Source organism: Macaca mulatta, chromosome 15 (assembly GCF_049350105.2).
Source record: "Macaca mulatta isolate MMU2019108-1 chromosome 15, T2T-MMU8v2.0, whole genome shotgun sequence".
NCBI classification, from domain to species: Eukaryota; Metazoa; Chordata; class Mammalia; order Primates; family Cercopithecidae; genus Macaca; species Macaca mulatta.
In genome coordinates this window covers 119,642,421-119,930,778 of record NC_133420.1, presented here as the reverse complement: position 1 = coordinate 119,930,778, position 288,358 = coordinate 119,642,421, and the positions used below count along the sequence as shown (strand labels likewise).

The 288,358-nt window shown below is 43.0% G+C and overlaps 4 protein-coding genes and 2 pseudogenes across 6 annotated transcripts; 2 read left to right on the top strand and 4 right to left on the bottom strand.

Annotated features, from left to right (window-relative positions):
* Positions 1 to 76,932: 76,932 nt before the first annotated feature.
* Positions 76,933 to 250,747, top strand: SHC3 (SHC adaptor protein 3). Of its 2 annotated transcripts, XM_077964975.1 has the most exons (13): positions 76,933 to 78,087; positions 144,201 to 144,271; positions 147,691 to 147,771; positions 178,966 to 179,029; positions 181,628 to 181,747; positions 185,620 to 185,673; positions 190,243 to 190,294; positions 202,685 to 202,811; positions 208,958 to 209,108; positions 210,132 to 210,231; positions 213,670 to 213,828; positions 217,541 to 217,836; positions 242,961 to 250,747. In XM_077964975.1, the coding sequence occupies exons 1-13, from the start codon at positions 77,614 to 77,616 to the stop codon at positions 243,087 to 243,089; spliced, it is 1,878 nt and encodes a 625-aa protein (XP_077821101.1). In that variant the 5' UTR covers positions 76,933 to 77,613; the 3' UTR covers positions 243,090 to 250,747.
* Positions 125,904 to 137,941, bottom strand: LOC144334881 (serine/threonine-protein phosphatase 4 regulatory subunit 2 pseudogene; annotated as a pseudogene). Its single transcript, XR_013405134.1, has 2 exons — positions 137,880 to 137,941; positions 125,904 to 126,925 (listed from the first exon to the last, which is right to left on the bottom strand). The product of XR_013405134.1 is annotated as a serine/threonine-protein phosphatase 4 regulatory subunit 2 pseudogene (transcript).
* LOC144334750 (uncharacterized) lies at positions 248,274 to 249,003 on the bottom strand. Its single transcript, XM_077966329.1, is given in 1 exon segment — positions 248,274 to 249,003. A coding segment is annotated over 1 exon segment (660 nt). The 3' UTR covers positions 248,274 to 248,343.
* Positions 250,748 to 251,512: 765 nt separating the features above from the next.
* On the bottom strand, positions 251,513 to 257,423 carry S1PR3 (sphingosine-1-phosphate receptor 3). The gene is made up of 3 exons (XM_028835320.2): positions 256,948 to 257,423; positions 256,192 to 256,279; positions 251,513 to 255,450 (listed from the first exon to the last, which is right to left on the bottom strand). Exon 3 carries the CDS (start codon positions 255,301 to 255,303, stop codon positions 254,167 to 254,169), a length of 1,137 nt encoding a protein of 378 aa, XP_028691153.1. The 5' UTR covers positions 255,304 to 255,450; positions 256,192 to 256,279; positions 256,948 to 257,423; the 3' UTR covers positions 251,513 to 254,166.
* Positions 257,424 to 262,930: 5,507 nt separating this feature from the next.
* Positions 262,931 to 265,575, bottom strand: LOC144334751 (uncharacterized). Its single transcript, XM_077966330.1, has 3 exons — positions 265,284 to 265,575; positions 264,915 to 265,149; positions 262,931 to 264,823 (listed from the first exon to the last, which is right to left on the bottom strand). The coding sequence occupies exons 1-3, from the start codon at positions 265,421 to 265,423 to the stop codon at positions 264,623 to 264,625; spliced, it is 576 nt and encodes a 191-aa protein (XP_077822456.1). The 5' UTR covers positions 265,424 to 265,575; the 3' UTR covers positions 262,931 to 264,622.
* Positions 265,576 to 285,577: 20,002 nt separating this feature from the next.
* LOC100427172 (PEST proteolytic signal-containing nuclear protein pseudogene) lies at positions 285,578 to 286,027 on the top strand (annotated as a pseudogene).
* The last annotated feature ends 2,331 nt before the right edge of the window (positions 286,028 to 288,358 follow it).

The following is a 288,358-nucleotide window of genomic DNA, read 5'->3' as shown; positions in this document are numbered from 1 at the left end:
CACCACACTCACACACACCACACTCACCACATAAACCACACTCACACACACCACACTCACACACGGCACGCTCACCACATACACCACACACAGCACACATTCACACCACACACACATGCCACACTCACACATGCCATACTCAGCACATACACACACAACACACACCACACTCACACACACCACATACACGGCACGCTCACCACATACACACACCACACACAGCACACACAGCACACACACGTGCCACACTCACGACATACACCACACACACCACACACAGCACACACACACGCCACACTCACCACATACACCACACACAGCACACACAGCACACACACCACACACACATGCCACACTCACCACACACACACACCACACAGCACACACACACACCACACTCACACATGCCACGCTCACCACATACACACACTCACAGATGCCACACTCACCACATACACACACCACACACATGCCATACTCACCGCATATACACACCACACACACCACACTCACGCCACACTCACGCCATGCTCACCACATACACACCACACACAGCACACACACCACACTCACACATACCACGTTCACCACATACACACACCACACACCACACACACACACGCCACACTCACCACATGCTCACACACCACACACAGCACACACACACACCACAAATACACCACGCATATCATACATTCACACACACCACATAAATACACAGTACACACATCTTATGCACTGCACGTACCACACATATCACACACACCACACATATACACTCACACTCACATACACCACACACCACACATGCCACACTCACCACATACATCATGTACACCACACACACCTTATATGCACACCACACACACACCACACATACCACACACACTCATACACAACACATAAACAAAAAGCACACATGCCACACACGCTACATTCACACATGCCACGCACCACACACACCACATAAATACACGTACCACACTGACACACAGTACACACACCACTCAGGAACACCACACACCACATAAACACAGCACACACTACACACACACCACATACACTTATACCACACACCACATACACTTATACCACATACACTTATACATAAACACACATACACACCACACTCGCAGAATACACCACACACTCACAATCACACATACCACATAAACACACCACACACTCACGCACACTGCACTTACACATGCCACACACACCATACACACTAATACCACACCACACATCATATAAACACACACATCATATAAACACACACTCACATACACACCACACACTCACACATACCATACACACACCACAGAAACAAATACACCACACACTCATAAACACACTCTGCACCACACGCACCACTCACACATGCCACATACACTCACACATTTACACACACCACACACACATACTGTACACACACACACCACACACACAAATACACCCCACACTACACACACCCCTCACAGATACCACGCACTCACACTCACATAAGACCACACAACCGACATAAACACATACATTCTGTCACAGACACACACACACCCCCCGCACTGCAATGGGGTAAGCACATCTAAGCCTAAGATGCAGCAATTTGAGAGGTGCCAGGTGGAAAAGGGAGTAGGAGATGGATGGAGAGGTCTGAAGGGGGCAGCGACATGAAACTGGAGACACTCCTTGCACACACTGATGCTAATTACATTCCATAGACTGAGTGAGGAGTGCAATCAACTCAACTCGCTCTACTAGAGGCTCAAAGCATGCATTTTATAAAGGTATGCTAGCCACTGTTGGGGGCAGTTCATCAGTTACAAAAATACCTGTTTGGTTTTCTTGAGAAATACTGCTTCTGATATTTTTATTGCCTTTGTGTTTTGCAGAAGGCTTGGCTTTGGCCAAAGAACCTGGAATTAATTCCTCCACTCTGTGTTATGGCAAAACATGTGTTACCATGGTTTCTTAAAACAAAATTTCAATTAGCAGATGGAGCTACTGAGAGGAAAGTCTTATTGGGGTAGAAATTTGGAGCAGAAGTAAGGCAAAAATAAACACATTTCAAAGCCCTACCATTTAGAATGATAATGAATTATTGCCAACAGTGTGGTGGTGTGTCAATTATTGTCTTAAACATTCTTAATTGATACATATCTCACAAAAATTAGTAAATTCAGCACCAAAGTTTAGTTTACAATATGCTTTATTTTAGTCTATAATATTTTTAAACTTGGAGAATGTTGAATAGAGGTAGATGAAATACAGGAACTTATTTAGAATTCACTGTGGATGATCAAAGACTATTGAAACATGTTGAAATGTTGAAATGAATCAACAGAAATGTTCTAAAGCATTACCAGAATTTAAATTATGCTATCTTTGTAGAGTATTTTAAACATTGGAAAATTACAAGGTGAAACTTAAAGTCAGTGGTTTGTTATTACTAACAATTTGTTCTCCCCAGGGTAATATAATATTAGATGAGCACATGGCCGTTTAGAATAAAGACTGCATTTCCCAGCTTCCCTTGCAGCTACACATGTTTGTGTGACTCACATCACAAAGGGCTTCAGAATATTTCAACTTCTTGGAGCTGTCCTCAAGATCCAGCAACCTTCACCCTTTGCTGTCTTCTTCATTCATTGCTTCCTCTTGCTTTCCAGCATGTGGTGCTGCTAAAACCTCTAGGCTTGATTTATGTGTGAGAGAAATTAACTTCCATCTATAGGAAGTAGAAACTATCTGGAGTTTGCTTGTCACTTGCAGAAGAGCCTAATTTTAAGTGTTGCAAATTCTTCCATGAATTCAATAGGTTTGAGACTTTAAAGGAGAAGCTGGTGTACTTGACAAGTTCTCCTGGAAGAAGACATTGAATATCATGGTTTATAGGGAAACTCAGATACCTGGTTAGCACATGCTCTGTTCACCCACTGTTTCCTGGTACCCACTAGGAATAGGCGGGTATGTGACTGTGGACATGAGTCAAAGACTTGTGTAAGTAGAAACTAGCTCGTATTTCAGGCAGTTATGTTTGGGCTCGGGAGTGGTGAACAAGATGAATCTATATCATATAGATCCATTTGTAAAAGGGATCTCCTGCTTTCGATGGAGTCTGTTGACGCCACCTTATTCTGTTACTCAGCAGACCCTTGGTTTTGCTGCAATGCTGCTGCCAGGCTTCAGGCATCCTGAATCACATGTGCCACCCTCCTCCCTGATTGCTCATCTCCAGTGCTCTCTAGCTGATAAGGATGTGGCCATTTATCTAGTGTGGCAAGCCAGACATCCAGGCGTCACCCTTGACCCTGGCTCGATCACAAGTTCTCCCCATTTCATATCATGACTCCCCCAGACCTACCCTCTTCTCTCCATTTCCAGGTTTTAGCTGGGGTCCAAGGCATCAAGCACCGCTGGTCTAGGCACTTGCCTCCTGCCAGGCTTCTCATACCCTCTCTCATCCATATCTGATCTATCTCCACAGAGTACACAGTGACCACATCACTCCTTGTTCAAAAAAGCCAGGGGCTTCCACTTACGATCAAGGTCCAGATCCTTCAGTGTGCAAGAGGGCTTTTCATGGCTTGTCCTGCTGGCCTCTCTGGAACCTCCAGGCTCTAATCTCCCTTCCTCTCTGCTGTTCAGCCACACTGGTCTTTTTCAGTTCTCCCTATTCCCCAGGTCCCTCCTGCCACAGGACCTTAGCACATGCCATTCCCACTTTTGGGAACCCTCCTACCTTCACAGCTTTCAGGTCTCAACTCCCACATCACTTCCTCAGGGAGTCTTCCCTATCCCTCCAAATGGGTGCACACATTTTCAGTGAGGAATTGGTTAGTCTCTTCTCATTTATTCCTGGTTCCTAGCTCTGAGCCAAGCACTTAATTCATGCTCATTAAGATGTTGGAGACATGTGGAATAACATCAATTATTAAAATCATCTTTGGCCCCTTCATGTTTGCAGTTTCAGGAATCTAGAGAAATGATGTGGCTTAACTATGCAATAGCAGGCTTTAGTGGTACCAAGTTGTTACATTTTGTGGAAATACAATTTGGTTATCCAATTGCCATGTATCTATGGGTATATCTATATTCCTGTAATGCAGATTTCCATTTTATATCAGAATGCTACTGCACATAAATATTGAGGAGAATCATTGGAAATGTGAATTATTATTGAATGCAACTTTAAAAATATTTCCCCCAACCCCCATTTTGGCAGCACAGAGGTCTCTATAATTACTACATTCAGTGGTGCTGTTGAAAACACAACATATTTGCTGGTCTAGCAAAGGACAGCACCCACTGGACCAACCGCTTCTGAAGACCAGGGCTCTGCTTCCCTTCTTTGATTTCTACCAACCGCTTCTGAAGACCAGGGCTCTGCTTCCCTTCTTTGATTTCTAGTGTTAGCATGGGGCTGGCCACACATTCGATAGGTAACAGAGATTTCTTACTCAATGGAATAATTGAAAGAATTAAGCTGTAAGTTCAGTCAATCAATCTACCTATTCTATCTATCTACTATCTATCTATCTATCTATCTATCTATCTATCTATCTATCTCTCTCTCTCTCTCTCTCTATAATCTATCTATATCTGTCTATTACCTATATCATCTATCATCTCTATCAATCATCTCCATCATCTATCCATCTTCTATCTTCTGTCTCTCTCTCTCTCTCTATCTATCTATCTATCTATCTATCTATCTATCTATCTATCTATCTATCATCATCTTCAGAATAGATCCCAAAGCGATAGTCTAGCAGAACTAAAGAGAAGATTCCTCATACCTCCTCTTCAACTGCATTCTTTTCCTGGCTCCACCTCCCTTTCGGGCCACCACCCCTCTTCATATCGCTTCTTCATTTTATACTATATAGCAAGTGTCCTTGTAAGCATGGTCTCTGTGTTCTGTCTGCCCACCCTGCCGTGGCCCCAGTGCAATCTGCCACAGCTGCCCTTGTCTAGGTCACCAAGGATTGCACACTTCTCCCAATCCAAGGATCCGTTCCCCTTCCTGGTCTAACCCAGCCCCATCTGGCAGAGCTGTGTATGCTCGCCTTCCCATTTTCCTCCTTGCTTTGGCTGACTCCTTCTCCTTTCCCCAAGCCCCAGATGTTGGATTACTCTCGAAAATCAGGATTTGGGGTTTGTTTTCTATCTACACTCATGCCTAAGTCTATGGATTTAGATACCACAGAAATGCTGACCATTCCCAAATTTACATGCTGAGACTTTACTACCTCCTTCCACTCTAGGTTCCTATACCCACATGTGGTAGGTAAGCAACCCAGACAGTCTTCACAAGCTGACCCTCTTGTGCCACCAGCGCCCCCAGCAGCCCCGAGTCTCCCCAGGCCACTTCATTTGCCTTCGCTCTTGTCAGCATTCTCCCGCCTTCTAACAGCATTGATTACGTGGGTCTGTTTTTAAATTTTGTACAGTAGAATCATGAAGTATGTACTGTTTTGTGTGTGCCTTTCAAGGGTCTCACGTTGTTAGCTTCAATTAGATGTCCACTGGACTTCAGCAGAGTAAACAGCTGTCCCGGCTTTCCTGGGATTGAGGGTTACCTGGGACATGGACCTTCAGTTTTAAAACTGGATCAGTCCTGGGCAAATGAGATCAATTGCTCATCGAAGGCTTGAGCCAGTTGACCATGTGCTCAAGTGTGAAGGAAAGAAATGCCATTCGAATCACAGATGAAATGTTGGAAGTATACTGTGAGCATATGTGTCTACACTCGTTCTATAGTCAGTCTCAGCTCTTTGAGAATGTGTAGTTGTAGATTGTATTGGCTTTGTATAGATGTCATCATTCTGGGAAAGAATGATGTATAAAATAATGAGGGCATCTACTCAGAGGCCAGGGCCTGACTGGGAGACCTGCTCCCAGGCTGGTCCCTGAACTTGGTCTGTGCTGTGGAGGCTTTCTACCTACACAGTCAGAGAGCCACGGAGCCCTGGCTGCCCCACCTGCTGTCCCCCACCCCCTCCCTCCAGAAGTATCAGGGTATTTCATAAAGGGATTTAAGTCGAAACACTTCCCCTTGCCTGAGACATTTTCTATTCTGGGAAAAAAGATATCTGCTGATGAAATGCACTGTGGGATTCAGACTTTTCTTTAGGAACATACTGTATTGTTTTGCAGACACCTGTCTTATTCTGAAAACAGGAAGAAAATGTAGAATAGGTCTTATCTAGGAGAAGAATAAGGAATGTAATTCAGTGGCGTCAGTGCTGCAAAGCAGGTTCCAAATGAAGAAAATTTAAAACAACATTTAAGAGAGAGGTAACTAGTTGCAGGAAGTGAAAATTAAAGCAAGATTTTTTCCTAATGAAGTCTGTCAGAACTAGATGTTTTTTGATGTTTTTGTTGCTGCATCACAAGGAAGTGATTTGATGTATTTTAAACTACATCCTGAGAGTGTGTGGGGTGTGTTAGAATACAGACATTGTGAAATGCATGGAAATTTTGGGAGAGATACACGAGGGTGCAGGTAACTTTGAGAGTGAACCTAGTCCTCCCTCAGAGGCGTGAAGCCTCTGGATTGGAAGAGTTAAGCTGTGAACCCAGGAGGAAACATTGATTTACAAAATGGGCCACAATTTGAAATTGCAGTGGGGGTTGGGGCCCCTGTTGGAGAGCAAAGATGTGCAGGCAGGCTGCTTCCCTTCAGGTCCAGTGGACCAACTCTCCCAGGCAGCCCAGGAGAGGCCAGGCCAGTTCCGCAGGAGGGAGGCCAGTGAAGTGTCCCATTTACTTAGCACCAGAAAAGTCAGGACATTAAAACTGGGTAAAGGAAATGTCCTTTTCCTGGACTATTTCACCTGGTGAAAAAAACTCTCCTTGACCAAATGCTAGTCAGGCTCCTCTCCTCTGAGCCTTCTTCCCAACTAGTTCTCAATGTTTAGACTCCTATTCTTCTTTGCTGCACTCAGTACTAGCAATAATCCTGTCAAGTGGGTTTACCCAGAACCCCTCACCTTCAATACCTAATCATTCTACATATCCAACTGGTTTCCTCGTCCTTCACCAGCCCCCAGGGCATGTGTGGTCACACCAGCCTGTCTTCAGCAAGAATTCTGTTAGGTCACTTTAGCCAGATTCCCCCATCACCCCTGATGTTCCCTCTTAGTCATTTTCCATCCACTGACCCCCATCCTGCTTCTTGGCTATAAACTCCCATTCTTCCTTGTTGTATTTGGAGTTATAATTCGGAGCCCAATTTCTCTCTCCACTTGCAAAACCCCACTGTGGTGGTCCCTATACCTGCCATGATCGTTCCCTCTGAATAAAGTCTGCTTTCCCATGCTTTAACGAGCGTCATGAATCACTTTTTTCTTTACCCTGGCTACATGTTTAGATGGATCCTGCACCTGGATGCCTTCTCATGAATCTGGGCATGTCTAGCTTCTGGGGGCAGGGAAGCAAAGCTGCCCTGAAGCAGCTCTGAGCTCCTCTGCAAGGCCACTGGCCATGCTCACACTTGTTCCAGTTCACTTGCTGGCTGGGACGGGATGGGCCCTTTCTCTTTTTTAAGTCTTGTTTTTAATGTAAACCTGTGCTTACATTATGAAATGGTTTCTTCAGCTACTATGTGGTAACATAGCCTGGTAAATTATGTAGATTTATGAATATGTGTGTGTTACTAAAGATTAGCAGTGAGCCCAAACAGGATGAAATAATGGAAGTGGAAGTCTCTGATGTTAAAACCTCCAGCCTGCTTGTTAAGACTTTGGAAATTGCTTCCTTCTGATAGAGCATTACTTATTTTATGGGTTTTTTAAATTTTATTTTATGGAGTCTCGCTCCGCCAGGCTGGAGTGCAGTGGCAAAATCTTGACTCACTGCAACCTCCACCTCCCAGATTCAAACAGTTCTGCCTCAGCCTCCCAAGTAGCTGGGATTAGCGGCATGTGCCACCATGCCCAGCTGATTTTTTGTATTTAGTGGAGATGGAGTTTCACCTGTTGGCTAGGCTGGTCTCGAACTCCTGACCTCAGGTGATCCACCCACCTTGGCCTCCCAAAGGTCTGGGATTACATTTGTGAGCTACTGTGTCTACCCATGTGGTGTTTCAGTGACAATATTTTCTGTTCCTTTAAGTGGGGAGAACAGTAAGACTGTGGGTCAATGGAGATAATTTTAGTGTTTAATTTTTTACAGTTTGGTACATTTGTTTTAATTGCTTAGAAAGTTTACTGACTGGATGAAATATGAGGAAAATAAAAGCAAGTTTGTCAGGGTGGATCAATGTTTTTCCCAGCTTCCTCTTTAGACATTCTTTGTCTTGCCTCTTAAGAGAGTGGAGAAGGGGCCTGATCAGTGGAGGGCTCTGAATGCCTTCTGGGGAATTTGGACTTTGTCTGATGTCCTTTCATGTGCCATTGTGTGTGTTTAATTTTCTAGTCCTGCTTTACATGAATTATGTTTACAACTTAATGAGATCTATTTTTAGTGACTACATCAGAACTTTTATAGCCAATGGTATTGACTTTCAAAGTGAAATTGCCTTTGTAGAATTATAATGAGAGAAATCTAACATGACTGACTCCATCTTGCTTCTAACCTCACAGGCTAAACTATTTTATTTTATTTTTTTTCATATTTTAGCACAGAGGCCAAGATAACCACGAGAGGAATTTAGTTTATAGTTCAACTTAGAGGCTAGGGAAACTGACCTGCCTCCTTGTCAGGAGGTTGAAGTCATTCATAAGAGGAGGCTAGAATTATGGAAGGGCCTGAACTTTGCTAAAGAATAGGCAGGATGGAACAATGACCTGCCATTACTGAGCTTGTTTTCCTGTAAGTTGCTGACTGCCCTGGAGTCATGTAACTGGGGGTTGCAAGATTCATAACTTCCCCAACTACTCCTATAGATAACATAACTATAGTGAAACCTAAAGAGCTGGTCTTTGAGACATTTTTTCAGATTTAGCATCTCAGTAAACGAGAGACACCACCTGGTCTTGAGAACCTCCGTTTCCCCTGGATGACTCAGCTTCAGGAAGACAGCTTTAGAGGCTCCTGTGATTTCATCCCCAGCCAATTCATTGTTCCAGTGCCCCAGCCCCCTGCTCGCCAAAGTACCCTTAAGAGATCCCAGCCTCTGAGTCCTCAAGGAGACGAGTTTGAGAAATTTCTCCCTGTTCTCGCTTAGCTGGCCCTGTGATTGTTAAATTCTTTCTTTGCTGCAACATCTACTGTTCTCATTGTGGGTTTTTTTGTTGTTGTTGTTGTTCATTTATTTCAGGGAATCAGGCAACAAGAACTCGTTGGGCTGTGACAAAAGTAGGCATTAGGGAAACTACTTTTTATTTTAATAATTTTTATGATTTACCAAAGCATATTTAGAACCGGCTAATTTGTTTTTTCTATTCTTCCCTGTCCCCTCCCTTCCTTTCTCACTTATTGAACATCTAGATGGTATAAAATGGATGTGATATAAAATGTATAAAAAGAATGTGGTTAGTTTTAGGTGTTGCCTTGACTAGGCCATGGTACCCAGATAGGTGGTCAAACACAAGTCTAGAAGTCACTGTGCAGGTTTTTTTTTTAGCTGGATTAACATTTAAATCAGCAGGCTTTGTATAAAGCACATGGCTCTCCATAATGTGGGCAGGCCTCACCTAATCAGTTGAAGGACTTAAGAGAACAAGACCAGCCTCCCCTGAGAAGGAGGAATTCTGCCTCCAGACTGGCTTCCTACTTAAGCGGCAGCACAACACTTCACTAGGTCTCCAGCCTCCTGGCCCATCATGCAGATTTTGGACCTCACATTATAGGTTCACAATTGTGAGAGCCAATTCTATAAAATAAATCTTCTCTCTCTCTCTCTCTCTCTCTACACATACACAGACACACACACACACACATATACCCTATTGGATCTGTTTCTCTGGATAATGCTAATATAATAAATGAATTCAAGTCCATTAAGAAGCATTTGTTGACAACCTACCTTTTGATGGGAATGATCCTGACCTCTGTGCCCGTGCATGCAACCAGGGAGCAGACCGTCACAGACCAGTGTGATGGGGCACAACGTAGATATGTGTGCGGAGTGTTAGGGGAGACCGTGGCTAGAAGTGACAATGTTGGCTTGGTGCTAGGATAAGGCTTTTTAGCAAAGGCATGATTAGGGCTGGGTATTGAGTTGACTGATGCTCATGTCCTGTAAGAACACCAGTCATGGCCCACACCTGGAGGGACAAAGTGAATGAGGACTGAGGGGGCTCCAGGGGATTAAGGAGTGATTCTTGTCAGCACACAGAGCTTGGTACACACATGGAGAGTCAGTTGGATTGCTGCCTTTGGAATCAACCAAGCCATAAATCCTGACCTTCATGTGACTGACCGATGGCTTTTGCAAACGAATTTTCTCTAACTGTATAAATCCAGAGTATCAGGCAGTAGGCAGAGTTCCTGGGAGGTGCAGAGGACCATGACTTGCTGCCACAACCAGGAATAGTGCAGCCAGAGAAATCACTCAGCAACATCATGGGCCCTGCACTGGAGGCCACAGTCACAGGGAGCAGACCCTCAACTCGTTCCCAGTCTTAGTTTCCTGGACTTGCCAGCCTCACTTGTCTTCTTGTAAGCGTTCCATGCTCTGTACAGGGAAGGCATGACACAGGTGTGGGAAGGCTGCTGGGGGAGCCTGTCTACAGCAGGAGCCATGACCAGCTGCTCAGAGTAAGCCCAGGCCACAGCCCTGCTCCTCTGCTCCTCTCATCTTTTTTTTTTTTTTTTTTTTTTTTTTGAGATGGGGTCTCACTCTGTCGCCAGGCTGGAGTGCAGTGGTGAGATCTCGGCTCATTGCACCCTTCACCTCCCGGTTTCAAGCAATTCTCCTGCCTCAGTCTCCTGAGTAGCTGGCACTACAGGTGTGCACCACCATGCCCAGCTAATTTTTGTATTTTTAGTAGGGATGGGGTTTCACCATGTTGGCCAGGATGGTCTCGATCTCGACCTTGTGGTCCACCCTACTCGGCCTCCTGAAGTGCTGGGCTTACAGGCATGAGCCACCGTGCCTGGCCTCCTCTCATCTTTTAATTTCTGTATTCAGTACATGTCCTGTGAATGCCTGCTTAGCACAAGTCTTGGTCAAAGGAAGTTTTCTTTGGAAAAATAAGTACCTTAAGTTACCCTTAGAAATAGGTTAGAAATGGTGCCACATTGTGCATCCGCAGTATTCTCTAGCCCAGCGATCCCTGCAGGCTGTTTCAAGGAAACCTTCTACAGCAAGTGGAGGGGAGACTCTCATTAGAGATGAGACTTCCTGCCAAATACAGCCAAAATACATGCTATTGAGGCACGGAACACTTTTGTTCCTAATTCTAAGCTATTTTCTTTATCTCCTTTGATTATAAGTTCTCATTTTCTTTACAACAAAAAAATTTAATACTATAGAATTCTAGTGATTTAGTTATCACTGGAGAATTATTTCTATGAGTGTGTGTGATTTCACCTGTTTTTATGTCTAGATGGTTTAGGATTTACTTATTCTGTGAAAAATCCCTTGTCACTGTGGTGCTCTCAGGTCAAAATATAGTTTTGATGTTACAAATTTTGCAACCTCATTGCAACAAATTTTGCAACCTCATTTGCAACCTCAGTGGTGGATGTCTGCCCGTGGATTTCCCTTCTTGAAATAGGTTCCCAAGGCATTCCAGGTAATATAGGTTAGGGTGGTCAATCACACTGTCCCACCTTCCCCATGCCAAGGATGACCTGTGGCCTCAGTTGGCCATGCCCAGCTCTTTTCAGGGATTGGTGTGGTTATTGGTGGAGGGAGGATTTTGCTCTTCTCTTTGGATGTTGTATGTGGTAAACAATATGAGCCTGGAGTTGCCCCTGGCAATCTTTGCCCTCAAGTGGAAAGAGCTGGCCTGAGGTGAACATGACAGAGAGGAGAGCAGCCCCCAAACCTGGAGGGGACAGATCTCGATGACATTCTCGATGACAGATCTCAATGAATTCCCAGGGCCAGCCACACCTGAACCCAGACTCATGCCTCTAAACCAATGAATTACTTCCAGTTTTTCTTTGCTTAAGCTAGTTTTAAAAAATTATTAAAGTTAAAAAAATTTTAAATTGTGGTAAAATACACACAACATAAAATTTAGCATCTTAACCATTTTTAAGTGTATAATTCAGTGGCATTAAGGACATTCGTATTGTTGTGCAGCTAACACCACTATCCGTCCCCAGAACTCTTTTCATCTTGCAAAGCCAAAACTCTGTTCCCATTAAGCAGCACATCCCCATTCCTCCTCCTGCAGCCTCTGGCAATCACCATTCTACTTTCCATCTCTATGAATGTGACTACTCTAGATACATTTCATATGAGTGAAACCACACAGTATTTGTTTTTTTTGTGATTGACTTATTGCACTTAGTATAATGTTGTCAGGATTCACCCCTGTTGTAGCATGTGACAGAATTTCCTTCCTTTGAAAGGCTGAATAATATTTCATGGTATGAATGTGGCACATTTTGTTTATCCATTCACCTGTCAATGGATAAGGGTGACTTCCACCTTTTGGCTATTGTGAACAATGCTGCTATGAACATGGGTGTATTATTATTAAACTTAAAAGAGATCATTGCAGATTTGTTACAGTGGGTAGATGAAGTCAGACATGAGCAGGGCAGGAGAGGGCCCCATCACCCAGGAAGGTCAGACGACCATCAGGTGATGGTCAGGTTGTTGTTAACTGTTTCTCTAAAATAAGAATTGGTCTAATTGGTCACAGCCGGTGCCAGGGAAAGGCAGTCTCCTAGAAGACAAAAAAACACCTAAAGTTGGTGATCAGCAGCTCCCTGATAAGATCTCAGGAGTTGAGTGAGTGGCCTCTAGCATGCGCAATAATAAGCAAAATTGTGGAGTTTAACTGGTGTATGACCTTCTTCTAGGAACACTTAACTGATAAGGGAAGAACGCTTCAAGTGAGCATGTGTACAACTTCAGCAAACACACTGCGCATGCAGCCCCTCCCAGTGCTGGCAGGTCACTGCACATGTGGACAGCTCACCCCACGGGAAGAATTAGGGGAGAGGTAATGCAACCCTGGAAGCATGCCAACATCTAAGACCCAAGTCAAAGGTCAAACCATACCCTTGAATCTCTCAAATTGCCCTCTTGGCCCTCTTCCAAGTATACTTTACTTTCAATCCTGCTCCAGTAAACATTCACTCCTCCTCTAAAACTTGCCTCAGTCTCTCACCCTGCCTTATGTACCTTCGTCAAATTCTTTCTTCTAAGGAGGCAAGAATTGAGGTTGCTGCAGACCCATACGTGCCGCTGCTAACATACTTTGGTGCTGTGTGACTTAGATATGTTCCCTGGTGCTAACAGATTCACATTGTAAACAAAAATAAAATCCTAAGCTCCTCAACCAACCAAACAGACATTTTCTGGGCAAGGGAAACCTGAAAAACTAAATTTAAGGCCATGATGGGAAGGGAGAGATTAGACACCCTCATTATACCCCCTCACTGTTGGAGCCTAGGCACAATTGACCAGCATTAACATTAAAATAGAGACCGTAAGACTGACAAAACAGACTCTTTGGCAATAAGATACCAAATTCCAACCGGACTCTGGTACAGCCTCACATACAGATTATGGTCCCTAAAGGAAATTAAAGTATTTCACCCCAAAATATATTTCTTTGACATATTTTGAAATGGTCCAGCAAAGCTGTCTGTTGTGGGGAAATTTGCCTCTGTAGAGAATTTCCTTTCCTTTCTAGGTATTTCCTAGATCTAGGAGAGTTTTAACTAAGAATCTGACACCTTTTCAGGTCTGAAAGGAGACATTTACCATGTACTCTTTCTGAAGCTTGCCACTTAGAGGCTTCATCTATATAAGAGCTTCATCTACATCTCAGCTTCCACAATGCTTCTCCTCTTAACTTCAAGCATTTCTTTATCCTGACTTTAACTCTTTAAGCAAAGTTTAACTTTTCAACCATTTGCTAATCAGAAAACCTTTGAATCCACCTATGACCTGGACCCTCCTCTCTGAAATGATCAGGTGATCAGGCAGGCAGATCACCTGAGCTCAGGAGTTCGAGACCAGGCTGGCCAACATGGCGACACCCCGTCTCTACTAAAAATATAAAATTAGCCAGGCATGGTGGTGCATGCCTGTAGTCCCAGCTACTCAGGAGGTTGAGGCAGGAGAATCCCCTGAACTCGGGAGGAGGAGGTTGCAGTGAGCCGAGATGACGCCATTGCACTCCAGCCTGGGTGAGAAGAGCAAAATTCCATCTCAAAAAACAAAAACAAAAACAAACAACAACGACAACAAAAACAACAAAAAACTCAAGCTATACCTGACCATCTCTGGTGCACTTTCTCAGGACCCCTTGAGGCTCTTCCCCAGACCATGACCATTCATAAAGCCTCTGAATAAACCCCTTTAAGTATTTTACAGAGTGTGGCTTTTTTTTTGTCAACAACATACAGTTGTAAGAAATAATATAGAGAGATCCTGTGCACTTTTTACCCGATTTTTCCCAGTGGTAACATCTTGACAAAACTGTAGTACAATATCTCAGCTAGGGAAACTAATAAAAAAAAATAGAGAAGATCACCAAAATTAAGTTTTTTTTTTTAACAAAAGTAACAATGAAGGAAAATGTTGACACTGATACAATCCACTTCTTTTATTCAGATTTCTTCTGTTTTATTTTGCGTGTACTTGTTTGTGTATGTGTGTGTGTGTGTAGTTCTGTTACCAGAAGGAGGTCCTGATCCAGACCCCAAAAGAGGGTTCTTGAATCTCACAAGAATTCAGGGCAAGTCTGTAAAGTGACAGCAAGTTTATTAAAAAAGGAAAGGAATAAAAGAATGGCTACTCCATAGGCAGAGCAGCCCCGTGGGCTGCTGGTTGCCCATTTTTATGGTATATATCTTGATTATATGCTAAATAAGGGGTGGAGTTTTCATGCCTCCCCTTTTTAGTCCATAGGGAATAACTTTCTGATGTTGCCATGGCATTCGTAAACTGTTGTGGTGTGGATGGGAGTGTAGCAATGAGGATGACTAGAGGTCACTGTCATTGCCATCTTGCCTTTGGTGGGTTTTAGCCGGCTTCTTGACTACAACCTGTTATCAGCAGTTTTTATGACCTGTATCTTGTGCTGACCTCCTATCTCACCTTATGACTAAGAACGTCTTAACTTCCTGGGAATGCAGCCCAGCAGGTCTCAGCCTCATTTTCCCCAGTTCCTATTCAAGATGGAGTTGCTCTGGTTTAAATGCCTCTGACGGTTTTATGCAATTTTATCACATATGTAGGTCTGTGTATCCACCACCATCGTCGAGATATGGAATAGTCCATCCCTACAAGCACCCTGTGTTCTCCTGTCATGCTCACCTCTCCCTGCCTCCCTCCACCTTCCATAGTGCCTGGCAACCACTAATCTGGTTTCTATAATTTTGTCATTTGGGGAATATTATTAAATGGAATCATACAGTAGGTAATCTTTTGGGATTGGCTTTTTAATTTAGCATAATCTCTGGAGATTCATCCAAGTTGTTGCTTGTGTCAGTCATTCATTTAAAAAAATTACTGAGTAGTACTTTGCACTATTCCACACATACCGCAGTTTATTCACTCATTGAAGGACACTTGGGCTGTTTCCAGATTTCAGCTATTACTAATAAGGCTGCTATAAATATTCGTGTGTAGGTGTTGTGTGAATGTAAGTTTTTATTTCTCTGGGATAAATACCCAAGATTACAAATTGTGGGTCATATGGTATTTTGCACGTTTGGTTATATAAGAAACTGCCAAACTGTTTTCAGGGTGACTGTACCATTCCATATTCCCAGCAATGTAGGAGTGACTCAGTTTCTCTGTATCATCCCCAGCATTTGGTGGTGTCACTAATTTTTATTCGGATAGATGTATATGTAGTGATATCCCATTGTGAGTTTAATTTGCATTTCCCTAATGACTAATGGCATTAGACTTATTTTCATGTGCTTATTTGCCATCTGTATGGCCTCTTTGGTGAAATATCTGTTTACGTTTTTTACCCATTTTCTAACTGACTTAATTGTCAAGTTTTGCAAGTTCTTTGTTTATTCAGAATACCAGTCTTTGGTTAAATACATGGTTTGCAAATATTTTCTCCTGGTCTCTAGCTCATTTTTTTCCCTCTTAAAATTTATTTCTGAGGTTTAAGTTTCTCTGGTGACTTTTTTTTTCTCCCTCAATTTTTCCAAATTATTTTCTCTACTTCTAGCCTCTCTCTGGTTGTTTCTTCCTGTTAAGGTTGGTGGAAGGATAACAGGAATGGGAGAAAGAGGAATACAATAGAGGGGGAAACTGAAATAGTAGATTTGAAAATTAAGATGAAGAATTAAAATTTCTATCCCTGGAAGGAACCTCAGGGAACTGGTGACAGTTGGTGCCACTTGGGAGAGAGGCTGGTAAGTGGGGCATACTTTTCATGATTGAATCTTCGATTCCTCATGATGTGTTACTTACTTGTAAACATCTCTATGTCTCTTCTCTGTCTGTCTTAGCAAAAGCAGAATATAACTTCCAAACAAATACAGAAGAAAAATAATAAGAAGAAAGGATTACCAATTTAACCAAAAGTAAACAAAAAACTAAATCAGATGAAATAAATAACCAAATATATCTGCAATCACAAGGAATGAAAATGGATTAAATACATCCAATAAAAGAAATGTCATTTGAAATAAGAAAAAACAATTACGTTCTATGGTTTATGAGAGAGACACCTAAAACATAATAAGCAAGATATGTTCACAGGGATGTGATGGACATCTTTTTCTGATAGTAACCAAAAGAAAAATGGTAGAGTAATACAAAATTTCGATAACGTAGACTCTGTCATTACTTGATGATAAAAGAATAATTTACCAGGACGAGACACCAATCTTGAAACTATATGACCTAATAACCCATCTTCAGGGTCTATAAAGCCCAAATATACAAAGACAGTGGCAGATTTTAACATCTCTTTCAGATTAATCAGACAGATATTTAGTAAAGATATAAAATATTTGAAGGGCAAAATTAAAAGCTGTAACTAAATCACGTTCTTAGAATCTTGTGCCATACAAATAATTGCTAATATTTGTTGAAGGTTTACCATGTGCTAGGCAACATTCTAGGTTCTTTACATGACCAGCTCATGCTAAATCAGACATAATGAGGAAACTGAGGCAGAGATAAGTTGAATAATTAACCCAGGATCACTCAGCTAGTAAGTACAGAGCTGGAATCCCTACTCATCTGATTCCGGAACCCAAACTCTGGAATTAGAGAAATTAGATATTAATGAATCAGCCATTCAGCTTAAGAAGGTAGACAAAGAGAATACAGTAGACCCAAAATAGTAGAAATAAAGAGGTAATAAATGTGAAAATGTAAATTAAGGAAATGGAAAACTAATTTAAAAAATAGAGAAGATCAACAAAATTAAGTTATTTTTGAACAGAAGTAATAATAAAGAAAAATACTTGAGTAACCAAATCAGGATACAAAAAACAGAGGGCTTTTAGACAATGTCAGTAAAGAGAAGGGGGCATAATTATTAATATAATACAGACAAAAAAGAGTAAGAGACTCTAAGGATTAGCTTTGTGCCAATGAATTTAAAAACTTAGATGAAACTGGCAATGATCAAATAACCAAAACTAACACAAGAAGAAAGAAAAAACTTTAATGGTCCTGTAATGGGTTAAGAAATTGAGTTTGTGGTGAAAGGTCTATCCATAACTTTCACCCTTCACCTTTTTCCCAGGGTCAGCTAATTTATTAGTGTGCTTTGTCAACATCAAGGAACATACAATCCCTGTTTTATAACAGTTCTGGAGAATGCAAAATGAACTATGGTTCCCTAAACCACAGGATTGGTATATAATATTTTTCTTAAAAAGATATAAAAAGCATAATTGACATACAACAAATTGCACATGTCTAAAGTGTAGAATCTGATTAATTTTGACATACGAATATGCCCAGGAAACCACTATTATGATTAATATAATTAACACATCCATCATTTTCCCTTCATAGTCTCCCTCCTGCCGTTCCCCACCTCCCCCATCCCTAGGCAACCACTTATCTGTTTTCTGTCACTGCTTATGAGTTTGCATTTTCTAGAGTTTTATGTAAAGGAAACTCCCTTTTTGTCAAGCATCTTTCATGTCATCTGATTACTTTGAGATTTATTGATATTGTTATGTGTATTAATATTTCACACCTTTTCATTGTTGAGCAGTATTACATGGCTATGCCATGATTTATCAATTCACCTGTTGGGTTAGTTCCAGGTTTTGGCTATTCCATATAAAACTGCTATGAACATTCATGTAGAAGTCTTAGTATATTTCTCTTGTGTAAATACTCTTCATTTCTCTTGTATAAATAGGAGTAAAATTGCTGGGTCATATGGTATATGTGTGTTTAACTTTTAAATAAAAATGCCTCACTGCTTTTTTTAAAAGCGGTTGTACCATTTTACATCCCCACCAGCAGTGTATGAGAACTCCAGTTTCTCTGCATCCTCCTCATCAATTGGTATGGTTATCTTTTTAAATTGTCAATATTCTAATAGGTATATAGTGGTATCTCATTGTAGTTTTAATTTGCATTTCCCTAGTGATTAATACTGTTGAACTTCTTACGTGTTCATTTGCCATTTTTATATTTTCTTTGGGTGAAATATATTCTAATATTTTGTTCATTTTTTATTGAGATGTTTGTTTCTTACCTGCAAAATCATGATCAAAAGAAAATGATTATCATTTTATACCACTAAGTTTTGGGGTATTTTTTGATGCAGTGATAATAACCAGAACAGCTTGTCAGGTTAAAGGGTGCAAGAGACTACTCTACGATTGGCAAGAGTGCAGGAACCTGGAGTGCCTGACCACTGGGAGGACGATGGGCCCTCCCCTGGTGAGTCTGTGAGGGGACCACCAAAAACCAGGGACAGAGCAAGAGCAGTCTGGGAGACAGGATGTGTTGCCCACATTCAGGCAGTTGCAGTAGGAGGGATCTCTCAGGGCCACCACCTAACTGCTTTGAAAGGGTTTGTTTTAGGTTGGGCTGCTATAACAAAGTGCCATAGTCTGGGTGACTTAAACAATATAAATTTATTTCTCATATTTCTGCAGACTGGAATTCCTCAATCGGGTGCCAGCATTTTTGGGTGGTGGGGAGGGCTCTCTTCTGAGTTGCAGACTGCCACCTTCTCCTTGTGTCCTCACGTGACAGAGCTCAGAGTGGAGAGGCAAGCTGTCTCATGACTCCTGTAAGTGTACTGATCCCATTCATGAGGGCTCCACCCTTATGAGCTCATCTAATCCTAAATACCTCTCAAAGACCCCCACCTCCTAATACCATCACACTGCGGGGTAGGGCTTCAACATAGGATTTTGGTGGGGATGCAGACATTCAGTTCCTTACAGTGCTTCTGAGAGGAAGAGTTGGCATTTGATGGCAGCCAGTCCCAGAAAGGACTTAGTTGTTTTGCAGTAGTTTCTGTCAGGTAAAGACTGTTACCCCATCACCTTTCTCTGGCTGAGCTCAGATAAGTCAGAAAGACCAGCTGGCCAGTGGGGGTGACAGTGACAAGCAAGAAGGAGGAAGCTTGACAGCAGGTTCCTCCTGCAGCTCTGCTCAGGGAGAGAAAACAGGGCTACCCAAATGAGACTGTACTGATCGCTTAAAATGACTGTAAGGTTTTTTTTTTTTTTTTTTTAACTTGGGAGTGGTCTGCAAGTTTGGGGGCCTGCCCAAGCAGAGGCAGTGCTGATGAACAGCCTCTGCTGAGTAAATTTTTAAAGAGAGAAGGGGAAAGCAAAAACAAAGATGTGTTTTTGTTACATTGCACCAGTTGAGCTTGTTGGGTGTGTTTTATAAACATGCACAACACATGCCTTTTTAAAAGGTCTCTAATATCCAACATGCAAAGGAATATTGAAAAGCATTTACTATCTATTTAGGGATGGATAAGTAATGCACAGCAGTCAGCGACTGGTTGAAAATAAGTTTTCCTCTGGCATTTCTCTATTATTGCTGTTTATATGCAGGGTGTTTTTATTTTCATATGATACTGCACACCTGTAGGAGCCAATGCTGGTTGTCTTTTCTCATTATACTGAGGCAGGGAGATGGAGAGTCGGGATATAAGTGTGTCACTAAAGGGAGCCTGGAAAGGATGTCCTCAGGGAGGGAACAAGCACTGATTGCAGGAGTCTTTGGAGGAAGTGGGAGGGAAGGCAGGGAGAATGAGCCATCCAGATAGGCTCCTGGGAAAATGGTGTCTTCCCCGGGGGTCTGGACCCCACACGCTGCACTCAGGGGAAAGCCTGGATCCAAGGTGGCAAAGCTTAGCCGTGGGGTGGTTAGTCTAGGTGAGGGAGGGCAGTTCCAAACGCCCAGAGGAAGGAGCGGGATCCAGTACTGGTAAGTGGAGCAAGTCAGTGCACCCGAAGCTAAGCTTTCATACCGCATTGCACAGACTTCACTTCATGTTTCCAAAGACCATTCCTTTTGAAAAAGCCAAATACTGTCTTGAGAGAATGAAGGTGAAAAAGGCAGAGACAAACAATGGTGGGGACCAGAAATCAAGGAAAAATCCAGAAGGGGAAAAAATGTTAGTGATGTCGATCCCATCCTCCTCTCTCTGGCAACCACTTCCTACCTTTGGAATTTTGGGAACTGCAAGGGGAAAAACGCTTTTTTTTCTCAGCATCCATCCACTTAATTTTGTACTGCGTTGCTATTTCCTCCAGCGTTGAATGTTTATATATCAAGTATTCAGGTGTTTAAAATTAATAGAGTTTATGGTACCAGAGATTCTTATGACAACACTGGAATGTTTCAAATAACATCGCTGATAAATGTGCTTGCAAAACTCATGTTTCTGGGGAAGAAAAAGTCTGATGGAGGAGTCTGCATTTTCATTCTCTTGCCTTGTGGGAAATCCAGAGGGAGGACACTAAGTACGATGATAAAGACCTGAGATCAATTCTCCCACGCTTCACCTGGTGCCAACCTCCTTCCTTCATAGTCACTCTCCACTGAAAATTGTGCTTTACTAAGTGAAGGGTGGGATGTTGTTATTTAGGTGCTATGCCATCTCAGAAATACCTCGTTAGGCGATTTTGTTGTGGTAACGTCATAGAATGTGCTTACACAAACCTAGATGGTCTAGCCTACTACACACCTAGGGTATATGCTTTGCTCCTAAGCTACAAACCTGTGCAGCATGTGATTATATTGAACACTGTAGGCAATTGGAACACAATGCTAAGTACTTGGGTATCTAAACACAGAAAAGGTATAGTAAAGATGTGGTATTATAACCTTATGGGGCCATAGTCATCTATGCAGTCCATTATTAACCAAGATGTACTTTGCAGTGCATGACTGTATTGTAATTTGGGGGAATTTTATTTTGTATTTGCAGTTCCTGTAACACAACATTTGAATAAATGAACCAACTATATCAGAGCTGTTAAAAAGGGGCATGAAGTAGAAGCAGTGTAGAATATCGAGTCATTTTTTCCCAGCAGAAACACTGAACAATGGAAGCCCACTGACAACTTCAGAAGTAGATTCACTCCCCAGCACCGCCTGTCTTCTTCCCTTTTCATCTTTAAAAAAGGAAAAGGCAGATTTGGATTCATGCCTTGGGAAGCCCTTGCTTGAGCTCTTTATTGCCGAATGGTCCTTGCTAGATGATCTTTCTCTCTTTCTCTCTTGGGAGAGGAGGTAATGAGATGACAGGACGGATTTCGCTGTGTCACGGTTCTATGTTGTGTCAATAACATCTACTTTCCCCGGTGGGAAAGATGAGGTTAGCTCTCAGTACCTTTGGTTAGAGTATTTCCGATTTCAGGGGTTTCTGTAGCCAGCGCTGTGGTTTTGGGCGGAAGGAAGCGCACGCCTTTTGGGTTCGGTGAGGTCTCTCGGTGCGGCCCCGTGTGCCCTGGGCGTCCGCCGGCGACTGCAGCACCCACGTGCGCCCAGCCTCCGCCGCTGCCTCCTCAGCCCGCAGGGTTTACCCTTGGGGAGAATTTGACAGAAATAGTCACGACTCGCAGATTAACCCTTTGCAGATCGGGCTCCGTTTCCAAAACCACCCAAGTCAAACCGCTCCTGGAGTGCAGGGTGAGGGTCTAAGTGGCACACGTTCGCCATTAAAATGACAAAGACCCAGGGCCGAATCGGAGTCGCTTATGAATCCGATGAGCTTCTCGGCGAAATTAAAATGGATTAAATCCTCTTACTAATGAGAACTTAGAAACGATAATGCTGAAACAATTCGTAGCCTGCTTTGCGCGTTGACATGAGCAGTGACATTTCAGGAGATAATGGTGCAGCAATGGGCGGGGTGGGGGAGAAGCAGGGGGAGCAGTCAGATTTTCCCAGCGAAATATGTCCTTAATTGGCTGCCATGGGTGGTGTGTATTAGCAACCACTAGAAAAAGCAGCACAGACTTAGAAATTGGCTTCCTTTTTTATTGTTGCCTTCTACCAAAATATAATTAGTACACTATAACCAATGTACATTTATACATAAAGTATATTGCTGCTATATGCAGGACTAAACAGTTCAAATTTCCTGCAAGTAATTTAACTATTTTGCATTCTCAAGTTTCTTTTTTAAAAATGAGGTTAGTGAAACCATATTCAACAATCATTTAAAAACAGACATGTTTTGTAAATGTATTTTAAAATGTATGTGTAATATCACAGTGTTCACATATAGTGCCACAAATGGCTTTTTGAATTATTTATAATTTCAAAAGACATTTTCATTTTAATCCTGAGGTTAGTTTGTTCATTAAGAAAAAGCAAGTGATATATTAAAATAAGTATAGTTTAACAGAAGGAAATGAAAGATGGTTAAATAAAAATAAGTATAGTTTACATAAAATTTAACCTGTGTAAGTAGACTATATGAAATCACATGATTTCCCTTGTCTGATCCCTCAATCCATGTTTAAGATCAATCCCTATTGAACGGAAATTTGTGTTCTTTCCTCTTTTTATGACTTTTTATTTTGCCCACTCACAACATGAGAGGACTTAAAATTTTTTCATATTGAAAAAAATGTTCAAATATGATAATAGGTCATTTTCTAAAGTGTGGATAAAAATATTTTTACTATATTTAAGAATATTATGAAAAACATTTTAGTTTTTTAAAATTTAATGCCAAAGTCTAAAACTCTCTCCAAATTAGCTATTTAGACATGGGAAAGAAGACACAGCAGAGATGTTTGAGGTGAGAATTGAAGGATGAATAACTTTTCAGAGTGGAGTGGGCAGGAGATAGAGAAGCCAGCCTGTGTGCAAGAGCAGAAAAGAAGGACATAAAGTCTGAATCTGGTACAGCAAAGGAGCCAGGGGCATCAGACTTAGGTTTCAGAGTGAATCCCGTTTAACTAGCAGGTGACCTTGGTAGGTAGCATAGACTCGCTAAGCCTTAATTACCTCACACTAAAATGCAGAAAACAAAAGTAACTGTCCCACAGGACTGTTGTGAGGACTACATGAGCATAATTACCTGAGACTCATCCAAGGTGCTGCTTGGCTCAGTAGCTCATTGCTTTTGATTGCTGAGTTACTACTCAGCATGGAGGTATCACAGTACCACACACTGAAAGACGCTTCGGTAGTTTCCCCTTTTTGGTTATTCCAAATGAAGCTGCTGCTGTGAACATTTGTGTACACGTTTCTGCATGGAAATACGTTTTCTTTCCTCTGGGGTAAATGCCCAAGAGTGCAGCTGCAGGGTTGCATTGTAAGTGCATTTTTAGTTTTCAAAGGAAAGGCCAGACTACTTTCCAGAATGGTTGTACCGTGTTATATACCCACCAGCAACATATGAATGATCCAGTTTCTCAGAATCTTCAGTAACATTTGGTATTATCACTATATTTTATTTTAGCCATTATAATAGGAATGTAGTGATAGTTCTTTATGGTTTTAGTTACATTTTCCTAATAACTAATAAAGTTGAACATCTTTCCATGTGCTTGTCACTTGTATATTCTTTCCAACAACATGTGTCTTTATATCTTTTGTCCATGTTCTAACTGATTGCTCACACTTTTTAACGTCATGTTTTAAGAGTCCTTTATATATTCTTGAGATGAATCCTCTGTCAGATATGAGACTTGCAAATATTTCCCCAATTGTAACTTGTCTTTTCACCTTGTTAACAGCGCCTTTTGCAGAGAAACATTTTTCATTTTGAAAGGGTTCAATTTTTTAAAATCAATTTTTCCATTCATGCATTGTGCTTTTCAAATCTAAGTACTCTTTGCCTAGTTCTAGTCCCAGATTTTCTCCTCTTTTTTTCTGAAGTTTTATAATTTTACACTTTAAGTTAATGATCCAATATTAGTTAATTTTTAAAAATAAGGTATGAGTTTTATCTGTATTCCTCTCCCAACTCCTTGGATGTTCAATTACTCCAGTACAATTTGTTGAAGAGACTGTTCCTCCACCATTGAATTTCTTTGGCTTCTTTGTACAGACCTAGTTTGGAATTCTCTGTTCTATTTCATTCATCTATGTGTCTATCCCTCTATTAGTACCACACTGTCTTGTAGCTATAGAGTAATCCTGAACATCAGGAAGGGTGATTCTTGCCTCCCTATTCTTTTTTTTCAGAATTGTTTCTGCAATTCTAGCATCTTTCCCTTTCCACAGAAATTTTAGAATAGGATTATATATATATACCTTACTGATAAGAATTGTGTTAAGTCTATAGATCAATTTAGGAAGAACTGAGTCTCTCCAAATATATATATGTGAGATGGAGTTTTGCTCTTGTTGCCCAGGATGGAGTGCAATGGCGCGATCTTGGCTCACTGCAACCTCCGCCTCCTGGGTTCAAGTGAGTCTCCTACCTCAGCCTCCCAAGTAGCTGGGATTACAGGCATGCACCACCATGCCTGGCTAATTTTGTATTTTAAGTAGAGACAGGGTTTCACTATGTTGGTCAGGCTGGTCTCAAACTCCTGACCTCAGATGATCCACCCACCTTGGCCTCCCAAAGTGCTGGGATTACAGGCATGAGCCACTGTGCCCAGCTCCAAATACTTAGATCTTCTTTTATTTCTTTCATAAGGATTTAAACAAATTTTTTAAATCATAAATCTATGATAAAAATGCAGGTGACTTTTGTGTGTTATACATAGGTCTTATATCCTGTGATCTTAATGATTTATTAAAGAAGGTTTTTTGCAAATTCCTTGGGATTTTCTAGGTAGACAATTATGTCATTTGAAAGTAGGAACCATTTTTTTTTCCTTTTCAATCTGATTGCCTTTTATTTCTTTTTCTTGCCTTATTGCAATGCCTAGAACTTCCAGTGCTCTGTTGAATAAGAGTGGTGAGGGTAAATATCCTTGTCTTATTACTGACCTCAGTCTTTCACTGTTAAGTGTGATATTGGTTGTAGATGTCTTTTATTGGTGCTCTTTATGAGGTTGAGAAAGTTTTATTTTATTTATATTTTATTTCTCATGAGCTGAGAGTTTTTAATTATGAATGAATGTTGGAATTTCTCAAATATTTTAATTGCATTCATTGATATAATCATGTCAATGATGTGTAGCCTGTTAATATGGTAGATTACATTGGTTTTCATTGGTAGATTTCATTGATATTAAACCAGACTTTTTATACATTGTTGGATCCAATTTGGGTTGGATCCCAAACAAGGGATTTCAATTCATGAAATATTAAGGAGATATGTGAGACATACCGGTCTTAGTTTTCTTTTTCTATGCTGTTTTTGTCTGGGTTTGGCTAAAACCCAGTATTACTCTAATGGTTAATACTGGCCTCATAAAATGAGTTGAGAACTATAACTTCCTCTTCTATTTTCTGGAAGAGAGTGTGTAGAATTGGCATTAATTCTTTAAATGTTGGTAAATTACTCCAGTAAAAACATCTGACTTTGAGATTTCTTCTGGCGGAGCTCTTAAATTACAGATTCAAATTCTAGTAGCTATAGGACTACTTAGGTAATATATATCATCTTGACTGGGTTTTAGTTTTTTCGTGGTTTTTGAGGAATTGGTACATTTCTTCTAAATTGTTGGCTATATGAATGTAAAGTTGTTCACAGTAATATTCCCTTATTTTTCTTTTAATGGCTGTAAGATCTGTTGTGATATCCTCCATTTCGTTTCTGATATTTTAGTGATTTATATCTTCTCTTTTTTACCTTTGTCATTTGCTAGAGGTGTATCAATTTGATTGATTGTTTTCAAAGAACCAGCTACTTGTTTTATTGATTTCCTCGATTGTTTTCCTGTTTTTGATTTCATTGATTTTTGTCTCTTCACTTTATTATTTTCTCCCTTCTGCTTTCCTTGGATTTGTTTTGCTCTTCTTTTTCTAGTTCCTTGAGGTAGGAACATAGATATTTGATTTGAGACCTTTCTTATTTTCTAATAAAACTATTTAGTAGTATAAATTTAACTCTTGACACTATGTTTATTTGCATCCCACAGATCTTGGTAGGTTGTATTTTCTTTTTCATTTGATTTCGTGTTTTAATATTTCCTTTGAGGCTTCTCCCTTTGACCCATGGATTTGACCCAAACATTTAGGACTGCTGTGTTTTTTTGCTGGATGGATCATTTCATTATCATGCAAGGTTCCTCTTGATCCACAGTAAGTTTCCTTGCTTTGAAGCCTACTCTATCTGATTTTGATATAGCCACTCTTATTTCGAATGTTTGCAGGATATGTTTCTTTCTAGCCTGTGTTATTTATTTGAAGTGAGTTTCTTGTAGATAGCATATAGTTATAGTGTTTTTTAATCCACTTTGCTCATCTCTGTATTTTCTTTTTTTGTTGTTTTTGTTTGTTTGTTTGTTTGTTTTGAGATGGAGTTTCACTCTTGTCATCCAGGCTGGAGTGCAATGGCACAATCTTGGCTCACTGCAACCTCTGCCTCCTGGGTTCAAGTGAGTCTCCTGCCTCAGCATCCCAAGTAGCTGGGATTATAAGCATGAGCCACTGCACCTGGCTAATTTTGTATTTTTAGTAGAGACAGGGTTTCACCATGTTGGTCAGGCTGTTCTCAAACTCCTGACCTCAGGTGATCTGCCCTCCTTGACCTCCCAAAGTGCTGGCATTGCAGGCGTGAGCCATTGCGCCCAGCCCATCTCTGTGTTTTCACGGGTGGATTTAGATAATTTATGTTTGAAGTTATTATTGATAGCCTCAAGTATACTATTTTAATATTTGCTTTCTGTTTATTCTTTCTGGTTCTCATTCCTCTGTTTCTTTCCCTCTTTCTTTTATTCCTTTCTGTGGATTACTTGAACTTTTAGTTTCATATTTATTTATTTAAACTAGTATTTTAGTATATTGCTTAGTACATTACTTGATGATTGAGGTAGGTATCACAATATACGTATGTAACTTATTACAGTCTACCGTTACTGACATTTTACTAACTCAACTGAAGTGAAGAAAAAATAATTCCGTTGAGATCCCTTTATTCTCCGCAATTTCTAAGTATACTTGTCTTAAATATTTCCTCAACATACATTGAGCACCGCATCAGATGTGTTATAAGTTTTGCTTCAGTCACAAAATATAGTTATGGAAATTCATGAGGTAAGGATAGGCTATCATGTTTACCTCTAATTTGAGCCATTCTGTTGCTCTTTTTTTTCATTTCTAAGAGCCCAGCCCACTTCTGTTGTCATTTTCTTTCTGTTTGGAGAGCTTTCTTACTTATTTTTAAAGGGTAAGTCCTCTAACAACAAATTATCTTAGTTTTCTTTCTTTCACCTGAGAATGTCTTTATATTCCCTTCATTCCCAAAGGATGGTCTTTACCAGATATTGAATTCACAATTAATGATTCTTTTCTTTCAAAACTTGAAAAATGTTTACTTCCTCTGGCCTCCATGGTGTACTATGAGACATCTTCTGTCATTTTAACTGGTGTCTTTCTACAGATAATATGTCATTTCTGTCTGGTTATTTTTGAAGTTTTTTTTTTTGTCTGTTCATCGGAAGTTTAATTATAATGTGTTTGTGTGGATTTCTTTGAGTTTATCAAATTTAGATTTTGCTGAACTTCATAGGTATATGGCTTTTGCCAAATTTAGGAAGTTGTCAGGCATTATTTATTTTAATACTTTTTGAGCTTTACACTCTTTTCCTCTCCTTCTAGAACTCCAATAATATGAAGATTAGATTTTTGTTGTTGTTGTTGCTTCACAGATCTCCAAGACTCTGTTTATTGTTATTTTTTAAGTGTATTTTATCTCTGTGGTCCTGGCTAAGCAAATTCTATTGATGGATCCTTACGTTCATTGATTGTGTCCTGTCATCTCCACTCTACTACTGAGTCAATCAGTGTGTTATTTAAAAATTTCAATTACTACATTTTTTAGTTGTATAATTTTCATTTGATTCTTTTTATAACTTCTAATTCTTTGCTGAGATTTTCTGTTTTTTAACACTTGCTTTGAGATCGTTTGTAATTGTTATTCCTGAGTCTTGGTAGGATGAATACTTTTCAATCGCATTGGGGCATTTGATTTATTATGTTAGGGGAATCTGTATTTATTATTTTTATAGATTTAGGGGTGTAAGTGCAGTTGTGTTACATGAATATATTGCATCTGGATTTTAATATTCCCATCACCCGAAGAGTGTGCATTGTACTGAATAGGTAGTATTTCATCTGCTAGGAGACTGTTGATCCTATTTAAGCCCTCTATTTTGGCAGGCAGTTATCCTGTTTAAGTTTTTAATATACCGTATACTTTTTTAAATGTCATATTTAAGTTTAGCGTGTAGGTTCTAGTCTACTTTCATGGGCTGTGGTTCCAATGGCAGGTGGTTTTTCAGAGCTCTTGCAATGTTATTCTGATCTGCTTTATATTTTGGTGCTGCCAGAGCTCCTACATGATCCTGCTGTTGTCACTTGCAGGAAAAGAAGGCTCTTCCATGGGCTGCCTGGTGTTGCTGACCACTTTTGAGGCCACTTTCTAGGATAAGGAGCAGGCTTTGCTTGGCTTGGATTTTCTTGCCTGGCTGGAGGGTCGAGAGATGCCGGTCTCCACTGTTGCAGGCCCTGCAGGTAGACTGTTCCAACTGCCTGTGCTCTGGTTGTGGAATTGTTTTTGGGTTGCCTGCTGGGGCTCTGAAGCTGCCGCTGGGTGGTTGGGAGGTGGCTATCTTTCTTGTTGGCTTTATTTTGTGTTTGTTTTATTTCCTTTTCTGTGCTTTTCTTTTTACCTGTACCTGTTGCTTCCAGGTTGTAGATTTTTTCAAGGCCTATTCTGAGATATATGAGAGTTAAAAAGAAAACCCAGGGAACTTACCTCATTGTCATTCCTCAAGTCCTGAAGTCCATAGTCAGTTGCTTTCTTTATTCCTGCTTTCAAATTCCCTTTATCATTATCTGCTAAGTTATTTCCAGGGTTTTTAATTGTATTTATAGGGGAGGAGCAGGGACAACTGAGTCTACAAGATCTTCTTCTGGAGCCAGAGGTCTGCAACTGACATTTTTAAAACCTAGATTATTAATTTTGATAATTTGCATCCAATTGAGCTGAAGGTTTTTTCCAAGCAAAAAGATGATTGCAAAATAGTCGATTTCTCTGAATGGTTTCTAGGGCTTACTTCTAGGCTCAAGGCAGGCCAGAGGTCCAGGTAGGTGAGATGCCCAGAGCCGCCGGGAAATTCCTCCGGGTGGGATGCGTGACCTGGTTCTGGAGCTCCACTGTTTCCTGACACTCGATGAAAAGCAGTAGAAAGGCTCTTTCTCCTTTCAAAAAAAAAGAGGCAGTGGTGCATACATACATGTTCCTCACTTGTAGGTATTTTATTTTTGAACTTTCTCCTCTATTATTAGCAGTTTTTGATTTTTGTGACAACAGCCTACATACTGAGAGGTCAAATTTCAGTAACTTTCATTAGTTAGAAAGGTGGGGAACAAAACTAATTGAACTTGTCCCCTGAGAGAAGTTCTGGGCCAGTTTAAACCAGGCAGTATAAATCAGAAGGAGGTTCACTGCATGGATGGAGGGAAAGAGAGCTCCTAAGTTAACAAGAAAGGGTCACTGGCAGACTTAGAAAAAGACTAGTCGGTTGGCAGGCTTTAGAGAGAAGCAGAGGGAAGCGGCAGGAGATGCCCGGTAGGAGGAAGAAGGGTCACATTTTTGTGACCACAGAAGTGGTGAGAGGGAGTCTAGGGCTGGATGCAGCAAATGCTTGCTAGGTTTCCTGGGCAACAGGCCCCTCCCTTCTGGCAGTCTATTAGGCTCTGAAAGGCTACCGGCAGATAAATCTACATGGAGATAGAAGAGCATGCCTGGATGAGCCGGCTCCTCAGAGAAGACCCTGGGAGGCAGCATTTCCGAAAGGTGCCCATGCAGGAGGACTTGGGGAGACAGAGAACAGGGAGGCTGGGGGCCCACTGGGCCCTGCATGGCTGCGGCAGCTCCTTTGGCTTGGGTGCATGGATGTACACGCAGACTGGGAATTTGTGAAGCCACTTTGCCTGGCTTAGCAGGGCTGAGAACTGAAAACCACCCTGCAAGGCGGAGACTGCCATCCTCATTTGCTAAAGAAGAGTCAGCCAAGGCAGGATGCCTGCACGTGGCTGCCCAGCCAGCCAACAGCGGCCGGACAAGGCATCTTCTGGAACTTGTGGGGCTGCCCTCCTCTGGAAAATGATGACCCAGGAGGAGAAACAGAGAAAGAGAAAAATCAGAGCCTAACTACCGAGCACTTTTGCATTCCACTCGGTAGGGGTGGCCCTGAATCCTTCATTCTGAGCGTTTCCTTTCCTGTTGCAGAGAAATCCAGCCTGGGCAGTTGAGGGATGTCTCAGATTGCATGGATTAAAAGCAAGAGAGGAGACCAGGGTTGCAGGAGGCAGGCGTCCAGGAGGGATTCCTCCAAGGGGAGGTTAGAAACATCACTGCATAACAATGTCTGTGTATAAATTATAAAGTACTGTGATGTCAGAGAACATGGAAAGTTCCCTGGATGCTGGTACAGAAGATGGTTGGTTCTTTAACGTATTTGAGAGAGATTCACACCCTCAAAGGTAAATACAAAAGTAGAACCCAGTATTTGTGTCTGATACCTTTTCTCCCATTATGTGACCTTTGGGGGTAAATAAATCACATGTGTCCATTTCCTCTGTGGAAAATGGGGCAAATTAATGGTGAATTCATAGCAGTAAGGTCCCCAGAACCAGTCAAAAATGCCATATGTCCAGTCAGTGTGAGAATGTGGACTCTACTCACCAAGGAGGCTGTCGTGGAGAGGCCCAGAAGAGCAAAATGGCCCAGAGTCATGTGGTTTTTTGAAGAGTGGGGAGAGTCCCTCTTTGGCATTCTGGAATAGTCCTGCTCAAATCATGTGGTTTATGTGGCACTGGCCCAGCCCTGGACAAGCAGATGTGTGTCCTTTGGGCACAGTGATGGGCTCAAGGTCTGGCCTGTCACTCACATCAGACAAATCATTTTTCCTGGGAGTTTAGCTCAGAAAATTCCTCCCTCTTTCTGGATGGTGATGACTGAAAGAATCCCATGCATCAGGAGCCAAAGGGGCATCTTGCTTCCACATGGAGAGAGAGGACCTACCTAAGAATGAGGTCAAGGAAGGCCAGCAGGGAGGAAGAGACAGAAAAGAGAGAAAGAGAAGTGCTGACATCACTTGAACACCTGGATCCTGCTATGCCTGATGCTAGATACACCCTCTTTGGGTTTCCCAGCCACACAAGCCAACACATTTCCCTTTTTAAAAAAGCTTATTTGAATTGGGTATCTGTCACTTGTAAATGAATGAGTCCCCATGAATACTGTTAGTGTAAAATATAACTGTTGTGCCAGAGTGGTCTGGAATTCTCAGCTGGGTTGCCCCTAAATGGATTCCGTTGTTAGACTAAACACACGAACCTTTCATGAAGGCCTCATAATATTCTTAATAGCTGCTCAGTTGGCTAACTAGAGTCAAAATGGCTCTGATCATCAGCTAGCAGCAAGAGGGCCACTGCCTTAAACCTAAATGGTGAGGTGCAGTGCACTGAATTGTGTCCCCCAAAATTCATATATTGATGCCCTCTCCTCCAATGTGATGGTATTTGGAGGTGGGGCCTTTAGAAGGTAACTAGATTTAGATGAAGTCTAAGGGTAGAACTTCCATGATGGGATGAGTGTCCTTATAAGAATAGACAAAAGAGCTTTCTCAGGTCTCTCCCTTCCCTACATCAAGAAGGTGGCTGTCTGTAAGCCAGGAAAAGAGCCCTCACCAGAACCTGACTATGCTGGCACCCTGATCTTGGACTTCCAGCCTCCAGAATGGTGAGAAATAAATGCCCCACAGTCTATGGTGTTTTGTTATAGCAGCCTGAGAAGACTAAGACAAGGGACTTAGATAAGTCCCAGGAGTGGGAATTCAACTCTTAATGTGCTAAATCTTTTCCTTGGGAAGTGTAGCCCCACACTTCAGAGGGGAGGCTTCCTTCAGATGGAATATGACTTTAGTGCAGTGGTGTGAGCCATTCCTTGTTAAGCATCATCTACTGACCATTCCCTTCCCCTGTCTTCCTTGTGTTTTTCTTCCTGAAGACAGAGGGAGGAGGAAGCAGGAGATAGCACCATCAAGAGGCACTGGGAACATTGTGGAGGGAGGGAAGGAAGGAGGGAAAGAATTGAACTAGTGGAGAATAGCCTGTGACTTCTATCAAATTATGAGGCCCATAGGCCATCATTAGAGATGAGAACCTCTGCCTTCCTATGCTGGAGGAGCTCACCCAAACTTCCTGTGTCCACAGTATGCATTTGGGCTGTGAAGTGCACTGGGAACAATCCATGTTCAGGGCTGACTTGGGGATCTCTCATGTTCTCCATGGAGACGTCCCTCCCCAGAGATACAGAATCACTGTCTACCCTGTTTGCTCGGGCTACAGAAGAGACCAACAACTTTTTTTTTTTTCCCATAAAAAGGCAGATGGTAATATTTCAGTCTTAGCAGGCCATACAGTCCTGTCATAACCACTCAGCGCTGCTGCTGCGGTGTGGACAGTATGCAGACAGAATGTGAACACATAGGTGAGGCTCTGTGCCCAGCTGCCTTTATTCCTTAGTTTGATTTTCTTATAATTTTCATGTGTCATTAAATGGTATCCTTTTGACATTTTTCTTAACCATTTAAAAAGGTGGGAACCATTGTGTCACGGCCAAATTCATGACACTTTTGAGACTTTCTTCTCTCAGTTTTGGTCATTTCCTCCAAGTTGCTTCTTCCTGTTGGTCTCCTGATCTTTCTTTATGAAGAGACTTGCCCCAGATGCACATGGTTGCTGCTCACTTTGGGGGAAAGGGCATTGCAGAGGTGGTTGGGAGCTCTGGGGTTTGTTCTGGGCATGTCACTTGCATATTCTGCCACGTGGGGATTTAGGGGGCCTTCACAGGGGACTCCCCAAGGTCAGAACTCTTTAGTTTCCTCTTGGGTTGAACAGAGCTCACACAAGGTTAGTTTTCTGTCAGAGGTTCCCAGCCTGGTTGCCAGTTTCTGGGAGCAAAGTGGAAGAAGAAAGCTGGCAAGTTCCCCACAGTTAGGATGCAAGCATTCCTTAGACCCCCGTTTTCCGTAAGACTTCCCCCACTCTCAACCATAGCTGGCACATGCCAGCCCAGAAGCCTCCAGAGAGCCACCCTTCAGTCTTGCGCTGGGTTGGGGAGGAGGACAGCTAGGATCTAGTGGGTCCTGGCCTGCCAAGCCATCTTCCTCTTCAGGCCACCTGTTCCCCTGCTTGCAGAGGTCTCTGGGGCCTCCAGTTTCTGAGCCTGTTAGGTGCTCCATAGTGAAACTCAGGCTGCTGCTCAGCTCTGCACAGCCAACTTAGAATCCAGTTCTCCTGGGCCTGCAAAACCAGATGCTTGACAACACCCCCAGTTTTGTCACTGTTGTCTCTCTCCCGTTCTCTTTTATCTTGTAGATTTGTGCCTTAAAAAAAAATCTATTTATAATTGCTTTAGCATAGTCTTGAGAGGGGATGGAATTAAAGGAATGTGTTTAATCTGCCATCTTTCCCTCAAAATTCCAGTGAGTTTTACTGAAATATTCCATGTGCAAAATGTTTATAATTAACATATAACTATAAAGTAATGAGACTGAGATAGCTTATGAAGTTTATGTTTTTACTTTATAAGGATATATGACTTAAAAAGATTTTGTGAGTCTACCTATTGTGTGATAGGGTCAATTTACTGTATATTTCCTCATCTTCATCACGAGCACTCACCATCTGAGGCAGCATTGTACAGCCAGTGTGCTGAATTTTGCAGACTCCCTTGTGCTGGAGGTGGCTCCATGGCAGTGTTGGCTCTTGAGACATAAATCTGCTGTGGGTTTCTGGGAAAATTTGGCTAGCCTTTCTTCCTTGTTGCTTCCTTCTCCTTTCTGAGTGGAATGTAGAAGTGATGGCTGGAGCTGCAGCAGCCGTCTTTAACCCTTGACTTCAGAAAAAGGCCAAGATAATACATACTCTTCTGCTTCTTGACCTACTGATTTAATGCTAGGACTGTGTGGCTCCTGATAGCTTTTCGCATAAAGAAAAAATAACTCCTAATTAGTTTAAGCCTGGGTTTTACTAGGTTTTCTCTTACAGCTCCAAATGCATTCCTCAGTAATATTTTTGGTGAACACAAGACAATATGGAAAGAGCCTGACTGGACTCTAGTTGCCTGCTGGCTGCTGCTATTGTCTGTTCTCCTGAAGTCAGCTGCTCTCTAGTACCTAGCATCAAGTAAAGAACCTAAAATGATGCTCTATGGCTTTCAGAGTCTTCAGTAGCCTAGAGAAACCATAAAGGACAGTGTTTTCCCTGAGGAAAAAAGAGTGTGGTGATGAAAATCTGCAGCGCTCCTGCATGATAATAATGATGATAATAATGATAATGCATGATGATAATGTCTGGCAGTGGCCCGACAGGGACAGGTGAACTGTATTTCTGAAGCTGATGCAACTGGCTGTGACATGGTACTCCAGTGAGTGGGAAAGACAGCACCTACAAGAGGACCTTTCTGTTCTGCAAGTTACAACTTCACTCTCCTGAAAGGGCAGTGATCTTACACTGGAAACAAGTCACTACAAAGGCACATCTTCACTTTCATTTTAGGATAAAGGAGAAATGACACCAAAATAAAGCTAATGTATGCAGCTTAAAGACAAGGGAAACTCTAAATTGTATCTTGGATGCCATTCATATTTACAACAATTCCCATATCATCTACTGTACACATCAGAAGGATTAATTATGATGATGGCTGGAGGAAATCATTCATCACAATAACATTTAATCACACTTTGTAATTTTTGTTTATTAAGGCAAGGGAGTTTGAAACACATTTAAGAAAGCTTTTCATGAGAAAGAATTGTAAAAAGTTTTATAGTTTTATTGCATGGCTCTGCAAATGATTGAGTAAGGCATCCAGATGATCCCTGTATTCCTTTGCTGGGGCCGCCATGACAAAGCACCACAGACATTTATTTTCTGGGCTGGAAGTCCCAGATCAGAGTGTCAGCAGGGATGGTCTGTCCTGGAGGCCTCGCTCCCTGGCTTGTAGATAGCATCTTCTCTTGTGTCCTTACATGGTTGCCCCTCTGTGGGTGTCTGTGTCCTCATCTCCTCTTCTTTATGAGGACAGGGGTCATACCGGATCATCACCCATCCTAATGGCCTCATTTTACCTGAATCACCTCTTTAAAGGCTCTGACTCCAAATGCAGCCACATTCTGAGGTATTGGGGTTGATGCTGATGTGGGGTGGGGTGTGTGTGTGTTTGCATATTGTGTGCAGGTGTGTCCTGCGTGTGTGTGTAGTGTGTGGTGTGTGTCTGTGGTATGTATTTTGTGAGTGTGGTGTGTAGAGTCTGCATGCGTGTGTGTATTTGTGTGTCTGTGTGACATGGAGTCATGCACACGGCCTGAAGACATCATCCCTGGACACAGGAGGCGGACATGGTCCTGGGCCATCTCTCTTTAGGGAAGGAAGGGCACACTGACTGAACATGGAGAAGTTGGATAAGAGTGGATGAGTTTCTCACCTTGGGTTGTGTGATGTGCATTGCGGTAGTATTGTGCCTCTTCAGAATGAGTCAGCCCTCAAGAGCCAATCTTCATATTTTGGAGTGGAGTTATAAGAAGGGTGGTCGCCTGGGTGGGGTGTCTCCTGGAGTCACTGACTCAGTGCATCAGAGCCAGCAAGTTCACCTCTTGGTGTCCCCTCACCTGTCCCTCATCAGGAAGTTTCCGTGGCCTCTCCATAAGCCACCAGATGGGGTGATGACTGCCTTTGGGTTTGTGAGAATGCTGTGGGGCAGGTGTGTGAAGAACTTGGCAGCCCACCTGCCACATGGTCTGTGCTTGGCAAGTGCCTGCTGATTTGAGTTTTTGTTTTCCAGGCTTGGGGATGTAGAAACAGGGAGGGCCATGGAGGGGCAGGTCCTAAGACCCATTCACAGTCCCCCATCACCAGCCTTCATTCCCCATCAAGACAGGCCAGCTTTAAACCTGTTTTTTGTGAAGCTTGGTCCCTCTGGCTTTTCATTGCTTTTTCTGCAGGGAAAATTCACTGGTTGCTTTTCAACCGTCCTCATCAAGGTTCACACACAGCAGCTGCTGGGGCCAAGCGCAGCACTTCCTCCAGGTTTTCAGAAGCTGACCTGACCAGGCACACGGGCCAGGGCCAGATGTTCAGCCAACTTAGGCCTCACAGGGGCTTGTCAGTGTGACAGGTTTCCCACAGTCATGAACTGAAACTGTTTCTCTTTTGCAAATGAAGAGAGGGCCAGCGAATTAAAAGGGAAACACTTGGGCAATTCATTTTCACTTTTTTCCGCATTCATTTTGTAGATATTTGTATATCACATTGAATCTGAACGTTGAGATATAGTTCCTGAGTGAAACTGAAGGTCGACTGCACAGGAATAGCCTGGACTTAGCCAAGAGGGAAGGTCGGGACTGATAATAGAACTGTCAACTCTATAAGACACATATTCATTCATCAGCATGGAAACCAGAAGAGCTTCAGGGAACATAGGTTCTTTGGAATGGGGAATTTCAGGTGCACTGTGATGGCTGGTCACCCTGAGGCAAATGCCCTGACCATTAGCTTTCTTCTCCACACCTTCCCCTGTCGGGGTGAGTGTTGAGAGTGCGGGAATGGGTCCAAGGCAGCCGGGAAGGAGGTGGGGCAGAACAAACTCCCCAGGAGCGGGCATTCATTCCAGGCTGGATGAAACTCCATGCTTACACTGGCCTGAGAGTTCCTGGGTGGCTAGGCTTGCCCTGGCCAGTTGTGGCTGCCTCTCCTGGTGCTTCAGCAGCCTGGCTTCTCGATTTCACCAATTTCACCAGGTGACCCCAGAACAGGCCCCCTGGTGGGGATCTGCTGAGGCATTGAGACTTGCATGTGGCTAGTACTTCCCTTTTGTCACCACGCATGTAACTGGAGGGTTGGAGATTTGGTATCAGCATGGCTCTTCCAAAGCAGTGGGTGCCCAAAGCAGCTGGGAAGGCCTGTCTCCTGATGCAGTACGTTTTCCCAGTTTGCCCTGGGTGAGTCCCGCATAAGGTTTTCAGGGGTTTTCTGATCAAAGACAACCACTTTAGTACTATCAGGAAGGTCCTCTTTCATTATACAGAGTCAGGAGCTAAAGAAAACGCAATCAGGAAATGAGCCACTTTAAGGAATTATCCTTTACAATAATAAAACTTGTCCCCAACAAATAACACGGTCCATGAAAGTTGACTGGGTGGAAGATTCTGGATTCCAATCAGGATTTCTGATGAAATGTTACACAATCTGTTTGCCGGAATACGATTTCAGAGACATTGAAAGGGAGACTTCAAAAATATTTTGATTTGCTTCATTTGGGGCTTTCTAAACATTTACTGTTTAATATCTTTCAGATTAATGATTCAAATGCTATTTATTTCTGACAACTTATGTTTGGTTTATACTTGCCATTTATAAACATTCAACAAAAGCAGTCTCGTGTGGTATTTTAGTAGTGTTTGTAATTGCTATTGTTGTTTTTCTTATGATTCTAGCGTCTAAGTCACAGGACGATGGTGAATACGTTCTAAAAGGAAGGTCAGTGTAATCGAAACAGCATGAAAGCTCAGAGGATTACCTAGGAAGTGGCTGTCGTTCTCCTTCTGACAGGGACAACCTCTAACAGTTTCTGGTGAATTCATTGTGAGTAGATGAAAGAAAATGGCACTAAATTAAATCTAAATATTCCAGCCAGCCTGGCCTCTCGGGCTAACACCATCTCTGTGCTGCAGATAACATGCTGATGTACTTACGGGGTCCCCCCCTTAGCAACAGAGTTGCCATGGAAACCGATTGTGACTCGCTGAGAGGAAGCAGGCATAAGGAGACAGGAGGAGTTTGCAGGAATTTCTCATTGAAATAATTACAGTAGTTCTCAGTGTGTTTAAGAAATGAATGCAGCATGTTTTTTTAAAACAATTTTTTTCAAAGCCTGCTTGTGACATTCTTGTATCCAAAGAGTTTTGCTCAAATGCTTACTATTTTAAATCTAAATCATAATGTATTTATTGAAAAGCACGATTGAGAAACAATTGGAGGGCAATTATTTTTTCTAGAATACGGAGAGAAATATGTGTTTTAAATGTTTACCTAGATATGAAAATCTCGTGGAAGGGGCTGGCTGTGTTTGTGCACAACAGGAAGGAGGTGTGTGGTGCAGTTTGTTTTGTTTTTTGTTTTTGTTTGTTTGTTTGAGATGGAGTCTTGCCCTGTTGCCCAGGCTGGAATGCAATGGCGCGATCTTGGCTCACTGCAACCCCTGCCTCCTGGGTTCAAGTGATTTACTGCCTCAGCCTCCTGAGTAGCTGGGATTACAGGCATGCAGCACCTTGCCCGGCCAAGTTTTATATTTTTAGTAGAGAAGGGGTTTTGCCATGTTGGCCAGGCTGGTCTGGAACTCCTGACCTCAGGTGATCCGCCCACCTCGGCCTCCCAAAGTTCTGGGATTACAGGCATGAGCCACCACGCACAGCAGGTGCCATTTTTATAACAGGTTTGTCAAAGAGCTAACTGGATTTTGTGTTCATTGAGCTACTATGCACCATTTGCACTTTTGCTTAAATACCATTTATAATGAGTGATCACTTTTTGCGGTTGATTCCATTTATCCCAGCATAGGCGGATCATGTCAATGCTGGAACTAGGGTTAACCTTCAAAATGTCTGATCTTTTAGGAAATTTTACGGTTGCTATGAGATATTTTGTTTATATTTAGAAAGCAGGTGCTTGTCTGAATCAGATCTACAAGAATAATAAAATGGCACTAAGGGAATTGTTCCTAATTCTTTGCAGTGAGAACTCAATTTTTACCTTAAAAAGTAGCCTTTTATGCTGGGCGCAGTGGCTCACGCCTGTAATCCCAGCGCTTTGGGAGGCCGAGGTGGGTGGGTCATGAGGTTAAGAGATCAAGACCACCCTGACCAACATGATGAAACCCTGTCTCTACTAAAAATACAAAAATTAGCTAGGTGTCGTTGCACATACCTGTAGTCTCAGCTTCTCAGGAGGCTGAGGCAGGAGAATCACTTGAACCCAGGAGGTGGAGGTTGCAGTGAGCTGAGATTGCGCCACTGCACTCCAACCTGGTGACAGAGCGAGACTTCGTCCCCCCCGCCCCCCAAAAAAGTAGCCTTTCATTCTGGTAGAATAATGTAGAAAAATGTAGGTTTCTCCCTGGTAGAATTTTTAGCATTTATATAAAAGCATAAAGGCAAATATGAGGATTGCCCAGAAGTCTCACCTCTGAGGGATCACCACCATGAAGGTCTTAGCATTTTTCCTTCAGTCTCTATTTTAGGCATTTGCATTGCTCTTCATTTGAATAATTGTGGTCATATCAGCATTTAGGAGACATATATTTAACATGCAAAGTAAAAAATGATAAGTACTTCAGCCAAGAAGAAAAATCAAAGCACAAACGATGCAACAAATTTGACTTTTATAAAGAGAGGTTAGTTTTTTAACTCAAGAAGATGGCATTCTATGACATTAAATAAAAATTATGGGAGACCATTGTTTTGGACTGAGCTCCTGCACAGGGCCCCAACAGATCAGACCAGATCAGAATGAAGTCACCCAGGCTAGGTGGCTTGTAATCAAACTGAACTTTAAAATAGGCCAATCTTCCCCCAGACAGGAGATTCATAGTGACCTATCAGAAGGGACCCAGTTTATCTGAGTAGGCAAGATAAGGAAGTCACCTCTGTTTTAACCCTATAAGAAACCCATCTGAGTGCCTTTCTCAATCTTTAGGTGGGTTGCTGCCTGATGCATGAGTTGATAATAAATGCCAGTTAGATTTTTTAATTTGTTGAAATTTTGGGGGTTCCTTGCAGAAATTGATTACAGTGTTTACTATAGAAATACTATTTTAAAATGTATGTTATGTGTGATGTTAACTTCTTCAGGTGATTTTCCAGCAACTCAACCCCTGGCACAGTAGTTTACAGTGGCTAGCTCAGCTCAGATTTGCTGGCACAGGTTTCCCAGAAATAAAGCCCATTTTCTTTTCTTTTCTCTTCTCTTCTTTTTCTTGTCTTTTATCTTCTCATTTCTTTCCTTTCTTTTCTTTCTCCTTCCTTCCTCCCTTCCTCCCTCCCTCCTTCCCTCCTTCTCTCTCTTTTTTCTTCTTTCTTTCTTTCTTTCTTTCTTTTTCTTTCTTTCTTTCTTTTCTTTCTTCCTCTCTTTCCTTCCTTCCTTCCTTTTCTCCTCTCCCTTCCCTTACCTTCTTTTTTCTCTTTCCTTTCCTTTTTTTCCTTCCCTTCCCTTCCTTTCTTCTCTTTCTTGTCTTTCTCTCTTTATTTCTTTTAGCAGGGTCATAGTCTGTCACCCAAGCTGAAGTGCAATGGTGCAATTATGGCTCACTGCAGCCCCAACCTCCCACGCTCAAGTGATACTCCCACCTCAGCCTCCTGAGTGATTGGGACTGCAGGTGCGCACCACAATGCTTGCCTAATTTGTGTATTTTTTTTGGTAGAGATCGGGTTTTGCCATGTTGTCCAGGCTGGTCTCAAACTCCTGAGCTCAAGCAAGCCTCCCACCTCATCCTCCCAAAGTGCTGGGATTACAGGTGTGAGCCACTGCCCCTAGCCACCCAGAAACATTTCTATTTTCATTTCTTGAGTCATAGTTTTCATCTATTTTGATGTAAAAAGTCCAGATTTTTAAACACAAGGTAAAGACAGTAGATCCAATACCATTATACCAGTTAGATTAAGACCTTACAGTAGCCCCCACTTTATCTGCGGGAGATATGTTCCAAGAACCCCAGTGGATGCCTGACACGTGGATAGTACCAAGCCCTATATAGACACTATGCTTTTCCTATACATATACCTATGACAAAGTTTAATTTATAAATGAGGCACAGTAAGAGATTGACAACAACTATTAATAAAATAGAACAATTATAACAATATATTGTAATAAAAGTATGTGAATGGTCTCTCTTTTTCTCTCTCTTAAAATACCTTATTGTACCATACTGAGGATACATGAAACCTCAGAAAGCAAAACCACGAATAAGGGGACACTACTGGAATGAGGAAAGCATCTAACCATGCACTTCGCCGATGTAATCACACTGTTTATACTTAGTGCAGAATATACAATTGAGTCTAAATCCTCTACCATTTAGGGATCCTGAGTGTGGTGGTTTTAGTTCACTGTGTTAACCACAGCAGCATTTTAGCTAAGAGGTGCTGTGTCCACCTGCCCCTGGAGCTTCTGTGGCCTCTGCCATCAGAGTATGATACCTTGGTCTAGAAACCAAAGACCAGCTGGAGTCAAGACTTGAAAATCAAGGAATGGTAGAATTCTAACTAAATCTAGTTAACTAAGGGCTTAGTTCCTTTCTCTGCAAAGAGACTTTAGAAGCTGATTGTGTTACTGTGGACATCTTAGAGAGTCCCTTGACCATCACTACATACTGCAAAGAAAGTGCTTGAGACACTTTATTCTTTTTTCATGTTTACCTGCAGCAGGATAAGGGAAGATTTTTAAAAACTGTTTTTGTATTGTGATGAAATATACACAACATAACACTTGGCATTTTAGTTGTTTTTAAGTGTATAATTAGTGGCATTAAGTACATTCACAATGTTGTGTACCCATCATCACTGTCCATTTCTGGAACTTTTTCAACGTCCCCAGTGGAATCTCCATTCCCATGAAACACTAACTCCCCACCCAGCCACCATTCTACTTTCTGTCTCTATGAACTTGACTACTCTTGGTACCTCATATAAGTGGAATCACACAGTATTTGTCCTGTGTCTGGCTTATTTCACTCAGCATAATGTTCTCAAGTTTCATCCATGTCGTATTGTGGATCAGAACTTCCTTTTCAAGGCTGAGTAATTTTCCATCACATGTATGTCCATATTTTTTTTCTCCACTCATTTGTTAATGGACATTTAGGTTGCTTCCACACTATGTCCATTGTGAATAACAGTGCTGCTATAAACATGTGTCTACAAATACCTCTTTGAAACCCTGCTGTTAATTCTTTTGGGTAGATACCCAGGAGTGGAATTGTGAGTGGTGTGGTAACTCTGTTTTAACTTTTTGAGGTACCATAACAATGTTTACCAGAGCAGCTGCATGATTTTACATTTCCACCAGAAGTGCGTGAGGGTCCAATTTTCCCCCTACCTTTTTGATAGTAGCCATCCTAATGGGTACGAAGCAGGGGAGGAAATATTTGTAGGAGAAGGTGGTAGGAGTTGGGGCAGAGACCCAATGGCCAATGTGGCTTTGCCCACAGGACCAGCTCTCCCTCATTCTTGAACAGATGAAGGACACTGTCTGTCCTCCAACCCCTGACATGGCCATGGGGATAGCCTGGCGCCCCTTCTCATGGAGAGCCTCCCCTTCATGTTTTCACTTATCTTTTTGAGCCAGGGAAGATCACAGTAGGAAATCACAGTTTTATGTCTGGGTTAATTGAGTCTATACTATGAATGAAAAGTAAGTGCTTGTATAGAAAAGTGTAACTTTTGGGAAAAGAAAATGAAAAGCAAACTCAAGTGGGGTGCTGCTCTGCTGTGGATGTGAATGGAGATTTGAATGGCCATAGCCCCTACTATTCACCACTGCTGCCATCTGTCCACACTACCCTTGAATAAAGAGACACAAGACTTAGCAAACTAAACTCAGTGCTGACTCAACTCCTTGAAGTCTTTTCCCAGGCCCTTGGTCAGTTGAGGGCCAACATTTGATTTCTAATTTGGTAAACATCTAAAGGAAATTACCCCTCTGGAGTGTTTTCATGACGCTATTTGTTGAGTTCACATGCCACGCCACCCAAGGGGAATTGTCCTGAAAACTCCTCGGAGGAAGGTGTTACAATCCCGCTTCCTTTCCTCCAGAACCTCCTGGGTTGTAAAACCCTGTTTTGTTTCAGAAATCACAATCACTTGTGGGGAATGGCTGCTGTTTACGCAGTACCATGTGCAGTTAATGCTGGTTAGACTGAGAGGAAAAAGCCCTTGTTGGAAGTGCTTTCATGGTGTCAGCAGAAATTTTGTCTTGTACCGTTTTAAAAGGCTGGAAGAAACAGAAGCTTCACGAATTTTACTAGGGCTAAGTGGGTCGGCTCATCTTCCTGCTTCACCAGGTGGAATGCTGCAGGTTCAGGGATCAGGGACCCCCTTTCCTTTTTGTTACAGAACTCTGAAGTGGTGCTTAACATTTCTTTAGACACCATCTTGTTTGGACAACTGCGGCCTGGCCTGTCTTCTGCATCCCTGTCTTCCACTCTCAGGGAAGCTCAAGCCCTACTCTTGAGCTTCTCTCCCTACTGGGCTCTTCTTCTGCATCCTTCCTCTTGGTACACAGAACATCTGCTCACTCACACTCCGAACCGGTCCCTTTCTCCATCCTGACCACTGAATCCAGGCCTATCACCTGGCTGCCCCTCCATGCCTCAATCCAGTCTTGACCCAGCACTCAGAGGGGCACTCTGGAATGCAAATGACAACATGGCAGAGCTGGGCTTTGTAATCTTCCATTGTCTCCACTATCAGTGCCCCTGCCTGGGAAGTCTCGCTGGCCTTCTTGCCTCTTGGTCACCTGCACACTCACTCCCCACCAGATCCAGCAGAGGGTCCATCTCTCCTGCTCCCAGCAGCTGCTGGGAACACCTTTCCCTCGACCTGAGGGACTCGCTGGCAGTTAGAAAGGCAAGTCATTGGAAAGGCCCCCGGGCTTGGCTGGTAAAACCTGAGTCTGGAACCTTGCCTGCTATTCTCCAAAACCACTCCTCACTCTCACACTCTTCCTCAGCATTCCTACCACAGTGGTGGAATTACATGCTGATGTAAAAAATTTTTACTTCCTCCATTCTGTTAATCTAAATGTTGCATGCTAAATATATTCTTTTATACCTTGCATTTTTGGGGGGAATTACTTTGTATTTTTGTCTGCATTTAATTTTCAAATGTTTGATTGTACTTTTAATTTTGTGATAATTGTGGATTTGCATACAGTTGTGAGAAATAATACTGAGAGATTCCATGTACCTTTACCCAATTTCCTCAATGGCCACATCCTGCAAAACTGTAATAAAGTATCACAGCCAGAATGTTGATACTGATCTCTCATGTTGCCTTTTTTTTTAATACGGGGTCTAGCTTTGTAGCTCAGGCTGGAGCACAGTGGTGCGATCTCTGCTCACCGTCAGCTCCGCCTCCCAGGTTCCCGCCATTCTCCTGCCTCAGCCTCCCGAGTAGCTGGGACTACAGGTGCCCGCCACCACATCTGGCTAATTTTTAATATTTTTAGTAGAGACAGGGTTTCACCTGTGTTAGCCAGGACATGTTGCCTTTTTATACCACGCCTAATTCCTTCCACTCTTGTCCTCTCTTTAACCCTGGGGCAAGCACTAATCTGCTCTCTATTTCTATGATTTTGTCATTTCGAGAGTGTTACATGATGAAAACATACAGTATGTAATGTTCTGAGATTGGCTTTTTTTACGTAGTATAATGATCCAGAGATTCCATCCAGGTTGTTGCGTATACAACAGTTTATTTTTATTGTTGAGTCCTATTCCATAATATGGACATACCAAATTTGTTTAACCATTCACCTGATGAAGGACACCTGGGTTGTTTCCAATTTTTGGCTATTACAAACAGAGCTGTTATAAACATTGGTGCATAGGTTTTGTGTGCACATAAGTTTTCATTTCTCTGGGATAAATGCCCGGGAATGCAATTGCTGGGTCATGTGGTAGTTACATATTTTGTATTTTAGGAAACTGCCAAGCTGTTTTCTAGAGTGGCTGTACATTTTACATGCTCACCAGCAATGTCTGAGTGATCTAATTTCTCATTGTGGTTTTAATTTGCATTTTCTAATGTCTAAGAATGCTGAATATTTTCTATGTGCTCATTTGCTATCTGTGTGTCTCCTTAGTGGAATGTGTGCTTATGTCTTTGGCCCATGTTCTAATTGGATTGTTGCGATTTTGCTGTTGAGTTTTGTGAGACCTTTCTATATTCGAGCTACTAGTCCTTTGTTGGATATGTCGTTTGCAAATTTGCCTGTTCATCCCTTATTTTCCTAAATGTCTCCTCATTTTAATGTAAATTCTATGAGATTCTAGGGAATTTCATGAGATAGACCCACGTCACCTTAGTTACTACAATGTCTCAGTCACCAGAGACATGCCGATTAAATGGAGAGTAAGGAGTAAATGTAAAAATGGTGGAATGCCTTTAATGAATTTTATTTACTTTAAATTATTGTACACATGGTTTTTTTGTTTTGTTTTGTTTTGAGATGGGGTCTTGCTCTGTCACCAGGCTGGAGTTCAATGGTGCAATCTTTATAGGTGTGAGCCACTGTGCCCAGCCATACACATAGTTTTAAAAATGTTTTTATTGCTTTGTTTCTGATTGCAAATAATACATATCAGTTATAGAAATGTGGAATGTGAGCATAAGAAGAAGAAATGATTACTTGTGACACTGTCATCAGAGGTAACTATGTTTGTATACATATACTAATGTACAATACATACACATATTTGGATCTATCCATATGTATACAAACATTATATAAACAGATAGTTGGGTCTGGCATTTGATTTTATCCCTGTTAGTCTTTTGTGGATTCTGACAGATGCTACAAGACTTCTAGGTCAGAGACAAGCAGCCTGACCATCAGCATGTTTGTGTCAGTTCCTCTTGCTCCCAGATTCCTTGGGGCTGACACAGTGCACCCACACAGCACTTGCATAGGCAGTGAGTTGCACACAGGAGAAGAATGCAAGCTTGGGCGAATCTGTTGTTTTTATAGCAAGCAGTAAGCAAGCCTGCTCCTTGTTCCAGAGGGAAACATGATCTCATCCTTCAGTGCAGCTTGCTGCAAACACAACCTTGAGAAGTGGTCTTGGCAAAGAGTAGTTAGGGCCTCCCTTCCTTCCTTCCTTCCTTTCTTTCTTTCTTTCTTTCTTTCTTTCTTTCTTTCTTTCTTTCTTTCTTTCTTTCTTTCTTTCTTTCTTTCTTTCTTTCTCTTTCTTTCTTTCTTTCTTTCTTTCTTTCTTTCTTTCTTTCTTTCTTTCTTTCTTTCTTTCTTTCTTTCTCTTTCTTTCTTTCTTTCTTTCTTTCTTTCTTTCTTTCTTTCTTTCTTTCTTTCTTTCTTTCTTTCTTTTTTTTTTTTTCTTGAAATGGAGTCTAGCTCTTTTGCCCAGGCTAGAGTGCAGTGGCGTGATCTCAGCTCACTGCAACCTCTGCCTCCCGGGTTCAAGCAATTCTCCTGCCTCAGCCTCCCGAGCAGCTGAGATTACAGGCACCCACCACCACACCCAGCTAATTTTTGTATTTTTTAGTAGAGACGGGGTTTCACCATGTTGGCCAGGCTGGTCTCAAACTCCTGACCTCAGGTGATCCACCTGCCTCAGCCTCCCAAAGTGCTGGGATTACAGGTGTGAACCACCCTCCCCAGCCTGGGGCCTCTCATTCTTGTCATACCCGGTAAGATACGTAGAAGCACGAGAGATGCATAGAGGACTGTCTCTCTCAACAAATATGTGTCGTATAAGGAGCATAGTTCATAATGTTTTGTAACAAGATAGTTTTCCATGTAGCAAAAATATGTTAACATTTTGTATAAAATGCATATAACTGTAATATACATTACATATACATGTCTATGTATATATCACTTTAAATATTTGAGATCGGAGTACTTCATATTTTCTTTTTTTCTTTCTTTTTTTTTTTGAGACAGAGTCTCGCTTTGTCGCCCAGGCTGGAGTGCAGTGGCGTGATCTCAGCTCACTGCAAGCTCTGCCTCCCGGGTTCATGCCATTCTCCTGCCTCAGCCTCCCATGTAGCTGGGACTACAGGTGCCCGCCACCACACCCAGCTAATTTTTGTATTTTAGTAGAGACAGGGTTTCACTGTGTTAGTGAGGATGGTCTCGATCTCTTGACCTCGTGATCTACCCGCCTCGGCCTCCCAAAGTGCTGGGATTATAGGCATGAGCCACCACGCCCGGCCGAGTACTTGATGTTTTCTGATGTGCCTGTTTATTTAACAAAATATATTAAAATAATGCATAATTTTTAAAGATTGCATAATAATATTGCACATGAGTATGCTGTAGTTTATTTAAATCAATTTCTATTGTATGTTTAAATTGACAATAAAATTTTTATAGAAAATTTTCTTGATCATAACATGATTTTAGAATAGGAACTAGCTGGGAAGATCTACCTTACTTTGGGGTTGTTAATGAGACAGGATGGGTTGGAGGTTAAGAGCATTGGGTCTGGAGTTGAAGATACATACATTGGAATCTGGCCACTATTTACAGCTGTGTGGCCTTAGCTATGGTTTTAACCTCTTCTGAGTCTATTTCCTCATCTGTAAAATGGGAATAACAATTCCTATAGATCTGCTGTGAGGCTTAAAAGAGATCATCTTTGTAAATTCTTACCTCAGCTTCTGTGCTATGGACTGAATGTTTGTGTCCTCCTAAATTCATCTGTTGAAATCCTAATCACAATGTGATGGTGTTAGTAGGCAGGGCACTTGGGAGGTGATAGGTCATGGGGGCAGAGCTTCATGAGGGGATGAGGACCCTCGTAGGCTAAAGAAACCAGAGGGCTTTCCTTCAACCATGTGAGGACACAGTGAAGAGGCACCATCTGTGAACAAAGAAGAGAGCCCTCTCCAGTCACGGACTCTCTCAGAACCTTGATGTTGTACTTCCAGCCTTCAGAACTGTGAGGAAGAGCGGTCTGTTGTGTATAAGCCCCCCAGTCTGTGGTATTTTGGTATATCAGTCTGAATGGACTGAGACGATCTGACATTTAATAATACATATTTGCATAGTTGAGAGGAATCAAGCTTCTCGAATAGAGCAAACAGCTATGGACTCTGCTTGCCTCAAACAGAAGCTGTTGTTGATTAGACCCATTCATTCTTGCTTTTGCTAAACTGCATTTTCAAGAAGTTGGGAAACATTGCAGATGCATCATCTACTTGAGAGTAGAAAAGATTTTGAACTAGGAAAAGGTGCAAAACCTGCCAAGTGAGAGTCACCGTAATGTGGTGTATTAGTCCATTCTCACACTGCTATAAAGAACTGCCCAAGACTGGGTAATTTCTAAAGAAAAGAAGTTTAATTGGTTCACAGTTCTGCATGGCTGGGGAGGCCTCAGGAAACTTACAATTATGGCTGAAGGGGAAGCAGGCACATCTTACATGGCAGCAGGTGAGAGAGTGTGTGAAGGAAGTGAAGGGGAGAGAGTCCCTTATGAAACCATCAGATCTCATGAGAACTCACTGACTGTCCTGAGAACAGTGTAGGGGAAATCAGCCCTATAATCCAATCACCTTCCACCAAGTCCCTCCCTCAATACCTGGGAATTACAATTCGATATGAGATTTGGGTGGGGACACAAACCCAAACCATATCATGTGGTCCTCCCTAGTACTCAGCAAGACTGGGAGACAGGTGACTGAGGAGAGCCTTCTGTAGCTCAAAGTCTTCATCAGTAGTGATCATTTCAGCCCAGTGCTCAGGAGAAATTCAGGGAACTGTTGAAGCCAATGAAGACCAAGAGCTAAAAGTGCTACTGTGGAAACCTCTGTCCCAAGGGTTGGAGGCTATGGGGATTTGCACAGCAACACTGTGACAGAGAAGAGAGGATATGAGGGAGCAGCTGCCAACGTTTACAAAGATTGCCATGGATAGGGTCATCTGCTCAACACATTCTCTAGGTAGACAGCACATCTGTTTTTGAAAGTGAAATGGTAGTCCTTGTTTCAGAAAAGAGAACAAGAGTTTAGCATTTTTGAGGGATCACCCACTTTGGTGGAAGTCATCTGATATGAGTGAATTTGGACCTGTGAATAATGGAGGTAAGCCCATTCCAGAGCAAGGCATGGGGTGATCATGTGGAGATGACAGTGGATTCCACTTCACAGGGTGGACCCAGGCTTGCCTCCACTGCCCTGGCCTTTGCCACCTGGATGCCAGGGACCTTCCAGATAGCTCACGGCGATTCCTAGCAGGCACTCAGTTCACATTTGCCAAAAACCCAGCAAATGGAAGGAGTGTTTCAGCCTTTCCTGCACTTTGAAAATATCACTGTCCCTAACTCTGGCATTATTTTTGAAGAAAAAGAAAGAACTTTGCAATCCTCCATTTAAATTTAAAACTAGGGGTATAAACATCAAAAAAGAAAAAAAAGAAAGGTCAGTATGAACCTCTTGGTTTCCTGGAGGCACAGGAAAGCAGGAAGATTCTCATATATTGTGTAGATAAGGGTATGAGGATTAAAAATGCAGTTATTGTCAATTGCTTCGTAATTTACAAAGCACTGTCATACTCACTGTCCTCATTTAGAAAAACAAAATGGCTGTGTGGAATGGAATTGTGATTCTCATTGTGTAAACAGAGAAAAATGAAGTTTAGGAAGGTGATAAAACTGGGGCAAGCCCACCTGAGTAGTGGCAGATGGCCAGTGGGTGCTGGTAAATGCTTAATAACCACTTTACTGGAAAGCAAACCAACCAACCATGATCAGCAGTATTTGCTGATTTCTGTGGTATAAATGCCCTACTGTGGCCAATTTCAAACCACTGATGATTCAACATGAGGCTCACGCAATCAGTGAAAATTTAACAATTGGCTCTAATGAGATGATACAGGCTGGCTACCTCGTGCCACTGCTTGGCAAAGAACTTGAGTTTGTGCATGTCTCTCTTTGTCCCAAAAGCTTCCGGTGACACCTCACTGCTGGGGAAAGTTAGTAATAATTTGCATCCAGAGGAAAGAATGAGGAAGTGCTTAAAATTGATAGGAAATTTTGCATGACATATAGTATTGCATGAACCAGTATTTGAGAGCACCTTTGCAAAAATTATGACAGTGAGAGAAACCTGACATAGCTGACTCCATCTTGCTTCTAACCTCACAAGCTGTCTTTGCTCATTCCTGGGTGTAGGCCAAGCTAACTGTAGGAGGAGTTTAGTTTATAGTTTAATGTTAAAACAAAGATGATAACAGTCCCATCCCAAAACTAACCCCTTCCATGCTCAAGGACTGAAACAGCCTTTGTAAAACTAATACATTGGCCACAAGGTTAGAATTGTGGTTCAGGAGTCATGTAGCTAGAGGTCACAAGATGCGTAACCTCCCCAATTGCTCCTATAGATAACATCATTATGGTCAAACCTAAGACTGGTGTTTGAGGTACTTTTCAGACCTTGCATTTTGATGGGCCAGCTGGGGCCACCTGAACAGGTAATCCTTACTCAGGAACTGACCCAACTAGTCCTGTGACCCCCACCCGGGAATTGACTCAGTACAAGATGACAGCTTGAACCCCCTGTGATTTAATCCCCAACCCAACCAATCAGCACTCCCCATTCCCCAGCCCCCTACCTGCCAAACTACCCTTGAAAATCCCTAGCCTCTGAATTCTTGGGGAGGTGGATTTGAGAATTATCTCTGGTCCTCCTTGCTTGGCTGGCCCTACAATTATTAAACTCTCTTTCCTATAACACCTGCTGTTCTCAGTGCATTGGTTTTTAAGGGTGGTGGGCAAGCAGAACCCATCAGGCTGTAACATCTTTCCTGAGCCTTTGGATGTGGAATACTTTCTACTTGCATTCTAAGCCTGAGCATGAGCATCTGTTCATTTACGTGAATTGTGTTGTTCCTCCCTTTAGTGTGATGATAACACAGTTGTCGTATCTACTGGTTTTGTGGTAGACCTTGGTTTTTTTCAGCCCAGCTATATTTCTTACATTTCTGCAAGCCCCCCACAGTCTTCACAGGTGAGAGGGGATTGGCTGGACCTCTTGTGAGGCTCCTGTGGCAGGTTTTCTGTGTGTGTTGAGCTGCTGTCCATTGTGTTTGGGTTTATGGAAGGCATGGGAGCATGTTGCTAAGGAGACAGCCTTTCAGGGAGGGACCCAGTGGGAGTCATTCTGCAGAGTGTCATGGCTGGGGAGGGCTGCACATCCTGCAAACGCAGGGTCTCTGCTGCCCGATGATGCAGCAGGAGGTATTGCCAGCACAAGTGGCAAGTGGCCCACCACTGTGATTGTGGTGACCCTGCTGCATGAACGAGATGAGGCTACACCAGATACTGTACCAGGGAAGTCTCCCATCCTCACTGTGGGAACATCAGTGTGCCATCTTCTCAGGGCTTTGACCCTTAGAAACATATTTTGTAATTTTAAAGTCATCTCAATCCCACCTGTGCCCTTTAAGGAAGAAGATAGAAGTAGTTAATTACTAACATCGACATTTGCAGTTAACCTGGATGCAGAGTTTGGCTTCCTGATTATAGGCTACACATCAGCATGCAATTCTGTTGGAAAAATAGTTTTTTTGGGCTTTCTGGTAAAATAGACTCACCCCAGAGTTAGAGTATTGTGGAAACATGGTAGTTATATTAGTTAGGGTTTTTTGGAGACACAGAACCAATAGGATATGTGTGTGTGTGTGTGTGTGTGTGTGTGTGTGTGTGTGTGTGCGTGTTCTGTCTGGCTGAACTCTTGATGGAGGCACCCCAAAAACAGTGGCAAAGGAGTTCCCATAAGCGACTGCCCCATACTGTCCTGAGATGGGACTGATTACGGTTTCTAAGAAACAAACACTAAATGCCAGGGTGATAAATCCAAAGCATGAATTGGGGGAACTTACATACAAAGTGCTTCCAGGATCCTCACGATGTACAGCAAGAAAAGAGATGTTCTACCTAGGTATGTATACAATGAGGGAATTGGGTTAAGAAGTTTACATGAGCGTTTAAGGAATCTGACTCAGGGTAGGGGGTTCATTTTTACATGTTTAGCAACATGTTTGATCTTTTCATGTTTTGGGCACAACCTTAACAACTTTTGCAGTGCTTGGGAACATTCCAGGTGTCTGCAAGAGTTCGAGCCTGTAAGAGAAAATATGCAGCTGGCTGGGTCACAGCCTGTATTTCTCAGTCAGCACAAGGAGAGGAAGTAGGGGAAAACTGAGAGGCCCTGCAGTATGTGAGGGAATTTATTACAGGAAGTGGCTGATGATTATGAAGGATGAGAAGTCCCATGACACGCCATCAGCAAGCTGGAGGCCCAGGAAAGCCTTTGGTATAATTTGGGTCTGAGGCTGAGGCTCATGGTGGTGTGGAGCTCCAAAGTCTGAGGGCAGAAGAAGATGAATGTCCCAGCTGCTCCAGGAGAGAGAAAGAATTCACTCTTCTTCCATCTTTTTCTTCTATTCAGGCCCTCAAGTGATTCGAGGGTGCCCAGGCTGGTACGGGTAGATCTCCTTTACTCAGTCTACCAAGTCAAATGCTAACCTCTTCCCAAAAACACCTTCCCAGGCATATATACCTGGAAATAATTTTCTTAATTAGCTCAAAGGCACCTTTTCTGTTTGCTTACATTGGTATCACCGTGGCAAATTTTGGTAGGGGATGAGCATAACTGCCCCTAATGAAGTATGACTGTCTGTTAGAACATGATAGACCTTGGAGAGTGGACTCTCAGTCTCCTCTCCCCAGCCTGGACTGGACTTGAACCAGGGGCTGCTACACACCCAGATGATTCCTTTAGATCCCAAGTTGCGATTCACGTTTCCCTCCCCGTTTTAAATTGATGATTGATAATACCCCCATTTGCTGAACAAGCTCTGTTAAGAGTGTGCAAAATAATACTGTTCTACACAGGTAAAGAGTACACATGCCACTTTCATGCTCACTTCATTGGTATTTTTGGATCTTATTCGGGACTTGAAAAAATCCTCAGAACTTTTTTCATTTTTCCATTTTAGTGTGAGAATGAGGCATCAGAATTGGGTAGAGAGACTGAATGGAAGTCTTCAACTCTGATTAAGTTAGTAGTATAACCCCAAATAGATTCACTTTTTTTAAGGGAATTGTTAAATTTTTATTCTCTTATACATATTTATCTTTAAAATAAAAATTGTGTGTATCTAAGGTGTCCAACGTGATGGCTTGATATACCTAAACAATGTAAAACAATTACTATAGTCAAGCTAATTAACATATCCAGCACCTCACATAGTTACCTTTGTTTTTTTGTATGATTAGAACACTTATTACCTCTCTTAGCAAATTTCAAATGCATGGTACATTATTATTACAGTCACCATGCTGTACTTTAGGTCTCTAGACTATTCATCCTACATAACTGCAACTTTGTACTCTTTGATGTTTCTCCTGCCCTGCCCACTTGCCCCTGGTAACCCCATTCCACTTGGATTTTTTTTTTTGTCTTTTTAAATTATGAAAGTAATACAATATACAATGTAGAAATGATGGACTTGGGTTACACTTTGCTGGCTGACTCTATTGTCTTTTCTCACTCTGCTAACATCCTTGTTCTGCACTAGCCTCACACATCAATGAGATGGCCTCTCTCTCCCCACAACTGGAAGATTCAGGGCAATTCTGATGGCGGCCGTATATAAATGAGAAAATAGAATGAGAGAAAGTCACAAGAAGCACTGTGAAAGCAATTAACTGAAGCCCTCAGGAATGGGCTTAGTCCCCTTATTATAGAGATCCCAGTGAGCTCCCTCACCCCTTCCTCCATGTGAGGATACAGTGAGAAGGCGCCACCTACGAATGAGGAAGAGAGCCCTCCCCCATCACTGAATCTGCCAGTGCCTTGAATCTTGGACTTTCAGCCTCCAGAACTGTGAGAAATAAATTTCTGTTGTTTATAAGCCACCCAGTTTATGGTATTTTGCTATAGTAGCTGGACTAAGACACCCTCTCTTCTGCCTCCCCAGACCCCCAAATTCTAAGACGCCCCAAACTGGCCCGCCAACTCCTATCTCTTGGGCAGCATAGTTACTCTGTTTGTGCTTGTCATCTCTTAATTCTTACCATTTATTACGTTGTGCTAAGCTGGCTGTATACATGGACTTCTTTCTTAGATTGAAGGGAAGCGTATTAGTTCTCATACTGCTGATAAAGACATATCCAAGACTGGGCAATTTACAAGAGAGAGGTTTAATGGACTTACATTTCCAAATGGCTGGGGAGGCCTCACAATCATGGCAGAAGGTGAAAGGCACGTCTCACATGGCAGCAGACAAGAGAAGAGAGCTTCTGTAGGGAAACTCCCCTTTTCAAAACAGCCATCAGATTTCGTGAGACTTACTATCATGAGAACAGCATGGGAAAACCTGCCCCCATGATTCAATTACCTCCCACCGAGTCCCTCCCACAACACATAGGAATTCAAGAGGAGATTTGAGTGGGAACACAGCCAAACCTTATCAGAAAGATGCCTGCTTTCATTATTACTGTCATTGATTAGCATACTGCAAGGCACGTGATAGAAGCACTAGGAAGCTTTGTTATAGGAATAAAGTTTTAAACAAAGTCTGTTGTGTCACAGGGTATAAAATGTACAACTTGGTGCTTTTCCTTCCTTTAAGCAAGCCAAATATCAGGATGGGATAATGCTGTAGCCTAGTCCTCTTTAGGCAAATTTAATGTATGAAATTAGCACTAAAAATGCTTTTCAAAAAGAATCTCATGTTACAACTATGATTTCTTAAAAATGAAGGGTGTTCTGATGGAGAAATCTGGTGGGCATATCTTCCACCAAAAGCTTAAATTTAACCAATACTGGATCAAACGAACATGATGAGATGCTCGAAGGATGACATGGCACCCTTGTTATTGGGAAATGCACACGGAGAGAGTTGGGGGTAAAGTGCCATGATGTTTGCAGTGTGCTTTCAAAGGGTTAAAAATGTGCTCAAATAGGAAGAGAGCAAGCGAATATTGCAGAATGTAAACAATTGTGAATCATGTGAAGGACACATTCGTCTTTGATCTACTCTTCCAACCCTTCTCTAGGTTTGAAAATTTTCAGAATGGAAACTTGGGGTTGGAGTGGGTGGATGGAGTAAGCTGCAGGGAGACTGAGGCCTCTGATGGAGTGGGATACCCAGGAAGCTCTAACTTGGATAATGTATCATGACAAGGTGTCTGGCCTTTGGTCTGCAGACTAGGCGTTTCATGTGGTGATGACACCCAAGCTCTTCTGTCCATCCAGTCACCGTCTCTCATCATGGGAGATGGCAGGGGACAGACATTTCCAAGGGGGTCATTCTGCTTCCAGTCTCACCTGTCCAGTCTGTTCTCCATCCTGCTTTCCAATGCTATAAACCTAGTCCTGTGACCTGATGGTTTATCATACTTCTAGAGGTTCCCCTAAACCAAAGAGTTAGTGCAGACCCTTAGTTCAGCCTGAGGGACTCTCTAGCCTTCTCCCTGACTCTCTTCCAGCAGGCAGAGATCCCTATGACTCAGACTCAACATCTGGCTTACAGGCTTGGTTAGCCTCCGTTCTGGTGACCTTCCTGTCACATCACCTTGAGGCCTCTTCTGGGTCTGACCTTGTCCCAACCAGCACAGTTGTGTCCCCTCCTCCATTCCCTGTGTTACCTGTGCTCTGTGAAGCTCTAATGCAGATGCCCACTCTCTGCAGTGCCCTCACCATGCCTTACCAATCTCCCCATGTATACCCAGGCTCTCTGTGTGAAGGCAGGCTATGTGGTTCCCCATACATAGTGCGGTGCCCAGTGGGGACTGAAGGGAAGACACCTGTAGGTCAGAATCCTGACTAGGTAATTTACTGAGAACTACAACATGCAGTGCAGGGTTCTACCAGTGCAGAGTTCCCCAGGCCAGCACATCCTCCTCCTACAGGAAACAACACAGTGACACTTGGGTTACTTCTACTTGGGGCTACTGTGTTACTTGAAGGCACTTGGGTTACTTCCACTTTGGATGACTGAATAATGCTGCTATGAACATGGGTGTACAAATATCTTTTCAAGTCCCTGCTTTCAGTTCCTTTGGGTATAATACCAGTGAGTGGAATCCCTAGGTCATATGGTGATTCTATGTTTAAATTTTGGAGGAACTGCTGTGTTTTTCATAGTGGCTGTGTCATTTTAAATTCCCAACAACAAAGATTCCAGTTTCTCTATATCCTTGCCAACAATTATCTTCTGAGTTTTTTTTTTAAATAGTAGCTATCCTAATGAGTGTGAGGTGGTATTTCATTGTGATTTTGATTTGTATTTCCCTAATGATTAGTGATGTTCAGCACGTTTTCATGTGGTTATTGGACATTTGTATATCTTTGGAGAAATGTCTTTAAAATTCCTTTCACCATTTTAAAATCAGGTTACTTTTTTGTTGTTGTTCTTGAGCCATATCATTTTATAGAAAAAGAAAAATAATCTAGATATTAATCCCTTATCAGGTATATCATTTGCAAGTATTTTCTCCCATTCTATGGGTTGCCCTTTTACTATGTTGATAGTGTCCTTTGAAGCACGTATGTTTCTAATTTAGACGCAGCCCAATTTAGCTATTTTTTCTTTCATCGACTGTACTTGTGGTGTCATATCCAGGAAATCATTGCCAAATCCAATATCCTGAAGTTTTTCCTCTGTTTTTCTTTCCTAAAAGTGTAATAGTTTGAGGTCTCATATTTAGGTCTTTGATCCATTTTGAGTTAATTTTTGTATATGGTGTAAAGTAAGGGTTCACCTTTATTCTTTTGCATGCAAATATCCAGTTTTCCCAGCACCATTTGCTGAAATGACTGTCTTTTCATCAATGAATGGTTTTGGCACCCTTGTCAAAAATCATTTGACCATATATGCATGAGTATATTTTTGAGTTTTCTATTCTGTTTCATTGGTCTGTATGTCTGTCTTTATACCAGTACCACACTGTTTTGATTACTGTAGCTTTGTAATATTTTTGAAATAAGAAAGTGTGATATTTCTTTTTTTTTTTAATTAAATTTTTTTTTATTTCAGTAGCTTTAGGGGTACAAGTGGTTTTCGGTCACATAGATAAATTGCATAGTGATGAAGTCTGGGCTTTTAGTGTTCCCATTACCCAAATAGTGTGCACTGTACCCAATAGGTGATTCTGTATTCCTTTCCAACCTCTCTCCCTCCCCCATTCTGAGTTTCTAATGTCTGTTATACCATTCTGTATGCCTTTGGGTACCCATGGCTTAGCTGTCACTCGTAAGTGGCAACATGAGGTATTTGGTTTTCCATTCCTGAGTTACTTCACTTAGGATAATGACTTCCAGTTCATTCCAAGTTGCTGCAAAGACATTATTTCATTCTTTTTTAATGGCTAGGTAGTATTTCATGATACATATATACATGCATATATATATAATCACATTTTCTTTATCCATTCATCTGTTGATGGGCACTTAGGTTCATTCCATATCTTTGCAATTGTGAATTGTGCTGCAATAAACATGAGTACAGGTATCTTTTAAAATATAATATTCTTTTTCAAGAATGCTTTGGCTATCAGATCTCTTGATATTCTGTATGAGTTTTAGGATGGACTTTTCTATTTCTGCAAGAAAAACAAAACAAAAGCACCATTGAGAGTCTGATGAGATTGCATTAAATCCGCAGATTACTTTGGGCATATTGACATCTTAACAATATTAAGGCTTCCAATCCATGAACATAGATGTCTTTTCATTTATTTGTGTCCTCTTTATTTTAGTAACACCTTGTAGTTTTTAGTGTACAAATCTATCACTTCTTTGGTTAAATTTACTCCTATTTTATTATTTTTGATGCTTTTATAAATGAAATTGTTTTCTTAATTTCGTTTTTGGATTGTCCATTTCTAGTGCTCTGAAATGCCACTGACTTTTGGATGTTAACTTTGTATCCTGCACTTTTCTGAATTTGATTATTAGTTCTAATGTGTGTGTGTGTGTGTGTGTGTGTATGTAATCCTTAAGATTTTCTACATATAAGATCCCATCATCTGCAAACAGAGATAATTGTACTACTTCCTTCCCTATGTTTATAAAAGCCTTTTATTTCTTTTTCTTGACTAATCTCTCTGGCTAGAACTTCTAGTACTATATTGAATAGAAGTGGTGAAAGCTGGCATCCTTGCCTTGTTTCTGATCTTAGAAGAAAATCTAAGATTTTCTTTTTTTAATCATTGAATATAATGCTAGGCATGGGCTCCTCATATATGGAATTTATTATGTTGAGATTGTTTTATTCTACTTCTAGTTTGTTGAGTTTTTTTAATCATAAAAAGGTGTTAAATTTTTTTGAATGCTTTCTATGCATCAAATCAGATGACCATGTTGGGCTTTTTTCCTTTCATTTTGTTTGTGTGTGTATTATATTGATTGCTCTTCATATGTTGAACCATTTCTTGCATTCTAGGAGTTCATCTCACTTGGTGATGGTGTATCATCCTTTAATGTGCTGTTGATTTCTCTGTGCTAGTATTTTGTTGAGGATTTTTTCATCAATATTTCTCAGATATATTTAACTGTAGTATCTTTTTCTGATTAGTATCTTTGACTTTGGTGTCAAGATGATATGGTTTGGATCTGTGTCCCCACCCAAATCTCATGTTGAACTGTAATCCCCAATGTTGGAAGCGGGGCCTGATGGGAGGTGATTGGATCATGGGGTCAGTTTCTCATGGTTTAACACCATCTGCCTTGGTGGTGTTGTGGTGAGAGTGAGTCATCATGAGATCTGGTTGTTGAAAAGTGTGTTACACCTTCTCCACTCTCTCTTCCTCCTGCTCTGGCCATGTAAGATGTGCCTACTTCCCCTTCTGCCAAAATTGCAAGTTTTCTGAGGCTTCTCTGAGCAGATGCCTGCTTCATGCTTCCTGTACGGCCTGCAGAACCATGAGTCAATTAAGCCTCTTTTCTTTGTAAATTACCCAGTTTCAGGTATTTGTTTAGAGCAATGTAAGAACAGACTAACACACAGAGCAATGATGCGTCATAGAAGAGTGTAGAAGTATTCTTCCTCTTCGAATTTTTGAAAGAGTTTTAGAAGAACAGGTGTTAATTCTGTTTTAGATGTGTGGTAGAATTCTTGGTAAAGCCATTTGACCCTGGGCTTTTCTTCACTGGGATGCTTTTGATTATTGATTCAATCTGATAACTAGTTATAAGTTTGTTCAGATTGTCTATTTCTTTATGATTCAGTATAAGTAGATAGTATGTTTCTAGGAATTTATCAATTTCATCTAGGCTTTCTAATTTGTTGATCTATAATTGTGTAACAATTATTTATAATCCTTTTAGTGTCTGTAAAATTGATTGTAATCTCTTTTAGTTTTGATTTTAGTTATTTTAGTCTTCTCTCTTTTTTAATCTTAGTCAGTGTAGCTAAAAGTTTGTCTGTTTTGTTGATTGTTTTGAAGAACCAACTCTTGATTTTGCTCTTTTTTCTCTATGGTTTTTCTGGTCTCTATTTTGTTTAATCTCTGCTCTAGTCTTTTTTGTTTTCTTTCTTGTGTTAGACTGGGGCTTAATTATTTTTCTTTTTTTAGTTCCTTAAGGTAGAAAGTTAGACTGTTGATTTGTAATTTGTTTTTTTATTTTAAAAGAAACAGTGATAAGTTTTAAAATTTTCTTTTTAATTGACACATAACAGTTGTACATATTTATGAGGTACAGTGTGATGTTTTGATACATATATACATTGTGTAAAAATCAAATCTGAGTATTTAGCATATCTATCACCTCTTACATTTATTATTTCTTTGAGGTGAGAACATTCAAAATCCCTTCTTGTAGCTATTTTGAAGTATACAATGCAATATTGTTAACCGTAGTCACCCTACTGTGCAATAAAACACCAGAACGTTTTCCTCCTATCAAACCAAAAGACAGTACCCCTTGGCCAGTCTCATCTTATCTCCCTCTACCCCTCCCAACTTCTGATAACCACCATTCTACTCTCTACTTCTATGAGATCAGCTTCTTTAGATTCCACGTATGAGTGAGATCATGTGCTATTTATGTCTCTGAGCCTGCTTATTAAACTTAATATGATGTCTTCCAGGTTCATCCACATTGCTACAAATGACAGGATTTTATTTCTTTTATGGATGAGTAGTATTCCATTGTGCATATGTACCAAATTTTATTTATCCATTCATTTGTTGATGAACACAAACTGATTCCATATCTCAGTTATTGTGAATAATGCTACAATAAACATAGGAGTACAGATATCTCTTTGACATACTGATTTCATTTACTTTGGATATATACTCAGTAGTTGGATTGCTGATTCACACATAGTTCTATTTTTAATTTTTTTGAGGAGCGTCCCTACTGCTTTCCATAATGGCTGTACTAATTTACATTTCCACTAACAGTATATAAGAATTTTCCTTTCTTCATATCCATGCCAGCATTTGTTATTTTTTGTCTTTTTGATAATTGCTATTCTAATTGGAGTGAGGCGATATCTCATTGTAATATTCATTTGCATTTCTCTGATGATTCATGGTGTTGAGCATTTTTTCATATATCTGTTGGTTATTTGTATATCTTCTTTTGAAAAAATGTCTACTTAGGTTTTGCTATGCTTAGGATGTTTGGCCCCCTGAAACCTCATGTTGAAATCTGATCTTTGGTCAGGCATGAGGGCTCACACCTTTAATCCCAGCGCTGTGGGAGGCCAAAGAAAGAGGTAGGTGTTCAGGACCAGCCTGGGAAACATAGAAAGACTCTCTGTCTATAAACTATAAAAAAAAAATTAAAGCAAGCAATTTCATCCTCAATATTAGAGGTAGGGCCTAATGAAAGGTGTTGAATGGCTCATGAATGGCTTGGTGCCATCCTTGAGGTAATGAGTGAGTTCTTGATATATTAGTTCCCATGAGAGCTGGTTGTTAAAAAGAACTCAGCACCTCCTTTCTCTCTCTTTTACTTTTTCTCTTGCCATGTGATCTCTGCATATGCCAGCTCCCCTTTGCCTTTGGCCTTAAGTGGAAGCAGCTTGAGGCCCTCATCAGAAACAGATGTTGTAGTCACACTTCTTATACAGCCTGCGGAACTGTGAGCCAAATAAATCTCTTTTCTTTATAGATTACCCAGGCTCAGGTATTCCTTTAGAGTAACACAAACAGAGTAAGAAAGATCTTTTACCAATTTTTAAATTGGATTATTATTATTATTTTGCTGTTGAGTTGTTCAAGTTCCTTATATGTTCTGGATATTAACCACATGTCAGATGCAGAGTTTGTAAATATTTTCTCCCATTTTATAGATTGTCTTTTTATTCTATGGATTGTTTCCTTTGCTGTGCAGAATATTTTTCGTTAAATGTAATCTCATTTGTCTATTTTTTGCTTTTATTGCTTGTGCTTTTCAAGTTTTTGAAAAAAACTCTTGCCCAGACTAATCTTATTAAGCATTTTCCCTATGTTTTCTTCTAGTATTTTTATTGTTTCAGGTCTAACATTTAAGTCTTTAATTCATGTTTAGTTGATTTTTGTATATGGGGAGAGATAGAGGTATACCTTTATTCTTCTGCATGTGGATGTCCAGTTTTCCCAGCACCACTTACTGAAGAGATTGTTCTTCCTTCACTATGTGTTCTGGTGCCTTTGTGGAAAATCAATTGGCTACAAGTACATGAATTTATTTCTGTATTCTCCATTCTGTTCCATTGATTTATGTGTATATTTTTATGCTAGTACCATGCTGTTTTGGTTACTGTAGTTTTATAGTATATTTTGAAGTCAGGTAATATAATGTCTCCTGCTATGTTATTTTTGCTCAATATTGCTTTATTTGAGGTATTTTGTGTTTTCACAAGAAATTTGAGGACTATTTTTTGTATTTCTATGAAGACTATAATTGGTATTTTTATAGAGATTATATTCAATCTGTGGATCTTTTTGGGAAGTATGGACATTTCAACAATATTAATTCTTCCAGCCTATGATTATGGAATATCTTTCCATTTATTTGTGTCTTCTTCAATTTCTTTCATCAGTGTTTTGTTTCAATGTGAAGATCTTCTACCTCCTTGGTTAAATAGGTTTCTAAATATTTTATTTGTAGCTCTTGTAAATGGGATTGTTTCTCAATTTCTTTTTCAGATAGTTTACTATTAGTGTACAGAAATACTACTGATTTTTGTATGTTAATTTTGTATCCCACAATTTTGCTGAATTTCTTTATTAATTCAAACTGCATTTTAGTGGAGTCTTTAGGGTTTTCTACATGCAGGATCATGTTGTCTGCAAATGAACAATTTAACTTATTTCTTTCCAATTTGGATGCCTTTTATTTTTTTCTCTTGCCTAATTACTTTTCTTTTTTTTCATATGTAATCATTTACAAGTATACATTTTCCTCTTAGTACTATTTTTGCTAGACCCCATAAGCTTTAGTATCCTATGTTTTCATTTTCATTTGGCTCAAGATATTTTCTTATTTTCCTTATAGTTTCTTCTTTGACCTACTGGTTATTTAAGAGTGTACTGTTTGATTTCTTCATATTTGTGGATTTTTCAGCTTTTCTTCTGGTATTGATTTCTAGTTACATTTCATTATAATTAGAAAAAAAATACTTTGTATGATTTCAGTCTTTTAAAATTTATTAAGACTTGTTTTGTGGTTTTACATATTGTCTATCCTGGAGAATGTTCCATGTGTACTTGAGAAAAATGTATATTATCCTTTTGTTAAATGGAGTGTTCTATATTTGTGTGCTAGTTGATTTAGTCTATAGCATCGTTCAGTTACTCTCATTCTTTATTGATCTTCTGTCTAGTTTTATCCATTATTGCTAGTGGGGCATTGAAGTCTCCTACTATTATTTTAGAGCTATTTCTCCCTTCAATTCTGTCAATATTTGCTTCATTTATTTAGGAGTTTTGATGTTTGGTGTACATGTGTTCATAATTATTATATCTTTTTGATGAATTGACCCTTTTATCATTATGTAATGTCCCCTTTTGTCTCTTGTAACAGTCTTTTGACTTAAAGTCTGTATTGTTCTGATGTTAATATAGCCACATCTTCTTTCTTTTGGTTACTATTTGGATGAAATATCTTTTTCCACCATTTCACTTTCAACCTATGAGCATCCTTATACCTAAAGTCTCCTTTAGGCAGCATAGTTTTAGACAGAATACTATCTTAAAATAAAATTCATAGAATTTCAAAGGCAACCAATTACAGTTGTCCCTCAGGATCCATGGGTGCTTGTTCCAAGACACCTCCTCTCACAACCTCATGGATACCAAAATCCACCGATGCTCCAGTCCCACAATCTGTCTTGCTAAACCTGTGGATATGAAGGTTGGCCTTCCATATCTATCAGTTCTGCATCCCTCAAATAGTGTATTTTTGATTTGTGATTGGTTGACTCTGAGGATGTGGAACTTGCAGACATGGAGGGCTGACTGTATATGAAATGTAATTATCAATATTAAAAAACATATGTCATATACTAATGTAGATGCTTCTTTATTAATTCATAAAATATCCAGATATAGTGGTGGTAATTATTACTACTAGAATTTTGGGGGAGTAAGAAACATAAATGATATTTTAAAAGATATGTAGCAACTGTACTGTGATAACCAACTACTGTGCCTATTGCCTGCATCCATATGTTATTGAAATGCTAAATTACAGTTAATGACTCATTTTCCTCCCATTGGCATTCCATGGACTCCAGGTTAAGAAGGTAGCTTTCTTAGAAGAATGTCCATTGGTAAGATCAAATACTCACCATATCGCTAAATGAAAAAAATAGGAAATGAAGCCACATGATTTTATTCATGTGGAAAAATATACTCAGAGAATAAAAGAGCAGACAATGTTAGCCATGGTTTAAATTTCTTCTTTATGTATGCCTTTATTTTAGGTGTATATTTAAATGATCCCAGAAGCCCTGTTCTTGTTTTATAACACATAATCTCATGATTACCTGTTCTACGTTTATCTTCTCACTTGGTCATGGAGCCATGCGGGCAGGCCCTGTTGCTCTTGAGCATGGTAGGTGGCATTCCTTCATAGTAACGGCTCTGGGCCTTTCTGTAGTCAAGCTCTGGACTTTGTGGCTTTAGGATTTATTGTTCTTCATTCATTACCATACATTGGGTTGGTCTTTCCTGAGATGTGAATGAGCCTGTAATGTGTTCCAGGCAGAGTTGAGATGATGAAGATACAGAGATGCTTAGGGCAGCCTAGCCAGTAGACCTGAGTGGCAGTAGAACACTGCATTGCCATTCACCAATTATTGCTCTCCCTCCCTGGAAGGATTGTGTAGCTCCACCCTGCTGTACTCAGGCGTGGCCATGTGACTTGCTCTGGCCAGTGAAATGTAAGCAACAGTGATTTGTGTTGCTTCCTGGTGGAAACTTGAAGGGATGCATGAACATTGCCAGCACTCTTTCTTGTGCACACAATTGTGTGCACAAAGTCCAAATAGAGGTTACTTTGTCTGCTACATTCCAGAAAGTAGACAACAGGGGACAGAGCCCCATCTGACCAGGGATGGATGTGTGGAGAGAAAAGTAAATGAGCCAGAGAGATGTTGAAGTCTTTTGTTGCCATAGTATAACCTAGTCTATCCTGAAAATACCAAGCCAATCACATGTTGACCTATAGCTCTATTCTCCTATCAGTTAACACAATCATTACAGGAGGTGTGGATACTAGGTAGTATTAAGTAATGGTTGTTCTAAACTCCCATTTGGAACATTTGGATTTGAAAGGCTGTCTCCTCCTGGAACACAGCCCCAGAGCAAGTGTCTGACGCAGGGAGGGAAATACAAGGCACTGCTAACCTATAATCACAACTAAATATTATCAAACAGTAGCCTGCAGGCTCAGGGTAGGAAAATGTTCACATATATATTACAGATTATATATCACTCATATATTACTCACTTATAGCATTACAGATTACTGTTGTATTACAGATCATTATCTATCACTCATGTATTATTATATTATTCATATGTAGCATCACAGATTATTATCAATCAGTCCACTGCTATTCTCTGTCTTTGAAAGGGAGATTTCAGGTGATGCTAAATGCAGTCATCTCCTTTCAAATCCGTCCTAACTCTTTAAATGTATTATACTTTTCTGGTTTGATAAAAGCTGCCAGGAAAACCAAACACAATCAGCAAAACCTGCAAGAAGGTCACACAAAAATTATTCAAGTTTTTAAGCAAAATTTTTAAAATGACTTTTTAGGGTGTCATGGATTAATATTAGGTACCAATTTTCATTAGTTTTTGTGTGAATTATTCTCTCAGTGTTATATCTTTGTGACTATCATTCCACATTTGTACACTCCAACACTCTCTCCAGATGGGAGTCTGTCACACCACCACTGACTAACCTTTAATGTTGAGAAGTACCCTAAGGGAATAACATTTACTGCATGATTTAATGTCATGGGTACAGCTCCTTCAGAGAAACCTCAAAGTATAGGGTGCTTCATTTCAACAACTTAATAATTATCTCTCTTTTGCTAAAGTTGCAGATCCTTTATTTCATCAGATATCTTTCTCCCCATATGCCACTCCACCCCAACAGCTACGCTGCTAGCGAGGTGCAGGGCAGCTGACCTGATGTAACATCTTGTATGAGAAACAAATGATTATAAGGCCTAGCCCCTGATATCACTGGGAGAATCACAGTGGAAATGGTTTTATATAAAGTAACATATTAGTTTCTATTTTTTTTTATAAATGTATTTCTACACACGTTTTCTTAAAACAGGTTTTTATCATGCATGGGTTACATGCTATAAAATTCCCTCATTTAAAGTGTACAATTCAATATCTTAGTAAACTTACAGGATTATAAAACCACCACCACAATCCAGTTCTAAAATGTATCCGTCACCACAAAAGCTCCCCTGTACCCCTTTGTCATCAGTTCCTAATCCTGCCCCGACCCAAGTCTCAGGTATTATACTGATCTGCTTTCTGTCTCAATAGGTTTGACTTGTCTAAACATTTCATAGAAATAAAAGGAATCATACTGGTGGTCATCTATGGCCTGGATGTGTAGAGTGGGAAGGGGACTGGGGAGATCAAACTGCTTATTAAAAAGGCTTCCATCAAGCCTCCTCATTTTAGCACCTCCCCTGCTTTTGCACTCATTTCCCAAGTACCCGATGTTGCTCACTCCTAAAGCTACAGAGGTCAGTCATTCACAGCTCAGCCTGGAGTCAGAGTGGCTGGAGTTGAGTCCTGGCTATAGCCTTAACTGGCTGTGACCTTGGCAGGTTACTTAGCTGCCCCATGCCTCAGTTTTCTTATCTGTGAAACAGGGGTAATGATAATAGCTATATCATTAGATGAAAACACATTTAAAGTACTTAGAAGAGTACCTGGAAGATATTTTTGGCTATTCCTATTATTTTAAGGGGTTCTTGGTTTAAATTCTTGACTTTTTAAATTAGGATGTGGCCAGGGCTGGGAACTCTGTTGCAGAGGGACTTTTCGTCACAGGGTTCTCCTGAGCTCCATGAACCTGCCGTGTCAGCAGCTCCACTAGGATTTTGTCTTGCTAGCCTTCTCAAGGCTGACCATCTTGCTGTTCCCCAGATTCTGGGCAGGCAATGTTCAGTCTGTTTTATCCTGTGCTTGGAATGTGTCCAGAAATTTTGTTTTCAGTTTGGAATTACTGCACAGTGACTGAGCAGTCAGAAGGCCTTGTTTAGGTGGGAATCAACTGAGTGTCACTACCATCACCTGGGAGCCACCCATACCTACTGAGTCAGGAACCCTGGGGTGGGACCAGCGGTCTGTGGGTAAAGAGCCTGCTGGAGCATTTGGAAGCTTGCTTAGGTTTGAGAACCACAGAACATGGAATGGCTGCTCATGGCTTGTGGTGGGAAACACAAAGTCTTGGTGGTCTCCGCCTCTCTAAGTTCTTCAGGTAGGGAAGGCCTTTCTGGAGTGTCTGCTATCTACAGACTGACGCCCCTATGTCACTGTTACTGATTCTCATATGAAAGACAAATAGAACATATGTAAATATTGTACCAATGTAGGTTTTCTATGCATATTAATATATAATTATGCACATAAATTAACCACATGAAATTAAAATAATACATATAATTAATTTACATAAATATACAATATAGGTTATATGTAAGGATATATAATTATGTATATGTCTTAATTCATAGCATCTTATATGATATGTATAAATTGTATCACAGAATATAACTATTATACATAATTATGTGCAAAAATATTTATCAAGAAAGATAAAAATGGTAAACATTTGACAACTATAGGGAGAACTCACACAGAGTCTAGCAGAAATGATCTAATTAAAAGTAGCTTAAACATTACTGTGCCTCCAGAACTGAGACTCAAGTTTACAGCAGGCCACTAAACATTTTTTTGTATTTAAAATAATTAAAAATATATATTATATAATTATAAATTAATATGATTATATAATTATAAATTAATATATTTATTCATGTATATAATATATAAATATATGCATATACTTAGAGGCAGGCTGTCACTCTGTCACCCAAGCTAGGGGGCAGTGGGGCAATCATAGCTCACTGAAGCCTCAAACTGCAGGGCCATTTGTTGATGGAACATGTAGGTTAAGTTAAACAAGGTTCAAGTGCACAGGCAGACTGCCTCCCACTGAGGTCTGGTAAATCTCAGCACTTTTTGTTTGGAGCCAACCAGTCAGAATGTAGTCAGAAAGTTGTCATTCCTTCCACCAATCAGAAGCCACAAATTCTTGAATAACCATACTACAACTACTCAGTATGAAGCACCATTTGCAACTATGAAGACAGCAAAGATAGCAAAAACCAAAGCTGCTGAGGTTGCAGGAAAATTAATATGCTCCTAGTGATTATTGCCAGTGGTGAAAACTGACAAAACATTTAGCAACATCAATCAAGAGTTGTAGAAATGTTCATTTCCTTGTGAATTAGGTTCAGAAATAATTCAGTGGATATAAAACAAGCTGCATGTGCAAAGGCTCTCTTTTATGTCAACATTTGCAGTGTTGGTAAGTTAGAAACAACTAAGTGTGCAGTGATAGCAGAGTGTCTAAGGGAATGATCATGTCTTGACGCCATGGACTATTATTCAGCTGTGAAATATACTTGTGGAGATTATATTATATGACAAAAAGTCTCTAAAAGTAGATCTTTTAGAGGGAAAATGAGGAAGAGTAAATTGTTTCTACATAAAACTAGATATGCAGATAGTCAAGGAACTGAAAGGAATACAGAGTCTCGTTTAAATTTTTCTAAATGAAGCAGTTCTTCTTCAGGAAAAGCTGTAATTTATTGTTTTACAAATGAAATAAGGTTCTTACATATTTCAATCTAGCAACTATTTTTGAGCACACAGTGCTCAAATATAGTGCTAGCTATACCGTATAGTGCAAATTCTTGCAATTCTCTCTTCTTTTTCTGAGGAATTGTCCCTTGGGATTCTCCCTTCTGAAACAAGAATTGATTTCCTAGTATTGTCTGCTTTACAGTGTTTCTGTTTTCTTCCTCTCCTCTTGTATCTCCCCTAACTAGGCCAGCATGGGCCTGGGGATGGACTTTTCCCAAGATTTACTTTGTCCCTTTTCTGTATGTGAAGTAGGCAGTGACTTAAATGTTAAATATTTGAGGTAGTGGATATGTTGTCTAACTTGATTGAAATATTCTACATTGTATTCATAAATCATAACATCTCTTTGTGGCCTGTACATGTATACAATTATAAATTATTACTTTACAGTAAAAAGGTAGGCAGTGACATGTCAATCTTTCCCCAATAATAATAAAAATACCTCATGCTGGGCCCACGTGGCTCTTGTGTTCTGCTGTCTGATAACCATGGCAACAGTGTAAGGCAGTGGTAGGCTGTGTTTCTTTTTTTCCTCCCTCTGTAAGGGTGGGAACTGAGCAGTGACAGAGCTGGAATGAGGACCCTCTTTGTGTGATTATTTTTGTGAGAGCACTGGGTCAGGCTGGCTTTGGTGTGACTCCCTGCTCTGTTGCCGGCTAGCCCTGTCACCCTAGAAAGTCACCTGGCTTCTACTGGCCTCATTGTTCTCATCTGTAAAATGGGGTGATAATAGGACTGTCATGGTAGAGTCATGAGGAACAATGGACCCACAGGAAGTGCTCAGTATGGTGCCAGGCCCAGTGAGCAGTAGCCTTTGAGGAACTGTGGCCTCCACCCCAACTCTCACATATGTGTAGGGAGTTGAAGCTGCTTGGAGGGAGGGAAGATAATTTGGAACTTAGATCATTGGAACCTTAGAAATACAGAATATGAAGGGCACTAGGGACTGGTGAGTCAGCGCTCTGACCCATCCTTGGAGCTGATGGAGGTTCAAGGTCCTTCTCTGAGGACAGGGAGCCAGGCCCTGGCCTCCAGTTGTAAGGAGCTCTCCTCGGTGCTGAAGCACTGCGTTCCGCTGTTGGGAGCCCTGTTCCAGAGTATTCTTAACCACAGGTATTCCTACATCCAGTCCTGCTCCCCACTCTCACAGCGGGGAATGGGCATGTGGTTACCTGAGGGTCCCTGCAAAGAGTGCGTCTTTCCCTCTGCCTGGGAACCCCTCCCTCTACTGTCAATATGAGGTGTGGCTCTTCTGTCTTCTAAATAAGTTGTGCCCTCATTTGCTCTTCCCTGAGTGCCCAGCCATCTCACCCTTCTCACATTGTCCTGGAGAAGCTCTCTTCTGTTTTAGCCTCCTCCCAGGGTGACCCCAGTCTCTGGCTTCAACAAAACTGGGACTCCCCACCCCCCAACACTGTGGTGAGGCTTGTCCTTCTCCCCACCGACACTTCAAAAGGCACCGTTAGGGACCTGCTCCCATGCACCTGTGACGTGCACCCCAAGGCCCCAGGTTGCAGTCTTTCCAGGGCCTCAAGAGCACTAGCATTTGATCCTCCTTCAGGGGCCATCCTATCCTCCACTCCACATCCATTCCTGACTCCTGCTGGCTGTGTCCTCCATGGTCTCCCTCCTGTGCCTTCATCCTGGAATGGACCCTCTAGCTAACGATTCACTGTCTTCCATTTCATACACAGGCAGATGGATGCCCATATCTGGGCTCTCCATGGCTGGTTCATGGTGCCATGCAGCAATCCCTTGCTCATCCTGACGCATTGGCAGCACCCTTCGCCCTCCTCTGCAGCCATTCTGTACCTTTAACCGCAACTCAAATGCCTTACAGAAATGAAATCCTCTCACTTTTTAAGTACAGCCCTGCCTTTTATTTATGGTGAAAATCAAGTGTAACATCCAAATCAGACATAAAAGCCTTGAGTTTCCTACCATGGCCACAGGCAAATTGACGTTCAAGCACACTCAGCATGTACTTCCCCTCAGCCTTCCAGTCTGCTCTGTGCCTGGGGGCTGCCTCTTCCCATGGTCCCATCACAAGCTCCCTGGACCTCTGGCTTCCCATGGGTGTGGCCAATGGGAGGCACCAACAGGAGAGAAGAGTGGGGAAGGAGACAGGCTGGTTATTTCCTCTCTCTGGCCTCCTCTTTGTCCGTAACTTTTGCCCTCTGAAACTTCAGCTGCCCCTGACACCCTCCACTTCAAAGTTCCAGCTGGAATTCTACTGGCTCAATTTCCTTTCCGTTGCTTTGGTTCTAGAGGTGGAGACAGCTTCTGAGTCTTGTGAATCCCTGGTATATCACCATCCTTTTGGGCTATGTTAACCCCATCTTTATGTCTCTTATATTAAAGTTTCTGCCTTTGAACCACTTCAGAGGGGAGGGACTCCTGTTTTCTACTTGGGACCCTGAATGATCTGCTCATCAAGTCCTCCCTCCCTCCAGAGGATAAGATATCCCACCATCCCCACAGGGCAAGAGCTACCCACGCTCTTGACCTGTTTCCTTCCTGCATTGATTTCTCCCACTCTGCTTTGCTCCCTGCCCCTAAACACACTCCTAACTCTTCCATCCCCTGCTTTGTAGTCTCTGCTCTACTGCTGGCTACTGCCCTATGTCCTACCTTTCATTTCATTCCATCTTCTGGAAAGTATGATCTTTTCATTCATTTCTGGTCTCATTCAGCTGGCACCATCCTGTTACCTAAGTAGAAACCGCTCCATCCCCGTTGCTAAGATGTCTGGAAATGGCTGATTGCCTCCTGCTGAGGATGGGTCTCAGCAGGTACCTTACACAAGCTGTCTGAATCAGGGTGATGCTGGGTCATGAACGTGGCTTTGGAGTAAGACTATTCTGTCAGTTCCTCACTGTATTAGTCTGTTCTCATGCTGCTGTAAAGAAATACCAGAAACTGGGTAATTTATAAAGAAAAAAGGTTTAATTGGCTGACAGTTCTACAGGTTGTATGGGAAGCATGGCTGGGGAGGCCTCAGGAAACTTACAATCATGGCGGAAGGGGAAGGGGAAGCAGGCATATCTACATGGCAGGGGCAGAATGAAGAGAGAGCAAAGGGAGAGGTGCTGCATACTTTTAAACAACCAGATCTTGTGAGAATCCTATTATGAGACAGCACTAGGGGACAGCTAAACCATTAGAAACTGCCCCCATGATCCAGTTACCTTCCATTAGGCACCACCTCCAATACTGGGGATTACAATTCAATCTGAGATTTAGGCAGGGACACAAATCCAAACCATATCATTCACCCAGTGTGGCTCTGGCACATTTTGTAACTCCTCTGATCCTTGGTTTCTTTTCATTCAAAACAGGCTGAAAACCATCTATCTATAGCAGGCATGCATTGGTGCCTAGGGACACTCAGTCAAGGTGGTTATGACTGTCATCACTGCACTTGTTAACTATCACTGGTTTTTCTCTTGAAACTCTCTTCCATGACATTCATCAAACCAGGTTTCCATATTTATCCTCCAATTTCTGGCCATTTTTTTTTTTCTTAGCTCCCATCTGGGAAATCTGGCATTTGCAAGTTTCCACTTCCAGCCCTGACTGCTTTTCAGCTCTGGCCATCTCTGCATGGAAGATCCCCACCCCTCACACACGTTCAAAGCCCAGTCCTTGCCTTTCCCTGTGACCTGCCTGTCATGGGGATGCTCCTCATCCTCATGGGTAACACTCAACTCAACCCAATGGTCCAAGTTAGAAACATGGGCTTTGCTTAGCATTCCTGTCTTTGGGAGAGGCTGGGCTTCGGGGTGCCATGGGCCCACAGCCTTTATATCAACTTTTTCTGGGGGTGCTCAGCAGCAGAGTGCCACCTGCTGGAGGCTGTTCCTCCCTGGGCAGCCCACAGTAAGGAGATGAATGGGGGAGAGTGAGGGAGTGTGTGGGAGTGAATGAGGAGCCCTGCAGGCCAGGGGATACTCTCTGTGAATGGCACTCTTTCTCCAGAACTCTCGGCAGGACCGAGGTGTGTGGGGCCTGGGTCACAACTCACTTCTGCCTCTGCTCCATCCTGCAACCTCCCCTGCTTTCCATGGAGCTTGGTCCCTAATAATCATCTTGCATTCCAAACTCTGTCTCAAATTCTGGCTGCAGACAGTCTACCCAGCCTCGCTCTCCCTCACACTTCCTCATCACAGAGACAGATCCTTTACCTTCCCAGCTATATTGAATCCATCCCTCTCTTTCCAGCCCCACTGCTCTTGCTTTTATTCAAGCCCTTGTTCTTTTTTAACTTGTCCCGTTATCTCCCACTCCTCTCAACTTCCTAAAGCCACCGCAGGTCACTATCAAAGTGGTCTCCATAAAAGGCAAACCTGACTGTGTGACCCTCTCTCAAGCCCCTTGTATCCGTCTGTTCTTGCATTGCTATGAAGGAATGCCAGAGGGTAATTTATAAAGAAAAGAGGTTGAATTGGCTTATGGTTCTGCAGACTGTACAGGAAGTATGGTACTGGCATCTGCTTGGCTTCTGGTGAGGGCCTCAATTGTGGCAGGAGGTGAAGGGGCAGCAGGAGTGTCACGTGGTGTGAACAGAAGCAATAAAGAGAGTGAGAGGGGAGGTGCCACATTTTTAATTTAATTTTATTTATTTTATTTCGTTTTATTTATTTTTATTTTGTTTGAGACAAAGTCTCACTCTTGTTGCCCAGTCTGGAATGCAATGGAGTGATCTCGGCTCACTGCAACCTCCTCCTCCCGGGTTCAAGCGATTCTCCTGCCTCAGCCCTCAGAGTAGCTGGGATTACAGGCACCTGCCACCATGACCAGCTAGTTTTGGTATTTTTAGTAGAGATAGGGTTTCACCTGTTGGCCAGGCTGAACTCAAATTCCTGACCTCAGGTGATCCGCCCACCTTGGCCTCCCAAAGTGCTGGGATTACAGTGCTGGGATTACACCGCACCAGGCTGCCACATTCTTTTATCCAAGCAAATCTCATGTAAGCTCAGCGCGAGAACTCACTCATCACCAAGGGAATGGTGCTAAGCCATTCATGAGGGATCCACCCCCATGATTCAGTCACCTCCTACCAGGCCAAACCTCCAACACCGAGGGTCACATTTCAACATGAAATTTGGAGGGGACACACATCCAAACCACATCACCCCTCTAAGCCTCTTTGAGTGCCCAGCCCTCCTGACCCCCTCACCAACCCAACCAGCTTACCAGGGATTCTGGGAGACTCTAGACTGCTCAGGCCTGGAGCCCTTGCCCACACAGTCTCCTCCTGTGAAGTCTACCTGGAGGATGCCTCCACTGGGGTCAGGGGTCACCTCCGCATCCTCAGGTCAAGCTCACTCCTTTGGTCAAGTTTTTGTATCTCACACATATTTAAAGATTCACACAGCCTTAACTAGGTTATAGCATTAATTTCAGATTTTCTGCCTTCCAGAAGGCAAAACCACCTTCCCCAGGGCCCAGCTCATGGCACCTTCTCAGAAATTTGTGGATTCTCCCTTGGGGCCTCCAGAGGAACCAGCTCTGCCCACACCCCTGCTGGATCCCAGCATGACCCATTTGGACTTCTTACCTACAAACTGGAAGATAATAAATTGTGTTATTTTAAGCCATTGATTTTGTGGTAATTTGTTATGGCAACCATAGAAAGCAAATACGTGTTTAAGCATTGATTTAAAAAAGAAAAACCACAACATGCCAGAAAGGCTCTCATTGTAAATTACCCCAGCCTGCCTGGCTTTGGTGAATCTCAAGGCTGACTTTAAAATGGAGTTTATTTTCCTGCTTCCTTCCATGTTGTCAGAAGGCTATCAAGCAAGCCAGCATCAGAAAGTTTCATTTACATTTAGCATTTTCTGTCGCAGTGGTCTCCTCTGTCATCTGCCTCTACGTTCATCAAGCAGATATGTGGGCTTTCTGCGACAGGGTCTAAAATAAACATGAACAGCTCCCCAGCAAGGGCAAAGGGTTTTCTCATGAGTAGGGTGTGTGAGCTTCTGTGTGGGCTGCACAGCCTCCTTTTGATGCTGAGAGGCCTTCGGGTTTTTCTTTTTCCACCTCTCTGCTACGTTCCAAAGTGTTGATACTATTTTCCAGGTAAGTGAGGTTTTACCGTACTACTGTGTTCTTGGAATATTAATTTCCGTCTTTGATTACATATCTTTTCATATATAGTAAATTTATATTGCTATTTATATTTTAAAATGACCAATTTCCCTCCACTGGCCTCATAATAAAAGAAATAAAAGTCTCCTGTTGGCTAAAGGGTTAAGTACTTAGCTTTGGATTTTTTTTTTTTTTCCTCCCTGGAGCCTCAGAACGTGTACAGGTGTTCTACATGCCTTTCACAAAAAAAGAATCAAGGGCTAGGAACCTAGGTTTTGAACGTGCATTCGGTGTACATTCATAATAAAAGCTGAACGACTGGCACATTCATGGTTGTTCCTTGATGTAAATGAACTGCTGAATGAAAGTTTAGGGGCACAGCTCACCTCCAAGAGAGACCCTCTTCACACTCAGACCTGACCAAGGGATCTCAAATTCCCTTGTAAAACAGCTTTTCCTCTCCACAGCAGCTGGCCTCTTCCTCCCGGTATCTTTGCAGTCCGGCTGGGTGTTTTTTTTTCTTTTTTTTTTTTTTTCCTTTTTTTTTTTCCCACACTGCCGTTGGATAAAAGATCCCGCCTTTGATTGAAATGGAATCTTCCACTATTGAGCAAGCCTTTGTTGAATGAGTCATCGGGGCGGCCGCTCATTGGCTGAGGCCGCTGGAGCCCAGGGGATTGCCTGGCACCGGCTGCAAGGCCCTGCTTCATTCACAGAAACGCTGGCTCGCTCGCTAGCCTTTTCATTCACACAAACAGCATTTCATTCACATTTTGCTGTTTTTGTCTGCATCTAATGAAGATCTCGCTTTGGGAATGATAGGGCTGTTTCGCTACAGATCTGGGGAGGACTCTGATAACCATCAAAATCATCTATGGGGTGTGCAATTGCTGTTGCTATGCAAGCCAGGGAACGGGAACAAATGAGTGCCGTGTGGCTGTTCTGCTAGGGCTGCGCACAGGAGGCGAGCCGTGGGGACGCGTTTCCTGTACCGGGGACGCCGCGGCTCCTCTGCGCTCTTGCGTCCTAGGGGTTGGCCTCACCCGCTCGCCCGCCATGAGTGGCGCTCATTAAACCCTGCTCCGTAGAGCAGGGTTCAAGACTCAGGACCTCACGTGCCCCACATGTTCGATCATGGGCGTGAGAGGTCAGGGTGACCTGAGAGTGTGCTAGAACTGAATTTATTCGCTTGCTCAGAAGTTGCGGGGAAACTTTGATAGTGAGTGTTTCACTGTGGAGCAGGTGATCCTAATGAATGAGGAAGCCTGGCAGAGCCCACTGAGGTCAAGAGTCAGAGGGCTTCAGTCTCGGGCAGACCTTTGGGGACAGTGAAAGTCTTGCTCTCCTAACTGAGAGAAAGAAGGCCTGTGCATTTTACTTGCAAGCCCGAGCCTGACTCCTGAAAAGAAGGCATATTTTCCCCCCTGTGGATTTGATGTGCAATGAGAACAGCTGCATTTTTTTCCTTCCTGACTGCAGGGTTGCAAGCAGCAACTGAAGGAACATTGAAATGTATTTGTAGCATTTCTTAGGCGTTTTTCCAGAGCTTAAACACATTCAGTAGGAATAAAGCTTCAAATGCAGCCCCTTTTTTGGAATGGATTTCTGGAGCCTGTTGCCACTCGTCAAAGACGCACTCTTCTTTTTTGGAAGTGGATATTCAACTTAACCCTGGCTGAGAAAGACTGCTGTAAATTAGCAGGGAAGACCCCTTGATTGGCACTGTGCAGAAGTTCATATGCAGATTTTTTTTTTTTGGAGGAACTGCATTGCTACAAAGACACTTGTCATCGCTGCTCTGTTAATTTGAAAAGAAAAAGAAAAATCTAGGAAATTGGTATTTTATGTTCACCTGAGGGTGAATATCCTTTTTGTTTTTTCTATTTAAAAATTCATGCTGCCTTCCAAGTCAGGATTCATCAGGATTCGCTGAAGATCTGATTCTTAAAAAGCCTTCGTCACATTTTAACGCATCGCTGTTAGACACTTTTACAGGCTCACACAGATGGGCTGAGCAGGGACGAGCAAAACCTAACAGAATAATGGGTTTCAGAAAGTTCATTTGACGATTTGAAGGAACTGGATTGGATTTACCTTTGGCACAAATGCAGATTGTGGGGGATGGGAAGGTGAAAAATCAAAGGTTGGAAGGAAATATCTGGGAAGGTAGAAAAAGGAAATTTGAGAATTGATTGGCTCTAGTGTGCTGTCAGCGGGTGGATGTCGTTTTTTTCTTCTTTTTTTCCTTTTTTTCTTTTCTTTTTTTTTTTTTTTTTCTGCTACAGGAAGTGATTTGCAGTGCTCACCGAGCCTTTGTTGAGAAGGGTCTCCTCTCAGAGTGAGTCATGCTTTTGCTGTTAGCAGCCCCAAGCAGCTGGGCGCTCCATCAGAGGCAACTATGACTTTTGCAAAGCAAACGTGCAACCCCAAGCAGCGGTCTCCAGGGCCGGGGCTGCGCGGCCGCTGCTGTGCTGGCTTTTAATGGTGGGAGAGCACCATCCTCTTGCTCTGTTCTCGCTCTCCAGAAGGCTGTCCCGGGGCCCCCACTCTCCGTCCCGCTCCGGGGACAGTGGCTCGCCTGCTATGCGCGGCAGCCCGCGCCAGGGCCGGCACCAGCAGCGCCCGGGCGGATGCAGCGAGCCCACGGAGGGGCATGCTTCCACGCACCAAGTACAACCGCTTCAGGAATGACTCGGTGACATCGGTCGATGACCTTCTCCACAGCCTGTCGGTGAGCGGCGGCGGAGGCAAGGTTTCAGCGGCGCGCGCGACCCCGGCGGCGGCTCCCTACTTGGTGTCCGGAGAGGCGCTGCGCAAGGCGCCCGACGATGGGCCCGGCAGCCTGGGCCACCTGCTCCACAAGGTGTCCCACCTGAAACTCTCCAGCTCGGGCCTCCGCGGCCTGTCGTCGGCCGCCCGGGAGCGGGCGGGCGCGCGGCTCTCGGGCAGCTGCAGCGCGCCCAGCCTGGCCGCCCCGGACGGCAGCGCGCCCCCGGCGCCCCGCGCCCCGGCCATGAGCACCGCCAGGAAGGGCCGGCCGGGCGACGAGCCGCTGCCCAGACCCCCTCGGGGGGCGCCGCACGCCAGCGACCAGGTGCTGGGGCCTGGAGTCACCTACGTGGTCAAGGTGGGTGCGGGCGCCGGCCGCCCTGAGGGTTGGGGATTCTGGGGCCAGGGTGGGGGCCAGTTCGGGACAGATTCCTTCATTCCCTGAAGTCCGGGGTGCGGGGCGCACCCGCGACTGTCACGTTAGAGGCAAGGAAATGCGCACTCCTTAGCAATCAGCTCGCTTGACAGCGGTGAGGAGGGAACTACAAATGCGGTTTTCCCGCATCCATTGGGAGAAGGTTTACCACTCGGATGACCGCTCCGTCCCGGTTTTCCCTGGGCTCCACTTTTTTGGCACGCCTTTGCCACCTGGCTTACCAGATGTCTGGTCAGTGTCATGGGAGCCCAGCCCTGGACAGCGGGGGTCCGGCCTGCCTAGTATCTAGGAAACGCGCTGGGGAGCCCAGGGCAGCCCCGGGGAGGAGAGATGCACTGAGTGGCGGCCCTACTCCTGCTGTGTCTTCCCTGGAGGGAGGGTAGGCATCTTGTTGACCCCGCAGCAAGAATTCCCAGCTCCTTGCAGAGCAGGCCAAATGTTGTGTTGCTTTCTCTTCGACGGGCTTTACTTTCTCACCCAGGCCAGGTTTTCTTGGGGTTTGTCTTTCATTCCCTAAGGAGAGGTTCTCCTTTACAGCAGCGGAATGAGAATTCTGGGACTATTTTTCTGGTGACTGTAGTCTTCCATTTAAATGTGCTAAAAGGGAACTAGGGCGCTGCGCTTGGAGCCACAGGCTGGAAAGGAGTTTTTTCCTCCAACACAAAGATGATAAAAGCACGATGTAGTCAATAAAATTCCACCCTTATGCAAGCGTGTTATGATATTTAAGGAAAAAGCCTCAGCACAGTTCAAGTAATCTGCCACGCGGTTATTTCCTTCTGCCCGTTGGGCAGCTCAGAGCTTTACCAGCCTCCACAGCCGAGCAGACACCCCCTACATAAGGGGTTAAGGATGGAAGTTGCAGTATTTCAATCCTGCCACTCCAAGGCATGGCTTTGTATTGAGAAAGAAATGAGACACAAACTCTATCCCCACAGTGTCCTCAGTAACACTGAGAAACCCCCAGGATGTCTGTTCGTAAATATTGGCTGCAGATTCCAGTGTAAAAATTTAGCAGAACGCATCCTCAGGTAAAATGCAGTATCTGGTCGGAACTAAAATATTAACAGAGATACTTAACTTTGTGGATTACCTTTAACTATATAAAAAGTGCTTGAAGATGAATGTGGCCATTGTTGTTAAAAGAGGGCCTCTTCACCTTTTCAGTCTGCTTTTGAATTTAACCTTCATTTTAGCTTCTAAGTATGTTTTATTATATTTTACCAAAGGGATATAGATGAGCATAATATATGCATATTTGGGTTAGTTTATTTTAAGAGAAACAGAATATTCTTCTTGTTTTGCTTATTTAAATTATATAACCAGGGGCCAAAAACAAAAAGAAAAAAAAAAAAAAACCAAACCAAAAATCCCTGACAGCTTTGAGGTTGTGTTTACTTCTGGGTTGTTAGTATAATTGCTGTTTTAAAAAGCCTACATTTCAAATAGACAAATAGACCTTGGCAAAGCTTTTTCTACCTGTCATATTTAACAGAGTAGTTTTCAAATTGAGGGAGAATTCTCAAACTTATGGCTTTAAATTTTTGTTTGAATCACTTTGCTTAGAACTTTGCTTTTGCTTTTTAAAGAAGGAAGGCCATCATCCAGTTTGAAAGGTCAAATGTGGCAAAATAATGATGAATGTACTAAAATAAAATGGCTCTGCATCGACAATCTGTTGCTGTAAGGTTTGTAACTTACTGGCAGCATCAGCAGTAGTATTCATAGTCAAAGGACTGGATCTGCAGAGAGCTTGTCTGTGTCTTGGGGTTACTTTGTGATGCCTCAAATTTAAGGGGTTGCAGTGACGGGTTGAGGGGTGCATGGCATGACTAATTAGGGTTCTGTACCATCCATGGTTTGGTTCCTTGTTCATTAGCAGCCGTGAGTAGTGATGTGATGTGAACATAAACGCAGGCATTGTCCTCTGCTTTCCTGGAGAAGTTTGAAATCACGCAGAAAGAAAACCAGATGCTAAAGTGTGTGTGCATGTTTGATTCAAATTATCACATGGCCCTCTGTTGGCGCACATGTGCAAACTCCCGCATTGCCTATGTTGAGTTTAAAACTGTGAACTTATTTTATTGAAAAATTATTAACCGAAAACAATCTTAATTTGGCATTATTTAGAATTTTTGAATAGTTCTACTGGTATCCTTACTTTAAAAGATTTCTGGTAGATAGAAATGGGCCATCTTTATCATATGACTAGATACCAATCGTAAAAACTAAGGGTTTAGGGTTTGGGAAAGGATGCATTATTCTCTTTGATGTAATTTTTTTCTAAATTAAAAATAAAGCCCCCAAATGTTTTCTAGTTTCCTGGAAAATTTATATACTGTATTATAGATTTTCCCCTCAAAGAAATACCAGGTGATATTAGGATATTGCACACATGAATTATAATTCAAAAATATTTTGACTTAATCTGAGAACAGGGACTGTAAAGTACAGAAGTCTGGTGAATTTTGATCATCTAGGAAACATTAAACTATTTGAGCAACAGCTTAGAATGTGAATTAATGATGGACTTAAAATTTAAACATGGAAGAAGTTCCTGAGCAACAGGAGAATTCAAAGCTCTAAGCATGTCTAATTGGTCCATCATTGAGTTTGCTGCTAAATAACAGAACAGGGCTATGCACACAGGAAGGCTGCAGCTTACTCTGCCTGGAGGTTTATATTCTTTTCAGCTGGGCCTCATTGGCAGCACCTTTTTACTCCCCTAAGTGTACTTGACATTTCCTTTTTTTCTTTTGGTGACGTAAAAGAAAGAACAAGAAACTATGCTCTTGACAGAAAAGAAAAATCCAACAGCAAAGAACAATGAATAGTTTCATTAAATTTCCATTTTAAAAGTGTTTGATATTTTGACCTAAAAGAAATACAAATGAGTATTGATTACGGTGCTGCTCTCCTTTAAATTATCTTATCCTAAAGTCAAAGCTGGGTAGGACCCCCATCACTCAAGGAGGCTGCTGGTCTTTAAGCAGGTTCAAAAGGCAATATCCTGGTCCTCCACCTTCTCCGTCCTCAGATCCACGGTGGGGAGACTGTAGGAAGGAATATGAACAGTGCAGGGGACAGGAGGCAGGGGTTCAGTTTTTAAAGAGCCACTGGGCCATCTGAAGACAAGCACAGCCTTGGCATTCAGCTCTGAAACTGCCTGCTGGAGGGGGCGAGGCTGGAGCAGGAGGCAATACTGTGTGGGCTGCACTGGATTTGCCTTTGGCCCCAGCGTGGTCCCCAAAAGACGGGCTCCTTCTTAGAGCACATCACAGCACAGACTTCAAAAGGATAAGAAGTGACCATATTTAGAACTGACCCAAGTGCCAAGGGCAAGAATCAGGAGGCTCAATGTAAAAGCAATGGTTTTAGGTGCCCGCTGCTCAGAGCTATTCCAACAGCGTCAGCATTCAGTGAGCCAGCAGATTATGTTATTCATAAACACCTGTGAAGGCTCCAGCGAAGTTATATAGGTTTCAGATTGTGGAGTGTTGTACATTTACTGACAGGGAAAATGGCAAGCTATTTATAGGAGATTGAATGATCAGAAAAGTACGGCATTATTTCCTGATATGCTGGACACTTCCTGATATGCTTCCCTTTTGGAACAAAGCTCTGTTTTTACAAGGACTCTTTAAAAATTATTTTCTCTCTCCCATTTGTGCATCAAATGATTGGGGTGGTATAAATCATTTGCTTTATTTGTAAATGCTCTGCTGCCTTTTATAGGTGGTCTTCGTAAGTTACATTTACTCAAAAATTTATTCTTAATTTTTTTTCACTTGACAAAGTGTATAAAAATATCTTAAATTTTCATTTTCTCAGAGCTGTATTCTTTTGGTAACTGTGAGCAAAGATCATACAAAAGTTATTTTAACTATATTAAAATAACTATCAATTCTACTGTAATATTGTAGAATTTTATTTTACTTCTAGACTGAAAAGTTGTTTTTTGATGTGTGGTTGAACTTTAAAGTTGATTTTTTTCTCAAAATTGTTTAAAAATCTTATAATATGGATGGCTTACGTGTAAATATCTAAATGGTTTGAAAAATAGCTTAAGAATTTCTTTTGAAATTAATAGATAAAGTTATTAATTTGATCTGGATAGTGAGTTATCTCTTTTTATGTGACACAAGCACAGATGTGTTAAAGGCACATACACGCTCCACACATACACACAAACCACACATACACCTCACACATACACACACATATGCACAGACACACCACACGCCCACACATGACCATACAGACACCACACACACACACAACACACACACACCCCCCACAGGCCACAGGTAGATGACTTGTGATGACTTTGGATGGGGTTTTCTTTCTTGTTAGAAAATAGGAAATGTCGTATTTCTAGAAATACCCAATTATCTCAGTCATTTCTTTTATATTCATGTTTAAGAAAAAGATAAGCTACGACAAAACTTCCATCCTATAAGGAACAGATGGCTGCTCCTCTGCCTCCGCATGGTGTCTTACCTTTGAGTATATGTCATAGTTTTGAGGAATATATGATTACTGTCACTAAAGCAGAGTCCTGGGAACAGAAAGCCTGGGCAGCAAACACGTGAACCCACTTGGAAGACTGGCTTTCCAGCCAACAGGCTGGCCCTGCAGGATGTGCTGGTGCTGCTGGCCTGCAGTGCCTGGCTTAGGGTAGGGGAGATTAGAGCAGACACCTGGGCTGGTGAAGGTCCTGGACTGGTGAAAGGCAGGACACCTGGGCTGCAGCTCCACCACCACCTTAGTGTGGGGCTAGAGCAGTCAGCTCACCTCTCTGGACCTGGCTGTCCCAGGCTGCAGTAAGTTGAAGGCAGGGTTGTGCTGGGGTTGGTCTCTATGGGTTGGGGGCCTGGCCGAGGCAGAAATGGTGGCATCAGGATCGGTATCGTTTTTTGCTCCAGCATCTAATGCAATTGGAAGAGATGGGCCCAGGGAAACACACTGCAGTATCAGGAGTGTGCTCACCTGGTGGACACCTGCTGGATCACGGGGACCAGGGCCAGACCCTGCAGTGCAAGGACCCAAGTCCATGGTGGGGCTCAGAGGAAAGCAACAAGGAGGAGCCAGCATGTTCAATGAAAATACCCAAGGGTAATAGAGGTAGTGAATTATTTAATTCACAAAAAAAAAAAATGGTTGCAGATGCAGTGGAAAGAAGTGACCAGTTATGTGTGTTTCCTGGGTAAAGGGCAATTTTGCAGTTTATCATAAGAGTTCTACAATATGTGGTGGATAAATAATATCTTTAAGGTGGGAGGCAGTGAGCATAGGAACAGCCTACTGAGTGGGTGGATGTTGACCATCGTGTGTGTGTGTTTCTGTGTCTGTGTGTGTGTGTCACAGGGGTGTGGGGATGTGCAGGTGCACGATATGCCTTACAAGTTGGTTTTGGTCTTACAAATTCATAATTACTTATGTTCTGTGAGTTAAAAAACAAAACAAAATATTTTGACCCCATTGTGATTTCGCCTCTCCCCTCCCCACCAAAACAACAACAGTGTGACAATGTGAGGGTCCACTGGGAGTCATTAGTCCATGTCTCCCAGTGCTAGAATTGGTGAATTTTCCCTGAGTGGCCACTTCACAGTTGCAGAGCAGTCATGGTTATAAATAAGCAGAGTGGCACCAGTTACACTGGGGTGAGAGGGATTAGGCATCCCTGTTTGGACCACTTGACCCCCAGTGAGATACCAGGGGCCAAAGGCCATGTTTCCATGGTTACAGGCCATGCTAGTCTTCTTCATCTTTGTGAGGAGAATTGGTGAGAAGGTGCCGGATATACCTCAGCCCTCCTGTACATCTGACATGTCTGGAAGAGGGGACCACCACTGCTCTTCTTGGCTGGCGAGCATCTTCTCAACACTGGATGGCACCTCTGGCTGGGGTCTTTTTCTAAGGCAGGTGGCAGCAGTTTAGTTAGATTCATGGATTCTATGATCTGTGGATTCTGGGTTCAGACACACCTTACTCTGCACCACAGCTGGTCTGGCAAATACCACTGCCATTTAGTGAAGATTTGGGTTTCTAGCCATGAGCCCAGGTGCCTGTGAGGATCTGCATTGAAGCCTGGATGCTGGAAGAAGCTGCAGAAAAGAGAAGTTGAGGAGACAGCTCGAACAGGTGCCTTACCCGGTCCATTGGTGCTTGCAGGTGCCTGACGCCCCAGCAGCTGTCTGGATATCTGAAGCTCCTCAAAACCAAGAAGAAAAATGTTCAAAGAGCTCATTGTTATAGTGCTGCTTACTTCCGACTTGAAGCCATCCTCAGATATTATCTGAAATGCATGGTTTTCCCAAAGTGGAGAACCCCTCAAAAAAGGCTTTCCTCATGTTTGTCTATTGAATAGGCAGAAAAAGAAGCAAAGAGTCCATTCCAAATTTCAAGAATTTAAACTTGTATGAACCCTTCAAACTCTGGAACTTGGCCTTCACCCAGCCTCACATCAGAAATGCTCTCTACTCTAAGGTCATTCTGACAAACTTCATTTTATCAAATTCCATTAAATATAATTGCTTGGCAATCTACTGACAATAGTGCTTTTTGCTTTGCAAACATTAAAAATTTCCACTGCCACCTGCCCAAATAGAAACTTTCTGTTTAAAAAAAAAATCAAAATATGGTTCTAGCTCTGTTGACAAAGAATTTACCCCCAAGGTGGTATTTAGTAGAGGTACTGTATACTCTGGGCCTCTTACAGTTTTTACCAAAGCAGGAGTCACAGAAGGCTTCTATTTCTTAAGATAAAACAATGAAAACGTAGTTGTTTTGAGCGTTCTTTGCCTGGAAGACCCAGCCCTTCACAATGACTTATTGCCCCTCCAGAAGATGGACAAAATGTAAGTGAATTATGAGGGATTTGTGTACAATCATCCCTTGAGATCTAAGGGGGATTGGTTCCAGGAACCCCATGGATACCAAAATCTGAGCATATTCAAGTCCCTGATATAAACTGATGCAGTATTTGCAAATAACTTAGGCACATCTTCCATATACCGTCTACTATAATTGTAATATCTCTAGATTACTAATACTTATTATAATGTAAATGCTACACAAATATTTGTTATACTGCATTGTTTGATTTGTGTTATTTTTTATTTTTGTATTGTTATTTTTATCATGTATTTAAAAAATATTTTCATGAATTTGGAGGGCCAACTGTATTCCATTATTCCCTAGCATATGCATTTTTTTTATTTTGGAGATGGAGTCTCACTCTATCACCCAGACTGGAATCCAGTGGCATGATTATGGCTCACTGTAGCCTCGACCTCCCAGGCTCAAGCTATCTTCCCACCTCAGTCTCCCGAATAGCTGGGACAAAGGCACACACCACCATGCTTGGCTAATTGTTTTACTTTTTGTAGAGATGGGGCTTCCCTGTGTTGCCCAGACTGGTCTTGAACTCCTGGCCTCAAGTGATCTGCCTGCCTCAGCCTCCCAAGGTGCTGGGATTACAGGCATGAGCCACTGTGCCCGGCGTGCACAGGCGTCTTTCTAAGATTAAAGTGAGTAGTGCAGGTTTCTCTTCTGGCCATGGTGGGCCCTCCCTGCTGATTTTGACTGCATGAGCTGTGCGTCAGGCTGGCAAAAATACAGGTTGGCCCCTGCCAGGCACATGGTTTAGTTCCTGGATGTGCCCTTGGGCTGTACCATGTCAAATACCAAAGAGCTCCCTCACCACCCAGGGTTTAGCGCATCCCTCCTTGCTGCCTCTCCCTCCTTGAGTCTTGGTTTGGATGCCTTGGGTCTTCTTAACAAAAAGACCTCCACAACCCACTCAGCAGGAGAGGCCCCTAAAAACTGGCAGCAGGAGAAAGATAGCCTTGAGCCCATTCGTCCTGCCCATCCCTGACATGAAATGAAGGGTGAGGGAGCCTAACCCACCTCACACTGATCTCTACCTCCTCTGCTTGCAGCCCTGCCTGTCTTGCAAGGTCACCTGCCAACCTTGTAACATGGCTTGTAAAACACCCTTTTACAAAATTCAAACATTTATTATGAGGATTTTAAAACATACATCAACATACGAAACATATAAACACAACAAAATAAAGAGAATGGTAAAATGAGGCCCCAGGACACATCACCCACCACCCAACTTCAACAGCCATCGGTTCAGTGCCATCTGCACGCCACCCCACCCTGCACTGTTTAGGAGCAGTTTCCAGACTTCCAGATTTTGCCTGCTGCTCCTCTGTGGACTTGTGTGGGCCTGTCTTTGCCCTGGTGTGGGTCAAGCAGTGGCCTGGATGTCCACATTCCTTCTAGACATGAAGGCACTCCTCACGCAGTGGGAATGAGGACCTCAAGTTGGTCCATGGTGACTGTCCTTCAGGAATGAACTTACAAGTGTGTTAGTGGGGCCCTAGAATTGTGCAGGTCTGGATGGCGCCTCCGCCTCAGTGCTTGGAGAACACACCATGTTCTTGACGAATAAGTTGCAGCCTTGGGCTTAACAGTGATATGAAATATGGCCAAGTGGTTCAGGGTCCCAAGTGTGCTCAGACGTCCTAGATTTGACTCTGTGGTCCCCAGGAAGCACTGTGAGCTGTGAGGAGGAGCAGGCCTCCTAGCCTTCAGGTGGGGAGGTGGGAGGCGTACCTCCCAACCTCCTCTGCTCAGTGTCCGGCAGGGCCTCTTCCAGTATCTGAGGAGCCTTCTGGAAATGGGTGTTCTCCCAAGTTGTTTTTAATAGTATTAGTCAGGGTTCTTCAGAAAAAAACAGAACCAAGAGTTTCTTATAATAAAAGGGATTTATTATAAGGAATTGGGTTGCATAATTTTGGAGGCAGGCAAGTCCCAAGGTCTGCAGGGTGGGCCAGACCCAGGAAAGCTGATAGTGTCAGTTCCAGTTCTGATGCTGGCCTCTTGAGACCCAGGAAGAGCCAATGTTTCAGTTTGATCTGAAGGCGGGACAAAAGAGTGTCCCAGCTGGAAGACCAACAAGAGGAATTCTCTGTTATCCAGGGGAGGGGTCAGGCTTTTTGTTTTATTCAGGCCCTCAACGGATTGGAGAAGAGCCACACAAACTGGGGAGGGCCATCTGTTTGTTCAGTCTACTACTGATTCAAATGTTAATGTTATCAAAAAGGAAAAAACTCTCACAGACACACCAGAATAATGTTTAACCAAATATCTGGGCATCTCATGGCTCAGTCAAGTGGACATATACAATTCACCCTCCAAAATACATGTAAACTCTAGAAGTATTTTCTACAGTAGCCACTAACTGACCTGAACCACTTGTAGGGATTTCTGTTTCCTAACAATATGGAAATACGGGATAAGGAATGATCAGATAAACTTGTCTGAAAGAGTCTCAGATTTTATTACTGTTCCTTTGGGTATCAAATAGAGAAACTTTTTTTTTTTTTTTTTGAGACGGAGTTTTGCTCTTGTTGCCCAGGCTGGAGTACAATGGTGCGATCCTGGCTCACAGAAACCTCTGCCTGCCGGGTTCAAGCAATTATCCTGCCTTAGCCTCCTAAGTAGCTGGGATTACAGGCATGCGCCACCACACTCAGCTAATTTTGTATTTTTAATAGAGACAGAGTTTCTCCATGTTGGTCTGCTGGTCTCGAACTCCTGACCTCAGGTGATCCGCCTGCCTCAGCCTCCCAAAGTGCTGGGATTACAGGCATGAGCCACCGTGCCCGACCCAAATAGAGAAACATTTTTAAATTCCTCAAATGTTTGTTCAGGGTTTACTATAGATGGATGCTAGAGTAGGGGTCTGAGCTATAAGACAGATAAACTGTGACTGTCCACAAGGGGAGCTGTGAGTAGGTCTTTATGGGGCTAAGTGGCAAGGGCCCATGGCTGTGGTTCACAAGCTGGTTCAGGGTGTGGGGACCCGGGTGGCTGCCTGCCCCTGGCAGCATCACACCTGATATGGTCCCTCGAGGTGGGGGCAAGCCCAGCAGCAGGACATGTAGCCACCTTACATTGATGCTTTTGAGTCACAGGAGGCAGAGGCACCCAGGAGGGGAAACATGCTTCTGTGTCAAGGTGTTTCACCAGTAAAATGGAAAAGCCATGGGGTTTTCCCCCTAATCTGCAAACGATAATAACAATAATAATAATTTACAGATGTGATTTTCTCAATTTAAGGTTTGCTATCATGGAAGTTCTAAAAAGTATATTGGTGCATGTTTCTATTTGGGTTTGACCAAATTAAAGAACAAATAGCAAACAAGTACTCTCAGAAAAGGGAACCAGGCAGGGTGGCGCCTCTTTCGGGAAGCTGGGCTGAGAACAGAAGGTCACTGGTAAGTGGGTGAGCTGGCAGGGCCCAGGGCCTGGCAGGTGCCCCTGAGTCCCTCCTGCTTCCCACATGCTGAGAAGCCTCCTTTCGTCCTCTGACTTTCCACGTCCATATGACTGATGGGATCATGGTACCCCTTGCTTGGTCAGCCCACCTCACCCCTTCTTAGGGCTGAGTCCTCCAGGGTCTCCTCTGGTCTCTGGATAGAGAAACTGCTTTTTAAAGGATTGTTATTTGTAAGGAGGTGATGGCTGCACTATGTAGAGAACTGAGCTGTGACTTTTTTCACTGGAAGTAGCAACTCCTGTAATAGATAAGAACCTCATTTGCAGAATGACTTATTAACTCAGGTGAGAGGAGAAAATAAGACTCACAACTTAACAGCCAGAGGGGAGAATTCTGATGTCCGGGTGTTGACCACAACCCCGTCCCCCTCATTGCCCTCCTTCCCTCCCTCCTGCTGGACCCCCAGGGCAGGGGTGTGCTGGCCAATGGTTAACATCTCTGGCTGTTGGGACAAAAAAGTCATGATTTGAAGTTTTGCCAGTTTTTGTGCTGTGAAGAACCACTGCCCTGCTGCCACTGGGAGGCAGGAAGAGGAATGCAGTAGCTCAGCTGGTAGCGTCTACACCACACGGTACAGTGAATTCAACCTTAAGGTGCAGACAGCAGCAATGTGTAATACAGTCATTAGGAGGTTCTGTGTTTTTAGTACTTACTATCTTTGCTTGTCTTATAATTACATATACAGGGAGAGGGACACACTCCTTAGGTCTGTTCCCCGCTAAATCAGCCTTCCTTCCATCGTGCCTCCATTCGAAGCCCTCTCTCTTCCCTTGTGCATCCTTTCCTCCCCACTTCACTTCCTCTCTTATTCACATCAATATGCAGTGATCGGCTTCTCTCGGTCCGTGGATAGTGATCTGGAAAAGGTCCATCAGTGCCCCCTCATATGAAATCTAAACCCCTTTTCGATTCTTTTGCAGCCTGACCTCCTTCCCCGCAGACCCCGATACTGTTGTCCTCTCCCTGGAGGACTCCCAGTCTCGGCCTTGAAGTGTTTTGTCCTTTGGTTCTTGTGCAGTCCTCTTATCTTTCCATCTTTGTTTCTGGATTTTTTTCCAGTCTTGCCCTCCCCATTCACCCATTGACTAGTGTATTCCTTCATCAATTTTAAAATCAATTGTTTCATTCAACGAGTATCTATTGAACCCCTATTCTGTGCTAGGCCTGTGCTAGGATTGGCGATAGAGTGGTGAATTGTTTGCTTCCTGCTCCTTCAGTGCCAGTGGGGGAGACGGATGAGAGAAAATACCAGGAGCCACGCTAGTGGTGGTGATGTGGAAATCAAGGATGGCTTCTCCCAGGAGATGATACTGAAATGGAGCCGAAATAACGGGTGGGATTATCTGGCAGGCAGGTGGGACATGTGTGTGTAGGTGTCAGTGCCTGATTGCGTGGGCCCATCTAGAGGAGGTGACAGAAGCGGAGTGCGCCTGCTTGGCTGGAGTGTGTGGAACCAGACAGGGTGTGGGGTCAGATCTACAGCTCACTGAACTTTGGCAAGTGTGGTGGGAAGCCACTGGCAACTTCCCAAAGGTTATTCTATCTTCTGTGTGGAGAAATGATTGGAAAAGTAAGAATTAAAGTAGAGGCAATTAGAAGACAATTAGGAGTGATGATGGAAGCAGAGACAAGCATCATGGGCTCAAGGCTACTGAGACATCTACCCAGGTCTGTGTCGCTAACTGGTGGTGCAACCTGCCCATCTCCCATTTCGGAGGCCTCTTAAGTGTAGCATGTCTCAAAATAAATTCACGATTTTTCCCTCTGGCATCTGTTTCTTGTTCATGTGTCACTGTCCATCCTCTCCCCAAATCTGAGACCCCCAAGTCATTGCTGAACGCGTCCTTTTTCTAAGCCTCTTCCATCTGTTCAGTCACCAGCCTCTCATTTCCACCTCTAAAGGGCTTCACATTTTTCTTCTTTTCCTTCCTTTTATTCTGATTCATGCCCTTACCATTTTTCTTTTCTTTGCCTTGATGATGGCAATAAACTACTGATCTTTCCAGAAAATTGCTTTGGGAAAGACTTTTCTTATTAAATAAGAGAAAAAAATGATATTGCCTCTCTGAAAGGTTTCAAACAATACACAACTATTTGGGGTGAAGAGTGAAAGTTTCCTCTCAGCTCTCTTCCTGACACTTACTAATTTTATTCTTCTCAGAGATAATCCACAACAATCATCTGCTACTTGTATTTCCAGGGTGTGTGAAAACACACACACACATACACACACACACACACACACACGTCTTTTTCTTTTCTTTCTTTCATCTTTTCTTCTTTTTGTTTACACAACACAAAACATTCTACATATATTGATCTGTGACTTGCTCTTCTAACTTCATATGCTTTGGAGATCTTTCAATATTAGTACCTATAATTCTCTCTTTTTTTGGCATTCACTTGGCACTCAAATTATGGGTGAACTAAAATTTATTCCAACAGTTCCCTATTGTTAGACAGGTAGACTGTTTCTAATTTCTCACAAATTATAAAATAGCGAATATTCTTCTATATTCATCTTTCCACTTGGACAGACATTTTTCACTGTGTGTATAATAAGTTTATTCCTTTCCTTCTCTTATTGCCTTGGCTGGGGTTTTGAGTACAGTCAACAATTCTATTGGTGAAGGCTACTTTCTTGCTCCTGGCTACAAAGCGAGCTCTTCTGTATTCAAATATCAAGAACATTTACGATTACATACATTTTTACAAGTTAAGAAAATTTTCCTATGATCCTAGTTTTTTAGAAATCTGAAATGGTTGCTGAATTAAATCAGGTTTTTTTCAGCATCTAGTAAGGTAAATATGCATTTTTCACCTTTTTCTGTAATTGTGGTGAATTATTTATCTTTCTAAAATACATGTCTGTCATCTCATCTGCCTAATTAAAAGCTGTCTGCTGCTCGCTTGCCTTGCTTACAGAATTCAATCCAAATTCCTTATTATGAGTGTAAAAACTTTCAGTTTGGCTTCATTTTACTTCTGGAGCTTCATCTCCTGCACCCCTACCCCGATACTCCAACCATAAGGAGAAACTTGTTTTCTCCCAAACCAGTTGCACTTCTGGGCTTAGCTCAAACTCTTCCCCTCTGGGCCCCTTCTCATCTTGGCCTAAAATAATCCTCTTTGGCCTTCAAGACTAAGCTCACATAAGCAAACTGTTCTCTCCTGCCTCTGCCATTGGGGCAGCTGGTGTTCTCTGCTCAGGGTCTCCAGAGCTCTGTAGCCTTCAAGTCAATCCATATGAAGCAAGGCTCTACCAGATGCCCAATGCCGGAGCCCTGGAAAATCTAAGATGAATTGGATGAGTAGTTCCCACTCTCAGGGAAACCATAATCTAGATGGGCTTACATGTGTGTAGCATCAGACCATGAGTTTTGATATGTGGTGTGTTATGAACTGAGTGTCTGTGTCCTCCCGGAATTCATCTGTTGAAATCCTAACCCCTAATTCGATGGTGTTAGGAGGTGAGGCCTTTGGGAAGTGATTAGGTCATAGGGGTGGAGCTCTCATGAATGGGATTAGTGCTCTTATAAAAGAGGTCCCAGAGAGCTTGCTTGCCTTCTTTCTACCATGTTAAGGATGCAGCAAGAAGACAGTCTTCTGCAACCAGTGAGCGAGCCCTCACCAGACACTGAATCTGTCAATACCTTGATCTCAGATATCCAGACTCCAGAATGAAAAATAAATGTTCGTAGTTTAAGCCACCTAGTCTGTGGTATATTTGTTATGGGAGTCTGAGCTGACAACGACATGATGTAAGGCCATGGATTGTGGGACAGGTGTTCAGCCAATGTATTAGCCTGTTCTTGCATTGCTGTGAAGAAATACTCAAGACTGGGTAATTTATAAACAAAAGAGGTTTAACTGGCTCTGTAGGCTGTACAGGAAGCATGATGTGGACATCTGCTCAGCTTCTGGGGAGACTGCACAGCAGAAGGTGAAGCAGGGAGCAGGCACATGGCAGAAGCAGGAGTGAGAGAGAGAGAGAAGTAGGGCGCCTACACTTTTAAATGACCAGCTCTCACCAGAATTCACTCACTATCGCGAGAACAGCATGGTGGGGATGCACGAAGTGGGTGGTGCTAAACCATTCATGAGAAACCCGCTCCTGTGATCCTGTCGGGTCCCACCAGCACCCACCTCCAAAACTGGGGATTATATTTCAACGTGAGATTTGGGTGGGGGCCAGATCCAAACTCTATCAGCCAGCCTCTCCCAAGGCTTCCCTGGAGAAGGAGCCTGTGATGAATACTTAATATGCGACTGACGACAGAGGAATGGGAGCCGGCTGCAGGGCACTGGAGGATGTGCCTGATCAACAGCGACTGGTCCAGAAGGTGACCTGGGGCCTATTTGTATACTGCTGGGGATTAAGAACATAATTCCACGGAGGCACATTTTGAATTCTGTTCAATTAGTAAATTCCTTGGTAATTGTTCCTTCCATGAACTATGTATGCCACAGCCCACCCAAAATCTTTAAAGGCTGTTTGGTAGTTGGAAAGCACTGTTAGCAGACCCTTGAATTCTGTGTTCTCCTGTCCTTTCTCTTGACAGCTAATTACAGAAGGGTTTCAGTAAGAGAGTCAACTTTAATGACAGCCAGGAGAGATCATTATTAAGTTAAAACATTGTATAGCCAAATTTTACCAGCACATTTCCTAACAGAAAGCTAAACTCCTTAACACTTTCACTTGCCCCCACCTCTAATTAAAATTACATGGATTTATGAAAAAGAAAGGGGGAAATGAATGGATCAACAAGTATTTTTTGAAAGCTCATTTACACGTCTTGTTCTGTGGAAGGTATTGTAGGTTGTTGAAGAGGTGCAGGGTGATTGCCTAAAAGGAACTTTTAATTCAGTTGAATGGGGGAAAAAATCTATGTTCTAAAAAGGTGTTAATTACGTGGTAAGAGATCAGTGGTGGGCTGGGGTTATCAGAAAAGGCCTCACTGAGGAGGTGGGATTTATTCTGGATCTGGAAGGACTATCCAGATCTGGGTAGGTGGAGGAGTGGAGCGTGTTCACAGCAGGAGAATCAGAGTGAGAAGCTCCTTGGAGGTGGGAGGGTGCACAGTGTTTGCCAAGGGGATGGGGAAGATGTGCCACTGAAGAATGGCTGTAGTCAGGGACACCTGACACTACATATCAGCTGTCATTTGCCTGTAACATGGGCTGTAGCCCCTTAGAGTTGGAATGCACTCAGTCAAGGTTAAAATCCTCGGGAAGCAGGCTCTGTGTGAAGTCCTCCCATGGCCAGGATTTCCCTATTGAACCAAGTGACCAGTGTGTTGCTGGCCATTGTGCCTTGCACTCCATGACCTCTGTGATGGTTAATACTGTCAACTTGATTGGATTGAAGGATGCAGAGTATTGATCCTGGGTGTGTCCGTGAGGGTGTTGCCCAAGGAGATGAACATTTGTGTCAGTGGGCTGGGAAAGGCAGACCTTAATCTGGGTGGGCACCATCTAATCAGCTGCTAGCATGGCTAGAATATAAAGCAGGCAGAAAAACGTGAAAAGGCTAGACTGGCCTAGCCTCCAAGCCTACATCTTTCTCCCGTGCTGGATGCTTCCTGCCCATGAACATCCAGCTCCAAGTTCTTCAGTTTTGGGACTTGGACTGGCTCTTCTTTCTCCTCAGTTTGCAGGCGGCCTATTGTGGGACCTTATGATTGTGCGAGTTAATACTTAATAAACTCCCCTTTATATATATGTATCTATTCCATTAGTTCTGTCCCTCTAGAGAACGCTGACTAATACAACCCCCCTCCATCTGGGTGACATTTGCCCTCTCAAACCCGGCAGAATGGATCTCCTTCCTTACCAGATGACAGTCCTTGAAGTAGCTAAACAGGTGTTTTTCCTTAGCCTTCTCTTCTCCAAGCCAAACATTTCTTACTTCCTCAACAGTTGTGATCCCATTATATCTAGATTATCTTATTGTTTACTTTCTGGTTTGTAAATTAAATTTAAGAGACCCTGCTCATAGTAAGGAATAAGGTTGAATTACTGTGTTGGCCAGATTTGGCCTATATTCTATCTGTAGAATTTTTTCCTATCCTAAGAATAATTTGGGTCTTTAGTTCATATGCCTACATGACTAAGAGATAATTTAATCTTTGTCTAAGATACCACTACTCTTTTTTAAAGAAAAGATGGTAGAGTTTTCTTTATGGCTTATTATGACCTACAAGCAGAATTACTGATGGTTTTCAATGTCACAATTCTTTTCTCAAAAGGCTCAATACAGACTCATGTCTACCCTGCACCCTTCTAGCCCCTACTATACGCTATGGTCCACTTAACTACTATGAGTTTTCAACTATCAGCCTCTGTCATCAAAATTCAGGCTTGTGACTGAGAAAGCCAGTGGAATTTTCACTGGGGATTATGTTGCCCACCCAACAAAGCAAAGGTCGCACTATAGAGTGGTAGGGTAAATTCTGGTACATTTACACTATGAAATAGTACTATGTAGCCATTTCTAAAAGTGAACTAGAGTCGTATTACGGTTGATTTGAAAAGATTTTTACAAGGGATTGTTGAGTGAGAAGAGCCTGGTGAAACAAAACGTGTATATGAACCCGTCCTTGTAACAGAAGCAATCACAAGAAAGATATGTATATATCCGCAATTACAGTTGGAGACTTCAGCAGCCCACTAGACAGAATAATCTAGTAATTGATACTACTAGCAATTGATGGAACTACTAGACAGAAAATAAACAAGGATGGACAAAAGCTGAACAAAATAACGAACCAACAGGATCTAATAGACATACATAGAGCCTTCCACAAAATCACAGCACAATAAACATTCTTTTCAAGTGTCCGTGAAACCTTCACCAAGATATACCATGTCTTAGGTCATAAAACAAATCTAACCAAGTTTAAAAGAATTAAAGTCATACAAAGCATGTTCTCTGATCACAATGAAATTCAATTTAAAATGGAACTAAATTAATAATTGGTAATAGAAAAACAGTAAGAAAATCTCCAAACTTTGAAATTAAACAACATGACTGCAAATAATTAATGAGACAAAGGAGAAGCTTCAAAGGAAATAAAAAAAATACATAGAATTGAATGAAAATGAAGCTACAACATGTCAAAATATATGAGACATGGCACCAGTGCAAAGAGGAAAATTTATAGCACCAAATGCTTACCTTAGAAAACAGAAAAGTTCTTCAATCGATAATCCAACTGTCTACCTCAAGAAACTAAAAAAAGGATGAAAGCAAGCAGAAGGAAGGCAATAACAAAGATAAAAGCAGAAATCAATAAAATTAAATATAGGAAATCAATTGAAAAAAATCAACGAAACCACAATCAGATTTTTTGAAAAAAAAAAATTAAAATTGATACACCAGCCTGGGCATGGTGGCTCACACCTATACATATCCCACGCACTTTGGTAGGCCAAGGTGGGAGGATCACTTGAGGCTGGGAGTTTGAGGCCAGCCTGGGCAACATAGCCAGATCCTATTTCTGCAAAAAAAATTTTTTTTTATTAGCTTGGCCTGGTGGCAGGATGCCTGTAATCCCAGCTACTCAGGAGGCTGAGGCAGGAGGAGCACTTGAACTTAGGAGTTGGGGGTTGTAGTGAGCTATGATTGCACCACTGCACTCTATCCTGGGTAACAGAGAGAGATCCTGAATAAAAAAAAAAATTGTTAAACTTAGGAAGATTGACAAAAATTAAAAAAACATTTTGGCAATATATTAGTTTCTTGTTGCTAATCTAACAAATGACCACAAATTTAGTGACTTAAAACAACAGAAATTTATCTTACAGTTCTGGAGGTCAGAAGTCTGCCCTAAGATTTACAGGACCACAATCAGTGTATCTGCAGGGCTCATTTGTTCTGGAGGCTCCAGGGGAGAGTCTGCATCTTGTCTCCAGCAGCTTCTAAGGCTTCTAGCTGTGAGAATTCCTTGGCTTGTGGCCACATTAATCTCTGCTTCCACTGTCATGTTGTCTTTTTCTCATCTGTGATTGGATTTTCCTTTGCTTATCTCTTATAATGACCCTGTAGTTACATGTATGGGTCACCCAATAATCCAGAATGATCTTTCTATCTCAGGATGCTACTGAACTGAACTGGGGTCCACTCACCCGGTGCAGTAGGGCCAAATATTTATTGAGTTTTGTAGTGGGAGAAAGGAGGGTGTTAGTGGGAGGATATTTAAGTCTAACCCTTACTTGTAGGGTGCCAAGTAAGGAGAATTGGGTAGCTTATGCTTGAGACCCAACCTCCCAGATGGCTTAAAGGTAAGGGTTTATGGAGGCAGGGAGGCAAAAGTTATAGTCAAGGTCATAAATCAACACAGGGAGGCTATACATTGGTTTGACTTAAAAAGACAGGACATCTGCAAGCAGAGGCCCACAGGTCATAGGTGGATTCCAAAATTTTCTGATTTGTGATTAAGGAGGCAAAGCTTTGTCTCAGAATGTATGATCAGCAGAAAAGAAGGTGAGCTCTGGTTCATGGGCATGATCTTCTCCAGGCCCTTTAGGAAGAAATTTAGAACAAAGAATAGCAATCAGAGTTGAGTCCTCAGCTTCTCCTTATCTGAGATCTATGTGCCAGTGGCTCCATTTGGTGGGAGTCTAGTTTCTGGAACACAACTCAGGGACATATTTTAAGATGCTGTCTTTGGTTTTTACAGGGAACCAAACATCTTGTGACTTTGTTTGGCTATTACGTTTTTGTTGTTGTTGTTATTGTTGTGGTTTGTTAAATTTTTATTTACTTTTTTAGGACTAGTTAGGTGTCTGGAATTTTTTGAATGCACTTAAGATTTAAAAAAAATTATGTCGGTGGGGGGACCACAGGCTCCTAAGAGGCATTCCTGCCCTGTTTTAAGGATCCTTAGCTTAATCATATCTATGATGTTTCAGTTCAGTTTCAGTCCAGGGTCTTCCATGAAGTTACTAGATGTCAGCTAGGACTGTAATCGTCCGAAGACTTGACCGGGGCTGGAGGATCCACTTCAGGATGGTGAACTCCCAGGACTGGCAGGTGGTATCTGGCTATATGCAGGAGGGCTCCATTCCTTTCTACATGGCCCACTATATATTCTTCCCATAGGAATGCTTGAGTGTTGATATAACATGGTGGATGGCTTCTGCCAGAGTGTGCAGCAATCAAGGCAGTAATATCTTTATGACCTAGCATTGGGAAGTACACACTGTCACCTTCACAGTATTTTATTGGTCACATGGGTCAGCCACATTCAGTGGGGGAGGGTACTCTATAAGGGCACAAATGCCAGGAGGCCTCAGAAACATAAATATTTTTGCTATGGGTGTAGATTCATGGGTTTTAGGCTGGAAGAAACCACAAAAATACCCTGGATGACAGTAAGAATCAGATCCATTGATGAGAAAATATGGAATTTAAAAGCTTAATAGGAACAATTTTCTTCTGCAAAGAGGTAGATGGGGTGGCATGAATTTCTTGTGCTAGAGACATTTTTAACAGATGAACCCTCAGGTGCCAAGTCAGTTAACCAGAGCTGGGTTGACAATCAGTAGGGATTTAGGAGGGAAAAACCCAAGGCAGGGAAAGTCCTTGTGAATGTGACCAGGGGGAGAAGCAGGTAGATGATGATTTGCCAACTACATGTTCAGGGGCTGAGCTGATGCCAGAGTCAGCAGCTGGTATTTCTTCTCTAATGGGCTACTTAGGGTGGCCTTTTGGGCTCAATGGCACTCAAGAACAAGTCCAGCATATTGGCTGGTGATAGAAGGACCTTACTGACATTCCATTAGGAATGGAGCTGGAAGCAGTCCTATGAGGTCTGGGTGACACTCGCACATCCTGTAAGGATGGAGAAGCAATGGACTAGGGAACTGAGGAGACCCCCAGGACCATCATTCTTGCCCAGGCTTCAGAGACAACTGGACTTCTTCTTGGTCATTCACACCAGACTGGACATGGCTAAATGGTTGTTCCCTAAGATCAAAGAGAGAGAAGCCGGCTCCAAGAATTAAGGGCCTGTGGCATTGGGTAGAACGCAAGCCAAGCATTCAGAAATGGTCCGACTCAGTGAAATGGAGGTTTGTATTGAGACTGGGGCCCAGGGCTGGCTCCGTCGAACCAGCAACAGCACTGAGAACCTGGCTGGTAGCACTGGCTTCAGCTGCACAGAGAGGGGGTCAGCAGGCCACACAGGGTCATCCTGACCAGCAGTCTTTATTGCGGGGTGTGGTGAAGAAAAGCAGTGCTCAAGGGGAGATAACGAATTTTCTAAGGCTAAGCAGCCAGCTTAGTGGCAGAGTGAAAATGAGAATAGAAGTGGAAGTACAGTGGAATGAAGATGGCTGCTTAGTTTTATCTGCCTCACCCACCAGCTAGAACGTGGCATTAGCCATAATACCAATATGTATTTTTGGAATATTCCTTTGCTCTTTTCCTTTGACTTTGGATAGCAGATGTGGTCTATTGCATTGATGTGATTTTCAGATGAAATCAAGCACAGTGGTTTACTTTTAACCACACCCCAGTCATACTTCCTCTCTCTGACTCAGCTTCCTTGTCGTACATGAGACCGATGACACACGCCACCAGCTCACATTTACAAAGGCATCCTAGGTCTTTTGATGAACACCTATATGGCATTTATATTAGTATAATTTTCTCTGTGAGGGGAGATATTTAAATGAGAGTTGTCTTAGTAGCTGAGGAAACAGATACATCATCAGAGGAATAGCTAATTTTTTGCCTGACGTAACATATGGAAGCTGAGAAAAGCCTGGAAAAGGAGGTTAGGAAACCAAAAGTAGGGGGGCACCACTTTTCACACCCAACCCTCTTTCCATGCCCAAAACACCATGGGGCATCCCCTCCTCACAGGACCTGTGTGCCGGGCTGCTGACATGCATTCCGGCTCAGAGTTGACTTCACCCTTAGCAGCGGGTACTGGGACTCTGGACACATGGACAACTTTACTTAACTCTGAATCAGAGTGTCCAATCTTTTGGCTTCCCTGGGCCACATTGGAAGAAGAATTGTCTTGGGCCACACATGAAATACATTAACACTGATGAAAGCTGATGAGCTAAAAAAAAAAATCACACACACAAAAAACCTCATAATGTTTTAAGAAACAGAACGGCTTCTAACCAGTTGGTAACCTCCCAGGGGTAACCACTATTCAAAGCCATCCTGGGCCACATGTAGCCCATGGGCCAAGGGTTGGACCAGCTTGCTTTAAGCCTTCCACTTCCCTTGGATGATGCCTGTCATATGGAGGTGCACCTGCGCCTCAAGTTCTCTATCTGTAAAATGGGTGTAATGGCAGCACTCTCTTTATGAGGTCATCAGGAGGAATGAAGGGAATGTCTGTGAAAGGCTCTGCAGAGTGCCTGGCAGGTGGCAGAGGCTCACTGAGGGTCTGTAGTCTGAGCCATCCCCGGTCCTATTGTTAAACCCAGAGCTCACTTCTCCAAAGTCCCATGAGTCAGGGCCAACCTCGCCTTTAGTCATATTTCCTTTATTCAAGAGAGAGTAGTGTGATATCACATGATAGTAACTCCAGCCGAGTGTCAGCTTAGCTTCTTAGCTCATATGAAATTTGTTCTGCTGAAGGTGATGTCGCAGCACCGTTCTTGCCACCCCCGAGGTGGACAGGAGGTTGAGACTTGCTGGGGTGAAAGCTGGATGACTGAGGGCCCTCCCTGGCCCGAATAAGGGTTCTCAGCTTTACAGCTTTGGGAAATGACTTTTGGGGCCACAGCAGTAACAGCATGAGCCAATCACAGAGAGCAAAGGACAAGGTGATAACCAGGGAGGAGTTTTGAAATGCTTTAAGTGAGAGCAGCGTGGATGAAACATTTTGAGTGAGAGCAGCGTGGATGTTGGGGTAGGTGATGTTTGTGGTGTTAGTGTTGAAGTAGGCGATGTTCAAAAAAGCTCCCAGCGGCTGCTGCCTTATAAGTAGGGCATCAGACAACATTCTCGTAATACCAAGTTATTCTGGGGGGATTGATTATGAATGATTTTAATTTTTTGATACTTGTTTGTATTTTCCAAAATTTTCTGCAATGAACATACATTATTTATCAGAAAAAGGTGAGCGTTAGAAAGAAAATAATTTCAAGGGATCCCTTAAAATAAACGATTTTTAAGTTTTTTATATTGAGCACGACATACATAGTAAACCACAAAATCTTAAATAATCAGCTCAATGAACACATATTTATACACACATCACACCCATGCAAACACCAGCAGACTAAGATCTAAAGCAAATTTCCAGTCCCACCCCCTGAGTTCTTTTGTATTTCTTTTGTATTTGATACCTCCCAGGGGTATCCACTGTTCTGACTTCTGTCACCACTGATTAGTTTATGGCAATTATCTTTTAAATTAAATAATACTAATAATATTTGGTCAAATTAGCACTATTAAGTATAGCCCATTTTTTCTAAGTATGGATTGTATATTTTAAATCAATTCAAGGTATTATTTAGGAGGGAGTTCATAAATATATAACTTTGATGGTGCAAAATCCTGTATAAAGTACATTAGACAAATTAATTTATGAAAAGTAGAGTTTCCCTTTGCTCAAATACATATAAATGCTGGTAATAAATCATCCTAATTTTAACATTACTAAATCAAGTCATTTTGGAACTTCACATTATTCCAATGCCAATATCAGACGGATGTGCCATGTTATGTAAGCTGGAGAGTGGGCAGTGGTTGACTTTAAAGAATTGTGAGAAGGTGCGATTGCACACAGGCGTCTAGAACATGTGTGGTGGACTTGCTAAGACAGTTGGACATAGATGTTGAGGATGTCTATGGTGGACCCACTAAGACGGCCAAGCCACAACTAACTTGAGCAATTCTGAAGGATTTTAAAAACGTAAATATTCTGGAGCAGAATTTTGCTTAAATTTCAAATGGTCCTGTCAATTGATTTCATTTGACCTCTTGTTTTTTTACAGTGCATGGTAATTCATCTATGCCCAGGCCAACTGGCCACCACTGGGGAGAGGAAGAACAACTCGTAGGATCTGGCTTAAAGAGATGCCCAATTTCCAGGGCTGTGGATTCTCCCGGTTTTATTAAGTGACAATTCACTAAGTCAGAGTTAAGACTTAGGAGCTTGATTGCAGTATTAGTTTACATCCCATATCTTTAATTCTAATTTTCCAGAGAGCAATCTGTAACATATGGCCACTTCCCCTGATATAATCTGAAGCTACCCAAAGGGGTTGGCTCTGCTAACAATATAATCCTAGAAAGAGAATCATCAAACATTATTGCAAATTCAGAAATCTGTGCACAACCTTACTGAATCTGAATACTTTAATAATATTTAGTTTTCTTTTATTAGGGCAATACATGCTAATTGCAGAAAAAGTAGGACATAGAGAAAAACATAGAGAAGAAAATTAAAATCACCTATAATCATAATCCTCCATGATGACGTCTTAAAATTTCCATGAATTATTTTAACCCTTATTTTTATTTATGCAAACTTGAGATCAGGCTCAATCATTCCCCAAATAGTTAAATATTATTGGCAGACATAATTTTTAATAGCTTCATAATATTCTATCCTAGAATATGTAAATAATACTTACAACTCAAGAATAAAAAGAAAAATAACAGAATTTAAAAACAGCTCCAAATTTGTCTTAGTCTGTTCCTGCTGCTATAACAAAAATACCTTACACAGGGTAATTTACAAACAACAGAGGCCTGAAGTCCAAGATCAAAACACCAGCAGACTCAATGTCTGATGAGGGCTTTCTGCTTCATGAATGGCTCCTCATGGCATTCACACATGGCAGAAGGGGCAAGTGCTCCCTTCAACCTCTTTTATGAGGCCATTAATCTCATTAATGAGGACAGAGCCCTCATGACTTTATCAGTTACCAAAAGGCCCAACCTCTTTATATTATCACATTCAGCAGCAGGTCTCAATGTATGAATTTTGGGATGACACTAACATTCAGATCATATGAGGATTTGAATAGACATACACCAGCCTGGGCAACATAGTGAAACTTCATGTCTACAAAACATTTTTAAAAATAGCCAGGCACGGTGTCACATGCCTGTAGTCCCAGATACTCAGGAGGCTGAGGTAGGAGGATCACTTGATCCCAAGAGGTCGAGGCTGCAGTGAGCAGTGACCACAGCACTGCACTCCAGCATGGGAAACAGAATAAGACCATGTCTCAAAAAGAAAAAAAAAAAAAAAAAAAAAGACATGCAGATGGCCAATAATCACATGAAAAGATGCTCAACATCTTTACTCATTAGGGAAATGTGAATCAAAACCATAATGAAATGCCACTTTATTTATACCCCTCAGGGTATAATAAAAAAAATAGCTATAATTTAAAAATGGACAATAACAAGTATTGGTGGAATTGAGAAATTAAAACTCAGCTTAAAATACACAGCTGGTGGGAACGTAAAATAGTGCAGCTGCTTTGGAAAACATTTTGGCAGCTCCTCAAGTTAAATACAGAATTACCATAAGACCCAGCAATTCCATTCACAGGTGTATATCCAAGAGAACTGACAATGTATATTTACATAAAACTTGTACACAAATGTTCATAGCAGCTTTATTTACAATAGTCCCTAAATAGAAACAACCCAAATGCCCATCAATTGCTGAATAGATGAACAGAAGGTGGTATATACATACAACGGAATAGTATTCAGCCGTAAAAAGGAGTGAAGGACTGACCATGCTACAACATGGCGAATCTTGAAAACATTATGCCAAGCAAAGGAGGCAGACACAAAAGGGCACATATTGTACTATTCCATTTACATGGACTGTACAGATTTGGTAAACTTGTAGAGACAGAAAGTACATTAGTGATTACCAGGAACTGGGTGTGGGAGAGGATGGGGAGTGGTTGTTAATGGGTATGGGGTTTCTTTTTGGGATTATGAAAAAAGGCTATAGAATGAAATGGTGATAGTTGTACAGCGTTGTGAATCCAGTAGTCTTCTCTTACCCTGGTGGCGATGTTCCAAGACCCCCAGTGGATGCCTGTAATCATGGATAATACTGAACCCCATATGTGCTATGATTTTTCCTATATGTACATACCTTTGATAAAATTTAATTTATAAATTAGTCACAGTAAGAGATTAACATCAATAACTAATCATACATTGGAACAATTATGACAACAAGTCGGCATCCCTACTCTTGCACTTTAGGGCCATTATTCAGTAAAATAAGGGTTCCTCGAACACCAGCACTGCAGTACCATGAGAGTCAGCCTGATAACTGGAATTGTTACTAAGTGACTAAGGGATGGGTAGTATAGGCAGCCTGGAGATGCTGGACAAAGGGATGATTCACGCTGCGGGCGGGGCTTCATCACGCTGATCAGAACAGTGTGCAGTGGAAAACTTATTGGTTATTTCTGTAATTTTCCATTTAATATTTCTGGACCACAGCTGATTTTGGGGAACTGAAACCACAGAAAGTGAAACTACAAATAAGGGTGAACTACTGTATACTCAAAATCACTGAATTGTACACTCTTAAAAGGTGAATATTTATGGCATGTGAATTATACCTCAATATAAAATACTTATAAAAAGTACAGTCATGTTAAGTAATTTGAACCAGAGGTACGTGGGGATTTGACTTCATTAGTGTTCTAGGGTCTAAAGGTAGGTAGCAGTTATCTAGAAGAAGAGGGGAGGGAAAAGACTTTAGGTGACGGGATCCTAGTGTGAAAAGGTCTTAGGAAGTGGAGTGCAGAGAGATCAATCATGCCTCTTCTCCTTGCATTTTTTATTATTTCCCTAAATTAAATGAAAAGGATGGGACATTAAAATTTAAATAAAATCTAATTTCTGAAGCATTTTATAATGCTTTATTTTACAATGAAGTTCATTGTAAAAATTATAATATTCAGAGAAGTAACAAAATGAAAAGAAGTCATCTTGTAGTCACATCCTGCAGAGCTGGCAGAAGGAGAAGGAGCCCTAGTGCACTATGAGTGGATGTGTAAATTGATGCAAGTTTTAGGAAAAGCGAATTGAAAATCCTTACCACACCAGTGTGCGGTGGAGACTAGTCATTATCCAAAATGCAGCATGTCTAACTTGCTTTGATTATGCACAGAGCGATGCCACTTGTCCAAAATCCATGCCTTCTCATGTAATTCTCACCATACTCCATTCTTCAGGCGAGTAAACAGAGACTCCACAAGCTCAAGTAATTTGCTGAATGTTCACACATAACATTCCATGAAGTGGGCCTTCAACTGAGGGCTGTACAACTCCAGATTCTATTCTTTTCTTGCTAAAAAGCAGAAACAGAAATACATGCAAGTTTTATATAGGGCTTTTCTTTCCCTTGCCAGACCAGGGAAAGTGACGTATGCCTTTCATAAATCTGTGGTCTCAGGCTTTTAAAAAAACAGAAGAATAGAGTGAAATTTGGAGTCAGTGACTTTTTCTTCTTCTATGTGAGTGCGTGGCACATTGAAACAGTTAATCAATGTTGAATGGTGTAATTGTGGTAAATTCAGCTTAATAGTGTACTACCAGGTAATATTTAGACTTAGAGATTAGGTAATTAACTCATAGAATATACATTCATCTTACGTAACCTGTGATTCAGTTTGGAAAATGTCAACTTATTGACCTTTCAGGAAATACGCCTGAGCCCCAATTGAATGTACCTGTATCCTTTTCAGCATATCACTCTATACCTGAGCCCCAATTGAATGTACCTGTATCCTTTTCAGCGTATTGCTCTATACAGGACAAAATGGGCACCCAGGTAAACTGAGAGAAAAGTTGAAATTTATAGCAATAGTGCTATAGTAGTCTTTTCTCCCCCAAAATCTGTGCAGTTTTTTCAACAATGTCTTTTGAAACAATTACAGACTCACAGGAGGTTATAAATAGAATGCACTTTTTACTCCTTTCTTTCTTTGCTAAGATCAGATTCCATTTTTTTAACCCTCATTGTTCTTGAACTACAATGTACAAGTTCTCAAACATCCACCTGAATTCATATAGCTGAGGGGAAAGGCCTATTTAATCGTGAAATATCGAAATTCCAGACTAATTTTACAGAAACACAATCAGACAATGTTCAAGTTCTTTACAAATTGCAAACCAATACAAATTGGTGCTAATAAGTGAAATAAAAAGTTAATGAAGAAATTATGATTCATGAGATTCCTGCATTATCAAATGAAGTACTATCAGCTTTCCAGTCCTACTCACTGGGGGTTTATCAAAAGCATCTTTAACTTCATTAGCCCTTAGTGAATACATTCAACAACATTTATTTTGTGCCCATTACATGTGAGGCCTTAGTCATAGGCAGAGGAGTGAATGCACAGCCTGCCCATGTGAGTGACAAAATGCACACCTGGGTTCTGGAGCCTGTGCATGGTGTCTGGGTGATGAGGCAAGGCTGACACTGACTCAGCATTTAGGAGGTGATCTGGGGCGTCAGGGTATCATCAGGGAGAAAGGGGATGTCGACACCAGCGAGCCTTAAAGCTTTAGATTTCCTTTATTTTGAGTTTCAGCAGCATGATTTTCTTATATTCTCTGTGCCTAGCTTTCTGGCGTTATAAAAGGGGAAAAAGGTGTCGTGCAAACTGACAAAGAAGTCAGTGTTAACAGGACACAGAGCGTTCTCTTTCGAGATCAGAAAGGTTTTTACTCGAGGAGTGAGGAGGGCTTTCTTGGCCACATGATATTTGATACGGATCATTAAGGATTGAGGAGATCTGAGAAGTGGAGAAGGAGAAGTAGGGAGGAAGGAAAGGAAGGAAAAAAGGGATTCCAGGAAGGAGGAATCGCATATGCAGAAATGGAATGTGTGAAGGGGCACAATGTTGCTGAAAATTCGGTTTGGCAGGAGGATGGGTGGGGAGTTGGCATGAGAAGGGCAGAAAGTGGATGAAGCCAGGCTGATTATTTATTCATGTTTATTACCTACTTTCCTGAGCAGAGTGAATTCTCAGTGAGTGTAGAACCTCACTAATTTTGTTCACTGGTTCCCTACCCAGCACCAAGATGAATGTGGCACAGAGTGGGGCTCGGTCAACACAACATTTACTGAATGAATGATGAGGGTTGAAGAGCTTTTTTTTTTTTTTTTTGCCAGTTACAGAAAGGCTGTTGCATGCAGTTGAGGCTCTTCTGTTCTCATTTCTATGTGATATTATATTTCATGAACATACCACAATTTGTTCATTCGTTACACTGTTGATGGATATTTGCTTCTTTTCCAGTTTGAGGCTCTTACGAATAATGCTACTAGGAATATTTTTGTACATTTGTTTTGGTGGACATAAGGGTTCATTTCTTCTGGAGTGGAGCTGCTGGGTCATAGGACATGCACATGTTCAGCTTTGGAAGAAAATGCCAAATGTTCGGAAAATGCTTTCCAAAGTGTTTACCCCAATTTATACCCACGCCAGCAGTGAATGAAAGTTCCTATTACTCCACGTCCTCACCCACACTTGATAGTGTCTATTTCACTTTACCATTCATGTGTATTTTTGCCACTTCAAATGACCTTACATTTTAATGCACGCATTTAAACTAGTATTTTTCTGACATTAGTTCTGACATCTGAAGATAGATAGGACTCCAGCCTAAAGGAGATGAGAGCCTCCTCCTTTCCCTTCCCCTCATTGCCATTCTCCCTGTCCCATGTTCACCCCACCTTCTAGGTTAACATGGGATTTTACTTCCAGACTATTCCCATGTTAAAACATAATCACAGCACTTATTTAGACCTAAGTGATTATTCACCATTGCTTCTTGCTTTCCATTTCTTTTTCTTGGATTTATGTTAATTCTTGCTTGAGTACAGCCTCAGTTAATGTTTTCAGGGACTGTTTCTGGGTGGTCAGGGTTTCTTTTTTTTTTTTTTTGGAGAGGAAGTCTCACTCTGTCACCCAGGCTGGAGTGCAGTGGCACGATCTCAGCTCACTGCAGCCTCCACCTCCCGGGTTCAAGAGATTCTCCTGCCTCAGCCCCCTGAGTAGCTGGGACTATAGGTGCCTGCCACCACACCCAGCTAATTTTTGCCTTTTTAGTAGAGACGGGGGTTTCACCATGTTGACCAGGCTGGTCTCGAACTCCTGACCTTGTGATCCACCCACCTCAGCCTCCCAAGGTCACCTTTTTGAATCTGAAAATGTTCACTACTTCCCCCTCATCCCTGCAGCATATTGTAGCTGCATGCTGAAGTCCAAGTTCAAAATTCATTTTCCCTCAGAATTTTAAGGATGTTGCTTTATTGTGTTTCATGTTTAAAGTTGCTGATGAGAAGTTTGTTGTCCATGTGCTCATTCTTTAAAAAAAAAAAAAGATATATTTTTTAAACTTGTGGTAAAATATACATATAAATTTTACCAGTTTAACCATATTAAATGTAAGTTCAGGGGCGTTAAGTACATTCACATTGTTGTCTTGTTCTTTCTTATTTTATCTAATACTAATACCCTATGCCCGAGCACTTTAGAATGTTCTCTTTATCAGTGTTGCTCTAACATTGCACCAAGAATGGAGATCATTTTCATTTATTTAAAAACTCTAGTTAGGCACTTAGTGCAACTTTTCAAAAGAGGACTTGGATCTTCAGTTCTGGGAAAGTTTGTCCTATTACTCCTCCTATGTATTCTTACTTCTGTACCTTGTATTTGATGGAAGTCGGAACAGCAAATCTATCTTCATATCTCTTACATTTTCTTTTACTCCTCTTGTCGTTTTTGTCTATTTGTGCTGTTTAGTGTTCACTGTGGTTGATTCCTCAAGGTCCTTTCCCATTGTGTAGCAGTAATATATTTTTGGAGTTGTGCACTGTCTCTAGGGGTGGTCTTGATTAGTTTAACAAATCATTGTAATCACTTTCCCCTTGTAAATCATTGGTTCAGGAAGCAGAATGAAGTCCATCTATACAAGGCATTCTCTTGGCAACTTTTACTTTCGTTCTCTTGGTGCTGTCTGTGCTAATGCGTCAGTCCTCTGATGGAAGCATGGTGTTTGTGAATTTCCTCTTCAGTCCTATCCTGACTGGCTTTCCCTTTTTCAGGGATGCCTTAATATAGCTGGTCCACCAACATGCCCCTTCTTCTGTTTTAGGAATTTGCTTATTCTTTACAATTCTTCTGTACTCCTGGGGATGTGGGTGGAGGGAGAGGCTGCTGTGTGCATGCAGACTGCCAACGTCATCCAGAACCTTCAGCTGATTTTTAAATGGAAAAAAAAAATTATCTCCATCATGATGTACATGTATTTCCTTCTTGATTTCCTTGGGTTGGTGAAACCTGTTTGTATTTTAGGATGCTGTCTTTTGTTAGAGAAAGGATATATCCTTGCCAGCCCTGTGTAGTGTGGAGTGAGAGGGCATCCCCACGTCCTAGAGTCCTGTTCAGATTCACACCAGAGCTGTCATCTTGGAGATACACTGCATTGAGACCCAAAAAAAGGCTTATGACATAATTAACAAAAATTACCAAAGCAATAAATGCTTAACAACTTTGAAAAACTACAGAAAGCACAGTTGTAGGACTTTCAGGATAAGTTGATGTTATATTTAAAAATCCAATAAATACATTAAAAATATACTTTAAGAAAATGATCAAAAACCAAATTCCCTTTAATTCCATCACACAGAAGTAGCCTTGGTCAGCAGATAGGTGAGGTCAAGAGTTAGGTCTAATGTGATGTAGTCTGGGCTCAAATCCTGGCTTTTCCAGTGAAACCTGAAGCTCAGAATTCCACCATTCTAAGACACTGTGTGGCCTCTGACCAGATCATTAATTAGGCTTAGGCCCCACCCAGAACTATTGAGTTAGAAATTCTGGGGTGGGGCCCAGCAGCCTGCATTTGACAAGCCCTCCTGGGGTGCCAGTGCATGCTCCAGTTTGAGAGCCATCCTGTTAGGCATCAGTTTCTTTTACTTGTTCTTTCTAATTGCATAAGTAACACATTAATACATTCCTGTTGGAAAAATTTAACACTGTAAGACATACATAGAGCAAAGAAGCAAAAGTCACTCTTCCCCACACCAGGCAGGAATCCTTCTGATGGTCAGTGCAGTTCCTAGCCTGGTGTCTGTCCTTGTAGACTTTTCTGTGCATATGCACACGTATTTTATTATGACTTACCCTACCATTTCTCAGGTTCATGGAACCTCAAGCCATACTTTTTCTTTCTTTAAATAAGACCGTTTATGGATGGATCCTTGTGAAAACTCAGAATCAGGCCCTGATATTGAAGAGTGAACACTAGGGCTCAAGAGACAAACCACACCACCACCCTAAAGCCCCCCAAGAAGGGTGCAGGACCCTTTGATGGAGTCCAGACATATATCAGTGGCCTAAGGGTTTAGTAGTACTTCCGTCTCGCCTGAAAATGAGGGGTATATATTTTGAGTATGACCTTCCGGTTTACAAAGCACACTGACACACTAACCCTGAAAAAGGCCAATCTGCCCCTTGGGTCCCTGGAGGTTCCAAGCAACAGGCAATAGCAAGATCAATTTCAGAGCGGTAGCATTCATTCAGCCCTAAAAGCCATCTCTGATCAACCAGTTCTCCTGTGATTCATGAACATGAAAAAATTCCTGTTATACTTGGACCCCCGTCCCTCTGTCTCTAACTTTTCAGATTCTATGGAAGCTTCTGCAATTCTGCCTCCAAAGATGTGTTTCCCAACTCCCTTCACTTTCTGAAACTCCTGGGTGGAAGTGTCAGAGGTGTTTGAAGCAGAGCAACTCCATCTTGAATAGGGGTTGGATAAAAGGAGCCTGAAACGTAGTGGGCTGCATCCCCGGATGGTTAGGCATTCTAAGTCACAGGATGAGATAGGAGGTCGGCACAAGATACAGGTCATAAAGACTTTGCTGATAAAACAGGTTGCAGTCAAGAAGCCGGCTAATTCCCACCAAAACCAAGATGGCAACGAGAGTGACCTCTGGTCGTCCTCACTGCTACACTCCCGCCAGTGCCTTGACAGTTTACAAATGCCATGGCAACATCAGGGAGTTACCCTATGTGGTCTAAAAAGGGGAGGTATTAATAATCCACCCCTTGTTTAGCATATCATCAAGAAATAACCATAAAAATGGGCAACCTACAGCCTTTGGAGCTGCTCTGTCTACGGAGCAGCCATTCTCTTATTCCTCTACTTTCTTGACAAACTTGCTTTCACTTTTCCCTATGGACTCACCTCGAATTCTTTCTTGTGCGAGATCCAAGATCCCTCTCTTGGGTCTGGATCAGGACCCGTTTCTGGTAACATCTTTCCGGCGACCATGGAAGGGACAATACTGAGGAAACCTCCGACCCAAAGGCTAATTTGGGGTAAGTGGTGGGGTCCGGTAACATCTTTCTGGTGAACTCCAAAGGTAGGATACTGAGGAGACCCTCGGGCCGAAGGAAAATTATCTGCACACACACCAGTTGGCTGACTTTGGGTAAGTGGTGTGCATATACATGAGTAAAGGATGGGATTGGGTTAGAGGCCAACTTAGGGGAGTTAGAATCTCTCCTAAGACAGAGTGGGTAAAAGGCATCCCCCGCCTTTTTTTTTTTTTTTTTTTTAGGGACAGAGTCTCAGTCTATCACCCAGGCTGGAGCACAGTGGTGCAATCTCACTGCAACCTCGTCCTCCTGGGTTCAAGTGATTCTCCTGCCTCAGCCTCCCGAGTAACTGGGATTACAGGTGCCCACGACCATACCTGGCTAATTTTTGTATTTTTAATAGAGATGGGGTTTCACCATGTTGGCCAGGCTGGTTTTGAACTCCTGGATCTCAAGCAATCCACCTGCCTTGTGGGATTACAGGCACCCACCACCACATCTGGCTAATTTTTGTATCTTTAATAGAGATGGGGTTTCACCATGTTGGCCAGGCTGGTTTTGAACTCCTGGATCTCAAGCAATCCACCTGCCTTGTGGGATTACAGGCACCCACCACCACATCTGGCTAATTTTTGTATCTTTAATAGAGATGGAGTTTCACCATGTTGGCCAGGCTGATTTTGAACTCCTGGACCTCAAGTGATCCAGCCACCTTGGCCTCCCAAAGTGTTGTTATTACAAGTGTGAGCCATCGCACCCAGCCTTAAAGGCCCCTCTTAATAAAAGGCAAGGACACTCAACTGAACTTGAGTTCAAGGCCCAACTTAAGAAGGTTAGAGTCATTCCTAAGATTTAGGGGGTTGGAGACCCCATTCAGTAAAGTCCTTCTGGGCTAAGAACGGATTTGGCACCACAGAATGTTAACTGCTACTCTGTTTGAATCAATCTGCCTTACACTCTTTGTTGATGGCTGTGGGTGGCAGAATTAGGCATGTACAGGATGAAGAGACATGGGGACCTTTTTTTCTCCCTAAAGGGGAAACATGAGAGCTGATGGAGCTGCTGGAAAAGATCCCCTCATGACTGACAAATGGCCACCTGAACTTTTCAGTGTTGCTGCTATAGATGGGTCTTTCTGTGGCCTCCCTGAGCTCTTCGCCTTCCCCACCCTGCTGCAGGAAATGCATTTCTCTCTCTCCTTTTCCTTTCCTATATTTTTTATTACTCAGGGTGATCATCTTGCCCTGAGACCACAAGTTGAAACTCCTCATCAGAGGTTGGATTAACGATGACAGGGCCCAATCAGGAGCAAGTTTGAGCCATAGCAGTTTGATATTGGGTGCTAAGCAGGGCAGCTAGTGTCTGCTTTGTCACATGTATTTTTCTCTGGCCAGAACAGAAAAAGATAATTTTCCTTTATGATGTGGCTTGGCCCCCAGGGCTGTGGCACAGCCAACAGGTCACTAGGGCTGCTCACTAGGGAAAGGGAACCCAGAAGCCTGGCATGCTGGCAAAAGGGTAAAACTTTCTTACCAGTCAGACTTCTGGCCTCTCTCTCTGTGCAAACCAGTTGAATGAATGGTAAAAATCACTGTTTATCTCCTGTGTAAAGTTTTGATTAACAGAGAGAAGATTTGTGAGGCTAGTCTTAAGCTGTGGTGAATCTGGTGCGCTTTGTATGTCTTTCTGTATTCTTCTGTCATAAGGAAGGGTACCTTAGGATAGAACACAGCCCTAGGACTCCATAAGCCTGCCGTTCAAGACAGCCCAGCAAACTGGTCAGTTATGTCCTTGGGAGCTTGACCTTGTAAACACGTGGCAGTACTTTCTCTTGGTCTCTGCCATTACAATGGCATCCTGACTTCAGGGTTCAATTCTCGACTTAGGGAATGAGTTCTTTCTTGTTTGATATCTGCATGACCATTACCATTTTGTTGATTCTCTTCCCCTCCAAAAACCATCTTGTATTTTCCTTTCTCTGAGCCAGAAATATTGGCTGTTTGGCCTGGCTAAAGTCTGGTAATAAGAAATTTAAAATGACTTTTTAAAAGAGCACTATGGTTAAAAATCAGCTTAATTAATTTAAAATATGGATATCCAAACTATGTGTATTTAAAAGGGCTTTATCTTTTTCCCCTTCTTGAATCTTGTTTTTTCTGAAAAAAAGTTGTTCCTCTCAGTTGACTGAACTGTTTTTCTTCATTTTCTCTTCTTGCCACTGTTAATGCCTAAGAACCTAAGATAATTACTAACAGCCTGGAACTCCTGGAGAAAAACAGAGGAAGTGTCATGGACCCTGTTTTGGGAAAATTCTCTTTTTTCCTCATGAAACCCCAGGAATTAAAAGGAGTTAGTTTCCTCTCAAAATCTAAGGCTTTGTTCTGTTTTGCATTGCCTTATCTGATGTTTTTGACTTTTGCAGGTATCAGAAATTGCTTTGCATTATGAGAGAGTTTTGTGTGTAATAACTAGGTAGGAAATATACTTTTGGGGATGGCTAATGGCAGTTATTGGGAAATACTCAGCTATGCACACTTGGATCAGAAATGCATGCTCTTGGCCACCTAGGAGGTATGGAGATGTCCCCCCACCGCCACCACCACTGAGAGATAAGACTTCCATGGGGAGGGGTTGATTCCTTCTTTTTGGGATCCAAGATCTGGTATAAAAGCGGGACCCTTAATTTGGGGGGATCTATTTGCCTTCCAGCTGTGCCTGCTTATTAGCCCTAGAAAATGCATGCTTTCCTGGCTCTGGGCTCCACCCCGAAGCCAGTAATCCAATTAAGAAACTGGTAAATGAAAAATCTTATAACTATTGGGTCTTCTTCTGTCTGTGTATTTATGTGTGTTGTGTGTGTGATATATATATTTAAAAAGCTTTCATTGGTTTAAAAATAATGACTGCTTAAATCAAGCATTTTGTCAGAAAGGTAAAAAGTCTAATGCCTTTTAGTTCATGTGACTTTAGTACTCTTCAAGAAATGACATTTTTAAAGATTATTGGTAAAATTAAAATGTCTTCAAAATTTAAACATTTGGTTTAAATTACTCAGGTCAGATATTAGGTTTGCTAAAGCTTTAAGGTAATAAACTGCTTCTTTAAGGTTTGAAAATTGTTCAATTTACCTACTTTAGAGCATTAGATTCTAAATAAGGCCTAGGGACATGTGGAGAGCCGTGCTCCCTAGCTAGGCTCAAAAGTCAGCCCTTATCAGCCCTTTTGCAATAGGACAGAATTGGAGAAACTGGTAATTTTACCAAGGCTTTGACTGGAATGGTGTGCTTTCCTTTAAGGAATCGGACTTGATTTGTAAAGCTAATAAAAGCCCCTTGAAAAAACTGGCCTCATGTCTAGTCTACAGCAGTCTCTGTACAGAATTCCTGACCTGTGTGATAAGTAAAAAAAGTCACTTTCTGATAAGTCCAGGAGCCTCAAGTTATCTTGGGATCTCAAAAGGAAAGGAATTGACACAACTCATAGGTATTTGAGGGTACAAACCTATGGCAGGGCTCAGCTTTAAAAAAATCTTATCTGAAATTCCTTCTATGGAACAGAGTTTCCTCAAAGCCAATTTAAAAACAGCTTATGTGAAAAATAATTATTCTTGCTGCACTTTATGCAAATAATCAGGCCAAGTAAAATAAAGCAAATCAGTCTTACCATGATTTGTCCTTAGTAACAGTGGTAAACTGGATAAAGAAAGATTATGTTTCAAGAACTAGGTATACCTGTGTTATTAGATTCTAGTCTCATTGGTTGCTTTGAGTTTTTTCTTCAACTTAGGCTGATCTGGCTCATTCCTGTGAACCAAACGGTAATCTCTGACTGCTGCTCAGAAGAAATAAGAGGGATGGGTAATGTCAAAAACGTCTGGATAAAATCAGTATTCTAATTTTAGGGGCGTTAGAATCAGCTAACAACCCCATATCAGCTTGGTTCCAACAGTTTCCCAATTCATGGAAAGACTTCTAGTTTAGTTTACTTGAAATAATTGTATTTATTTTGCTTTACTGTTGTGTAATATATTACTGTTGTACTCTTTGTGTAGAAATGCAGGATAAGCTTACTCAATATTTTCTTAAATTGAATACTTATTAATCTTCCAGATACCACCTTTTCTCGGAACTCAAGAGTCATGAATGACCCTTACTATATGGATACGTCCTGACAGAGCTCCTTTCTACCCCTAATCTAAGAGACCCTAATAGGCAGGAATATCATCACCTTTAATCATCCTGAAGAAGTTACAGAAGATGGATCTTTGTCCCTCTGCAACCCTTAGGATTAAGAGTTCTCTTAGAAAAGGGAGGGGGGAAATGTCAGAGGTATTTGAAGCAGAGCAACTCCATCTTGAATAGGGGCTGGATAAAATGAGGCTGAAACCTGCTGGACTTGATTCCCAGATTGTTAGGCATTCTAAGTCACAGGATGAGATAGGAGGTTGGCACAAGATACAGGTCATAAAGACCTTGCTGATAAAACAGATTGCAGTGAAGAAGCTGGTTAAATCCCACCAAAACCAAGATGGCAATGAGAGTGACCTCTGGTTGTCCTCACTGCTACACTCCCATCAGCTCCATGACAGTTTACAAATGCCATGGCAATGTCAGGAAGTTACCCTATATGGTCTTAAAAGGGGAGGCATGAATAACCCATCCTTATTTAGCATATAATTGAGTAATAGCTATAAAATGGGCAACCAGCAGCCGTTGGGGCTGGTCTGCCTATGGAGTAGCCATTCTCTGATTCCTTTACTTTCTTAATAAATTTGCTTTCACGTAGTTCCATGGACTCGCCTCAAATTCTTTCTTATGCAGATTCAAGAACCTTCTCTTCAGGGTCTGGATTGGGACCTCTCTCCATCAATAGGACAGATCTGCTGTCACCCTTGCCCTCAGATGCATGTTCTTTGTCCCCCAGGTCTCTGTAGCTGGCAGCTCACGGCTTCCCAGGGCAAGGCGAGAGGCATCAGAATCTACAAAGGGTGACATCTATGACTAATCTTTCCCAACTCTAGTTTGGCTTCCTGCCCTTTCAGTGCGTTTGCAGCCTGCTCAGACTCATAGTTGCAGAGCAAGGTCTTTGTCAAGACTCTCTTTTACAAAATAATGGCTTTGTCTTTGTACTATGGGCTGTTACTGCTCTTTTCTTATGGATTGAAGGAGCAACGTGTTTCATTTATTTTCCTCTTTCTGCTGATGAATTGAGTTTGCTTTTGGGGTCTTTGTAAGTTGCAGCTCTTCTGATAGCTCTGATTTCTTGCCTACACACTCTCATTATTTCTTTGAATTCTTTAGCAAGCTAGCTCAGTTTATTCTATCAGTGACATTCTCATTTCTGTTACAGGAACTCTGTCTCCACCCCTAGATGTTTTTGCTTTTAACATTTCTCATTCAGAAAGCTAATTTTATTCTGTACCCTTGAGTTATTATTTTTAATAATAGTGCAGTTTTCTAATATTCCTGCTTCCCAGTAAAAAAGTTTCAGAAACTCGATTGGAATTTTTTTTTTATCATGAACTTGAGTTTTCACAAAGTCTGTCTGCCACAATTGTACCATCAATTTCGTAAGATTTGGAATTTTTTGGATGCCCTAACTGGAAGCTGTGTATCTAAGGCTTATTGCAGGAGACTGGAGGTGCCAAAAAGCCATAATGTGTTGAGATCCTCAAGGTAATCTTGAGTTTGAGAAATAAAACACACTGAAACTTAAGCCATTTTTAGCTAAGTGTGAACTGTTGCTGAACCCTCAGCCATGTGTATAAAGATGCTCCTGAGAACCTGGACTAAAGTGGAAAAATAACAATGGTATCTCCATGACATGGTTTAGCTTTGTGTCCCTCCTCCCCTAATCTCATGTTGAATTGTAATCCCCAATTCTGGGGGAGGGACCTGGTGCAAGGTAATTGGATCATGGAGGTGGGTTTTCCCTTTGCTGTTCTCGTGATAGTGAGTACATTCTCACAAGATCTGGTTGTTTAAAAGTATATAGCACCTCCCCCTTCACTCTCTCTCCATCATGCTCCAACCATGTAAGATTTTCCTGCCTCCCCTTTACCCTTCTGCCATGATTATAAGTTTCCTGAGGACTCCCCAACCATGCTTCCTGTACAACCTGTGAAACCGTGAGTCAATTAAACCTTCTTTCTTCATAAATTACCCAGCCTCAGGTAGTTCTTTATAGCAGTGCAGGATGGTCTAATACACTCCAGCCATATTGTTACCTGAAAGGGGTCCCAATCCAGACCCCAAGAGAGTGTTCTTGGATCTCACACAAGGAAGAACTCAAGACAAATCCATAGAGTAAAATGAAAGTAAGTTTATTAAGAAAGTGAAAAAATAAAAGAGTGGCTACTCCACAGGCAGAGCAGCTCCAACGGCTTCTGGTTGCCCATTTCTGTGGTTATTTCTTGATAATATGCTGAACAAGGCATAGATTATTCATGAGTTTTTCTGGGAAAGGGGTAGGCAGTTCCAGGAACTGAGCATTCCTTCCCTTTTTAGACCATATAGATAACTTCCTGACATTTCCTGACATTTATAAACTGTCATGGTGCTGGTGGGAATGTAGCAGTGAGGAGGATCAGAAGTCACTCTCGTTGTCGTCTTGGTTTTGGTGGGTTTTAGCCAGCTTCTTTGCTATAAGCTGTTTTATCAGCAAGGTCTTTATGACCTGTATTTTGTGCTGACCTCCTATCTTATCCTATGACTTAGAATGGCTTAACTTCCTGGGAATGCCACCCAGTAGGTCTCAGCCTCGTTTTATCCAGTCCCTATTCAAGATGAAGTTGATCTGGTTCAAATGCCTCTGACATGTTTTTCCTCTCCTTTTTCTAAGAGAACCCTTAATCCTAAGGGTTGCAGAGGGACAAAGATCCATCTCTTTAATTTCTTCAGACTGAATAGGGGTAATGATACTCCTGCCTAACTATTGGGGCTCTTCAGGGTAGAGAGGAGCTCAGAAAGCATCAGTTTGGTGAGGGTCATTCATGACTCTTGAGCTCTGACAAAAGGTGATATCTGGAAGATTAATAAGTGTTCAATTTAAGACAATATTGAGTAAGCTTATCCTGCATTCCTACACAAGGAGTACGACAGCAATATATTCCACAACAGTAAAGCAAAATAAGCAAAATTATCCCAAGTAAGCTAAATAGGAAGGCTTTCTATGAACTGGGAAATTGTTGAAACCAAGCTGATGTGGGGTTGCTGACTGATTCCAATATGTGCCGAGAATTAGAATACTGATCCAGATTGTTTCTATATTACCCATCCATCTCAATTCTTCTAAGCTGTAGCCAGAGATCACTGATTGATTCACAGGAATAAGCAGAGTCAGTCTAAATTGCAGAAAAAAACCCTGAAAAACAACTGATGAGACCAGAATTTTATAACAGGTAAAGCATAGTACTTGAAACATAATTTTTTTTCTCTCTCTAGTGTCCCATTTTTACTAAAGACAAATCATAACAGACTGATTTGTTTGCAAAAATAAACCTTAGTCTTATACTTGACCAGATTATTTGTATAAGGTGCATCAAAAATAATTCCTTTTTAAACAGGCTTTTTAAATTGGCTTTGATGGAATTCCTTTTCTATAAAAGGAATCTTAGATAAGACTTTTTAAAAAGCCAAACCCAGCCATGGGTTTGTATCCTCAAATACCTGAATTAAATAAATTCTTCTCCTCCTGAGGTCTGAAGACAACATGGGGCTTCTTGGCCTGTCAGAAAGTGACATTCTTTACTTACCACAGGTCAGGAACCCTGCACAGGGACTGTTGTAGACAGGGTATGAGGCCAGTTTTCCCAAGGGGCTTTTATTGGCTCTACAAGTCAACTTTGATTTCTTAGAGGAAAGCACACCATTCCAGTCAAAGCCTTGGTAAAATAACCAGTTTCTCTAATTGTCTCCTGTTGCAAAAGAAAACATTATTGTTTTGCTTATGCAAATATTTATATCACCATAAATTAGGATTACTCACAAATAATTTCTAAATTCTGGAGAAATCATGTAAAGAGAAGCATGTTCTGAATTTTGTTTACAGGAGAATACTTTACTCAATTGCTAAAGGCTGTAAATAGCTCAAAAGAAAAGTTTCATTACTGAAAAACAAAATAAAAGATCAGCTACATTTTAAGCATAAGTCAGAAAGATTACTTCAGTCTTCTATTAGTTCAGCCCATGCAGTTAATTTCTGTTCTGCTTGATATTAACAAACATTTCAGCTCTCCATGAGAGCCCTTAAAGTTTTTTCCTCTATTCTAATGTTACAATCTCCAAAGTTATCAGAAATTTGCATTCAATAGTACCTGTCAAATTTTATAGCTGACTATAAACCACCTTTTGAAGAGGATCAAAACAAGAAAACAATTGTCTGTGGATGGCAAAAAGTCTTAGGACAGTCACTATTAAAGTCACAATTGACAAGGAAATTTTGGTTACATCTATGGCACACAATAATTTAACATAACTATAATTATTAGACAAATCTATTCAATCTTAATCAGTTTAACTGTAAGGTAAGATTCTTTCAAACTTTTTATAATCCCTTACAATTTTCAGTAAAGAGCAGATCAGTGCTCTTAGAAAATCCTGTTGTGCTTTTATTTTAATGTTCAACTTTCAGAAAAACTGAATAATACCCCCTTTAACTCTAGATAATACGTTCACACAGAGAATCTTTTTTTTTTTTTTTTTTTTTTTTTTTTTTTTTTTTTTGAGACGGAGTCTCGCGCTGTCACCCAGGCTGGAGTGCAGTGGCCGGATCTCAGCTCACTGCAAGCTCCGCCTCCCGGGTTCACGCCATTCTCCTGCCTCAGCCTCCCGAGTAGCTGGGACTACAGGCGCCTGCCACCTCGCCCGGCTAGTTTTTTGTATTTTTTAGTAGAGACGGGGTTTCACCGTGTTAACCAGGATGGTCTCGATCTCCCGACCTCGTGATCCGCCCGTCTCGGCCTCCCAAAGTGCTGGGATTACAGGCTTGAGCCACCACGCCCGGCCGAGAATCTTTTTAACAATTAATATTTTTATAAACTTTCCACAATTTTAAATTTAAAAATTTAAAAATTTAAATTTTTTCTATCTCACTTTAAAAGAATCCTTTTACCCTTTAAACTTAGGCAAGAAATCCACATTCCCAGGCTTTCTTATAATATTTTACCAAAAGTATATTCTACTTTCCTTACACTCCTTGCCTGTAGAACTGTTTCTTTAGTAGTCTCAAACATATATTGCACTGTTAACTTCTAGCAACTTTTACTTTTGTTGAAAAACCTGGTTCATAAGTGATTGTAAGTGTGTGTCAGGTGTGGAGCCTAGGACACCAGACAGAAGTGCGAATAAGAATTGACTCTTTCCAGCATGGCTAAGGGGCATGGGGCTTCACACGTCCCCAGGCCTTCTCTAGAATCTAATGCTTCAAAGTAGATATTCTGAACAATATTTTTTATTATACTTTAAGTTCTAGGGTACATGTGCACAACATGCAGGTTTGTTACATATGTAGACATGTGCCATGTTGGTGTGATGCACCCATTAACTCACCATTTACATTAGGTGTATCTCCTAATGCTGTCCCTCCCCCCGCCCCACCCCACGACAGGCTTTGTGGTGTTCCCCACCCTGTGTCCAAGTATTCTCATTGTTCAGTTCCCACCTATGAGTGAAAACATGTGGTATTTGCTTTTCTGTCCTTGCAATAGTTTGCTCAGAATGATGGTTTTCAGCTTCATCCATGTCCCTACAAAGGACATGAACTCATCCTTCTTTATGGCTGCCTAATATTCCATGGTGTATATATGCCACATTTTCTTAATCCAGTCTATCATTGTTGGACATTTGGGCTGGTTCCAAGTCTTTGCTATTGTGAATAGTGCCACAGTAAACATACGTGTGCATGTGTCTTTATAGCAGCATGATTTATAATCCTTTGGGTAAATACCTAGTAATGGGATCACTGGGTCAAATGGTATTTCTAGTTCTAGATCCTTGAGGAATTGCCACACTGTCTTCCACAATGGTTGAACTAGTTTACAGTCCCACCAACAGTGTAAAAGTGTTCCTGTTTCTCCACATCCTCTCCAGCACCTATTGTTTCCTGACTTTTTAATGATTGCCATTCTAACTGGTGTGAGATGGTATCTCATTGTGGTTTTGATTTGCATTTCTCTGATGGCCAGCGATGATGAGCATTTTTTCATGTGCTTGTTGGCTGCATAAATGTCTTCTTTTGAGAAGTGTCTGTTCATATCCTTTGCCCACTTTTTGATGGGGTTGTTTGATTTTTTTCTTGTAAATTTGTTTAAGTTCTTTGTAGGTTCTGGATATTAGCCCTTTGTCAGATGGGTACATTGCAAAATTTTTCTCCCATTCTGTAGGTTGCCTGTTCACTCTGATGGTGGTTTCTTTTGCTGTGCAGAAGTTCTTTAGTTTAATTATATACCATTTGTCTATTTTGGCTTTTGTTGCTATAGATTTTGGTGTTTTAGTCATGAAGTCTTTGCCCATGCCTATGTCCTGAATGGTATTGCCTAGGTTTTCTTCTAGGGTTTTTATGGTTTTAGGTCTAACATTTAAGTTTTTAATCCATCTTGAATTAATTTTTGTATAAAGTGTAAGGAAGGATCCAGTTTCAGCTTTCTACATATGGCTAGCCAGTTTTTCCAACACCGTTTATTAAATAGGGAATCCTTTCCCATTTCTTGTTTTTGTCAGGTTTGTCAAAGATCAGATGGTTGCAGATGTGTGGTATTATTTCTGAGAGCTCTGTTCTGTTCCATTGGTCTATATCTCTGTTTTGGTACCAGTACCATGCTGTTTTGGTTACTATAGCCTTGTAGTATAGTTTGAAGTCAGGTAGCGTGATGCCTCCAGCTTTGTTCTTTTTGCTTAGGATTGTCTTGGCAATACGGGCTCTTTTTTGGTTCCATATGAACTTTAAAGTAGTTTTTTCCAATTCTGTGAAGAAAGTCATTGGTAGCTTGATGGGGATGACATTGAATCTATAAATTACCTATGGCCATTTTCACAATATTGATTATTCCTATCCATGAGCATGGAACGTTCTTCCATTTGTTTGTGTTCTCTTCTGTTTTGTTGAGCAGTGGTTTGTAGTTCTTCTTGAAGAGGTCCTTCACATCCCTTGTAAGTTGGATTCCTAGGTATTTTATTCTCTTTGAAGCAATTGTGAATGGGACTTCACTCATGATTTGGCTCTCTGTTTGTCTGTTAATGATGTATAGGAATGCTTGTTATTTTTGCACATTGATTTTGTATCCTGAGACTTTGCTGAAGCTGCTTATCAGCTTAAGATGATTTTGGGCTGAGATGATGGGGTTTTCTAAGTATACAATCATGTCATCTGCAAACAGAGAGGATTTGACTTCCTCTTTTCCTAATTGAATACCCTTTATTTCTTTCTCCTGCCTGATTGCCCTGGTCAGAACTTCCAACACTATGTTGAATAGGAGTGGTGAGAGAGGGCATCCCTGTCTCGTGCCAGTTTTCAAAGAAAATGCTTCCAGTTTTTGCCCATTCAGTATGATATTGGCTGTGGGTTTGTCATAAATAGCTCTTATTATTTTGAGATATGTCCCATCAATACCTAGTTTATTGAGAGTTTTTAGCATGAAGGGCTGTTGAATTTTGTCGAAGGCCTTTTCTGCATCTATTGAGATAATCATATGGTTTTTGTCTTTGGTTCTGTTTATATGATGGATTACGTTTATTGATTTGTATATGTTGAACCAGCCTTGCATCCCAGGGATGAAGCCAACTTGATTGTGATGGATAAGCTTTTTGATGTGCTGCTGGATTTGGTTTTCCAGTATTTTATTGAGGATTTTTGCATCGATGTTCATCAGGGATATTGGTCTAAAATTCTCTTTCTTTGTTGTGTCTCTGCCAGGCTTTGGTATCAGGATGATGTTAGGGAGGATTCTCTCGTTTTCCATTTGATTGGAATAGTTTCAGAAGGAATGGTACCAGGTCCTCTTTGTATCTCTGGTAGAATTCGGCTGTGAATCCATCTGGTCCTGGACTTTTTTTGGTTGGTAGGCTATTAGTTATTGCCTCAATTTCAGATCCTGATATTGATCTATTCAGGGATTCAACTTCTTCCTGGTTTAGTCTTGGGAGGGCGTTATGTGTTCAGGAATTTGTCCATTTCTTCTAGATTTTTTAGTTTAGTTGCATAGAGGTGATTATAGTAGTCTCTGATGGTAGCTTTTATTTCTGTGGGGTCAGTGGTGATATCCCCTTTATCATTTTTTATTGCATCTATTTGATTCTTCTCTCTTTTCTTCTTTATTGGTCTTGCTAGTCTATCAATGTTGTTGATCCTTTCAAAAAACCAGATCCTGGATTCATTGATTTTTTTGAAGGGCCTTTTGTGTCTCTATCTCCTTCAGTCCTGCTCTGATCTTAGTTATTTCTTGCCTTCTGCTAGCTTTTGAATGTGTTTGCTCTTGCTTCTCTAATTATTTTAATTGTGATGTTAGGGTGTCAATTTTAGATCTTTCCTGCTTTCTCTTGTGGGCATTTAGTGCTATAAATTTCCCTTACATACTGCCTTAAATGTATGCCAGAGATTCTGGTATGTTGTGTCTTTGTTCTCATTGATTTCAAAGAACATTTTTATTTCTGCTTTCATTTTGTTATTTACCCAGTAGTCATTCAGGAGCAGGTTGCTCAGTTTCCATATAGTTGAGCAGTTTTGAATGAGTTTCTTAGTCCTGAGTTCTAGTTTGATTGCACTGTGGTCTGAGAGAGAGAGAGTTTGTTACAATTTCTGTTCTTTTACATTTGCTGAGGAGTGCTTTACTTCCAAGTATGTGGTCAATTTTGGAATAAGTGTGATGTGGTACCGAGAAGAATGTATATTCTGTTGATTTGGGGTGGAGAGTTCTGTAGATGTCTGTTAGGTCCGCTTGGTGCAGAGCTGAGTTCAATTCCTGGATATCCTTGTTAACTTTCTGTCTCATTGATCTGTCTAATGTTGACAGTGGGGTGCTAAAGTCTCCCATTATTATTGTGTGAGAGTCTAAGTCTCTTTGTAAGTCTCTAAGGACTTGCTTTATGAATCTGGGTGCTCCTGTATTGGGTGCATATATATTTAGGATAGTTAGCTTTTCTTGTTGAATTGATCCCTTTACTATTATGTAATGGCCTTCTTTATCTCTTTTGATCTTTGTTGGTTTAAAGTGTGTTTTGTCAGAGACTAGGATTGCAACCCCTGCTTTTTTCATTTTCCATTAGCTTGGTAGATCTTCCTCCATCCCTTTATTTTGAGTCTATGTATGTCCCTGCACATGAAATGGGTCTCCTAAATACAGCACACTGATAGGTCTTGACTCTTTATCCAATTTGCCAGTCTGTGTCTTTTAACTGGGGCATTTAGCCCATTTACATTTAAGGTTAATATTGTTTTTTTTTTTCATAACATTAATATTTATTGCTTTATATGAATACTGTATTGAAAGCCCAAGCATTCAGTTTACACACAGAAATTATACAATTATATACCGCTTCACAAAGGCAGTGAACACATTACATTCTACAAAATCTACTTTACAGAAATTTAAAAACTCTAAATATCAAAAGGTACAGTTGAAGAAACAGGTATAAATTTGGCAGCCAGTAATTTTGACAGGGAAGTTGCAGTTTGCATGACTTTAAATATGTAAATTTGAAAATATTGAATTTAGAGTAATCATTGTGCTTTGTGTTGATCTGAAAAATATAACACTGGCTGTCGAAGAAGCATGTTCAAAAATATGTAATTCACTCCAAAATGTCATACAAATTATGGTGGTTTCTATGCACCCCTAAAGCTTCAGTCATTTAGCTCAGGTACATACTAAAGTAATATATTAATTCTTCCAGTACAGTGGTGTTTCATACCATTGACATTTGCATACTCTAGAATAATTTAGAAAGACACGTGTAATATTCACAATGTTCAGAAAAGCAAGCAAAAGGTCAAGGAACCTGCTTGGTTCTTCTGAGATGGTCTCATATCAGCTTCATAAACATTCATTCTACAAAATAGTAAGCTAACATTTGAACACAATTTCCAAGATAAAGCATATTTTCTCATAAATAATGAAGTCTTTTTCTCAGGCACCTCAGAAGTATACAAAAGAATTTGAGTTTGAACAGATCTCTTGGAATGTGTTTAACCTGGTATTTCAACAGACTTAAGATTTCCGGGGTTTCACAAGGGCCAGATTTTATTTCAGTTACTCAGAAGAGAAAGAAAATGTCTTCTGAAAGAGGTGAACTCAATCATTACCAATAGAAAAAGTATCCACTGTATTCATCTCTTATAGAAACAGAAAAATATAACATTTCCCCCCTTAGAATAATATATATATGTATGTATATATGACTTAAAGTTCCATAGTACGTAGCCAAACAATAAAATCTGGAAACCAGCATGAAACCCTATAATTCACATGTTAAAATGTTGAAACTATGACCAAAATATGAAAACTGCTAGAGCTATCAGAAAGAGACAAGACAAAAAGCTTCTTGCATATGTATAACTAAAAGTGATAATCTCAAAAAACTTTTCAAAATTATAATTACCTTCCAGTTTAAAAACTTTAATCCTAAATTAAAAAAAAAAAAAAATCTATACACAAACCACTGATTTGCCCAGACCAAAAAAAAGAAAGAAAAAAAGAAAGAAAAGTCAGCGGTAAGGTAAGCAGGACCCAGAGGAGCTGATATTCACAGTTCTTACATGTACAACTCTTTCAGGAATTATCCATAAAGTACTTTATTTTACAACCTGCTTCTCTTGTAAAACTAAAGGTCCACTTTATTACATAAAAGTTTTATACAGTGTTAAAACCAAAACTGTATGTAAAATACTGCATCTAAATGTTTCTAAATAGTTAGTCTTGTTCCATTGGTTCATCGGTGACTTCTGTGGCTTCATCATCATTTTCCATGGATGATTCTGAAAGAATCTCTCCAGTTTTACTGGAATTGGATCCTACTAATTCTTCTGTTTTACGGCAGTCAGAAGAACCACTACTTACAGGGCCTTCGTTTTCACCACCTTCAGAATGTAGTAAATCTTTCTCAGCTTGAGACACATCAGATTCCTCCATTTGATTATTTTCCTCAGAAGTCTCTTCATTCACAGTTAAGGCATCATCAGATTCTTTTTCTTGATTTTTTCTTTCTGGGATCATTTCTCTTGATGTCATAAAAGACTCTGTGATTTTTCTCTTCATTTTGCTGCAAATTTGTCTCTTTGCTGTCTGTGCTCTCAGGCAACCCATTTGTTGTCATGGGGGCTGACAAAGAAACCTTTGGTCGATTAAGTGGCCTAGGTGTCCCAGGCCCATTTATATTAGACTCTGAAGAAGGATAAACACAGCTAACAACCATCACATTCTTTTCTACTCCTCTGAGAAATTTGTCTGTTCCTGTATAGTTTCTCCTTGGATCCGTTAACAATTCACATAGTCGCTGAATAGTAAAAGGGATACCATTAAATCCAGTGACAATTTTCAGTATTCTTTCCTTCATTTCATCAAAGGGAATATATTCGACATTAGGGTTGGGAGGACCTCTTGGCTCAGGAGCTGAAGTTCTGAAATCATCCATCACTTTCTCCAGTTTGAAAATAAAATAGCCTTTAAATTGGGACCACTGAATCATTGTTTCTCCAGTCTTGGCTACATGACAAAGAAACTGATCCAGGACAGGACAAACTTCCTTTTTCCCCCTCTTCTCAAAATCTTTCAGCGCCTCCTGGAGCCTCTCGACGTCCATGGCTTCCCGGAGTCCCTCACAGCCTCCGCCTCCCTCCGCGGGTCTCTCAGGGACCGGAACGCCTCCCCCCACCCCCCCGACGCCCTCCCCCTCCCTCGCACACACTCTGGCACGCAGGCGACCGGGGGGGTGGGGGAACGAAGGGAGCCGGGGGAAGCGTGCGAGAGAGCGAGACCGACAGAGCGAGCACCTCCCCAAGCCGCTACCACCAACCCTCCAACCAAGGTTAATATTGTTATGTGTGAGTCTGATACTGTCATTATGATGGTAGCTGGTTATTTTGCTTGTTAGTTGATGCAGTTTCTTCCTAGCGTCGGTGGTCTTTACAATTTGGCATGTTTTTGCAGTGACTGGTACCGGTTGTTCCTTTCCGTGTTTAGTGCTTCCTTCAGGAGTTCTTCTAAGGCAGGTCTGGTGGTGACAAAATCTCTCAGTATTTGTTTGTCTGTAAAAGATTTTGTTTCTCCTTCACTTATGAAGCTTAGTTTGGCAGAATATGAAATTCTGGGTTGAAAATTCTTTTCTTTGGGAATGTCGAATATTGGCTCTCTTCTGGCTTGTAGAGTTTCTGCTGAGAGAGCCACTGTTAGTCTGATGGGCTTCCCTTTGTGGGTAACCTGACCTTTCTCTCTGGCTGCCCTTAACGTTTTTTCCTTCATTTCAACTTTGGTGAATCTGACAATTACGTGTCTTTGAGTTGCTCTTCTCGAGGAGTATCTTTGTGGTGTTCCCTGTATTTCCTGAGTTTGAATGTTAGCCTGCCTTGCTAGGTTGGGGAAGTTCTCCTGGATAATATCCTGCAGAGTGTTTTCCAACTTGGTTCCATTCTCCCCATTACTTTCAGGTACACCAATCAGACGTGGATTTGGTCTTTTCACATAGTCCCGTATTTCTTGGAGGCTTTGTTCATTTATTTTTACTTACTCTTTTTTCTCTAAACTTCTCTTCTCACTTCATTTCATTACTTTAATCTTCAGTCACTGATACCCTTTCTTCCACTTGATCAAATCAGCTACTGAGGCTTGTGCATGCATCATGTAGTTCTCGTGCCATGGTTTTCAGCTCCATCAGGTCATTTAAGGTCTTCTCTACACTGTTTATTCTAGTTAGCCATTCATCTAATGTTTTTTCAAGGTTTTTAGCTTCTTTGCAATGGGTTCGAACATCATCCTTTAGCTCGGAGAAGTTTGTTATTACCGATTGTCTGAAGCCTTCTTCTCTCAACTTGTCAAAGTCGTTCTCCATCCAGCTTTGTTCCATTGCTGGTGAGGAGCTGCGTTCCTTTGGAGGAGAAGAGGTGCTCTGATTTTTATAATTTTCAGCTTTTCTGCTCTGTTTTCTCCCCATCTTTGTGGTTTTTATCTACCTTTGGTCTTTCTTTGATGATGGTGATGTACAGATGGGGTTTTGGAGTGGATGTCCTTTCTGTTTGTTAGTTTTCCTTCTAACAGTCAGGACCCTCAGCTGCAGGTATGTTGGAATTTGCTGGAGGTCCACTCCAGACCTTGTTTGCATGAGTATCACCAGGGAAGGCTGCAGAACAGCAAATATTGCAGAACGGCAAATGTTGCTGCCTGATCCTTCCTCTGGAAGCTTAGTCTCAGAGGGCAGCCGGCTGTATGAGGTGTCAGTTGGCCCCTACTGGGAGATTTCTCCCAGTTAGGCTACTCATGGGTCAGGGACCCACTTGAGGAGGTAGTCTGTCCATTCTCAGATCTCAAACTCCATGCTGGGAGAACCACTACTCTCTTCAAAGCTGTCAAACAGGGACGTTTAAGTCTGCAGAAGTTTCTGCTGACTTTTGTTCTGAACAATTTTTAAAAGTCAAAGTAGCAGTTTATGAGTTTAAAAGCATTAAGCAAACCTAATATCTGACCTGAGTCATTTAGACCAAATGTCTAAATTTTGAAGACATTTTAATTTTACTAATAATCTTTAAAACTGCCTTTATTTCTCAAAGCTTACTAAGGTCACATGAACCAAAAGGCATTATATTTTTTTCTTATCTGATAAAATATTTTATTTAAGCTCTTATTATTTTTAAACCAATTAATCAAATTCCTTTCATATGTAGACATCACACACACAACACATATAAATACACTGACAGACAGAAGAAGATCCAGTAGTTGTATGATTTTTCATTTACCAGTTTCTTAATTGGATTACTTGTTTCAGGGTGGAGCCCTTGGAGGAACAGGGCCAGGAAAGCATGCAATTTCTACAGCCTAATAAGCAGGCACAGCGGGAAGGCAAAACAGATCTCAAAAATTAAGGGTCCCATTTTTATACTAGGTCCTATATTCCAAAAAGAGGTACTCAGCCCATCTCCTGTGGGAGTTTTATTTCTCAATGTGGGGGTGGAGTGGGGACATTGCCATAACTTCTAGGTGACCAAGAACATACTTCTCTGATACAAACATGTGAAGAGGCAAGTATCCCCCCATGACTGCCATTAGCTATCCCCCAAAGTATATTTCCTACCTAGTTATTGCATACCAAAGCCCTTTCATAATGGAAAGTAATTTCTGACACCTCCCAAAGTCAAACACGTCAGATAACACAATGCAAAACAGAACAGAGCCTCAGATTTTGAGAAGGATCTATCCACTTTTAATTCCTGGGGTTTCATGAGGAAAACAGAGGTTTTTTTCCAAAACAGGGTTTGTGGGGCACCTCCTGTTTTTCTCAAGGAACCCCAGGCTGTTAGAGCTTGAATATCCACTTTTAATTAAACTGACTTAACTGTAGTACTGTTTCAAAAAAATTCTTTTAAATCTCTTATTACCAGACTTTAGCCATGCCAAACTGCCAGTATTTCTGGGTTTTGAACTGTACCAAAGGTAACCTCCCAGGTGCTTAGAGAAAGGAAAAATTCAAGAAGGGAAGCCAGAAGTTGTTCATCATGGAGGGGAAAAGAACCAGAAGTTGTTCATCATGGAGGGGAAAAGAACCAGAAGTTGTTCATCATGGAGGGGAAAAGAATTAAAAAATGACAAAGGTCACACAGATATCCAACTAGAAAGGACTCATTTCTTAAGCCAGAAATTGAACCCTGAACCCAGGCCACCATTTTGAAAAGAAAGCCTTTAGCTATTGAGCTACAGCACTGGGCAGTCTCCATTGCTTTTTCCAGAAGGAGCCTAAAGCAGTCAATTTTGAGCCTGTAAGGCTTTTAACTGCCTAAGACAATTTTTAGGGCTAACTATGACATGAATTCCAAAATTCCTGTTCCCTGGGTGGCAGAGACTAAGAGAAAGTACCACCACATGGTTACAAGGTCAAGCTCCCAAGGACATAACTGATCAGTTTCTTGGGTCATCTTGAACAGCAGGCTGATGGGGTCCTAAGCCATGTTCTATGCTAAGGTACCCCTCTTTCATAGCACAAACTACAACAGATTCACGACAGCTTAAGACTAACCTCACAAATCCTTTTTCCAATAAATCAAAACTTTATAGAAGAGATAAATGGTGATTTTTATCATTCATTCAGCTGGTTTGCACAGAAAGAAAAAAAGGGAAGGGAGAAAAACATTGCCTGCCTCCAGAGTGGGGAAAGTGAGGACCCCAGGGAGACCAGAGAAAGACTCACCCATCTCAGAAATGCTGAATCAAGAGTTCAGGAGGCAACTTGTCCATAGTGAAGGGATCTTTTCCAGCAGTTCCATCAGTTCTCAAGTTTCCCCTTTTGGGGAAAAAAAAAGCTCCCCATGTCCCATGATCTTGTACATGCTTAATCCCATCACCCAAGCCATTAGCAAAGAGTGCAAGGCAGATTAATTGAAAGAGAATAGCAGTTAATATCCTGTGGTGCCAAATCCATTCTTAGCAGAGAGAGACTTTACTGAATGGGGCCTCTAACCCACTAAATGTTAGGAAGGACTCTAACCTTCCTAAGTTGGGCCTTGAACCCAAGTTCAGTCACTCATCCTTGCCTTTTATTAAGCGGGGCCTTTAACCCACTTTGTCTTAGGAGAGTCTCTAGCTCCTCTAAGTTGGGTCTCTAACCCTATCTCATCCTTTACCTGGGTATAGGCACTCTGTTTACCCAAAGTCAGACAATTGGTGTTGTGTGCAGATGATTTTCCTTTGGATCAGGGGTCTCCTTAGTATAGTCCCTTCCATGGTTCACAGGAAAGATGTTGCCTGAAAGTGGTCCCGATCCAGACCCCAAGAAAGGGTTCTTGGATCTTGCACAAGAAATAATATGAAGCAATCCATAGAGTAAAATGAAAGCAAGTTTATTAAGAAAGTAAAGGAATAAAAGAATGGCTATTACATAGGCAGAGCAGCCCCAAGAGCTACTGGTTGCCCATTTTTATGGTTATTTTTTGATCATTTGCTAAACAAGGGGTAGATAATTCATGAGTTTTCTGGGAAGCGGGTGGGCAATTCCTGGAACTGAGGGTTCCTTCCCTTTTAAGACCATGTAAAGTAAGCTCCTGACATTGTCTGGCCTTTGTAAACTGTCATGGCGCTGGTGGGAGTGTAGCAGTGAGGACAACCAGAGGTCACTCTCATCACCATCTTGGTTTTGGTGGGTCTTCTTTACTGCAACCTGTTTTATTAGCAAGGTCTTTATGACTTGTATCTTGTGCTGACTTCCTATCTCATCTTGTGACTAAGAATGCCTTAACCTTCTGGGAACACAGCCCTTTAGGTCTCAGCCTCATTTTACCCAGCTTCTATTCAAGATGGAGTTGCTCTGGTTCAAACGCCTCTGACGATATGGTGTGCCAGGAGCTGTGTGAGATACTTAGACTTACAATAAATCCAGAAAGCAGATACCGTCATTACTATTCTTATTTAAGAAAAATGAGGTTCAAGGAGACTTAATTGAAAAAAAAAAACTAATATTAAACAATTAAAGAACCAAGATTTGAACTTATCTGGCCTGAACACAACACTGACAAGACAAAGCAAGCTCAGAAATTTAGATGTCTCATACAGATAGATCTCACACTTGACTGGACATCAGAATTTCCTGGAAAGCTTGCAGGAGGTTTGGGATTTGTGTTCCTAACAAGCTCTGTTTGATGTTGATGCTGCTGGCCTGAGCACTTGGAGACCCACTGCTGCAGACCCACAGCTCCTATGGGTGTTGTTCCATGGTACCCTTTCTTGAATCCCAGCAGTTAATCTCTAATTCTGGCTTCTGTGTATTTCTTTTGCTGCCCCACATGATGACTTTTTCGGGCATGACTAGTAAATTCTAAGGTCTTTGAATACAATGCAAGATTTAGTTCCTCCCTACCAGAACATCCTAACAGGTGCAGATGCACGTTTAATTGAGTGATGCGGGAGATATTTTTGTCCTTTTTTCAGATTTCTTATTTATTTTAATTTAAGTTCTGCGATACATGTGCTGAATGTGCAGGTTTTGTTACATAAGTAGACATGTGCCATGGTGGTTTGCTGCACCTATCTACCTGTCATCTAGGTTTTAAGCCCCACATGCATCAGGTATTTATCCTAACGCTCTCGCTCCCCTTCCCCTCACCCGCTGAAGGCCCCGGTGTGTGATGTTCCCCTCCCTATGTCTATGTGTTCTCATTGTTCGACTCCCACTTATGAGTGAGAACATGTGGTGTTTGGTTTGTTCCTGTGTTAGTTTGCTGAGGATGGTGGTTTCCAGCTTCATCCATGTCCATGTAAAGGACATAAGCTCATTCTTTTTTATGGCTGCATGGTATTCCATGGTGTACATATGCCACATTTTCTTTATCCAGTGTATCATTGATGGGCATTTGTGTTGGTTCCAAGTCTTTGCTATTGTAAATATTGCTGCAATAAACATATGTGTTAATGTCTTTATAGTAGAATGATTCATAATTCTTTGGGTATATACCTAGTAATGGGATTGCTAGGTCAAATTGTATTTCTGGTTCTAGAGCCTTGAGGAATCGCCACACTCTTCCACAATGGTTGAATTAATTTACACTCCCACCAACAGTGTAAAAGTGTTCCTATTTCTCCACACTCTTGCCAGCATCTGTTGTTTCCAGACTTTTAAATGATCACCACTCTAACTGGCATGAGATGGTATCTCATTGTGGTTTTGATTTGCATTTCTCTGATGACCAGTGACAATGAGCTTTTTTTTTTCATATGTTTGTTGGCAATGCAGGAGTTTTTATATGTAATTAGGAAACAAATGCTTCTATTATTATTAGCTACAATTGAATGATTGCTTAAATATTTTAAAGTCATTTAAGAGACCCCTTTTTGCCCAGTACCAGATGCCTAAAAGGCAAATTAGTCAGCATAATAACAATAAAATGTTCATATTATAATAGATTTTCCATCAGATCTAGCATGGATAACATTCCCATTTATGGGCCCTGCTTGGAAACAACAGGTCTGGGCACACCATAATTCCAAATGGACTTCAGAAGATGGCTCTAATAGTCACTGAAGGTAGAAGTCACCAGGGTTAATGATCCATGAATTCTTCTAACCTCCTCTGGTCAGGAAAGTTTGGTGGCTGAGAAACAGGGGGATGGAATGATGTGTAGCTCTCTGAAGCTGGGTTTGACTTTGTCAAAAACAAAAAGCAGTCGGTGCTCCAGGCAGTTCTAGCGACACCCCCAGATCTTGACACACTGGCTTGGCTGGGATCACACACCCATCCCTGACCAATTCCTGAAGCCAGGAAGAAGAATTTAAATGATGAACATGGACAAGCCCACCTGAGACTTGTCAGAGGAAGAAAGCTGGCTGGTCTCACTGCCTCCCCTTCCCTCTTCCATCCTTCATCAGAATGAGATGACCCTCAAGAGGATCATTGAGGAGGGAGGTTCCAGATGGCTTCAAATTGTAGTCACCAGATATCCATTGGTTGCTTTGTGAGCAATTCTGATCACACTATGGAGGTCTAATTTTATTAAGCATGGTCTTTTTTGGTGGGAAATATTTTTAATTTTTTTACTATTTGAAGTTGTGCAAGTAATTAGTAAACATATTCTTGTTACAACGTGTTTAAACAAAACAGAAGTGTAACCACAGAACCAGCTGAAGCTGATTAACCATTGCTTAAGTTGTTAGCGACGGTGCAGAGCCAAAATTGTATCACGTAGCCCAGGCATGTGCAATGGGGAAAAGCTTCAAACTCCTAATTGGTAACATCACCCCCCTGGCAGATCGGCTTCATTGGCATCACCTGGGACTAGTTAGCAATGCCATAAAAGCATGACCACTCCCAGTTTGGAGAGTCAGATTTGAGCCTTGCCTCCTGTCTCCTTGCCAGTTGACTTGCCATAAAGCCTTTCTTTTCACAAAAGCTGGTGCCATAGTATTGGTTTCTATGCTGATTGGGAAGCAAGCCCATCCCTTGGTAACAGAAGATTTAGAGGTAAAAGTCCTCCTTCCCACAATTCCTACTCCCCTGCCTGACTCCCCACCCTAGCAGCACCTGCTCCCTCCAAGTCTCCTCTCTGCCCACTTGTCTCCAAAGGTTGACTCAGTGAGCCAAGTCTTCTCAGGTTCATACCCTTAGGTGGCCCCCCTCCCCATGAATCTGGCTAACCTCGTGACTTGCTTTAACTAATAGAATGTGGAGGAAGTACTGGTGTCTTTTGGAGAATCTAAGTGTGCATCGTTTTAAAAATTGTTGCATTTGGTCTAAAATCCCCAACATTTAATTAAATCCCTAAGCCATAATGGTAGATTTGGAAATAGGTGTTGTCAAGCCTTCTAAAAGTGAATTTCAAGTTATTACTAATAAAGGTTGTTCTTTTCAATTCAGCCCAATGCATTTGGTAGACAATTCAGATGAGTGGATTGGCCACATGATATGGCAATGATGAAAATTTTAAAAATGCATCATTTTTCTGCATTGGCATTCCTGCCAACTAGTGACATTCCAGGAGCTTTTAGTGAATTGAAGCTTCATTTGCCTGAAGAGGGTTGCAAAGTTACTGACTGCTTCAGAAGTAATTATGTGCATGATAGGACAAGAGAACTTTTATGCAATGGTGTGGCTGTTCTATCACTGGTATTATTTTCACCAAATGTGTGGTCTGTATATGAGTGCATGTGAAATGGATTTCCAGGTGTCCAAAACAACATAGAAGCATGGCTCAGAAGATGAAAAAATTTAATAGGGAATTCTTGTGTTGGAGTATATAGAATTATGGAAGAATTTCAAGAGCATCACCATGGAGAAAATGAATGTGAATTTATTCTCCAAGGAGAGCCATGACCTAAAAGAAAAAAGCAGTAGTTTATCATGATGCAAGACTTCCAAATATAGTTAATGATAGTGAAAGTTGGCCAGCTCTTATGGACTAACTCTGTGCAATTGCTATAATTTATCCTTATAATATACTTCTTCATAACAAATTTTCTTTTTAGGTTTATAAAGTATTTAAAATCTTTTCCCCCACTACTTTAAATTGTTAGCATTATTTTTTTATAATTCACCATGCTATGCATTTCATCTTTGCATCATTTCCAATACTGGAAGTATAAATTGTGTAAAGACTTTTAGAGAGTTCGAATTCGTTTTATGCATTTTCATGCAAATTTGACTCTACACAAGTGCAGTATCACAACATTGACTTTGTGTGTAAGCATTGTGTGTGTGCTTAAAAACATTGAAACTTCCAGGCGGCGCAGTGGCTTACATTTGTAATCCCAGCACTTTGGGAGGCCAAGGTGGGCAGATCCCCTGAGGTTGGGAGTTCGAGACCAGCCTGACCAACATGGAGAAACCCCATCTCTACTAAAAATACAAAATTAGCTGGGCATGGTGGCGCATTACCTGTAATCCCAGCTACTGGGGAGCCTTAGGCAGGAGAATCGCTTGAACCCGGGAGGCGGAGGTTGTGGTGAGCTGAGATCGCACCATTGCACTCCAGCCAGGGCAACAAGAGTGAAACTCCATCTCAAGAAAAAAAAAAAAAATTGAAACTTCCTTCTTTTTGTGCATTTGCACTGGTGAAAGAATTTCTTGATCTTGGTTCTTTGGGTGACTGCATATGTGGTAGTGACCCATCACAGTTTTTGATTGATCTCATTAAAAGTCTTAGATTGTCCATCACAATAGTTCAGATGACAGCAGTTATATAAGCTTTAAGAATATAAATATGATTTGTAGGCCCATAACTTACACCCATGTAACTGTTAGCATACCTAAGTGTTTATGCTTGCAAAAAATATGTATGTTATTATTGCCTAGTTTATAGGCAATAGGCCTAGTGGCCTATGAAGTGTTCAGTGGTGTTTTTATGTTTCTCAACTAAATCCTCTTTTAAAATGTAAATAAATTTATTTTAAATAATTTTTAGTTTTTAATAAATGTTATGTTTATTTTATTTTAAATAATTAATTTTTTTCCAAAATTGTATCTTTGGGATTTTTATCTTTCTGGGATTTCAGCATTTGGGGTTATGGCATTCCAGATTGTGTCTCTCGGAATTGTGGCCCAGATTCTAAAATCTCACTCTGTATAGGAAAGAAAGTAACAAATGTCTTTACAGTTTTATGCATGTACACATGAATAGAGTTCTACAAATAAAGTTAGTGGGTCAAAGGGCAAGTGCATCTCTTGTATATCCATAGATACTTCCAAATAGTCTTCCAAGAAGGCCTCATCAAAGTACATTTGCTCGAAGAATATGTGAGAAGGCACATTTTCCTGTGTTCTCACCAAATTTGACCATTCTGCTGGGTGAAAAATTGTATCTTTTTCAGTGTTAATTTTAATTTCTCAGATTACTAGTCTTTACAGATGTATATTGGCCAATTGCCTTTCTTCTGTGAATTTCCTTTTTGTACCCTTTGCCTATTTTTTTCTATGGAGTTGATGGACTGACTTAATGACTCACAGAAACTCTTTGAGTACCCTGGATATTAAAGTTTTTGTTCAATTTATTGCATTTTTCTCAATCTTTTACTTGCCTTTTCATGCTACCTATGTCATTTGTTTTGTTTTACAAAAACTATTGATTTTCATGAGTTCACTTATGGCCTTTGAGTTTTGGGTCTTGTTATAAAAATATTATTCTCTAGTTTCTTATAACGCTTTTATATCTTGTTTCTTAGGTTTGGCTCTTTAACCATTTTAGCCTTTATATTTGTGTATGGGGTATGCTGGACATGCGGGGAGAATGTCCCATTCTGCACCACAGTAACACACGCCTTACACAACCTTTCCCAGTGGCGCTGGGCTAGGCTGGGCTGCTCCATGGATTCTCTTCTTAATGTACTAGCTAATCACAGCATCGCCTTATGGCTCATCTTTTTTTCAATGGTTCCCATGGACCTGTGTGCTCTTTCTCCTAGACTGTCTTCTAATTCCTTATATGACTTACCTGTTCCCACATTATTTTCACAAGTTCCTTTTTATCTTCTTCAGAAATTTCTTTGTGTTCTTAAGGATCATCTTTCATTACATATACTTTAGAATTATTTTCCCAAGTTCTGGGGGAAAAGTGCTGTTGGAACTTAATTGTTATCATAGTTAAACTGTAGATTAATCTGGGGAAGAATTGGCATGTTTCCAATTGAATCTTCCAATCCAGGAAGCATGGCATGTCTTTCCACATAAGCATGTTTTCTTTTATTTATTCATCTTTCATTAAAGTTTTCTTCTATTTGATTTTGTACATTTCTCATTAAATTCATTTTATGTTTTTTCTTTCTTGCTATTGTAAACAAGGTATTTCCCCACATTAAACCCGTTTTCTTTTGCTAGCATTTGTCTGATATAGAATGTTTTATGTATTTAGTATTTCCTTTGTCTTTTTTTCATCACTTTATTTAACCCATACGTTAAATAAGGGCTTTGACTTTTAATTGACAGGTTTGATGCATTTATGGTTATTGTGATTACTGAGGTATTGGGAACTATTGCTGACGTTTATATTTTATCTTTGCCTTTCATCTGTGCATATTCTATTTGTATCCCTTCTTTTTACTGGCTGGGCTATTTTTTCTTTTGTTTTGTAGTAGTTTGAAGATCTCTTATTCTATTCTTATTTTTACAGTGGTATATAAATTTTTACACACATATATAAACATAATTTTTTACTGCTACCTAGAACTAATCAGTTCTGGATCTGCCTCTGCAAAACTGAACAGCCCTTGCCATGCTTTACCTTTTCTTCTCCTACCTATCCTTGCCGTCATTCCCTCACCTACCATATTTAGATCTCCTGAGATACTAGTTTCTGATCATTGTAAAAAATACATATTTAAAGTTACGCATCAATAATTATTAAGGCATAAGGTGTATCTGCAACTTTTACTGATTCTTTTATCGTCATTGTTTCTTGCAGCCCACATCCTCCTCTTCTTTGTATTCATTGTTTTTCTGGAATAATTCCTTCAGAGTGTCTGTGGGTGGTTAACTTTCTGAGTCCTCGCCTTGCCCTCCTACTGGGATGCTAGTTTGGGTGCATATAAGATTCTTGGCTCAATATTTCTATTCTTCAGACTTTTGATTATGTTATTTGTCTTCATGTATTTGGTGCTGAAATAGAACACTAACATTATTCCACGCCTCCTACCTTTTTAAGTAACCTGTCTTTTTTTTTTTCCTACTCCTGGAAAACTTTTAGAATGTTTCTCTCTTTATCTGTGTGTCCTGAAATGAGGCTACTGTGTTCTATGAGTGCATCTTTCTTCACATTTCTCCTGGGAACCATGAAAATGTGACCACCCCTGTCTCTAAACATTCTGTTTTCTGATATTTTAATATTTCTTTTCTTCTTTTTAAAATTTTCTTTTTCTGGAATTTCTATGAGGCAGATGGATCTAAACTCTAACACTTTACATTTCCATTTGTGTTTCAGTCGTTTTGGCACTAGGAGATTTTCTGGGCTCCATTGTTCAGCTTTCATAATCCAGTTTTGTACATCTTGGGAGCCCACTGCTTGAGTTTTCTCTTTTTACCCTAAGTCAATAGATTTTTGTCTCTGTTAGCAAAAAAAAAAAAAAAAAAAAAAAAAAAAAGTAGGTAGAGATGGAATGGAAAAAAATTAAACTCTCACTCCCAGTGGTGACCAATGCTTGAAAAAAAAAGTGCTTTGGAATACACTGTGGAAGAAAAGTATAGGCTATAATATGACATTTCAATAAGAATCTAAATCATTTTTGAGGAGTAAGGAAACTTCACAAAATGATTTTAAATCTCTTAAGAAAAAATACTTACAGGGGACAGCAGTTGACAAACAGAATAGAATTCAGGTAAACATCTACACAGAAATAGGAATTTAATATACTGCCAAGTTGGTACCTTAGTTCAGGAAGAAATGGATGACTTATTATATAAGTGGTATGAACATGAGTGACAGTCCATCTGGCAGCTAAATATCATAACTCTTCCCGTATCCTATGTAGACCAATGCATTCCAAATGAATTGAAAAGCTAAATGAAAAACATTAAATAAACAAACGAATGCATAAATGATAAATATTATTAAAATAAAGGTGAAAAGAATATTAGTAAGAACTTAAGGTCAGGAAGACCTTCTTAAGCAAAACAAGACTCTCAGAAGCCATCTAGAAAACAACCAACATCTATGATTATAGTAATTACCTACAGTCATAATTTTCTTTTTTCCCGAAATACCTCTAACAACTGAAAGCAGTAATTTTTGTCAGATAAAATGTAGATGCCACCAAAAGAAAAATGATTGAATAAGAAGTTAACATCAATTAATCTAAAAGAAAAACATAAATAACTGAATTGAAAACTGGGCAGAAAGATATGAACAATCAAATAACAGAAAAAGAAATGCAAATGGCTAACAAGCATGTGAGAAAAATCACCTTATTAGATTTGAGGGAAATGCAAACTAAAACAGAATGAGTTACTTTTGCTTATCCTTGGCAAAGATTCAAAAGATTGACACTGCAGTCTTGGGAAGGACAGAGACCACTGTGCTTGCTTATGCACGGGTGCTGAGAGGACAAATTGCTGCACACCCTTGAGAGGGCAATTCAGGTCTGTGACATTGGTGCTAGTATTCACATTCACTGCAAAGGTGGTGCTGGTGGTAATATAACTCCAAGAAATTAGGCCCAGGCTATACATAACTCTGTAAAAGAAGTGGTGGTCTTTACATAATTCTCTGACTATGTGTTAGTGGGTGGTAACCACATCACTTTTCAATATCTACATTGTGATATTTACATAAATCTGCAACCTCAGTTGTGATCCTAACATGACCTTATGACAGAGGAGCAGGGCATTATCCCAAAAATCTGTGATGCTGATTATGGTCATATTTACATAACTCTGCAATGCTTATTGTTATTGATGTGATTAGTGGTGACAGTGGCATTCCCATGATTCTGTGCTGGTGGATGTGGTACAAACATCTCTCTGTTACGGTGTCGGTGGCACTTATATAACTGCAGTATTGTCATGGTATCCACATAATTCTGCCATGTTGTTGATGGTATTCATTTCACTTTGTGACGTTGATGGAGGTATTCACATAATTCTGTGATGTTTGTGGTGGTATTTACATAATTCAGTGATACTGTTCACGGTATTCACATAACTGTGACATGGAAGTCATAGTATTCATATAACTCTGAGTGTTGGTATTGACATAGTTTTGCATCATTGTTTATGGTGCTAACATAACTGTGACATGGGAGGTCATGGTATTCATGTAACTCTGAGTGTTGATATTGACGGTTTTGCATCATTTTTTATGGTATTCACATAACTGTGATGCCAGTTGTGGTTTTTATGTCTGTTGATGTTGTGGTGTTGGTGTTGGTGGTATTCACATATTTCTGCAGCTTTGGTTGTGGTATCCACACAACTCTGTGGCAATAGCCACAGTATCCATAAACTCTGTGGTGGTGGTGGTGGTGGTGGTGGTGGTTGTATTCACGTAACTCTGTGATAGTGGTGGAGGTGTATCCACGTCACTCTGTGATGTTGGTTGTATTCACATAACACCATGATGGTGGTCACAGACTGCAAAGTTTGTCATGGTGTTCACATAACTCTGCAACATTTGCTGTGGCATTGACATGATTGTGCAACACTGTGGTAGTGTTAGTCTCATAACATGGTGACATTGTTGTTGGTGATGTTTATGTAATTCTGCACTCATGGTTGTGGTATTTACATGACTGCAATATTGGAGTTGATGGTGGGATTCACATAACTGTGAAATTTGTCCTAATAGTCCCATATTGCAACCTTCACCACAGTATCATGTAATTTTGCAACATTGATGGTGGTACACACATAACTGTGCTATGGTTCTGCTGCTGATAGTCACATAATTGTGAAATTAATTGTGGTACTTGCCTAACACTGTGACGTTGGTGTTGGTAGTATTTACATATTTCTGCAATATTTATGGTGCTGTTCACATAACTGTGATACTGATCATTGTCTTCACATGGTTCTGTGATGATGGTGGTGGTTGTGTTACTCTAAGTGCAAGAGTGGCGGTTGTATTCAGGTAAATCTGTGACATTGTCATTGCTGTTCATGTGACACTACAGTGTTGTTGCTGGTGGTCATATAACTCAATGACATTACTCATGGTGTTCACACAATCTTTTGAAAGTGGTCCTGGTATTTGCGTGACTCTGCAATGTTGATAGTAGTAGGGTTGACGTGCATTGTGCAGTTCACAATGATGTGCATGCAACTCTGAGATGATCATGGTGTTAACATAATTATGCATTGGTGCTGCTGGTGATATTCGCATGTCACTGTGACATTGCTGATGATGGTATATACATAATTCTCTATTGGTGGCAGTGGTATTCACATGAACCCACGACATTTGCCATGATAGTCATGCAATTTTGCAGCATTGGCGGTTGTGGTATTTATAATATCTCTGACAGTGAACATGGTGTCAATATAACTCCATTGCAGGTTATGGGATTCACATAATTTTGCATCATTTTCATTGGTGGTATTCATGTAGCTCTGTGGTGTTGGTCATGGTGGTATTCACAGTATTCTGTGGTATCGGTCATGGTCGTATATGGATAACTCTGCAAAATTGGCTGTGTCATTCTAATAAATCTGTGAGGTTATTAGTGGTGACATTGACATGACTCTGCAATGACAGAGGAGGCAATACTCATCTAACTCTGAGATGTCAGTCATGTTATTCATATATTATGTGAAGTTGATGCAGGTGGTACTCTACTCTGGTGGTCATGATATTCATATAACTGTGATGTTAGTCATGGTATTCAAATAGCCCTGCAACTTGGTTGTGCTATTCCCATAATCCTGTGATGGTAGTGTGGGTGATATTCCCATAACTGTATCATTGGTTGCCTATTCGCATAGCTCTGTCATGTTGAATGTGGCATTCACATCATGCTGCAACATCAGTGGTAGTGGTATTCACCTAATTTTATGATAGTGGTGGGGATTATATGCACGTAACTGCGGTGTTACTGCTGGTGGTATTCTTATAAACATGTAATGTTGGATGAGGTTGCAAATCATAACTGCAACAATGGTGGTGGTATTTATATAACTCTGCAACATTGGTCATAGTTTTCACTTAACTCTGTGATAATGGATGGAGTGTTTGCATAATTCTGTGACTCTAGTCATGTTATTTATATAAATATTCTCATCCCCTAGCATCCATGGAGTGGTTTCAGGACCCTGTAGGATACCAAAATCCACAGATGCTCAGATCCCTTATATAATATGTTATAGTTTTTACATGTAGCCTGTGCATAGCCTCCTTTATACTTTGAATCCTCTCTAGATTATTTATGATACCTAATATAAATGCTATGTAAATAGTTGTTACTATATTGTTTATTTGCATTGCTTTTATTGTTTTTCTTTCTATTTTCAATCCACAGTTTGTTGAATCTGTGAATGTGGGACCTGCACACATGTAGGGCTGACTGTATACATCCGTGGTGGGGCAGGTATTTACACAACTCTGTAATGGTGATGATAGTGTTAACATAACTCTGAATTGTTCATAGTTCTCAAATAACTCTATGGCATTGGCATATTTACATAATTCCACAATGATAGTGGTGGTATTCGTGTAACTCTGCCACGTTGGTTTTTTTTTGTGGTATTTTCATAATTCTCATAATTCTGGAGCAGCATGGTGGTGGTGGTATTCCCATAATTCTATGATATTGATGTTCATGGTATTCAGATAACTCTGTTGTCAGTTGTGGTATTCATATAACTTTGTGACATAGGTCATGGTTTTCACGTAACTCTGCAATGGTGGCTCTGATATTTGGATAATTCTGTGGCTTTGATGCTGGTAGTATTCACATAACTCTGTGACATTGGTCCTATTATTCACATGAACTCGTGATGTTGGTTGTTGTAATCACATAACTCTGCAATGTTGATGGTAGCCTAATTCATATTTCTCTATGACATTGGTCATGGAATTCACATAACTGTGATGGTGGTGGTGCTATTCAAATATCTGCCTTGGTAGTGGTATTCTCTTAACACAGCCACAGTGGTTGAGGTATTCAAGTAATTCCATGATAATGTTTGTTGTGGTAGTCATATAACTCTAATGGTGTTAGGTATGGTAATCCCTGAGTCTGCAAAGTTTGTTGTGGTCTTCACATATCTTAGTGACTAGTGATATTGGTACTGGTGCAATGGTGGGAGTAATAATCACATTTATGGGTGTGCAGACAGGCTCAGATATTTTTTAAAATTTTATAAGAAGATATGACAAAGCCAGCCTCCAATTCACATTTTCTAAATAATTCAAATGCAGTTTTTTCTGTACCATACCATGAAATCTCCTCCTGCTAAATCTAAGGCATTTATCTAAAACATCTGTATCTTCAAACTCCCCAAGGGCTTTGGAACATAAATATTGGATCTAGTTCTTTATCCATAACTTTAGTTATGTCCATATACTTACACATGTACATTTTCATGTGTGAAACTGATCAAAATTTAGCTATACATTTAGATGTATAAATCTGAGCTTCTAAAAATTTATGATCATGCAGAAGAGGGCCTTCTGATAAACCAAAGTAAATCACCTTTGAGGGTAATCTATAGTTCATAGAACCCAAAATATGTTTATTAGATAATGACATTTAATGTTGATGAAAATGTTGGTCATATCATGTTTTCATTCTTTCTCTAAAAATTGTAAACCTGTAGAAGCCTCATAAAAGACTAGAAATGCAATGTTGAGGTCTGGGTGGTAGTTTCATGGCAAATGTATGTTTAAACAATCATTGAATTAAACATTTAAGATCCTTGGATTTCACAGCATGTAAGTTATACTTCCATAAAAGCTTTAAAAAGTGTACATCCAAATAAGATGAAAATACTAATACTAATTTTAGAAAAATCCAGTGTAGTGCCAATCTAACCACTCACGATATTTTCTTGTGGCTGTGAGTTATTGCTTTTATAGAAACAAAAACAAAGCCTCACCCTAGAGTTTAAAGTTAAAATGTGATTTAAGAAATATATATGGCTCCCCAAAATGCCCTTGTGTAGTTAGGAGTTGTCTCTTTATCTCAGCTCTCAGGGCTCACGATTTACATTTTTTCCCCTTGCAGTACTTGGGGTGCATTGAAGTTCTGCGCTCAATGAGGTCTCTTGACTTCAGTACAAGAACACAAATTACCAGGTAAGCTCTCTTGAAAATGGACTCCTGTGATTTTACTTCAGAAGGAAGGATTTCAGAGGTTAACAGCTGAAACATTTTTAGAGGAAAAGACCAGCCCTTGGAGGGTTGCTTACTGGTGACAGTGAGTCAGGACTGTTCTCATCTCAAGACATGGGCTTGTTCGTCCATGTTTGTGATGTATATCTCTCAACCACAGTACCTTGAAGGACACTCTGCCCTTGCACGCTCTTTTTATAATTTAGCTGCAGACATATGGAGCAGCTGAGTATTTATGTTTGTTTCTTTAATGTGTGAAACTGTAACACAAGATTGGTATTTTAAAATGTACTGAACCATGTACTTTTTAAATAAGAAAATCAAGATGTCAAGAAAGAGTTTCCAACAGTATACACAGAGAGTAAGATGCATAGAATTGGAAGCAGAAACAGCCATGGGAGTAGGTCATTCAGTAAGCAGACCAATTCTTTAAGGTGTCTGTGACTTTGAACAGGTTTTATATATTCTCCACCACCAAGTAGAATGAAAGCTTCTTGGGGGGCAATATTTAAGCATTTTTAAAAATAAAATTTTATACTCTAGTATAGCTTCTAGTAGAGCTTACACCTTTAGAAAAATGCCAGTTTCAAGCCAGCTTGAAGAGGCGAACTGGAAAGCTAGGACAGAGTCTGTGAAACTGCTACATTTCTGTGGTCAAGGAACTTAGGTTGCTTTGGCACTTATGCAGTAGCTTAATTTAAATAGTGACCTCAGAAAAATGCCTCATATTTACTTTATTCAAATCATTCTATTGTATACGTTTGGATTAGCAAGCCGAGTCTAAAGATTGAGCTTCAGAAAGCAACTGGTTGTAGTCATTAGCTGCTGAGAAACATACACACCTCAATTCTGTTGTACCATAATAATACCTCTTTCTCCTCACTGAAGAAATTCATGGTCAAAGAGTTAATGTTGTTTTTTTTTCTCTCTTTCCTAAGTGCCTTGAGACACACAGGTTATGCATGTACCAACATCAGTAATCTACATGAAGGAAGAAAGCCACTTCCACATATTTGTAGAAAATAGTTTATGAAAATTTCAAAGACAATGGAGTGGTATTTTGAATAGAGAGCACTGTGGTTAAAAGAGAAGCCTGAGTGTTTTCTTAGTCATTTATTCATCTTACCCATGAAAAGGCATGCCAGTGGCATCATGGTGGGCAGAGCACTGTGCCAGTGACTGGAGGAATATGGGAACTGTGTGAAATTGGTCATGTTCTCCTGTGTGGTGGTTGTTTTTAAAGGAATGACAGTTAATTGGGAGAGAACTGTCAACCATTCCTACCGGGTTCCCTTTCTAGACACTAGGATTTCTGAGGTGATTTCATGCCATTTTAGTTCTCCTAATGTAATTATTAAGCATCTACTACTGATTGTGCACACACAACACACTGGACAATGTGGCTGTCCTGCTTTGCTAGGCCTCTCAGTGTTGGAGAAAGGTGTATTCATAAATGATTGAGGGGCATTTGAGGGGCACAGAACAAGCCCTGCTCCTTGAGGTAGTCGTGGGGTAGGGGAACAAGTGAATAATTCAGTTTGCTCGTTGATGAGGATACAACTCCTGGGACTCTCTGGGGTACAACCCAAATGGGCAGAAGTAATAATAACATTGTAGAAAAAAAGCAGTTGGAACAGACATTGTTGGGTTTGGAGGTTTTGATGTCTTTCTTCAATCCCATTCCATTTAGATTTTTGGGAAGGTGAAGCAGCATAATGGGGCAAATGAAGCATGATTCTTGTACTTAAGAAACTTGGTGTTGAATTCTAGTTGTGCCAGAATTGTCTTGGGTTTTATTAGACTTCTTGAAAGCTACATTTGCTTGTCTCCATGATGCTTTCTGTCTCTTTCATCATTTTTAGCAGGTGACATGTTTCTTACTTTAGCTAATAGCTAGAGGTCACTCAAAGGAAACAATTTGACAAATCAACTTCAGAATGAAACCCTTTGCATCCAGTTGAAGAATACACAGCAATGTCTTGTAAATGTAGCACACTGTGGAGCTTTTAAGGTCTCCATAGTAAGTAAGTGTTAAACGTACCTGTGATTAAACTCTACTGCCATGGTTTACTTTATATACTAAAGAAATTCTTGGAAGTTTATAGTTTATAGGGAAATCTAATGTCCCAATTAGGTTATATTATACAGGCACCAGGAAAACTGGTTTCCAAAGGCACTCCAGTCACAACTTTTATTAAAAAATATTTTATAAGCAGATAATTAGTCCCTATTTATCTGTTTAATTTAAAATTTTGTCCCTGCAGCTGAACTTCACTCCCAATATTTTACTTTGTATACAAAAATGTGAGGACTCTACTTCAGAATTGAGGTGTTTTGAAAACTCCCCAGGAATATGCATAAAATCTTCTTAGTTTGAAAGCCAAATTAAACTTGTGAAAGGAAAATGTCTTTCTTTTGGAAAGGTATTTCCTTTTGGTTCTTTTTCAGTGTACTGGCTGGGTTCTGAGGAGACATTTATCACTGATGTCAGTGTGTGTGTATTGCAGTTCAGAGTGTTGCCTGCTTATCTTAAAAAAACAATGAGGCATAGGTATAAATGAAGGAACATGCGGATCAGCCATCAGTACATGAGTGGACTGAATGCTATGAAATTACATATTTTTCTGTTGGATGTTTCATGGGAGAGACTTTGCTTAGAAGTTGGCTGAGTAACCATGTGATCTTGGTATGAAAGTGTTAAGCATTCAGTAGAGCTTTGAGTCTGAACAAAAGGGCAAACAAGCCCTGGGAGATGAAGAAGGGAGCAGGAACCTGGAGATGCCTGAAGATGTTGGTGAGAATCATAACCTGGCATGCGTGGTGGTGGTCTGCTTGCCAGCCCTCTGCACAGTAGGTTTCATCTTCACCTTGAAGGACAGCAGGCCAGACAAGACCTCAGCACAGCTTTGCAACTCTGTCCACCCTGTCTTCTCTTCTAAGAGTTCGCTTGGAAGGCTTGGCAAAACTCAGCTCTCAAGTCACTTCTGGCTTCCAACATTCTATAAATACTCTCAGAAAACAGAAGCCCAAGGTAAAAACTTTCTCCACACAATCCTTCCATTCCATCATGTCTCTGAGCATCCTTATCCATGTGCATTCCATCCCAACTCTATGTATGTATTCTGTGTGCATGAGCCTCGGTATGCATCCTCGTTGAACTTCCTGAAAGGGAGGGGCCAACCAGACTGCATGCTGGCTATCATAACCCGAGGGAGGGACCTCCTTCACCCATGCATCCTCTGCGACCCCTCTACCTCTCTCTTCAGACATTTCTGTGTTGCATGGACATTTAATCACAAGTTCATTTGGGGATGGAAACAATGCATATTGTGTAGTATTAAGACAGACTGCATTTACTAACAAGATATTTGTGTTGTTTGTAGAGAATTTCCTATCCCCAGGACCTGGCCTAGGCTGAGAGAAGCTGTGTGGAGTGGAAGATGGACATTGAGGAAGAAGGGCAGGTAAGGTCAGGCGTCCTTGGAACCACAGAGAATGTCAGAAGTTGAGGAATGCTTTGAAGGTTCCATTACACCTGCCCAGTTGAATGATGTGTATTCCCATATGCAGGGCAGTGGGATCTGAATATTTTTTTGTTCAGATTTTGTGGTAATAATTTCTTCTTTGAGAGTGGGTACCATGAACTCTACTAAGTGGGCATGAATTGGCTGTAGCTGTTCTGTGCTAAGGAAGGGCAGTCTGTTAGTGTTAGGGTGACTTTCTCATTTTTGCAAACACTAGGATGTAACTCTGAGGGTCGCATATTTGGAAATCCATTATATAAACCATGCTAAGGTATTTTTACAACTGGCACATGGTATAGAAAACAAAGTGGACTTTAACTCATGGGCTTCCTTGGATCTGATAAGAAATCTTACCCATAGATTAGATTTCCATTAATCTTTAATTAGACTTCAGTTATGCATCAGGGATGGGGTGTGTGTGTGTGTGTGTGTGTGTGTGTATGTATGTATATGTATATATATTTTTTGAGACAGTGTTTCACTCCTGTCGTCCAGCCTTGAATGCAATGGTGCAATCTTGGCTCACTGCAACTTCTGCCTCCCAGGCTCAAGTGATCCTCCCACGTCAGCCTCCTGAGTAGCTGGGACCACAGGTGCATGCCACCATGTCCAGTTAATTTTTGTATTTTTTTTTTTTTTTTTTTGGTAGAGTGGGGTTGGCCAGGCTGGGCCTCCTGAGCTCAAGTGATCCATTCGCCTCAGCCTCCCAAAGTGCTGGGATTACAGGCATGAGCCACCGTGTCTGGCCAGGGATAGGTTCTGAGAGATGCGTCATTAGACAATGTTGTCATTGTGCGAACATCATAGAGTGCACTTAGGCTAGATGCTCTAACCTACTGCACACCTGGGCTCTGGGCACAGCCTGTTGCTCCTCGACTACAAACCTGCACTGCATGTGACTGTGCCGAATTCTGTAGGCAGTTGGAACACAATGGTAAGTATTTGTGTATCTGTCATATCTAAGCATAGAAAAGGTAAAGTAAAAATACACTATTATAATCTTATGGGACCACCTTGATCTATTCGGCTCATCATTGACTGAAATATTTATGTGGTACATGTACTTGATTATGATATTTCAGAATTCTTTGTTCACTGCAAAATAAACACCTTTAATGTTGATTTAAGTTAAACGTGCCAGGGAAAGGGAAAGGAGTGAATCTATTTTTGTAGATTCTCTGAGGCTGGTTGAATCTAGGAATTAGAACAGAGAGCAGTCATGTGAATTACCCACCACCCCACCCCACCCCCAACCCTGATCCCTGTGCATTTGGGTGGTGCAGAATGGCTAGCTTTTGGATTTTAGCCTTACAGGCTCTTACTAAATGTGCTTATTCTAAGCATGTTTCATGGTCAAGCCTCTCTCAGCCTGCACCTGCAGAGGGGTGAAGCCTGGCAGGAAGAGGTTGGTGCTGTCTTGGTTTAGAGTCCTTTTTGAAAACACCAGCTTGCCTGTGTGCATGTGCATCCTGCCTTTGGAATAAAGCAGGCTGGATGCCTCCACTTCACTTCTGCACTGTTACTCTGATTTTAACACCAGCTAGAATAATATCATACCCTTGTGTCGCCTTCATGGGTGTTTGTGTGCAAAAATGCATTAGACATAGGGGCGCAGGGATTATGAATCCTCAGGGACCACAACCCAGGAAAGAAGCCCAGAGTCACAGGGCAAGGGGCCACAAACTCACCACAGGCATGGGATACTACCCCAGAAACATGGAAGAGGGTCCCTGCCAGTCTGGGAGATTTCCCAGAGGAGGGAGGGAACATTTAAGCCAGAGTGAATTTCTCCCCCAACAATATGGCAGATGTATGACTTGGGCCGAGTTCTCCAGCCAGCCCATCAGGGTGACTGGACTGTAGGTGGTCACTCCTGACAGTCCCTTAGCCGGTCCAACTCTGTGCAGCAGTTCTAATGCTTGCCAAAGAGTAGGAACCCGAGTCAGGCTCAGCGAAGGACCATGGAGACAGTCTGCATCCATTAGGCTCGAGGCTCCCTGCTGTTAGAACACCAGCAGAGCCCTGAAACACAAGGATTGGAGCTCTGCTTCCTCCAGGCCTCATTCTGCTCTATTTTCATGTTCAGTCCTTCAAACATAATGCATCTAGTAGGTTTATTTTCATTTGTGACGTTAAACAGACATCACTGTGGAAATGTCTGATCCAGCTGTGGTGCAGGGAAGGGCCCCACAAGCCGTTTTCTTGGTTAGACCAAAGGTATCTTCTGTTGCATTCCCCCAGCAGCCCCTGAGACTTGGTGCGAGGAGCCTATTTGGGAGGATACCTAGGGAGCAGTGGCAGGGGTGGGCACAGCCAGTGGGAGGGGAGAACTGCCCCCAGGACCATTTGGAGCAGGGTCCTGCTGTGGGCGCTGGGCCCTTTGGGGAAGTGTGTAGGAACTGGGGAAGCTGGGATGTCTGCTCACCCACTGCCTCCACTCACTATTGAAGGACAGTCCCCTGCTCCTGTAGGCTGCCCTGTGTGGGCTGAGAAAGCTGGAGAAGCCACCACTGGAGTGGCAGAGACCAGGTGCAGGCACTCCCGGGAGCATGGCAGCATTTACGGGACTGTCCATGCAGCTCAGAGTGTCACGGCCTGCCAGGCGACAGCACTGGCTGGAGCCATGCAGTGTCAGAGCATTCGGCTCCCATGTCTGACTCTCTAAATCAGATTTTTTGGTTGAGGCGCCTCTGAACAGCTGCCTGGTCCAGTCTTTGGACAGCAAACTCCTGACCACTTGGAGCAGAGCCTGTTGATGTAGGGTAAGCTTCCTACTCTAGGGGGTGAGGAAAGGGTTCCTGGGTACTAGCCCACACTGACACTCGGCAGAGACACTCATTCCACCAATGAGATTGACCTCTCTAGGGCTGGGGTCCTCATCCAGAGAATAGGGATGACACCCGCGCTTCAAGGCTTGTTGAGAGACATAGAAATGAGACCTGAAAGTGCTGGGGCCGCACCTGGCGCATAGTAGATGTTCAATAAATCTGCACGGGGTTATTACCATGAATCTCCTTTTGCTACTCACTCCTGATAAAATTCTGTGTATAATAATTTCAATTGCTGATTGGTATTGCTATTATTAATATCAACCAATTCAATCCGGGGTGTTTTCTCTAACTGAAGAGAAAGATTGGTTTGATGCAACAAGCTGAAGTTATTGAAAATATGTGGTGATGTGGCATTAATTTTCACTTGAGCTCATATTATCTATATTTCATTCTGTGTCCCGCTTTACTAATTCTAATGATGAGGATGAGGATGACACTAGAATGGAATACTTACCCTGCTCCAGACACTGCACTAAAGTGTCATTCATACATTCAACAGCAAGCACTTACCGTGTCTAGTCACTGTTTAGATATTGAAGATAAAACACTAAGTAAGTGCTTACCTTCTGTTGTGGAGAGAGGGAAATACACAAACATATACCTAAGTAGGATATCAAGGTGAACCACGTGAACATGCCATTTTTATAGATGAAATGATCCAAATATCAGCAATTTTATATAGTTCAGCACAGTAATTTCAGATAGCGATGAGGGTATGTGTGGTCTTTTCTCAGTAACCTTGGGAGGCAGATTGTATGTATTTGGGGGATGAGGATACAGGATCAGAAAGTTTATGCAAATTGTCTAAGACCAGATAGCTAGGAAAAGGCAAAGTCAAGATTTGAGCTAGAACAGTCTGAACCCAGAGACTAAAGTCAGGAGTAGCAGTTATATTGCTGCTTGAGTAAGGGGGCTTGCATCCTTCAGAACGGCAGGAGGACTGGCAAACCCCACAAGTACAGAGGGGCATCATTTGGAGGACGGAAATTACACGCTAATTACAAGACCATCAAGATGCATTTGCTGACCTCCATGGTGAGATGGTCTTGAGCAGGGTACAAAGAAAACGAGTGTAAGGGTAGAGTCTGTGAGAGGCAGTTGCAGTCGGCTGGGATGCAGCGGGCAAGTGCGTGTAAGAAGAAGGGTCAGCTGTGGGGGCAGTGTGGCCTCTGTGAAGACTGCATTGCCTGCGTTCACCTGACTGTGCTCATCCCAGGCACGGTGACGCCCCTCCTTTCTGTGCTTCAGAAACTCTTAGTTGAATTTCCCCAAATAGTAAAAGGATATATAACAACATGGAAATCTTCTTTCAAAATTGAATATGAATAATTTATAGAAAAGATAAGGCACTCACTACCTCAAATAGCAAATGAAGGGTGGGATGGAGTGGGGAAAGGTGGGATTGGTGGGTGAGAGAATAGATAACCTGAGGAAGGATGGGCTTGGTGTGAGGAGGAAATGGGAGACCCCCAAGGTGCTACCTAGCTCGAGGTGGTGACAGCAAACTACAGAAGGTCTCTGTCATCACAGCAGAGGGAAAGTACTCCTCACCTAATGTGGGCTCCACTGCGGCACAAATTCCTTTAAGAATCCGTCAGGTTGGTTGCAGAGGGGCCACGGGGCTGGGCTGTGTTCTGTGGGCACTTTGACTTGGGACAGGGCCCTCAAAGATTTGCTACACATACTTAAATCATTTCATTTTCTAGAATAGTGGTTCTCAGACTGGAGCATACGTACATCAAAATCACCTGCAGAGTTAGTTACAACACAGATTGTTGAGCCGACCCCACAGAGTTTTGTGATTCAGTAGGTCAGAGGTGTGAGAAGGTGAATTTCCAGCAAGTTTTCAGGGGTTGCTCATGCTGCCCATCCAGATACCCCAGTTTGAGAACCGGTGTTTTAGAGTTCTATTTTTAACTTTAGAACCATTTGCAACTACCGTCTATGAAACCACAGCTTTGAAAACGATTCTATTTATTTTTTCTCAATTGATCCCACTCATCCAGAAATTTTAAAAATGGAGAACATAGATGACTTGGTGACTGAGAACGGTTTAAATAGAATCCATAAAATGCATCCGTGGTGTTCATTCCCCTACTCTCCTTGAGAACCATCTGGCATGGAGCATTTTTATAATCCTCATGCCAGAAGCACATTTGTGTCACAGTGTACCTCTCTGACTGCTCCTTTTCTGTCTCTTCCTCTGAGTTCACTTATCTCCCAAACATATCATTCCATAGGGATCCTTTGTTCCTGACAGAGGCAGCCTCTGGTAGTAGGTTTAGAGTCTGACTGTCTGGGTTTTCCTCCAGGGTCCACAGCTTTCCAGCAATATGACCTTGTGCATGTAACTTAAGTCCTCTGTTTTTCAGTCCCCCCATCTTTAAAATGGAAATCACAACGGCACCTCCATCATAGGGCTGAGAATTAATTGAGCTAATGTCTGAAAAGCATTTAACATGCTGCCTAGGAAATGCAAGGGCTCAAACATGTTGACAAATACTGATATTCTCATTTTTATTTTATCCTCTCCATATTGATAATCTCATTGCTTCCAACAACACTTCCAGGTATGTAAGTCACAGATCTCTATCTTCACATCCGAATTTTCTCTCGAGGTCCAGGCCTGGGTTATAGTAGCCTAGCCTGCTGGACATGTCTTTTTGGAGACAGCCAAGCAGCTGCTGAGTCCTGAGTCCTGGCTCTGCAACATTACTTCTCGTAACTTCCCCGATTCTCTTCTATTACTGGAGTCAGGCTTGGCTCCCATCTCTGAATTCTTCTTGTAACTGCAATCCACATGGTCTCCCAAACTCAAAAGCTTGGAGTTGGTTTCATCTCATCTTTCTCCCTGTTCTATTACGAATACCTGTTGATTCTCCCTCAGAAGCTCCCTTGTCATTTCTCTCTTTTTCCTGTCACTCTCTCCTTCAGTTTCCTTTGTTCCTGCCAATAGGTTAATGTACCTCAAACATATGACTGCCTATTAAACATTGTTGCTTATCTATTCTTTGCCGAACACAATGAAAATATTCTTAACTTAGCATTCAATGTTAAGTTCCACTTGCCTGGCTGCAGCACACCTTTCCAAACATTCCTCCCAACTCCCATTCAGTGTATCCTCCACACTGAATGCCTGCTGTCCATTCTCTTGGTCCACAGTCCATGCCCTACCATCACCTTCCAGGCTAAATATTCAGCCACAGGTGGATTTACCTTTGTCCTGAGCTACAAGGCCACTATGTCCGTATTCATCTAGACTTTGATTTCATTGCACATCATATTGAATTTTTAAAGACACAGACCATTTTTCATCTACTTTTAAAGACAGGAAGTCCTCACTTAACATTATCAATGGGTTTTTAGAAACCGCAACCTTAAGTGAAATGGCGTATAACAAAACCAATATTTTTTTCTCACCAATGGTATAATGAAATGACTTTGCTGTGCATAGTTTTGCTTCAAGCCAAAGTTTCCAAAAACCTATACATGACATTAAGTGAGGACGTACTGTATCATCTGCTGTTAAATACTTCATTATTTTATAACCACTAAAAAAAGAAACACTGCCAATTAAAATATGACACAACACTTTCATATCACTTAGAATCAGTCTATATATATTGAAAATGCTATTTGGGGTTATTACAGACATAGACATATCATTATAACACTTGTACATCACTTACTTTTTTCTTTTTTTTCTTTTTTTCTTTTTTTTTTTTTTTTTTTTTTTGAGACAGAGTCTCGCTCTGTCGCCCAGGCTGGAGTGCAGTGGTGCAATCTTGGCTCACTGCAAGCTCTGCCTCTCAGGTTCATGCCATTCTCCTGCCTCAGCCTCCCGAGTAGCTGGGACTACAGGCACCCGCCACCACGCCCGGCTAATTTTTTGTAATTTTAAGTAGAGACAGGGTTTCACCATATTAGCCAGGATGGTCTCGATCTCCTAACCTCGTGATCCACCCACCTGGACCTCCCAAAGTGCTGGGGTTACAGGTGTGAGCCACCGTGCCCGGCCATCACTTGTACATCTCTTAAAAGGAAAATATAAGCAATATAAAAAAGGTATTGCTAAAATTTTCTTCAAATTCAGAGTCTGAATATACAGAATCATTTTTTGATCCAGAGTCATTACCATCTATTTTTTTCCTAAGTTTTATTGTCCCTTAGGTCATTTGAAGACCATTGGAAATGAATAAATTTGGAATCTGAAAAAAGATTGAGGAAATATTGAAAACCAAAGATGGTTTTTAAAAAGATCAATGCCACTGATAAACTGCTAGTTAGACAGATTAAAAAGAGAGAAATTCAAATGACCAATATCAGGAACAAAGGAGAGGCCGTCATCCTTACAGATGCTGTAGACACTGAGAGAATAATAAGGGAAAACTTGATGCTAATGAATTTGACAACTTAGATGAAAGGAACAAATTCTTTGAAAGATACGATTACCAATGTTTGCTAAAGAAAAAATAGATAATCTGAATAGGCCTATATCTGTTAAATAAATTAAATGATTGTATAAAATTTTTCAGAGAGAAAACTCCAGGACCAGTACCACTGGTGAATGCTACCAAACATTTAAGGAAAAAATAACATCAATTCTCCACAATCTTTTCCAGGACATAGGAGGAAACACTTTCCAGTTTATTTTTGAGGCAGTATTATCCTGATACCCAAACCAGACAAAGGCATTACAAGAAAAGAAAACTTATGAACCTAGACACAAATGCTAACAATATATAAACAAATTGGATCAAGCAGTATGTCAAAAAGAAAATAATGCATTATACCCTGTTGGGGTTCTCCAAGGATTGTAAGTTCAAGTCAACATTTTAAAAAATCAGTGTAATTCCCCATATTGGCAAATTAAATATATATATATATATATATATATGTATATGAAAATCCCAGCAGATACAGAAAAGCCTTTGACAAAATTCAACATACATTCATCATAAAAACTGTCAACACACTAGGAATAGAAGGAAAGTTCCTCAATCTGATAACAGGGCATCCACTAAAAATCTACAGCCAATATCATAGTTAATGGTGAAAACTGAATACTTTCCCTCTAAGATCAAGAACAAGGCAAGTCAATGCAGTAAGGCAAGAAAAAAATAAAATCCATTCAAATTAGACAAAAAGTAAAAACATATTTTTTCTGCACATAACATGGGCATCTACATAGAAAATCCTGACAAATCTACATGAAAGCTATTAGAACTAATAAGTGAGTTTAGCAAGGTTTTAGGATACAATGTCAAAATACAAATATCAATTGCATTTCTATAGACTAACAAAGGTCAATTGGAAAATAAAATTGAAAACCGACCATTTACAATAGCATAAAAACATAAAATATTTTAGTGTTACATTTAACAAAATATGTGTAAGAGTTATATGCTAAGTACTATTGAACGTTGATGAGAAAAATTAAAGATCTAAATAAATGGACAGATATACCGTGTTCATAGACTAAAGACTCAGTATTGTTAAAATGTCAAAACCTGGCCAGGCACGGTGGCTCATACCTGTAATCCCAGCACTTTGGTAGACCGAGGTGGGAAGATCACGAGGTCAGGAGATCGAGACCATCCTGGCTAACACGGTGAAACCCCGTCTCTACTAAAAATACAAAAAAATTATCCGGGTGTGGTGGTGGGCACCTGTAGTCCAGCTACTCGGGAGGCTGAGGCAGGAGAATGGCATGAACCCAGGAGGCGGAGCTTGCAGCGAGCTGAGATCGCACCACTGCACTTCAACCTGGATGACAAAGCAAGACTCCATCTCAAAAAAGAAAAAAAAAAAGTGAAAACCTTTCCAAATTGATTTATAGATTTAACGCAATTCCAATAAAAGTACCAGTCGGTTTTTTTGTAGAAATTGATAAGCTAATTCTTAAATCTAGAATAACCAAAATAATTTTGAAAATCAGTTCAAAGAGAATTCACAGTTTGAAGTCATCAATACAGTGTAGAATCAGCATAAGAACAGACTTAAATGAAGTAATTCTAAGTAATAAAAAACAAGTAATATGTACAACAATGTGGATGGATCTCAAAAACACTATGCTAAGTAAAAGAAGCCAGATACAAAAAGCTTCATACTATGTGATTCCCTTTATATGACATTCTAGAAAAGGTAAAACTGTAGAGAAAGAAATTAGATCACTGGTTACTAGGATCTGGAAGTGGGGAAAAGAGATATTGATTACAAAAGGAGCATGGAGAAACCTTTTGGGGATAAAAGAACTATCCTATCTCTTGATTTGATGATAGTTACGTGACTATATGGGTTTTTCAAAATTCATAGAACTGAGGATGGGCATGGTAGCTCCCAGCACTTTGGGAGGCTGAGGCAGGATCACTTGAGGCCAGGAGTCTGAGACCAACCTGGGCAACATAGTGAGACCCCATCTCTGCAAAAAATTAACAACAGCAACAATAAAACCCTCATAACTGAACATCTAAAAAAGGTTTTTTATACCTAATAAACCTGACTCTTAAAATGTTCTCAACTTTTTTGGAATTCTCTTTCAAACTAACGATACCCGTTCTGCAAGCTTTGATGCATATGTGCAGGAAATGGTAACTACCTCATGACTGCTGCCTGGCCCACAGCGATTTCAGAAATATGAAAAAAAAATACGCATCTTGAATCAGTTCTAAGTGGTACCTTCTCTTTGCAACCAGACTTTAAGACCCTTGAAGGCACCATCTGAGTTTGGCCTTTGCTTATATCTCATGGGCTTTTAATGAACATTTATTGGGTCAATTAATGAATTCTACAGCAGAAAAGCTCCTTAGACCTGAGCTAATGGATAAGGTTGTGCGATGGGAAACATAGGAAATGCACAGATAAAAATCAGGCATGATTTAGAGAAAATAACTATGTCTTGTGGATCAAAATGCATTCATTTTTTCTGATTACAGAAACACCAACAAATTAATGTGTGCTTATTGATACAAAATTGGAATGACCTCCCATCCACAAACTCAACACTGTTAAGATTTTTAAATATCACATTTTAATTCCAAGATGCACCCTTTTCACTTGTTAATATCTCTGAAATCGATGCAGTTTATATTCATGGTGTCTTCACAGCTGCTTCTGCCAGGCCCATGGCAGTTGTATAGTTGCTGTTGGTCTTGAGCATGGGCACACTTGGAGCTGTTTGTGTTGACAGAATTAGCTCAGTGATCAGTACAACATCATTTCAGGGAATGACAGTCCTCACTGTGGGCCAAAGTCCTTTCCCTGATCCCTTCTGGAAAGGTCAAGCATTAAAGCTTACAGGATAGACTTCAGTGGCTTGGAAGAAAATACTGGAAATAACCATGAATATTCTTTTGAAAAACTGCTGTATCATCTACATTCTTGGTGGCTCAGAGGATGATATTGCATAGAAAAACACAAACGTGAACAATTCTGAATCAAAGGGTTCAGAAGTGTTGAAATTGGCATGTGGAGAAGTTGGAGGATAACTTTAACTTATTTCACTTACCTATTTGTTTTTATATATACAAAAGAGTGATATAGAATAAAAATTGATCCATTAGCAAGTCTAAAAGAGTTCTCTAAAAGTGTAAAGAAAAAGCCTAAGTGATAGGAAAGTGTTGTGTCATAATCTTATTGACTATAGTTTTTCTTTACTTGTGAAACATAAAATATGATCTATTTTACAATCACTTGCTCCTTCGATTCTACTAAATATAGCTTGTAATTTCTTCATTTTTTCTGTGCATTTTCAAACTTTCTATATGATTTTAAACTTATAAAAGAGATATAAGAGTACAACAAAGGAATCCTGCATATTTCCTTTTTTTTTTTTTTTTTTTTGAGACAGAGTCTTGCTTTGTTGCCCAAGCTAGAGTGCAGTGGTGCAATCTCGGCTCACTGCAACCTCCGCCTCCCGGATTTAAGCAATTCTTCTGCCTCAGCCTCCTGAATAGCTGAGATTACAGGTGCCCACCACCATGCCTGGTTAATTTTTGTATTTTTAGTAAAGATGGGATTTCACCATGTTGGTCAGGCTGGTCTCAAACTCCTGACCTCAACTGATCTGCCCACCTTGGCCTCCCAAAGTGCTGGGATTACAGGCGTGAGTCACTGTGCCCAGCCCAAATTTTTTTCTGAACTATTTGAGAATAAGTTGGAGATGTCATACCTCTTCAACCCTAACTAGTTAAGTGCACGTTTCCTGAGGACAATATTATTTTCCTACATACTCACAGCACAATGATCAAGTCAGGAATTTTAACACTGACAGAACACAATTATCTAATTTAATAGTCTAAATCCAAATTTCATCAATTGTTCCATAATGTCCTTCATTGATGATTTTATTCCTTCATTCCAGGATTGTTTAGAATCACACATTGCATTTTGTTGTCACATCTCTTTCGTTTCCTTGAATCTGGAATAGTTCTTTAGCCTTTCTTTGTCTTTCTTGACATTGACATTTTCTGAGGGTGCATGCCAGTTATTTTATAGAATTTCCCTCAATTTTAATTTGCCTATTGCTGTCTCATGATTAGCGTCAGGTTATGCATTCCTGGCAGGAGACAATAGAAATTGTTGTGTCCTTCCCCAGTGCATTATCATGGAGGTACTTGATGTCCTCATTACCTCCAATATTGATGTGGCCCAATATTGATGATGCCAGCTTTGATGATTTAATTAAGATGGTATATTTTTATATGCATTTTTGATATAATAGTGTTCCAACTGTATAGAAAATGTCAGATTCATCTTTCCTCCTTTAGAATCAATCATAAGCATTTTCTCATCGTTAAATGCTATTAATATTTTTTGTTTATTATTGGAAAAGCACAAAGTCTAAAGTGTCTAAAAGCAATGGAGATTGAACCCCATTACTTTGCAAACTTGGGTCTGAGATTCCTTGATGAACCCATGGGGAGGCGTCCTCTGGTGACCCACAGAGGTGACAGGCAGCCCTCAGAAAAGGCCTGTAGGAGCTCCTGGCCCAGCACATAGTAGGTGCTCAATCATTATTTGTCAAAATCTTACATTTTCAGGAATCCAGGGGAATGACTAAAAATGAAGCAAGCTGCTTAGAGCACCAGCTCAGAAGATGTGACTCATGAGACAAACTCCATGTGAAAAAGTTATATTCCATAATTCTTCCTTCCTTTCTGCCCCCAGGGCCTTTTAAAAATGAAGATTAGTACATCTGCATCTGCTTAGCAGGATGGAAGTCACTTATTTTAGAAAACACAGCTTCTTTTGTTTGGCGTAGTGCTTTGATATAAAGTCCTTTCTCTTCATGTTTTCATTTTACTGCTTATAACCTTGAGAAATGAAGACTTGTTATATAAAGATTAGGAACTTATAGTTCCTTTTGAAGTAAAGCCTTTGAGCACTGAAAATTAAATTAAATTGGCCAATCTGTAATTTCCTATAATTTAGTTAAATGCAATTTAATACTTAAAATAACTGCTAAGAGAGATGTACTTTGTTGGATGTTGGATCTGATCCTGCCTCCTCTGATGAGATGGCTTGTGGCCTTTCTTTTTTTTTCAAGCGAGCAAGCACCTTCTGGGCGCTGCCTGCTGGTGTCCAGGGCTGGTTGGTGGCCTCCTTGCTGCTGAGATCCTCTCCTGACCCAGCGGTCCTGCAGCGCCCTGTCTGGTGGACCCTGGCTGGTCCACGCAGTTGAACACCTGCAAGGATTGAGTGCCTTCCTGTCACCATCACGCATTCTCTCTGGTACTTTTATGAGGTTCTGGCCATTCTGTCTTGCTCTCTTCTGTTTCAACAAAGCAATCTTCACTTCCCCATCTTGACATGGTCGATCTTTGGGACCAGCTGTCCTGTGCATTTTAGGACGATTAGCAGCCCCTCTGACCTTCACTCTCTAGATGCCAGTAGCACATCTCCCCCTAACATTGTGACAACCTTCAGACTTTGCCAAATGTCCGCTGGGGGTTAAAATAGCTGCACCACACTAACTTACATTCTTTAGAAATAAATTGTATTGTATTATAAAAGTAGTACATACATATGCACTAGAGAAATTTTAGAAAACAAAGAAATATACAAAAAGAGAGCTTGGGGTTTTCAGTTAATTTTCCACGTATTTTCTTTTCAGTCACACTTTATACAGAATCTCGTGCCCCTCATTTTCCTCTTATGAGTAATATTAAGTAATCATGTCAATACATTAATTTAATTGTACGTTATATGCATATATTAATATTATCACTGTCTACCCCTCCAATCCATTTGCTTAGTGTTCATGGAAATTAGCTTGTAAGCCCTTGTACATTTAGTAGGAGTGGAGTCAAAGCACAGATCTCCCTTGGGGGTGCACTGGATGGAGCCTGCCTCACGTCTCTGGGCTCCTGGAACCCCAGGGACCAAAGCAAGTAAGGATTTCCCGGTTTTCTAGGAATCTCCAATCATCTCATGCCTACTTAGTAGCAGGCAACATTTTTACATGTTTGGTTGAATTCTTGTTTTTATCTGAACAAGCCTCTCTCATGCGTATTCACCATTTGTGCGGGTAGTTGAAGAGAACTGGCTCCTTGGAAATCTATGTGCATAGCTTTCTATGTGTTATTTATTATTTTTTAGCTGTGGTTTGTTTACCTCTGAGGCAGCACTTTCTGACATGTGGCCAGACACCCACAGAGCCTTTTAATAGCTGCGGAGGACAGGGAGTGCTGAGGGATGCTGCCTCGGTGTCCCACGAGGAACATGTTATCATCCAGGTTTGGAAGTGTCTTAGCTCAATTATTTATAGCCTCAGGCAGGAATTCTATCATTACAGGCATGAAAATGCATCGCAAAGTGATGATGAATTTGGAATACTGGAGGTCTAATTTTGCTCAGAATGAAGAAAGAGAGAAAAATCAATATGAAAGTCAGTCTGTCTGTCCTTGCCCTGGAGTTGGGGGTGTCAGGCTGCAACTGAGCCCTGTGACTGTGCCCACAGTTCTCGGTGTGTGATTTTTCTGGGAACAGTTTTTTTTTGGCTTTTACTTAGTTGCTACTTATTTTTAAGTTGTGGTAAAATATATATCACATAAAGTTTACCATTGAAACCATTTTTCACAGTGGCATTAGGAACATTCACATTGTTGTGCAACCATCACCACCCTCCATCACCAGAACTTTTCATTTTGCAAAACTGAAACTCTGTCCCTGTTAGACAACAACTCCCCACTTCCCCCTCCCCCCGCCCAGTCTAGCAACTCCCATTCTGCTTTCTGTCTCGATGAATTCGACTACTCTAGCATCCTCATCTAAGTGGAGTCATATAGTATTTGTCCTTTTGTGACTGACTTATTTCCATTAGCATAATATCCTCAAGGTTTATCCATCTTGTAGCATGTGTCAGAATTTCCTTCCTTTTTAAGCCTGAATAATATTTCATTGTCTGCATGGACCACATTTTGTTTGTCCATTCATCAGTTGAGGATATTTGGGTTGTTTCTACCTTTTAACCAGTGCGAATAATGCTTCCATGAACACGGTGTGCATATATGTGTTTGAGTCCCTGCTATCACTTATTATGGGTATGTACTCAGAAGTGGGGTTGCTGGATCATATGGCGATTATATGTTTAATGTTTTGAGGAACTGCCATGCCGTTTTCCACAGTAGCTGCACAATTTTATACTCCAACCAGTTCATATTTCTCCACATTCTCGCCAACACTTGTTTTCTGTTTTTTGTTTGTTTGTTTGTTTGTTGTTGTTGTTGTTGTTGTTAGTGGCCATTCTGATGGGTATCACATCGTGGCTTTATCAGGAATGATCTTTTGCACTTGAATCATGTTTTGCTTTATATCCTGAAGTCTCTGGGCATGCAAGTTGACATTGGCTCTTGCCGATGTCAAGTGGTGGGTGTTTGCTCATGACTGTAATGCCAGGTGTCCCAAACTGACCTCACCATCTTCCTTCCAGTATGCAGGGCTTCTGTTGCAAACACTCTCACCTCTGCCTCCCTACTGTGTGACCTCAAACAGGCTACTTACCCTCTCTGGTCTCAGATTCCACTAATGAAAAGGAAATCATAATGATCCCTACAATATTAAAAGATTAACATGTGCAAAGTTGTAGAAAAGGGCCAGACACTTAGTAAACACTCTGTACATGTCAGTTGTGGCTGTTATTACTTCTACAATCTTCCTACCTTTTGCATGTCATTGAGTTATCATCTTCAAATTGTATGTGCTCTTCTTTGAAATGCTTTTTGGGCCCCTGCCTTCCTTCCACCCCACCTTAGGCCTTCCCAGGCCTTGTCACTTCACCCAGTGGCTGATGCTCATATTCATCCCCTGAGAATGTGGTCAACTCTTCTTCCCTGACCAGGGCTTCCTGAAAACATGGCCAATTCCTGTTCTGAAATCACTTTCGACATATTTTTTCCTAGCTTCAGAAACTACAATGGCTCCTAATGACACAGCAAATTACATCCCAAGCCTGCTGCCTGGTGTTTTTGTTTTAATTTTGGGATTTAAATATGAATTTGTTGAGGTGTCATAGAGTGCACAAATCTTTTTTTTTTTTTTTTTTTTTTTTTTTTGAGATGGCGTCTTACTCTGTCCCCCAGGCTAGAGTGCAATGATGCAATCTCGGCTCACTGCAACCTCTGCTTCGCAGGTTCAAGCAATTCTCCTGCTTCAGCCTCCCAAGTAGCTGGGATTACAGGTGCCTGCCACCACGCCCAGCTAACTTTCGTACTTTTAGTAGAGACGGGGTTTCACCATATTGGCCAGGCTGGTCTCAAACTCCTGACCTCAGGTGATCTACCCACCTTGGCCTCCCAAAGTGCTGAGATTACAGGCATGAGCTATCGTGCCCGACCAGTGCACGAATCTTAAGTGTGTTGTTTATTGGAGTTTTATGTATGCATTCACTAAGTAATAGTCACCCAGATCAGATATTCCAGACCGAAGAAAACCCCTGTTCCCCACTCCATCAGTAACACACCCCTCTCCCAGGCCCCTGTCCTTTCCTTTGAGTGCTTTTGTGTACCAGAAATGTGAACACTTTTTCACATCTATGTGCTGGCTGGTTTAATTTCCTTTCTTATGAATTATCTGTTCACATCACTTACCCATTTTTTTTATTGGAGTCTCTTTACTTTCTTATCAATTTGTGGAAGCTTTTTGCATATTTTATATGTGCTGGAAATATCTTGCCTTATCATTTTAAAGATGTTTATTAGACAGTAACTGAATTATTGATTCTTGATTACTTAATCCATGCAGTCAAGAACATTTCTTCCACTCCCAAAAATCTCTTGTGCCCTTTTTCAGTCAGTAGCATTTTCCAACACCTGCCCAAGGCAACCACTTTTCTAGCACTATTATTCTGCCTTTTCCATAATTTCCTATAAATGGAACCATTCTGTGCAATTCTATGCAATACAAATGGAATCATTCTGTACAAGGTTTTTTGTGTCTAGCTTCTTTCACTTAGCTTAAGGCTTTGAGGGCTACCCGTGTTGTGTGTTATTGCTGGTAGGAATGCAGAATGGTACAGGTGCTTATGAAAACAGGTGGACAGATTATTATAAGGTTAAAGATGAATCTACCATGCTATTCAGGAATAAAAATATATGTCCATAGTATGTCCATGTTCATAGCAGCATTCTTTGTAATAGACTCAAACTACAGCCCAATTATCCATCAACTAGTGAACAGATAAACACATTTGATATGTGCATGCTACAAACACTACCCAGCAATAAAAAGGAATGAATTACAATGAACTACCGATGCATGCAACAACATGAACTAATTTTTTTAAATTAAAACAATAGATGCTTTTCATAATGAGTCAAACAGGATAAAGGTATAGAAAGAAAAGATAAAGATAATCAGTGTTAATAGCTTTCCAGAATTTTTGGTACACACACACATATACACACCCCTTCCTTCTTTTGTGGTAGAAATGGGAATCATACCATCTTCATCATTCCACAATCTACTTTTGCCTTGAATGGATCAGTAGATTGGGGTCTAAAACCTGACTTTTTTATAGTTGCAAATCGTGTGGCTATATGATAATATAGTCAACAATTCCTGGTTTTGCTTTGTTTTGCTAGGCAAAACAATGCTGTGAGGGCCCTCGATGTCCCTCCACCCTTCTGTGCTGAACCACACTCCAACAGGTGGGCTGCTGCAGATGACTCCTGACATTCACATATCACATGCAGTTTAGGAAAGTGGCCCTTTCTCCACAACTTTGCAGCACTGAGTGCTAATAATGCTATCACTTTTTACTAGTCTTATCATCAAAACAATAGTTGCTATTGTTTTCCTTTGAGTGTTTTTGCATATCAGAAATGTGAACACTTTTTCACATCTCTATGCTGATTGGTTTCATTTTCTTTCTTATGAATTACCTGTTCACATCACTTACCCATTTTTTTTTATTGGAGTCTCTTTACTTTCTTATCAATTTGAGGGAGGTTTTGCATATTTTGTATGTGCAGGAAATATCTTGCCATATCATTTTAAAAAGGTTTATTAGATAGTAGCCAAATTCATGAAGACAGAAAGTAGAATAGGGGTCTCCAGGGGCTGGCCAGATGAGGCAATGGGGAGTTATGTGGAATTATTATTTAATGGGTACAGAGTTCAGTTGGGGAAGATGAAAAAGTTCTGGAAGCAGATAATGGTAATGGTTGCACAGCAATGTGAATGTACTTAATGCCACTGAACTGCACACTTAAAATGGTTAAATGGTAAATTTTATATTAAAAATGTTTATTAGAGTGCATCCACCAGTCATTCTTTTATGGCTTGTAGTTCTCCTGTTTTGACAATCTGCTTCACTGTAGATCAAACTAATATTTTAATATTTTCATTTACTTTACCTTTTATATATGGATTTTTAGTTTACCTGTAATAAGATAGCCTGGCCCAAATCTCCCCACTGTGTTGAAATGCCATTGGACTGTATTTTAAATTGCCACATACTTTGTTTCTAAACACTTAATTTCAGTCCACTGGTAACATTTGTTTTCTGCTGAGGCATTTGTTTGTGTGCCATTAACTTCTGGTTCTGATTTTGGTTGTGTTATAGTCATGATTTTCATCTGGCGGAACGTATTTCTCCTTGCTATTCTTCCTTGTTGTTTTAAAATTTTTCTTCACAATTTTTGAAATTTCTTATGCACTCTAACATATTCTTCAGTGCAAAAAGATCTCAATTAGGTTGACAATTATAATTGAATTAAATTGCTAAATTAATTGGGGGAGAATTTACTTTGTAATAATGTTTCATCCTTATCTCTGGGAACATAGCATGAGTTTTCATGTATTCGGATCTTGCTTTATGTCTCTCAATACAATGCTGTACTTTTCTTCACGCAGGCTATATCTGACTTGTTATGCTATGTCTTGCACAGTTTTGTCCTAGATGTGCCTGGGGGATCCCCACCCTCCCCTCGTCATTTCCATTTCTATTAGAGGGAAAAGATTCTTCCTCATTTCGCTCTGTATCAGCAAACCCTCATATTCATTTCCTTATAGTTTTCACTCCTTAAATCTTTAGGAAGGTCATCTCACCCGGCATTCAGGATACCACCCATGTTGGTTTCTTGCCTGTTTTCTTGGGTTCACTGTTGTGGGTCTTTCTGCAGGCCACTCACTTCCCCTTCTCTGTGGCTGCACCCTGGTGTACCCCCAATCCGCATGGGCTCAGTTGACCTCTCTCTTCATCATTTCTGTGTGCTCAGCTCACACTCTCCTCTCTGAAACCTCCTTAGCCTCCAAGGTCCTGTGCAGCCTCACCTCCTGGGGGAAGCCTCCCATACCCCCAAGTCCCCCAGAGTGACAGAAAAGTGACAGTTACCGATCACACTGACCTCAGCATTCTACTTAACAGAGCAGCCGGCCAAAATTACTGGGGTGGGGGTCAGCTTGCATTCAGGTGCAGAATTACTTCCCAACCATAACCTGACACTGGGAGGCCATGGTCTTGCCTTTCTCCAAAGCCGTTGCCACATCAGGTGGCATGATCTTTGACTAGATAATTTTTGTCATTTCTCTCCACCCTGTGCATCTAGTCTCATGTTCTCGTGTCACAGAGAGCCCAGTTCAAGAGCACTGTGGTCTTGGCCAATGTCCCAGACTCTCTTTGCCTCTGGAGGAGAGAGAAATGGGTGGAGATAAAATTTTATATATAATATATGGGTGGAGATATATTTTATCTCCACCTTGGAGTAAGGGCAACGTCCACATCTCCTACTGTCATAGAAATCAAATAAGATGCTGTCTGCAGGGCTTCGCTGACCGTGATTTATCCATGCTGATGCACGGGGCTCCATGTATTTGTTCGTGGGCCTGAGGATGTGCATGGGTGATTTTTAAAAGCAGGGCAGGTATGTTTAGTTTAGTGCTTTTCCTCAAGAGCTGGGGGCCCTGCCCGGCAGGCCTCTGGGTGACGTGCTCTGCCTCGCCTGAGCCGTGGCCCTTGGGGGCTTCCTACTCCTCACTCCAAGAAGGGGCTGGCTGTGGTGTGACCTCCTGGGTCACCATGTGGACTGCTGAAGTCAAAGCAGTCAGGGGCTCCTGTGAGCTCTGACCCCTCCCCATCCTCATGCCCCCAAGAAGACTTGGGACCTGGGAAAAAGTGGCTCTGAAGCCTGGAAGAACTCAATTCAGATTTTGACTCCACTAATATTGTGTGATTTTGGGAAGAGTTAAGAACCTCCTCTGAGTTTATTTCCTTTTATTTTGGTTTATTTTTCCCAAATGGGAAGGATCACTCCTTTGTCTATGGTATGGTGGTTCAGTGTGTCGGGGGACATAAAACCCAGCAGCTGCTCCCTTGCCTAAGGGCAGTGCTGGCTTCTGGTGGTGTGTGAGCTTTAAGGTCTGGGGCTGGTTCTCTAAAAGCTGGATACTCTGCCCTAGGTCCCAGTTCCCTCCTGCCCCACCCCCCAAGGTTCCGTCTCCTAACTCCAAGATCAGCGTTGCACATGGCACCTCCAAGATACACTTCCTAGAAACTTTATTCTGTCTCACTCAGGCCCTTTCTAAGGTTCCCTCTTGCTTTCTCTCCTCCTCCAATTCTATCAGTGGGGCTTCTTTTCACATGCACATGGAAATACACAAATATTGATAGAAAGAGGTCAGAGATAAGGACTAAGATGGGACAGACAGCTTCTGGTGCACCCTCCAGTAGAACTGCTCTGGAATGGACAGGCTCTGTCCAGTGATCAGAAAGGGGAAATGCCTCTTGGAGGCAGATTCTGCCACAGAACAGTGCCACTGAGTCGATAGCACCGTCTAAATAAATACTTGTGGAAAGTGCACCTCCCGCAGGAAGCTTTGCAGATGAGGAACACCGTTCACAGTTCATGAAGAATAAACCAGCATCTTCTCTCTTGCCTTGCAGGTGTGGTCTCACCCAGAATGGTTCCTGCTGCTTCTGCGGTGCCCAGGCTTTTCTCACGGCCTCTGCTGGGTCCTCCCCTGGGTGCTGTGGATGCATCCTGCCTGCTGGAATTTCTGTGCTCTCTGTTCCCATCCCTTTGCTATGACGATGATGCTATGCCTCTCCCCTCTACCCTCCTCTGTCTGCTGTCCGTGCAGGCCCCTCTCCCTCTGGTTGTCCCATCAGCATTTCTCCATAGCTCGTTGTTCCTCCTTCCTCTTTTCTGATGGCCTTTCTACTGATTGCATTGTACCTCCTTCCCTGACATTAAAGATGTTTTTAAAAACAACAGACCCATTATGTCCATGGAGTTTTTATTTCTAGAAGCTTTATGTTGATTTCTCGTATTCTGTGTTTTTCATCTTCTTGACAAAAACAGTCAAACTCTGTAAAACATTTAAAGAGGTTTTTTCCTGAGCCAAATATGAGTGACCAAGGCCAGAGAGACAGTTTCCAGAGGTCCTGAGAATATGTGTTCAAGATGATTGGGTTATAGCTTGATTTTATACATTTTAGGGGAACAGAAGTTATAGGCAAACATCAATCAATACAAGTAAGGTGTACATTGGTTCAGTCCAGAAAGGCAGGACAACTTGAAGCTTCTAGACCATAGGTGGCTTCAAAGATTTTCCTGATTGGCAACTGGTTGAAAGAGTTATTATCTAAAGACCTGGAATCAATTGAAAGGAGTGTCTGGGTTAAGATAAGGGGTTGTGGAAACCAAGGTTCTTAGTATGTAGATGAAGCCTCCAGGTAGCAGGCTTCAGAGAAAATGGATGATAAAAGTCTCTTATCCAACGCTAAAAGGTGCCAGAATCATAATTAAATCTCTCCTGGGTCAGGAAAAGACCTGGAAAGGGAAGAAGATTTTCTACAGAGTGTAGATTTTCCCTACAAGAGACAGCTTTGCAGGGCCATTTCAAAATATGTCATAGAAATGTAATTTGAGGTAAAATACATCGATTTCCTTCAAGGCCTGCTATCTGTCATTTGGTATTTTATTGCTACAAAGAGTCTGATCTATCAATCTTAAGGTCTCTGTTCTCATCTTAATACTGGTCTGCTGTGCCTGAATTCTAAGGGAGGAGTGTATAAAGAAGCATGTCTGGTCCCCCTTCCCATCAGGACCTGAACTAGTTTTTCAGGTTTACTTTGGAATACTCTTGACTAAGAGGAAAGGTCAATTCAGTTGGTTGGTGGACTTAGAATTTTATTTTCGGTTTACATCGTCTAGAATTAGTATATAATAATAATATTTTATCATTGCCTTACAAATGCCTAAAATAAAATGTCAACAAGGGAGGAACTTTTTGAATGAGCAAAGTGGACCACCACAAGAAGCAGGCATGTGGGATCCCCTGGCCCTCCCTCCCACACTGATTGCCTGAGCTCTGTGATGGACCTGGTCCCCCTACAGGCACCGCAAGAGCAGGAGGAGGAGCTCCTTAAAAGGGCCTCCAAGCTGCAGGGAGGCCATCTGACATCACACTTCTGTTTTCCTCTAAGCACTGCTTGGTGAGGGGAGGGGAAAGTTCTGATTTTTTCTGATTTGCTCTGGTTAGTCTCACAGAGTATATTAGTTCCTCCCAATGTAGGGGCCAGTGCTGGAGAAATTATGCTATGATGAGGTGGTCTTCACCCTAGGAATCAGAGAAACATGTTAGGCTTCTTGGATGAAAGAACTTCTGGTATTTGCTGATTGACGACATTTACTATTATGTGTTTGACTTTGTTGCCATCAGTTTCCTTGATTGGAAAATAGGAAAATTAGTTTTAATTCCAGTTCTCCTGTGGACTTCCTGAGGGTTTGTACCTCGTAGCCAAGAACATCTGGAGCCCCTTGATGCACACATATGTGTCATGTGGGTGGATGGGTGTGTGCATGTATGGTGGAACCCATGGTGGTGAGGAGGATGCGCAATCACCCCATGGGCCACGTATGTGTATGTGTATATATTTATTGTGTATATGTGTATATATTTATTTGCATATAAAATTTTCTTAGGATCAATGCATGTGCCCCCAACAACTGAAAGATAACATGCACAAGCAGCTTTGATATGGATACTGTGTACTGTGAAATATGTTTGGTCTTTGTCCTGTTTGCTGGCATACAACTAAAAGATTCTGACATCTTTGGAATCTTCAGAGTAATGTGTCTTTTTGTATGCTAATGAGGTGACTGGTGGCTGGGGGCTTGTCACAGGAAAAATCAAGGCAGGGTTAGAGGGTTGGGACTTCCAGCCCCATCCCCAATCTCTGGAGAGGGGAGAAGGGCTGAAGACTAAGTGATCACCAATGGTTAATGATTTAATGAATCATGCCTATATGATCAAAGCCTCTATAAAAACCCAGTAAGACTGGATTCAGTGAGCTGTCAGACAGCTGAACATGCAGAGGATCCTCTCTAGGGCGTCACATCCTGGGAGGGCATGGAAGCTCCACGCTCCTTCCCCCATACTTCATCCTATGCATCTCTTCATCTGCATCCTTTGAATAAACCAGTAAATGTGTTTCTCTGAGTTCTGTGAGCCATTCTAACAAATTAATTGAACCCAAGCTGGGGGTGGTGGGAACCCTGATTTGTAGCCAGTCAGTCAGAAGGAGAGGTAGAATAAACTGGGACTTTGTTTTACCCCAGTAGGATTGAGATTGGCATCGGAAGTGGGGCACAGTCCTGGGGACACTGAGCCCTCAGCCTGGGGATCTGAATTGGAGGACACCCAGCTGGCATCTGCTGTAGAACTGATGGCTTGTTCAAGCAGTGATGTGACAGCAAAGGAAAATAGTTTTGTTTCTTCCGTGGAGATATTGATGATGGTAACATGAATGGCTAATTTGCATGTGCCCCATGCCAGGGTCTGTTAATGCTAAGTTTTATAGATTCATAGATATGTCATTTAACCCTCACAGAAAGCCCCCAGTGCAGGTTTGATTGTTAATCATTTATACAGATCCAGGGCTGTATGGAAGCCCTTGCTGTAAGTCTGGAAATGTGGTATCCCGAGGGTTTTATTGAGGAAGGAACTTGTGTGGTTGCTCACTGGGCAGTCCCACCAGGTTGATGAGGAGGCGTTTGGAAAGCATTTCTACGACTCTAATGCCTTGAGGGTTGATGAGCCCTGTGTCCTTATTTTGGAGAGCCAATGTGTGTCTTTGGGAGGTGGGTTCAGTGTTACCTTCTGCAGGTTTGTGCCCCAGGAAAGCCTTGTATGAAGCTGAATTAAACAGAAACTGGATGGAAACCATTAGGTCCCTGAGTGGAACAACTATGGACAACATGTCTGCGTGGATCAGGACTGCCCATCAGGGCTACATTCGGAATCCTGTTGTCTCAGCCTATTTTTAGTGGCCTCTGAGACCTGTATCTGTCCACCTGCAGAATCCTAAGGAAAAAGACGTTATTGGGAAGATTTTATTGGCACATTTCTTCACTGCCTCAGGGATCTGGCATGGAGAACTGCGAGAGCATGGGAGACAGACTGGCCTCTCCATCTTAGAGCCATCTGACTGCCTTGGCTGAGGAAAGCACCTGAAATGATTTAGCTGCCATTTTACAAGGAAGAGTGAAAAGAAGGCTGAGGGAAGACACCAGGGATTCAGCCCAGGTTTACGTGGTTCAGTCAAGACTGGTGAAAAAGGGAGACGCCGTGATGGAGACTTGCCCTGAACTTCATGGGACGCACACAGAATGCCTTCAGAGCACTTAGAACAAGTCCCAGTCTGGTGTCAGGCCCCGCAGTGGTCCCCTTTGGGGCCAAGATTGCTCACTTCACCTGTATTCATGCTTTACGACTAAGGAAGCAGATTTCAGTGGAACTGAGATCTTTAAAACCTGTGGCATTTGATCTCACAAAATGCATCTTTCCCAAAAGATAAGTAATTCCTAAAAGCTGGCAGTGAAGACAGGTGTGTGCAGGGTTTCCATGGGTCTCTGGATTCCACACTGTGTTGGGCAGCCCCGTCCAGCCCAGTCCAGCTGCCCACGGGTCCAGCACCTTGGTGGTCCAGCTTCTCAATGGCTCATCTGAGGGACATGGCACCATCTCCCTCAGGGTGCAGCACAGATTGGAGGTTCCTTCCTCATTGCCTGAGAACTTGCTCATTTACGAAATTGTGGGAAAACTGAGTGTGGATTTCTCCCCTTGATTGGCATATCAGCATCAGGAAGCAGTCAATTTGAGAGCAGAAGGCTTATTCTAACCCAACTGTTAGAATTCTAAAGGAGAAAACAAACTCAATGAAAGTTTTATAAGAATAAAGTAAGTCTCTGATCTGTCCAGTGAGGATGCCTGTGACATGACTTGTGACCTCAAGTGAACTTTATTAATTACTTAGACCATAGAAGGAAAATTAGCCTCAATTTTGTCTCTGTTGGGCTTTACTTTTTTGGTTAATACATTCTTAGTAATCCCAAGAGCTTATCTTTCACTTTGTGAGATCTCTTTCAGCATGGCTTAGGAATCTCTTTCCTAGTTTCATTATTTGGGCTTTTTTTTTTTTTTTTTTTTTTTTTGAGGCGGAGTCTCGCTCTGTCGCCCAGGCTGGAGTGCAGTGGCGCGATCTCGGCTCACTGCAAGCTCCGCCTCCCGGGTAGCTCCGCCTCCCGCCATTCTCCTGCCTCAGCCTCCCGAGTAGCTGGGACTACAGGCGCCGCCACCACGCCCGGCTAATTTTTTTGTATTTTTAGTGGAGACGGGGTTTCATTGTGTTAGCCAGGATGGTCTCGATCTCCTGACCTCGTGATCCGCCCGTCTCGGCCTCCCAAAGTGCTGGGATTACAGGCTTGAGCCACCGCGCCCGGCCTATTTGGGCTTTTATGTGAATATATAGGATACTCTTTTTGGCATCTGTTTAATAATTACCAAACAGTATTTATTTACACCTATGTGTATATTTAAACACCTTTTTGGAGTAAACCAAAGGCTGAGGCACAGAATGAGGTCTCAGGAGAATGCTGGGATTATAATGGCACCAGTGAACTGCTAAGGTGTAAGGGAAGTCAATTTCTCCAACGGTGTGCAGATTCTGAAATCCATGGCTCTTTCGTTATGCCTGCAACATACAAGATTGAAGTGATTTCAACACATCTTGGTCAAATGACTTTTTAAAAAATCAGGTTTATGGTATTTTTGATGCCTATTATTTCTGACTCTCAGTTTCTCTGAATGGTTTGGTTATGGCTAGACGCTTAGCGTGCAGGAACTGGGAAATTAATCTGCTTGGCTATGGATGAAACTGGGAAGAAACCATTGGTTCTGTGTCCCTCTGCCCTTGAACTCTCACTCCTGGTGCCTGGGCTCCTACATGCCCTCGACCTGGCCTGGCAGCCTCCCAGCTCTGTCCCCGCTGCAAATCCAGCTCTCAGATATAGTCTACCTGGTGTCAATAGCTTCAGGATGGAGAAAATGACCCTCCAGAAAAAGAGAGAGTCCATTCCCAAGATGAAAGAGTGAGTCATCTGTGGGCCCGCCCTCAGCATCAGTCTCCGTAATGAAGCAGGTCTGTGGGCTTCTTCTCCAAATGGTCTTCTTTTCGTTTTCACTCTCAAAATCCCAGTCTGGCCATCACAACATCAGTAACTTCCCAGCTCATCTCCCTGTCTGCACACTGCGGCTATTTCTATCATATCAGGGTCTTCTAAAAAGGTATTGGTTGTTTCCTGCTCCTTGCATATCCTGAAATGCCTCTAAGACCTGAATCAGAAACCTCCATGACTCTGCCTGTCTCCCAGGATTCTGCACACCTGGCCCCAGCCAGCTGGCGCTCCTGCACATCCACCATCCTGCTGTGCTCCTTCCTGGTCTGGTTTGTATTTTTATAGGATCTTCCTCCACTGCCTCTTTCAGCACCTGCTTCTTTGGCGTTGAGCCTTATTTGCTGACCAGGTAACTGACCTCTTGCTACTCTGAAAGGTAGAATCGCACATTCCAGTCCTTCATAGTACACATGTGACTGTGTTATCCTGTCTCCTCCACTACTCTGAAGGCTTCTGGGGAGCACAGCCTGGCTCACCTTCCCCATGGAGGCAGGGCTGTGATAGGTTTGGTGTGTGGCTGGTAAGGGTGGGGTGAGAGCTGCCGGGTGGACCACGGTGCTGTTTTCTGCCCTGGGAAGACAGGAGAGAAATATTTTTGTTGGGGAAAATTAAGGCTGGGTTTGAAAACATCAAGTTTGTGATGATTTTAAGACACTGAAGCGGAGCTAGCAATTGGGTGTGGTATCTATCTGTAAAATTCTGGTACTCGGAGATGAGTGGCCAGTGGGGAAGGTGGGTGAGCTGCCGGCCGCTGAAGCTTTCAGAGCCCAGAGACCCTGAGGCTCCTTCACACAGGAGGGTGGGAGGCAACCGCAGGGTAAAATGGGACTCTGGTTAAGTTTGCCTGGAGTCCATGGGGCATAGGATGACCCCAACAGTTCAAGGGAGGGCTGGCCCTCCTACAAAGGGCTTGGAAAGAGGAGTGATAATCTATTTTGCTGTACTTTGCCCAACCCTCACCCCAAAGTTATACAGCAAAAAGAGCAAGTCCTTAGTGCCCTGTCAGTCCTCCCATGGAGGAGGGGCAGTGGTTCTTCTGGCTTCAGAGTCAATGAGGGGCTTAGGAGATGACCAAGACTTTGACACGTGTCACCAGGGCCTGGGTGGCCCCATGGACTGATGTCCGACTCACACAGAGAAGCATGCAGCAGGAGTGGCTGTGTTTGAGGAGAAACTGCCCTCCTGCTATAGCCCAGCGAAGGTGCTGGTTCCAGGGACGGGTACCCGTGTGGCCCAGTCGGCTTTCTGCTGACGACAGGAGCAATGTCACCAGCAAGAAGCTGGAGCTCCCCACTGGTGTGGATGCTGGGAGGGAGTGGGTATGTGGGGTGAAGATCAGACACTGTCCATCTCACCCATGGGCACCTCCCTGCTCCTGGGGAGGAGTCTTCAAATAAAAAAAGGAAAGTGTCCCTGAGAGGAGAGGGGTTGTGTGGAGCCCTGGAGGGGAGGTGCGCACCATGGCTTAGAGCCTGGAGATTTAGTCTCAAAGGAGACAAGTAACTTACACAGGGCATGGGGGCGGGAGGACATCCAGGAGCACCAAGGGGGTCGCCTGTTTCCCTGCAAGGTACTACCAGCCTGGCCAGAGGGCTCAGCACTGGGGCTGTCAGTGTCACCTCTCCATCCCTGACCTCTCTGTATCCACCCCCTGCAGTCATCCCTACCTCACCAAGGGGTCAGGAGCTGCAGCTGGAAGGTTAGGAGGCCTTTTCTTCCGTGGCCACCTGGAGGTTCCCTAGGTAGGCCTTAGGGAGGGAGGAAGAGAGGTTTAAATGAAGGTCAGGCTTTTTACTGTTCTGCTGGGCCTGGACGTGTTTATTACTAAAAATAGATAAATGGGGTTACACTAAGTGATGGAAGACTTTTTCTTGTGTGGAGGCGAGTGGATTAGATTCAAGCCTCCGTCCAGCCCAGCAAGGAGCAGGGCCCACTGAGTGCACTGAATTAGAAAGGACTAAGGGAGTGGGATAGTCTTATTGTACCAGCACACACTCACTCAGGGTCCTGGTCACACAGTGGCCAGAAGAGGAGATGAGCAGGGGGAGGTTTAGAGGCTGGAACTTTAGAGTTTCAGGGTTCTTAGAGGAGGCAAGAAGCTCACACAGGGTATGGAGGTGGGAGGATATTACAGAGCACTGAGAAGGGTGCCTGCTTCCCTGCAAAGGACTGTAAAGCTTCAATCTTTGGCTAAGAAAATAGAATTTCAGTCCAGGCTTTAATCTACATTCTGGTTATGATTAAAGTTGAGTATATTTTTGTGTTTTTCGGAGCCATGCATATTGCCTTTCCTGAGAACTCTTTATCCATATCCTTTGCTCTGCCCTCTATTGGGCTTTTGATAGTGTCCTTGCTGACTTTTATTAAGACAATTACTTTGTTGACTGTGAAATGTAACATATTTTCTTGTCCATAATTTTTTTTACACTATTGAGTGTGTCAATATTTTTCTTTTATGGCGTCTGGATTTTGTAACATCTGTCCACTAAAAGATAATTTTAAAATATTCTTCCCAGTTTTCTTTTACTACTATCATCGTTTCATTACAAATGAATTCAATTTGTGACCCAGCTATAATTTATTTGCATATAAGGCAAGAGATAGGAGCCCAACATAATTTTTTTCTGGGTAGCTGTCCACTCACTGAAATGCTGCTTCTTGGGTAACTCTTTCTCTGCGGATGTGCATTGATCCATGCCAGTCACATAGACCATTCTTTGTGGGGCCTTGGGATGGGCTGTAGTGAGATGGATGAGGAGGGAGAAAGATGCTACTACATGATTTCAAAGAGTCCAGTTCTGAAGGGAAGATGGTGAAATCATGACGACAATGAGGTTTCACATCTGGCGGTTGGGCTGGCTTCCGAGACTTTCAGGTGACCACGGAGGTTGCCAAATGTCCCATTTTCATATTAGCCGAGTTCTGAGGTCATTATTTGGCTCACAGAAACAAGGTCATACTGAACAGAATGTTAAGAAGCAATCCCTATGATTAAAAACAGGGCAAAATTGGTACCTGAGACTCAAATGGGGATTAAGTGGAATTACGTAAAGCTAAATAATGATTGCTAAACGAACAAATTGAAACAGCACTGCTTACCAAAATGTACTGCACTTAAACAGCGAGAAGGGGAATTGAGAATAGTTACATTTAAAATTAGATTTTGGAGTTAAAGTAACTCATTCCAGGCATCTAAATATTGCAGTTATTAATAGTTATGCTGCATTTCTATTTCAAACAGAAATAGATACCATCAGCGTGGTTGAAATGAGAATTCACACACGCGTGTTATCGTATGAGCATTAGGAAGGAATTTATGCCAGTGATGAAAAGAGAACATTTTTCTAAAAAGCAGTTTCATTTGAAAACTCCTTTGGGGATTCTAAAGGCTCACAAGTGGGATCCTTAGGATTTTCCCTGAGGACACGAGCTCTGAGAAATGTTTGGAACTTCTTCTATCTGCAAATGTGCACTGAGACCTGTGCACTCCGTTCTGTGTGAAAAGGTATTGGAAAGAAATGTTAACTATTTTCAGAGCTTTGTAATTCCTTCTAACTGGTGATGAATAGTTTCTACCTCCCATCCCCCAAAGTAGCACAGAAGCAGCAGAGTCCTGTTGCAAGCTCCAGGGGCTGACTAAATGAGACATTTGGAACCGTGTGTCTTTTTGGATAACTATCCTTGGAGTCTGATTTTTTTCTTTTAGACTCCATGTCGGTGGATGGTAAAATAAATACGGTGCTTATTAGGAATATTTATGGAGTGATTAAAGGGAGACACTTCCCCATATAATATCTTTCTACCCTGCTGGAACCATCAGAGGTTTAGCTGCCTTGCTCAACTAAGTATGTCTCTTTAATGTAAGAAATACAATGCAGAGATTCACTGAACTGGTTTTCTAAAAATTCAACAGATAAAATATACATAATAGGTTTATATAGGTCTTAAAGAGACAATTTGACCTTCTTTAATAAGAAGTTAGCTTTTAGAAAGTACTTTAGATGATACGTGATTGGTCACTTTGATAGAACCACAGTTAGAATATTATTATAAAATGAATAGAAGTAAGCATAAACATCAAAAACATTTGTTTCTTGCTTCACTTTTTCCACATCATGATGATTCATTGCCTACGGTTTTCCTGGCATCTGAGTTTTAGGAAAAATGTTTCCTTCCCTGCTCTCTACAATGAATTGAATGGCAAATGGGAAGCTTGTCCTAACAGTCAGTCACCTAACTGATATGGACATATTTCTGTTAAAAGCACTGTGTCGTTATGGTGATTATTTTTCGTCCACATGGTAGAAATTAATTTGAAGAAGTATTGAACCTAGAAAGTTTATAGAATGTTTCTGAGGACCTGTTATCTTCTGTCATTTACCGTGTCTCCAAGTCCCTGTGATTTTTTCTATGTACTAGTATTTTCCCTTCCATGTGCGAGTGGGAAGGGTCACCAGCTCTTTTCTGGACCCCTGACTTGGAGCCACCTTTGCCCACCTCCCAGGCATTTCTCACTTAGGCTGGGTCATGAGATTGCGCTGTGTTTCCTCTCCAGCATCCCCTTCCTGCCACCCTAGCCCTCAGCTGCAACAATCCTGTCTTGCTTCCTCTCCCTCTGGGACCCTCCTGCCCCCATGCAGAACCGTGTGTTGGACTCATGCCCCCTGGCCACTCAGTACCAGGGCACTCTGCCTCCTCCACCAGGACCATGCCTGCACGTCCCAGCAGCCTCACCAGTGCTGTTCCATGGAACTGCCCTGCACATCACCTCACTGCTGGCTCCTTTATACACCCTGCAGTTCCTCTTCTCCTTCCAACCCCTCTTGATTTTGTGAGATTCACTAACCACAGAAACTGTGAATAAAACTCAGATGACCACGTTTCTTTTGATTACATTCTAACTCACTTAAGAAGGATCTTGATCAACCGAGGTGGTTGATTAGGTTTGGGCCTGATGTCCTGACCAAAGTCATGGAGACCGACAGCATCACGGTGTCAGGAAGAGTGTGTTTTAGGGTGCTGACTTACAAAAATAGAATCTTAGCAAAATGTAAAAAAAAAAAAAAAAAAGTGTAGCATTGACACAGATGACACTGTTAGCATCCAGCCACTACAACAAAGAGAACTAGAATATTGCCAGGAGAGGTTTTATGATGACTTGTTTGCATTTTGTTTGGTTTTGTGTTTTAGAAGAAGAGTTGGATGACTTCCAAATTGGCAGGTCTCTTTTCTATACTGAAATAAACGGGCAGTTATTTTCTTTGGATGTGCAAGTGTAGCATCTCTGGGTTCCATAATCCTGACCAACACATGATAAAATGGCTTTTTCTTCCTGTCCTAAGGGAAGCCATCAGCCGTGTCTGTGAAGCTGTCCCTGGTGCCAAGGGAGCCTTCAAGAAGAGAAAGGTACTGTCCTCAATGCTCTGTGTCTAACTGTGTCTCCTCCTTTGCTTCCTCTTTTTCGCCACTCGGTATCTTCAGTCACACAGAATTATTCATTGTCCTCTTTCTGTGGCCTGGCGCTTGCTACTTCTAAAAGCAGAAAGGGCTTAGATTGCTTTCTGTCTCATGTGCTTGAGGACGGTTAGCTGTCCCTGTCTCGGAAGTAGACACCCTGGCTACTCACTCACTGTGGCATAAACTCTGAAGACAGTGATAACAACAGACACTTAAAACAGGGTCAGGCTTTCCTTTAAGCACTTTGAATACATCAATTCACTTAATTACAACAACTGAGGTAGATATCCCCAGTGGTGTGCTGGTAAGTGTTTAACAACCAGCTCTCCAGGTTGGGCAGGGGAATGAAAAGTAGAGTTTGTAGCATTTTCTGATTTCTGTGATGCCAGTACTTCTACTGTGGCTGATTTCAATTTCTCCAAATGATATTCCTCAAAGACAGAGTCGGGAAGAGATATGTGGTAGCTCATGGTTACATAATGTTTCCACCATACAAGTACCGTGGGCATCAATAACTTGGAAAGCAGTTAGTAGTTAATGCAGCAAAAGAATTAGGAAGTGATGTGTGTTGAGCATTTATTGGTTTTTTTTTGTTTTTTTGTTTGTTTTTGAGACAGAGTCTCGCTCTATCCCCCAGGCTGGAGTGCAGTGGCATGATCTTGGCTCACTGAAATCTCTGCCTCCTGGGTCAAGCGATTCTCCTGGCTCAGCCTCCCAAATAGCTGGGATTACAGGTGCACGCCACCATGCCCAGCTAATTTTTGTGTTTTTAGTAGAGATGGGGTTTCACCATATTGGCCAGGATGGTCTCAATCTCTTGACCTTGTGATCCACCTGCCTCGGCCTCCCAAAGTGTTGGGATTACAGGCGTGAGCCACCATGCCCGGCCCTGTCATCTGTTTTTTTTTAAAGGTAATTTATTTAACTATAAGTTTACATACATTCATTTTTAATACAACTGTGATTAATCGTCAGATTATAAAATTCTGAAAAATTTAATAATTGGCTCCCATCAGCTGAGCCAAGCCAGCACTAGAATACCACTGGATATCCCCATATTACAGACAACCACAACTGTGGCACGGAGGGGAAAGGCCGCAGTGTGGGTAGATGTTGTCTGAGAGCAAGCTCAGAGGTCTGGGCTCCACAGGCTGCGTGTTCAAACACTGCACTAGGACTTTTCATCCTGAAGATATTTGAGCCAGAAGGAAAAAAAAAAGCCTGGATTAGGAGAAACCATGAAAACCTCTTCAGTTAAGTGTCTAGTGAAGACCCAGCAAAATCCACAATCAAGGCTTTTCTATGCCTAACCTGAATTGTGGCGAAAATGTCCTTCAAAGAACCTCTGAATCTGCCCCGAGGCTGCCCGTTCCTGATCCAGATCATCTGGACAGCTGCGTGTGTGGCTCTGCTGATCCCAGGCTCAAGCTTGTTTCTGTCTTCAGGTCTTGGGGACTTTCATGCATCCACAGGGCAGCTGGGTTTCCGGCAGAGAACTCTGAATGAAGATTCAGATGTGCCAGCCTGTGTTCTGGCCAGTCCATGGGGAACCAAGCAAGGCTCCAGAGTCTCCACTACAGGAACTAGGACAGCGACTGAGAACGGAGAAGTGGAATCTCATCTTCCAGGTCCCAGCTCATCCTGGGGCACCCTCATGGTTCTCTTGGTGGAAACAATGCCCATTTCTTGGCTCTACCCAGAATCTCATGGGTGGGGCCTCAGCATCTCTGTTTTTAAATAGCTCCTTCAGGAGATTAAAAAGGGTATGCACCTGGTTAGGAACTAATTAGCATATCAAAAGAGAAAGTGTTCTAATCCAAAAAGAAAGGATGGGTTGGTACCAAAGGGCCTTGCCCACCCAGGTACCCAGGAAAAAGGTCCCTGGCCCCAAAATACAGCTGTCAGTCCCCTGTAAGGACATTTCTGACAGGGTAATGGATGCACCAGTTACAGCCAGGCCATGTCTGTCTATCCTTGTGCTGGTTCTAGGCCCATGGGTTTCTAACAGGGCAGTTCATGAGAACCTTGACCAGAGAGAGTACGCCAAAAAATTTGTGGTCCATTCCCTTCGGCCACAAACATCCTTGCAGCTCTCTGGGATTCTTGTAATCCCCTAAAGCTGGCCTGCTTTAGTCTTCCTCTAAGTTAGTTTGACTCTTCCTCTGAAGTAGGTGTGATGATACCAGGTTGCTGAGCCTGCAAAATGCAATGGGCTTTCCCCAGGTTTATACACAAGGGCTTCCCCATGAGACACTTCCCAACAGGGCCAGGGAAAAGGCCTGGAAGACTGATGCCTCTGCCTGCCTGCGGGAGTTCTCACCTCAGCATTTGCATATTACATGGTTTATAATTTGCATGTTGCATGTTCTAAAATCTGCATATTAACTTTGGACCCCCGACTCCCAGCTTATTCATTTCACATTTTGTCTTCCTATGCCTAAGGAGGAAGGAACAATCAGTGAGAGTTTGGGGGTATGGCAAGCATCTACTTCCCCACCCTTTGAGATGGAAATGAAACAGCTAAAATAATGCTCTTCAATTTCACAGCCTCCGAGCAAAATGCTGTCCAGCATCTTGGGAAAGAGCAACCTCCAGTTTGCGGGAATGAGCATCTCTCTGACCATCTCCACGGCCAGTCTGAACCTGCGAACTCCGGACTCCAAACAGGTACATGGGTGCTCAGATCCCCTGTTCCTGCCCACAGCCCCAGCTGATGAGTGTTTGCAGGCGTCTTCCTTGCAGCTTTACTGAGCCCACATAGCATATGTTTGTGTCAAAGTTTTACTGGAGTATGAACTTTGGCCACTTTGAAGGATCACCAAGAGAATGATAAATGAAATCGGCTCTCTTTAATTCTGCTTTTTATTTCTTTGGAGGATAATGCATGAAATAATTTGTTTACATGCAATGTAAAAAACAAACAAACAAAAAAACAGATGTGTGTGCAAAGTCTCTTCTTAATGTCCTTATCCTTATTTTTTCTTTTACACCATATTTAATTGGTTTTACAGGCTATATTTTATTTTATTACCTTTGAAGTGGATGGCATGTAATGGTCTAATTGGTGATTTTTTTTTTTTTTCCTTTAGTGGCTCATTGTTTTGGAGCATCCTGTAGTACATACTGTTGTAGGGGTAATGAGAAGTGGTGTTGTCTATGGAATAGCCAGTGTGGAATGAATTTGGAGCTGACTGAGACACCACAGCCACAGTGTTAATTAAGGCTAATTTTATTGAGGATGGTTGCATTCCTGCACAGTGTCTATCTTTTAGATTTCTCTGATCTAGTCATCATTAATTTGTTTAGCTGGAAAAATGGGTGTTTGAGTAGCTATTTTAGCTACCAACAAGGCACTTCTGAAGGTCAAATGAGGCATAGGTGAAATGTTTGACCAGTATCCAGAGGGTGTGGAGTGTGGACTCCCCTTCCTTGCTCTGCTCTGGCTCAGCTTTTGGGGCTGGCAGTAGGAGCTGGAGCTCGGATGGGACCTCTCTATATAATACTATACCTGATTCCGACATTGTCGCCAGGGATGCCGCAGTGACCTTTATGTTACTATACATATTTCTATTGATTGACTTCCATATTCCCCAGGTTAGTGAGCAGCATCTCCAGCTTCGTTTATTCCTCCACCTGCTACCCAAGATGTTGAAATAAATCCTAGATCTAGCACAGAAATGGGAAGCAAAACCCAGGCTTTGTGTTGACATAACTAGATACCACTTCTCACTGCCTCCTGTTGTCCTCACAGGACTGATAGATAATTCCTTGTGTCTTTTTATCTTAACTTGTCTAAGGGACTAGTTCACTAGCACTGGAGATTGTGGATTCTGAATATTCATCAGGCTCAGCCTTTCTCTGGCACGGCCCAAGGCTGAGCTGTTCATGAAGGCTTGTGGGCTGGGCTCACCTCTGCACTCTCCTTCATGCCCAGAGCTGTTCCTTTCCTATGTCTCCTGGACCTTTTGTTTGGTCCTCAGACTCCTTAAATCTGTGGGAACTTCTCCCTGAACTCCCCTCCCACCTCAGTAAAACAGAAAACAAACTACAAGCAGTGGAATGAGACTGGGCTGGCCCTCTCTGTCCTGGAACATGGCAGCTGAAGCGGGTATCCAGTTCATGTTTTCCTGCCCTTGGTTTGGGCGGATGGGGCAAAGTGGCAGGTTCTGGACACCCAGGGGACTGGTAGTTTGGTTGATGAGTGTGTGAAGCTTGGGTGGGGGGCAAGCACACTGGGTTCTCACTCTCCCTTCCAGCTGACTTCCGAGCCCAGCTGTAGCAAACTGAGAACAGCCTGGCTAGACACTCCTTTCTCCATCCGATGAGACAGCAGCAAGACAACAGCCGCTCCCCTCTACAGAGTTCCAGGTGGAAATGAGACGCAACACCCTCAGGGTGAAACATGTGATTTAGGTCAATTAGCTCTAATTTTCTTACCCTGGTTTTCAATTTCTGTCTTACTCAAAGACATAACATACAACCACAGAATAAGGCTCATGCATCATGTCGATCAAACATGACTTTCATTTTTTTTCCCAAATCATAGCTTCCAATTTAATTTCCAAACTTCAGTTTTAGACCTGCCTTATAAGCAAAAATTAAATAAGCAAAAATGTAAAACTTTGGGAGCCATAGTTTATCATTTTCTGGTGATTGCTATTTTGTCATTGTTTTCTTAGGAGCCCTCTACCTTTGCGCCAGAGGGAAGATTCCAGAGAGCTGCAAAGGCCACTATTTTTAGTTTAACTCAGCTGGGGCTTGGGTGCAGCCTATGTAGCCAGCTTCATTTTCTATTCACTTATGTACTCAGGGGTTTCTAGATCCTGAGGTGTTGTAAGTGCCAATAACCAAAGTAGGCATTTAAAACTGTCTTATTTTCTATTATAATTCAATTATATTTTATTTCAAGTTTCACAGGAGCATGTTTAGACAAATCCCTGGGAAGTGTGATTATAGCCATGTAAATTCTGACTGCCTGCCCGAGGACAGGGGCCCAAGGGGACTCTGCAGAACCGAGCTTGGTTATGTTGGGATAGAGATGAGCTCTGTTCCCATCCCCAGAAATTTACTTCAATGTCATTACATTGTCTTTTAAAAGATAAAATTAGCGTGGAAGACTTATGTCGCTTTTTAAATTTAGGGCAGCTTCTAATTTACTCAGTGTCTACTAAATTCCACTGTACGCTGCAGTTTATAAAGCTAATGGAAATTTCCCATTTTAAAATTAACACGGATTGTCTGCTCTGGATTTCACATTGATAAATTACAAGAGTGCTTTGGACAGTGCCGAGGTGAAATCTCGGACGCTGGCTTTCTAATTTATATGCACATGATACAAATGGGATAAAATGGAAGACGGGCCACATTTCCCCCCATTCTAGCTGTGGGTTCTGTATCGGAGACCCCAGTGTGTTTTTGGAAACATAATCTGTAAGTTGAGATATTTTGGTGTGTGGGTGACACAGGTTCCTTCTGGAAGAGGCATGGTTGTTAAGACCCTAGCCTCGGGGTGGGCCTCCCTGTCATAAGCGACTCAAGGTCAGACATAACCAGACCCACACACATTTGTGTCTTTCCACAAGGTCAGACTTTCACTGAAGCTATTTTAGTAATAGAAACCATGAGCTACATGGAGTTCATTCCGTATCAGAGCTGTGGGCACATAGGCTGAAGCCACTCCCCAGGTCAGTCAACATTGCAAACCATACTTAAGAGTATACTTAATCAGTATATAAATGTTACAGATTGACATTCCACAGCAAACCAAGTAACATTTAACATCAAGAGAAAAAGAGATAGGAGTAGGGGTTAATAAACCATTCTGGGGCAAGTGACGTGGACAAAGAGAGTGTCCTGGCTTGATCCAGATGGACAACATGTCTTGCAAGGAAGAGTCTTTGATGTGGGCAGAGCCTTCATTGGCAGATGCTGGCTGCTCATCACCAGTGACAGCAAGACGGAGTCTGTTAAGAAGGCTGTTTCAAGCTGGTGAAGTCCTGCTTTTTCTGACCAGAGTCCTCTGGTAAGGACTGATAGTAAAAGAATATACCTTTTTATGTCCTCATCTTGTTGGGTGCTATCTTTATTCATTAGGCAAACATCTGGTACCTGTTGGCATGTTGCTTCTTGAAATGTAAGATGGAGTCTTTTTCTAAGATGGAGTCATTTATGTTAAGGGTGCTCCATACACGCCCTGTGTTAGATCACAGCTCTGCTAATCACCAGCTGTCTTAATTTGAGCAAGCCACTTGACCCCTCTGGGTTCTGGCTCCTCACCTGTAAAGTGGGATGGTGATAGTTCCCACACCACAGGCTGCAGCGAGGCTTCACGGACGCTATTCTGGCAAAGCAGCTGGACAGCAGTCATCAGATTGTGAAAGGTGATCTATTACTATTACTTTTATAATCATTATTTTTATATAGGTACCAATTTTCAGGAAAACATGTCAATTTGTAATGCCTGCCAACAGACAGTTGCTTTTCCGAAATGTGGAAAGCGCAATAACAGCACATCTCGTTTCTTGTTTTGGGCCTGGCAGATCATAGCGAATCACCACATGCGGTCCATCTCCTTCGCCTCTGGGGGAGACCCGGTAAGTGCCCTTGGGGTTGGTCTCTTGCTCTTGTTGGGAATTTCTGAGAAGGGACCCCTGCTTCAAAAATACGCCTTGCAAGACACCGTAAAAAAAGTGAATTGTGATGCCAACAGATTTCCCCCTCCTGATTTCCCTAAAAGGTCTTCTTGGCCATCATTTTCTTTTTAGGGAAAACCTGTGACAAGAACCCCACCATTAGTTTTCATTTCGTTAGCCCAAAAGCTGTCAAAAATCCTGGAAGCACTGGCATTCTTACGAGGTGATGAAATAGTTCCCCCGGCCCCAGAGTTGCCGTGGGCTTCTCACGCTGTCACTCTGCTCTTGCCCTACTTTTTGTTTTTTTTATCTGACCTCCATATTAATATTTTAAGTCTGCCTGAAGAATGTAAATTTACTTAGTCTGCTCTGTTCATAAGCATTTAAAATCAGCGTTTTTCTCTCCTAGTGTAATACTGCAGCCTTTAATAGTTTGCTTTGCCAACAAGGAAGGAGTTGCAGAGACAGAGAGAGTAAGAGGGAGACTTGAGAACAGAATGAGAATGTTCTATTTTTGCTTCACATCTTTAATGAAGAAGGCGGAATAACAAGGGAATTTGCTTCCCACATTTGGGCAGGAATGCTACAAAGGATGTCAGCATTCAGCTTCAGAGTGGCCATGTCATCTAAACTGTACCGTCATGAAGGTGAACTCAGAAAACCACCTCCCGCTCCTGGGACAGAGTGGAATCCACACACACACTTCCTTTCTCTCTAATCCTTATCATTTCTTACATTTTATTGTAAGATGAAAGTCCTCATTGAGATGCATATTCAGAAAGTGGAAGTCTTCCCCAATTGAACTCATCCAATAGGGTCTCACTCTGTCGCCCAGGCTGGAATGCAGTGGCGCCATCACAGCTTACTGCAGTCTTGACATCCCGGGTCCGAGTGATCCTCCCACTTCAGCCTCATAGGTAGCTGAGACTACAGGCACGCACCACCATGCCTGGCTAGTTTTTTTGTATTCTTAGTAGAGACAGGATTTCACCATGTTGCCCAGGCTGGTCTCAAACCCTGGGCTTAAGTAATCCACCTGTCTTGGCCTCCCAAAGTGCTGGGATTACAGGCATGAGCCACTGCACCTGGACTAAGGTGCATTTCTTCAGATGCTGTCTATATGTATATGTCCACCTATTTCCTACCTAATTTGCAGTGGTTTTCTAATTCCTTGCCCCTTGTGATGTTTGGAACCATAGTTTCTTAAATTTGGAGGATAACCCAGTTTTGACATATAAAAGGCAGATGTCTTGTACATCTGCATTAATAGCTTCCTTCAAGAACTCGTCTTAAACCTGTCTTAATGTTGATATTATAAGTGAAAACACACATATCTAGATCGTTGGGAGCCAATTACATTGGCTTGTGTCAAAACTATTTTCAGGATGCACATAGGACTATACTTTTTTTTTTTTCAGATTTCCTTATCATCTCTTATTTTTTAAAAAAAATTAGAAACATTTAGTAATCCTTAAAGTAATCCACAACCTGTTATATTTTCTGTGATTTCTTTTTTCTGGTTTATAAAATGTCATAACACAGAACAGGAAGCCTAGTTACTTTCCATTGTAACCAATCCAAATGCATTTTATATTGTGCATGAGATTACATTCCAAACTGATTTGTAACCATGAATTTAGCACGTTATAATTGTTAGACATTTTTAATAAAGCTGACAATTCTATGTTCTAGTCCTTGTTCTCCTGCTAAGTGTACATGTCACTTATGACTTAGTGCCTCAGTTTACCCATTAGGAAAATGGTATTTTGAACTAGCAAGCAAGATAGACTAGAAAACTTCATTAATTCCCCTCTAAAAAGGGTATGCTGTAATTATAATCTACTGTAATTAGCAGTGTTAAAAGACCACCCCAAGAATGGCAGAACAATGGCCAGGCTCAGGGGTTCTTGGGGAGTGGGAACAGGGATAGAATAAATGCAGAACAGCACTTTGCAGCTCTGTCTTTGGAACTTAGTGTGCTTCCTGATGACAAGAACATTGTTTTGAATGGTAATACATTTGCCTGCTCTGCCAGAAAAGGATCAATACTGGCATCAGAAAAGCTTGGCCATTGACCATCTGAGAGACAGGGACATATTATGTCTCTCTATTCTCCCTCTTTACCCAACTTTGAGCCAGAGTAACAATGCAAAAGAAATTCCTTGTATTCATTACTAATGCTGACTCTAATTTTGTTACCTAAATATGTGCAAAAATAAATTAAAAATAAACTTCTTATGTTTATACTTTTTAGTTAACTCTAACCCCTACTTAAATTTGAAAGTCAAATACAAGTAAACATTGTAGGACCAATGACATTCAATGTAATACTGCTTTGCTATGATGGACAAAGTTCACTGAAACTAAATCTCCATTCTCAATGTGATGCTGGCCTGGCCACCATGGGGCAGAATTTTTTCAGTTCAATGTCTCTCCATTACCATAGGCACCTGGATGACTCAATTCTTCCACTAATTTCTTCTATTCAAGGAAAAACTTCAGTTGTACATCATGTACAAATGTAATGTCAATTTGCTTTATGTGGGCAGAGGAATCTACCCTGTGTCCTTTTCTTTCTAATTCTTTGAAAACCTAGCACTCATAATGTTGGAAACCCAGATGCAAATCCTGGCATTGAGATCGTATGCAGACCTTGATAACACAGTGGTCATCTAAATGATCCCAGATACTCTTGTATTAATTTTTAAGATAATCATGGAAATGAAAATAAAATTTTTTTTTAAATGCTGGTGACATCTCAAACACTGGAGAAGGCACCTGTCCAACCCTAGGGTTCTGTGGATTTCAGCTTGAAAAACCCTGGTGCTCTCTTAGATGCTCTCTAAGGATCCTTCTGACATTCACGTCTCGTGAGTTCAGGAAGTGTCTGTGATTACAAGCTGTCATCCTTGTTTTTGCCAATAACTTCAGATTCTGACCACATCCCCCTTGATGGAAATGACCAGAAGCCAGTTTGACCAGGTGGACAATCTTTCACTTCCCTTCCCTAGTCAGCCTGTGAATACACCAGGGAACAGTGTCCTGAGCAGAAAACAACTTAGCTGAGCCACACCCTGCGGAATGACGGGGGAAACAGCACCATTATCTCAAGAGCTGCTGGAAGAATTCTACACTGGTGTGGTCTTGTTGGGCTGTGTAAGATCCAGCGGGATGGGGTGTGGAGAAGTGCCCAGCACCACCCACCTGATCCTACAGCAGATGTCCCACAACAGTGACATGGCCGCCCCATACTCACTCTCTCCCTCATCCCTCTCTCCTTGGAGAGCTTTTGTAGGGCACTGTTGAGAGAGAAGGAGATGTCTCCTTTGCCCATAGAGAAAACAGTGGAGCAAGTCACAACAGAGCCTTTAGGTACTGGCAACATCAGGAGTCACCAATAAGCTGGTGAAGCCCTTCAAAGCAGTAACATATGGGAAATGTCTGCCAAAATGGGGTAGACTTTTACCAGTTGCCCCACAGAGTCTTGAATGTTGAAAATATCAGCTTTGCAGAGGAGTCTTTTCTGCTTTCAAGAGTTAAGATAATTACTGGTTCCTCTGCTTATTTGTTTATGAATTAAAATGCACATGGTTGCCTTGGTCTACTTTTGAGGTTATCATTTCCCCTGTGCACTGATTACGTGAGAAGGCAGGCAAAGAAACTCACATTTCATACAGAAGGATGAGTCTTCTCAGTAGAGCTCATATTTTTAAAACATATTAAAGTATTAAGATCATTATTTATATCCAAGAAGAAAATAACCATTATGTCTCATCCACCATGAAGGCAGCATTTGCAGTCAGCCTTTGAACATCCACTCTGGTTTTCTTCTAGCCTAGCATTTCTCAAAGTGTGGCTCCCAGAGCCACAGCAGCTAGAAACTTGTCAGAAATGCAAATTTTGAGCCCTTACCCCAGAACTACTACCGAATTGGAAACTCAGGGGTATGGCTCAGCGTTCTATTTTAAAAAGCCCTGCAGGGGATTCTGATACCAGCTCAAATTGGACAACCACTGGTGTAGACAAAGCTGAGAGCAGTGGTTCTTAACTTGTGGTTCACGTTACAGTCACCTAGGGAGCATCTAAAAACTAACGCGCAGGCCTCACATCCAAACCAATTAAATCGGATTGTGTGCACGTTGGAACGCAGGTATCAATGTTTTTAAAGCTTCTCGAGCGATCCAACATGCCTTTTCTCCTTGCTGCTCAAAGTGTGAATGGACTTCTAACCAGCTCCCGTGGGATACTGAGACACTGCGGCCTCAGTATACATGGAAACTGTTTAGAAGTGCAGGACCTCAGACCCTACCCCAGACTTGCTGAGTCAGAGTCTACAATGTGAGCCCTCTGGGTGGTTGCTACCCACATTATATAGTTTGAGTCTTTTGTGGGCTGTTTCTTAGGCAGCATTTGATACTTTAGCTGTTTGGTGGTTGAGTCCTTCTAAGCTCACTGGTTTGTGCTCTGTGTCCCTCACTGTGTGTTCTGTCACTTGTGATTAGTGATATAGACATCTTTTTTCTTTAACAGGACACAACTGACTATGTTGCATATGTGGCTAAGGACCCTGTTAATCGCAGAGGTAAGCAGTGCTTGACCCCTATAATCTCTCATTTGTGTATAGCCAGCCTTCACATTCTATATGAGCTGGTCCTCATTATCTCAGCCCCCTCCCGACCAATGAGCAGTGCCATCTTGTATTACTAAGGATGAATGAGGTTTGCAAGGATTGTAGATCGCCTGGCTGAGTTAGGAGGTACTGGACCTCTCTGACCACCAAACACACACCTGTATCCAGATAGCTGGTTTGGTACAATTGATTTACACACAAACAGCCCCCGCCCATATTCTGACAGTGGCCTCGGTTACACCTGGAAGACCACCTGCTGCCCGTCCTCCTGCCGAGCTTCAGCTCCCGGTGTGTGCCCAGTGCCCAGTAAGCCACGCAGAGCTCCTTCACTCTGCCCTGCCAGCCCTAGAGGCCAGTGTCCGAGCTCAGGTGCTGTCTGCTTATACCCCTTTCAGCTTCTAAGTCCTTAGGCACAGGCTAGATGGGGGAAGTCATTTATAAAGACAAAGCCCATTGGATGGTAGCATGGCTGGGGTGGGTGGGACTGACCAAGGTGCACTGCCCTGGGATTCCAGGAAGCTACTGATGCACCACACCACAGCTGCAATTTAAAACTCACTGATGAAATAACAAATGGAATTAGTAACAGCACAAAACAGCACTTCCTTCCACAACCCCCCTACCCCAGGTACCAACTAAGATTTTCTAGTTTGCTTTGCATAATTTTTATCCATATACATACACTCTCTTTTTAACATTTTCATATAAATGAGATCCTGATATTCTGTTTTGCTGCCTTACCCTCCAATGCTGTATGTTGGACATATTTTTAAGGTAGTCCACACAGAACAGATGAACTGATCCCTGATGTGGCTCTATGGAGAACCTTCCCCCACGCCACCGCCTGGGGAGCTTAAAGAAATCTCAATGCTCAGGCCTCAGAGAGTGGGGCCCAGACAACATTTTCTAAAAGCTCTTCAGGTGTTTCCAAGCTACCTCAACGGCTGGGAAATAAGGCTTAGGTCCAGATCCTGAAGGAGTTTAGCCCTGAGTCATTGACTAGGTTTCTCGGGGGCAAACCAAGAGTACTTTCTGCCCACAATACAGTTTCCGTCCAGCGACATGGGAATCAGGATCGATTCCACATGTCCCGTGGCTGCCTCATCAGACTCTCTCAGGTTTGTATGCGGTGATATTGTGAAGACAAGTGCCAGACCTGTGATGCAGAAAAGGATCTCCACCATTTTTGGTGCTTGAGGGCACCACCAACACAGGGTCCCTCTTATGGACTGAATGTTCATGTCACCCCCAAATTTACATGTTAAAATAGAACCCCCCAATATGATGGTATTGCATTAATTAAAGGCCCCAATTGAAGGTGGTGTCTTTGGGAAGTCATGAGGTCATGAGGGGGAAGCCTTATGAATGGGTTTGGTGCTCCTGTCAAAGAGACCTCAGAGAACTCCCTCACCCTCTTTCCACCCGTGCGAGGACACAGCAAGAAAGCGCCGTCTGCAAACCAGGAAGAGGGCCCTCACTAGACACCAAGTCTGCTGGCACCTTCCAGCCTCCAGAACTGTGAGAAACAAATGTCTGTTGTTGAAGTCACCCAGCGTGTGGTGTTACAGCAGTCCCGGCTGACTAAGGCCCTTTGTTTGAGACAGTTAGTGGGAGATCCTCACTCTGTACTTCCACCTATCTATTGTGTGTAACAAACTATTCAAGCTTAGTGGCTTCACAACCACCATTTTATTATAATAGAATGTGGGTCAGGAATTCAGGCAAGTGTCAGCTGGTCAGTTCATCTGCCCAAGTGGCATCGACAGGGGTCACCGAGTGGTCTTTAGCCAGAGAGTCTGGGCTGGTCTAGAAGGTCCGAATTGGCTTTGCTTCCACACCTGGGACCTTGGCAAAGATGACTAGAGGCTCAGCCCCCTCCATGGCGTCTCAGAGACTCTCCAAGTGGCCACTTCAGCCCTCTGGGAAGCAGGGCTTTCTATGTGGCAGCTCTAGGTTCCATGAGACCCAGAGTAGATGCTTCCAGTGCTGGGAAAGGCCAGGCTCAGCTTCACTTCTGCCATAGATTTACCAGTCACAACTGTTGGCCAGGTGCGGTGGCTCATGCCTGTAATCCCAACACTTTGGGAGGCTGAGGCGGGCAGATCATGAGGTCAGGAGATCGAGACCAGCCTGGCCAACGTGGTGAAACCCCATCTCTACTAAAAATACAAAAATAAGCCAGGTGTGGTGGCATGCACCTGTAGTCCTAGCTACTTGGGAGGTGGAGGCAGGAGAATCACTTAAACCTGGGATGCAGAGGTTGCAGTGAGCCGAGATCATGCCACTGCACTCCAGCCTGGTGACAGAGTGAGACTCCATCTCAAAAAGAAAAAAAAAAAAGCTGTCACAGCCAGCTCAGACTCAAGGGGAAGGAAGCCACATGTACTCTTCAAGGAAAGAGTGTCAAGGAATTTGTAGCCATCTTTATTCCTCAACCCTCCTTTCACCACGTATGAAGAGGCCCAGCCTACTAGATGACAGTATGGGCAGGCAGGGTGGGTCTAGCTGCATCCCTCCAGCAGCCCAGCTGTGAGTACGTTCTGCTCCATCTCATCAGTGTTCTTACCAGGATGACTTCCTCCATGAAGGAGCAAGTGGCAGGGCTTTCTCCCAACTGCTCTATTTTCTTTGGCCTCTACCACTGGGCAGAGTAGCAAGAAATTCTGGGTGTGAATGTCCTTATTTGGGCTCTTAAATGTCCAAGTTCCCACACAGGGGCTCCTAGGCCTGTGTGTATGAGCTGACCTTGTAGTGTTGTGGCTACAGGCACAGCCTCTAAAGACCATCAGGGACAGAACGCACCCTGGAAAGTCTTCTGTAAAATTTTACAGTTACGGGTTCAAGTCCCTCGATGCTGTTACTGCTTGTCTTTTTCCATGCTGATTCTTGCTTCTACATTCTTGCATGTGTTTGTGGTTAATCTAGAATAATTCTAATGAGAATCTATATTTGTTTCTCTGGTATCAAGAATCCATGGCTTCTATAGTTAATTCAATGAAAGGACAAAAGGTCTCTGACCCAAGTCATTAAGTTGGATGGTAACCACCACCACCACCACCACCACCAGCAGCACCACCAGCACCACCACCACCACCAGCACCACCACCACCAGCACCACCACCACCACCACCAGCACTGCCACCACCACTGCCACCAGCACCGCCACCAGCGCCACCAGCACCGCCACCACCACCACCATCACCACCACCACCACCACCACCACCACCACCATCACCACCACCACCACCACCACCACCACCACCACCTCAAAGAGATAAGGGTGGAAAATGAGCCATGTTTCACAAGGTTGGTAAATTATAGCTAAAAGTCAGGACGAGTAGGAGGCCTTAGGCAATGACTACTGGCACCTGTAGGGATGCAATTCCCAACAAGTCAGACTTTGCTGAATTCTAACATACCATTTTCTTTTTACACTGGAACTTTCATTACTACCAGGTGACTCCCATGCCCTGCAACCTTATGTGTATATTAGACAGTTCCAAATGGACTGTTTGGGTCACAAAAGTAGCTACCAAATGATGCTCAAATTAGGCATATGACTGCCTACAGAAGGCATATACTTCGTATAATTTATAACAGGTGCCCTGATCAGGTGCCCTCTGGTACTCCCTGGACCGAGACGTGGAAAGTTGTTTCCTATATAGTAGTTCCCCCTTATCTGCGGGGGTATGTTCCATCCAAGTCCCCCAGTGGATGCCTGGAACCACAAATAGCACCAAATCCTACACATACTATGTTTTTTTTTGATCTGATAACTGAGTCAGCTGCTAAGTGAGTACCAGGCAGGTAGCATATGCAGTGCAAATACTCGGGACAGAGCGAGGATTCACGTCTCGAGAGGGACTGGACAGGATGGCATGAGATTCCATCACACTACTCACTCAGAATGGCGTGCAATTTAAAACATGAATTGTAAATTTCAGAAATTTTCCATTTAGTGTTTTTGGACTGAGGTTGACCATGGGTAACTGAAACTGTGGAAGGCAAAAACCTTGGATAAACGGTGATGACTATGCTTAGGTGGTGCTGACCCAATGGGAGAGAAGCCTACGTGTCCAGCCTGAACAGCGGCTCCTAAGACATCTTGCTGCTCTTTTCCCAAGATTTTCTGAAGAACAGGAGGTCTTAGGAGTGAGAGGGCTTGAGTGGGAAGCCCACATGGGGAAGACGATGCTTCACACAGCCAAGCTTGCCTCTTCTGGGCTTCTTGAATATGGTGGTTTCAACAAAATGAGTTTCTGTTTTCTTTGGCCCAGAACTGCTGTAGGCCTCAAGAGGTGACTTTCCAAAAGAGGCCTTAAATATTTTGAACTTATTGGTGGAAGTAACACAGCACTGCTTCTAACTTTTCTTTCCCTTGGCAGCAAGGCCTTAAGTGTGTAATGGGTGAAAGCAATGGCTTATTATTTTTTTTAACCAAGTGGTTAAATATGCCATCGAATGACACTATGGCAGGAGGTGAATTTTCTGAGAGATGGATGTTTCCTACATTTGGCTATTATGAGCAGTGTTTTTACAAACAAAGCCAGACTCTGTGCTTTACATACCAGCCTGGGCTGAGAATGCTGAACATATTTTTCCAGCCCTGGCCTCTGTCTGAAAGCCAGCTCCACTTGGGTGTCTCACAGGCCTCCCAAACATAGGCAGTCACAGGCAGGTCCAGCACTTGCATCCTGCAGAGCACCTGCTGGTCTCTATCAGCAGCAACCCCTCCCCGCCTTCCCCACTTCTCTGCCTTCTTTCCTTCACCTGCACCTGCTGGCAAAGCCTTCCGTCTTACCAGTTCTTGCCACTGCCCTGCTGCCCCCTGACAGGCTTCATAATTAATCATAAGGTCACTCTGTGCCCGCTCTTCCTCTCTAAAGTTTTTTTGTCCACATGGCAGCCAGAAGGATCCTTTTAAAATGGTGCAATCTTGTTCCTCCTCTGCTCACTCCAAATAAAATGTCCCATTCCCCCATTCCCCACAGGACCCTCTGTGAGCTCACTCCACTCCATCCCGTCTCACTTCCTATGATCCCCTCTCCCTGCCACTCCAGCTACACTGGCTTCCGGGTCTTCCTTGACCCTGACAGTGCCAAGCAAGTTCTTGCCTCGTGGTCCCTGTGCCTGGCCTTCTACCACTGGCCTTCCTGGACTTCTCTCCCTGACTCCCTTCAGGCATCTTCTCCAGTGCCACCTCTGGGGCTGCCTCCCTTGATCATCCTGTTTACCATCCTACACCAACCATCTTCCAGCATGTCTTCCACCACCATCTTCCACCATATCTTCTACCACGTTCTCCACCACCATCCTCCACCACGTCCTCTACCACATTCTCCACCACCATCCTCCACCACATCCTCTACCACATTCTCCACCACCATCCTCCACCACATCCTCTACCACATCCTACACCCCTGTCCTACACCACGTCCTCTACCACGTCCTACACCACTGTCCTCTGCCACTGTCCTCCACCATGTTCTCCACCACATCCTCTACCATGTCCTCCATCACCGTCCTCCACCACCATCCTCCACCACCGTCCTCTACCACATCCTCCACCACATCCTATACCACTCTCCTCCACCACCTCCTAACACCATCATCCTCCACTACTGTCCTCCACCATGTCCTAACACCACCATCCTCCACCACGTCCTCTACCACATTCTCCACCACCATCCTCCACCACATCCTCTACCACATCCTCTACCACTGTCCTACACCACGTCCTCTACCACGTCCTACACCACCATCCTCCACCACCGCCCTCCACCATGTCCTCCACCACATCCTCTACCATGTCCTCCATCACTGTCCTCTACCACTGTCCTCCACCATGTCCTCCACCACATCCCATACCACTGTCCTCCACCACCTCCTAACACCGTCATCCTCTACTACTGTCCTCCACCATGTTCTACACCATCGTCCACCACATCCTACACCATGTCCTCCACCACCATCCTCCACCACATCCTACACCATGTCCTCTACCACCGTCCTCCACCACATTCTACACCATGTCCTCTACCACGTCCTCCACCACCGCCCTCCACCACGTCTTCCACCACCATCCTCCACCACCATCCTCCACCACGTCCTACACCACCATCCTCCACCACCGTCCTCCACCATGTTCTACACCACTGTCCTCCACCACATCCTATACCACGTCTTCCACCACCATCCTCCACCACCGTCCTCCACCATGTCCTATGCCACCATCCTCCACCACCATCCTCCACCACGTTCTATGCCACCATCCTCTACCACCACCCTCTATCACGTCCTCCACTGCCATCCTCCATCTTCTTTGTTTTACATTGTCTTCCTTGCTGTGTTCATTTCCTAGGGCTGTTATAACAAAATGTCAAAAACTAGGTGGCCTGAAGCAACAGAAACTGATTCTTTCACCATTCCAGAAGCCAGGAGTCTGAAGTCAGGCAACAGCAGAGCCATCCATACTCTAGGGGAGATTCCTTCCAGCTTCTGGTGGCCCAGCCATTTCTTGGCTTGTGGTAGCATCGCTCCTCTCTCTGCCTCCCCTTCCTATGTGTTTGGGCCACTCTTCTTGTCTATTATAAGGACACTTGTCCTTGGATTTAGAGCCCTCCCCAATCCAGGATAATCTCATCTCAAGATCCTTAACTTAACCACACCTGTAAAAACTCTTTTCCACAGGTTCCAGATGGTCAGGGGGCATGACTTTTGTGGGGGGCACCCTTCAATCCACTACAGAGGTGTATTTTTATTTATTTATTTATTTTCAGTGTCCACTGAAATTGTCCCTAGATCCTAGGGCAGGGCCTTGTGCACAGTAGATGCTCAAAAAATGTCTGCTAAGTAGAGTCTTCAGTAAATATTTTGCACATTTTTTGTGTGTGTGCTCTTGTCCAAGAGTTTCCCTAGGCTATGTACCTGGAGGTCAAATCACTGTTTTGGACATCTTCAACTTTTCTGAAATGGTCATTTTACTTTATAATTCCACGGGTAGTATACGAGGTCTCCTTTTGTTCAACAATTGACACTTTTAGACTTTTAAATTCCCACAAATCTGATGGGTGCAAAATGCTATATCCTTATTACTTTAATTTGCCCTATCTGGGGCTAGGACATGTACTAAGAAACTCATCATAGCAGAGTGGCTGAATGTTGGATTTCTTATTCTTCTCTGATTAAAAAAAAAAAAAAAAAAAAAAAAAGGAAAGAAAACTGGATCAATTCAGAGTGCATGGCTACATTGAATAAACAAACTAAGGTTGTCTGACCAGTCTGAGATTGAGGAGCCCTCATCTCTCTGGTAGAATTCATTAGTTTTTGATACTCCTTTTAAGGAGTGTGGGTTATCAGCTCACTAAGATGAAAAGACAGCCAATCTTATTTAGCAGGACTTTTCCTCATTTGAGCAGTGACTTCGAGTGTCTTCAAGGGTCCGCATTCCCTGGCCAGCTGCTCTGCAATGTGGCTGGATCAGAGGCTACCGGTGTCTGGATGAGTGGCCACTGGAGAACCCCAGATGGACTGTGGGAGCCAAGCCACCCTGGAGAGGCTGATAGACAGCACCTGGGACCTGTGAACCGTGGGGCTGGGGTGTGGTTTCCTGAAAGTGGGGCATGGATCCCGAGAAGTTTTTTGCCTCGGCTCGGGCAGGGTCTCGCTGTTCATGCAAAGCTTGCCGAGGCAGTGGCCTATGCCAGAAGTGTGCAAACAGCTCACTGTGTGGGACATGAAGGCTGGGGCATTGGCTCACAGTTCTAATGTGGAAACTGAGGATGGTCTTAGTCCATAATAGCAGAGGAAGGACACGATGGCTGCACAGCAGGCAGGGCTCTCTGCTGCCAGCCCACGTACTGGGACGTGGGGTGCAGCAGCGAAGCGAAGTGGGTTCTCAGCTTGTGTGAACTAGTTTTAACTAAACTAAACCTCGGAGAGAAACTGTACATTAGGGATTATGCTCATCATGGCAGCTCAAACAAATAAGAAAGAAATGGAAGAGCTGGCTGGGCATGGTGGCTCATGCCTGTAATCCCAGCACATTATCACTTGAGGCCAGGAGTTCGAGACCAGCTTGGCCAACATGGTGAAACCTGTCTCTACTAAAAATTAGCTGGGCGTGGTGGTGGGCACCAGTAATCCCGCCTACTAGGGAAGCTGAGGCAGGAGAATGGCTTGAACCCGGGAGGCTGAGGTTGCAGTGAGCCGAGATCACGCCATTGCACTCCAACCTGGGCGATAAGAGCGAAACTCCATCTCAAAAAACAAACAAAAAGAAATGGAAGAGCTGGTAACATTTACTTCCATTTTGAAAACTTCACAGGCTGCATTTCACAGTAAAAACACTGATCATCTACTCATGTAAAGTAAGAAATCAGTCCTTCCACATTCAAAGTGATTAAGAAATGTATTTCCAGGATGGAAAGATGAATTTTTATCCATCGTAATAACCTAATGTGGTTGTGTCTTGAGATACTAACTGACAGTGTAATGCTTTCACGGCTAACAAGACAGCTTAAACTTTTATTTTTCTCTTTATTTTAACCTTCTTGAAGACAAAAGATATCTTTTGAAATATATTTTTATAATACACATAATATTAATACAGGAACGCATGTTAATAATTTATAAATAGACACTTATTGGGGATGCATGGTTGGAAAGTTCTTTGTGGTAGGCATGAGTGAGAAGCAGCATGGATACCTGTGACTTAGAGAAGGGGTTCAGTGGGTGTGACGGGCATTCCTAATATCCTGCACTCCTATCCTTCCAAACTTGCAGAAGATGGCATCTGCCAGCCCTCTCCTGCTTGGGAGACGCCCATGACGGTTCTGTGTGACAGTTTGGGAGCAGAACAGAAGGTGCATTTGGTACTGGTGCAAGGCCCTGCTGTCTGTTTCTTCTGCAGGTTGTGGGAAAGGCCTTGCGTTGAGTTCCAGGATCAAAAGATCAAACCAGCCTGGGCCACTGAGTCACCACAAGAGGATGGCTGCCTTAGAGAGGTGCCCAGAAATGAGTGAGCAAGAATGAAATGGTTGCTTTCAGCCAGAGACATTGGGATTGTTTCTTACTGTGGCGTAACTTGCACACCCTGACTCACAGAATAGGTGTCACAGGGAGGGTGTTGAGAGTGTGCTCAGATGAACAAGCCTCGCACCAGTTTACTGGAGGCCCTGTTGTGGCAGGCAGATGGCCAGGGGCAGCCCTGAGCACCAAGCTGGGAGCAGCTACTAGCCTCTGGACTTATTTGGGGAGATGAAGCTGAGAACTGGCAGTCTCATGGATTGGGATGCATCTGGGCACTGCCTTCTCATCCGCCACTGTTAACCATTCTTCAGGGAGCAGGAGATGAGAGTTGACATGCCAGGAGCTACCATATGGCAGAAAGCCACCATGTTCCCAGCTCCTACAGTGTGTCTACAGGGCCACAACACATTCCTAAGGGAGTGGTTTGCTCTCAAGTTGCCCATCTCAGGTATGGAGTAGTCCTTGTGGTGTGACCTGCTGAGAGTCCCCTTGCTGATGTCGTTGCTCAGTTGGCTGCTCTGGGGCAGCTTGGGCTAGTCCTCTTAGAGAGTGGCTTCAGCTTTTTTTATTGGTCGGGGCTAAGCAAGAGAGAAACGATTGTTGGCAAAGGATCCTTGCTTCTAAATAAATGAACTATTGCAGGCCGTTGGTACGAGTTTCACCAATGGGCAGTTTCCCCAAATGAGAAGGACTGTGGAATTCCCTGTTTAGCTGACCTTTGCATTGAGCTGTTTTAGATTTTGTGTCATTTGGAATCTCGATTCTGTGCATGAACGCGCCGCACATCTCTCTCGGTTTCTTCTCCGTTGCTTCTGAACGACATCTTTGGTTTTGTTGTTTCCTCAGGGAGAGGTGAAGCCCAGCAGGCTTGATGACTGCCTTTGGGGAAGGCCTCATTATTTGGTGCACACATCAAATCACACAGGGCAGGCTAGAAGACAGTGACTTTTGGCTAAGTGTCAACACTCTCAGAAGAAATACCAGGCCCAGGGAGACAAAGTCCAGGTTTAACTTTGGATTTGGAGTGAGTTTCTGGAACGTGTAGAGGCCATTTTGTAGAAGGAATCCTCAGACCAAAGCAACAGGTGACTTGTTTTCTCTGTTCATTGAGGACTCTGCCAGGTGCCAGGAGCTGCAGGCATGTGTTAACTCCCGAGAGTCCATGGGTCTGCTCACTATCTGCAGGGCCTGCCGCCCTACTAGTCACTTAGCGCAACATGGCCCATTTCTCAGCATGTAGAGTGCTTTTACCTCAAGCCCAGATCTGCTCCAAATGTCCTGGACCTTTCCCACAGAGGCCCCTTCCCAGGCTTCGTGCTCTCAGATGTGTAGAAGGTTAGTGGCGTGTGGATGAGATTGTACAGCCCACTCTCAATAGATCGTATTCTTCATTCTTCATCTTAAAGGCTAGGGTACCTATTTTCTCCTTAAAAAAATAAGCTACCCTTTCTGAGCCTTTTCCAGTCTTTTTTCTGGTTCTCCAAAACACCGACCAGCCAGTCCTGTTGGCTGGTGCTGATGCTGGATGGCAGGGCCGGGGGGGCGTGGCACAGGACAGGTCAGGGGAACGAGGTGTCTCACTGGCTTTCCCTCGCTCAGGCCTGGACTCCTACTTCCTTCTTAGCTGGAAAGATGGTTGCATGTGTACCTGTCAATGACTTGCACAACTGTAACAGCTGCTTGGTATTGCTTTGTGATGACCTGGGGGCAACACTTAGTAAATAATGTCAATACTAAAATAATATCAATAATCGATCATCAAAAGGCAACCAGGATGCCTGAAACTTTGTAGACAAATCTCTTGGCGATATCTAAAATAAGACTGCGGTATCCAAGGGGTTGCATTGCCACCCAAAGCAGCAATACATTCGCACTTGCTCTTCCGAGGAAATACATTTCCTGTGTCCACAGAAGTCACCCTGCCCTGGATTCTGGGGGAGAAGTAGCTGAGGCCCCAGGGCCTAGCTGGCTGCCTCCGGGATAAAGTCCCAGTGCTGCGTTATGCTGAGAGGCTCCCCACTGTGCAGAGGCAGCGGTGTCTGTCTCTCTGTCCCCTCCCTGACAGCTTTCGTCTTTCCAGTATGTACTGGCTTCTCCTATAGGCAGGGCACAGTTCCGTATCTCCCTAATCACTGCCAGGGCTGGGGAACAACTCATGAGGAAATGCGTCCTCCTCACTGCAGGGACCAATGCGGCTTTTGGAGGAACCCTCCTTGGCATGCGATTGTCTGCAGGAGAAAGGTGGGGTGTGATAAAGGCAGCTGTCATCCTTCCCAGGAATTCCCGAGAATTCCTTTCTCCCATTGGTAAAAAGATCATGCTAGGCTCCTCATGGCGACAGCCGTGTGGCTCTTTCAGGAGGGACATGTGGACGCTTGTGGTAGGGCAGGGTGGAAATGGGTCTGGAGACTAGAGGTATTTTCCAGGACCCTGGAGAAAAAGTACTATTTCCTTATGAGGCAGAGGCTGGCCCTCTTTTCTCTGAAAGTTTCACATAGATAATCCCACAGCCTTGCCACTAGGACAGCATGTCCTTGTGTAACAGCTGGTGCCTGCTTCGAGCATAAGGACTGCTCCAGGCCTCACCACCAGCCTTGGAGTGGCCTCATTTTGGCCTACCGCCACCCCTAACTTTTATCTACTCTACACAAGCTGCTTTTCTGAGAATCTGCATGAATATCCAGTCTCAAATTTATGTAGATGCATGTGTCATGTTAATGGCATGTCACACTGATAATTAATATCTCTTTATATTCATCTTCGAAGGTTTCCTTATTGTTTTGAGTGGCCACATAGGGTGGTCAACACTTTACCCCCACTAAGAAGTAAGTGAACAACTTGCTCTAAGTCCACTGAATAAATCAAGATTCATTCATCAGGTGCTGGTTCCAGTCCGTTTTTTTAAGGCCTCATGGGTTTAAAGGGGCCTAGTTCACGTCGAGATCAGGCTCTTTGTCATGCTGAAGTCTCCTTCTAAACAATTTTTCCCTATTGACATCAGAACTGATGCTTTATAGACTCTAAAGAAATTGAAGACCATCAAACTGAACTTGAAAATTATTTAATTTATTTAAAAATGAAACCTATAATTTTGTAGACAATAGGCTATTAAGAAATGCATGCCTACTGTGAAATGTTGTAGCCGTAGGATTCCCTACCCAGAGATGAAGCTGCGGTTGGATCTGCTAGGACATATTATGGAAGAAGCATGCACTTCTCTGTCCCTCTGAACCTCAGCAAGGGCTCTTTGTAGAGGAGCCCAGGTAGCACCAGTGTCTGTCTCTAATAGGCCCATGTCACTTGCTTTCCCAGCTTGTCACATTTTGGAATGCTGTGATGGGCTGGCCCAGGATGTCATCGGCTCCATAGGACAAGCCTTTGAGCTCCGGTTTAAGCAATATTTACAGTGTCCTACCAAGATTCCCGCTCTCCATGATCGGTGAGTAGTGCTGTGACACCATTTGCAATAGCCTATGTGGGTTTCATGACCTTTCCTCTTGAAACCACGTCCCTGAGCTGTGCTCTGGACAGGCACAATTAATCACAGGGCTTCCTGGGCTCTGAGACACCTGGTTGGTGCCGGGATATGGCACAGAAAACCAACAGATGGAAGCCAACATATGGATGATGCTTTGAATGTGTAGAAAAACATTTTCTTGAAACTATAGTGACGGTCGCCAAGGTTACAGAAAAGCGACTTCATTATAAATTTTTTTGTTCTGTTTCCTCTGCAGCCATGTGATGCTTCCATATGTCACCTCTTCGGGTCTATGTCACCACCGGTTCTGTGTGTCCCATTGTCCTTGTCATTACGATTAGCCAAAGTCGTGCTGCAAGAGGTCCCCTCCGTGAGGCACTGTGCTGGCTACCAGCATAGTTTCTGCTTCACTGGCCTTTGCAGCTTAATGACTTGGTAGTTTGTTTACCTTCCAGGCGGCCCTGAGCAAGTTCTGTAAACTCCTTGAGTCTCAGCAGCTTTATCTGTGAAGTACGAATAAGAGTGGCACCATAGGTTTTTTTTAATGTTCAACAAAATAGTGAGTGTGAAGAGGAGTTGGGAGATGTTTAGTTTATTATAAAAAATGTTCAGGTTCTATCACTGAGTTTCCTTAGGATGTAAGAATATTCCATACAGCATCAAGCATTAAAAGAAAAGTAATATGGGGCATTTCGGTCGTTCAATATTCTGTCCTTGATTGAACTTGCATAATGAAAATCTATTCTAATGGTGTGTTCACCATAAACAAAACTTTACTATTCCTAAATTTACTCTGTACTTTTTTCAAACTTCTAAAGCCACATTCTTCTATGCCTTAGTTCTAGAGTCAGACTCTACCTTTGCTTTTATGATTGTGAAGCCTTCTTTCATCTCCCTTCTCAGTCTTTGCCTTTCTTCAAAGAGACTTTTCATTTCTTTTCCTCTTTCCCTGGAGAATTCTGTTTAAGACATTCATTTTGGAGGTGCCTCTGCAGGACCCACCGTTTCCACGTTGCTAAAAACTTCACTCCAGAGGTTGAAAATGCTAGAATTCAATTCTCCCTTATGGCCATCACATTAAAAAAAATAATAAGAAAGAAAGAAACTTCAACAAATTGGGACAGGAAGACGTGTATAGAAGAGTTAGAGGCAAACAGTGACAGCAACCCAAATGTAGGTAGGAGAGTGAGGAAACATTTTTTATTTTGTGTATAATAGGACATAATAGTTAATAAGAATTCACCAATATACATGTACTACCAGCATAAATCTCAAAATTTATAGTGAAATAAAAAAGAGCAAGTTACAAAAGGATATGAACCATTTATGAAAATTTTGAAAATATACATGATTGCATCTATAGTATATGGATAAATAAATATGTGGAAAGAGTATAAAAACATACACAAGGCCAGGCACAGTGGCTTGTGCCTGTAATCCCAGCACTTTGGGAGGCCGAGGTGGGCGGATCACCTGAGGTCAGGAGTTTGAGACAAGCCTGGTCAACTCAGTGAAATCCCATCTCTACTAAAAATACAAAAATTAGCTGGGCATGGTGATGCACATCTGTAGTCCCAGATACTTGGGAAGCTGAGGCAAGAGAATCACTTGAACTAGGGAGGTGGCAGTTGCAGTAAGCTGAGATTGTGCCACTGCACTTCAACCTGGGCAACGAGCAAGACTCCATCTCAAAAAATCAGACACACAAACAACAACAAAATAATGCAAAAATACTATACATAACTCCAGGATATGTGAGGACATGGCAGGGGTGTGGGTGGATGGGTTGTGTTTGACTGTATTTGTCAAGCATATCCCCCTACACCATTTTGTAATAAAAATGTTCCAATATACACAAAGAACTGTATAGACACCATCTAGCTTCTACCATTAACATTTTACTTATAATATATCTGTGTATCCATCCAACATAAGTTTGCCAAATTTTATTAAAAAGGGAAGCATGTAATTGATAAAAGAAAAATTTCAGCGAGATTAAATTTAAAGGAGTTTAATTGAGCAATGAACAATTCACGCACAGAGCAGCCTCCCAGCCAGGATAGACTAGGGGACTCCAGGGCAGCCACGTGGTGGAAGAAGATTTATGGACAGAAAAAGGAAAATGACCTACAGAAAATGGAAGTGAGGTTCAGAAACAGCTGGATTGGTTGCGTTTGCCTTATTTGAACACAGTTCAAACAGTTGGCTGCATTTGATTGGCCAAAACTTGGTGATTGGCACAAGAGTAGGCTACGGTCTGTTTACACCTCCACTTGGATAGTTCAGGATGTACAGAGAAACCTTTAGGCCAAATTTAAATATGTAAGGAGGTAGCTTTAGGCTAAACTTGATTTAACATAATAAATCAAAAAGTTAACATTTAATCTCCATGGGGGATGCATAAGTATATTTCATGTTAATTATTATGCTAGCCTTTGTTTCTGAAATGTTGAATAAGAGCCAAATAAATGCTCTTAAGATAATACATACAAAAATGAATGGAAGGAGTTAGTTTAACTACCATACATACTCCTTTGGCAGTGTACCTAAAGTATGAAGTTCTGTACATGTTTGTATATGGTGAAGTTTGAAGGACTTTTGGGGAAAGAAAATATAGTAGACAGGATCTTATCCACTGAGAAAAATGTCACCTCCAAATGCAAGTATTGGCATATCATTTCCGTTTTCAGTTTTTTTTTTTTTCTTTTTTTTTTTTTTGACGGAGTCTCACTCTTTCACCCAGGCTGGAGTGCAGTGGCGCGATCTCGGCTCTCTGCAAGCTCCGCCTCCTGGGTTCGTGCAGTTATCCTGCCTCAGCCTCCCGAGTAGCTGGGACTACAGGCGCCTGCCACCATGCTTGGCTAATTTTTTGTATTTTTAGTAGAGACAGGGTGTCACTGTGTTAGCCAGAAAGGTCTCGATCCCTTGTGATCCGCCCGCCTCAGCCTCCCAAAGTGCTGGGACTACAGGCGTGAGCCACCGCCCCCAGCCGGCCTATCATTTCTAAAGCAGAATAGCGACAAAGGGCCCTGCCTGTAGCTTCATACTGTCGGTGACCTGACACCCGCCTCACCTCATCCTGCAGAGGCTGCTGGTGTCTGCAGGGTACTGTCTGAGAGAGGGGCGAGGGGAAGCCCTGCCTTCCGTTCCAGCTCCATTCCTCCAACTGGAAGCAGCCTGGGAGCATGAGAGAACCCCACTGCATCCAGCTGTTCCAGCCCCATTCTCTGGGGACCTGACCTGTGGCCGTACTGGCAGGTTTTCCTTCTGGGATGCCGAGATCTTAGGGGCCAGCAAGACGGGGGCTTCTGTTTTGGAGAAGTTCTTGGATTTTCTACTCAATCCCTCAGGCCATGTGTCTCCATACAGGGAAATATTTCCTGGAGGTATTAGGATTTGCTACATTCAGCTTAGTTTCTTTGGGGTAGAGATGAGGACAGGTGAGGGTAGAGGGAGTGTGGCAGTGTGAGGCCGACCAAGCTGTGCGTTCTGCGTCGGGGAGTCAGGCTTCTCCGGTCCTTCTCTCGCTGCAGGTGAGTGTATAGATTTACTATTTGTGAATTTTTGTTGTTGTTGTTCATTATGTTATTACTGGGGAAGAGACTCTGATCTGGATATCTGGATTCATTGCACATCTTCAACTGGAAATAAAAAATAGTACTTTTTTTTTTTTTTGAAACAGAATTTCTCTCTTGTTGCCCAGGCTAGAGTGGCGTGGTGCGATCTCAACTCACTGCAACCTCTGCCTCCTGGGTTCAAGCGATTCTCCTGCCTCCCGAGTAGCTGGGATTACAGGCGTGCACCACCATGGCCAGCTAATTTTGTATTTTTAGTAGAGACAGGGTTTCTCCATGTTGGTCAGGCTGGTCTCAAACTCCTGACCTCAGGTGATCCGCCCATCTCAGCCTCATAAAAGTGTTAGGATTACAGGCTTGAGCCACCGCACCCAGAAAAAATAGTACTTTTGTATAAATGGATTTTTGGCCAGGTATGGATTGCAGGATTATGCCTGTAATCCCAGTACTTTGGGAGGCTGAGGCGGGTGGATCGTTTGATCCCAGGACTGTGAGACCAGCCCGGGCAACATGGCAAAACCCCATCTCTACTAAAAATACAAAAATTAGCCAGGTGCAAGGGTGCGTGCCTGTAGTTCCAGCTACTCAGGAGGCTGAAGCAGGAGGATGGCTTGCCTGGGAGGCAGAAGTTGCAGTGAGCCGTGATCACACCACTGCACTCCAACCTGGGTGACAGAGCGAGACCCTGTCTCAAAAAAATCAATCACTCAATCCATCAGTGGATTTTTTGGTATGGTCTGATTTTTCTTGGAGGATTTTCCTTGCAGAAATCCAAGGGTATTTCAACCCAAAACCGAAGAAGACTTTGAAAAACAAATCAGATGCCACTAAGACTCCATTTATTATTATTTTTAAAATTGATAATTCATATATAATCAAATCGCCCTTTTAAAGTTTACAATTCAGTTGATTTGTTATATTCAAAAGTTGTACAGTTATCACCATTAATTCCAGAACATTTTCATTACCCCCCCAAAGAAACTCTATACTCATCAGCAATTACTCCCCATTCTCCACTCCCTCCTCTCCTGCCAACCACTAAACTACTTTCTGTCTCTATGGATTTGCCCATTCTGGACATTTCATATAAATGGAATCATACTGTATGTATCTGGCTTCTTTCACTTAGAAGAATATTTTCAAGATTCACTCATGTAAGATCTGTCAGTATTTCTTTCATTTTAGAGTTCTTAGTAATATTTGAATGTATAGATATATCACCTTTTGTTCATCCAGTCATTAGTTTGTGGACAGTTGGGTGCTTCTACCTTTTTTTTTTTTTTGAGATGGAGTCTTGCTCTGTCACCCAGGCTGGCGTGCAGTGGCGCGATCTCGGCTCACTGCAACCTCCGCCTCCCAGGTTCAAGCAATTCTCCTGTCTCAGCCTCCCGAGTGGCTGGGATTACAGACACGTGCTACCACGCCCGGCTAATTTTTGTATCTTTAGTAGAGATGGGGTTTCACCACGTTGGCCAGGTTGGTCTTGAACTCCTGACCTCATGATCTGCCAGCCTTGGCCTCTCAAAATGCTGGGATTACAGGTGTGAGCCACTGCGCCCAGCCCTACCTTTTAGCTCTTATGAACATTGCTGCTGTGAAGATGTATACAAGTTTCTTTGTGGACATATGTTGCAATATTCTTATGTATATAACTGGGAGTGAAATTCTGTGGTCATATGGTTATGCTGAAACTGCAAAGCTATTTTCCAAAGTGGCTGCACCATTTTACAGTCTCATCAGCAATGTGTGAGGGTTCTAATATCCCCATGTTCTTATCAATACTTTTTCTTGTCTATCTCTTTGATTATAGCTACCCTAGTGGGGATGAATTGGTCTCTGGTTGTGGTTTTGATGTGCATTTTCCTGATGACTAACGATGTCGAGCTTCTTTTCTTGTGCTTATTGGCCTTTTGTGTATCTCTGGAGAAAAGTCTGCTCAAAACCTTAGCTCCCTTTTAAGATCGGGCTGTCTTTTCATTGTTGAGTTGTAGGAGTACTTTATATATTCTAGATACATGTCTCTTTTAAGATACATGTTAGCAAATATTTTCTCCCATTTTGCGGTTTGTATTTTTACTTTCTTGACATTGTCCTTTGAAGCACAACAGTTTTTTCAAATAGCAGAAGGGAGAATTTTGAGAGGTTCATATTCTACCATTTTCCCTCTTATCACTAAATTTCCATTTTGTAGTTGGTTTTGTTTGGGATCAATTTCATGGCTTACAAAAATGTGTGCTGTCCCTTGAGGAGCTGGCTATCCTTAGGCATAATTTCTTTCTTAATTAAAATGTCCTTTTACAAAAGGACCTCATTCAAACATGACTGAAATGTTCCAGTGAGTGAAACTCTGAATATGGCAGAGATCTTTTGCTAAACCACTCGTCTGCTTTTCATCTATGCGTGAGACCTGGATGGCTGAAGAGGCACTGACTAAACTCTCTTTTCTTGATAACAGGCGCTAACATTAGATTCGTTGGTTTTGGCTGCAAGCTCAACTTTTGGCTAAAGCCCTTGGAAATCTTCCTTTAACAGAATGCAGAGTCTGGATGAGCCATGGACAGAAGAGGAGGGAGAAGGCTCAGACCACCCGTACTACAACAGCATCCCAAGCAAGATGCCTCCTCCAGGGGGCTTTCTTGATGCTCGACTGAAACCCAGACCCCATGCTCCTGACACTGCACAGGTAAGTCTTATATTTTTTTCTCTGTATAAGGAATGGAGGCTAACTCAACTTTATTTCCTTTTGTTTTGTTTTTTTGTTTGTTTGTTTTATTTCAGGCTGATGTTCTATTCCATTTTTGACACGGTAAATCATGAACTTTCTCTCACTGGATTTCATGAGGCATGCAGATGAGGAGAGGCTTTGTGTGTGTTAACATCATAAAGCATTAGCCAAACGCTTTGGAACTGTGTTGTGATTCCTGGGATATGAGTCTGGGGGTGTCCTCTGTACCCTCAGATGTATTCCATCATACTGTGATCTCAGTGAGGGAAAGAGAGAATTTAAGATTTTAAAAAGGCTTGGGAGGCATTGGGTTCTCTGAAAAGGAGTGAATATAGACCCTTAAAAGGATGAGAATTTTATGAGTTTTCTATTTTATTCATTCCCTTGCTTTATGTCCAACTCAAAATTCTAGTAAGGCAATTGCTTTCTAGAGTTATGATATTTCTATTTTGTTATAGGAAATTTTTAACATTACTACCTTTTGTGAATGATAATGGCACCACTAAAAATGGCAAAATAACATCAAGCTCAGGGATCTGACACTGAGAGGGAATTTCCTGATTTTTTGAAGGAAGTTTCCTGGTTTACAGAGTGGACTTGCCCAAGTGTGAACAATCATGGGCGTATGTGTTATGTGGGAAGTGTGTTCTGACACATAGATACTCTGTAATTGAAATTTATTTTAGGACATACATATGGAAGAGCTTGATTTACAGTCACACTTCGGGAGGGGTGGTGGGGGTAATGAAAACAAGGGGGGGCATGTGTAATTTTGATGGAGATGCAGCCTTTTCCTCACACTCACACAAACTTATTTCCCAAATCTTAATGCCAACCGTGAGGCATGAAGGGAAAATTGGGTGTATCAGAGGATTTGATCCACCTTAAGCATCAATTTGCTAACTGTCTTGTGGCTTTCAAAAGTGGGGAAATGAGAAGAAAATAATTTTTTCGTTCTGTGTTATTTACATGTGTCTCTAGTTTGCAGGAAAAGAGCAGACTTATTACCAGGGAAGACACTTAGGAGACACCTTTGGTGAAGACTGGCAGCAAGCACCTTTCAGGCAAAATGAGAGACAAGGTGAGATGGGTGAGAAACACAAAAGACACTTTTCAAAAGTAACATGCTCATCACTCGATCGCCTATTTTCTGTGGACTGACAAAATGACCCCTGGATATATTTGCTGTGTGTGTTGCTATAGAATCCTGACTAGACCATAGAAACAGAGGCAACAATGTGGCGCAACGCGCAGTGGTGCACGCCTGTAATCCCAGCACTTTGGGAGGCTGAGGCGGGAGGATCACCTGAGGTCAGGAGTTCGAGACCAGCCTGACTAACACAGTGAAACCCCAACTCTACTAAATAAAAAAAAAATTAGCCGAGCGTGGTGGCAGGTGCCTGTAATCCCAGCTACTTGGGAGGCTGAGGCAGGAGAATCACTTGATCCCAGGAGGTGGGGGTTGCAGTGAGCCAAGATCACGCCATTGCACTCCAGCAAAACCCTGTCTCAAAAAAGAAAAAAAAACAAAACAACAGTGTTGTAGACATCTCCTGGCACCAATTATATGGTGCCTCCCTGCAGCTCCAGGACCATTCACACCTCGTGGGCACGCACTGCCTCATGCCCCTGAGACTGTACACCTCCATGCTGGGAAAGCTTCCGTGCCCAGGGGTGCTGAGAAGTTGACATCTCAGGCACACCTTCACCCCAGTTTCTGATGGGAACTCGTGAGGCAACTCTAAGGTTGAGGTTGAGCCCCAGTGACTCCCACAACAAATTGTTGCCTTTCCTTCCTTGTCTCATTCGCCTTCCCTTTACTCAGGGTCCGCTTTTTGGGGAATGTGAAGCCCCCTACTCTAAGCTGGGGATTGAGGCAGATGTGGTACCAGGGATATGCATCTCTCACAGGCCCTGGATACTCTTAGAGAACACTGCTGCATCTTACAGTCGTAATAACATGCACCTACATCGTACCTTATAACTAATGTTGATATAAGTGTCTATAAGTCACATATCTGCAAATGATTCAAATATATTTAGATACAGCCATAATAATTTAGATACAACTATCTAAGAAGTAACTGCTAATTGCTCACGTAAGTCTTTATTCTCTAGACAGTTATATATACACATACAAATATGTATGAATGTGTTTATATCTCAGTCTAATCCTTTAAGAATGTCTTTTAATTTTAACCTTTTTCCCTTCTCAAAAAAATTTATAACTCTTTCAATAGCTCTGGGATCCTGGCTACTAAGTCCGTAAGATCTGAAGGGGATGGGGGCAACTGATGCTTCTGTGTATCTAAATTTAAACATATTGGTTTAATATTGAGGCTTATTCCTTCATTATAGCTATTTATGCCAGGAAGCAAATGACAATACATTTTTTAAATGTCCTCTGTGTAAGAGAATTTCATGTCTTGCCTGCCCCAGATGCAGGAAGACCCACAGTGCTGGCCCAGTCAATAAAACATAAGGCCTGGCAGAAGCCACCACATGTTCTGCCTCAGAATAGGCTGGAAATAGCAAATCAGAGTCATAACTTTGCCAGAGGGGCATTTTCACTATGGCTATTTATCCTTGTTCTATATGCATTTAAAATGTATTTCCATAACATGTGTGTGCATAGACATATAATAACTGCTAAAGAATAAAGGAGACACATTATTTCTGTTATATATTTACTTTATTGCAAAATATGTCAGGTTTATTTTAAAATAGGTCTTGTTTTTGATATATTCAAGTTATTCCAGCCAGATCGAGAACAGATGATGTAGCAGAATGAGCTCCTGGCCTGGAACTTGAGACTCAGAGCTCTCAATAAATTTCTAACTCTTCTTTGAAAACAATAAATAGGTGGGGTGTGGTATCTCAGGCCTGTAATTCCAGCACTTTGGGAAGCGGAGTCAGGAGGATTACATGAGGTCAGGAGTTCCAGGTCAGCCTGGCCAACATGGTGAAACCCCGTCTCTACTAAAAATACAAAAAATTAGGCAGGTATGGTGGTGCGTACCTGTAATCCTAGCTACTCGGGAGGCTGAGGCAGGAGAATCACTTGAACCTGGGAGGTGGAGGCTGCAGTGGGCCGATATCATGCCACTGCACTCCAGCCTCTGCGACAGAGTGAGACTCTGCCAAAAAAACAAAAAGAAAAGAAAACAATAAATATCTTTTCTCACAGAACAAATTAGAATGTCACTTATTAATTTGCTGGCAGATATTATCCCCAATGGACGTGAACTTCAGGTATTACCATGGCACATGTTCTCCTGCCCCGGCTCAGCATCTGCTGTCATCTCCGGTGGGAAAGGGTAGTCAGGAAGATTATACATTTGGGCTCCTGATCTTCTCCTTTTAACATATTGTTTGTGAAATTCTTTTCTAAAGGCTGATTGGTTTGCAATGTACACAAAGGTGTAAACTGCAAATAGCTGTTACTAAGCAAGGACGCGTAATCTGACTAGACTCTTCAATATAGAAAGCATGTTGAGAACTAGGAGAGTAGAAACACAGTCCGTGCAGGTGGTGCTCCCCAGTGAGGGAATGTTAGCACGACACTTCATTCTCACACCTACAGGCTGGGAGACAGTGGTGTGCTGGCGAACGTCCAGCCACAGGCTCTTGGGAACGCTTTTTAAAAAGCCCTGAACCAACTCTTGCCAGCTGGATTGAGCTGGCTTCAACACAGCACCGCCCATAGGGTGTGAAAGACACCCTCTTTCCAGAAATGTGAACGCCACAGCGTGTTCTTGTGAACATGTTTATGTAAGAAGATTGGAGACAGGGCGCACACGCAAAAAGACTCCGAGAAGGATCTGAGCAGGTGTTCTCGGGCTACTAGGTCTGGGTGACAGAACAGCCCGGGCCCAGCCTCAGCAAACCCATTGCCTAGCTGTGAAGTCCCATGAGGCAGCATCACTGCCTCAGCAGAGGGGGCTCTTCCCTTGCACACCCACCCTGGGCTTCCTTCACAGACCCAGAAGCAGTAACTGCAGCCCTATTTTGTAAGGAAGGAGTCTCTCAGTTCCTTCCTACAATAGAACAGAGCTTCTATTGTATTGCTTGAATGAAGTTAATTTATAAAGCATTTGCTTACATTAAAAAAAAAAAAACCGAGATCAATTAAAATAAGGCTTGTGGTCCTTCTGCTCAGTTATTTGATCTTGAAGCATTTGTCAAGGAGAGGAGGAGACCAGGCATGTTCTGCCTGCCAGGCTCCTGCCGTCTTAGGGCAGCAAGGGCCAGAATCTTTGCTAAGGCCATCGCAGTGGAGCCATCAAGGTGTCCATCCTGACATTGGCTGGCAGATCCCATGTTGATATGAAGGACTGGAAAACATCTTGGCCAGGTTACAACAGTGTGTGGTGACAAGCTCAGAAGAGGACAATATCACCGATAGGAATCTAAAGGAGGAGTTTTCCCATTTGCAGGCGGAAGAGCTTCTCTGTGAGGGCTGGGCGGCTTGAACAGTGTCACTGTCATAAAAGAAAAGGGGCTCACTTTCTTGTTGCAGGGTCCTTGGACATCTACAGCATGCCAGAAGGGAAACTGCACGTGGCCCCCACAGGAGAAGCACCCACCTACGTCAACACCCAGCAGATCCCACCGCAGGCCTGGCCGACTGTGGTCAGCAGCGCTGAGAGCAGCCCGAGGAAAGACCTCTTTGACATGAGTGGGTTTCTGTTTGTCTCTGGTTTTCTTCTCTTTTGAGATTGCTTTTCACCCTGCCTTTTATTTGAAATCTGTGTAATTACTAAATTTTCTGATAGCAGGGTTTTGATTAATGGTGATGATTAGCTGTACTTTTCTGGGGGATGATTGGATTTGTTTAGGATTGTAACCCTCTCTGTAGTCAAGAGACAGAGCAATTTCCCCTTCTTTTTGGAATTGACATTCCTCTTGAAGATCTGCAAATATATTGAGACAATATACGTACACACAAATGTTTATTTATTCATTTAAATAGTAATTGGCTATTATGTGCCAGCTACTGTATTAGTTGCTAAGGATGCAAAGATGAAATGGCATGGCCCGTGTTTCCACAGAGCTCTCGGTCTATGAAGCAGACCAACATTTAACAGATAGGCAAGAAACTGCAACACACCCCTCTCTTATGAGGGTTTTCTCTCTTTCGCCCCTCCTCCCACTTGCTCTCTCATTGTTTTCTCTCATTTTTTCTCTCTCACTCACCTCTTACCCCTCTCCAAATATTTACTGAACACTTACCATTTGTCAAATACTATTCTGCTTGATGGAGATACACAGGAAAACAAAACCAGCAAAGTCTCTACCTCATGGAGGTTAAATAAACAACTGTATCTATTACCAGGTAGTGGTAAGTGCTCCTCAGTGATGAAAACTAAACAGGATAAGGAGAGTAGTAGGAATCTATTGCAGACAGCAATGTAGTGGGATGTGTACCACGGACTTTCTGTTTGTAATATAGAGTGAGGAAATTAAATCATTCATGAACTGATTAACGAAAGTGAAAATTTTTGTTAAAGAATTTTGAAAGAGCATCACAAGCTCACAAGAGCTTTATATCCTAAAATTTGCTTTTCATATTCCTTGAGAATTTTATAGGCTGAAGAGGGAGGGAATGGAGACTAGTTCTGAATGAGTTTCTACCATGTGCTAAACACCTATTTTTAAATTTTTACTGGTAAGTATTATGATAACTACTGTTACCTTTATTTTACAGAGGAGGAAATGAAGAATCCTAGAAGTTAACTAACTTTATCATTTGTGAAAGGCAGCCTTGCTGGGCCAATACCTGTGATTTGTGGTGTTTTCTATGAGTGAGGACAGGGTTAAGTGCCTTTATAATTAGGCAACCTCATCACAACAACACTGTTTCTCCCTAGCAAATTTGACTTCCCAGACACACTGGAACCCCATTTTGACTTACAAAAATCATCTAAGTCAGAACTGTAGAATCTCAATGCTTGAAGCCACCTTCAATGCTAGATCACCTAATTCAGTCCCGCCAGTGCCTTTATTTTTAAAAATGTGAAAACAGCTTGAGAAATGTGAAGCCACTTTTTCAAGATGCAAAGCACAGTGGTAGCTCTCCAAGCTTCTGCTGGAGTTGTTTTAGTACCTCCAAACTGCAGTTTAATAGTTCCATATTTGGTTAGACCATTTTTACTGTTTAATATAGTCAATTTACCAATGTCTCCTGGACTCAGACCCTAAGGAAAGTTAGATTGGCTGGTGTTTGGGATGACAAAATGAGAACCAGAGCTACCCTTTTCCCATCAGTTAATTTCTCCTCTTGCTCTCAAAACCTAAGGAGGGGAAACAGCATGTAAAAAGAGCCTTAGAAAGGCTGGTGCCAGTTGAAAAGTGTGGAACTAAATAAAGCCAGCACTCTGTGTTCTTTATTTTGAACCAGTAGCTCTACATAATAGTGGTGCTGATGTGACGATGGTGGTGATGGTGGTGCTGCTGCTGATGGTGATTTTGATGGTGGTGGTGGTGGTGATAATGATGGTGATGGTAGTAATAGTGATGATAGTGCTGATGGTGATGGTGATAATGGTGAGGTGATGATGGTGGTGATGGTGGTAGTGGTGATGGTGATGATGATGATGGTGGTGGTAGAAAGATGGTGATGGTAGTGATAGTGATGGTGGCACTGATGGTGATGGTGATGATGGTGGTGATGCCGATGGTGGTGGTGGTGGTGATGATGGTGATGGTGATAGTGATGATAGTGCTGATGGTGGTGATCCTGCTGCTGCACCTGTTACTGCTGCTGCTGCTGTTGCTGCTGGTGACAGTGATGGTGATGATGATGGTTATGCTGGTGACAGTGATGGTGATGATAGTGATGATGACAGTGCAGATGGTGGTAATAATGGTGATGATCCTGATGATGCTGATGGTAGTGGTGGTGGTGATAATGGTGAGGGGATAGTGATGATGATGTTGATGGTGGTGATGCTATTGCTGCTGCTGCTGCTGCTGGTAGTGACAGTGATGGTGGTGACAATGATGGTATTGATGATGGTTATGCTGGTAACAATGGGGATGATGGTGATAATGGTGATGATGATGATGGTGACGATGGTAGTGATGCTGATGGTGGTGGTGCCAATAAAAGTGAATGTGGATATAGTGGTGATGGTGGAGATGATGCTGACGATTTTGATGATGTAGATGATAGCAAAGGTGGTGATGGTGTTGAAACAGTATAATACAAATGATAATTCCAGGTAATCAGGAAAAAAGTCAGATGAAAAAGAACATCCACAAACATAATTTTTGCCAATGATTCTAACTTATTTTTATCTCCAAATCTGTCAAAGATTAATAAGCGTCAAAAAGAGCTAATTTTAGTTTCATTTATTCACCTCACTTCTGCCCACCCTGTACTAACAATGAGCAAGTTTGGCTTATTTTACAGCATTTGTTGACGATAGTGAATGAACTGTGTCCCAGGAGCAATGCTGGGCTCTGAGGGTGTAGTTATGCTCAGGAAAGAACTACTCCTGTTCTTGTGCTGCTTATGTTGTGCTGGGTAGACAGCGTAGGCTGAAATAATCATCGCACTACCTTCCACTTGCATAGCACTGTGTGCAGTTTTCAGAGTTCTTTCATACACACTACCTTATGTGAAAATCGAACATAGGAATTTAGTTAGACATGCCTGGCTACTTCTTTTGCTGCTGGTATTTATTGTTAGAGCAGCCATCTCACCATTCACACATGCCTTGCACTGAGAAGTGTGCTCTGAAGGGGATGAAACCAAGTGTGGTCTCAAGCACTCATTCGAGAGCCTCGTTCCACAGGGAAACAAGTGAAGGTTAAGGGGAGGTGGAGCTCCTAGCCTGGGGCAAGTCACACAAGAGGCACCCAATACCCATAAGCTTTCTCTTTTAAAAATTTGCCTGATGCAAAGATTTTGAAATAAATCTTTGGTGGATCGGGCTCCTGTTTTGCATAAAATCAAAGCTTTGTAGCTTATCTTTCCCTTTGGTATTGGCAGATTTTTATTCCGAATTTGTTAAAGAGGCTGGCTGAAGTTCCAGAGAAAGTACATGGCATGTGATATTCATGGCCTCCTGCAGCATGCAAAAATGAAGTCATTCCAACTAGCTAGACAAAGGGTGTGCTTGACTCCTTGGCACATAGCACAACTCCCAGCTGTCTTGGGAAAGCAGACTCATCAGAAAGGCATGCCAAAATTTGGGCTGTGCTTTTCAATGCTTGTTATGATGGCTCTTGTTATATTACCAGCCAGCTAGTTTTTTCCAGTGGTTTTTGTTTTCCCCTTCTGGAGGAGTTGCCTTTGCATTTCCATCTCTCTCACTGTATTTTTTTTTTTAATCATTTGCTCTTCTTGAGATTGACTTGTTGCTGGTCAATGTTGTTGATGACAGAACCTTTTGAAGATGCTCTCAAGAACCAGCCCTTGGGGCCCGTGTTAAGCAAGGCAGCCTCCGTGGAGTGCATCAGCCCTGTGTCACCCAGAGCCCCGGATGCCAAGATGCTGGAGGACCTGCAAGCTGAGACTTGGTACCAAGGAGAGATGAGCAGGAAGGAGGCAGAGGGGCTGCTGGAGAAAGACGGAGACTTCCTGGTCAGGAAGAGCACCACCAACCCGGGCTCCTTTGTCCTCACGGGCATGCACAATGGCCAGGCCAAGCACCTGCTGCTCGTGGACCCGGAAGGCACGGTGAGCACCCAGTGGGGATGGGGTCGGACCTGCTGATGGGCGCAGACCTGCCTTAAACAGTCTCCACTTTGTCAAATGACCTCCACGTTCCCACCTCTATCCACAAGTGCCTACCGAGTCCTTCAGGGGAACCCAGGGACAGACAACTCCTGTCATCAGGCCAGAGCCAGGAGCCAGGAGCCAGTGGTCAGGGTCCCACACAAGTTTTAAAACTTTTAGAATTATGGCCTAGGCTGAAAGCCTTGACTTTTATGTCCTTTAAAGTAAATAAATACAGAAACTGAGAGCATTTTCCTTACAAACATGTTTCTAGTGGACAAGGAAGTACAGGCGTCTAGGCTTTTAATATTTACCTTGAATGCTTCTGTCAAAAAGTTGAATCACTGAGGATTTTGTTCTAAGGCTGTAAAATGTGATGATCAGTAAATGAAACCCCCTTTGCTAAGTCTCTAGTTTTCCCGTTTAGAGAAGTAACTCCTAGTGATGTTGGCCATCCCTGGCACTATAGCTGTATCTGAATAATCCTGTAGGTTTCCCTGAATTTTTCATCTTCCTGTCAAGAAACACATTCGACTTTACCTGGGGCATAGTCCAAGAATTGCTAAGCTTCATAAATGTAGTTAAATCAACCTAACTGTTGAGTGAAATTCCAGGATTGTTTAAAACCTTTTATCCAGTGAAAACAACGAAGCAGGGTAGAGTTATTTAATAGGAGTTAAAAACATTGCATTTTCTGATTGACAGGGAGGGATGAAGCTTTTGTCTTCAGCTGGACTGGAACACAATTAAACTGCATGAGTCGGGGGTGGGGGTGTTATCCAAAATGGTTTATTACCTCAGGTGCCAAGACTCAGTTGCCTGAACACCCCAGCTCCTGGCACTCTGAACAGTTCCTCTTTCTGTTTCTTTGGAAGCAGCCACTTCCCACTTCCAGCCAGTAGCTACTTCCTCTTTCCCTTCCACGGAGACAGCCCCTTCCTCATGAATGTAACGTATATATGTATATCCTTCCAGTCCATCTTCTTTTTTAACATACACATACTTCTGAGAAAACATTTTGTGTTTGTGCCTTTTAGAAATTTGCAAATTAGCCAGGCGTGGTGGCGACTGCCTGTAGTCCACTCAGGAGACAGAGGTGGGAGGATTGCTTGAGCCCAGTAGGTCAAGGCTGCCCTGAATTGTGATCGCAACACTGCACTCCAGCCTGGGTGATGGAGCAAGACCCTGTTTCAAAAAAAAAAGAAAAAAGAAAAAAGTTTGCAAACATGATATTGTTCCACAAATCCCATTTTGTTTCTTCCTTTTCCACCACCGTACATGTTGTTGAGATGTGCCCATGGTGGTTTCTGTTTATCAGATCATTACTGTGGTGGGCTGCCTGGGGCCGGTCACATGTGCAGTCCACACGTCACTTACTGAGCTCTCTTGAGAAGGTTGACTAAGCTGCTACAAACTCTCATGCATGTTTTTCTCTGTACCTGGGCACGGTATCTCTGGGACAGGAGCCAAGAGTGGCGTTTTGGTCACAGGGTACACATACATTGAATTTCACTGGGGCTTGGATTTGCTTTCAGAATGGCTGAGCTACGGAGGCGCACACCAGCAACATCCTTGCTCTTCCTTGAGAGAGTCTCTAGGTTTGCTAGTTTGTGGGAGTAAGGAGAAAGGGAATATCTCATTGTTTGATTTGTAATTCTTTGGTTGCACTTCATTAGTAAATTAGCAGATTCTTCCTGTAAAGTTAATGTTCTTATCTTTTCTCCATGTTTTTCTTTTGACTTTCTGATTGGGCTTTCTTGTTGAAGTTTTCGGCAACAGAATTTTCATATGTATTCTCTTGCTTTTGTCATCCATCTGATAATTTTGTCTGTGATAGTCTTCATCAAATAGAAGTCTTTCATGGGATGCATCTGAATCTGTCAGTTTTCCCATTTGTGCTTGATGGTTTTGACTTTTAAAGTTTTTCTCCCCCACAAATCACAAATATACTGGATTTGAATATATATTTTCTTTCATTAGCTTTATAGTTTCATCTTTCACATGTGGGCTTTAATTCCAACTGAAGGTACTTTTGAATTTGAAATGAGATAGAGACACCATATATACACATATATACATACATTTTTTGTTTGTTTGTTTACTTGTTTGTTTGTTTTTGTATTTTTAGTAGAGACAGGTTTTTCCATGTTGGCCAGTCTGGTCTTGAACGCCTGACCTCAGGTGATCAACCTGCCTTAGCCTCTCAAAGTGCTGGGAGGTGTGAGCCACCACGCCTGGCCGAGGTTCAACATGTTTTTAAATCTCCAGAGGGTAAGCCAGTTTTTCTGTCACCATTTGCTAAATCATTCATCTCTTCTCTGCTGTCCTGATGTTCCTTTGAAAACATACTAAGTTCTTTGCACCATGGTCTGTTTCTGGATGCTGGATTCTATTCTACTGATCTGTTTAGTCCTTGTATAAGTACCATGCTGTTTCCATCCTTATGGCTTTGGAACTCTCTTAGCATCTGGTGGTGTGAGTCCTTCCTCTTGATTCTCCTTTTTCTAAAACGTTCTACTGAGCTGCAGATATATATTCTTCTTTACACTGATTTTAGAATCAGTTTTTCAAGTCACCAACAATATGTGCTGGGATTTCAATAGGGCTTGCATTGAATGTATATAGATTAATTTGAGGAAGAACAGACATTTTTGTTGGGGAGATCAGACCCAACACTAGGTCATGGGGGTGACAAAGTCCAGCAGAGTCAAAGGATTGAGAAAAAGACAGTTTGAGAGAGAAAGGTGGGACACCAGGGGGCCATTGCGATCGTGGAGGCTACAAAGGCCCCGAGCTCTGGGAGCCTACGGTATTTATTGGTAATCCAACAAAGAAACAGGTGGTGTGAATGTGGCGGTCAAAAGGACACGTTGCATTAAGCACATGATTTACAGCTTTTATATGGAACATGTTCTGCTACTTGAGATAATGGGAATACAATCGATCTAGAAGCCTAGGAGGGCTAGAAGCAAGGAGCCAGCAAGTCTAGACACATTCCCGAGGACATTATGCAAGCCCTGCCTCAGTTTCCCTCCCAACATTCAGCTTTTTCCCGACACTTTTTCTGTATTAGATCAGCACAGCCACAAGCATGGCATAAGTCTCCAGTAACTCAGTTTTTTTTTTTTTTTGGTAGAGTTGTAAAATTTTTCCCACAAATTCTTCTATCTCCTTTATTAGATTATTTCCTAGAGTGTCTAGATTTAGCTCCTGTTGTAAGTGGCATGTTATTTTGAGTTTCTTTTTCTCAGCCATTTTTGCTGGAGAGAGAGGAATGTTGTGTGATCTTGTGCCTGGACACTTTGCTTCTTCCAGTAGTTTTACTGGAACATTGGTCCCGCCATTGCAGACCTGAACAGTTTCACCTCCTGCCCTCCAGGGCTCACCCTTACATGGTATTCTCACCCCATTGCTCTGACTAGAGGCACCTACAGAGGCTGACCAGGGTAGAGTGTCCTTGTCCACTCCAAACTTGAAAAGGAATGATTGCACTGGTTGCAGTAGGCTTTGGGGAGATTATCTTTTCACTGATTGTCCTAAAAAATTTCATTCATCCATTTATTCATTCATTCAGCAAATATGTACTGAATGTCTGCTATGTCCAGACATTGTGTTTTGGCAGCTGGAAAATGTCTATGAACCTGTTTTAAAAGAAAATATCTGCTCTCATGGAACTTACACATTATTTAATTACTTTGATTATATATAGGTGTTGAACTGTATCAACTATTTCTTCAGCACCTTTTGAGATAATAATTGTTTTTTAAATTGTTAATATGGAGAATTACACAGCTAGATGTTTTTGATGTTGTAATCCTGTCATAAACTATGCTTCACCTTGCCATCGTTCTCGTGAAATATATTATTGGATTTGGTCACCGAATGTTTTATTTAGGATTTTGTTGAATCTCTGTTGTAAGTAAAACCTGTCTTGTCTTTGCTGCCTTTGCCTGTATATGCTAATCTGATTTTGATATCAATATTTTGCCATTTTACTCACCTCTTAAGATGAGCTAGGCTTCCTACACATCAGAGAAGTCTTTTCAGAGAAGCCTTCCCTAACCTTTTTATCCCAAATAGGATCCCCTCTATACCCCCTGTTTCTGCATTCTGATTTGTTTTTACCTTAAAGCACTTACCACAAAACATTTGTTTCTTTGTTAATTTCTTCATTATTTGGCTAGTTTCTTCTACTGGACTGTATTCCCCATGAGGGTAGCAAACTTGTTTAGTGCCATAGCGCCCAACATGTAGAATAGTGCCTGGCACATAGCAGTGTTCAACAAGCATTTGATGAGCAAACACAAAGATTGGCCTAGGCTTTTATAGGTTAAGAGTTGAGAGCCTGTGGAGGTGATGGGGTGCTGAGGGTCACATGCTACTGGCAGACGTAGAATCAGAAATGAAATTTTCGAAGTAGAATCAGCTCGGACTTCTTCCTGTTTGCATAAACTAACAGTTGTGATTATCTAAAAGAAAATAGGGGAGAAGATACCCAAGCAATTCTATGAGAATATAAATATTTCAGTTCAAAATTTAAGATATTTAAAAAAACAAAAAGCTAAAATCTAGTTAAAGATGTCATAGAACAAAGATGATTGAATTTGTTTGTCCACTTAGTCTGTATATGTCAAGGAATGACTTAAGAAAGAACTGTGTACTACTGATAACATACTTATTATACATTAAAAATTGGTATCATAATGTAGCAGATAAAGAAAGTATAAATTTGTGGAAATATGATTAAACCAGGTATCCAAGCGAGCCAATGCCCAAAGCTGTGTTTACCATACAATTTTAATTTTGGAGGAGAAACTTGTAGTACTGTTGAGAAATTTTGTCAAGTCATACCTACTAATGACTGTTCTTCGGCGGGGGGGCTCTTTTGTTGGATCTAATTTTTTAGTTAAATTGATCCTATGGAAGACAGCTTTAGCTGAAAAAGAAAATGGAAATGAAAGACTTCATTAAAAATGTAACATTGCATTCTTGCTGTGGGGACACCAAAATAGGCAATGAACACATTCTCTTCAATATTTATTCATCTGATTTTCATGGTAATTGGTTGGTCCCTGACTATAAAGGGGGAAACTTGGCAGAGAATAGATTACTCAGAGAAATAAGGATGCAAAACAGTTCTGCATCTAAATTTACTCCACAGTATACCAACCTTTGTGCCTTCCCACCTTTCACTGAGATCACTGGAAACGTGATGAGAAGCTGCCTGGGGCATCTTCTGAGCCCTATTCGTAAGGTGTCAAGAATACTGACTCTAAAATAGTATCTGGAAAGTGCCAGTAGCTGGGTCTCTAAGAGAAGCCTCAGAGATGGAGTCTGGAACACTTTACTTTTCAACATCTTCAGAATTGTTTAGTCAGCCCTCTTATGTCTAAAATTATTCCCTGAGTCATTTATCATTGATTCATCTCTTTGGTCTTGAAGGACCAGCTAAGTGAGGTGGGCACTGTGCTTGCATTTGAATGCGTTGCTGCCGCCGGTGAGTGGGTTTCCTGTGGGCGTGATTCACATGGTGTCTGGTCATTGCACATTTAAGAGCACATGCTGGGAATTTTGTTCATAAAATCAGAAAACATTGATGACAATCCAACACCCCCACATTCACTAGTTTTTGAGAGTAATTTTTAAATGTTCCCTAATCCTCACTTTATAATGTCCTGTTGTTATTTTTAAATTCCCTTTGTATCATCCAGTCTAGGCTGTTCTGCAATAACAAATAAAATCTGTATTCTCAGTGGCTTAACCCAGCATAGCTCAGTCCCCTGCGTGCCAAGTCCCGTGTGTGTTGTGTGGCTCTCCAGGTCCCACAGGTCCTTGGGTGACTTGGGATCCAGATGAACTGTTGTCCATGTCCTGGGCTCACCTTCTCAACATGGGAGCTCGAAGGAGAAGAGAGGCTGGAGGAAACTCGTGGGCTGTCAATGGCTGTGCTGTGGAGGGGACTCACATCAGCTCCCTCTAGTCCATGAGTCCCAGCCTCACTCCAGGAAAACTGAGAAATGCTGAGAAACATGGAGCATTTGATCCAAGAGCCTGTCTCAGCCACATGCGTTTTACATTTTTATCAATGTAACACTGAAAAATATAAACAAAGGAGATACAGCAGAAGGCTTTTAAGGAAAAACACTGGTCTCCCCCAAACCATTTCCACTCTCACCCCATTCCCATGCAAAAACTTGTGCACACTTAGTTATAGTAGCATTATTCGTGATAGCCCAAAGGTAGAAACAATTCAAGTGTCATCAGCAGATAAATAAGAAAGTAAAATGTGGTATATCCATACAATAGAGCATAATTCAGCTATAAAAAGAATGAAGTATTGATACATGCCACAACTTGGATGAACCTTGAAAACATTATGCTAAGTGAAAGAAGCTAGTGACAAAAGACCATATGTTATTCTATTCACAGTAAAGTTCAGGATGGAAAATCTACAGAGACAGAAAATAGATGAGTGGTTCCTAGGGGCTGGGTGAGAGAGAGGGATGGGAGAACAGGGAGGTGATAGCTGAAAGGTATGGCATTTCTTTTTATGGTGATAAAAATGTTCTAAGATTGGTAGTGGTGATGATGAATGTATCTGCAAATATACTGAAACCCATTGAATTGTACACCTTAAATGAATGTGGTATCTAGATTATATCTCAATGAAGCTGTGTAAAAAGAATCTCTGTATCTACAAGTTTATAGAAAATACAGGTCAGGTGTGTGGGCTCACGTCTGTAATCCTAGCATTTTGAGAGGCTGAGGTGAGAGGATCACTTGAGCCTGGGAGTTCAAGACCAGCCTGGGCAATATAGTGAGACTCCATCTCTAAAATAAAATATTAGCTGGGCATGGTGGCATGCACCTGTAATCCCAGCTACTTGAGAGACTGAGGCAGAGTTCAAGGCTGTAGTGAGCTATGATCATACAGCTGCACTCCAGGCTGGGTGACAGGTGACTCTGTCTCAAAAAAAAAAAAAAAATTACAGATGACAGAGGAACAAGCTGTACAATGCCATAAGGAAGCAATAGCCAAATCATAAGGTGGGGTATTCCACAGACAAATATCTAGTTTTTCAAACAAATCACTGTTGTGGAGGAAAAATGGAAGGAAAGTATAAGTAGAATAGAAAAGTGTTAAGAGAAATAATGAAATGCAAATGCAGACTACATCTATTTGGGTTCTGATTCCAACAAACAGGTAATAAAAAGAATGCCCTTGAGATAATTAGAAAAATTTGGTGTTCTGTTATTAAGCGTATATGTGTTTATAACTGTTGTATCTTCCTGATGGAATGACCCTTTATTAGTATGAAATGTCCCTCTTTATCTCTAGTTTTTTAAATTATGAATTATCTTCACTTGTTATAGGTCTATTCAGATTATCTATTTCTTCATAAGTCAGTGTTGATATTTTGTGTCTTTCTAAGAATTTGTCCATTTTACCTAAGTATCAAATTGGTGAGCATGTATAAATAATGTTGTTGGGTGGAGTTCTTTATAGATATCTGTTAGGTCTAGTCCGTTTGTGGTGGTACTCAAGTCTTCTGTTTCCTTGTTGGTCTTTTGTCTAGTTGTTCTATCCATTATTAAAAGTGAGGTATTGAAATCTCTATTATTATTGAATTGTCTATTTCTCCCTTTATTTCTATTAATTTTGCTTCATGTATTTTGGTGTTCTGTTATTAAGTGCATATATATTTATAACTGTTGTATCTCCCTGATGGAGATACCTTTTATTAGTGTGAAATGTCCCTCTTTATCTCTAGTAACATTTTTTGCTTCTTTTGTTTTAAAATCTATTTTATCTGGTATTAGTATATGTACTCCAGCTTTCTCATGGTTGCTATGTATATGACACATTCTTTTCTCTCCTTTATTTTCAGTCTATTTGTTTTATTTTAGATACTCTGAAAATCTCTGCCTTTTGATAGTATTTTTTAATCCATTCATATTTAATGTTATTTACGATGTAGTATGATTTATAGCTGCCATTTGACTTTTTGTTTTTTGTGTAATATGTATATTATAGTTCTATATGTTAGGCATAACATTACATTACATTACATATGTGCTTTTTTATACAAATGCTTTTAAAATCAGTTAATCTTGAAGTTTCTGATTGCCCTATTCTTAAGAGAAGACAGCTATGTTTTCCTCACAGTGTGTTTACCCTTAACCAGTGCCTTGCTCATTCCATCTATTATTTAGGACACATGGACAGATGGACTTCCTCTTCTGAGGTGAACTAATAAACTTCCAGAGCAAACTCATCATCCCAGGGACATATTTTCATTGGACTCTTGGACTTGTATCCTATATCTTCCTATATCTTGGCTTTCACTCACTTTTTATGGGACTGCTTCCTTAAGTGCCTTTCTCGGAAGAAGTGCATGAGCATAAATTTTCTCATCCTTACGTGTCTGAAAATATGTTTTCCAGTCACTTTTGATTAAAAGTATGGTTAGTTGTAGTACGACTGGTGTGATTCTTCATCCCTTATGGTTATTTTTTCTGTAAATTTTTTCTTTTTTCTTTTATCTTTCTGTTCTGTAATGACATAGGCAAGAATCTACATGTGTGTCTTTTTCTGTTAATTGTTCTAGGAACTTGATGAACCCTTTCATTCTGAAGACCTGTTTTTCTTTGAATCAGATCAATTTTCTTATATAATATTTTTTGTAATTTCCTGCCTTCTACATTTTTTTCATCTCAGAACTCCTGATTGAGGGCGTGGACCTTCTGTATTGACGTTCTATCTCTTGTCTTTTCAAAAATTTTCCAGTTATTTGAAATTATGTTCTATGTTCCAGGAGCTTTTCTTGACTATCATACAAACTTTTGTGTGTGTAATATAGATATAATCTAGATGTATATATAGATGTAGATATCTATATATAAATATAATCTATATCTATATATAGTATATATATACACGCACAAACTTATGTGTGTGTAATATATATCTTATCTATATCTATATTAGATATATATATCTAGATATAATCTAGATATCTGGATATAGATTAGATATATATAGATAAAGGTATAGAGATAGATACAGATATAGATAGATACAATTTTACAAATTCTATATTTAATATCTAAAAGATTCTTGTTGTCCTGCAATTGTTTTATTTTTCACACATGTTGTTCTTTTTAATACATGGAGTCAGTATCTTTTTGACTTTTTGATGTTAATGTAAGTTGTTTAACTTTTTTTTTTTCTGTTTTCCAAATTATCTTCTGAGGCAGGTGTTGATTTGCTCATCATGATCTTTCTCTTCATGGTGCTGGTGTTTTTAAGATGTCTGGCATTCTTATACCATGAGATTTCAGAACAAGAGGCTGGATGGATTTTCCTGGGGTTGTTCTCTTCTGCTTCAATACATATAGTTCTCTTTCCCTCTAGTCTGTCCCCAGTATCAGAGGACTGACTGAGATTATGTGTGAATTGTGTGTGTGGAGGTGGTATCGGCAGAGGATAGAGGGAATGATGTGTGTGGGCGGGGTTTTGTCATCTGAAGGTTAGACTTCAGGTTGAGAAGGCTGGGGGGCTTGGACTTTTAGCCTGGGTACCTCCCAAGAGTTCTTTACTTAGGGTCACCATCCTCCTCCTACTGCCTTAATTCTCCCCAGGCAACATGTTTAATATCTTTGGATAAATATTCCCCAGACTTCTTCCCTAAAGGCAAAATGCTAGTTTGGCTGTAAGGAGTTGGGAGCAGTGGGAGCTGCAGTCTCAGTTACCGAGGAGTGGTCTTTCTGCAGCCCGGCTGTCCTCCCTCCCACTGTTGCAAGGGTCTCTCTCCTCCACTGTAAGACCGCCCTGCTATGCATTCTAGGCTGCCCTCCTCCTCACTCTCTTTTATCCTTCAACATGCTTCCATGTTTCTGTTAGTCTGTAATGTGTTGAGATCACTGCCTCCTTCTCTTTTGTTTTTAGAAGTTGTTAATTCCTGTACTGTCCTTTTTCTGGGTTTGGGGAAGGCAGGATAGGGCAATTCCTATACTCATCCTAACTGCTATAAAAAATCAGCATTTCATCCATCTCTGGTTGTCTAATGTCAAAAACTTCAAAATCAAGCAAAATTAAACAAATGAAAACACACGGGTAAATTTTAGCATCATGCTCACTTAATAATTGGTAAGGAAGTTTCCTGTCTTTTCTGTGTAAATACACAAATGACCAGGACAATCAGTCTAGCCCCAGGGGAACTCAGAGCTGTATCCATAGCTTCTCTGCTCTTCTCTGACAAGGCTCTGAAGAAATCCTGACTGGGAACAGTTTCCTACATATTTCCTGTTTGGTCACCATGGTCAGTTCTCTACCATTTTTTCATTTCTATTGTCAAGAACAGACCTTGCAGACTCTTGGGCAACCTTGGAGGTGATGAGGGACTTCTCAGTAGCTCAGAACTAGGAAAGGAAGTGAGATCCAGAAGGAATAGGGCCAGGGGAGACCAGGAGTCTCCTCCATCCCCTGGACAAGGCTGGTCCAGAAAACCACAGGAGCAGGGAAGGGAGGACTTGTCCAAGGCCCCAGGTGTGCAGGGATTCAAGGTCAGGCTCACTCCTCGGGTGGAAAGTGAGTGCTCACCTGGGCAAAGGGGTTGCTTGTGGGCGTGTAAGCCCTGGGCGGACAGGGTTCCAAGTTGGGCTCTTGGCATTTGTAAACCAAAGAATATCTGAGACAAATCTCAATCATTTCAGAAGTTTATTTAGCCAGGGTTAAGGACATGCCAGTGACACAGCCCCAGGAGATCCTGAGAACACGTGCTCGGGGTGGTCAAGCTACAGCTTGATTTTATGTGTAAGATATTAATCCATACATGTAAGATATACATTGGTTTGGTCCAGAAAGGCGGGACAATGTGAAGTAGGGGGCTTCCAGGTCATAGGTGGATTCAAAGATTTTCTGATTGGCAATTGGTTGAAAGAGTTTATGTAAAGACCTGGAATCAATAGAAGGGAGTATTGGTTGCAAGAGCTTATCTGAAGACCTGGAATCAATAGAAGCGAGTGTCTGGGTTAAGATAAGGGGTTGTGGAGACCAAGGTTTTATTATGCAGATGAAGCCTCCAGGTAGCAGGCTTCAGAAAGAAAAGATCGTAGATGTTTCTTTTTTTATTTTTTATTTTTTTGAGATGTAGCTTCACTCTTGTTGCCCAGGCTAGAGAGTGCAGTGGTGCAATCTAAACTCACTACAACCTCCGCCTCCTGGGTTCAAGTGATCCTCCAGCTTCAGTCTCTAGAGCAGCTGGATTACAGACATGCACCACCATGCCCAGCTGATTTTTTTTTTTTCTGTATTTTTAGTAGAGACGGTGTTTCACCATGTTGGCCAGGCTGGTCTTGAACTCCTGACTTCAGGTGGTCCACCCACCTTGGCCTCCCAAAGTGCTAGGATTACAGGTGTGAGCCACTGTGCCCAGCCAATGTTTTTCATCAGACTTAAAAAGGTGTCAAACTCTTACTTAATTCTCTCCTGGATGAAGGAAAAGACCTGGAAAGGGAAAGGGATTCTCCACAGAATATAGATTTTCCCCACAAGAGACAGCTTTGCAGGGCCATTTCAAAATATGACAAAGATATTGCCAAAGACATATATTTTAGGGTAAAATACTTCAATCTGTTTCAGGGCCTGCTATCTGTCATGTGATGCTATGCTAGAGTCAGGCTGGAATTGGGTGTCTTATTGCTACAAAAGTCTTAAGGTCTCTGTTTAAATGTTACTGCTGGTCAGTTGTGCCTGAATTCCAAAGGGAGGAAGATATAATGAGGCATGTCTGACCCCCACTTCCCATCATGGCCTGACCTAGTTTTTCAGGTTAACTTTGGAATGGCCTTGGCTAAGAGGATGGGTTCATTCTGATGGTTGGGGGGCTTCAAATTTTATTTTTAGTTTACACAATGCAGCCTTGGGGGGCTGATGTGGGTCCGGCTCTGTGGCTCAGCCTTCAGGTTTGGGATGGACCTGGACCACATCTTCATTTCAAATGTAGGAGAGGCTTGGGTGGCATGTCTGTGCCTGGGGCAGGTCTACATCACACCTGGGTTAGGCTGGATCCAGGCATGAGCCTATGAGCCTGGGGGTGGAGTGGGGTCTCTCAGTGGATCCAGCAGAAGTGAGAAAGTGGGCAAAGGTCAGCTACTGTGTGTGTGTGTGTGCACGTGCGTGTGTGTGTGTGTGTGTGTGTGTGTGTGTGTAACCTGTTCCAGGGTAATTCATGTTTTAATCACGAGATGTCCCCATCTGATGACTTTGCCTCTTCCAGGAGTGTGACCCTTTAGAAGGGGCAGATGTAATCATTTTGTCATTGATGGAGTGTCATCATTAATGGAAAAATTTTAACTAGTATTTCTAACTGCCCACAGGGCAGCTCCACTTACACATTTCCCAGGCAATTGAAGCCCATGGCGTCTGCAGTGGAAGGTGTTGTCCCCATCTCCTCAGCCCCAGCTGCCCCTCCTGGGTTCCCCTCCACACCACACCTCTCTTCTCATACTCTGCATTCAGATGCTGAACAAAGTCCCCTAAATATCCCTGCAAGCTGCCTCTTCCTCCTGACCCACCTGGACTCCCAGTGACAGCCCCCGCCCACCCTGCAGGAGGCTTGCTGATGTCCATTCCCTGCTCAGAATCCTTCTGGAATGTCATCACCTCCAGTGTAAGGTTAAACTGTGCAGTGTGGTAAGAAAATAGGAATAGCAAACATTCCCCAGCATGTCCTTGATGCCACGCACTGTACTAACTACTTCACTTGTATTAATCCTTTCATTCTGAAAACAGTCCTGTGAAGCAGGACTCACGATAGCCATTTTACAGAGAGGTCAGTAACTTGCTATAAGGAGTGTCATTAGCAGGTGGCAGGCCAGGCTGTGGCAGGTGCTCAAAACTGTCTTCTCCTCACTTGTCACTGCACTGCAGGACAGGCAGTACTTAATACAGCACACAGGGAGTGGTGGAGTGCACCTGTAGTCCCAGCTACTCAGGAGGCTGAGGCAGAAGGGTGGCTTGAGCCCAGAAGTTTGAGGCTATAGTGAGCTATGATCGTACCATTGCACTCCAGCCTGGGTGACAGAGTGAGACTCTCTTTCTAAATAAATAAATAAAAATAAACAAATACATAAATAAATAAGATGCACAGGATGCTGCTTGTGCACCCAGGAGAGAAAGGCCTTCAAGGGTAATGGCTTGGGATGACCATGCCCTTTACACATCAGAGGAGCATCCTGAGAGGGGCTGTGTGTTTCTGATTGGACAATGAGAGGGGGCTGAGTGAACTGGGAAGGCATTGTTGCATTACAGGTAACTTACAAATCACACCCACAGCTTGAGCTGCTGTTCTAGGCCAGCTGTTAGTCTAGCAGCTTCAGCATCAGAAGAAATGAGCTTGTTTAGAAATTCAGCTTGTTCAGAAATGAGATCCCCAGCTCCCACCCCAGACCTGCTGAGTCAGGAACTCAGAATGGGGCCTGGGGGTGTGGGATGGAGGTGAGGCAGTAGTCTGAACTTTCACAAGCCCTTCTTCAGGGGCTAGAGTTGGGAACCACAGGTCTAGGCAACAGACCCTTTGAAAAATGAGGAAGGATATGTTAGATAACTTGTCAGGCAAACACAGCACATTGGCAATAGAAACAGGATTTGAAATGATGACTTGTGATATCTTGACCAGTGGTTTTTTTCCTCTACATGGTCATACCTTCTGATTCTGTTCTGCTGCCTATGGCCAGTTAAACACAGAAGTGGATCATCTAGATGCTTGGATGAATAAAATTTGAAAAATTAATTTCTACTGAATTTCTGGAAAGTAGGTAAGAATAGACAGTAAAAGAAGTAGCCAGGAAGAAGTTCCACCTCTCCCAAGCCAAGCGGTTTTCTGGAGATTGTGGCAGAGAAGAGAAACGGTAAGATTGGTTATGGCCTCAATGGCGGTTTTGGGAAATCAGAATTTGCTGCATATTTCTTAATGATTTTAATTTCCCACACTTTTGAATTGCTTCTCAGGCTCCCAAGCATCCTTGGGCCTAAATAAACCCAGCCTTTCTGAATGCATAGAGCTTGGTTCCTTCCCACTGAGCTGCTGGCAGCTTTGATCTGCGGGATCTGATTTTCTTCTACTCTTAGACTTTCTCAGATGATTAAAAATATTGTAAGCAACTCAAAGAGACCTTGTTGATAAGGCTTATCAAGCTGGCCTCAGAGTTTATTCTGGGCTCCTGACTCCTGAAGGGCAATCAGCTCTCATGCTAAGATCAGGGTGCGCCTGAGGCCCCAGGCTGACCTCTCTCCCTGAGTGTTCGCTTCTCATAGAGGAAGCCTGTGCCTACCCTCCCTTCCAAAGAAGGCAAGGCCAGTAGTGGCTGACTCGCTCAAACCCGTCACATGCCTGGAAAAACCTTCCAAGGTGTTTATGGTTGTTGTGAGACCTCAGTTCTTATCTTCTTGATTTAGAAGAATTTAAGCAAGAGAGACACAGCAAGGGAGATGCAAAACAGTGCAATTTATTACAAAGGAGAAAGAAAATTTTGAAAGTTAGGTGCAGAATAGATAGTACACCCTGACAGAGATAATTCAGGGCAGGCTGCAGGGTAAGGATGAGACAGCAAAGACGGGCACTAGGGACACTCCCTTTATGGGCGCCTTTCATGATTATTCATAAGGAGGTGTTGCTATAAGCATGTTCTGGGTGGTCCTCTGGGGGCACATGCGTAGTAGCTGAACATGCTTGTTCATAAGTCACATCTCATTAGCATCGTAAATCTCCACCCAGGGATGTGTTTTTGCTGTTATAATGAGCAAAGGGTCAGTCTGAGCACAAGTAAAGTGCGCAGTGCTCTCTAGAGGGGGAGATGCCCTACTGAAGATAGCTGTGCTTGAATTAGCTGGACTACAGTGTGAATGCTGAGGCTTACTGTGTTGACTGTACATCCCACGGTTGCCAGGTCCCAAAAACATGGTTACTTCCTTGACTACCTATCCTGCCTCAAAGCCACAGGTGACGGTGGCCAGACTGGTGGAGCAGGCTTTGGAGAAGGAAGTGGGCAGTCTGAGCTTTCCCCACTGTAGGGTCCTTGCATCTCCTTCTAGGCTCCTGGAGCCCCGAGGGGACAGTTAAAGTGTTTAAGTGCTGCCTGAGGCTCTTCAGGTTCCTGCCCTGGGTCTTGGCTGAGATGGTGGTCCAACCCTGCTGGGGTGTAGGGTGGGGTGGAGTTCCCTGCTCAGCAAAATGAGCTGAGGCCTCTGTTCTGTTTGCTGGAGGACCAGCTGACTTCTCTCATTGACGTCATGCCTTTGTTCACTACAAAGGAAATATGGAAATTACGCAGCCCATTCAGTCACCTCTGGCTCGGGCAAGTCGTGTGACTTACCCACACAGTGGAAGTTCTGAGTGGGAAAGACCACCCTGTAGTCTTGCTCTGGAAGCCCGCAGGGGCAGGCAGGGTCCTGAGAGTGCTCCAGGGCCGGCCTCCTCCCATTTTATTCCCAAGTCATGTATGCTGGGCATCCAGGTAGGGCTCTGTGTGACAGAGTTGTTCCATGGCTAGGAAAGAAATGTCTTAGAGGGCAACGTCAGGCAATGTGGAAGGAGCCCTCCAGCTCTCAAGATTCAGATTCCTAGCACTGTGTTCTACTGGCCCCAAGGGGTGCTGGAAGCACTCAGTTTCCACCTGGTGCAGGACAGGGGAGCCTCACCTGGGATGGCCCAAGGCAGGTGAGCCCCGGCATGCAGGCAGGGTTCAAGGAGAGCCACTGCTCAGCTTCCTACAGTACTTCCTTCTCTCTGCCTGCTTTGCTTCTGGTTTGTGGGTTTTTACATGGATTTCGGGTTAGTTTTGTGGGACAGCTATGCTTTCCCAGAGGTGACCTGGGCCTAGGCCCTCCACTCTGTGAGCAGATCTGGTGCTGTCTTTGGTCACTGAGGTCATGGCTGTGGGGACGTCGAGTGCGGTGGTGTTGGCCTCCCTACTCTGGCAGCTGAGTGAAGACTTCTTTGTGGTTTCTTGAGCAGTGATTCATCAAATTCTGTCCTGGAGGTCTCATGGAGATGGCACAGTTCCCAAGGTAGCCTGGGCTTTTCCCTGGGGCAGGAGGAGACTACCCCTCTATCCAGCTGCAGAGCTCCTGAAAAATCATTGTTAAGGTGGAATTGGCAGTGATAGTCAATACTAACAACGAGTGGACTTTCCATACAATGAGAACAAAAGCTACAAACCTGATTCTGCTAGAATATTATTGTTCCAGAAGGCTGGTGCAACTGGTGGGCATCTCCTGTGTGGGCACTGAAGCTCAGTGCGAAATGTCCCTGTGAGGTCAAACTGGGGCTGCAGCTCGGCAGATCCCTACCGCTCCCCTGGGCACCTTCCCAAGCCCTGAGTGTCCTCATGAGGCCCATGTGTGCCACCATAGGCAGAAGGCTCTCCCCTGCATCCTTCCACCACTGGGAACTTTGGAGGATCACCAAGGTACAGCACCCAGTGGCAGAGCTCCACCCAGACACACAATCCTGCAAACAGACATTTGTGCCCAGCTTAGTCACTGCTGATGGAGGAGACATGCAGAGTTGATGGGGGGACTCACCTGTGTCCCCTGCCCCACTCCTGTACATTCCACTCACAGCACCCATGTCCTGAGGTCGGCCTGCCCACTTTGCTCTCCTCCTGGGCCTGCATCGCCTACTGTACGTGAGGGCAGTTTTGTGCCAGCCCCTGCAAGGCCTTCTTTAAGGATGATTTATCTGTCTCATTTTGTTGCTGGTGATAGTTTAGTGTCCCCCTAGAGCCTGGCACCAGAAACTATCCGTGTTTTCTCCTGCTTTGACTTGGACATAGGTCACAGCCAGAGGAGGAGTCCTCACCTTCCTACCAAACATCTAGGGAGTCCTGAGGGAGGCCCAGAGGGAAGGATGAAAAGGACAAGCCAGACCTGCTGTTGTCCACAGACCACAGAGGTCCCCACACCCAAAATATGGGACAAAGGAGCCTGCCCCACAACTGGCACCCCACCTCCTTGCCCTGCTGCTTCTCACCCTCCACCCTCACCTCTCACCCCCACCATTCCTATCTTCCACCTTCCAACCCCGTGTCACCTCTCCATCTTTCACCCCTTAACCTGACCCCCATTCTCCTTACTTTTGGACACTGGGGGTGATTCCTGCTGACCACAGGCCACACAGAGCTGAGTGTGCATTTCTGCCCTAGCCTAGGGAAGAAATATGTTTTAATTAAGCTGCTGTGAAACCTTGGGGATCTCTACCTAAAAACGATACACATTTTTAACAGGAACAGTCTACAAAAATCAAATCAAGAAGAAATTCCTTACTATGAATCATTCCAGAGGCTCCAAAGTGCTCTTGTTTTAGGAGTAGGAGATGTTGCTTTTGTTTCTTTGCAAAACCTCACCTCCTCCAGCTTCTCTCCCTGAAAACCGAGTCCCACCCAGTGCTCTCAAACTGAATATTCATTTATTCTTTTGGTTTTTAAATAGACTTTATTTGATATTATTTAATAAATATTGTAAAGAACTGACATCTTGACAATATTGAGGATTCCTATCCATAAATATGAAATACCTCTTCATTTATTTCGTTCTTTGATTTCTTTTATCGGACTTTTGTAGTTTTCCTCATATAGATCTCATAGGCATTTTGTTAGATTTATACCTATTTCATTTTCAGGGGTGCCAATGTAAATGGTATTGCGTTTAAAATTTTAAATTCCATGTGTTCATTGCTGATATACAGGAAAGTGATTGACTTTTGTATATTTACCTTATATCCTGCAACCTTACTATAATCACATTTAGTTCAAGGAGGTTCTTTTGATTTTTTTTTTCAGATTTTCTTCTAGACAATCATGCCATCTGTGAACAAAGGTAGTTTCATTTCTTCCTTCCCAATCAGTATACCTTTTTTTTTCTTTTCTGTCTTACTGTCTTACTTTTGGACACTGTAGGTGATGCCTTCTGACCACAGGCCACACAAAGTCAAGTGTGCACTTCTTCCCCCAGCCTAGAGAAGAGGCATATTTTAATTAAGCTGCTGTGAAACCTTGGATATTTCTACCTAAAAATGGCAACACGTTTTAGCAATAATGGTTTACAAAGATGAAATCAGAAAATAAATTCTATAGGTTTTCTTTGGAATATTAGAACTTCCAGTACAATATTGAAATGGAGTAGTGAGAGGGAATATCCTTGTCTTGTTCTTGATCTTTGAGTTTCTCAGTATCAGATATAATGTTAGCTGTAGGGTTTTTTTGCAGATATTCTTTTTTTTTTTTTTTTTTTTCTGAGACAGAGTCTTGCTCTGTTGCCCAGGCTGGAGTGCAGTGGCGTGATCTCAATTGACTGCAGCCTCCATCTCCTGGGTTCAAGCAATTCTCCTGCCTCAGCCTCCTGAGTAGCTGGGATTATAGTTACCAACCATGACGTCTGGCTAATTTTTGAATTTTTTTCAGTAGAGATGGGGTTACACTGTGTTGGCCAGGCTGGTCTTGAACTCCTGACCTCAAGTGATCCTCCTGCCTTGGCCTTCCAAAGTGCTGGGATTACAAGTATGAGCCACCATGCCCAACCCATAGATATTCTTTATCAAGTTGAGGAATTTCCTCTCCTACTTTATCAAGAGGGCTTAAAAAAAAAAAGAAAAGAAAAACCTACTTTATCGAGAGTTTTTTTTTTTTGTTTGTTTGTTTGTTTTAAGACCCTTTTTAAAATTACAGTTTAAGTTCTGGGATACCTGTGCAGAACTTGCAGGTTTGTTACATAGGTATACACGTGCCATGGTGGTTTGCTGCGCCCATCAACCCGTCATCTACATTAGGTATTTCTGCTAATGCTATCCCTAGCCCCCCACCCTCTGACAGGCCCTGGTGTGTGATGTTCCCCTCCCTGTGTCCACATGTTCTCATTGTTCAACTCCCACTTATGAGTGAGGACATGTGGTGTTTGGTTTTCTGTTCCTGTGTTAGTTTGCTGAGAATGACCATTTCCAGCTTCATCCATGTCCCTGCAAAGGACATGAACTCATCCTTTTTTATGGTTGCATAGTATTCCATGGTATATATGTGCCACATTTTCTTTATCCAGTGTATCACTGATGGGCATTTGGGTTGGTTCCAAGTCTTTGCTATTGTGAACAGTGCTGCAATAAACATACATGTGCATGTGTCTTTTTAGTAGAATGATTTATAATCCTTTGGGTATATACCCAGTAATGAGATTGCTGGGTCAAATGGTATTTCTGGTTCTAGATCCTTGAGGAGTCACCACACTGTCTTCCACAATGGTTGAACTAATTTACACTCCTGCCAACAGTGTAAAAGCGTTCCTATTTCTCCACATCCTCTCCAGCATCTGTTGTTTCCTGACTTTTTAATGATCACCATTCTAACTGATGTGATATGGTGTCTTATTGTGGTTTTGATTTGCATTTCTCTAATCACCACTGATGATGAGCTTCTTTTCATACTTTGTTGGCTGCATAAATGTCTTCTTTTGAGAAGTGTCTGTTCATATCCTTTGCCCACTTTTTAATGGGGTCATTTTTCTGTTGTAAATGTGTTTAAGTTCTTTGGTAGATTCTGGATATTAGCCCTTTGTCAGATGGGTAGATTGTAAAAATCTTCTCCCATTCTGTAGGTTGCCTGTTCACTCTGATGATAGTTTCTTTTGCTGTGCAGAAGCTCTTTAGTTTAATTAGATCCCATTTGTCAATTTTGGCTTTTGTTGCCATTGCTTTTGGTGTTTTAGTCATGAAGTCTTGGTGCATGCCTATGTCTTAAATGTATTGCCTAGGTTTTCTTCTAGGGTTTTTATGGTTTTAGGTCTTTCATTTAAGTCTTTAATCCTTCTTGAGTTAATTTTTGTATAAGGTGTAAGGAGGGGGTCCAGTTTCTGTTTTCTGCTTAGGGCTAGCCAGTTTTCCCAACACCATTTATTAAACAGGGAATCCTTTCCCCATTGCATGTTTTTGTTAGGTTTGTCAAAGATCAGATGGTTGTAGATGTGTGGTGTTATTTATGATGCCTCTGTTCTGTTCCATTGGTCTATATATCTGTTTTGGTACCAGTACCATACTGTTTTGGTTACTGTAGCCTTGTAGTATAATTTGAAGTCAGGTAGTATGATGCCTCCAGCTTTGTTCTTTTTGCTTACAATTGTCTCGGTGATGTGGGCTCTTTTTTGGTTCAATATGAAATTTAAAGTAGTTTTTTCTAATTCTGTGAAGAAAGTCAGCAGTAGCTTGATGGGGATAGAGTTGAATCTATAAATTAGTTTGGGCAGTATGGCCATTTTCACGATATCGATTCTTCCTATCCATGAGCATGGAATGTATTTCCATTTGTTTGTAAAAAAAAAAGACCTTTTTTTTTAAAAAAAAAAAAAAGAAAAAAATCTCTTGGTAAGAGATGTTGGATTTTGTCAAATGCTTTGTCTGCATCCATTGATATGATCATGTGATTTTTCTTCTTTAACATGATGGATAAAAGTAATTGATTTCTGAATATTGGACTAACTTTGCATACCTGAAATAAATTCCACTTGGTTGTGGTGTATACTTATTTTTATACATTGTTGAGTTCAATTTGTTAATATTTGTTGACCATTTTTGCATCTATGTTCATGAGAGGTATTGTGCTATAGAGTTCTTTTTTTTTATTATACTTTAAGTTCTAGGGTACGTGTGCACAACGTGCAGGTTTGTTACATATGTATACATGTGCCATGTTGGTGTGCTGCACCCATTAACTCGTCATTTACATTACATATATCTCCTAATGCTATCCCTCCCCCCTCCCCGCTCCCCACAATAGGACCTGGTGTGTGATGCTCCCCTTCCTGTGTCCAAGTGATCTCATTGTTCAATTCCTACCTATAAGTGAGAACATGCAGTGTTTGGTTTTCTGTTCTTGCAATAGTTTGCTGAGAATGATGGTTTCCAGCTGCATCCATGTCCCTACAAAGGACACGAACTCATCCTTTTTTATGGTTGCATAGTATTCCATGGTGTATATGTGCCACATTTCTTAATCCAGTCTGTCACTCATGGACATTTGGGTTGATTCCAAGTCTTTGCTATTGTGAATAGTGCCGCAGTAAACATACGTGTGCATGTGTCTTTATAGCAGCATGACTTATAATCCTTTGGGTATATCCCCAGTAATGGGATGGCTGGGTCAAATGGTATTTCTAGTTCTAGATCCTTGAGGAATCGCCACACTGTTTTCCACAATGGTTGAACTAGTTTACAGTCCCACCAACAGTGTAAAAGTGTTCCTATTTCTCCACATCCTCTCCAGCACCTGTTGTTTCCTGACTTTTGAATGATCGCCATTCTAACTGGTGTGAGATGGTATCTCATTGTAGTTTTGATTTGCATTTCTCTGATGGCCAGTGATGATGAGCATTTTTTCATGTGTCTGTTGGCTGTATGAATGTCTTCTTTTGAGAAATGTCTGTTCATATCCTTTGCCCACTTTTTGATGGGGTTGTTTGTTTTTTTCTGGTAAATTTGATTGAGTTCTTTGTAGGTTCTGGATATTAGCCCTTTGTCAGATGGGTAGATTGCAAAAATTTTCTCCCATTCTGTAGGTTGCCTGTTCACTCTGATGGTAGTTTCTTTTGCTGTGCAGAAGTTCTTTAGTTTAATTAGATCCCATTTGTCAATTTTGGTTTTTGTTGCCATTGCTTTTGGTGTTTTAGTCATGAAGTCCTTGCCCATGCCTATGTCCTGAATGGTATTACCTAGGTTTTCTTCTAGGGTTTTTATGGTTTTAGGTCTAACATTTAAGTCTCTAATCTATCTTGCATTAATTTTTGTATAAGGAGTAAGGAAAGGATCTAGTTTCAGCTTTCTACTTATGACTAGCCAATTTTCCCAGCACCATTTATTAAATAGGGAATCCTTTCCCCATTTCTTGTTTTTGTCAGATTTGTCAAAGATCAGATGGCTGTAGATGTGTGGTATTATTTCTGAGGGCTCTGTTCTGTTAGAGTTCTTTTAATGTCTTTGGATTTGGTATTAAGGTAATGCTGACTTCATAGAATGAGGAAGTATGTTCTCTGACTATCTTCTGAGAAAGATTGTAGGGAATTGAAATAAATTATTCCTTAAATGCTTGATAGAATTCACCAGTGAACCCATCTAGGCCTTGTGTTTTTTGTTTTGGAAGGTTATTAATTATTGATTCAATTTCTTTAATATATATATGCCTATTCCAGTTGTTTATTTCTTCTTGTGTGAGTTTTGGCAGGTTGTACCTTTCAAGGAATTTTTAAATTTAGATTATCAAATTTATGAGCATAGAGTCATCCATAATACAGATGCCCCCCAACCTAGGATGAGCTTACATCCCAATAAACCTATCATATGTGGGAATATTGTAAATCAAATGCAAATAAGAACCTGATAAACTGGCCACAAGGTTGAATTCTGTTATTCCTGTATTCCTTTACTGTCTTTTTAATGTTCATGGGATCTCTTGTGGGGTCCCCTCTTTTCTTTCTTATATTGATAATTTGGGCTTTATCATCTTTTTTTCTTAGCCCGGCTAGAGGTTTATCAATTGTATTGATATTTTCAAAGAACCAGCTTTTGGTTTCATTTATTTTTTCTACTGATTTGCTGTTTTCAATTTATTGATTTCTGCCCTAATTTTTATCTATTATTTCTTTCCTCCTGCTTACTTTAGATTAATTTGTTCTTCCTTTTTTAGCTTCCTAAGGTGGAAGCTTAGATGATTAATTTTAGACTTTTCTAAATTTCTAGTATATGTATATTTTAGTCTCTTCTGTAGCCTGACTAGAATGAAGGCTTTCATCTTGATTTTTATTTCCTCTTTACTATGCACAGCCTCAACCAGTTGTCTGGGGTTAACATTCCATGTGTCTTCACTGTGGCAGAATCCTTGCAGGTGTGTCTGGAGTCTAAGTTTGTCTTGGCTGCCCAGTGGTTTTAATCAGCCATCAGCATTTCTAGTGCATAACAGGTGGGTCCACACAGAGAGTTCTGTTGGCTGTAAGTTCTTTGGGCAGGAGCCAGACTTCAGTATTTATGGCAAAGAAGTGAACTGGCCTCTCTATTTCCTTAGTCAGTAAATACATATATATGTGTTTATGTTGGCCAGCCTATATACTGAAATATGCTAACTGGTGATTCTCAGCTTTGACAGCATGTTGGAATCACTGGAGGAGCCTAAGACACTTGGTGCCCAGGCCACACCCTGAGCTCCTTATGGAACTGGCCTGGGGCCTGGACTGTGGTTACTAAAAGGTCCTCAGGAGGTTGGAGGTGAGACCAGGTTGAGACTATTGTCTCAGACACTTCCCTGCCCTAAACCATGCTTCACCCATTCCAGTTTGCTCAGAACTTACGTGTCAGTCATTAAGGAATGAGAGTAAGGAGTCAATGTTAAGGCAACACCCCAGTACTGGTCTCAAGCCGAGTTCCTGGGTGCCCCCGGCTTCCAAATAAGTATGCTGCTTGAGTCACTCAGGGGGTCTTTCTGGGGCAGGAATGCTGAGGAGCCCCAAGAGAATTAAACAACTTCAGTAGAAAGATGCTGGGAAGTCTTGCCAAAAGCTTCCTTTCTGAACTTGCCCAACAGGTTACATCCTTAGTGAGGCTTAGTGCTCAAAAATCAGGAGACCCTCTGGTCCGGAGAGATCTCCCTCTGGTGCTTACAGAGATGGGTGGCGAGGGTTCCTGCAGGAGGAAAACACTCTAATTTCAAAGTTCTTCTGTTCCTTCAGCTGCTAGTTGGTAGAGCCATGAGCAGATGGTATAAGCTTCTCAGAGCACCTTGGGTGGGGACTTCCAATATGCACACCTGAAGTATAGATTTGGGATGGTGGTTAAAAGTCCAGAGGCTGATGTTTCTTTGGTAGGTTGATGGAGGGGGAGAGGCAAGAGTGGCCACATTAGTGGAAGCAGGAGTGACAATGAGAATTTGGGGAAAAGATAATATTGGGGAAAACCGGAGAATGAACATAGCCTTGGGAGTCCCTGCAGGAGGATGAGGAGAGCTGGGTGTCCCATGAAAGGATGGGCTCCTGGAAATTCATCTGCACACACTGATGGAGAGGAGACCCCTACTAAGGCTGGAGAGCGAAGCAGGGAATTCAACTGACCCTCGAGCGTAATCGCGAGGGTGGCCTGTGAGGGTGAATGGACATAGCCAGGTGGCTGCTTTCTGCCTCCATCTCCCACTTCTCAAACATGCAAGTCCCAGGGCATTGTGTCCAGAACTCCTCGAAAGACAGCTCCTGACAGGCCCCACCCCACCTTTTTCAAGTGTGAGCCATATCTGTGAATGTGCCGGCTCAGAGTGGAGGCAGCTGATGGACCCCAGGGACCACGGTGCAGGCCAGCAAGCAGGGCAGAGTGTTCAACTTCCTCTCCCCTAACATGGCATTAAAAGTTGATGGGCAGGCTGTAGAATTGAAAGCCCAGGAACATGGAGCCTGTACCTCTGACCCAGCCTGGCTCACTCTCCAGTGGGGGACTGCAGGGGCAACAGGAGCTCCTCTGGGGAACTGTGGAGCTTGCCCCTGGTGGGTGCCCAGGATGCCTGGGGAGGAAGGAAGGCTGCCCGGAGGTGCTGGCATTGAGGTGGGGCCAGGCTCAGATGGAAGGGACTCATTCTGGGCCGGGAGATGGCCATGCAAAGGCCTAGAGGTGGGAGGGTCATGGGAGACTGCAGAGCCCAGTGCAGGGTTCCCTCCCAGGGAGGGAGCAGGAGAGACAGGTGAGGTGGCCCTGGTTGGTGAAGGATGGGGAGGCCATGCCTATAGGACAGTGGGCTGAGACATTCCAGAGCTCAGTCCCAGGGGCCTGAGCTTATGGTTACTGAAAGGTCCTCAGGTAGTTTGGAGGTGAGCCCAACCAATGAAATGGATTGGCCATTGCTAGTGACCAGGGTCTTTGCAGATGGCATCTCTAAAGTGGAGGAAGCCCCTTGTCCCCTCCTCCTTTCCTTCTGGGCCAGTTCAGATGGTCTGGCTGATTCTGAGCAAAGCATGTTCTCTTTTTACTGCCTGTGGGATATGCTTAACCGTTCCTTTGCTTCATTCATAGATCCGGACGAAGGACAGAGTCTTTGACAGTATCAGCCACCTCATCAACCACCACCTAGAGAGCAGCCTGCCCATCGTCTCTGCGGGGAGTGAGCTGTGCCTCCAGCAGCCAGTGGAGAGGAAGCAGTGACCCAGCCAGCGCTGCTCCCAGCACTGTGCACCAGGTCAGGAGGACCTGGAGTGGACTGGAATCGGGGCTGCAGGAATTGGGACAGCTGCCTATGGCTCAGAGCCTTCTTCAAAAGCTTCAAAAGGAAGGCTTCCTTTAAGGTCAAGTTTCATAAACTTGGTTCTGAATTTCTCATATGCATATTAAAGGTGTACATACCTATACATCCTGTACAAAGTATCCCTCTATATTTATATTTTTTAAGACTAAGAAAGATGTAAGACTAATGTTCTGTGCTGTATGTTTTTAATGAAAAAAAAGTAAGTTTGACTGTAGTTGTCCAGGCAAAAATTTAATTCAACTGACCCATTCCACCGGGAAATGCCACTAGGAAGGTGTAGCCTGCAGTTTTACCTAATAAGCACAATTGGAGGGGAATAGAAGAACAGAATTGTGATGGAATTGCAAGGCGTGCTGCTCAGAGCATGCCTAGCCCTGCACTGAAAGCTATGAGATACTTGTTTTGAGGCATGACTGTGCTTGCTGGTGGGAGCAGACATCCTCCCTTGGCATCCCTAGGATACCTCCTGTGCTCCCTGCACTGCACTCCACGTGCCTGGGGTGTCCAGCACCAGACGACTCACTGCAGCTTCACTAAAGAACAGGTGGCACTCCAGCTCCTCCGGGTCCTGCTGAGCACTGGACCCCGCCACCCTTGACCCCAGTTGTGCAAGGAGTACTTGGGAATTCATTTCATGCCAAAATGGCACAAAATAAGCTTCACCAACCAAGATCTTGGTTGACGAGTGCTTCCCTGTTCTTGTGCATCTAATGCTAAAATGGGTATTTGTAAAAGGGTGGCCGGGGCAAGTTCGTGGTTTGTATCTCCCTCTAGTCAGTGGTTGACTACAGGCTGCTTGTGGTAGTTGCTAGTAAAGTCCCCCTCCCACCTTATACAATAGGGGAGAAGCCCGTGTGACAGCAAGAGCAGGCACCCATCCCAGAGCTCAGTCCCGGAGACTCAGGCATTGAGGCTTCTGGGGCTGCATGTGCCAGAAACCCAGGAGTCACTGGAATCCATTTGAGGTTCTGCCTCTGGCATGAGGGATGGGGGAAAGGCCTGCTGTCCCAACAAGGTTTCCCAGTCGCTGCAGGGAAGAGCATGTGCCCACCCCCACTCTTTGTCTTGACTCCCTTTCTTCCAGGTAAAATACTGTCATTTCCTGAGGAGTCATTTGGTGTTAGAAAACTGGCAATGTTTAGGGCTTTCAAATACTATCTGGGCTGAGACTGCCCTGTGATTTTCACAGATACCCTTTAAAGAATAGATGGATCCATTTGCTCGTTGGCAGCTTGGCTCTCGTTCTGGTGAGACCCCAACAGGGTACAGCACCCTGTAGGGTACAGGTCAGCAGAACAGAAAGACACCCTAACCATGTTTAGAGTTGGATAGTGATAAATCTGATCCTGTAAGGAGAGTTACAAGGAGTCTGAAACCTCTGGCAGATAATAATACTGCTAAGTTCTAATGCCAATGGCGTGAGCCCCATTTCTGCCTTGGGGTGTGCGTGTGGCCAGATGGAAGGATAGGTTAGAGCTAACCAGTGAGGATGAGTCAGGGCAGGCCCCAGCCTTCATACATGGCTTTCTAGGGGGGTTTTGCCTTTGAGGGGCCAATGAATTTGAGATGACAGTGAAGTCAGTGTTCTAGAATGTTCTGCAGTGGATTGACACTCTGGAGAGTCTGGCACTAATGTAGACTGAGCTACTGTTTCCTGAAATGGTTTTGGCTTCAGGCATGATGTGGATACTCTGCTTAGTGATCTAGAAGCAGAGGGCTGCATGGGGATGCTGGCAGCAGCTGCATCCGGCTTCTGCCCCGAGACAGTGTTGACTTGGATGCTCTGAGAGCTGCCCTGCACATCTGTCCTCTGGGAGGCTGGGAGCCCTGGAGAGACACACACAGCTCTGACCCACCTGTATGTGCATGTGCACCACATAGAAAAATGTGCGAAATAACCTTCTTTCAACATTCGTGCATTCCCCATTTGTGAAAGGTCAAAATGCTATTATAACATCCAGGGACAATAGCAAAGTAGGAAATGCAAATTAGGAGCTATGAATGCTGTAACATTTGATTTACTTTATTTTTCTCTTGGGGGGACTTGAATGGTAATCTGCAGCTTTAGTAGCTCCTGCTGTGAAGTCAGTGTCTAGTTCGATGGTGATAGAAAATATATATAATACTTTTTTTGCATGAGAATCAATTTAAAAATTCAAAGTATTGGAGTCAAATTTTTTCTTTTTAATATTAATTCAAAATATACATTTTAAATCTCAGATTAGAATATTGGTTACACTAGAATAGTGCCAGTGAAGTGAGCAGGCTTCAGACATAGCAGATGGCAGCGATTTTCTAATCTTTGTTCGCTTCCATTTGTAAAGCGGATTAGAGCGCACGTTAGTTATCCCAACTCTTCCCTCCAGCACCGTGTGCTGGACCATTCCTGTGAGCCTCACTGACACATGGGGAAACTGAGGCTGGGGCTGGTGCCACACCTTGCTGGAGGCCATGTTATCATCTGGCTGCAGAGCCCTGCTCACTCAGCATTTCCTGAGCCCTGCTGTGTGCCAGCCTGTGCTTTGAGCTCAGGATTCCAAGGCAAAAGCAGTGGAGCCTCCCCCCTGTCTTGCCTGGGCCCCTCTTCCCCACACTTTCTCAGGCCACATCTCTGCCTGGGCAGGGCAGGGAAGCTGAACAGTGAACACAGTGGGAACGGCACTATACCTTGCGTTCCAGGGCCTCGGGCTTCTAGGGCACAGTTGCTGCTGCTGTGCTGGGCCACTGTGGCCCTGCAGAGTGCACCTGGGCCCTGCTGCCCCTCCAATGGGCACCCCCAACACTTAACCCCAGACTCTATGTCTTCTGGGAGTACAAGGTGGGGGCCAGCAGTCCTAAAACGGCCCCTCTGCCCTTACTGAGTGGCCCTAGAGACCCCTACCCACCTCCCTTAACCCCACGAATGAATCAGCTGTGCTTCAAATGACATCTCTGTCGCACGGAGGCCGGCTGGGCCTCCCATGGGGGTGCTCATTGTGGTTTAACTCAGCTTTGATTCTTGACCTCCAAGGCTGCCACTGAGTAGCTCACTGGAGAATCAGGTGGGGAGGTGAAAAACACCGCAGTCAAATGACTCAATCTTAAATCCTGTGCTTAAGACACCACTGTTGCTGCTTTTTATATCAGAAGCGCCCAAAGACTGGGCGTCCGCTCAGCCTTGACGAGCGAGCGGCTATTTTGTCAGGCCATCTCTAATGTTGGGATAATGGACAAAGGCCTGATTGGGCCATATATGGCCTTCTTTAGGGCCTCCTGGAGGAGGAGGAGGTCGTGGGAAATTTCTAATGAAGAAAGGAAATGAGAAGCCGTGTGTATAGGTAAAGGCCTAACCTAAAAGGAAGGACAGGCTCAGGGAAGGGTGGATCCTAAAGGGCCCATGTGCTGGGGGCACAGTGGACATGTGTGTCCAGCCCAGCCTCCAGGCCTGGTGCTAGGATTCTGAAAGTGGCCCCAGCTCCCGAAATAAAGCTTTCCTTTTCAGTAGCATCCAAAACTTGGGTAGCTTCTTTCTATAAGCAATGCTTTAAGATGGACGTCTGGGTCCTCATTTCCTCCAAACTGGCTGCCACCTGAAGGGCAGTCACACATTTCTTTTCTGTTGGGCTGAGCTGGGCAGAAGTCTTGGACTGTAGGCGTTCCTGGGGCAGGGGCAGTGCTGGCCACGAGTAGATACCTCCACCCTGGTACACCCAAAACGGCATGGACTCAGGCGGGTTGCTGGATTTCTCTGAGCCTTGGTGTGCTCTACACCGCAGGGCTATACATGTTCCCAGCTTGAGGGAGTGCTGGGGATTGACAAATACATGAAACATGTAAAGCGCAATGATTTTCTAAAATTCTGCATTCCCAACGTGCCCATCAGTTCCCTCTTGCTGGCCCAACTTTGCGTGCTGTCCACAAATCCCTTTCTGTGGACGGTGACAGTAGTATTGGGAGTGAGTAGGAGGATTGTGGAAAGATCGCAGAGGTCATTGCAGGACCCAGACAGTGGTTTTAGAGTAATACTCAGGTTCTCCCGTGGAACTTTCAAAGTTGGCTCTAAGACAGATGAAGTGGACAAACCCACTCCTGGACATAGTGTCAACCTAGAACTGTCAGCTCCACACAGGATCACAGGGCAGGGAGCTCGGCAAGACAGCCCAGCTGGGGGCCCCGCTTTTCAGAAGAGGAAACTGGAGCCATGCAAGGGCCTGGGGATCAACTTAGGAAAGAGCACAGGACTCACAGTCCTGGACCTGTGCGTAAAGCTCACCCCCCGCCCCATGGAAATGGCACGCAGTGCTTCCCTCCTGGGTTCTACATCTGTGCTCCATCTCGAAATGCGTAAAAGCCTGAGTCATTCAGACGGGAGAGGCAGTGTTTCTGTTTCCTCTGTCTTAGTTGGGGTTTCTCCAGAGGGAAACCCTGAGAGAGGACTTGAGGGTATGTAGTTTATCTGAGTGAAGATCCCAGGAGTAGGGCGAGAAGGAAGCTGACGAGGAAGACATGCATTATCAAGTAAGTTACCATCATGTGCACAACTGGAGCCAAATCCCACTGGGGAACCCTGAGAGACAGAGCTGACACCCCGGAGTTAACCCAGCAGAGCGGGGAGACGGCTGGGGTATTTATTCACCAAGTCTATCACTTATGGAAGGCTGTTTCTGGAAACAGTTTCTGACTGGCCCTGCACATACCTGTACGTGCCTCCCAAGCCGGGGAAGTCCTTGGGCCGAGAGACAGGCGCTCATGACAAGCAGACTCGGATGGAAGGCAGGCATCAGAACCACCCTGCGAGCTGGTTCAGACAAAGATGGCAGGCCCTCCCACCCCCTGGCCCCGCCAAGCTCCTGGCTCCCTAGGTCTGGAGTGGGGCCCGAGAATTTGCATTTCAAAAATTCTCGAAGCGATCTTGGTGCAGCTGCTCTGAAGTCTTGACTTTGAGAATCACTCACTAGTGAGAGTTTCCAGCCCTTACCTGTCTCTTATTGATGGCTTTCCCCCCTCTAATTTATAATTATGTTTTCACACCACTTCATGTCACAGATCCCAGGGTCCGTGCTGTGAATTTAAAAGTGGAGAATTAATAAGCATTTATAACTCCATGCAACCATTGCTGGCAGCTTAAATGCCATCTGCCAGCCACAATTTATTTATAATGGGGTTTATACATATTTATAAGTTTGCAAGCAACAAATGCACAGTTTTAAAACTGGCACATTTTATAGCAGCCAGAAAAATTGCAACTTTATACCAGGATTTGTGAATGTGAGTTGCATATGTATATACGTACATGCATATACTTACATTGATTAAAAACGGATCTGCATCTCTCTACACATGCAGACTGACTCTGTGCTGTGCACCTTGGGACTCCTCCCTGGGCTTTGGTTTTACAACTAGCTAGGAAGTCAAACAAACATGAAGAATTTGGGAATTGGCAGGCTGTGGCATCAGCCATGGAGGATGGTCCTGGATGCTGTAGAATGTGGGATACAGCACAAAGGGAACAAGAACAGGACATGAGGACCACAGGGGTTGGGGGAACCCACTGTGGGAAACGAAAGAGAAGCCAGCAGGGGAAGACATGGAAAGACGAAGGTGGAGGCAGAATAAAGATGAGAAGAAGGGAAGAGGAGGCTAAAACAAGCCTAGATTTAGACCTTTGTTCATGCAGCCATGCATAGCTGTCTGAGGCCAGCGGGGAAGGAGGAGAAAGGGAAGGTGTGGTGGAGGAGGCTGTGCTCGTGATGTCATGCTTTGGTGTATTCCCAGGTGCAGCTGCATGTACTTGGCACAGTCTCTTGGGATTTCTGGCCAGCTTCTTGGGCTCATTTGCACATTAGTTAATATGTGGCCAACGCTGTACTGGAATCGTGGGATAGAGAAGTGAATGTATGAGGTCTCTGCCTGAGTTTATAACCTAGAAAGAAATAGACACACACACACAAAGGTGTGGAGTGTGACAAGCCTTAAGGTACCCGTGTGTCCAAGTAAACTAGAACCAACGAGAGCGGAGTGCCCAGGTCAGTCTGGGGACTCTGGAGGCTTCGCATTGCAGGTGTCAGATACTGAGTGTTAGTGGCGTGGAGGAGAGCGTGGAAGGCTCAGGATGGGGAGGGACAGCTGGAGTTGCCACTCTCAGTAGGGATGCTAGAAGGGGCGGGAGGTGATCCCAGCCTCCCTTCTTTCCTCCTCCTGGCTGTCACAGATGTTCTGAATTGATGAATCCCTCCGGCTAAAAACACACAGGTTCTTTCCCTAGGGCTGGAAAAACGGTTCTCGCTGAAAAAGCACCAGGAATAAAATCTCATACAATTTTAGGTGACTCTTTTATTGTCTCACCTTGAAATACTGCAGATGGAAAGACGCGCGCACGGGGAGCTATGGTCCCGAGCTTTGAGGTGATGAATTCCCACTCGTGGTCATTTTTACCATAACCAAAGTTTCTAACCACCAAAATCAAGTGGCAATTAAAACAGGCATTAATGGATAAATCCATCTTTAAATATTAATGGGGTTAATTTTGTTAACAACTATGTGTTGGTTGCAAGTGGAATGTTCTCTGTTCATTTGACTTTTGAATATAAGTTGTTCCAGAATATTGTAAAATTAAGTATGTGAATGTTTCTTTGTATTCAGAATTAAACATTTGGTGTTAAAATCCCAGGATTAGGAGACAACTCCATGTAAATTTAATGTGTAATAATAAGATAATAACTTTTTAAAAAGCATTTGGATAGCAAATTATACATATTGACAAATGAATATTATTTGAAAGTTGTTTTGTTTCCATTAACTTTTTGTGAAACAAAAAGAATTACTGTAACGGTCTATGTCTTGGCGTATTGCCAATTCACCACTTTCTACTTCGTACTGGAACAGAACTGGCTTTTTGGACGTCCCTGAGGAGTGGAAATACAAAACGAATTTCAAGTTCTCTAATCTTTGTCCTATGACAAAGGATAAAACCTAAGTTATCTGGTCAGTGTTTTGGAGATTTGACAACACAGCAGGTGAAGAGAATTAGCTTAATTCCCTCCTCCCTTTCGATGAATCCACAGCGATTCCTTCACTCTGTCAGGAAATGGTGTGGTTTCCACGCATGAGCCCCTTCATGATCTGTCTGGTGCATCTCTGTGCTCCTGGGATCGCCAAGTGCAGGCACGGCATCGCATCCCCAAGTGTCATCCTGTGACCCACGAGGGGAAGATGACACACCCAATTTAGGTAATGCTGCACTTCTTGTTATAATTGGTTATTGGAAAATGTGCCTTTATTATCAGAACAGTGGTGTGCGCATTTCTGATTATGTAGCTAACCTTTGGATATCTGACTTAGATACTAAAAACATTTGGGTGTTGCAGTTTTGCACTTGTAGATACAATTTAAAAGCATGAAATTGGTGATTTAATTAGATGTTTTCTATAAAATGCACCTTGTTACATTTCTGTGAAAGGGTCTTACCAGCGTGGAATAACTGGCTCAAGGGTTGAGAAAAGCAACCGTTTTCTAAACAGTTAATTGTTTAAAGGACTATACATGTAAGTCTGCAGGCAATAAAGGCTATTGTGAAAAGTATCTTTCATTTGGATGATGGATTCTGTATTGCCTCACTAAAGAGAGGAGGGGAGCTTGAAACTTTTCTCTAGGAAGGAGGTATTGTCCGTGGTTCCCTGGGAGACTTTTAAAAAAACAGTTACAACAAAGCCTTGTCCCATCCACCAAGGCTGTGGAATGAAGATGTATCCTGGCAGATGTACTCCTAGAGGACTCACCTTGCCTTCTAGCTCCAGGGTGGGCAGCTGCGTCCTCACTTGCGTTGGGGCATTTCATCATGAGTTGTAACAAGCATCGCTACCAGAACAGCTATGCCGAGCACTGGCCTTCTCTTTACATAGCACGCAGGTCAGAGACGCTAAAATGGACCGTTTGTATGGGAGAAAGCTAGTGTGCAAGGGTTGGCTCTGACTTATTCTCTCCTGCTGCATAAACAAGAGCAAATGGGGCAGGACGAGAGGTCCCATGTCTTTGAGCTGCCATGGGTCTTACAAATTTCTCCCTACCAAAAGACCATTCTCAAAATAGTATGACCTACCAAACTGGTGTAAATAGCACCCAATGCACCGGAGTTTCATGAAAACACCACCTATGGTAGTGGAGAAGAAGAAGAAAGGGGAAAGATTCTTTGGGGTTCTGCATGTGGTTTAATTCCTGAAATGCTGAGAAACACAGGTGGGTAGCAAGCCTGCAACAGCGCGCACCCCTGCAGTGGGGAGGGCGCCCGGTGAAAACAACAAAACAGTCCCATCCCACGGCCTCCCAAGAGTGGGTTTACACGAAGCCTTTTGGTTTTATTTTATTTTTTTTAACAAACATACATTGGAAATAGTAAAGGTTTCTAATTGAAAAGAGATCTAATGCATAGTTTCTCTGCAGCACAGAAGACCACCTGTTCCCAAACTTCAAGGTTAGGGCTTTGAAACATTCAGCTGCTAAATTATCTCCAGCTGGCTAGCTAGTTAGACTTATTGGAGCACATTGGTATCAAAGGTGATTATGTTTTGCATTTAGCAAATGAGCACAACTACTTTTTTGATGTATTTTTAATTCAGATGGCTCAAAAGTCTTGTTATTTCAAGGGAGCCTTATGTCATACCACAAACACTGATACCTCCTAGTGGGAATGGTGGCTGTGGGCTCCCTAGTAGAGTTAATGGATGAAGGCTGAGATACTTAGATATTGGGGACATCAGGGTTATGGAGCAAAGCGTTATGAACAATAGCTAGAGAGAGCTCCAAGGCTCCCAAAGCAATTCATAACTACAACACAGATAAAGTTCCAAAGTCATTTCATCACCTATGTGAAAATGCAATACTGAATGTTTTGGCTCTCCGATGCATTTTGTTGTTGTTTTATTTTATTCATTATTATTATTTTTTTTGAGACAGAGTCTTCCTCTGTCGCCCAGGCTGGAGTGCAGTGGCGCAATCTCAGCTCACTGCAATCTCTGTCTCCTGGATTTGAGCAATTCTCCAGCCTCGGCCTCCCAAGTAGCTGGGACTACAGGCATGCACTACTGCGTCCGGCTAATTTTGGTGTTTTTAGTAGAAATGGGATTTCACCATGTTGGCCAGGCTGGTCTTGAACTTCTGACCTCAGGTGATCCGCCCACCTCGTCCTCCCAATATGTTGGGATTACAGGCGTGAGCCACCGCGCCTGGCCTGTCATTTTCTTAATCCAGTACTTCAATGTTTTACTGTCCTAGAAATGCCCTGGGTTTTCTCATGCTATTTCATAAGAGAATACGCTACTTTTCATTGATGTCAAGAAGGCAACAGAAATGCTCCTGGGGAAGATTTCCTTACAAATAGGTTTCATCTCATCAGTAACAAAAATTAGAAAAGTCTTTGGTCAGCCCATGGAGATGAGTTACCCTGAACCCACAAAAATGTCTCTTTATAAGAGCAACTTGCATCAGATGACAAAACAGGAATCAATTTCTCTTAGAAAAAGTTATTAATGTGTTAAGACCGCTCTTTTAGGTTTTATTCAGGCAAATGCTCACTGAACCTAAAACACTTTAGGGAACTCTGATGTGAGCTTCCTTTGAAGGCTGGTTGGTTTTGTCCTTGTTTTTAAAGAGAACTCAACACGGCAACTGTGTGCTTATGATAGTTCTACAAACGTGTTCACTTTTCTTTCCATCTATTTGTATAACATGTACAATCCTTGGGGAAGAGCATGTACAAAAATGTCTTCTAAGAAATCCCTTTACAAGGTAAACAGACTGCTACAGGTTCAACTTATGTTGAAAAGTAAAATTACAGTATCGTGTAGGTATTATTACAATAGATCACTTTGAAGAATGCATCAACTGCCAGATCACATTTTCTAACCTGACAATTAAACTTCTCTTACTGATAGTCACGGTTAGTCCCAGCTTTCAGGAAGCTGTGAAACTGCTGGTGGTCACAGCTACTCAGCTGTGACGCCACGGGGGATTACTGACTTGGTGCTTTTCTAATATAGAAACAAACTCAACATAGAATCAAAGTGCTGTCTTGTGAATCTCTGCTCATTTCCTAGACACCTTCTGTTTCCTGAAGCAGACCCCGCCCCAGTGGCATGGGAAGGTGAGCCAGGTCAGCCGCCCGCTTCTGCTGCTCCCTCATAGGCTCGCTCTTTGGCCCGCCTGGGGGCACAAGCTCCTGCGTGATCTCGACTGGCTTTTCTGTGATTTGCAGAAACCTGAAAACCATCACATCATTTGACTTTGGGATATGATTAAAATTACGCAGGGACAAATGACTGAAAGGGCACAGGGCCGGCGTGGGTCAGACCCTCACATCTGGGGCCAGCCTTGGACAAGCCCTTTTTGGAGAATTTGAACTTCAAAAACTTGGTGAACATGAGACTTCATGTCAGTCTAAGGAGACCAGGGATGGCATGTCCACCTAGTTCACAACCATGTCCTTGTACCGGGGGTTCAGTCCGAACCCACTTGTATAACCTGTTACCTGTGTGTTGTATGGAGATTCTATGTATGTACCACATGGCAAACACCTGCAACACAAATTCTGTGTAACACAGAGATGTACGAATATACAAGCATCCATTCTATGCATAGGAAATGTAGTGTAAATCATCAAAACACCGTTCAGAGGCACACAGAGAGTCACATAGTATTATGTGGCCCACGACCTTCCCTCTCTGTGAACAACAGGGAGGGTGTCTGGGATTCAGCAGAAGGCTGTGGATGATGTCAGCAGCTTAGTACATCTGAAAGGCTCTGGAGCCCAAAGCGGACAAGGCACGTTGTCTACACTGAAATGGGGTGGTGATTCCCCGGGCCCCCTCTGTAAGAGACGTCCACACGGGGCAGGCTGTTGGTCAAAGTACGGTAGCTCTCCCGAGGCACAGCTCTCGAGGGGCCCCTGTGGAAGCGATGCATGCAATAAATAACACAGCCGCAGAGCAGGGCGCACAGAGACGATCACTTGCAGAAGATCCCATTCTGAAGCGCTGCGTTCTTGTCCATGATGCAGGATGAGGGGGCTGTGTGGGGCAGGTCTTCCTTGACCTTCGGAGAGTGGGTGCTGTTGTTGCTGCTACTTGATTTACTTCTGCTTGGGTCGAGCGCAGGCTGGATGGGGGAGGCGCGGGCCCCCCGTCCCCTGACCAGGCAGTTGCAGACCAGACGGAAGAAGGCCCTCCGCATCTCCTTGCTGGCCAGCGTGTAGATGACCGGGTTCATGGCCGAGTTGAGCACAGCCAGCACGATGAACCACTGAGCCTTGAAGAGGACGGGGCACGCCTGCACCCTGCAGGCCACATCGATGAGGAAGAGGATGAAGAGTGGAGACCAGCAGGCAATGAACACGCTCACCACAATCACCACGGTCCGCAGCAGTGCCATGGACCGCTCTGAGTTGTTGTGGTTGGCCACCTTACGGCTGCTGGACTTCACCAGGAAGTAGATGCGTGCGTAGAGGATCACGATGGTCACCAGAATGGCCGTGAAGATGCTGATGCAGAAGGCGATGTACTTCTTGGAGTAGAGGGGCAGGATGGTAGAGCAGTCCGGGAGATTGTGCAGGCAGTTCCAGCCCAGAATGGGCAGGGCGCCCAGCGTGAAGGCAATGAGCCAGCACATCCCAATCAAGAGGAAGACGCGGTGCTTCTTGTTGGCGTCGTAAGGCCTCATTTTGATCATCGTCAAGTGCCGCTCGATGGCGATGGCCAGTAAGCTGCAGGTGGACGCCCCGAGGGCCACGAACATACTGCCCTCTCTGAGGAACCAGACCGTGGGAGACAGGCTGAACGTCTTCTTGCCGGACATCAGAATGTTGACCTTGTAGGCGATGCCGGCCAGCAGGTCGCAGAGAGCCAGGTTGCCAATGAAAAAGTACATGCGGTTGTGAAATTTATTGTTTTTCCAGATGGCAATCAAAACCATCAGGTTCTCTAAGACGATGAAGCTGCAGATGACCAAGAAGAGCACGGTGGTGAGCGTGCCGGCCTCGGAGGCCTCCTTCAGCCTGCCCGCCAGCTTCCCCACGTACTGGTAATGCTCCCGCAGGGTCTCATTCCCCCGCGCAGGCTGGAGACGCGGCGGGAGGGCAGTTGCCATCACTCGGCATTCACAGACGGTTAGCTCCAGAATCCACCAGAGGGCGCTCGAGGAACATTCATTTCAGAGGGAAGCAGGGCTGAGGCTCTGGCTTCTTTCAGCAAAGCGTGCAGGCCAGACTCCAGCGAGGGCGTTGAAAACGGGCTCCTGCCAACAGATAAAAAGAGGGAGCGACCCTTGATAAAACGATCGCCGCCTAAGGGGCCACGGCAACGCTGTTGGAGAAAGGCATGAAAAATGTGGAAGTATGGGGATGGCTGGCCACATCAGGCTGCACAGAGGGTCTTTAGACACAGGCTAAGTTCCCTAAGTGATTGGGGGAGACCATGGGAAGCGATTTGGTGTCTGGAGTTGCCGGGAAGGGAAATTCAGAGCATGAATTATTGAATCCTGTAACAAAGATACACAGACCCAAATACAGTTTCCATCTGGAAATCTCCAGGCACTAGAAAATGCTAACTAGTCCTCATCTAGGGCACGGGAGCTGGTGACCCATTATCCCAGTTACCCAGGGAAAAGCAGGATTTTCTCAGGACCTAAAAGCAGGATGGAATCTGAATGATGCCTGCTCAATTTCCAAGACCTCCCTGGTGAGTTTCACAGTGGTATCGTGGGAAGCTCCCTCCCTTCCCAGATGGTGTCCCCTGGATCCAGGCCCAGAAATCAGGTCTGAATGGGCTGTAGGTTGGCCTGGCAGAGAGCCCTGAGGCCTGACCATGCGGTCATCGAGGGACCAACAGTACAAGTCTGGGCAGTGCCCATGCAGACACCACACTGGTGAGCAGTGGGTCCAGGGCCCAGCGAAGAAGGAATATCAACCTGCAAAAACGGGACCTAAGTCTACAGAGGATAAAGGAAGGACAGGAAAGCAGTGACAATCACACTCACTGAGTCTGCCTTGAAATTCAGAGCCCTGAATATCAGATAGAACTACGTGGGAGCATGTGAAGCAACAGAAGCGGCACATTTGGGAGCACTGCAAGAGAGAGAAAGTGGTAAGCAAAGGCCTCGATGAGTTCTGAATACCAAACTCTTCTCCCACCAGACCTCAAACATTTGCACTCAACCACACTGGTAACAGGTAATATCAATCAGCCTTCTGTGATGTCGATGACGCCACATACCCAACTATCAAGGTAGAAACCGCTTTCAGTGGATTCATTTATTTTATTTTATTTTTTATTTTTATTAAAAAAATTTTTTTTTTGAGACGGAGTCTTGCTCTGTCGCCCAGGCTGGAGTGCAATGGTGCAATCTCGGCTCACTGCAACCTCCCCCTTCCGGGTTCAAGTGATTCTGCTGCCTCAGTCTCCTAAGTAGCTGGGATTACAGGCACCTGCCACCATGCCTGGCTAATTTTTGTATTTTTAGTAGAGACGGGGTTTCACCATGTTGGCCAGGCTGGTCTCAAACTCCTGGCCTCAAGGGATCAGCCTGCCTCGGCCTCCCGAAGTGCTGGGATTAAAGCGTGAGCCACCGCGCCCGGCCATCATCTATTATTTGAGTATTTAAATATCAAATTAAGTTCAAATGAGGCTAATTTAAAAGAGCCCACTGTGTGTATCCAGTGAATTTTTTTCTGTAACTTTTACAACGTTTGAACCACAGCCCTAAATTTGCTTCAGAGACACATGAACCACTCACCAATACTATGGGCTCTGCATTTTAGGGTGTGATAGACTGAATCTCATCCACCCATGAGTTTATTCCCAGGTACAGATCAGTCCCTTGAAGATATGGGGCTTGCCTGGTTGGGGCTGAGAAGCAGAGGTGGCTCCAGATGGTGTCTGTATCCTCATGACCTTCCAGAGTGGCGGATGCTGTCAAAGTCCTCTCTCTACATCAGTTTGGGGGGCCTGGATTTTCTGAGATGGCCCCTTGCTTCTTTGCAAAGATTTTTTCCAGTGTCCTGGAGCTTGGAGGTGTTAGTTGTTCTGGAGACCACAGGGGTAGAGGGCTGGTGGGGGGTGGGATGTCCGAGCTGACGTCTGTGCTCTGCCTGGAACTGCCCGACCCTTCCCAGCTGCCGCCTCCTGAAGTCACAGAGGCCTTGGGTCGAGGTCAGCTGGAATGCCAAGTGCTGGCAGAAAGGCTTATTGTTGGTCAAGGCCCTCTGCTCACTGCAGAAAGAAAAAGCAGCCAAGTTCCAAGTCCAGGCTGATGATGCAGGACGAGAGGGGGTTGCCTGCCCAGATCGCTCCCATCACTCATGAGCCATGACAGGCAGTGCAGGGCCCTGGGCCTGCCTCCCTGAGCCCCAAGCGTGGCTCATCCACGCCAGCGCTACTTGGCTCCCCATTCACCTGAGAAGAGACCATGTCTCACCTGTAGGTTCTCCTGGAGGTGAACAGGACAGTCCAGTGGGCAGCCTTCCCCCCAGCCCCTCCCTCTCTACCCTTTCTGATTTTTATTTAAATATTGCCCATCCTTCAAACCTCAAGTCAAATTCCACTTGCTCTGTAACATTTTCTGGAATCATCCCAGCCCTGGTGACTTTTCTCTGATGCTGCATGCCACTTTTGAAAAAGCACTGCAAACTGCCTCTTTAAATGGGACAATACCACAGGCAGCAGCATTTTCTGAGCATCGAGCTTCTCCATTCACACAGGGGCCTTCCACCCAGGGTAAGTCCACAGTACCCTCCCCAGCGTCCTGTACAATGACAGGTGCTAAAAAGATACTGTCCCTTTAGTTTTTGTTTGTTTGTTGTTTGTTTGTTTTGTTTTGTTTTGGGGATGGAGTCTCATTCTGTCACCCAGGCTGGAGTGCAGTGGCGCGATCCCGGCTCACCAAACCCTCCACCTCACCACACCCTCCGCCTCCCAGGTTCAAGCGATTCACCATGTTGGCCAGGCTGGTCTTGAACTCCTGACCTCTAGTGATCTGCCTGCCTTGGCCTCCCAAAGTGCTGGGGTTACAGGTGTGAGCCACCGCGCCGGGCCTAGTATTGTTTATGATTTCTTTCTTTCTTTGTCTGTGAGCAGGGACTGGAGAATCACTATTTCTGATTTTCACTTTGCTGGGTTTCCACCCTGATCAGGGGCCTCTCGGGGACACATGTGCTGTGTCCGGCATGCACCCTGGCATGAAGCCGGGTATGAGGACAACCTGGGCCCTCAGGCTGTCTCCTGCCACCTCCAGTACCATTGCACAGTGCTGAGGGGGGCCACGAGGGCTCTGCCGTTTCCCACATGAACAGTCACTCATGCTCATGGAAAAGGCATGGAGCAAAGGCAGTCTGTGGGCAGTGCCCTGTGCCAGCATCCTCCCTCCCATAGCAGCTGGGGCCAGAGCCGTCACCATGCTGCCAAACAGATGACCTGCCCGGCTCACACTGCAACGAGAGGGGCCTTCACCTGGCAGACAGACAGCTGTCCATGACACCACAGTGTCCTGGTTTATCCCACAGCATCGCCGGGATACCCACTCCAGTATGTGGGGCTTCTGAGACAGAAACTGACAAGCTGCAGACAAACCTTGGTTCCAATCAGTGATGCCTGAGGCCCCTTGTCCCCAGCTCAGGTAGGGATTCAAGCACAGCTCCATGTTCCTCATCCTTTTAGGTAACACTGGCATATTGTTATAATTCAGACTGTTCTTGTACTACCTCAGCTTGCCTCCTGTGCCTCAGTTTCCCCCATGACAACCTGACCCTACCATTTTATACTTGTCCTGTCTCCTCTGAACCTTCTCCACACCTTTGCTTTTGCCATGCATCCCCCATGACAACCTGACCCTGCCATTTTTACTTGTCCTGTCTCCTCTGAACCTTCTCCACACCTTTGCTTCTGCCATGCATCCCCCATGACAACCTGACCCTGCCATTTTTACTTGTCCTGTCTCCTCTGAACCTTCTCCACACCTTTGCTTCTGCCATGCATCCAACAGCCAGATCCGGACTTGCTCCCAGGAGTGGAGAGGAGAGGCTGAGCAGACCCACCGCTCCACAGGCTCATACACAATTGAGCAGAGCAGAAAACAAGCAAACAATTAAAGACAATAACCAGCAATAAAATAACCCCAATAAACATAGTATAAGATTTGCCAGAGACCCATCAAAACTATGAATCTTGGGGGCAAACATATTTTCCCATTAATGTTCGATTTATCATTTCCCTTATAATTAAATATTCATCCCTCAAGAAGCATATTTGTCCAGAACATCTTTTGTTAAATATGATTCTCCGCATTTTGCCTAAGTGGAAGATATCTGGCGTCTTTAGAATCTAAAAGCTCATTTTCTCTGGATTATCAACATTTACAAAGCGGGCCTCATCCCAAGAGTTAAGTGCTGGGCTAAAGGCCAGATTGATTTTGGATGTATCTACACATTATTGTGCACGGTTAAAAGCATCTCATGGACAAGAGTTCCCCTCCGCTCCTGAGGGGTACCAGCCACAGACCTCAAGTTTGCTGGAAGAAAGCTCGAAGCCCACCCAGGCCTGAGGCTCCTGGAGTCAGCGAGCCCTACTCAGGGCAAGAGGGGAGACAGCCACTCTGGAGGATTGGTACTAACACTGCCAGGGACTGCAGGAGTGCTGGGCACTGCGGGCACCGGCAGGCCTGGGACGCTGCCTGCCCCACCACACAGAGATCAGTGAGACCAGTACCCAGGCCAGCAAGAGGATGGGCTGGACCCTGCAGCCTTCCTTGTGCCCCTCCTAGTCACCACCTGTCCCCAAGCATCACCACTACCTGGGCTAGGACTCTCCCCTAGGTGAGTTTAGCCTGCTTCTGACCTTCACATGAATGAAACCCTGCAGGATACAATTGTGTCCATTGCTTTCCTCTCCCCACGATGCTTGTACGAGTCCTGCACATAGATGCACCTGCATGCTGAATATTCCTTCTTGCTCTCATGGTGTGGGCAGATACACTACCCTCTATTCATTCTTGTTTATGGACATGGGGTAATTTCTTCCGTGGCCCATGTGTTGATTATCATCAGGTGGCACTGCTGGGATTGATTGAGGATGTTCTCTTGGCGAACACATGTCCATGTTTCTGCAGGGCCGATGTTGATTTGTGAGCGGTGTGTTGGTGTCCGGGATGGGCTTTAACCATGACTTGGAGGCACTGGGCTTCCCAGACCCCAGCCAGCTCATCTTGCAAAACTGGTGTGGGGAGGAGGGGTGGCCCCCAACAGAGGGCAAGACTGATGCAGTATTAGTGTTCACTCTTTGCTGTATTCCAAAAGCAAGTGTCCAGAGCTGGCAGTGACGTTGTAAATTTGATGACGGCTTAAATTCCACCTGAACACTTAGAAATAAAGCCAGATGCGGAGACGTGTGGCTCTCTGCAGACTAGTTTTGTATATATTCAGAAAGCTGGGCACGTTACGGAAGACACAGGAGTACGGACAGCTGCAGAGCAGAGACGCTCCTCCTCATTAGCGGTGGTCTCTAACCGATACAGACACTGACGCTGGGCTGCTCCCACTGCCCACCTCCACGGCACACCCTTGCCCAGACGTTCCACTCTTTTCCAAGTGCTGCACTAACACATCTTCCTGACCGACTGGACAGACCCTGCCCACCACCCAGCTCTTCAAGGTACTTAAGTATTTGATTGTCTGCATCTTCAGTCTTTCCATGTTTACTGAGAGACACTGCTCACATCTCAGCTTCCCTCAGTTCTACTCAATAAACAGCTCATTCGCTAAGAGTTTTCATGTCATCCTCACTAAGCTGGGATCATCCAGCCTACCTCAAAGCATTTTAATACCAACACTTTTTTTTTCTTGTAGAGAAGGAATAAGACGCCTTCAGAAGATGAGTCTGCAGTGAATGACCCCAAATTAGACCCTACCAAGGTCAGAGGTGCCTACCTTCCCCCCATTTTCAAGGAGAAGCATCGCTAGGGGGAGGGTGAGCCAGAGAGAGGAGGCCGGATGGATTCCAGATGTGCTTTCTATACTAGCGATTTGCTTTCTCTACCCATGTCAAGTTGAAAAATAAGCAAACTATAAAAGGAAGAAAAAGAGAAAAAATAAAGAAAATATTTCCACAGTCTGATCTCCTTCCCAACACCCCCCTTTCTCTCTCTGCATAAAAGAAAAGCACAATAAGACAGTAAGATATTTCTCTCGGTCAGATGCAGGATGCTATATTTTTAAGAGACATGTACTCCCAGGGAAATTAACTAGCTCATCCTCCAAACTGAATTAAAACACCAAACATATGCCAATAAACAAAATTTCTTGGAAAGCAAGTTTTTTTTTAAATTTCATTTAAAATAACTTAAAAAGGAAATGAGTTGGCCGTTTCACAGCTCCAGCAAAATTTCTTTGCTAATGAGTATTTTCCCTTGCTCTGGATTTCTTGGGTGACCTCACTCTGCTTTTGGAGATAGTCCATTGCAAAATGCATGCTTCACACACCCAGCTGCACACGCTTGGCCCATGAATGCAGCTCCCCTGAGAAATAACAACTCTTACAGACAAATCAGGTGAGGGCTTCGTGTCTTTTCTCCCTTCTCTTCTTCAAAGCGTGCAAGTCAGTGCACTTCCCTGGTTAGACTTACCGCTTCCTGGTGGCTTTTCCCCAAGTCCTTCTCCATCACAAACAAGGCTGGCACATTATGAGCTATCTGGGCATAGTCCAGAGAACCCCAGATATGGAGGCGGTGCCCCAGGAAACTCAGGCCCCGACCCTGAGCTTCTGCCTCCGTGAACACTGTCCTAAGCTTCCAGACTTGTGTGTGGGAAGGCAAGTGCATCTGATCCAGGAGGTGGCTGACCCCTTTGCCTGTCCATGAGTGTTTTTAAACCTTCTCCCTTCTGCTGCTTCTTCATGACGGCATAGGATAAATGACTCTCAAGATTTCCACAGGGATGAATCCACAGGGATGTGGAAATAGGCTCTGTGAGAGGGCTGAAGGTACATTCAAATAAGAGCCATCCTGCCCACGAAGTCAACCTGAGATCCTTCCTATCCCTTCCCAAAGGGGCAGTCTCACCTGGTAACTCGGCATGTGTGCCACCTTGCACCATGGACATAGCACACATGGCCCCACAGCAGCATCTGCCTTCTGAATGTACACAAGAGAATACCAACACTGTGGGAGGCGGGGGGCTCACTTGTCCTTAGTCACAGAGCTTAGAAGAGGCTGGGCTGGGCTGGTGTCCGTGCCATCTGATTCCAGGATGTCACATTAGGGATGAGCTCTTTGGGAGGCTGCCACCTTGCCACTGGTTCTTTGCCTAGGTGGTGACAAGAGATTCTCTGGCAAGTTTTAGAGACAAACTGCCTTGTGCTTCCATGCCAGCAGAATGTTAGAATGTCATTCTAGGGGCACTGAAATATCTGGAAAATTTTGAAGCCAGGAAAATGGAGCGGCATCTGCAGGCCAAAGAGCACCACCCATTGCTTGAGGAGCGGGTCCTCGCCTCGCTGTGGGAGCTGACCCCAGCCCAGCCTGTGGCGCAGTGAAGAACCACTCACTGCGCACCAATTTGCACTGGACAATCTCATCACTGATTTGACCCAACTGGCCTATCGTCTGTTAGAGACACAGCTTCAATTCCTCAAAAATAGGATTCAAAAAAGGGAAGGAGACTTTATGCCCAGTAGCTATAACAGTAATATCAACTGAAACGTGTTATTAACTGAAACTAGATACGATTCCACTCAGTCTATTCTTTTTCTTTTTTCTCAAACATTATATTATCTCCAAAAGCTTAAGGAAAATCTTAAGGCAATTAATTTGGCAGAAAACATATGGCAGAGGAATCATAGGAAATGGCTCTGAAACTGATAAGAAAGGAATTAGGAAGCCAAATATGAAGGAACGGAACAGCTCATAGAACCCACAGCACCCTGTTCCAGCTGAGGTAAATGGACTGCACAAGGCTGGCGGCCTGGCCCTGGTAACACTGGGGAAACCGTACAAAATCCTGGCAGTTAAAGGGTTCTACAACAGGGCAACCTCAGATTTTTCAAAACTGTGGCATGCTCAAATTCTTTTTTTGGTAATAAAAATATATCCACAGTATATAATAAAAATATACAGACAGTACAAGTATTGAGGAACATGAAAGAGATAGCATGAAATCAAGTTAGTGTCATTATTTCCAGAAAGAGGAAAACCAATCCCTGAATTCTGAGAAATAAGATCCTTAGGCCACTATGTAAAGTTTCTTCTACAGGACCCTGGAGTCTCTACCCTTTGCATAGGGTAGAAAATCAGAGACTCATGCATTTGAATAAAAATCACAATGATAAAGAGGAAAACGGCATTTTCAAAGATGAAAACTGGTTGAGAAATCATTCTCTCTAAATCTTAGAGGGAGGCTCTTAAGAGCTAGCTTCAGTTTGTATCTCAGGTATCAGGAGATGGGTGTGACTTCAGAGGCCCAAAGTGAGTATTTACTGGTTTGCTAATGAAAAAAGCCTGATGTGTGGTTCTTCTTCTATGGCAACAAAGTTATTCAACCTAGCATTGAGGTCTGCATCCATGAAATAATACTTTACAGATATGAGCACTTCTACAAGTCCTCAAGCGCGCGCACACACACACGCCCCGCACCATCACCATCTCCTCAACCAACACCAGCCCTGGGCATGGCCAGCTATCCTTGTTAGTCATATTCTGCAGAACATAATCCTTCCCTTATACTTTCTAGGAATTATATTTTTCTTAACCATGCCTGCAAAATTTTCGTCTATGAATAAACAATATTGAAAAGATAAATTATGAGTATGTGGTCATATACAAAGTCTGTGACTTCTAATGTCCAGATTTTAGAATGACACCTAATTCTGGAGATCTCAGGGGTCCAGGTAGGAGTGGGTACCATGTATAGGGTGGGCCTCCATTTAAAAATAACCTTCTGAAGAGCTCTCTGTTTTTGTAGCGCCCCTTTCCTTATTTTAAGGGTCAAAATGAGGTGTGTTCCCTTAAAAAATCCAACAACAAGTTCCTTTCTTCTATCTAAATATAAAAACACCACAAAGAAATGTGCCATTGGGAGTGTCCAAAGCCAGAAAGTCAGAGAGAGAGAGAGAGAGAGAGAGAGAGAGAGAGAGAGAGAGAGACTGACTATTGGGAGACTCAAAAAGCCCAAAGCCCCTTCTCTAGCTGTTATCTCAGTTATGAACACAATGTACTGATTTTCCGTGGGAACCTCATTATTGCATTGTGGGGACTTCGTCTTCCAGCACCGATTCTGACGGACCTAATTGCTTTGTTTGAGAAATGTTAGGAAAAAACTAATTTTCCGGCGAATATTGTTTAAAAGAATGATTTTCGCAGGCTAACGACCACAACCCTCTCCCACGTCCAGCGTCCCCAGGCCCTGGCACTGCGGGCGCCTAAGTTTTTAATTGTCCAAGGAAAACGACTGATGGAACTTCTCCACAAACAGCCTCTCCACTTCCATCCAGGTATTCAGCTTCCAGCCCGTTGTAAACGCTCCGGGTGCGGTGGAAAGGCCTCCTCCGCGTCCCTGCAGCGGCTCTGGGGGAGGGGTGCTGATGTGGAGCGCTCGGGCCGCCGCGGCGCGCCCAGGTTCCCGTCGCGCCTGGGATCGGTGGGGATTTTGTCGGAAAGGTGGGTCCTTAGGCCCCCAGCCCCCCACCCGGGTTCTGCGTCCGCCCGGGCCCGCCGCTCACCTCGGTCGGCTGAGGGCGCTGGGGCCACCGGCATCCTGGCGGGTGGCGCGCGGCGGTGCCGGGGCGCCCGCTCCTGCGCTCCAGTGCCAGCTGGGCTGGGAAGCCCGGCAGTCTCGGGGCTCGCGACGTCGTTCCCGGGCCTGGGGTCCTGCTCGGTCGCGTCCTGCCGCCGCCTTCGGGTCCCTGAGTCCTTGTTCCCTGTCCCCGGAACCGGCTTTCTCGGCCTCTGCCCGAGCTAGTCAGAGACCAAACTTTTCCAGCTGCCCGCCGGGGCGGGACCCACGCTCCGCCCCTCCCCTCGCCGCCCCCAACTCCCGCCCCTCGTCCCCGCCCCCCGCCCCCGAACCCGGCACTCCTCCAGCTCCCCACCTCCGGCTCAAGCCGCCTGGTCTGCGGGCGCCCAGCCCGCCCCTAGCCTGGACCCCTTCTCCCCGACCCCGCCAATCCCCTAGGCTCCTGCTCGCCCTTCGGCCCCTGTCCCCAGGCCGGCCTCTAGACCCTGCCCTCATCGGGCGAGCCCCAGGTGCCGACCCTGGGCGCCCAGCGACCCGGCGGGAACAGGCTCGGAACCGGGTCGGAGGTCTGGGCTTGGGCGGGCGCCTGCTGCGCTGACAGCGAGAGTTTGTTTGGGCCGATTCTTGATAGAATTAGTACTATCATTATCGTTGGTCCCGATCCTGACCATTTCCTTTTGTAACTGGCCAACCACCGGCTTGGGCTTGTAGGTGGGCGGCTGGCGCCGGACAGCGTTTTTGTTTGGGCTTCCTCCTTCTCCGCACTGGTCCCCTCCGGCGCCTGCCTGGTCCCTCTCCGCGCTCTACCCCCAGGCACGCAGAGACCTGGGCTCCAGGCGGGGGCGGCACTCTCCCCTAGCCCCGCTGGTGCACCAGCGCCCACTCCGGCACAGAGCAGCGCCCCTCCTAGACCGGCAGCCGGCGGATCTCAGCCCCCACGCGACCCCCTCCTCACACGGATTTGCCCCTTTTGTGTGGCAATAATAATAATAATAATAATAATAATAATAATACATCCATATGAAGGCTTCAAAGAGAAGAATTCCCAGAGAAGGAACTGCCACATTTTCAATCAATGGCAAAGGCCATGATTGAGCGAATACAGAAACAACCTTAGAAGCTTGGGGAGAAAGGAAAAAAATAAAGAAAAAGGAGGAAGAGGAAAAGGAGAGAGGAGAAAAGCGGGAGGAAAAAGACGAAAAAGGAAGGAGAGGCCTGTCGTCCGACTGCACATTCCTGGGCCGGCAGGATTGGGGCCGCAGGGGCCGCTGCAGAGAGTTGAGGATTCTTTGTGCAAAGGCCGCTGGTTACTTTCTGTCTTTTGCCCTCTTGCCTCCAGAGGCTGAGCCCAGCGCATCCTGCCCTTGGAGCAGGGTGCATATGCTTATTTGGGGTGCAGTTTGAGCGGTGAGGGGCACTAAGAGTGGAAGTCGGGGGCACTCCTGTTCCCTGCAGAGAAACGCAAGCCCTCAGCAACTGACCTGAAGCAGGCAAGTGACTCTGCCTGCTGAGGCTGCCGGCCCTAGAGGCTCTGGCCCTCAGGAGCTGGGGGACTTCCCAGCGTTTCGCCTATGCCTGTGTTACTCTGGAGTCTCCTGGCACTGCAGCCTTCCAACTTGTTCGGAGTGTCTGGTGTACGGCTCTGAGAAGCCACTTCTGTCCCAAGTTTCATGTGGGCCTGAATGTGCTTCCCTTTGTTGGACTCCTACAGCATCAAGTCAAGAAAAGAAGGGAACATGGTCCTTTGGCGTTGGTCCCAGCCGGGATAACAATGCAGCATACTGTGACCACTGTGTCTACACTTACCAAAACGGTCAATAGGTTCATGAACACATCTGTTCAATTAGTTGCTTCCCATGATGAAAACGTTACTGCTAGGGTACTGGCTGAGGGTTGTTTTAACCGGCACCCAAGTCTCCATTCCTAGAGCAAGTCAGTTACCCTGATATAATAGAGCAACCTTGAGGTGTGGTGAGGCCTCCAAAACTAATCTCCGGAATTGGAGCCCAGAAGCCCTGAGGAGTGATGTGGCTCTCATGCTTTATGGCGGGTTTCCCTAAGAGAGACCCGGGATCTGACCCATGGCATCACTGAAATTCCTCTTTCAGTGAGGCTCCATTTCCCTAAAGATCCCTGTCCTCAATGGGTCTCCCCACACACGGGCCTCTCACTCACCCACTGCCCCACCTCCATCTGCTGTCCTCTTCCTGGGCCTTAAAGCTCAGACACTAGACTCTGACAAGGAGTCCTCCATGCCCCCGTAGAAACCATCTTCTCTCACCACTCCTCTCGAGAGAAACAGCCCTCCCTACGGTTCTGTTGAATAAGTCTCCCCCTCTGCATCCTGGTTCACAAGTGAAAGCAATTTAACAGAAGAATGCCAGCTGATAAACGTAGAAATGGGAGAATGAGGAAATCCCCATTCTGTAACCCTTAATGAAATAATTAAGTCAGGCAGTGTGCACTAGTGGGTGTCAAACCCTTAGGTGAAAGTGTGCAGGTGAACTGGTGCTAATTGGGAAAAAAAAAAAAAAAAGGTTTTCCATTTTCCATTTTTTTATGGAGACATCTGGCTGTATCTTAAAGGAAGATCAAACTCACTGTCACTAATACTGGCTCAACCTGGCATTATGTGATGCAAAAGAAACACACAACATCACTGTTGCTGTGTGCTTGCCAAAGATGCTTCAATTGAATCAATTGCAAAGCCTCTAGACTTTACTGCAAGTTTACAGGAAATGGAAGAGCTTGAGCAATGAGTTAAATGACACCATGGGAAACAACCGGACTGCCAGAGTGTGGGCGTTCTGCAGTCAGTGGCCTGATCTCTTCCAAAACAATCAATGTCAAGAAAAAGGGTGAGGGATTCTTCTGGTATAAGAGCAGCTGAAAAGAAGAAGTATAACAATAAGTACAAATGTGGATTGACTCCCAGCCAGACAAATCAGTGTGCACGCACACACACACACACACACACACACAAACATTTTGCAGGAAATTACAAATTGGAGGGGATATTGAATGATATTATAGAATTATTGTTAATGTTTTTAAGTGTGATAATAGTATAATGTTTAGGAGAATGGCTTTAATTTTAGGAGGTGCTGTTGAAGTATTAAAGAGTAAAATGTCTTCATGTCTAAAATTTAAATTGTTCCGCACGGTACGTGCACATAAGCTGATATGACAAAAGGTTGGTGATTATTGGTTCTAGCTGGTGGATACAGGAAAGGGGTTGTACAATCTGTTCTCTTTCTTTGTATCTTGGAAAAAAGTTGGAGAAAAATAAAATGGCAGGTACTAAACAACTAAAAAATTTCTCTACCTTTGCGCTCAGACTTTAAATCAAATCTAGGCTTATGGGAATAAAATTAAAAGATACTATAAGTTATATCTGTATACTTTTGAAAATCATGTGGCTGCAAACTTAAATATGATTTGAATAAAGGTATTACATATCATAATTATGTAATATAACCTTACATGCTTTTTAATTAAAAAAATGAAATACATTCACTTTCCCAAAAAATTAGTGTCCACAGCCTGGTGAGCAGGTACAGTATGGTCAAAGGACATGCAGTTTTAAGATTTGAACTCAAAGTGAGCGCTTCCTCCAGCACAACCAGTGCCCTGCAGGAGAGCAGAATTGTCTCAGAAGAGCTGAGTAAATGCACCTCCTTTCTCCCTCCCTTCTGCCCTCCCAGCCTCTGCTTCCAGGATCCCAGGGTGCCTCCCCAAGTTTCTGGGTCTGAGTTAGTCTGCACTCTCTCTACTCTTAGCTCTGTTTAGCACAAAGGCTGCAACAGACAGTCCATATCTGAGTCAATGTGCACGCATGCTATTTTTTTGTTTGTCTGAGCCCTCTTTTCAGGAAAATGTGTGTTGGTCACAGTTTGCACACATGAGCTTGACCCCTCGAGTCCTGAAGGTTTCCAGAGGAGGAGTGCCCCCTGCAAGGTGGGGTCTAATAGATAGTTATGATGGTTAATTACATGTGTCAACTTGACTGGGGCATGGGGTGCCCAGATATGTGGTCCGACATTATTCCGAATGTGTCTGTGAGGGGGTTTCTGGATGAGATTGACATGTGAGTCAGTAGACTGAGGAAAGCAGATGGCCCTGCCTACTGTGGGTGGGCCTCACCCAATTAGTTGAGGGCCTGAGTAGCCTGTTATTGAAGACAAAAAGCCAACACTCTCCCTTGTTAGAAGTCTCTCATTAGGAGAATCCTCTTAGAACTGGAACTGGAAACTTGGATCTGTAGACATTGGATGTGTCAGCCTCCATAACTGCGTGGGCCAATTCCTTATAATAAAGCCTTTGTGTATGCTATAGGTATACCTCCGGTGGATTCCGTTTCTCTGGAAAGCCCTGACTGATGCAGTGGCCCCAGGCAAAGGGCAGAACCTCACAGATATGGCCAGAAGGGAGCCATATCTGTGGTAGAAGGGAGCGTGGGGCTACACTGGGGACAAGCGGCTTGTGGTCAGTCCATCTGTGCCTCGCCAGATATCTCAGAGCCATTTCTTCTCTGTCGCCTTGCTCTACGCAGAACTTGGGGGAAATTGCTTTAAAATATTGACCCCAATGTGGATTTGTAGAATGAAACTTGGCTTTTTTTTTTTTTTTTTTTTTGCAATAACCCTGTCTTGACCCAAATGAAGCCTTTGACTTACTGCCAGAGCCCTTTAGGGAGGCGTGTTCATTTGGTGACAGAGATGTCTACCAATGCCGAGTCTCAGCACTTCAACTGTGGCTCCACGGTGGTTACATCACTGTGTCCCCATCATTAAACCCTTAATGTGTCCCCATCTCCAACCTCATGGTCAGCCAGCAGGAATCATCAGAAGCTTCAGGAATTGTTCCTTTTTTTTTTTTTTTTTGAGATGGAGTCTCGCTCTGTCGCCCAGGCTGGGGTGCAATGGTGCGATCTCGGCTCACTGCAACCTCCACCTCCCGGGTTCAAGTGATTCTCCTGCCTCAGCCTCCTGAGTAGCTGGGATTACAGGTGCCCGACACCATGCCCAGCTAATTTTTGGATTATTTTGGTAGAGACAGGGTTTCACCATGTTGGTCAGGCTGGTTTTGAACTCCTGACCTCAGGTGATCTAGCTGCCTCGGCCTCCCCAAGTTCTGAGATTACAAGCGTGAGGCACTGGGAATTGTTCTTTGTACATTTCATATTTTGTGATGACATTTGTAATATTCAGAAACATAACTAGTTGTGTGTGTGTGGTATGTGTGTGTGTGGTGTGTATGGTCTATATGTGTGTGCATGTCTCTGTGTGTGCATGTGTGCGTCAGCATGTTTGCATGTGTGTGTTTGCTGGAGAGGGAGGGAATGAGTCTGTCCCTCTGTGGAAGACGGAAACACGGTCCCTGAGGCCTCTTGGTCTCCTGCTTGGCTTTCTGCTTGCTCTGAGCTCTGCCTTCTCCTTCCTTTCCCGGGTTACATCTTGCCCAGGGAGAGTTTGTGCTACCCTCAGGTGCAAGTTACACAGCACATCTGAGTGGGAAGCACACACCCACGCCAGGTTCATGAACTTCTAGGGGCCTTAAGTCATTGTTGATGAAAAATATATTAGTACCCTTGATAACAAAAAGGCAAACTCAAACAACCACAGCACTTTTCTGGGTGAAATATTTCCCCCCAATCCCTTCCCTTGGCTGGTAACAGAATGGGAATTCACCACCATCTTGGGCAAGTGATGACTTCCTTTCCTTTTTCAACCATTATATAGTAAGATGAAACTCTCAAACGACCTGAAAGTGAGATGAAAATCACTCAAAAGAACCAATATTATGCAACAAGTTTAAATTAAAAACAAAGACTATTTTAACAATCTGTCTTCAGCATATCCATGTGATGAAAGCAGGTGGCCCCGTTGAGGGTGGGTGGGCCTCGCCTAATCAGTTGAGGGTCTGAAAAGCCTTCACTCTATCCATCTGAATTGTGAGGACTCAATGTGCAGATGAAAAATGTGCAAAATGAAAGACTTATAATAAATGGGAAAACAGATAGGTTTAGCTCTTTTAAACATAGAAATAGTTGTAGAAAGGCCATATGGAAATGGTGGGGCAGAGAAGGAAGGCCCTCTGAGCCTGTTGGAGGCCATGCTAGGGTTGCATCACGCGCCGCTTTGTGAAGCAGAGAGGTTGCTGTCATTTGCAGCAATGAGCAAACAGAGGCTCATTCAAGTCTACACAGCCCGTAAGTAGGAGAGCCATTGATTCTTACAGAACCACACCCTGTCTCCTCTCTCCATTCTGTTCCCAACCTCTTGCCAGTGATGGGGAACATGCTGTTCAACCACAACATGAAAGGCACAGGAGCAAATATCCAAACTATTGCAGCAAACAGCTGGCAGGAGACATTTGCACAGAAATGCCCCATCATATGACTTGAGCATTGTTATCTACAGTGCATTCTCGGAGAACGTAGGTCAGACTCAGAGTTTGTTACCTGAAGCATCACTTTAGGATCTGGAGAAAAATTAACAAACTCTTCTGGCATGAGGAATCGGACTTACATTGCGCAGGATGTAGGGTTTTCAGATGCAGTGGGAGCAGACAGGAAAATAAGAACTCTGCTGGCAGAGGTGACGAGGGTCTAATGTGTTCCTGCACATGTGTTTTTGTTAAGAGCCTGAACATTCTGAGAGCCAGGAGAAAGGTTGGAAGACACACTGTTGGGGGAGGCACTCTTGATTCCCTCTCTACTGTTTTGACGGAGGCTTACTGGAGGCTCATAGTGAAGTCTGCATCTGAATTCCACAAACAGGCAGTGCCACTTTTAGCAGCCTTGATGCTCTGAGTCAAATTAGTCCAAAAAACTTTCCTGTGTTTGTGGATACCACACCGGGGGGGTGTGGTGGGGGCTGGCTTGCTGGAGGAGTGTTCTTCGCTTACAAACTGTTTATACACACTGTAAATTGTAAGTCAGCAGAAGTGCCCAGTTGTATTTGAATCATTCATTCAATGGCAAGCGGTGGTTATGCACAAACCTGTTTGCATTCTGCATAGACTGGTTCGGCATATTCCTCCCCTGCCTCTGGCTTTTTGAACAAGTGTCGACAATGTTGTTGAACAACTTTTCTTCTTCTTGGCTACCAAAAGGTTTACTTTATGGTGGGAATGGAGAGAGAGGGTGGAAATGAATATAAAGGGTAATTGCCAATTTCCTTACTCTTCTGACATCAAAGGCAGTGGATTTTAAGCAGAGAGGACAGGAGTTTTGATGGGGCAATAAGGGCAAATGCCAGCCAGCACTGCTGACCTAGTGCTTATGCCATGCTGGGCACCGTTCAGCAAGCTCTACACACAGACTCACTTACTCCTCATAGCAGCCCTGTGAGACCAATATCAATATCATCCCATTGTTCAGATGAGAAAACCAAGATACAGAGAAACTTTATACATTTGCCAAGAGTCACACAGCTGGTAAGTGGCCAAGCTCTGGTTTGACCCCGGATACTGTAAAGACGGCTGGGATGCCTTGTCCAGTTGAAGTTTGTTGATGTATTTTAGCCCTTTGGAGGCTGCAACTCCTGAAAGACACTGGGCTGACTTTTTTTGTGGGGGACCACCATCCAGGGTGCCTGTGGACAGCCAGGGGTTCTGGCTGGAGCCCAAGTACAGAGTGGGGAGGACAGATGCCATCACAGACCTTCAGTCTTGCCACTCCCCACATCTACTCTCAAATCTGGAATATCATGGGTTGGTTTGGGTGAGACTGGATGGAGCCCACCCAGATCCCTTTTGGACAGCCCCAGCTGCAGACCTTGAGGACAGCCATTACAGGCTGGGTGCTGCTGTAGGAAGAACAGTGTGGGGGTGGGGAGAGGGGAGAGGGCTTGCTTCTTGTCTTGCTTTCACCATAACTCTTGGGTAATAAAGAAACTACTTAACCTCCGGGTTTGTCCTCATCTGAAAATGGTACACTCCAGCAAACAGTACAATGCTAAATATTGGGGCACTTAAAAGAATAGTAGGATTCTAAAACTTTACACAATATACACATGTGTGAAAAGTTTTTATTCCATGTTAGTTGAATTGAAACCATGTAAAACCTTACTTCTTAATTAAAAAAAAAAAACTAAAGCTGAGGTTTAAGAGAGAAAATGTCTCAGTAATCTAAGCTCTCACTTCAAGAAACTAGAAAAAGGAGAGCAAAATGAATGTCAAGCAAGCAGGGAAGGACACAATAAAGATAAAAGCAGAAATTAAATTAAAACAGAAAAAATCAATGAAACAAAAGGTACATCTTTGAAAAGATCAATAAATTGGCACACTCTAGCAAGACTGACAAAAAGAAAAAGAGAGAGAGAGAGAAGGCAGAGATTACCAACATAAAGAGTGAAGAGGCTATCACTACATACCCCAGAGACCTCACAAGGGTACTAAAGGAATACAGTAAACAATTCAACACAGATACATTTTATGATATAGGTGAAATGAACCAATTCATTGAAAAGCACAGCTACCACAGTTCTCACAATATAAAATAAGCAATTTGAATAACCCTATTAACTATTAAGAAAACAGAATTTATAAACTCTCAAAAAAATCCTCAAGGCCCAAATTGTGTCACTACAAAAGGCTACCAAACATATAAAAAAATGTAACAACAATTCTACACAATCTCTTCCAGAAAACAGAAGAAGTAGAGATGCTTCCCAACTCATTTTTTGAGGTAAGTAGGATATTACTCCAAAACCAAACACAGACAGTACCAAAATATGATACAGACCAATATTCCTCATAAATATAGACACAAAAATTCTTAAGAAAATACAGCAAATATAATTCAGCAATATACAAAAATAATTATGTACTGTGATCAACTTGGGTTTATTCCAAAGATAAAAGGCTGGATTAAAATTTTAAAAATCAAGCCCTGTAGTCTACAATACTAAAAGGCTTAATGAGAAAAATTATGTGATGATATCAATTTATACAAAAAAATTGACAAAATTCAAGGCCCGTTTATGATAAAACTCTCAGGAAATTAGAAATAGAAAGGACCTTCCTCAATGTGATAAACAGCATCTGCAAAAAGCCACAGCTATCATCACAGTTAATGGTGAAAGACTGAATGCATTCCTTTGCGATCTGGGAAAAAACAAGATGTCCCCTCTCTCTACTTCTATTCAACCTAGGACTGGAAGTTCTAGCCAGCACGATAAGAAAATAAAAGAAAATGAAGGCATGTAGATCTAAAAGAAAGATACAAAGGGTCCCTATTGCAGATGATATGATAGTCTGCATGAAAAAATCTCAAGGCATTTGCAAAAACAAAACAAAATAAAACAAGACAAAACAAACAAGCACACGAACAAAAACCTCCTAGAACTAAGAAAGTTGCAAGATACAAGACCAACCCAGTAATATTTTTATATACTCACAATGAACATACAGAAACTGAAATTAAAAATACAATATCTCATACAATCAGTAACACAAAATAAAATTCTCAGGTGTAAATCCAACAAAACACTTATAGGATTTGTATGCTGAAAAAGACAAAGCTGAAAAGAAAAATCAAAAATAAAAATAAAGACAGACATACCATGTTCATGGATTGGAATACTCAACATAATAAAGGTGTCAATTCTTCCAAATTGGTAAACAGGCTTATCACAGTTACTATCACAATTTCAGTAAGATTTTTTGTGAACATAAATAAGATTATTCTAAAATCTACATAGGAAAGCAAAGGAACTAGAATGGCTAAAACAATTCTGAAGATAAAAAACATAATGAGACCTATCAGTTTATCAGACTCCAATACTTAATATATAGGTACATTGCTCAAGACTCTGTGATACTGGTAGAGAGAGAGACACATTGATCATCAGAACAGAGTAGAGAGCCCAGAAATAGCCCCACACAGGTGTGGTCAACAGATTTTTGACAGAGGTGCAAAAGCAGTCCAGTGAAAGAATGATAGTCTTGTCAACAAATGGTGCTGGGTCAATTGGATATCCATAAGCAAAAAAATGTACCTTGATCTAAACCTTACACTTATTACAAAAGCTAACTCAAAATGGATCATAGATTTAAATGTAAGGGGTTTATACCCCCTTTACATTTAAATGAAGTTTTTATATTTAAATGAAATACCCCTTTACATTTAAATAAAACTTTTACAAGATAACATAGAGAATATCTTTGGAACCTAGGGCTTGGTGAAAAATAATTTAAAATAATAGCAAGGCGTGATCTATAAAAGAAAAACACCAATAAAGAGGACCTCATTAAAATGAAGCCTCGCTCTGCAAAAGACACTATGAAGAGGGTGAAAAGATGAAAAGACAAGCTATAGACTGGAAGAAAACATTTGCAAACTGCAGATCTGACAAAAGGGCTCATAACTAGAATTTGTAAAGATTATATTAAAACTTGACAGTAAGAAAATCAAACAATTCAAATAGAGTACGGGCTAAAGATACGAAGAGGACACATGGATAATGGCACATGCCAGCCATTAGGGAAATGCAAATAAGGTCATGATGAAATTTCACTACAGATCTATGAGAACAGCTAGAACAAAAGGTAGTGCCAATGCCAAATGTTTTTGTAAGGATGTGGAGAAACTGGATCACTCTAGCAGGAATGTTACATGGTACAGTCACTGTGGAAAAGAATTGGGCAGTTTATTAAAAAATTAAACATACAATACCAAACAATTCAGCAATTGCACTCCTGGGCATGCATCCCAGTAGAATGAAAAATAAATTCATCCCCGTGGAATTCCATGGAATGTCCACAGAAAACCTGCACATGATTGACCACAGCAGCTTTACTTGTAATAGCCAAAACCTGGAAACAGCCAAAATACACTCGCTAGGTGAATCACTAAATGGATGGTGGCACATCTACCAAGGAGTTTTACTCAGCGACAAAAAGAATCCACTGTTGATACATGCAACAGCTTGATTGAATCTCCAGATTATTATGCTGAGTGAAAAACCCCAAAATCTGTATGATTTTTGTGGCAGGCCAGGTCTCACTAACAACTGGTTCGGTACTGACTGAGTGGTTAAGTTAAATATTAGAAACCAGTGCCCTTATACAAAGGTTGGGATGTAACAAAAGCGCATTAGGAGTTTGGCCTAGGCCTTTCCTGGGCCTTAAAGCATGACAGAATAATGAAGGAATTCTTAACAGGGCCCATTTAAGATTAAACAAGTTTTATTGTGGGTCTGAAGAAACTCCCCAGGCCTCCACAAACAAGTTTATTGGGGGTCTGAAGGAACCCCGTGATTCAGCAGGAGACAAAATAAGGGTAATCACCTCAGCACCTGGACCCATTTAGATTAAGTAAATTTACTGAGGCTCCAGAGGAAGGTCTTCAAGACTCAGACCTAATTTACAGATTAAAATAAGTTAATCACTTATGCCTTTAGATGAATGCACACTTACACATAGATATATAGCTTAGAAGGTATATAAACTCGGAACAACTTCGTAATTTTGAGTTCGTCTGGTGATAATTTCCAGGTCTTCTCCCTATTACTGGTTACAGAAATAAGAACTCTTTTACTCCCCAGTTCATCTGCATCTTGCTATTGCGCCACAAGAAATAGCAGCCTCCCGCTCAGTTTGGTCCGGGAACAATGTCACTTACATAATATACATGGAGATGGGAAACATTAGTGGTTGCCAGGGGCCAGGACTGAGGGGCTGGTGGTGAGAAAGAAATGGGTGTAAACATAAAGGAGACTAGGGAGATCTTTGGGGCAATGAAATCGTTCTGTAACTTGATTGCAGTAATGGTGACATGAATCTACACATGTGATGAATGGCACAGAACTACACACATCACACACACATACACACAACATGCTGTACGATGTCAATTTCCTGGTATTGATATTAAGTTATGTAAGATGTAACCATTGGAGGAACTGGGTGAAGGGTACGTGGAACTCTCTGTACTATCTTTACTTATACTTGCAAATTCCTGTGATTCTACAGTTCTTTCTCAATAAAGAATTAGAAATTTAAATAATCAAAAATCAGAAAACCCACTTTTCGTCTGTGGGTGTGAAAAATTTAACAAGAGATGCCCCTCTGTTCCACTAGGCAGTTTAAAGGGTAAATGTGTTCTAAAGACCATGGAGAGTAGACCCTCAATGAGAAGGAACCAAGTTATCCCCGCATTAGGCAAGTGGGTGGCAGGAAACTGCACATAGAAATACCGTGGACTTGTTTGGAATCACGTTGCTGTTCCTGGAGCCTACGGTCTCAATGACGATTGGCTTTTTTCTAAGCTATTCTCTTTCCAGACAATGCAATAGAGCGCACAGAACTCCAAAACCTTGAGCCACAAATCCCAGGATCCCATGGTGGTGACTGGGGAAGCTGGAGGAAGGCTGGGGGCTGCAGGCTGTCTGCGTGCAGAGAGACATGCTCAGTGCTGGCGGCTGCCTTGGCCGTTTCCTGCTTCGTGGAACTGAGCCGGCACCAGCACTTCTTGCCATTTCTCAAGTGGCTCATTGCCCTTAACTCTGACTTTTAGATGACCGCATGGCTCCCAGCTGGAGTCTTTATTTTTCCAGAATTTATCCACTTATCTCCTCTTGGTTAGTCTGAGCATCTAAACTTAAAATCATAATGCTCCAACATTTTTTCCTTCCTTTTTTCCCTTTTATTTATCCTTAAATGCCTATGTACCCATTACAGTCAATGAAGCCCTGGTACATCCTACAGTCCCCACAACTTTTATTGAATGGAATTAACTCTATTCTTTATGAATTACAGATGATTCTTGCTAACACAGTGGCATCTATTTTCAGGTGATTATAAAGGATTCTGAATTACCTTTGGGGCTTCAGACAGGCAGGCGGCTTTTGGGTTTATCATTTACCTCTGCTTTTATCTGGTTTTGCAAGATCCTAAGGCCACAACTAGGATCTTACATCTGGGGGCTTTCCTAATTAGAGATTGCAGTCCTAAAGCAAAGATCAGAAGCTGTCTTAGACTCCTTGGGTTGAAGGACCCTGGTCATTTTGTTTCTTCCCTTATTGTTTGGGACAGCGAGAGACAAGAGAGTCAGGGGGAAGGGAGGCTGGGATGGTGTTGATGAGCTTGTTTGCTGGGTTTATGAAAGACTGAGGGCATTTATAAAGAAGAGCTTTAATGTTTCTTAAGTACAATTCTTATTAGGCGACTGTATAAAATTCCATTTTAATCGTTAAAAATGGCGGTGCAGGTGGTCATTTCACATGGCTCAATGTAACACATTCTCTAGGGAAACAGCCTTTCTTCCTCTGTCCTTTCCCTACTGAAAACACACAGTCATCTTTCCTCTTTTGGTCCCTCGACACCCTCTTCCAACAAGCCTCCTCTCATCCCAGTGCTTCCATCCTAACCAACCACAATATTTACCGGTTCCCAGGAGACAGCAGTATTTGATGTGGTTTGCAAACATCAGCATTGTAGACCAAATGGGAATGGGCTCAACAGGGAGCTGATGGGAGAGAATTCTCCTGGTGTGAACCCGTCAGGCTTCCCAGTGGCAGTAAAAGGAGGAGGAGGAGGAGAAGGGGAGATGACCATGAATGAGCCTTCTGCACAGCTTCATCCTGAGATTCCAGCTCAGGCACCCAGGGATTTGCTTTCCTGTGCTCCTGAGTCAGGTTTCTTATACCCAGGGCCCGTGTTGTTCCTTTCTTGGTTCTGGAGGACAATCTAGCAAGCTCATTGGCAGCGTCCTCCTCAGCAAGTCCGAGTCACAGCCTCTTCCACTTTGCTAAGCCAGTTTCCATCCCTTCATCCACTTCTCCTCTCCCAAACGCTTGCTGAGCTGTCTTTCTCCCTAATGTCGCTGCTCCAGCTTTCTTCGTCCCTTTGGCCTTCAAATCTGGTAAATGTATTGCCACTAGAGTGGAGTTTCAGGAGTGTGAGAAGGTAAGTGTGGTGAATGCAATATATTCAGGTGCAAAATGCATTGGGTTTTAAAATAATCTCATTTTAAACAATAATAACAACAGCACAACCCTTCATTAGACAACTTCCTCCTGCCACAGCTACCATCTTACCTCTTTCCTCTCCTTCCTAGAAAAGTACTATTTCCTCTCTCTCTCTTCAGCTCTCTCCCATTTAGCTTAGAATCCGTTACTGCAAGCACAGCACCTCCTGCTAACACTGCCTAGGCCCTCGGTGCCTACGCCCACTGCCCTTCTCCTCCACTGTGACCGCCCAGCCAACTCTGCCAGTATGGATCCTGCTTTGGGGCAGTCGTTTTTCCCTAGATCATCTCTTGATTCTCATGTCTGCTACTCCTTTGCTCTACTTTGCAGATGCCGCTGGTTTTACTCAGGGCTGCACCTAGGGCCTTCTCGTGTTTAATTTTCTTTTTAATTTCCGTAATAATCATGCATCATTCACAACTTCACTCCTCCCAATTCATGCCTCACACTGTAGCCAAAGGGGTCTTCTCAAAGTGCCCCTCTATAGCTCCCCAGCTCCTGGGGTGAAGTCCACACTCTTCCACGGCCTACGTGCCCTGTGTATCCTGGCTCCAGCCATCTCTGCCTTGTCACACCTGTACTCTCTCAGCTGTCTCCCCCCCACCTTCAGAGAGCTCATTCTTGTCGTGCTGCCTCCTGCCACAGGGCTTTTGCTGTCCTCCCTCCTTAAGTGTTTGCTTCTTTGCTTACCACATGAAACCCCACACATGTTCCAGGCAAGTGGCCCTTCCTGCAGGAAGCCTTCCGTGATATGTCTGATTTGCTCCATATTACCTCCTGGCCATTGAAGAGGTAAATCTCCCCTAATTCTCCTTCCCTCACCCCAAATTGGATTCTGCATCTGCCTTCAGACCTTGCTCCCCACTCTCCAGAGGGCTTGGATCTCTGTTACACTTGAGTAACACATCTGTGAGATTTTTCCTTCATTTAAGCCAGTTTCAAGGCATGGTGCAGAGGGTCGTTTCTGTCCTCCCACGTGGTAGAAACATAGTTTTTATTCACCGCTGCCTGCTTTGGCATGATGACATTTCCTGACCTTTCTAGGGGAGGGGAGGATTTATCTTTTTTTTTAATTTAGCTATTTTCAGTCTCACCCTGGCATGCCACAACCACCTCCACGCCAGGACCTGGCATTCAGGAGCCCCAGAAGATCTCCTGGGGAGTCCTGCATCCAGACCTGCCTGCTTACCTGGTCTCAGCTTGATGAGTATCAGCTTGATGACCCTCCTGGTTGGGACTGGAGCTGCGGAGGTGGCCAGATGTGCCCAGCAGAGCCACAGTGCAGAGAAAGAACCAGGTTTCATCTAATTTACAGTCTTCCAGGGTCAAGAGATTTTTATTCACCAAATTAAAATGGTTGACAGTTGGTTGCTTAATATAAGCAGGCAGGAGGGACCAGGGCCCTGGAGAATAGACAGCCACTTTGGACAGATTCCAAAACCTCGAGACAGTAGAAATGTAGGCTCAGCAACTCCGTGGTCCTGAAGCTCAAGAGGACCCTGAGAAAAGGGTGGAGAAAGAGACTGTGTGTGTGTGTGTGTGTGTGTGTGTGTGTGTGTGTGTGTGTGTGTTTGTGTGTGTGTATGTGTGTGCAGCAAGGGTCTCAGAATGTTACAAGGCAGTTTTCTGTAGGCAGGACAGGCTGATTTGAAGTGGTTGCCCTGTTTATCTCCATCGGACTCCTTGCTGATCAGTTGTTTCTGATGCCTTGGGGATCTCACAATGTATCTGGAATGTTTTATGCCAATTGCCACTTTGGTTACTAGTATTTTCTCTTTTCTTTTCTTTTCTTTTTTTTTTGAGATGGAGTCTCATTCTGTTGCCCAAGTTGGAGTGCAGTGGTGTGATCTCGGCTCACTGCAACCTCTGCCTCCCGGGTTCAAGTGATTCTCCTGCCTCAGCCTCCCAAGTAGCTGGGATTACGGGTGCCCACCACCACACCCAGCTAATTTTTGTATTTTTAGTAGAGACAGGGTTTCACCATGTTGGTCAGGCTGGTCTTGAACTCCTGACCTCAGGTGATCCACCCGCCCGCCTCAGCCTCCCAAAGCACTGGGATTACAGGCGTGAGCCACTGCGCCCGGCAGTTACTGGTATTTTCAATCCATTTTCTACTATGTTGGAAGAAAATTTAAGATGAAAATGCTGTTTTTTTCTCCCACTATCAATCTTATTTGATTCAGATGTCAAGAAAGCAAGGTGTTTTCTGTGTTAACCTAGACTTTTAAAACATTGCTGCTGATATTATATTATGCTCACCTCAATTTTCAGGACAGTAGCCATGCTGTGAGCGCCCACAAAGTGGGAGATTAGATCCACTCATTATTCAAGCAACATCTATTTATATTCCTGTTACTTTTAATGAAATGTTCAACATCAACTTGCTACATTCATCAGTGTTCTTTCTGCCACGCACTCTGTCATATAGAGAGTAAATTCCAGTGCCCCGTAGAAAGAAACTAGAACACAGGGTTTGGGCATCTAAATACTTTCTGCTCTCCCTCCCTCTCTCTGTACCTCCCATCTATTATTCATTGATTTATGTATTTAATCCATTAACTAATGTTGCCATGCCAGGCCCAGAACTGGCACTGGGAGCACAGTGACGAATGGGACCAAATATCTGTCCTCAAAAAGCCTGTAATCTAGGAGCGAGCGAAGAACAGAAGACAGAAGTGGTGACAAGTAGGACAGCTGCTCTCAAGGAGGAGCAGCAAGACTGCAAGCCTGCAGGGTGGGGCAAAGGCCTCCTGACAGAGGAGGGGCTCGCCCTCCCGCTTGCAGGACACACACACACACACAGGCGCGTGCACGCGTGTGGCACAGCCCCTAGCCCCTAGCTCAGGGGCGCTGGGAAATGGAGCCAGCCTGGAATGCTCCAGCTCTCTGAGCATTGCCATCTCTGTGTGTGTGTGAGAGTGCATACACGTGTGTGTCTCTCTCTGTATTTATATGTGCATGTTTGTGCATGTGTAAGTGAGTGTGTGGGCATGTAAGAATGTGTGTAAAATGTGTGTATGTCTTGTGCAGTGTGTAGTGTGTGTGATATGTGTGTGCGGTGTGTAGTGTGTGTGCCTGTGTGTGTGGTGCGCATATGAATATAAGTATGTGTTGTGTAGTGTGTGTTCTGTGTGTAGTGTAGTGTGTGTGTGTTTCTATGGTGTGTGTGGTGTGTGTGTGGTTTTTGTTGTGTAGTGTGTGCTTCTGTAGTGTGTGTATGTGGTATGCGTGTGGGATATAGTGTGTGTGGTGTGTATGTATAGTGTAGTATTGTCTGGTGCATGAGTGTGTTGTGTGTGGTGTGTGCATGTGCTTGTGTGGTGTGTGGTGTGTGTATTTGGTATGTAGTGTATATCGTGTTTGTATTGTGTTGTGTGCATGTGCTTGTGTGCTGTGTGGTGTATGTGGTATATAGTGTATATGGTGTGTGTATCGTATTGTGTGCATGTGTTTGTGTGGTGTGTCTGTGGTATAGACTGCACATATTTGTGTTTTGTGTGTTGTGTGCTGTGTAGTCTGCATGTGTTTGTGTGTGATATGTGTATTGTGTAGTGTGTGTTGTGTAGTCTGCATATGTTTGTGTGGTGTGTGTTGTGTGTTGTGTAATCTGTACGTGTTTGTGCATTGTATGTGGTGTGTTGTGTGCATGTGTTTGTGTGTGGTGTATGGGTGTGTTGTGTAGTCTGTATATGTGGTGTGTGTTGTGTTGTCTGTGTGTGTGGTGTGTGTTGGGTCATCTGTGTGTGTTTGTGTGTGGTGTGCATTGTGCATTGTAGTGTTGTGTAGGTTGTTGGGTGGTTGTGAAGTGTGGTGTGTGCATGTGTTTGTCTGTGGTATATGTATGTGTTGTGTGTTGTGTAGTCTGTGTATGTGTAGTGTGTATTTTGTGTGTTTTGTGTAGTTTGCATGTGTTTGTATGGTGTGTGTGTTGTGTAATCTGCATGTGTTGGTGAGTTGTGTATGGTGTGTTGTGTGCATGTGTTTGCATGTGGTTTATGTGTATATGTTGTGTAGCCTGTGTGTATTTGTGTGTGGCATGTGTTGCATCATCTGTGTTTGTGTGTGGTGTGTGTGTTGTGTAGGTTGTTGAGTGGTTGTGGGGTGTGGTTTGTGCATGTGTTTGTGGTGCATGTATGTGTTGTGTGTTGTGTAGTCTGCATATGTGTGATGTGTGTTTTGTGTGTTGTATAGTCTGCATGTGTTTGTTGTGTGTGTGCTGTGTAGTCTGTGTGTGTTTGTGTGTGTGGTGTGGATTATGTAGTTTGAAAGTGTGTGTTGTGTGTTGTGTGCATGTGTTTGTGTGTGGTGTATGTAAGTGTGGGTTCTGTGTTGTGTAGTGTGTGTGGGGGGGCTTTGGTGTGCATTGTGTAGTTTGTGTGTTGTGTGTTTTGTGCATGTGTTTGTGTGTGATGTATGTGAGTGTGTGTTGTGTAGTCTGTATGTGTTTGTGTGGTGTGTGTGACTGTGTGTGTGGCACGTGAACGTGTGAGTGTGTGTCTGCGTTGCAGGGGCCGGCAGTGGGAAGGGAGAGATGCTGAGGATCCCCGCCTGGCTCCTGGAGGTATCCCGGCCTTTTTGCAGGCTTCACAGCTGGTGGATGTCCTGGCCCGGGAGCATTAGACAAGCAAGGCTGCAATGATGAGGCTGGAGCGCCAGACCCCATGGAATCAGGGAGCTGGGGACCTTAGCTTCCTGAGGTGGCTGGATGAGACTCTGCTCACCCTGAGGAGTGGCACCTAGAAGGAGCAGGCGGGAAGATCCCAAGTGGACATTTTCTTTACAGCTGGTGGTTAAGGTTCCTAGACAGGCTCAGGGAACTTGTTGGATAAGCCCGATCACCTCCACTTCTGAATATATTGGATCAGTGTCCCTGCATTGATGCCGTTGCAGCGTCCTCATTTTCCAAGCGCCCATGGCCCAAGAAAAGGCCAAACAGGACCTATACGTGTCTGAGGAGGCTGAGAAGAGAGGCTGGAGGCTGACTGCTGGTTTTGGAGACTACCCTGGGGCAGGGGGCTGAGGAGGGGCTGCGGGGAGCAGTGAGACCTCTGGAGGCTGCACAGTGGTTCACAAGCATGGTGCACATTTAAATCCAGAGGAACTTAAAGCAGCACTTTCACCACACCAGCCCAACTGAACACGAATTTCAGGCTTTGTGGTTTTGATCCCCAGGTAATTAGGTTTGTGATCAAGGTTGAAGACCAGGATCTGCCTGGTTCGTAGTGTGGTCCTGGGATCACCTGTGTCTAGACTGTCCAAGTTACTGATCTAGATCCTTAGACCTAACACAGACTTGGGGTCTGAGGCAGTGGGGTGGGCCTGGAAACCTGTAGGACAATGCAGTTAATAGGTTATTTTTAGTTACACCCCAGTCAAACCAAACATATTGGGCTCCACATAGGGCAAGGGAAATGTAAAGAAAGGATGCTTGGCTGGCAAAAAAGGCAGGTGGCCCCACTAAGCATCAAACATGTGGCAGGCATAAGCCTGAGCTCTAGGGGGGTACAGCCATGAAAAGAGCAGGTTCTGTTGTCAAAAACATGTGGGAGGCAGACAGCCTAATTAACATGTACAATAAAGTGTGCAAATGCTGCATGTGCAGTGCAGCGTGAAAATGATACATGTATGACACAGAGTATATATGCTGCGTGTGTGATACAGGATGTGAGCAAAACATGCATGCTGCAGGGTGTATCATACCCTGGGAGTAGGCGATGCATGTATAATGCAGAGTGTGAATGCTACATGTATGAGGCAGGGTGTAAATGCTGCATGTGCAATGCTGGGTGCAAATGCTTCATGCCGTTGGGCCCTGGCACTAAGGTATGTGCTGGTATCTCCCCAGTGTAGTGATGTCTCAGAACCTGAAGGATGAAACATTGGTCAGAGTTCTTGGTTGCAGACAACAAAACCCACTTAAAAAAAAAGAAAAAGCTGGATGGGTCTTAGTAAATTATATTAGGTGGCTCCCACCTAATATAATTAAGTGGAACAGAGACCCAGCCTGGTCTCTACCTAGCCAGGAATTAAGCAGCCCTAAAACCACCAGCGACATCCAGAGAGACGCTCCGGGGAAAAGCTGTTGCTGCTACCTCTGGCTCTTAGCAACCTCGACATGGAAGCCTGGTCCCCACCATAGCTTCTCCCAAAGCAAACTAATGCCCCAGAAGCTGACCTCAGGGGCTCCGAGGCGGAGGAGCTGTGTGAGAGCCGCGGAGCCGGGAATGGCAGGCACAGATTGGTTCTGGGTTTCCTGTTGCCCTTCCCTGCTGAGTTTGGTCAGTTACTTCACTCTGGTGTGACCAGGCAGCCTCTCCCTGGGGCGCCGGGGTGCCCACCGTGAGGAGGTGCTTCCTCCGCGGCCTTCACAGGGAAGGAAAGCAGAGGCGGGGAGGCCTGGCCTGGGCCGACCGCTGAGGCTGCAAGAAACGCCACCCTCTGGGCGCCCGGAGCCCTGCGCCGGGGACAGAGGCAGACTGTGGTGGGTGGACAACACCGCGCTTACTCTGGGGGATGTTTTAGAAACTGTAGATTGTTAGCTTGCTTTCTATAAACATTATATTATCCATCAACGGCAAGCATACTTGGAGGTCTATTTGTGTGCGCCGGCATAGGCAGTCAGGCAGAAACAAGCTTTGTCAAGAACACAGAAGGGGAGGCCACGGTGGGGAAAATGGCGGAGGGGAGGGCGAGAGCGGAGAAGCCCGAGAAGTCGCAGCGAGCTGGAGCCGCCAGAGGACCGGAAGAGGAAGCAGAAAAACCTGTGAAAACGAAGACCGTTTCTTCTAGTAATGGAGGGAAAGCTCCAGTCGCAGCCCTGAGAAAGGTCAGCTGAAGGAGCTGCAGACCTCCCCACGGAGTCTACAAAGATCTCCACACTGGATTTGCTGTAGGTAGAGGACAAAGAAGGCATCAGCCATGGCCATCACACTCGGGTCAGGGAGTGAAGCGGGGGAAATGCTTCCAGAAGCAAAGATGAGGATGAAGAATTCTGGAAGGGATATACCAACATCAGCTGGACCAAACTCCTTCAATAAAGGAGTTTGGGTTTTGTGATAACCAGAAGTTATGGGAGCAAAATATAAAATCTCACCATGGGAATGTCGGTGAACAAGACAATTAAATGATGTGTTTTGAAATTGGGATGGGGGTGGGTGTAAAGTTAAAAGAAACACTTTCCTTTTTTAAATAATGGTAAAAGGCAGAGCGTGGTGGCTCACACCTGTAATCCCAGCACTGTGGGAGGCCGAGGTGGGCAAATCGCTTGAGGTCACTAGTTCAAGACCAGCCTGGCCAACATGGTGAAACCCTGTCTCTACAAAAAATACAAAAATTAGCTGGGCGGGATGGCAGGTGCCTGTAATCCCAGCTACGAGGGAGGCTGAGGCAGGAGAATTAATTGAACCTGGGAGGCAGAAGTTGCAGAGAGCTGAGATCGCGCCATTGCATTCCAGCCTGGGTGACAAAGCGAGACTGTCTCCAAACAAACAAACAACAACAAAAAGAATGCTATAAGACATTTTGGGAGCAGCTTTATTTTTTTTCTTTTCCATTTTTTTAAAAAAGATTGAGAGGGACACTAATAAATGAGAGCTTGAAATTAAAAAACAAAAAACAACACTCTTTCTAAGGCCTTGCTCCTCAAAGTACCCACAGCAGAGAGCACTGGGAGCTCCTAAGAAAGGCAGAGTCCCCAGCCCCGCCCACCTGGACCTCCTGCACCAGAATCTGCATTTTAAGGAGACCCCACAGGAGTTTCCTGGGAACACTGAGGTAGAACAAGCTCTGAGCTGGAGCTGTTCTCAGCCTGTGTGCAGAAACACCTGGAGAGCTATTCACTCCCAGGTCCAGGGCACAGCCCAGACCAGTGGAACCAGTGTGCCTGAGGGTGTGGGGGAGGGCGGGTTGCATGGACATCTGTTAATTTTTCCCCAGGCAAGCAGGGCTGAGCATCTGCTCCAGGCTCACCCACCGGATTTAGCTCACCTGAGCCTGCATCTCCATCTACCTGCATAGTTGTGAATCATGGTCCTTGCCTGACATTCATGTCTGGACCCTGTGGATCCAGAACCTTCCACTCTACCCTCACTCTCCTGCGTGGCCTCTCCAACTCTCAACAGAACTGCATCTTGAAACCCTCCTGCATATACCACACTCGGGCCATTCCGCATCCATTAGCCAGCACCTCTGGGTGCAGGCCCGGGCAGTGTCGTCTTTCAATTCATTCATCCCACCCACATGCTGCCATCCACCTCCCCGCACATCCTCACCTGCCATCCCCCCAGGTAAGAGTCCTTCGTGCATTATTATAAACCCACATTTCCTGTCCCTGCTACAACTTTCACCCTCCCTTCTCCTGTCACCTGTGGGGTCCTTGGCAAATATTTGAGCTTGGTTTAATCAAACTCTGTGCTTACTTCATTCCTGCCTCCAAGCAGCCCAGTGCAGGTGGAGGAACTGCGGAATTCTTGCTAACTAGTCTCACGTTACACTCCCGAGTCAGCACAGCCCTGAGAGGTGACGACCTTCCCTGGTCGATTTGTTCATCCTGCGCAGACGCAGTCACTTCGCCTCTCCTTCATACTCGAATGTCCTCTGCCCTCGCCCTTCTCATCACTTGCAGCTGAGAACCTGGCTCCTTTTTCACTGGGAGAATAGGGGATAACAAAAGGGACCAGTTACAGGCTCCCACATCTTGTCCACCAACCACTGGCTGTGTCCCAGATGGCGCCTTCCTCCCTGCTGAAGTGGAGAAACTCCCAAAGCTTCCTTGGCCAGGCTCACCGTGGGCTCCTGAGCCATCTGTCACTCTTGGTCAGTGGCCTGGCTGCTGTACGTCCCCTGCTCTGAGGCATGGTCGCCGGCTCCTTTCTCCTGGCTGGATCCTGTCGGTGTTCAGCATGCGGGGGATGGCCCTCCGTCTGTCTGTGGACAGTAGATGCTGCCAAAACCCCTGCTGCTTCTCCTCCATTCTCCCTGGGACCCGCTGGGGTCAGGCTTTGGTTCCCACCATCCTACCAGACTGTCTGACCTGTCAGAGGGTTTAACACAGGTTGCCATGTCCTGCTTCTGGAAATACTCTTCATGTATGGAGTGGCCCTCCCTTACCTGCCCTGCCTTACTGCACCTCCTCCCAGACTCCTTGGCTGGATCCCTCCCTCATCTGGCTACTCAACCCGTGCAGCCCCTGCTCAGCCTCCACTTTTCTGTCCTCCACTTTCATCCCTGGGCTTTAAACCCCACCTATGTCCTGCCAAATGCTACCTGGAGACCCCCAGCCTCAATCCTTCCTGAACTCCAGACTCTACATGTCCAATGGACATCCCAAACTGAATAGACAACAGCATATATACATGCATTCAACACACGCATATGACACAGGTATGCATGAGTGCATGCTTGTGAATTCAACATAGTCCTCTCAATATATATACCAATTTACTTAGGCCCATAA

Bases quoted from the DNA above. Each gene is read 5' to 3' on its own strand.
- S1PR3 (XM_028835320.2), bottom strand. From the start codon at position 255,303: ATGGCAACTGCCCTCCCGCCGCGTCTCCAGCCTGCGCGGGGGAATGAG.
- LOC144334751 (XM_077966330.1), bottom strand. From the start codon at position 265,423: ATGAGGGCAGGGTCTAGAGGCCGGCCTGGGGACAGGGGCCGAAGGGCG. The intron at 265,150-265,283 runs GTGGGGAGCTGG...GTCTCTGACTAG, and splicing joins CCAGGCGGCTTGAGCCGGAG to CTCGGGCAGAGGCCGAGAAA. The intron at 264,824-264,914 runs GTGAGCGGCGGG...CACCGATCCCAG, and splicing joins AGCGCCCTCAGCCGACCGAG to GCGCGACGGGAACCTGGGCG.
- SHC3 (XM_077964975.1), top strand. From the start codon at position 77,614: ATGCTTCCACGCACCAAGTACAACCGCTTCAGGAATGACTCGGTGACA. The intron at 209,109-210,131 runs GTAAGTCTTATA...ATGTGTCTCTAG, and splicing joins ATGCTCCTGACACTGCACAG to TTTGCAGGAAAAGAGCAGAC. The intron at 217,837-242,960 runs GTGAGCACCCAG...CTTCATTCATAG, and splicing joins TCGTGGACCCGGAAGGCACG to ATCCGGACGAAGGACAGAGT.